This window comes from Tachypleus tridentatus, chromosome 3 (assembly GCF_004210375.1).
Source record: "Tachypleus tridentatus isolate NWPU-2018 chromosome 3, ASM421037v1, whole genome shotgun sequence".
In the NCBI taxonomy this organism is placed as follows: domain Eukaryota; kingdom Metazoa; phylum Arthropoda; class Merostomata; order Xiphosura; family Limulidae; genus Tachypleus; species Tachypleus tridentatus.
The window spans coordinates 79,373,710-79,623,146 of NC_134827.1; the positions used below are offsets into that span (position 1 = coordinate 79,373,710).

Consider the following 249,437-nt stretch of genomic DNA (forward strand, 5'->3'; position numbering starts at 1 on the left):
TCTGTTATGGTCTGCAATTGCCCAGATGAAAGGGAAAGAGGATATTTTTTCATCATAACTTGGGCCTTTCTTAATTTATTCAAAGAGCAAACGGAACTGAGATTTAACACGAAATGCAAAGGAAAATATCACGTGTTACAAAACATGCTACAACACAATAAAGGTGTAGTTTCTTGATATTAAACTGTTTTCATTTGTTTGTTTAGCACAGAGCATATCTTCTGTGGAAGCCCTGTTAAGAATATGTTCGATTTATTCATTAGGCTTAATGTGGATAGTTTGAATATTTCAGCGTCAGTGACAAATAACAGCCATCTCCACTTTCATTTACGTATCACGTTAAAGCAAAAAGGAAAGGTTTGAGAATTCAGGAATTTCAATAGACATTTTTCTCTCGTACATAAATAAACATTGTATTAAAATATCAGAAATCTTGGTTATTATACTGCAACCCAACATTTTTTAAATTTTCTCATACGGTCGTTCAGCAGACAATTTTTAAGAGTTTGGAATTATTTCGTGCCGCTACAAAAATTCAGCCGTAGAACAATAACGAATATCTAGACGTACAATATACGTCATTAGTAATGTGTTTGTGTTTTCTTTTAGCAAAGCCACAACGGGCTATCTGCTGAGCCCACCGAGGGGAATCGAACCCTGATTTTAGCGTTGTAAACCTGTAGACTTACCGCTGTAGTAGCGGGGGGTGTCATTGGTAATAAAGATCAACGTATTTAGTAGCAAAACACTTTCTTCTTAATGCAAATAACAAACAGATTCATCCTACTGAGGCTGGCATAATAAAATAAAACGTGTCAGTACTGTCTAAGAGGTAGCATTCTCACTTTCGTCTGTTATTAGGTTGTGAAAACCGTCACCACCTCTGGTGTAGTTGTTGTATAAATATATATGACATAATGCACAAGTTTCGTGTTGTGAGTTACGAAATACACTTATTGTTTAGAATTAAGCACAAAACTACAGAATAGGCTATATGTGCTCTGCCCACAACGGCTTAATTAAACCCGGTTTCTAGTGCGCAGGCATGCCGCTGTGCCATTGGGAGGCCAATGTTGTAGCACTAATAACTGGTATAGTGTCTTGTTTGCTACACAAATGGCTATCTGTGCTCTGCCCACGTCAGGTATCGAAACCCGGCTTCTAGTAAGTAGTATAAGTCCGCAGACATACCACTGTGGGGCTACGAAATACAAGTCCAACTGTCCTTCATATTTTTGTATGTACTCCTATGTTTCTTTTCCTTATGAATGTTTGTATTTTTATGTTTCAAATTCTCATATTTAGTTGTGTCGATCCTATTTCAAGAGTGACTGACTGTATTTCCGCGTATCGTAAAAACGTTTTCACCATAGGCAGCGTCTGAGTCTTTTGTTTGGGTAGGCTATTTTGTCAAGTGTGTGAGGTGGGGGTTACACAAATTCCCCACAGTAACTACTTCCTCTGTCGAACCCTGTCTTCCATACACATATATTGTGTAATATTTTTGAGTTCATCAGAATAATGTCCAGAGAGAGACTTTATTTTGGGGAGGTTTATCCTCCCCAGGCCTCTTATACGCGATGCCTCTTTCAACCGGTAAATAGTGTTCACACTAGCTTCAGTAAAATATTAGCAGTCACGTTGTTAGTGGGTGTTAAATAGTGTTCACACTAGCTTCAGTAAAATATTAATATTCACGTTATTACTGGGTGTCAAATAGTGTTCACACTAGCTTTAGTAAAATATTAATAGTCACGTTGTTACTGGGTGTTAAATAGTGTTCACACTACTTCAGTAAAATATTAATAGCCACGTTGTTACTGGGTGTTAAATAGTATTCACACTAGCTTCAGTAAAATATTAATAGTCACGTTGTTACTGGGTGTTAAATGGTGTTCACTCTAGCTACAGTAAAATATTAATATTCACGTTATTACTGGGTGTCAAATAGTGTTCACACTAGTTTCAGTAAAATATTAATAGTCACGTTGTTATTGGGTGTCAAATAGTGTTCACACTAGCTTCAGTAAAATATTAATTGTCACGTTGTTACTGGGTGTCAAATAGTGTTCACACTAGCTTCAGTAAAATATTAGCAGTCACGTTGTTAGTGGGTGTTAAATAGTGTTCACACTAGCTTCAGTAAAATATTAATATTCACGTTATTACTGGGTGTCAAATAGTGTTCACACTAGCTTTAGTAAAATATTAATAGTCACGTTGTTACTGGGTGTTAAATAGTGTTCACACTACTTCAGTAAAATATTAATAGCCACGTTGTTACTGGGTGTTAAATAGTATTCACACTAGCTTCAGTAAAATATTAATAGTCACGTTGTTACTGGGTGTTAAATGGTGTTCACTCTAGCTACAGTAAAATATTAATATTCACGTTATTACTGGGTGTCAAATAGTGTTCACACTAGTTTCAGTAAAATATTAATAGTCACGTTGTTATTGGGTGTCAAATAGTGTTCACACTAGCTTCAGTAAAATATTAATTGTCACGTTGTTACTGGGTGTCAAATAGTGTTCACACTAGCTTCAGTAAAATATTAATAGTCACGTTGTTATTGGATGTTAAATAGTGTTCACTCTAGCTTCAGTACAATATTAATAGTCACGTTGTTACTGGGTGTTAAATAGTGTTCACACTAGTTTCAGTAAAATATTAATAGTCACGTTGTTACTGGGTGTCAAATAGTGTTCACATTAGCTTCAGTAAAATATTAATAGTCACGTTGTTATTGGGTGTCAAATAGTGTTCACACTAGCTTCAGTAAAATATTAATAGTCACGTTGTTACTGGGTGTTAAATAGTGTTCACACTAGCTTCAGTAAAATATTAATAGCCACGTTGTTAATGGGTGTTAAATAGTGTTCACACTAGCTTCAGTAAAATATTAATAGTCACGTTGTTACTGGGTGTTAAATAGTGTTCGCACTAGCTTTAGTAAAATATTAGTATTCGGCCCTTTGGATTTCAAACATGACGAGCTACGTTCAAACCCATGCAACACCACAATATATCATCTGCTTTTAATCTGTAAGTGCTTTATAAATGTGACAGTCAATCCTGCTTCAAAATTATGGAGAAGGCAGATATCTCTAGTATCTTTTTCTATAAATACTGATATTTGCTTTGTCCTCAGGAGTTTTGGTGTTTAATTTACTCTGAAGGCCGCCAATAATAGCCAAAGAAAATGGCTCTCCTCCTTTCCAATAATGGAGTCCTGTCGCAACACGTTTGTCAGTGCGTAACCTACGTAATATATAATTACTATTTTCATTTGTTTACACTTTTTCAGTACTAGTAATTTATTTATAGCGTTAGTTGAATCTGAGTATTTCTCGATGTCAAACATGTCTCCCACTTTAACCTGTGAGTGCGTTATAAGTGTGACAGTCAATCAATTGCGGTTACAGCGATTCTTTGGATTCGATGTGACACTATGTTTACGTTGTATGTAAACGAAAGTTTATTTAACGATAACAAAGTGTGTGCTACTTTCGGTTTTGACCTATGTAATAAAACCACACGAACAGATTTGTCTTAACCCATGTAATACAACCACATAAACATGCAATAAAACCGTACAAGTAGGTGCAACCCATGTAATAAAACTGTAGAAACAGGCTTAACATTTAAGCATTTGCTTCATAAAGGTATTTTCGTCTTTTGTAAAATCCGATTTATTGACGAAACTATGGTACTGATATTGACACTGACGAATACACGACTGACGAAAATAAAATTCCATCCAAAGACATTTCATTGATTCGGTATTATTTTTTATTTTGTTTATATACTTATTATAACTTTTGTTTAACTGGAAAAAGTGGATTTTCATTATTTTCTTCCTCCAAGGTGTCGATTAACTACGTCCAAACTATGTGGTAATTTTACAGCAAAAAATGTAACACGAAACTTTTAATTTTGGACACAGGGTCGTGGGTTCAAATCCTCATCCTACCAATCAAGATCGCCCTTTTAGCCCTGGGGAGCGTTATTATGTGACGGTAAAAAAGAAGCTCGAGAGCTGTCTTCCATCTCGTCATTCACTGACTTCTAGCGCAGATTGCGCGAAGTTGAGAAACAAACAATAATGGATCCGCACTATTTTTTAAGATGTAGGAATACTATAATTCAAATACATTTGGAATGCGTGAAGTGATTCGTTTTTAATTACATTTTCTACGCACATTTGCAGCGAAAGGAGCAAGCAAGGCTCTTGATATTAAAACAAATATATACATTTTTACTGTTATAATTTTTGCAACAATTCAAATCATCTCTAGAAATCATTTTAACATTTGTAGATGCACCATGTATATTGAAGTTCTTGTCTCCAGAATACGAACGTAAATAGTATAAAACTTTCTTTGCTAATTATAAAGATTCCTGTCCTTAACAAATCTTGTGATAAAGATTGCTGTTTTTTATCTTTTGTTGCTTGACAAGCCCACAGGTTTCTGAAGACCCGCAAGATTTCTAATCCAATCAATACAACCGGTATTCTGGAAGTCTGAGGGGCTTCTGAGCGAAACGAGACAGCCAGATCTTTACACTGATCGTACATCATGGCTTTTCTCAGTAAATACACCTGTTAATTCTTTTTCTTTTGTTAAGGGGTCATTTTATAATCTACTATGCAAGATATTACAGTTAATCTCCTTTTTAACTACGTTGAAACCCCCAACTGTTGCTCTCCAAGCACGCGTATCTTCCATACGTGTATGCTCATGGTAAACACGGTATTGTTAATGATAAATAAATTTCAGTGGTATATAAAGCCTAAATGTCTAGAATTACGCAATACATAGAGTATGCGTTTTTCTTATAGCAAAGCCACTTAGAACTATTTGATGTGTTCACCGAGGGGAATCGAACCCATGATTTTAGCGTTGTAAATCCGACGACTCGCCGCTATCCTAGCGGGGAACCACAATAGATAAAAATTCAAGTTTGATGTTTTCCTAGAATTTGTTTGTTTAGCAGTTAAGACCAGAGGGAAGGCAGCTAGTCATCACCATCCACGCCAACTCTTGGGCAACTCTTTTACCAACGAATAGTGGGATTGGCCGTCATATTATAACACACCCCACGAATGAAAGGGCGAGTATGTTTAGTGTGACGGGGATTCAAACCCTCAACCCTCAATTACGAGTCGAGCGTCTTAACCACCTAGCCATGCCTGACCTCGTTTGGAAACCTACGAAACTATGAATTAGTTCTCATTTTAAAGTGTGTCAAGATATTTAAAAAAACCACAGGAGAGTACTGTGATTGTAAACAGCGAGAAACTCAGTGTAGCTGTTTATACGTCTTGTGAGGATGACATTGTAAATAAAATATTCACACTGAAAATAATCCAACTCAGCTAACGATTATATACAAAAATAGACAAAAGTACATTAATTTGTTGGAAAAATTATTCAGTGAGCTCATTTTCTTTGTGAAAATGTCTGTTTTTTTATTACTTCAGTTACAAGGTATCACTTTCACTGTAAAATCCCTTGACCTTAAACTACAAGGTCAAGGTTGCGACATCAAATTCACATGTAAGTTTACTTTGCCAGAATCAAAACTCATCGATGGTCGAAATCGCAACTTTAACACTCCAAGGTGAACGTCGTGACATTAACTTCAAAGGTCGCAGTCACAACATTATCCGAAAAGTTCAAAATCTCAATCTTTGCCTCGAGTATGTAATTATATCAATGTATGAATCTTCACAGTGCGTAAACAACCTCAGTAAATAGTGCATCATCCTTGGTAAATGGATCGTGTATAGCTACAAGTTTTTATGCATTTGATTTAATTTCTGGTGTACCTTTTATATAGTTAACAAACTTTGCAAAATATTTGTCTTAGTTTCAGAGTCACAGACACCCACAAGAATATTTAAACTCACTTTTATCTCATTGACTCAGCAGCAATTGTGGACGACTGTCAATATGGTTACGACATATATGAATATAAGTATGTAACATACGTTCTTAGAGTTAAGTGTCAACTTTTGTGTTTTCTCACACTCAGTTCACAAAAACTGATTCAACATTACTTAATATTAAAGTTAAAACACTTTGACTCGTCATGTTCAAGATGGTTAGGACGTTCGGCTCGCAATTTGAGGGTCATGGGTTAGAGTTTCCATCATACCAAAACATGCACGCCCTTTTAGCCGTGAGGTAGTTATAATGTAACGATCAATCCCACTATTCGTTGGTAAAAGAATAGCACAAGTGTTGGCGGTGGTCGATGAAAGACTAGCTGCCTTCCCATTAGTCTTACACTATTAAATTAGGAATGGCTAGCGCAGATAGCCCTCGTGTAGTTTTGCGCGAAATTCGAAACAAACAAACACTTCTTTCTCTCTGATCATCTGTCCATCATTTCCGTGACCAGTTTCACGTTTATTAACTTCACTTTCTGATTATAAGTTCATTAGTTTTCTAATTAATTTCATGTTTATTAACTTCACTTTCTGATTATAAGTCCATTAGTTCTGTAATTAATTTCATGTTTATATATTACCGTATTTCTGATTAGATCAGTTCTGTAACTAGCTTCATGTTTATACATTACTGTTTTTCTGATTAGATCAGTTCTACAACTAGCTTCATGTTTATACATTACTGTTTCTCTGATTAGATCAGTTCTATAACTAGCTTCATGTTTATACATTACTGTTTCTCTGACTAGATCAGTTCTTTCACGAGTTTGATGCTTGTATATTGTTGTTGTTTTTTATTATATCAGTTCTTTGGCGAGTTTCTAGTAAGTTCATACTGTTTCAATTTTTTTTTTTAAGATTTCACACGTCCGAAATTGGTCAGAATGAACACTTTTTTGTGTTTAATTTGTAGTTTAATCTTTGGTAGTCTGTAAGAAAGATTTTAATGGATACGAATATAGGTTAATTTAACAAATATCCCACTTTTATATGTCAGACATAATGCAGTTTATGTATTATAAAAACAATTTGTCGTCTAAATCATAGTTTTGTTAATCAAATATAAACACGACGTATTTATCCTGTGGGTGTACTCTCCAACACAGCAGTCTAGAGACAAAAGCTTCAGGAAAGACTACAACTGTTAATTGAAGGTTTTCTCGTATTTTCTTCCCTCCTCCACACTCCCGTTCACTCTTATTTCCATCCCCCCCCCCCATATGTTTCAGAATATCTTGGAAGTACGACCGTTGACGCCATTATTTCGTCCTAACATAGACTTCCTACTTCGTGCCAATTTCGATACCATAGACTGAGACTGATGTTTACTGGATTATCTGTTATTTTAGGGAACTGCCTGATACACGGAAGTATTAACTCGCTGCTCTAAATCCTAGTGTGTATGGTCTCTGCTGAATGCTTTTCTTATGTAGAATATGTGTATATACAAGTACTTCACACGATTTCTAGTATTATACGAAAGGTCTCTAGAGCAGTGACTTGTGGTAGACAAAAGACAGATTACAGATATTTTTTTTTTTTTTTACAAACCTCTTATTTGAAGTTAGAAGAGCACAAATTATGAGTAATTTGAAAACAAAAATTAAACATACTGTAGTTTAAGTACTTTTTCATCACAATTATTTGTTAGGCCTACTAGTTTCCAATGTTTCGTAAATTTTCGGTTTTTAAACCGTAACGCTAACGAATACCTTGTGGGGAATATTTATTCTACTCAAGATTAAAATTCGTTTAATTCTGGTGCTAAAAGAATCGACATTTTCTTCTTTTCCAATTTTTAACGGACGTAACAACGAGACCTGCACGTGATCTTGTTCTTTGTTGATATTTAAAAGTGTTTTTACAGAAATAAACCAGACACTACTTCTTCGTAACGCAGTGAAAGACCTCGGTATTCTTGCTGACGTCAATTGAACTGGCTCATGGGTGGTACAAAAATCTGCTGCTAAAAGCACCTGTTATTTTGGATATCGTCTTAAAAATACTGCGAATGTCAAAAATATTGTTAAAGAGTAGGAAACAATTGAGATTAAGTTCATTTAGTTATAACCGAAATGCCTTTCTGAACTAGATAGTATTTATAGCAGGACAACATGTTGTGACGTAGTTTGACGCACGGAACTTACTGTGGACAATACAGCACGTATCACGTGCGGAAGTAGCATTTAATTTCCTCTAAAGGGGGCTAAAGACCGCCTGGAGGGGTGTTATCTATTTTAATCACTCGTACCATTTTACAGTAGTGTGTCGTCTGTCAATCAGTCAATAGACACTCAAATAACGTCATATAAAGTACGCTTAATGTTCCAATTTGTACTATCGTGACGTCATTAAAACGTGCGCATGTCATGGATAACGAGAAAAATTATGCACTCTAGGCTACAACACAGCATGACCTACGAACTTTAAAAGCAAAAAATAGAAATACTGTTAATCGTAGTTTTTATTTACTCTTGAAACAGAACGCTTTCATGGAGTCTGCGCAAATACATCTAGTACAAAATGTAACATAATGAAGATTTTGAAAAATAAAAACAGCCATCTCGATTCGTTATTTTATTTTTTTATCTCAGAGGGAAAAATGTTCTGGTCTTAATTATTTTGTTTTTATGTACTTATAGAATAATATTCATGAAATAGTATTTATAACCAATGGTTTGATTTGTTCCTTATCCCTATGGTAAATATGTTAAATTGGAAACTTCGCTATCAAAATAAGCCCTTTGATAGCTCAGCAGTAAGCCTGTGAACTTATAATACTGAAAACCAAGTTTAGATACCGGCGGAAGTCAACACATTAAGAAAGTTTATATAGGAAAATATAAAACAGAATATTGGCTTGGAAGTCAACATATTAAAAAGTTTATATAGGAAACAATAAGACAACATGTTAGCTTGAAAGTCAACCTATTAGTAAAGTTAATATGGAAAAAAATAAAACAATAGGCTGACTTGGAAGTTAGAACACTTATAGGGTTTCATTAAAATGTCAAAAGAATTGTATGCAAACATATCGGTAACTATGGTAACTTAATATCACAGTACAACCCTGTAAAAACTGATTTGTAGGGTAAATGATGCCTGAAGTGTTCTAGGCATTAAAGAGTATTTGAGAATTAACTAGTATTGTGTATCAAGATGTGAAATATCAGATGAATTTGCACTATGTAAGGCGGTTCAGTATTGTTACGACCCACGACAAACATTATTAACTTAGTATTTGTCAGTAACTAACATAAATAAAGCAAATAATAGCATAAAACGACAAACGTGGATTAATTATTTCTGGCATTCTCCAGTTAAGACACGAGGTCAAATTAAAATACATATATTTATGGACGTTTCGTAAAGCTCAAACGCTCTTCGTCACGTCTGGTATCAGCTTCAAATGTTTTAACATTCGGGGTCAAACATAAACTATAGGCTACCTTGCCGAACTACTGCTCGAAGGGTCAAAGGTTCGAGACATAATGCCATTAAAGTAGCTCTGCAAGTTAAACTGAGGACGCGTTTCAAAAGCAATAGTTAATTAGTTGATCAGTCTTTTACGAGACGATGAGAGAACTTATATAGTTGGTTGCTACTAGTAAGTTGTCCCTTTTCTAATTCGATATTTTGTCAGAAACGCTTACATTTGAACACCTCGTATTTTCAACATCATGCAAGTTATTCCTGGTAATTAACTCAAATAATAATAATATGAAAAAAAACATCGATTAATAATTTTCGATTGTTATTTTATTTATATATTAATTATTGAAGGGTAACATTTGGATTCGAAAATGGAACACTCACCATGGGTCTATATTTTCACCTTGTTACCATACTGTCTGTCACTATTTAAAAAAAACCGCCTGTAAAAGTCATTTACAATCAAGATGTGTTGTTCAAACAAAGGAAATCTGTACCCTAGTGGTAATGTAGAACAAAAAAGTCTGTTGTAAAGAGATCTGTACCTTAGTTATGATGTAGAACAAAGGAAGTCTGTTGTAAAGGGATCTGTACCTTAGTTGTGATGTAGAAAAAGGAAGTCTGTTGTAAAGGGATCTGTACCTTAGTTGTAATGTGGAACAAAGAAAGTATGTTGTAAAGGGATCTGTACCTTAGTTGTAATGTGGAACAAAGGAAGTCTGTTGTAAAGGGATCTGTATCTTAGTTGTAATGTAGAACAAAGGAAGTCTGTTGTAAAGAGATCTGTATCTTAGTTGTGATGTAGAACAAAAGAATACCTGAAGTAAGAGGCACCCGTACCACTGTTCCATCTAGGCTGCACTACTACACAACAACCAATCAAGAACCGCGCACTTCATTATTCCAGCCGCGCACATCCTTCGTAGTGGTAAGGAGTTTAACACGTTGACGACCTTAGTAACCTTAGCAGTTGATAAGCTTAAATCCCAAAAACCAACTGGTAGCATTGCAAAATGTTCTAATGATTCAATAGGGTCGATGGTTTTAAAATACCCGCCCACTAAAAAGTAGTGGTAGCGCAAATCAACACACTGAATTGACACTGGTGCATGTAAAACAAAAACTACTGTACAAATGGATTAAAAAATTAGAAAGAACCTTCATCCATAGCGAGGTTATATTTTCCAAACAAAATAAACACATTGGTAAGATGTACCCACAGCCGGTTTATAATTCAATTGATTAGAAAAACCGTTTACGTAATTAAACAGAAGAAATTATTTCAGATGTGGCGGTCGTTGGTAAAAAAAAAATCAAATAAGATATGTTTTCAATGACATTCGGTGAGGTTGTTTTCTTCTTTAAATAAAAAATGTATTACTAGTGGTCCTAATGTTAACGAGTGTTCTATGATTGATAAAGAAGTTATCTAACCAGAACTAATCTAGATCTTGGTGCATCTACATCAAAATCTGTCCAAACAAATCAATGTTCACTGACTCATGATGGAGAATCTAGACGGTAATGAATATTTTTAGTTGCAAGAGAATAATGGCGTCACTTCTTACTCCATATCACTTGTGATACCATCATACTTGCTATGTGCTATTTAAACAATTCTTCTATTGACCATGCCACATAAATTCAAGAAATATCTTTAAATGACCAATGATTTTATGCCAACATCAGGATTATTAAATAGTTGAATTATTTTACTCTCATTCATGAAGGCCCGACGTGGCTCAGTGGTTAAGGCACTCGACTCGTAATCCGAGCAACACAATAATAATATAAAAAAAATAAATCACTTTGAGCTTAACGTATGTTATAAGTGTGACAGTCAAACTATATCAAAAAGAGTAGTCCAAAAATTGGCGATGGATATAGTTGGTTAACTGCATTTCCTTTAGTGAGGGCCCAACATGGCCAGGTGGTTAAGGCACTTGACTCGTAATCTGAGGGTTGCGGGTTCGAATCCCCGTCACACCAAACAAGCTCTCCCTTTTAGCCGTGGGGGCGTTATAATATGAAGATCAATCCCATTACTCGTTGGTAAAAGAGTAGCCCAAGAGTTGGCGGTGGGTGGTGATGACTAGCTGCCTTCACTCTTGTCTTACACTACTAAATTAGGGACGGCTAGTGCAGGTAGCCATCGTGTAGCTTTGTGCGAAATTCAAAACAAACCAACTTACGTTCATGGAGTTTTTAAAATTTAACACTAGATATTCACTTCTATTATCTAAGAACCAATAGTCATGTGCAGAGCCAGATTATTTATTCGGCACAATGTCTATGGCCTACGAATACTATGGGTCCATGAATATTTTCCTTAAAAGTTAATCTTTGGTTTAACTTATACGGCTGGTAGGACCTACGAACAAAAGGTGCCTAGGCCTTACGATTGTCTTGAACTGGCACTGGTCACGTGTACAGTGTTATAAACGTAATTTATTCATCACAGGTAACCAGTATTAATGTGTTAGAAATGTCCTTTATTCATCGCAGGTAACCAGTATTAATGTGTTAGAAACGTCTTTTATTCACCAGATCTGACCAATATCCAGTTATTTGCACCTTACAAAACTCTCAGCTTATTTAGCTTTTAGTTTCTAATATCAATATTATCATCATTTCTCATTTTGTCTCAATATACAAACGTTTAACATTTGTTTTCAAAAATTCTGAAACACTGTAAGCAATTAATGTAATCCAATTTATTGATTTTATTCAATCCTGGATAAAAAAAATAATCTAAGTGATCACACTTTGGAAATTTCATGATTTGGAAAATGTTTCAACTTGTAAATTTTTCAATAATCATTTTGTATCATGTAACTGACGTCAATCGGCTCTCCAGATTTACTCTTGAAAACTTAGATGTTTAAGTATATGTTTTCTATTTACCTTATATGACTGGTTTGGTTTTGAATCTCGCGCAAAGCTACACGAGGGCTATCTCCGCTAGCCGTCCCTAATTTTGCAGTATAAGGCTAGAGGGAAGGCAGCTAGTCACCACCACTCACCGCCAACTCTTGGGCTACTTTTTACCATCGAATAGTGGGATTGACCGTCACATTATAACACCCCCACTGCTGAAAGGGCAAAGGTGTTTGGTGTGACGGGGATTCGAATCCGCAACCCTCGGATTACGAGTCGAGTGCCTTAGCCACCTGGCCATATGATACAACGCGTAATGTGAACCCTCAAGTAAAAATACAAACAAATAAAAAACACGTCACTATATATTGTTAATACTTGCTATTTAAATATCTCATTTTAATTTCGTGGAGTATTCTTCCCAGTGACACAGCGATATGTCTGCGGTCTTATAACGCTAGAAACCGGATTTCGATATCTGTGGTGGGCATAGCACAGATAGCCCATTGTGTATCTTTGTGTTTGAATACAAGCAAACGTACACAAAATGAGAAACAGTCATGTATATATATATATGGGAAAATAAAATCATAATCAGTCATGAGAAATACAGAATAAAAAAAGAAAGATGGGAAAATTGAGCACCCATATCTCGCTCTCCTAATTACTATTAATTTGATTATTTTATTATCATTTATGAATTTCTCCGTGTGAGACTGGCGAACGTAGGTTAAGATTGATAGGCAGTTTATCCCCACTGTATTGTCGGTCTTACCAAAACCCGGGATATATTCTATGTCCCACATTCTAACATTGAGATCTTTTTTAATTTCTGCAGCATTTTTTACTTCTTTGGGCTTGGATTTGTTTATAAAAAACTTAACATTAATCAGAGGTTTGAATTTGCTGTTTTTATTGCTGTCCTTCCTTTTGATTCATTTTACTTAACTGCTGAGTATTAATAATCTATACATGTATTTATATATAATAAGAAAGAGAGAAATAAAAGCAGTATTACCCATATTAAGAAAAAAGAAATTCAAGTATATACAGAGAAGCAGGAAAACAATAGTGTTTGAAAAGAATGCTAACAATTATTCTGATTCCAGATATATTTGTGTACTTCTAAACCATTTTCTTAGTTAATTTTGTTACTGAAACTGTACGTTCCGGTAGCAGGAACTGCTTTTGACATCCTTCTAGAAATAGAAAGATTTTCCATTGAGTAAACAAGCATTTTTGGAAGAGGAATTGTTCTCTTTTAAAGTGAGAAAAATATCTTGAAGACTGTTTCCCAGGTAATGTTTATTCATCGGTGCGTTCTAAATTTGAACAAAAATGACAATAGTAATAGAAACGTCATTTTGATGTCGTCAATAGTGACGTCAAGCGGGAATCAGCTGTTCTAAGTTCTGAAGATAATTCTCACGAGCTCACGAGACAGTGATTGCGTTAGTTGACATTGCGTTTGAGCATTCAATTAGGAAGAGGACCACCTCTATAAAAACGAAGGGTTTGTCTTATCGAAAGTGCATCAGCTGAGGTCAAGTTGCGACGGTTGATCTTGCTGCGTACCCCCCTCCTAGCGAGTTGCCTTGCTAACGTTAAACAGGATATAACATGCGGACACCATTGTATGCAACGATAAAGGAATCGCTGTAGCTTGCAATACTACTGACCACTTTCACCTCTAGAACATCTTACCTTCTCATACAAGTCAACTTATAAGATTAAAAGCCTAGGCGATCACCATCACAACAGACGATACCAAACTTTGCAAAGAAAGAAATCACTGGATGAAAAACGCCATTATTCGACACGTTAAACCTATTCTGAGCTGGCCCCTGCGTAACGTTGGAAGTTGAAGTTCGATAGAGCGTCAGGTAAATTTATTTTATTTTTCTAGTTAATTATATATTTTTCATGTGTCGTATTTTAAAATTGCTATTTTATGTGTAATTAATTTTCATATGCTCATAATTGATGTAAACATTGTCGCGGTTTAGCATTCTACGACTTCAACTTCATCCTTGATCGATATGAACGTGACTTCTCAGCGTTTAGCAAACATAGAAAGTTCCAAAACTAAGCTAAATTTTCATATAGCTGTACATACATATGTTTTATAAGGGCTTACGTTTTCTCGCGACTTGAAATTCTTCAACTGTCTGGTCAGTGAGTATCTGTGTGTAGTATTGTTTCTTTACTTCTTTGGGGCATGAGGTGAAATAATATGTAGAGGCGTTACCAGGTTAAACTGGTTGTTGTTTCATGACCTATGTACATAGAGGAGGTACCAGGTTAAACTGGTTGTTGTTTCATGACCTATGTACATAGAGGAGGTACCAGGTTAAACTGGTTGTTGTTTCTTGACCTACGTGTATAGAGGTGATACCAGGATAGACTGGTTGTTGTTTCATGGCCTATGTACATAGAGGAGGTACCAGGTTAAACTGGTTGTTGTTTCTTGACCTACGTGTATAGAGGTGATACCAGGATAGACTGGTTGTTGTTTCATGACCTACGTATATAGAGGCGTTACCAGGTTAGACTGGTTGTTGTATCATGACCTATGTACATAGAGGAGGTACCAGGTTAAACTGGTTGTTGTTTCATGACCTATGTACATAGAGGAGGTACCAGGTTAAACTGGTTGTTGTTTCTTGACCTACGTGTATAGAGGTGATACTAGGATAGACTGGTTGTTGTTTCATGACCTACGTATATAGAGGCGTTACCAGGTTAGACTGGTTGTTGTATCATGACCTATGTATACAGAAGTGTTACCAGGTTAGACCGGTTGTTTTTCATGACACATGTATATAGAGGCGATACCAGGTTAGAGTGGTTGTTGTATCATGACTTATGTAGGTAGAGGTATTACGAAGTTAAATTTATTAGTACTACATGACCTTCATATGTGGAAATGTCACGAAGCCTGGTCTTGTTGGTGTTACCTAACCGTCTACGTATGTGGAGGTATTACAAGGTTAGACAAATTATTGGTTCATACTTTTCTGAATATTTTTATATAAGTAGCTCGAGACCGCCGCTCAACATTCCAAGCTAAAATTAATACCCTTTCACTTTCAGTAGACAATTCAGGAGAAGATAAAGTGGCAGGGAAACATTCAGTTGTTCCAGAAAGCAGACGGAAAAACTGGTTCAATATATTTTGGAATCTAATTTTGGATCCTTTCTCAGATTCTCGACAGATCAGAGATATGGGATGTGATTTTATTATCAATGATACAGGTGGACAAAGCATCGTCATAAAGTATTTGTTTAAACAGAAAGTGGAGTTTCAAATGGCTCCAAGATTGTGAAAACGTCAACGTCCTCATTCCTTCTTCCTCCTCTTGTCCCTTTGCTGTCCCCATCGTTTTATTATTATTATTTTAGCCTTGCCAGAAAAATAATGTTTGTGCCGGAAGAGGGAGAACAAACAGTGTATGTTAAGAATCAAAATGCCGGACAGTAAATCAAATTGATAAGACAGTTAAGACAGTGGAAAACAAGTTTGTTGTGGATTTGAGAAGGTAACTTATTTATTTGTGAACGATAGAATACTCCTAATTAGATCACTGTGATCTTCTTCAGTTCTGTCCATTTTACTGGTCACTGATGTTTCTTCTGAAGATGCAGATGAAGAGTTCAGGAAAAATAAAACACCTTTATAGAAAAGTTGCCCATTTACTGTACCATAACTGACCTCCTAATACCTTCACATATAAATAGGCCATGAAGTACCAATTAGTTTAATCTTGTAACACTCCAACACCATAAATACTATAACCCAGCAAGACTGACCTCGTAACGCCTCCATATATAGATAGGTTATGAATCACCGATGAGTTTAATCTGGAACACTTCTACACACTCAGAGAGTGTTGCAATACCAATAAGACCTATGTCATAACCCAGGTCAGTTTTCGTGGCAGAAGAAAACAGAAACTGAAAAAAAAGGTCAGTGTTTTCAAATAGTTATTGTTAGAAGCTACTTTGTTCTGTAAAAAGTTAATTAACTATTATTCTATTTTGAAAATAACCTTTAGTTTATAAATCGTTTGAAAATCTATTTGTTCGTATTTGCACAAGGTTTTTGTACTTTATGCTATAATGATAGTTTTGTTATTTGTCACTGTGAGATTATACATTAGTGTGGTACTATGATACATTCTGCAATACTCTAGTTGGTCCACAGTGTACTGGAAAAACTTCAAACTGTCGAAACAGTTCACTAGGGCTGTATAAATGTATGTGTGTATATGAGTAAAAAACATTTCGAAACAAATGTAGTAAATGATATTGTTTTTACTTCAGTTTATCCCGGTTGAAATGTCAGGTTTACACTTTTTTTATATTATTCGCAGGAATTTATATCTCGGCAAATTATTCAATTTTGAATTGGAATTTCTAATCTGAAAAATACTTTAAGTGCACGTGGTATAAGCAGCCAAAACACAGATCCATGGGATTTAATTATTTCCAACCACACTTTTCAACTACTAATCAGGGGTAGGTCAGCCATTCAGAAGCACCTTCCATTACAAGAATTTTGTCCAGGGCATTGGACCTAGTAACAAGACTGGGTGCTACTTTTATAATGCACATACAGTAGTGAGTTGCATTTTGAGCGACATACGTCTCGAACCCCGGATCTAGGCTATGCAGCTTACCATGAGGTTTGGTAAACGTTTATAGATTGAATAACTTTTATAGTTGGTCATTATCACTCTTAGTATCTGACATCTGTTCTGTTTGATCTCATAAGCAAGAACTTTACCTCGGTCAAGTTTCTGTTTCTGCCAAAGTTAAAAAAAACAACAAAAAAGATTCAAAACCATAGGTGATGAAAACACTTTGGACATGTAGGTGCGCACTCCTTAAGGGGCACCCTTCACATTTGCACTTTTTTGTCAAAAAAACGTTTATTTGTCGTATTTTTAATTCCAAGCCAAATAATGGGGTACCTGAGTTGTAAATAGATTTTAACCAAATTTGATATGGAGATTCATTGGGTCCATGGGAAGATACATACGAGTTTCGCATTTTGGGTTTTACTGTTTTTATGGGCGTTTGAGCGTTTATTACGCCCACTTCACACCGTTGATGGATCTTCACCAAATTTGGTATGGAGGTTCATTGAGTCCATGTAAAGATACATGTAAATTTGTGGTTTCACATTTTGTAGTTGGTAGTTTTTATAAGGTTTCTTTTTATACAATTACATACAAGAGAAGCAACTTTTCATGTTCTATGATAACCTTTCATTAAACATGAACTCACATAACTTCCGTCCAGGGGACAGGTGCTCTAGCTAGTTATAATTATTTTGCGAAATTATTTGATAAGTATTACTCTAATACTTAAAATCTGACTGCGTGTTACACGACATAATTACTGTAAGACCGATAATAATTTCAAACACTTGTATCAATCCTCTGTTGTTTTTTAAGAGTTCTATTCCACGTTTTAATCACATTGCTGCAAGATATTTTGTCTTTAATATATACTTCTGTATTGTTGTTGGTCACGGGAATTTTTCACGTAAGGTGATGGGCGTGGCTTAATGACCAGAAAATTCTTGGAAATTTACGAACGAATAAGGTAATATAAAAACGTGAGTGCCATTTGAGTGGCTGTTGATTGATTTGTGTGTCTGTTACAGCAAATGATTTATTACTGAGTTTAAGTCAGCCAGTTAGTCGGTTATTTCAGCTTATTTTTTATTAATTTTTATTTTATATCTGCAACAAAGTATTTGTTTGTTTGTAGTTAAGCACAACACGACAAAATGGGCTGTCAGTGCTTTGCCTACTACGGGTACAGAAAGCCGGTTTCTAGCGCAAAAATACCGCTGTGCCACTAGGGGGAGCAACGAAGTAATAGGGATACCACAAGGTGCTTTTCATACGAGATAAATTAGCAACTAAGTGAAGTTACAATCTTAGGCCTAACACCTGTGAGCGCTAATCAAGTCATCTTAGAAAATTTAAAATTGAACATTTAATCTCTTTGGTTATGATTAAGTGGCCTGAACTATGCATTATTATTTGTAGCAATTAATACAGAAAATAACCTACTTAATAATAGAAACTATTACAATAATACCTTTTATTCCACATTTTTGTCTTCTCTAATTTTCTACTTTTTTATTCTATTATAGGTATTTTTGATCTCTTTGTTTTCTTTTACTAATGTTTTATTTTTTGGAATCAGCCATTTTATTTTATCTTCAGTTGATCGCTTCATCCTTTTAACTCGAGTTTCTATCTATCTCTCTTTTTTTTTGTATGGCTTAATTTACCATATCCAGCTTTTTGCATATATATTACTTTACAAACGTTTCGTTCGTCCTATGCGTGTCCGAAACACAACATACATTCCACGCCCTTCGTTGTTTTATTTTATCAGATTAAATGCTTTTATTTAGGCATACTGTAAAGTTCTAGTAAGGCTTAATCCATTTATCGGTCCATGCCTTAGAAGTCACTACTTTAAATTCAAGCAAATTGGTTTGAGTTTAACGATATATAAACAAACACACACAAAAAAGGGGTTAAATGCACTTTAATCTCGGATGTCTCTTTAAGCACATGTGGGCTAAACGGCCAGGTCAAAGATCTTTATCTTTTAAACATAGCCGCCACTATTTCTGAACTACCAAAACGAGGGAAGGCAGCTAGTCAAGGATGCCCGCCGCTACAAGAGCTTTGTCTGAGTTTGAAACGAATAAGCAGTTTGACTGTCACTCTTATAACGCCTTTGAAAAGTGTATTCAAAATAATAAAAACCCTCAAGCTACTCCGAATCTTAGTAACTTTCAGGCCTTATAACGTTACCATTTGAAGTTCGATTCCCGCAGTGAACACAGCTCATACAGAACAAACTACTATCTAGCTAAAATCAGGCATATTGCTCATTCCATAATCACTGTAACATATTTTGAGAGGCTACGTTTTTGATCTCGCGTGTATTTTTTGTTGTATGTATTGTCTGTTAACCATATATATATAATTGTACTGTCTATTGTCTGTTACCTATATAAATATAATTGTACTGTCTATTGTCTGTTACCTATATAAATATAATTGTACTGTCTATTGTCTGTTACCTATATAAATATAATTGTACTGTCTATTGTCTGTTACCTATATAAATATAATTGTACTGTCTATTGTCTGTTACCTATATAAACATAATTGTACAGTCTATTGTCTGTTACCTATATAAATATAATTGTACTGTCTATTGTCTGTTACCTATATAAATATAATTGTACAGTCTATTGTCTGTTACCTATATAAATATAATTGTACTGTCTATTGTCTGTTACCTATATAAATATAATTGTACAGTCTATTGTCTGTTACCTATATAAATATAATTGTACTGTCTATTGTCTGTTACCTATATAAATATAATTGTACAGTCTATTGTCTGTTACCTATATAAATATAATTGTACTGTCTATTGTCTGTTACCTATATAAATATAATTGTACAGTCTATTGTCTGTTACCTATATAAATATAATTGTACTGTCTATTGTCTGTTACCTATATAAATATAATTGTACAGTCTATTGTCTGTTACCTATATAAATATAATTGTACAGTCTATTGTCTGTTACCTATATAAATATAATTGTACTGTCTATTGTCTGTTACCTATATAAATATAATTGTACTGTCTATTGTCTGTTACCTATATAAATATAATTGTACTGTCTATTGTCTGTTACCTATATAAATATAATTGTACTGTCTATTGTCTGTTACCTATATAAATATAATTGTACAGTCTATTGTCTGTTACCTATATAAATATAATTGTACAGTCTATTGTCTGTTACCTATATAAATATAATTGTACTGTCCATTGTCTGTTACCTATATAAATATAATTGCACTGTTCATTGTCTGTTACCTATACAAATATAATTGCACTGTCCATTGTCTGTTACCAACACAAATATAATTGCACTGTCCATTGTCTGTTACCAACACAAATATAATTGCACTGTCCATTGTCTGTTACCTATATAAATATAATTGTACTGTCTATTGTCTGTTACCTATATAAATATAATTGTACAGTCTATTGTCTGTTACCTATATAAATATAATTGTACTGTCTATTGTCTGTTACCTATATAAATATAATTGTACAGTCTATTGTCTGTTACCTATATAAATATAATTGTACTGTCTATTGTCTGTTACCTATATAAATATAATTGTACAGTCTATTGTCTGTTACCTATATAAATATAATTGTACTGTCTATTGTCTGTTACCTATATAAATATAATTGTACAGTCTATTGTCTGTTACCTATATAAATATAATTGTACTGTCTATTGTCTGTTACCTATATAAATATAATTGTACAGTCTATTGTCTGTTACCTATATAAATATAATTGTACAGTCTATTGTCTGTTACCTATATAAATATAATTGTACAGTCTATTGTCTGTTACCTATATAAATATAATTGTACTGTCTATTGTCTGTTACCTATATAAATATAATTGTACTGTCTATTGTCTGTTACCTATATAAATATAATTGTACTGTCTGTTGTCTGTTACCTATATAAATATAATTGTACAGTCTATTGTCTGTTACCTATATAAATATAATTGTACAGTCTATTGTTTGTTACCTATATAAATATAATTGTACTGTCCATTGTCTGTTACCTATATAAATATAATTGCACTGTTCATTGTCTGTTACCTATACAAATATAATTGCACTGTCCATTGTCTGTTACCAACACAAATATAATTGCACTGTCCATTGTCTGTTACCAACACAAATATAATTGCACTGTCCATTGTCTGTTACCTATATAAATATAATTGTACTGTCTATTGTCTGTTACCTATATAAATATAATTGTACTGTCCATTGTCTGTTACTTATATAAATATAATTGCACTGTTCATTGTCTGTTACCTATACAAATATAATTGCACTGTCCATTGTCTGTTACCAACACAAATATAATTGCACTGTCCATTGTCTGTTACCAACACAAATATAATTGCACTGTCCATTGTCTGTTACCAACACAAATATAATTGCACTGTCCATTGTCTGTTACCAACACAAATATAATTGCACTGTCCATTTTTTGTTACCTATAAGAAAAGTGGTGAAGATGGCTTCACGAAGATCATGCACTGTTTGGAATTGACGTCCATTTCTACAGACTTCCCTTGCCATCCACCCCAAACATTTTCAATGGGGTTCACTTCGGGCGAACACGCTGGATGGTCACAAAATCACGTTATTTGCTATGAAAAAATCCTTTGTCCTGCGGGCATTGTGGATTGCAAAGTTGTCCTGCTGAAAGATCCAGTCATTTTCACACAAGCGAAGGCCTTCCGTCAATAAGAATGCTCTTTCCAGCATGCCAATGTAACCAGTTGCTGTTTGACGCCCCTGTATAACCTGAAGCTCCATTGTTCCATGGAAAGAGAAAGCGCCTCAGATCACGATGGAGCCTCTTCCACTGTGTCGTGTAGAAAGTGTCTCCGGTGGGATATCCTTATCGCGCCAGTAACGTTGAAAGCCATCTGGACCATCCAGGTTAAATTTTTCACATCAGAGAACAAAACCTTCAACTTTTCTACGGCCCATGTTTGGTGCTTTTCAGCAAAGTTTAACCGAGCTATTTCGTGGTGTGGAAGAAGGCATGGCCTTTAAAGACGTTTACGATTTTTAAAGCCTTTCTCTCGTTGATGCCATCTTATTGTTCTTGAGCTGCATTCTGCGTCCGTAAGGGCCTTAATCTGTTTCGACAATCGGTTGGTGTCTTGCCGAGCAACCCGTCGAATCCTCCTGCTCAACGCCGGCGAAATTTTCTTGGGCCGACCACTTGAAATTCTCGTTCCGTATCCCTCAGGGTCTTTTAAGAAATTTGCAACAGCAGTTTTACTACGCCCAGTCTAACCAGCGATAGCACGTTGAGAGAGACCTTGCTTTTGCAGCTCGACAATTCTGCCACGTTCAAACTCTGTCAACTTTTTAGACTTTGCCATGTTTTTACCCAATGTAACACAGGAGTTGTCAGTGAGAGATGTTGACAACGCTAATGCTTGAACACAAATGACTAAATGTCTTTACGTGTTTAACGATTAACCCTTCGTTTCAGTACGGCTTAAACTTTTGACCAGCTAGTGTTTAGGTTAATTTCATAGTGTTCACATTTTCCCCATTAAATGCTAAAAAAGTTTTTTATTTTTATTTTCCCTTTTCTAATTTTCATATTTCGAAGCTCTATTCAAATAAGTGGTTAAGTCTAACAACGCAAAATGCATATTTGTTCTTTATGTTCATTGGCCTTAAGATTTTGGCCAGCAGTGTATATATAACGGACAACATGTTATTATACTTATAAAGATAAAAGACAACATACAGTACTATATTTTGTATGTTCATGTAACTACTTCGCAGGGTGTGGATGGATCTTCACCAAATTTGGTATGAAGGTTCATTGGGCCCATGCGGAGTTACAAACTTGCGGTTTTCAGTTTTGTGTTTTGTAGTTTTTATGGACGTTTTTGCGTCTTTTATAATTACATATAATGAAAGAAACTTTTCGTGTTCTGAGATAACCTTTCATTAATTATTCGAGAAGCCGAGAACTCCAGCTATTATATATATATATCTTTTCACATCTTACAATCGTGCCTGCTGTGCATTTTTCTTACAATGCATCCACAGCCAAAGGCACGGGGCATATTCTTTGACATCGTGGCGATTAAAAAAGAAACTTATGCAACAGAGATTTATGTTAACGGTTGCACAACGTTGTTTCTTGTGTTGTATTTTTTCTTTGAAGTTCGATTTTATCTACTTATGTTTTTATATCTTCTGAAAACGAGGTACCCCTTTGACACGAGACTTTCGTTTTGAACCTACTGTATTGATTCCACCAAACGTTGAATTGTCTTGAATTTATATTTTATCTTAAGCAATGATTTCCAAGAGATATGATCAATGATTCTGTTCTTAATGTGCATTTAAAACATAGTTCGTCTATCTTCATTCTTAGACCACAGTTTTTAATCAAAGCAACGAGTATACTTTATTGTAAATAAGGAATGTTAATCAGATAAAAGAAATGATGAAATATGTAGTTATTCGCTGCAGTTACACCACATCATAGTTAAATGACATTAGCGTTATTTACTTATTCAAAAGCCAATTTCAAGATGAAGATACTTTGTGTGGCACTTAGTTAAACGACCAGATCTGAGCTCCTAAGATTCAGGCATAGCTATCTCTCGTTAAAAACTGAGGATAAAAGACAGAACGAACCTGTCATCAACATCCGCCCCCTATTCGAGTGCTCTGAAAAAGAAGAGCAGTATTGGCTGTCACAGTTATAACGCAGTGAAAGCTGAAAGTGTGATTGTGTTCAATTGCATTTCGCCAATCAAATTTTGTACATTTCTACCCCAAACCAGACCTACTTCGGTTTGGCTTGCTTTAAATTACGCTTAAAGCAACACGAGAGAAAGACTAGAGGAAAGACGGATAGTCAACACCAACCACCGCCAACTCTTAGAGCTAGCTACTCCTTTACCAACGAATTGTGAGATTAACGGTGACATTATAACACCCCAAGGCCGAAAGTGTGAGAATGTTCGGAGTGACGGGGATCGGACTAGTGTCATGCATATTATAAGTCAAACGGCCTAACCCCCAGGCCAGGCCCTCCCCAATCTGTATTTAATGAGTTGTTATTTTACGTTTCTTTTATTTTTATACATTTACAGAACTGATAAGTACTAAGTAATAATTTGTTGTTCATGAGCACAAAGCTTCATAATGGGCTGTCGGTACACATTCCACCAGTATTGAAACCCGAATTTTAGTTTAGTAAGCTTGCAGACGCACCATTGAACCACTATAGGGGAAACATTTGAATCATACCAATAGATCTAAACATAATATGTTTAAACAATACAATTTTTGAAGAGAGAAGATAGATTTGGCTGGTATCGTTTGAAATACGTCACGTACAGCTGTGTTTTAAACAATAAATATGACGAACAAATTGCTCCACCTAGGTAACGTGACATAAACGCAGAATAAAAACAAAGCTTGAAATAGATGACTGATTTATTCTTTTTATTACACACGGTGGAAATGTTTTAATAATTATGATGCACCTTCATTTAACAATTTCCATGGCGCTAAAAACTGAGTTTCGATACCCTCGACTTAGCCATAGTATAGATAGCCCTTTTTATAGCTTTAGGTTTAGCAACAGAAAAACAAATATTACGTTGAATGACCAAACTGTTACTATTGTGAAGCAGCGACAAGTTTACGGATCTAAGCACTAAAATCAGGGGTTCGATTTCTCTCGGTCGGCGAAGCAACCATCCTGATGTGACTCTTGTGAAACCTCTCACACGTATCCTCCTGTAAGTTTCTATGTGTCATATTTTGTACATTTTGTTGTCGCTGTGTTTTATTTGGGTTTTCATCCTCACTTTTTTGAGTGGTACATGTTTTCCTTTTTCCGTGTAGTTAATCGCTGCTAAAAGGATGAATAATTAATTTCTTTTTTGCATGATGATACGATGTGACACAAATTATTTTCTGATGTTTTGGAAATAAATGTTTTGATTCCTTAAGATAAAAATGGGAGCATATATAAATTGCACTATTGCAAAATAATAATAAAAACTAACGAACTAAAGAAGGAGGGAGTGTTGTATGCTGACATCGCTGGAGTTTTGAGAAGGTTAAAGGATACTTTTGATTGCGAAAAATCGGACTTCAGTATATTCTATGGTTAAGGTACTCGACTTGTAATCCGAGGGTCGCGGATACAAATCCCCATCGCACCAAACATGCTTGCCCTTTCATCCGTGGGGCGTTAAAAGTGACGGTCAATCCCACTTTTCGTTGGTAAAAGAATAACCCAAGAGTTTGCGGTGGGTAGTGATGACTAGCTGCCTTCCCTCTAGTCTTACACTGCTAAATTAGAAACGGCTAGTGCAGATAGCCCTCGTGTAGCTATGCGCGAAATTCAAAACAAACAAAAAACCATTACTGAAGAAAAGCGAAAGGACGAAAGCGTTTTACTGAACAGCAAAATATTGAGTTTTCATTTTAATCCGCAAGTTATGTTTGGATATTTAAAAAAAAAAAACGAAAACTGTTCTCTCTAGGAATTCCGTAACCTACCTAGAAAGGTCTTAATGTTCATACACTCCAGGTTGGTAAGCCTTATTAGCTTTGGACATAAAATGTGGTTCATATTAACATCGATATAACACAAAGAAGGATAACGAGACTTGTGAGAACATAAGACAAGAATAAGAATACACAAGTCCCAGAACAAAACGCATTTTATGACTAGTAGTTCCTGGTTTAGCTCCAATGCCATAAAATGTCAAAAAATAGAACCGTATTTAATCCCAATACTACAGAATGTCTAGAAAAGCATCAGTTTTAGCCCCAATGCAACAAATTGTGTGCAAAAGTACCGGGTTCAGCGCCAGTACCCCAAAATATCTGTAAAAGTACCAGGTTTAGTCGCTCCAATAACAGAAGAGTGGCGTAGGAAGCGCGGGGGGGGGGGGGGCTTGCCCCCACATTTTATGCTGTCCCAGTAAAAAATGCACCAAATTAGGAAAATTACTCTTAGGAAAGGTGGGTGCATGTATAAAAACTAATCCATAACACAAAAGCTTCCAGGGTCCTAAGGTGAGCCTCAAATCCCAGCCGTAATGGGTGCGCTTGAAGCACACATTCCCTCGCTTCGCTTCATCAAATAAACTTTGCCCCTCTGCTCACGTAGTCCCTCTTCATTTTATTCCTACAACTCTAAGAAAAAGTCTGCAAAAATATTAGGTTTAGCTCCAATACACAAAATATATGTAAAAGTGCTCGGTTTAGCCCTAATACCAAAGATATTTACAAAAGTGACAGGTGTAGCTCTAATAGTAGAAATTATCTGCAAAAGTTCTTATGTTTAGCTCTAATAATAAAATTATCTACAGAAATGCCAGGTTTACCTCCAGTAACATAAATATCTATATAGTGTGTAAGACGTAATGCGTCATCTCTTTGTGTGGTTTCTGTAGCAATTATATTTTTAAATATAAGAAACTAAATATATTTTGCGTTTATTAAAGCACTATAAGCAAACAGAAACACAACGATATCACTACATAGGCGAAAAGCTATGAATTGACAGAAAGAAATTAGAGAGATAAACAGATAGACAACTGAGACGAAACTTATTGCTAAACAAGCTACTTTGTTCATTTATTTGTTTTAGATTGGGGACATTTACTATGACCACCGCAAGGAATAGAACCCCGGTTTTTTGGTTTACGTTCGTAAACAAGATTAACTTAGAAACGCAGTATTTACTTCAATAGACATTGTTCACACCTTAGTTGTCTAATATTTTTGTATCACCCTGTTGATATTTAAAATAATCAGGATAGGTAGACACGCTCGTTTCCTGGAAAGCGTCTCTGGTGTTAGGCTCGTGCTCGACAGCATATTTTACGATTCGGGGAAAATCGAAGTTCATTCACCTTTTCAAGGACGTAAAGATTGCATCGACCAGTTTTTGGCTTTAATTACGACCTGGTTTATCAGTTCAATTTTAGATTAGTACAAAGTGCGTATTCAATTAAAGGACGAATAATCCGAAAAGTGAATTTTATCCAAGTAGAAAAGTATTATCATATACTGAACACGCACTATGTTTATATGTATACTACATATAGCACAAAGTCCACTCTCTTCGTACGCACTAGAAATATGTTTTCTTACGTCTAGGGTAATGAATGCATACGAGATTAGTCCACGGAAGTTTACGGCAAAAACATCAAAAGCAAACGATTTGAAAATAACCATAAAATAATATGGCAGTGTTTTATTTTTGAGAATACATGTATCTGTTGACGCAAGAAGACTGTTCGTTTCTTGTTAAACGTAAAGCTACACATTGTGCTATCTGTGTTGTGCCCTCGGCCGATATCAAAACTCGATTTTTAGCGTTGTCAGCCGCTAGATTTATCGCTAAGCCATCAAGGTAACTTGTTCGCTCTAAAGAAACTTGATAATCTAGAAGTATTGATGTTTTTGTCTTCTACAACAACTTAGCAACCCACCGTTAGGCTTAAACAACGTCTTAGCAATCCACTGTTAGGCCTAAACAACATCTTAGTAGATTCCAAATATATAACCGAAAAAGCTTAATACAATTACGCTTGGAACAGAAAAAAATATGTTTTTCTTCATATTGAATTAAAAGTGGTGAAAGTTTAGACAGCAACTTTAACATAATCCATTACAGTCCCGCACTTAACTCGTACAAAACGGTTTTGTGGTTTATATTACAGCATTTAATACACATCTGTAGATAATTCAAAGGATATAATTACATGGCTGCTTCTAAATGAAGAAAGAAAGAGGCTCAGCACTTGCTTGTACAAGATACTGTAATTATCCTGTGCTCAGAATAACCATTTGCTTCAGTCTGTTTAAAGCACATACGCCCTAATCTTTTCTATAATGACACAATAGTTGTCACAAGGCTTTGAAATGCAATGAGCGCAGTTCATTTTGTCAGGTAATTAGTTCTACTTAAATTGTGTGAGAATTACATGAAGCTCATGAATTCCTGTCTTGCTGATTATAAGTGGACATAACTAGCGACTGATCCTGGAGCACATGAAATTCTTGTACTGTTTCATACTTTCGTTTTTGTTAAAGTTTTAGTTTCAGCTCTCTAATACAGCCACAGAGTTATAAATGTTCTATATGAGATACACAGGTTACAGAGTTAGAATCATTGGTAGAAAAGGTTGTCTATGAAATCCTAGCACGTCATGTTCTACACAGGCTGTAGAGGTAAAACCAGAGAAGGAAAATGCTGTCTATGAAATACTCACGCGTCATGTTCCATACAGGTGATAGAAGTCGAATCAGAGAAGGAAAATGTTGTCTATGAAATAATCACACGTCATGTTCTACACAGGATATAGAGGTCAAATCACTGGTAAAAAATGTTGTCTATAGAGCACTCGTACATCAGGTTCCCTCTGACGGAGAAAGTCAGAGACAGTCTTGTAACGTATGTTTTTACATGTCATAATAATTCGGTTACCTTAAGCCTTTGCTTCGAAACTGGGTGTATTATGTATCCACAGTTTCGTTACTAACCTTTATATAGTTCGGTTCAGTATCTTATGATGGAGTTATGATAGATCAGGAATCCTACAATTCAAGAACAGCCCCCCTCCCCTAGTGGCATAGCGGTATGCCTACGGACTTTTAACGCTAGAAGCCTGGTTTCGATACCGGTAGTAGGCATAGCATAGATAGACCATTGCGTAGCTTTGTGCTTAACTAAAAGCAAACAAAAAATCAGAAATAACCATTTCCAATTTCAACGACATCATATCTCAAATCCTACGCCTTTCGATCCGCAGTCGGACACACTAAACACTAGACTACGCATTCAAGAGAGGCTATTTGTTATTGGTTCTAACCCCTGAATGAAGCCAGATAGAACCTTTTCCGAGACATAACGCATGTTAAATTTTAATTTAAATTACGAATGAAAATGTTAGTCTTTTTCTCGAAGACCGACTTCATAAACTCCAGCTTGTTTGTTTTTTTCGCTAAGCGTTCGTATTGTGATTATATTGTTAGGTACAATATAGTTCTCATGATATTTATGATAGTTAACCCTCACGGCCTTTGAATTATAACTATAAAGAAAACTGTCACTTTTTAAAAGAAAATCCTGGATATGTTAAACCTACATCTACAACGTTTTTACGTTACAAACAGATCAACGTCATTAACCTGTCTGAAAATGACATTTGATAAATTAATTCAGTCGCTTTAAGTGACCTGAAAAAAAGAAAAAGCGTTACATATAACAGCATTTCTGTATAATACCGAGAGTTAAGGAATTAATTAGCTTGGTTAATCGGTTAGGTAAGTGTTAGAATAGTTCTGGAGATTTATTCATGTAAATTATTTTGATCACATGCTTGTAATATACACAAGTCAATATTTCTCATCCTAGTTATTGAAATTAAAACATTTCACGTTGGAAATATATCTGTAGTTTTCAGGAACATACGTGGTTTTTCTTGTATGATCGAACTCAATGAACTGAAGGATTGCTGTTGCCATGGAAACACAATGTCTGCATAACCATAAAGCTCCTTTTTTATGTAAAATGGCGGAAGAGTTACAATTAGTTTGATTTCTCAAGCAAATTACGATTAAAGTTAATTAAGATACTGAGAATCTATCTCTTCTACGTTCAAGATAGTTTATGCTAAAGGACGTTTTTGTTGTTTTGTTTTGCCAATCAGTTATTATTGTAATAGTTAAAGTACATAACAATATCCGTTAAAACCTTTTTGCAATATATCATATGATGTTATTTTAATCGTAAATAATATAAAATCCAGTATTGATTTGTTTGTTTTGAATTTCGCGCAAAGCTACTCGAGGGCTATCTGCGCTAGCCGTCCCTAATTTAGCAGTGTAAGACTAGAGGGAAGACAGCTAGTCATCACTACCCACCGCCAATTCTTGGTCTACTCTTTTACCAATGAATAGTGGGATTGACCGTCACATTATAACGCCCCCATGGATGAAAGGGCGAGCATATTTGGTGCGACCGGGATTCGAACCAGCGCCCCTCGGATTACGAGTCGAACGCCTTAACACACTTGGCCATGCCGGGCATCTTGTCTTTAAACCATAAATTTCGATGGTGACTTTCATCATAAAAATCACACACAGCTGATTTAAAACGAGCCGGAACCAATGTAAACGTTTAGGACAAGACAAAAGCAAAGGATAGGCAAATGTATTCGGCACCTGTCCTATGAAAGTGAGTTTTCTCAAAGCATTACCGTTTCCTTCCTCAACAAACTCTACGATACTTGGATTTACAGATTATATCCACCAGGTGGCCCCGATCACGAGATGTTTGTCCAATGTTTGTTGCTTTCATTATTCTCTTCAACGACGTCATCAGCTTTGATCTTCTGTCAGCTTCCGGACCGTCCAGACAGTTTTCTTTGCCTCCGAGTCCTCCATATATTTCTCTTTATCTTCTCTCTACGTCCTGGTCCTTGAGATATTTCTCTTGATCATCTCTCTGTCTCCAGACCCTCCAGACATTTCTCCAAAATCTAGACTTCAAATCTGCTATTGTGAAACAGTCGATCGATCTCTCTAAATTTATTAAATTCAATATCAGTAAACAATGTATAGCGAGGAGAACGAAGGGAGATGCCCCCAGTGGCTCAGCGGTATGTCTGCGGACTTACAACGCTAAAAACCGGGTTTCGATATTCGTGGTGGGCAGAACACAGATAGTCCATTGAGTAGCTTTGTGCTTACTTCAAAACAACAATAACAAAGAAGGGAGATATTAACACCCCTAAACACCTCCGTTTGGGAAAGTTTATCTTCTTTAAAACTAAATCCCTGTAAATCATTTTTATTCTTACCGAAACCAAAGCAAAAGTTTAAAACGACACTAAACCAAAGCAAGATTAGACTGAATTAAAATAAAAACCTACGACAATCCTGAGCCAAGACAAAAGTTTACGGTAAGGATGAACCAAGACACAAGTTTAGGACAAGACTGATCCGAGCGGTAAGTTTACCGATTTACAAAGCTAAAGTCCAAGGTTCGAATCGCCACGGTGAAAAAAAATCGTAGATAAGTCACTATTAAGTCTACACTCTAAAACAATGGCATCATTCTACAGACATCACGATCGATGTAGAAAAGCGACATCTGTCCTAATTGTTCTGGAATATAAACACAAAGATTCCAGAAAGTTTTAATGGACTTTGAACGCTATTTCAAGTGACCACATTGGCGAGGTTGGAATCCTGACTCACTCGAATCTGTAGTTTTATGAGTTTCCACTACATTCTTAACAACTCGGTTGTTTTCAAAACCAATGGACGAGAAAACACGATATTTAGAAGAAAGACGGTTTGACAGTATCGTGTGACACAAGTTCATGAGCGAGGACCAAGTCATCCGTCTTATTTCATCCAATGCGCCTCTAGAAAACTTTGGTAAGTTTGTTTGCTTGTTTTTTTGTTTTTGTTTGGAATTACGCCCAAAGCTATACGATGGGCTATTTGTGCTGTGCCCATCATGGGTATCGGAACCCGGTTCAAGAAGTGCGAAGTGGGGGGACGTCTTGGGTAAGCTCTATCTATTTTAATAATAAACAAACAAAGATTTTCACAATCTTGCATAAATATTGAGTTCTACCTCAATTAATACATGTATTGCTCTACTCAGTCGCACAAAATAACACTTATTAAATCTTTATAGAGTATGATATATTTTCCTTAAGTAGTCTAACATTAGGCTAACATGGTACAATTGTGAACTTGTAGAGACGAGTACATAGCTTCAATAATTAACACTAATTCCCTCATTCACTTTGACGTTCATTCATGGTGGGTAGAGCTTATTTTGAATTTCGCACAAAGCTACACGACGGTACCTGCGTTAGCCGTCCCTAATTTAACAGGGTAAGACTGTGCAATAAAATAGTTTACAGCAATAGTATTTTAACTATGCTTTGTATTAGAAGAAGGGTTAACGACAATAGTTGTTGCCGTATATAGTTGTTAATATAAATACATTTATAAATAATTATACGATTTCGTACACCCAAAGAACAGCAATAAGTTTAACAGTATAGTAGTAATGTATAAATAAAGCTTTACCAACAGAAAGCTGTTTCTCCGATTACATTAGAAAACACTGCTGGTTGCAGATGTAGAAACACACACAACGTTCTCGTGCGCTTGGAGTTTCGACTGTGAAACAAAGTTCGCTCGGTGTTCAAGGCCACGTAGTGTTCTTACTAAAGTTACAATGATTCTATATCAATCTTTCGGTTCTTACTGATGTTCTTGGAAAGTCAAGGGACTACTGAGGTTTTCCCCTGCTTCTCGTAATAAAACAAAAATAACACGGTAATTTATCATTTTGAACCAATACGGAGAGCGAAGTAGTTCAGAAGACAGGTCTTATTCTTCGACAGTTTAAATTCCGGTCCTTTAATATATTACATACTTGTTACTGAACACTTTAAATCTCTAATTCTTAGGGAAAAACTTGCGTTTTAGAATGGTATAATTCTGGTTCTTAGATAAAGAAAGACTGGTTCTAGTTAACTAAAAGTTTCTGATTTTGATGTGTGATTTTAGATCACTAGGACAGAATTTTAGTTTCACCAACCGTTGACACGTTTACTTATAAAATCAGAATTTTTATGTAGCCAACGTTGGTATATTTACTTATAAAGACATAACTTTAGCATCACCAACCGTTGACATGTTTACTTATAAAGGTATACCTTGTCCTATTTTTAAAGTTTACTAAATACAACTTTATAAAAAGACGACTTTTGTTTGGGTTTATATTCATTGCGTTATACAATACAACTTTTATTTTGTGTTTATGTTAATAATGTTAGACGATACGAATTTTGTTTTGTGTTTATTTTGTTGCATTTCGCTCACAGCTGTGCGAGGGTTACATGTGCCAGACATCCCTAACTCTGAAGTGACAGACGAGGAATAATACTGTATAGTGCAGTAAATATAGAGTTACTCCCTCTAATTGTTCTTCCTCCCAATCTGCCGTTAAGTTCATTTTCTATACACTGGATACTTGGTGTTTAAAAATGGAAACAATAATGGTAGTAACAAATATACACAACAATAAATAATAATAAGATATAAAGGGGTGGTGGTGGTAGCGAGCCAGTAAGTTTGTGTTCCAGTGTGTGTATGTGTGTTATGACGTCATCTAAACAGAAAATCCTCCGAGATAAAGATCTTTTTCAAATGCTTTACTTACAATAAAATATATAGACTACAGAGATAGGCATATGCATATATGAGTTTTGCAAGCTGGTTTGGAAATATACACAAAGTTACACAATGGACTACCTGTGCTCTGCCCACCACGGGTATCGAAACCCAGTTTCTGGCGGTGCGAGTCTGCAGATATACCACTTTGCCACTGAGGACGAGTTTTGTAAGAAAAACACCTAGTCTGTATCCCTTCTTTTAGTGTACGATATTTCATTTGACACAATACAGAGAATTACTCTGGTACAATTAACCTTTCCATTGGCTTAGGCAATACAGTTTCCCCCAGATTGTTGTAAATGTTTTTATAATGAAATGACAGATATATTGTATTTCTCCAAAAGTATCAAATAATGTTGACTGTGTTGTAGTTTTTTATTAAATTTACCCAAAACTACTCAATTCAATTTAAAAAACAGATTTTATGTCAATTAAAAGGTTAACAAACTTTTGTAGCCTCCTGGTGTCCCGGCGGTTAGTCTGAAGACATAGCGTTAAAAACTGGGTTTGGGACTCTTTAGAACACAGCTCAGGCAGCCAATCGCATTGCTTTGCGCTCAAGCAAATAATAAAGAGACAAATTTTCGCTTTCGGCAGTTAGACAACGCTTAGTGAGCTTCATAAAGTAAATGATTGTTTTGAATGTTAACCATTAGCTTAGCATTTGTTTTTTGTGTGAGCGCCTTCTCCTAGCGAAGCCTTGATAATAATCAATTGCATATTACAGGACAACAGTGTTAGGCTTACTGTATAAAAATACAGTGACTAATAATGTTGCAATAGTACAGTCCTTTGCTCATCACCATAACCTAAGACGGTATTGGTGTTTGGATAACACGAGACATACTATCACAGTAAAATCTCATTATTATTCATTGCTTACGTTCCACCACTAGATGAGGCCTGCTTTAGTCATTTGCTTTACTCTTTCAAGCAGCATTGTGAATACAGCGAAACTAGTCTACTGCAATGGAAGTAGGAATTCAAAGAAGAGATTAGGCCTCTGCGTCACTGAAGTTTACGTTTTGTTTAATAAGAGAGATTAATAACCTACTGTTTTACAATAAATATAACTGACTGTTTTCAAAGTGTTAGCCAACTATGATTAACTACACTGATGAAAGTGAAAAATTAGTCGACTGAATAATATAACGGTGTTTGCTGTAATTTATCTTTATTATGGGACAATTCAATATCTGATATTTTTATTAACGTTGTTAGAATTTGGTAAGATCGTTCAAACGAGTGACTTTTATAACGGCAGCAAGCGAACTTAAAATATGTCTACAAATTACAAAGGTCGTATTCCCTATTGGGACAGCAGCAAGTTTACAAACTTTCAACAGTAGAGTCCGAGGCTCGATTCCAGCGATAAAACAAAGAAAGTTCGTTTATTTTCGTTCACGTTTCACTAATGAGCTCAAGACAAGCGGTGTTGTCCAATTTGTCCCCTGACCATGGGTCAGCGGTAAACTGTAAGCAAAATTAATAGTCTGTTATTAAAGTTTAAAAGTATATACTGTTAATGGCAATGTTTAACTTCATCTTACTAAAGTCTGGCATTAACATTCGTAACCTTTGAATACAAGTCACGCGCTTACGTAACAGCACATGAAATGTAAAGAGATCGTGGCGAAACAAAAGGTCACGACCCCAAGGCTGGAGTAAAATACCGCTAAATATGACAACACTTTAGAATGACATTCCTTCCATTAAACTGTATTTTTTGTTAGTTTTATTTTCAAGTACCTAAGTAGTTGCAATGAAATTAGACTATATGTATATATCTACTAGTTTCTATGAGGTTCAATAACACGTTTCCATTATCAATTGTGATGTTGATATCTAAGATATTATGTAGTCCAATATTCGCATGAGCACGAACGAACTAACGTAGTTAAAGCCCTTGCTTTCTCAACTCTCGGTATTTGCAGAAACGATCACGTTCATCTATTCGTGGACTTCGTCTTATATTAATCATTCAGTCTCTAACTTCTCGCGTTACTGCAGTGATCCAAACGACTCTTCTCAAATAGTACAACTTATAGCTCATTGATATTTAAAGACGAAATGGTTTACTGACGAATAAGAGATAGACATATTGATTTCAAACTGTGCACACGCTGCTTCGTTTAACTAAAGAGTTCTTAAAAAAGAAAATATGTTTAGATAACTACTTCTCACAAAGAACCTAGCTTTCAATAGGATGGTGCTTTTTCATTAGCTATTACTATACAACACCAGACAACCACGTTCAGGGTATCAGCGCTTACGAACAAAAATCGCTTCCCAAAATTGTTCGTTTGTTGTTGTTTTTTTTTGTAAAAGGGTATTCTAATTGTATACGTTAAGTGACGTAGTACTGTCAGATAATCCTAGTATTGCCAAACAATCCTGGTACTGTCAGATATCTTTAGTATTGTCAGACAACCCTGGTACTGTTAGATAACCCTAGCATTGCCAGTCAATCCTGTACTGTCAGATAACTCTAGTATTGTCAGACAACCCTGGTACTGTTAGATAACCCTAGTATTGTCAAGAAACTCCAATGTGACAGTGGTAAGTTTACAGAATTGTAATGCTAAAATCAGAAGTTCGATTCGCTTCGGTGGAGAGATCACAAATATCGCATTGTGCAGAGTTTTGCTAAAAACAAGAAGCACTGACAAAGAGACTTCGTAATGTACGTAGTTTGTGTTTCATGCCTAACATAGATAAACTTTCCAGTCCTGTAGAGTCATTAACATTTACCAGCTACAAAATTAGAATAAACCAATTAAGGTGGATCTTTTATCTAATTTCATGTTATCTACGTGATAGATTAGATTTAGAGTCCGTTGTAGCTGTATTCTACCTTACCGTTTCATTTCATCTTATCTACGTGATAGATAAGGTTTAGAGTCCGTTGTAGCCGTATTCTACCTTACCAATAAATTCATGTTATCTACGTGATATATTAGGTTTAGAGTCCAATGTAGCTGTAATCTACCTTACCAACTATAATTCGCCTTTTTTGTATTCTTTTTCTGTAAATGCATAAGTGCACGTAAGTGTGCATATTTCTTGGCCACTAATATTCTCATTCGAAATGCTTATCATGCGTACTAAGTGCTTGCGCTCGATGAGTGGATTATATCTAGAAACATGAAGATATTTCGGATGATGTGTATCAAACAGGACCATGAAAAATAGATACATCTTATTAATGCAGGACAAATTTAAAAGATGCCAACCCGTACTGTTAAAGATAGAGCGAAACGTGTTAATTTTTGATATCAGTAATAAAGTGATGCCGCAATGTTGTCAAATGAGATGATGTTAAAAGATGTTCAGCTTTCTTACACAGAATTGGGTAGCAGGATGCAAAAACTTTCGTTATTAGAATGATGTCCAAAGATGTCAAATTCTTTTGCAGACGATGATCTGACAAGATGCAAAAACTTTGTCCTGTCCAATAGAATGGTTCCAAAAATGTTATATTCATTCTTATAGTATAAAGTTAGAATATCCTAAGATTTTGTCAATTGGGATGACGTCAAAATATGTTAAACCCTCTTGTAGACGATGATGTTGCAAGATGCAAAACTTTTATCCAATAGAATGGTGTCATAAAATGGCAAACTTTTGTCAATATTTAGATCTTGCTATTATACAGATCAATTCATTTCTTGATTAAGGTGAAAGCTTTTCTTTAATTATTACACTACGACTAGATAAAAAATTAAGAATTCAGTGTGGTTGCTACTTCAGCACTTTTGTTAATTATGTGGAAGCACTTTAGTAAATACACTTTTATTAAGTACTAAATTCTGAAATCGATATTGCGGCTTTCCACAGGGAAACTCTCAGATTAAAACGATAATACTGTCATAATGGCAATGCTGTCCAGAGATTTTGCGGTAACAACACTGTTGAGCAAACAATATACAATACAACAGTGAGAACATTATAGTTCAGGCACTTTACAATGTATCAGTAAATTTGGTATTGTTCAAATAATTTGTTGTTTGTCAGTGATGACAGCATCGTTCACTTAATTTATAATATATCAGTGATGAGACTCCTTTACAGATAATTGAGAATATATTAGAAATGAAAGTACTGGGCAGTGATCTTAACAGACGGGCGTGACCCCGTTGTTAGCATGCTGGACTGCGAATCTTAAGGTACATGGATCATGTATCGTTACCACAAAAATATGATTTGTCCTGTGCTACGGGTACGTTAAAAGAGTGATGGCCAAATTGCGCCTTTCAGTTGACGAAGTCCAAGATGGGTGCTGTTAATTAACTAATTTCCCTGTGTTACCAGGTCAAAATAGGGGCGATTAGGGCTCCGGTGTGTCAAATGTAACGTAAGGTTTGAATTTTTAACACCACTAAATACCGGAATTCGATTCCATCCGTTACCCACCGGCCTGACATAGCCAGATGGTTAAGGCACTCGACTCGCAATCTGAGGATTCGAATTCCCGTCACACCACACATGCTCGCCCTTTCATCCGTGGGGCGTTATTATGTGACGGTCAATCACACTTTTCGTTGGTAAAAGAATAGCCTAAGAGTTTGCGGTGGATGGTGATGACTAGCTAACTCCCCTCTAGTCTTACACTGGAAAATTAGGGACGGCTAGCGCAAAAAAACATTCTTGTAGCTTTGTGCGTAATTCAAAACAAACCAAACTGTTAGCACAACAGATAGCCAATGTGGCTTTTTGCGCAGATACCCATATATAGCTGAAATTTTATATATATATATATATACATACAGTGAGCATTCTAATATCACGTTTTAATTTTTTTTACTTTCTATGAAATACTATAAAGCTTTTTTGAATGTCAAGTCAGATGTCCACACGACATAGAATGAATACCGAAAAGTTTCAAGGTTTAAAACTAAACGTTTCGTAGGTCGAGTCTTTGTTTAATTTACTGTTTGTTTGAACTAAAGCACAAAGATACGCAATAAACCATCTGTGCTCTGTCCAATACGGGTATTGAAACTGGATTTCTAGCGATGTACGCAGATGTACGGTTGTGCCATTGGGTGTAACTTAAGGAGCTGAATACTAAAGACATCTCTCGAATATGAATTTGTATTTTTATGAAACAGAATTCCCCAAAAAATGTTTTGGTTTCCCAAGGACCTCAACAGTCTAATAATCTAAGCCTAAATATCTCTTTCTGGATCGTTTCACATTACGTCTACATCTCTGTACCTCTTCTTGTTGCACAATCAATAACAGTGTTTTTTGCGCCATAAGAAGTGGTTCTTCACCTGAAAAAACAACTTTTCGATGTGTTAAAGATTCTCACCGTCTGCTGACCCCCTTTAAGAGTGTTATTATTAAATGTCGAAAAACTCCAGTTGATAAAAGACTCGAAGATTCTTTAGATACTTGTTAGGTTGTTTCTAATATAACGCAATCGTTATCGTTTCCAATAAACATCGATTGTTACAGAAACTGCTACAGTCTTCTCATATATATACACACACCATATTTAAATTCGTTTTAGCGAAAGCTGTGAGACACTTAGATAATTCGGACACGTGGGTATCAGATATCTCATAATTTGTACCTGCAATATAATAATGATAATTTATTAAATACACCTAGATGATGCGTTTCTTTGTTTTAGAGTTTTTGCGCAAACTGCGCAATGGCGATCTATATATAGTTGTCCCTAATTGTGAACTAAGAGAATAAACTGTAAGCAGCAATTCAAAAGCACCCGACGCCACCTCTTGGACTACTCTTGTCTAATCAGACATCAGAACTCGTTTGCCAATCTTACAGTTCTCCCATGGCTGTAAAATCGGGAGTGCATTTTTGCCGCAACAGGTCGCGAGCCATAAATCCTAATGCACGCTAACCCCTCAGCTCCATGTGATGTGACTAAAACGTATGTGTAAGAAATCTAGATATTCACTGGCTGTTTTCATGTTCAACATGTTTTGGAAAATTTCTTCTTTTTTTTCCATATACCGAAAATGGAGAACAAGCTAATGATATTAATACGACCGTTGGAGATCAACGGCTTTCTGAAAATAGCTTATACTAATCAATAAATAATGTGAAATACTCATAGGTGGCTCCGAATTCCAGAGAGTTTGTTTGTTGAATTTCGTGCAAAGATATTCAAGAGCTATCTACGCTAGCCGTCCATAATTTTCAAGCGGTACATTCGAGAGAAGGTAGCTGATCAACAGTAACCACCCCCAACTCTTGTGTTACTTTATCAACGAATAGTGAGATTGACCGTCACATTATAACACACTCGCGGCTGATAAAGCAAGTACATTGAGGGATGTGATTTGAACCCGCAACTCTTACAATACGAATCGAATGCCCTAGCCTCTAGGCCACAATTCCAGAGAAAAAAGAAGAGATATACGTAATAAAGATGAAGTGTTTTTAGAATTTTTATTTATTTTTTCTAATTATTAAAACATCGATAAAGAGTAACTTACACTCTGTGCTGAGTACATTCTTTTCATTACATTGTGTTTATGAAAGAAATCGTATATGTATTTTCAGAACTTTTACGTGCCACATAAAATTTATCGGTTTATTTTGTTTGTTTTTTTTAATTTCGCGCAAAGCTCACGAGGGCTATCTGCGCTAGCCGTCCCTAATTTAACAGTGTAAGACTAGAGGGAAGGCAGCTAGTTATCACCACCGAACGCGAACTCTTGGACTACTCTTTTACCAACGAATACTGGGATTGACCGTCACATTATAACGCCCCCACGACTGAAAGGTAAAGTATGTTTGGTGCGACGGAGATTCGAACCCGGGACCCACCCAAATTATCGGAGAAGACTTAACAACCTCCAATGGCTCAGCGGCAAGTCTACAAGTTTACGATTCTAACAATCGGGTGTCGATACCTGTAGTGGGTAGAGCCAACCATACAAGACCCTGATCTCTTTGTAGCCATTACAAATATTAAACTCTAAATCTTATAAACCAAAGAGATGAGTGACATATTTAATAAAAGAAATTGTTAAAAACATTACATATTACTGGAACTTATATAAGACCTTGCAGAAGAGATATGTCTTTATTGATTTCCTTCCCTAGACAGTCGTGCTTTAAATATAGTTGTTATTCTAATAGTTTAATAACAGATTCTCAGTTTAAGTATTGTTTGTTTTTAAATTTCGCGCAAAGCTACTCGAGGGCTATCTGCGCTAGCCGTCCCTAATTTAGCAGTGTAAGACTAGAGGGAAGGCAGCTAGTTATCACCACCCACCGCCAAATCTTGGGCTACTCTTTTACCAACGAATAGTGGGATTGACCGTCAAATTATAATGCCCCCACGGCTGAAAGTGCGAGCATGTTTGGTGCGACCGGGATTCGAATCCGCGACCCTCAGATTACGAGTCGAACGCCTTAACCCGCCTGGCCATGCCGGGTTTAACTAAAGAAGTACGTATGACGTTGGTTTCGATAACAAATGAATGAAATAAAAACATTGATCTCAGTAGATCAGCGTTATGAGATTAGGAATGAGTTGATAGGTAGTGTGTTGGACCGTAAATCCTAGAATCCATGGTTTACCACCCGTTTCAAAGAAGCTGTACTTTGGGGCCGTGGATGCGTTATAAGAATGACGGTCATACTCCACTATTCGATTAAAGTAGTCGCATTATGTACGTCATTTTTTTTGACAAATAAGGAACAACTAGTGCAGTACACTTCTTTTTGGCAAGTATGCGAAATAAGCAGCTTTACCCGAAACTGAGCAAAAGTCAAATAAATAACACTATGTAACAATTTTTTACTTTTTCCTATGCCTAAAGTAAACGGAAAAGATCTATTTTTCTCTTCAAACTTTGCTTTTGTGATCTGGGAAATGAAATTTTCAAATTTACCCGTTTTCCAGAACATTCCAAGTAGATTCAGATATCTTTGTCTAACAAAGTCGAATGCCGAGCTTTTGATATCTAAGTAGGATTGGTTAGATGAAAGTGTGCAAGTCGCAAGTCAGAGAAAGCGTCACCGACATTTTTCAAGCTTCTTCACTTGTCAGGATGAGCTCTGTTTCTGCCACAATGTGTCCAGCCTGTGCGAGTCAACTGGGATTGCCTGTAACCCGAACGAATGGTGCTTCTTCATTGATAGCACATCCAGAAGCCTCAAAGCTGTACTGCTCCATAACGGGAATAAGTATCCGTCTCTTCCCCTGGCTCATTCGTTGCACCTCAAAGAGGAATACAACAGCGTTAAGACCTTGCTAGAAGCCTTGAAGTATGATGAGTATGGCTGGGAGGTTATCGGAGACTTCAATATGGTGGCATTCCTGATGGGTCTCCAAGGAGGCTTTACTAAGTTTCCCTGTTATCTTTGTAAGGACGCCGCAGCACACTACAACAAGAAGCACTGGCCACAACGGACCGAGTTCTTTGTGGGGAGACACAATGTCAAGTGTGAGCCACTAATGGACCTCCAGAATGTTTCCATCATTGCACATAAAATTGGGTCTTATAAAATCATCTGTCACAGATCTTGATAAGGAGTCTGGAGCCTTCAAGTGTCTTCAAGACTTCTTCTCTAAGCTGTCTGAGGCAAAGGTCAAAGCTGGTGTCTTCGTTGGATCACTAATAAAGAAGATTCTGGAATGCACAGAATTCCTCAAGAAGCTCACAGTAGGAAGGAAAAATAAGCTTGGGGCAGTTTTGTCGCAGTGGTTCGGGACATCTTGGGCAATCACAAGACCGAAAATTATGTGGAACTGGTTGAGACTCTGGTGAAGAACTACGGCAAAATGGGCTGCAGGATGTCCCTGAAAGTCCATATCCTTGACGCTCATCTTGATAAAATCAAGGAGAACATGGGAGCATACTCAGAGGAGCAAGGGGAGCGCTTCCACCAAGATATACTGGACATTGAACGCCGCTACGAAAACATGATGGGAGACTGGGAGCTGATACGTGAAAGTGATTTACATTACAGTCGCAAACCTCGAAAAACTACTCACTTCTAAACATTTTTGTATAACTTTAGTATAAATACATGTAAATCTTGATTCATATGTTGTTTTATTCAGACTTTATATGAATGAAAATGTGCAAATTTGCCCGTTTTCAGTAGGTTAATTTCTAAATTTCATTATCTAGGTCACAAAAGCAAAGTTTGAAGGGAATAATGGTCATTTTCTGTACGTTTATAACGTAAGCAATTAAGAAATAACACACACTATCCAGGAACAAAATTTGTGTTACATAGTGTTCAATACGTAATTTTTGAATTATATATATGCTAAAAATGAAACTGTTAATAATAACACCAAAGTAAATACTTTTCAGTTATAATACACGAAAATTAGTGGGAGTTGTCTAGTCCAGTCGGAGTTGTGGCCATATTATAAGAATAGCAAGCAATCCATTTTTCTCATGAGAGGTGGGGGCTAATGACTGTGGACACTTCATGTGCCCACCATATTAAAAGTGGGATCAGCTATATCTCCCCCTTCCGTCTTCAAGTGGTTCCTTGGTTTATATGTCACGTAAGATGACTAACATAGGAAATTAAAATAGGAAACTAATTATCATTGGAGAAACTATGTTTCACAGCGTACGTGCTGTGTCCCCCTTGTGGAATCAAATTATGTTTCACAGCGTACGTACTGTGTCCCCCTTGTGGAATCAAACTATGTTTCACAGCATACGTGCTGTGTCCCCCTTGTGGAATCAAACTATGTTTCACAGCATACGTGCTGTCTCCCCCTTGTGGAATCAAACCCCTGATTTTAAGTATTATAACTCGGAAAACCTTCCGCTGTCCCACCGTGACCCAAAATACTAACTTTCAACACTATATACGAAAACTGTAACTTAAAGAATGAACATACTGTAGAAAGACAGCTGCATTTATCAAATTATCTTATTCTGAAATGTAACAGATTCGTATACAATATATATGTATATATTGCTTCAGTTAAATGTTGTTTCATAGTTGTTAATTATTACGTGTGTTTTCTTTTTCAAATTACTGATTTCTGTGGCTGGCCTTAACGTTCAGCCATCCGCTGCTAAGTGAAATGCTACCCGAGTTAAATCAACTCGTGATACAATTAAACCATAACAATTGACTTTGATTACTAAGTTCACTTCCAGATGTAATGAGGGTGTGGTATATAAACCTTTCCAGTTAAGGAGGTTTTGGCAGGCACCGCTTGTAACGATTTTAGGCTAGACGTGACGTCAAACGAACGAGGCATACCTTCCCCTTGTCTGGGTTCTATGGAATAAAATAGAATAGAAATTGTTGCGATGTAACTGAAAATTAAAAGATATTTTTACTTATTTGTGTTTGAAGAAACTGATCATATACGAATATATACACATATTTATGTGTTTCGCGCCCTACTTTCATCAAGAGTGCATTATAATGTCCATAAGTCTTAGTTTTTAACAAATTAACAATGATTAAAGTGCGCAATAAATATATTGAATTTGGTTTAAACACTAATTAAAGTGCACAATAAATATAACTATCTTGAATTTGATGAAACTTTATTAGAATGTACGGCATCTGCCTGTTGTGGAGGACGACGTTTCGAAAGTCTTCCGCCTTTCATCTCCACAACAGGCAGTTGCTGTTTATTCTACAAAGTTTCATCATGAATACTCTGCCTAAACAATCTATCAAAGAATCTTGAATTTGGTCTTAACACTAATTAAAGTGCGCAATAAATATAAATAAACAAAAAGAAAGATAAGGTTAAACCTTGGATTTAACGTGTTCTTTATATAAGGATATGATGATAATATCCGTCTCGTGCGTGGATAAAGTAGAGGTTAACTTGATTTAATTTTGTCTCCCAGTGACTCAGTGGTAGGTCAAAATACTTAACACTAAAAATCAGGTTTTGATACCCACGGTTGACAGAGTACAGAGAGTCCTTGCGCAGCTACGCGCTTAACATCAAAGAAACCACACTTTTACGTAATTTCCTGTATTTTATTTTTAGGAAGCGTCAACCAATAAAAAATTTGGACCCTAATTATCAAACGCTGAAACTTGGTAGAAAATGGCTGTATTTCTTACACGCTACGTTTATATATGATAAATTCCTTTACGTGTCATTGCTAACTGTTTCCTCGAACCCGTAAAATGAACGTGGATATATTTTATGACGTAATTTTAGTTACTCGCATGTGAAGAACAGCAGAACTTTGCAGTACGACTATTTTTGTACAGCGTAGTGAAGAACAAGAACATTGATTGATTTAAGCGTAATTTGCAGATAGCGTCTGAAAACTCACCTGCATTCTAGGTAAATTTTATTCTGAAGTTTCATAGGTGTATTCTCTATACATATCACATGATCAACCGTTATATTTGGAAGATAACCAAGTTCTAATCTCATTGATGTAGTATAACTTCTTAAAATAAGATTAAAATCTTAATAATTATATTCAGACGACATGACTAGTGTCAATTAATGTGATATTGATAGGGATCGAACGAAATGGTAAGTATTCAAATTGCACTGATGACCTCTGGTAATAAACAAAAAGCATCAGCAACAGCTTCGTACCACAAATAGTTAAATACTATGTGAGTAATGCCACCATACCTACAGCCACATAACTCTGAAGGTTATAATGCTAAAAACAAAATGGGTTCGGTGGGCGCAGCCAGGCATAGCTCATTGTGCAGCTATGGGTTTAACAATAACAAACACACCTATATTCCAGTTTTGTTCACCCCTCAACAAAAAAAAAAAAAATCCACCTTTCGAAGGCGTTTCCTGTTAGAGGGTTTTTATCATTTCATAAACACACCATTAATTGGATATCTCTCAGTGACGACTGTAACCCAACCTGGTGGACGAAACGCACAACGCATCCGTTTTTACGATATCAGCACACACGTTTTCTCTGGAAGCCTATAAAGGAGTAGGAAAGTATGACGGAATTATTTACTAGTTTTTATTGTGTGTGCCAGGACATTATAAGATCACTTGAGGGTCTACAGCCTGGGGTCTTACATTAGCGCAGCACGTAGATCCCCTTTTTTATCTCTTTCATTTTCAATCATTTAAAACGTATCTCTCTTTTAATGCTCATCCCCAGATCATTTAGCTGTGGTCTTGAGTGCTTATAAAGCTAGAATGCTAGGTTTGATTCCCACTACACACATAAAGCAGATAACTGAAACTAACTATTAGCGTGACGGGATTACTTCAGTTCATACCTGTTATATTTCTGTTATTTTGTTTTTTGCAATTTAATAATAAATTGTACTATACTCAGGCATAAGTAGTCGTAATTAACGGATGGTCCCTTGTTCTAACGTAGAAGATACTGTGCACATGAATTAACAGTTATAACTGATGAATGAATGGTTCCTAGTTGCAATATAAAATGTACTGTGCAGATGAGACATGAACTGTAGGCCCTGCATGGCCAGGTGGGTTAAGGCGTTCGACTCGTAATCTAAGGGTCGCGGGTTCGAATCCCCGTCGCATCAAACATGCTCGCCCTTTCAGCCGTGGGGACGTTATAATGTTACGGTCAATCCCACTATTCGTTTGTAAAAGAGTAGGCCAAGAGTTGGCGGTGAGGGGTGATGACTAGCTGTCTTCCCTCTAGTGTTAATTGCTAAATTAGGGACGGCCATCACAGATAGCTCTTGTGAAGCGAAATTTAAAAAAAAAGGAAAACAGTTACTGTATCAAGCAAAAATGTACAGATTTAGCCAATCGAAAATTATCTTGACGAATTGGATCAAACAATGGATACAGTTTTCCGGAACGTCTTTCAAGCCTTATTATTGCTGTTGATTTCATGATCTAGTTACTTTATAAAATCAAAACATTTCAAGTTACGTTGTTACATTGATAATATGATTATATTTATATAAATATATCTGTAATTATAACATTTTTAATACTTAGTTTCATATATAGTTATTTATAATAGCTATGTTTCTTATATGGATATCAAAAATTATAGGGAGTATTCTGGAATGTACTGTACAATTCACTATTTCAATATATATTTTGTAGTGTTTTTTTAACAGTAATATAATACTGGCACACTTGGCTAGTTCGTTTTATTTTTCAGTCTATTTCTCCCAAAGTAAGAATTTTTATTTCGAATTGAATTGGTACGCTACACGCAAATTGTCAATTTGTCGTGCAGAACGACAAAAAAAATCGGATGTTGAAATATTTAGTCGAAGAACTCAGAAGTTAAAACACGGTTGACACTGGGAAACGCTTGGAATAACTGAATTTTCGAGAAGGCAGTTATTAATGGCATCTTCAGTTAGATAAATTAAAAAAGGGGGGATAGGTAGGTGATTTGAAACTTAAGACAATTGTAATTCCCAAACTCAGTGTGGTCTGTTAACAAATCATAAATAATTCGAAAAGAAAAGAAAATAAGGTGGTTCAAATGAATTCAAGAAAATCTTAAAGGTTCTGTGTCAATATTAGAGCAGCTAACTTAATTAGAAATATTATATCTGATTATCAGCTGAAACGTGATTAGGTTGATTACGAGTCAAACATCGATAACAGAATGAAACAGTTTAAAACTTCGTGATGTAATTTCAACATTAACACATTACGTTCCTTAAAAAGCCTGATGTTATACAGAATTAAAAAAAAAAAAAGATAATCCACATATCATTCTTTTTCAGCATACGAGAATGTAAAATAATTATTTTCTGGCATTCTAAAGTACGTTTCTTTTTTGTTCAAACAGTTTTTGAAATTGGAAGCTGAGTTATCTGCAGTGTTTTCAGATCAGAACTGCGCCACCTTTGTTAATGAGACTATTGTTGCCCGCTTCTGATTGGATATTCTATTATAACGAACACAAGTGTAAAGTAATTACACTGAAATATCCATCCAGCCCTGACCACAAACACTTTTGTGTCATCCTTGTCTGATGAAATAGTGATACCAAAATGTGAAGCGCTTTTTTTGGGGTCATGGGATGCAAACCATGGATTTTCTTATTCATAGTCCAGTTAAACTAATTCTAAACCACTCTCGCCTCTGTAAGTTTTATTCGGGAAAGTTTGCGGACATGTCGAAGGTTTTTGAAAACATTAAACTAGATACCTAAATCTCTTTTCTCGCGAAGCTAGAGTTGATTTTTATTTCTTTTTGTAGAGTTAGAGCGTGGCGTAACAATAAACGTATTGAGGTGCTGATTGGTCCAAAGCTTAAGACGTAATGCCACAGAACATGTTTAGCAGTGTCGGCTGTGGAAGCATTTTCCCAATAAACAAGAAAGACCTTGTGGCCACGGGTGATGCTTGTTGTCCACATTCCCTTTGTCTCTCTTTCTGATCAGGCCCGGCATGGCCAGGTGGTTAAGATACTCTACTCGTAAGCCCCGTCACACCAAACATACTCGCCCTTTCAGCCGTGGGGGCATTATAATGTAACAGTAAATCCCACTATTCATTGATAAAAGAGTGGGCCAACATTAGCGGTGGATGGTGATAAACAGCTGCCTTCCCTGTAGTCTTACACTGCTAAATTAGGGACGGTTAGCACAAATAACTCTCGTGTAGCTTTGCGCGAAATTCAAAAACAAGGAAACAAACAATTTTTTCTGGTCAGTTATTCAAACTTATGGACGGATGTGTGTAAAGTCTCTAATCTAATCGTTTGAGCCACGTGCCTATAAAGTGCCGTTTAGTCTTAACATTTTAACTCCAGTTTATCATTCTTCTCCCTAGTTTATCAATTGACCCCCCCCCCAAGTGGCTCAGCTATAAGTTTGAAGGCTTATAAATCTAAAAAAAAAAAGGCCTTTTATATTTGTGATGGACACAGCACAGATAGCCAATGGTGTAGCTTTGTGGTTAACAACAAATTATTAAACAATCAGTAAATGGGGATTAAGATTTCGAATGAAATGTGTATAAGCTAAAACGAAATCTGTCTAAAAACAGTACTTCTATTAGAAATAGACGTGGACTCTATGGTTAGAATTGGGTTTAGAAGGAGATGAAACTCCATTTTGTGACACATCTGACATTTCAACCAGGAGACCAGGAACACTGGTGGCTTCAATTTTGCAGAAGCGGAACGTCGTTCCGGACTGTTCCGTCTTCAATTTACGCTAATTGAGAATAAATATGTTCTGTGACAACTTTTGAATCACCATATATCTTGTGCAAACCTTTCTGAACTAACTTTATGGTTCTCAGTGGAATGTGAATGAATTATCACATAACTTGTGCAAACCTTCCTGAACTAACTTTATGGTTCTCAGTGGTATGTGAATGAATTATCACATACCTTGTGCAAACCCTCCTGAACTAACTTTATGGTTCTCAGTGGTATGTGAATGAATCATCATATACCTTGTACAAACCTTCCTAAGTAACTTTATTGTTCTCAGTGGTATGTGGACTTTTTTACATCGTCATCTGTATATGTGTGTGTGTGAGAGAGTAGATGGATGGGTGTTCTACAAAGGTTGCGCTAAGAGTAATCTTAGAATCACAGATCGATTTCTTTGAGCAAACCTTAAGAAAACTGAACAACGATATGCGTTTTAGCTTCGTACCTTTACACAAAATACAAGCGTGACACCCGAAACCTGAATCTAATATGATGTGAGAAGTAAAGTTGGTTTTAAATATTTCTATATTTTTTAAAAATAAGTTTGTAAACGCGACTTTCATTTCTTGTAAAAGCTCGAAAATTAAAATGCCTGGTTTCATGTTTCCTTTAGAATATACAAAACTCATTGTCTTAACAAGCCCTCTGGAAAGTTATTTTTGTTCTTACTTACGTGGTATTATTGTTGAACTATAGAACTTGCAAGATAAATAAAAAATGGAAATTTAAAAACCTGTAAATAGAGATCGTAAAAACTAAGGAAACAAGGCTGGACATACTGCACGCATTATTTACTCAAACCCCTATTTTGGCTCCATGCTGTTACCAAAAAATATATATATGGCTTAATACACATGTTAACTTATATTGATGATGTCACAAAAGCACCTAGGTTCCAGAAGTCTTGATACAAAACGATAACTCCCTCTAACCACTGTTATAAGGGTTTTACTTTATGTTATAAATAATGCATGTATCTTGTAAACTTAAGTATATTTTCTATATTTATAACAGAAAATATATACAATGTGTCTTGTTCGTAAGATTGCTAAAGGAAACTTGCTCTTTTACTTATGTGTGTGTGTGTATGACAGTTTTGTTTATTGGAAAATGTTATTTGAATTGTCAATCTACTTGTATTCAACGCTTACAATGCCACAAACACAGGTTGAGCACAACCGCTCGGAGAAGCTCTCTTTTCAGTGAGTTTTGATGAGATTTCTTGGTAAACAATACAGGGAAAATGTATGTAATGAACGAAACATTCCTGTTTGTTTCAAATCATATTTAATAGTAAAACAATGTGAGGTGAAGCAACGCAAAATAAAATGTGTGAAGTGAAACTCTCCAATAAAATCAAATAGCATAATAACTAAAACGTAATAGGTCAATACGGTAACAATATGTATAATAACTAAAACGTAATAGGTCAATACGGTAACAATATGTATAATAACTAAAGCGTAATAGGTCAATACGGTAACAATATGAATAATAACTAAAGCGTAATAGGTCAATACGGTAACAATATGTATAATAACTAGAACATAATAGGTCAATACGGTAACAATATGTATAATAACTAAAACATAATAGGTTAATACGGTAACAATATGTATAATAACTAAAGCGTAATAGGTCAATACTTTCTTTTCTTTTTTAACCGAGTGCACTCTCGACCTCAGGGAGGTCTGGTTAGATGTTAATCTTCTAATTATGTGCCTGGTTTTGTCTAGACAGGACGTGTGGAATATTAGTGTTTAGAATGTCATACTGTACAGGATTCATATCGATCCGTAAGAGATTGATACTCGAAAATTAATGTTACACAGATGTCTTATTCAGTCTTATCGAAGTAGAGCCAACACAGTGAATTTTAAATTGAGCAAATGAAATTGTTGGTGGATGCCATGGTTCAGACCGATAACTATCAATGTTACAGTCGTGAAAGAAAGATACAAAGCTTATGAATATAAAATATACATTGAAGTGTTGAAACTGTGCCAAAAAGTATAATGTAAAAGCACATATTCTGTGGATGATTGTATTCAGATTAGTATAAAAACACACTTCCATGATACTGATACTTCAATTACACAAGCCTATGATGATTTTATTCTCTTGACATTTTTACATGATCTACAATAATTCTTGTGCGCTGAATTTTAAAATGATATCCATTTTTCCCCATCATGTATTACATAAGTGAATCTTTTTTATTGAAATCAAGTCACATTTTGTTATGCGTAAAACGTTGACAACCATTGGTTATAGATTTCTTTAGACCAATCGCGACATGAAAGGTTTGCTGATTGTTCTATAACCTAAACATATGAATAAAAATGTTTATTGTGGTAAACAAAATGATAGTCTGGTTTAAGTAAGAGTTGTTATTTTTTTCACACCTGCAAAACATTCATGCGTGATAGAATGAAAAGTAATATTATTTTCGAATTCTGGATAATTGAATTATGGAAAATATGTTACTAAAACAAAAACAACTTTTATAAAGTTTAAATTTGCAAGCCTGTGTATGCTTGGGCCTGATATCGTCTGGTGATTAAGGCGCTCGACTCGTAATATGCGGGTCGCGAGTTTGAACCCCAGTTACCGAACGTGCTCGTCCTTTAAGCCATACAGACGTTTTTATGTGATAGTTACTCCCACTGCTTATTGTTAAAATGTAGTCCAACAGTTTGTGATGGGTAGTGTTGAATAGCTGCATTCCTTTTAGCCTATCAATGTTAAATGAGGGACGACTAGCGCATATAACCCTCGTGTAGCTTTGCGCGAAATTCAAAACAAACTAAATGCTAGAAATAAACAGCCTTGTAATACCAAACAATGAGTGTTCAATTAAAGAAAAAAAATCATATTTAGTGTTATAAGGTCCCTCGAGTAGGTGTGCACAAAACTATTGTACAAACACTTCGTAGATACTTGCTTTCCAGATACTTACTATTTTGAGGCCCGGCATGGCCAAGCGTGCGACTCGTAATCTGAGGGTCGTGGGTTCGCATCCCCGTCGCGCCAAACATGCTCGCCCTTTCAGCCGTGGGGGCATTATAATGTGACGGTCAATCCCACTATTCGTTAGTAAAAGAGTAGCCCAAGAGTTGGCGGTGGGTAGTGATGACTAGCTGCCTTCCCTCTAATCTTACACTGCTAAATTAGGGACGGCTAGCACAGATAGCCCTCGAGTAGCTTTGTGCGAAATTCAAAAAACAAACAAAGAAAAACAATCACTGCTTTTTATTGTACAATTGTTGGGAGTACTTCCTGTCGATGATACAAAATCACTTTAAAAACACAAATACAAGGATAATTGTATGTTATATTTACATATTTGTAATTTCATTTCCTAACTAATATTACTAAAACAAGGACCTAACGAACAGTCACCTCAAATTTAATGGCTTGGCTTATTGCCTAGGGTTCAATATACTTATAGCCCTTCAACCAGTAGCAACTCGAGGGTCTCTAGAAATCGGCATGTCGAAACACGTGGGTAACACACAGTTTCACCTTACAAGTTTGTTTTTTTTCTAACCTGATTTCAACTGACAATTCTTCCTGTTTTGTATAATTCTCGAAGCTTACGAGAACAAACTGCTGGAGCCGAGCGTAGACCGACGATTGGCATGCCGAACTGTGGACCGGTGGTTCCCAAGTTGGCGTCTTCTTTGGAAAATTCGACAACCTTTTTTTAATATATATTTTAGTTTTCTATGTACTTCTCATTTTCAGGACTAAAAGATAATACGACAAAAAAAAACCTTGAAAATAAAATATAATAGCCTGAATGTAAAAACAGCTAAATTGGGTGTAATACCAAATTATCAGGTTATCCCTTAAGTAATGTCCGATTTTAGGTTCAGAAAAAGAGAAATGATTTCAAACACTTTTAATGTTATTTAATCAATAATGTAAGTTACATTATTATTAATTACTTCATGCCAAATATTCACAAGCTTCTGAATGTCACTTCTATAAAATTCTTGGGGTTTGGAGGAAAAGAATGTAGAGAGGTTAGTTTTGACATCTTCATGTGTTCAAAACTCTTTTCTATCAAGATAGTTCTGCAAATTACGGAATAGATAATAACACAAATTTTGTTCCTGGATAGTATATGTTATTTGTTAATTGCTTATTTTGTAAACGTACAGAAAATGGCCATTATTCCCTTCAAACTATGCTCTTGCGACCTGGATAATGAAATTTAGAAATTAACCTATTTTCTATGTTAAAACAGGTAAATTTTCACATTTTCATTTACATAAGGTCTGCATAAAACAATAATATGATTCAACATTTACATGTATTTATACTAAAGTTATACATAAATGTTTAGAAGTGAGTAGTTTTTCGAGATTTGCGACTGTAATGTAAATCACTTTCACGTATCAGCTCCCAGTCTCCCATCATGTTTTCGTAGCGGCGTTCAATGTCCAGTATATCTTGGTGGAAGCGCTCCCCTTGCTCCTCTGAGTATGCTCCCATGTTCTCCTTGATCTTATCAAGATGAGCGTCAAGGATACGGACTTTCAGGGACATCCTGCAGCCCATTTTGCCGTAGTTCTACACCAGAGTCTCAACCAGTTCCACATAATTTTCGGTCTTGTGATTGCCCAAGAAGCCCCGAACCACTGCGACAAAGCTGCCCCAAGCTTATTTCCTTCCTACTGTGAGCTTCTTGGGGAATTCTGTGCATTCCAGGATCTTCTTTATTAGTGATCCAACGAAGACACCAGCTTTGACCTTTGCCTCAGACAGCTTAAAGAAGAAGTCTCGAAGGTACTTGAAGGCTCCAGACTCCTTATCAAGATCTGTGACAGATTGTTTTATAAAACACAATTTTATGTACAATGGTGGGAACGACACCTTTAGATAGGTCTATGTGTTCACTTAAGAAGCTAGAACTAAACTGAAGTGATGAGTGGTGAGCCCCTGTACTATGAAAATTCTCGTAAGTTCTACAACCTTCTAGAAAATTTTTGTAAGTTCGAGAAAGTTTTCTATCAGCTACTCAGCACTGAATCTATTTAATATTCTGGAATATTCTGGAAAATGAGTAAATTTGAAAATTTCATTACCCGGGTCACAAAAGCAAAGTTTGAAGAGAAAAATAGGTCTTTTCCATTTACTTTAGGCAAAAGCAATTCAGAAATAACACTTTCTGCCTAAGAACAAGAAAAAGTAAAAATGTTGTTACATAATCAGATGTCTGGAGAATAAGGAAGATGTGTGAGCTTTACCAAGTCTAGCTCTTCAATTTTTTGCAGATGTGATCCTTATTGTATGGAACCGTGCATTATCCTGGTGTAACATAATACCTTTACGATTCATCAAAGCAGACCTCTTTTATTTCAATGAAAAATTCAAGCGCTCTAACTGTTGACAATAGAAGTCTGATGTAATCGTTATATTGAGCGGCAGCAACTCAAAGTGGATCACACCAACAATATCCACCAAACACTTAACAAGACTTTCCTTAACATTTTTATAATATATCCATTTTTCATCTCCAGTCACTAACCTGTCCAAAAAAAGGTGAGTTACGTTCACGAAAGTACAGAGAAGTGCAAATGTCCACTCTTGCGCTAAGGTTGGCTTCTGTCAAATCATGGGGAAATGATTTCTCAAGTTTTGACACCTTTTCAAGTTGGTGAACTGTTCAATGGGTTAAATTAACCTTCTGAGCTAGTTCTTAAAATGTTACAGCACAATCTTCATCAAGTGTAGCCAGCAGCAAGTAATCATTAATCTCAACAGGACGACCTGAACGTGGCGCATCACTTAAGTTGTAGGCACCTGATCTGAACTTCTGAAACCACATTTGACATTTTCTTTCATTGAGAGACTCTGCACCATAAACACCTTGAATGTTTCGTGTAGTTTCTGCTGCACTATTGCCTTTTTTAAACTCATGAAGCATTATATGCCTAATGTGCTCCTCAGACACATCCATCTTCATAAGGGTTTATTTGATTAATGATCTGAAAAAGTTGAGTTTGGTTAGTTTATTTTATTTGTCTGAACATTTTTATACACGTCCTATTACATATTTCAGTCACATTCTACAAAGACAGAAATGATGATGCACTTTCTGTATTAAATTTTCGGATATTACTTGTGGGATGGCTTGATATAAAGGTATATCAGAAAGAATTTCTCAGCTAACTTTAAAAAAAGAAAAGGCAAAATAATTTCCGAACCTATTCAAACACATTAAAAACTAATGTTCCACTCAGAAATTGGTCAGAACGTGCAGAAGCTTCATGACTCTTGGCCCATAACTTGGGGATCATGGATGCATTATAAGAGTAACGGTCAGTCCCTACTATTCGGTCAAATAAAAATAGCTTAGTTCCTTCCAATTCATCACTCCAAAAGTAGGACAGCTTATACGCAGAAATACTCTCATGTACCTTTGTGCAAAAATTCTGAAACAACAAACAGTAAGAAACTCGTGACAAAACGACCCAGCATGACCAGGTGGTGTAAGGCACTCGACTCGTAATCTGAGGGTCGCGGGTTCGAATGCCCGTCACACCAAACATGCTCGCCCTTTCAGCTGTTGAGCGTTATAATGTGACGGTTAATCACATTATTGGTTGGTAAAAGAATAGCCCAAGAGTTGGCGGTGAGAGGTGATGACCTTCCCTCTAGTTTTACACTACTAAATTAACCCCTGTGAAGCTTTGCGTGAAATTCAAAAACAAACAAACAAATCGTGACTAAAACAAAATGACCAAAGTCATCGCGATCAACATTAAAACCATAGGTTATTTATTCTCTACAGTGCGTATTGATGTATAAAAGGCATTTTAATGCTAGCAATAAACGGTCTTATAATCACAATAGAACACAAACCGCAACTAACAGTAAAAAAAAAACTTCAAGGTTTTTAAATAATAAATGTATTCGAATCTATAATACACATTTCTACAACGTTTGTTCAGGTATTAGGTAGCAAAGCTTATTGTTGAAATCATTGTATTGTTGGAAAAGTGTTAGGTTATAGACTGAAATAAGAAAACACAAAAATGACATAATTATCACTATAGGCGCCGACCTCTGCTTCTGTTCGAATATCTGTGAGCGTAGTTATTCGATGAGGAAAGGATATTTAAATATTCTGTTCGTGTTTTTGATGGCTCTGGTGAGGACTTATATAGAGAATGTTTGATTTGAGTCTGGTTTTACTTCATTAGTTTAACTATTGGTTCGTAACTGTTTATTTAATCTTGTTTATGGAGTCAATATGTTCTCCTATATTTGAGTGCATGGTTATTCCGGTTTCTCTGCTTTTGTAGATGTTACATGTTAGTTTGTAAACAACATTGGAGACAAGACATCCATCTTTAAACTGTAAACATGTCTTCATAAGACAGTTGACTTTATCACATTGCAGGGTAGTGTACTGAGAGATGGTCTTAGCCGTTCTCTAACTTTAACTGGTAGTCCAGATTTCCTGATTATAGTTTTTACTTTCTTGGAAATAGTTTCGTCCATTAGAGTTGCTGTGAAAGTGATCTCCCCCCCCCACCTCTTGGTTTATTACTGTTTCATTCGTATTCAGTATCGAATTAAAGAAATATAACAAGTTATAAGGACCTTTATTATTTGGTTGTTTGACCCGTTACCACCAGTGTTGAACTGTGTTATAATGCATAGCATGAAACAACAGTTTCAGAAACACTTTCGGTTTTACGCCTGGTAGTTAAGATACGCAACTCGCAATCGACGGGTCGTGAATTTGAATCCTGTCACGAACACGTTCGCCCTTTCTGCCATTGGGTCGTTGTAGTTAACGGTCAATCGCACTATTTGTTAGTACATTGAGTAGCCCAAATATTGACGGTGGGTGTTGTTGGCTAGCTGTCCTCTCATTAGCCTGTCACTTGAAAATAACAGATAGCTCTCTAGTAGCAAAAGTGAATAAATAATTATTAACCTGTTTATTTTTATTGTTTATTTGAAAGTAAACACAAAGCTACACAATGGGCTATCTGTGCGCTGTCCATCACGGGTATCGAAACCCAGTTTTTAACGATGGGAGTCCGCAGACATGTTGCTGTGCCACTAGGGACATTTATTTTATATATACATGTACAGAAATACAATATATATTTGTACAATCATTAGTTTGGTATACCGTTATTGTAATATAACAATATATATTTGTACAATCATTAGTTTGGTATACCGTTATTGTAATATAATTGTTAACCGTATGTTATGGAACACATATTTCTTATTGTCCTAGATATTTTGATATACATATATACATAATTAATCTATTCCTTTTTTGGATTAATATTTTGCAGGAATAAATGAACCATAACGAAGCCAGAGATTGGACCACAACTTGACCGCTTCCTTACGTCCTTTATAATGCTTCGTAGTTCGTGTAAGACAATAGGTAACGCCCCACGAAAAGTATTTGAAAACTGATTCCTCCATCGTAATTTACACCTGTGCAACTCCACGTCAGAAAAAGAAACTAACACCCTAGGCGTGCTACTGCAACACGTGCACAGGCACGTTACCCTGTAATGAAGAGTTTGATGGTTATGGCGCGTAACTGCTGAGAGCCAAAGCTTAATATAGCATTATTGTACGTGAAACTTGGGACTTTAGTCCTATAACCAAATACATCTTGCTGTTCATTGATTTCTGCCTAAATTTAGAACTACTTTTAAAGAGAGAATTCAAGGGTAAAAGTATGGAAACTAATTGAAGTATTTCTCAAGTACTAACGGTAAGGTCAAATAAGAGGTCTTTGATGAATAAAATATTCGCAGCTAAATTTAAAACAAAAACTTAAAAGCATTGTTGAAAGCAACAGTACCCGTCAACAATACTCATTGTTTTACTCTCTCAACAATTACACAGGTATAAATAGTTTTGCTTTTCTTGTCTTTGTGCTTTACCAGGCACAAAGCTACACAATAGGTTGTCTGTGTTGTGCTCATCACTGGTATCAAAATCCAGGTCTTAGAGTTATTAGCCTCCAGAGATACGGTTGAGCTATTGAAGGTATAAAGTTCTGTAGTCCACATAACTTACTGGGTAATCATTATAAAGAACTGAGAGCATACATCATTTTCTAAGTAAACCCCGACAGGAGCTAATGGAATTACTTAATAGTAATTTATAACCAACAAAGTCGCTAGCCCACTGGTAATTAGGCGCATAAATAGTTTGGAAATGTGTATGTATACATATATTAAATTTAAGAAAAAAGCAAAAACTTTCACATACTGGTAATGTTAAGGTTAACCACATTTTTTGACGTACGTACCACACTGTTCTGCTGTCAAAAACGTATATCATAACTGCTGTAAACACCCAGTTAACCCTATTTTAACAAAACACCAATTACTGACTCTTGTCGTACAGACAAGTGTGCGATTAGCTCCACTTCGAGATGTGCGTATTTTCCCGTGTTTATCTTAGGATAAACAATGCAAGTTTCTAGTTCTTGTCATATTTCAATAGTTGAAGCTATGTTTTGTTTTTTTTTGTTTATATTTCCACAGTGGAATATATAGTGGCAGTACAGTCACCAAGTTAGTTTCTTAGCGTATTGGAAATGTTTTCTAAGTCAGCGTTGTTTTCAAGAATAGATACGGTGGGTGGAGGGACAATATGGGAGGACCTCTGGTTGTTGACCCGTAGGGAGCTTGAAAGATTAGTGTCAGGTATGTTCACTCGTTGACCTTTCGCGAGTTACACCTGTGTATCGGTCGGTCCCCCTTGGTCCCAGAAGTATTAATTTTGTGTATTTTGGGGGACTTGATATCATCAGATAGGTGCCTCCATAGACAAAAGTAGTTATTATACAGCGTGTTCGGAAAGTCACTGTACAGTTTTGTCTGTTAATAAATATATAAGTGCACAGTGACTTTCCGAACACCCTGTATATTATCACACATGAATCTCCCAATAATTGCGTCAGGTTGGGCTCTTGTTCCCCAATTATATATAAACCACTGATTTTAATACAAGCTAGTTCAAAACCACCACTTATTCTGACCTACATTATTCTCATGACTAGTTCTTAGGGTCTCCCTCAGATGGCTCAACGGCATGTCTGCAGACTTACAACGCTACCGTAGCTCTGGACATAATAACTAATTACAAATAGACAAAAACTTCTTAGTCAGAGAAAGACAATTATTCATTATCAACTACTGCTTGGAAGATAATTTAAAAAAAACTCATTAAATTTTAATAGTTATCACATGTATATATGTTGATTCAAGGTGTCCCCTCAGTGGTTCATTGGCAAGTTTCAAGGTTTATAACACTATAAAAACTGGCTTATGATACCGTGGTGTGCACAGCACAGATATCCCATGGAGTACTTTTGCGCTTAACAACAAACTCACAAACAAACAATTCAAGACGTCTTAATACTAATGCCCTCTAGTGGCACAGTGAGATGTCCGAGGACTTAATACCGCTAGAGACCAGGTTTCAATACCCGTGGTGGCCAGAGCACAGATAGCCCTTTGTTAATAAAAAACAACTTAATTGTATTAATATTAAATTTCTTTTCTTCATTATATTTTCGTATATTCATGAAAAAATATGGCACTGTGATCTTATAATTAATCAATATACACAGTATGTTTGAAAAATAGGGGCCTAATTTCACATGTTGTGCCAAGAACAATTAGTTTGCAAAGCTAGGTGGCTCTGGGTTTGGATTGAATTTCGCGCAAAGCTACACGAGGGCTATCTGCGCTAGTCGTCCCTAATTTAGCAGTGTAAGACTAGAGGGAAGGCAACCCACCGCCAATTCTTGGGCTCCTCTTTTACCGACGAACAGTGTGATTTATCGTCACATTATAACGTCCCCACGGCTGGAGGGGCGAACATGTTTTGTGTGACAGGGATTCGAACCCGCGACCCTCAGATTACGAGTAGAGTGTCTTAACCACCTGGCCATGCCGGGCTGGAGCTCTGGGAGCATGCGCATATTTCAAGTCAAAAATGCTAATACTTCTTCAGAAGAATGTAGGAAACGTTAAATAGCGTAAGTTCCTGTGATACAATTATATAAATATAATGTATTACATCACAAAAATAGGGGGTACAGAAAACCCCTCGAACCCCCCACTGCATTTGCGTATAAAATAGTATGATGCTTCATATAAAGATCACTGAGATAGCGACTTAATCAAAGATAGTAAATAAATGGAAAATAAATGTGAATAAATCCATTCCAAAACATTATTCTTCTGTCGGTTTCGATTCAATACCCAGTGAACGTCGGGTCACCCCATATACTCATATTGACTCAGGGAAAGTGGCGTTATGTTGTCATATTACATGTCAATCAGTAAGTTCCATGAATACGAAACTTGGACGTCGTTTTCTCGGACAGTATCAACCTCAAGCGACACCGTTCATGCAGACTCTTGACGTAGTTAGTATGTCATTTAGATTTTTTTTTTTTACATCACGTGACGCCATTCGCGACTGCAGTATATGACGTTCGATCGCCGGCGCACAGGTGCATTCATTTCGTGTGTTGCAGAGGTGGTGAACGTACTTGTTCGACTGCTACTAGCTTGCGTCTAGAGAAGTTAGTTCACACCATTGGAAAGATCCTTCGCATCGGTGCTGCGACCAGACGTCCAGCAAACAAAGTTGGGTTTCTGGTTTAAAACTACCTAACGTTTTTCTTAATTCTTCATTGCACCACATTTCTGCAGTATGCACGTGACTTGAACGTAATAGGATCTGAAGCAATACAGGTAAACACCATAATTTACATATTGTTGATATTACATTTTTCATATTTTAATTTGATATTTCCTAGAGGGAGATAATCATGACGCAATATAGTGATCTAGCAATTCGTGTATTAAGCAGAAAACGAATGACATATATGTTAGTTTGATGAGTTAGTCATTCAGTGAAGTATAGAGTGCACTAACGAATTAATTGTCCAGTTATCTAGTCCAGTGTCAGTTCATGGATTAAACAGTGAGAGCTGCTGGTCTATTTAACTACAGTTTAGTTACCGTCAGCGTGTTTGTTATCGATCCATTAGAGAATAAATTCTACAAGTAAGATTATAGGTAATTTTAGTTTCAGAGCTTCTCTTGAAACATTGTGCGTAAAGTTAGGCCTACAAGTAAACGTAGCCTGTAACTAACGTTATTGAAGAAATCATCACCTTATCGTTACAATGATTAGATATAACATATTTAACAAACCATCCAAAATAATTTAAAAATTTTGGACATGAAAGGTTTGAGTAATTTTCTTTGAATCAACTTTCTATCGAAAGTTATTCTCCCGAATATACAAATCTTTAGTTAATTCATGATTTACTATCAATATCCTTGAACCCATACCACTCTCTCAGTTGTTTTGTTGTGAACAAAAACAACTTCCTGATGTCGATGGTCAGGTAGTGCTATTATTTTGTAGTCTTAGAGTAATAAAAGTGTAATGAAACGAGTTGAAATATCAACAAACAGTATTACTTTAGAAAATAATTATAAATTATGCTGTTTATTACTAGGACTGTGCTTTCAGTAAAGTGTTGAAACTGTCTGTAGTTATTCTGTCCATCAGTCAGTTCTTTTTCTCTCTAAAGCTACTGTAATACAGATAACAAAAACGCTCAATTACAGAGATACCATCATAAACCGCAATATCAACATGGTCGTTTTATCGTCTTTTTACGTCTGTTCGCATCAGTGTCGAATTTCTTCCTCTATTTTAGAAAAGCAATATTTTTATGTAAAAGCACTCCCCCAGCGGCACAGCGGCATGTTTGTGGACTCACATCGCTTAGAATCTGGGTTTTGATTCCCGTGGCGAGCAGATCACAGATAGCGCATCGTGAATCTTTATGCTTAACTTCAAAACAAATAAACAAACAAATTTACATAAATATTTCCAGATTTTTCTAAATATTTTAATTTGTGTTATATATAGTACCGCCTCCACACACTAGTATAAAATAGGTTTTTGTCTTCTCAAAAAACATTAATAGCAAGTAATTATCTAGTTGCTCACAATTTATTTTTGCTGTATAAATCCACTGACTAGTTATTGTTACCTCACGAAGATAAGCTGTTTTTTTGTTGTCGTTTCACCACATAGTTTATTACCTCGTACTCTCGACATTTGAGAACGGCAGCTTGAAACATGGATTTTGGCGGACTAAACGTTAGAACATGCTACAATTAACAAACCGTACCAAAAGATCACGGAACTACAGGAAACGGTCTAACCCCCAGTAGAACACCCACCTGGTGTGGAAGTCAATATTGATACCTTGTTCAGGGTACATGTAAGCCATCGGTCTAAGAGTTAGCAGTGCCTGTTACCTCCGTAACGACCAATAGTATAAATTTTAACGTTTTGTCTCTTTTACTTTACATTGCTGCAAACTAAACGACGAGAGTAATAAACTTGTTTATATATGCTCAACTGTTGCCTGCTAGCGAGAATAACATTTGTTAATATACGTTAAATGAGCTAAACTATCTCGCCTCCTGGCGAAAATAGCATTCTTTTTTCTTTTTTTGTACAGTAGTGAATTCCACAGTCACCTGCCGACGAGAGTTAAATAATGTTACATTCACCGAACTAAACACCTTGATTATTTTCTGTATAGTTAACTATTAGTAACAGACTGAATTTAAAACTAAAGCTACGAGAAATTGACGACGTTCGACATTCTTGGTACATAAGCTACACGTGCAGTAGAGTTTGGAACTCTTAGTTTCACGGCAAACGTGGAAGAACATAGGTCGCTTTACTACGTTGAATATAACCGTTTAAACCCAATAAGTTGTGTCATATAGTCTCAAATAACAAATCTCATTTTCTTTTTTTTCCACTAAAACTTATTGTTTCTTACAAAACGTATAGCTAAGAAGTCAAATCAAATGTTAGATGTTAGTTAAAGTCTAAATAATTCTTTGTAATTAAGCACAAAGCTACACAAATGGGCCATCTGTGTTCTACCCACCAGAGATATCAAAACCCGATTTCTAGAGCTGTAAGTCCTTAGACATGCCACTGTGCGAACACTAAACAACTCACTATATGGTGTTGTAGATCCGTTACTTACTTTATTGAGAGACATCTGGTTACCAAACTGTTCTTCTTTATTTTTGTTATGTTTATTATTAAATCATTACTAAAATATTCGCTGAATTTTTAATACAAATAGGGACAAAAAGGTCCCCGATTGTGTTACACTGAAACGTCTAATCATATACATTACCAGTTAGAAAAATCCACAAACATATTGCATTTCCAAATTTGTGTCTTAAAAAAAAAAAATGAAACACTTGTTAAACTTCTGAAACGTTGATGTTTTGTGTCATAATAACATCTTGAAAATCTGTCCTTTATCGCTAATTTCGAAGTACGTTTCTGACTTGGTTATCGCAATCTTTTGGAGACGCTCCTACGCGCGCTTCTCGACAGAAACACACATTCTTTCTTAGATCATCTTTTCGCGTTATTTTACGTCATTGTTTCCAAGCGGTTACAAGGCGACCTTCGGAACGCGAGTACGCTTGTACGATTCGACAGATTTCTTCATAACCTCAAAGTGGCTACGTTGTCATTTTATCGAGTAATCATTATGCCCTGTTTATTTAATATATAAAGTCACCAACGTATTTGGATGTGTGATTCATTGAGAAAAATTAAGATAATTCGAATGAGTTATTTCAAAGAAACATCACATAGCTGTTACTTCTTTTTTAAAGAGGGGGTTGGGTATCACGTATTATTATTATTTTCTTTGTTTATCGCAATTAATAAGGGAAAGTTTGCGTAAAAATAAGCAGAAAAATTGTGATAATAAAAGTCACGCCAGAGCGCTGCAATGAATGGATAAAACAGGTTTGGAAAACGACGAAAATGAACTCGAAGTTATGTGGAAACAGTCGACCTTCATCTTGCCCGTGACGGGAATTTGATGTCGATGGCCGGACATTGCCTTTCTCCGCAGGGAGACTAAGTGAGAAGGTGACGTTAAATTGCCAGCCGTTTTTTCTTTTCGCTTCGACTCAGTGTCGTATAAGACGTAAATATCTCTTCATCGCGTTTAAATTCTTTGAAGAAAAAAAATCCCCGACTTGTATAGTATTAATAAACGTATAATATGATTCACATTTCCGCCAATAGCCCCTCACACCACAGCGATAGACGGTTGTTTTTAACTCGCGGCTTGAAACCGTTTTGGTCTCTTAAAGTTTCATGGAACGTTATTTAAAAATTCAGTGAAATTAACTCCTATATCCAGCTGATACTTTCCCACGAAAGGCACAAAACCTCCCCAGAGAAACTACCTCGTGTTTTCTCTACACAAACACAAAAGTAAAGTTGTTTCTAATACCCATTCAGCTGCTATATTCCTATATTCACGAAATGCAAGATAATATGTTCACACGCGAAGATTGTAGCAAAAAATTATTTCCTGCACGTGTTCATTGCTAGCTAACCATGCAGCTTAAAGTTAGTTTAGCAATAAGTTTAAGGGTTTATAACACTAAAATAGGAAGTTCGAACTCTTTAGTGAGCTCAGTGTAGATAACCCATTGTTCATTTTTGCACTTAACCACAAGCGATAAACAAAGTTTATGATATACAGCAAAGATGTATTATGATGTGTATTAAAAGGTTGTTATACATCTGCCATTTTATGGTTATGTAAAGGTATGTAGATAAGATGATATTGGTGGGTTAACATTTGCTCACCAGAGGTCTCTGAACGAATAAAATCAACTGGCAAAGCACCCACCGCCAATTCTTGGGCTGCTCTTTTTTTTTTTTAACCAAACAGTGGCATTTCACTATCACTTTTATACTACAAACTTGACTCAAAAGTACGGAACGCATTTACGGGACAACGGATTGCGGACCATTAGCATTATACCTACCATTTCATCTGTTGCTGCCACATTACTTCTAATAGACTGATGTGCAAAAATTGCTTTCTTTGCAAAGAAGACACTAATTTGTTTAGAAAGATAACTACTTTCTTTCGTTTTTATAAAAGTGAGTTAATTTTAGACATCCTATATTTTTATCCGAAGTAATTTAATGTGTCTCCATGAACGAACAAAATTATGAACAACGCACGTTCATCTACTATAGGCCCAGCATGGCCAGGTGGGTAAGGCACCTCGACTCTTAATCCGAGGGTCGCGGGTTCGAATCCCCGTCACACCAAACATGCTCGCTCTTTCAGCCGTGGGAGCGTTATAATTTTTGGTCAATCCCACTATTCGTTGGTAAAAAGAGTAGCCCAAGAGTTGTCAGTGGGTGGTGATGACTAGCTGCCTTCCCTCTAGTCTTACGCTGCTAAATTAGGGACGGCTAGCGCAGATAGCCCTCGTGTAGCTTTGCTCGAAATTCAAAAGAAACAAAACCCACCCTCCACTACATGTGGGTAGATAACTTCGCAAGTAATTATTTTCCAGCATTGCCAATAGATGGCAGGCATATAATTTGTGATATGATTCCATTGCGGTATATTTAAGACTACTATTAGCATAATACGTAAGTACTGTTAATTGTACGTATGTCCAATTCATTTACCAGTCTATTCCGATTGTACCGTGATAAGACGCTGTCGAAAACAGAGAGGGCTTTCTTTTTTTGTTACATTATTTATGAAACTTGAATCAACAAGTTTTAAAGGGGTGAACGAACCTTGTATCTTTCCTTACGTTTAAATTATGTATGACTGAGTGAAAAAAAATCCATCCAATAAATCTCTTTCGCGTGTTTTTTTTTTGTTTGTTTTTTAAATTCTTATTAAGTCGGTGAATATTGACGTCAACTTTGGTTCAGTAATACATGAACTATTAGTTGCCAATACTTTGATAAAATAAGTTCCCGAAAATTACGTAAAAAACAGAAGAATGTAATACTTCTATAAAAGAAAAAGTAACTTTACGTTCGCTACATTATTGTAAATTAAATGCATGGCCACCTGTATATACAATCATTTTTCTGGTTCCGTAGTGAGCTGGCAGATTTGGGAAAGAAGTTTGGAATTTCGCACAAAGCTAAACGAGAGCTATTTGCGTTCGTTGTCAATAGTAGTTACCACTGACTCTTGGAATACTCTTTTTACCTGAGACTAGGAGTATTTGACCGTCCCATTTTGGGAGTGTGGGGAATTCGAACCCGCGACCCTCAGATTGCGAATCAAGCGCTCTCATCACCCAGCCATGCTGTATAAAGGTTAGTAATTTTGTTATTTTTGAATTAAGAAAGTGATTAATTTTGTCGTATATAAGTTCTTTTAAAATCTGTGTTCAGGTGGTTTATTTTCACTAAAAAAAAACGGTAATATTTTAAAAGCTTCTCTCAGCAATCATTTTATAAATTCTTATTTTGTATAAATTCGTTTTAGTAGTATCAAGCAATAAATAGATATATGAGCGTATAGGCTTGCTAATATAAGTATGGCTAAACCTGGAATAAGCACTGGCTAAATGTTATATGTTTATACCATCAACCATTCTGTCTGCCCTCGTGGTACGTGATCCTGCACAACACCCCCTCCCGTCTCCCACGTGCTGCGTCTTTCTCATGATGACGTCTTTGTAAAGGTATACGTTCTACAGTATCATACCGTGGTCGCGCGCCCACGTCGTGTAGAGCGCATGGAAAGTGAAATTGAGTACACCATTCATAAAAAGTGACAACATGAACTCAGTGTAATGAATGAATGAAGCATAAGCTCGTGCGAGTTGAATGAAAAAAGTTCCAACACCCGATTTACACATCGCCAATGAATACATCCGATTTAAACGGTTAAAAGACATGTCATTTGTCTGTTTTTTTATGTGTTAGCTTTGTAAAGACATGCATTATTGGTCTGTTGATGTGTAGGCTATCTGTATTAAAACATACACAAAAAATAGAACATTATTCATCAACAGTATGAAGTCAACACCAAAAGTAAACCTTGTCATACAGTATGTCTACACCATAAAAAAATGGACATCATCATCAGGTGACCTTGTCCTTTAACATCAGATTTGTAGCAGACACAATGCTTCGAGAAACGAAAATATATCGAAGATTGTCTGTTCGTTTGTTTTTGAATTTCGCGCAAAGTTACACGACAGCTATCTGCGCTAGCCGTACCTAATTTAGCAGTGTAAGACTAAATAGAAGGCATCTAGTCATCACCACTCACCGCGAACTCTTGGGCTACTCTTTTACCAACGAATGGTGGGATTAATCGTCACATTATAACGCTCCAAGGCTGAACGGACGAACATGTTTGGTGTGACTGGAATTCGAACCCACGGCCCTCAGATTACGAGTGGAGTGCCTTAACCATCCGGCCATGCTGGTCTTATTTATAGATGGAAGTGAATCGGTTACTAATTACACTGATGACAGAGTTTGGATATGGATCGTACCTATGGCTTTAGTATTTGTAAAGAACTTGATCTATAACTAAACGTGAGTCTGTCACCAATACTTTCAGGTTTGGATGTGGATTGAATGTATGGTTTTAGAAGTCAACATATAAATTTCAAGTACTTGCTGCCATAAAGTTTGGATATACTGAATTTAACCGTTGTAAGATATATATATTAATTAAATGGAATGAATTTTAAGATACAAATATTCGTATGATCTAGGTTATCTCGAAGTCGCCCCGAAACAGAAATTCAAAATGGCACAGACTACTGGGGACAAGAAATTAAAGTCCTTAATATAAGCAAAGGTTTGAAACGGCATATGCTTCCGTCTATAGAATGATCTTCACTTGTTGTTAGAGTTTATAAGTGTTTGTAACCAAACATTGCAGTGAACTTTAATATAATAATAGCTTTGGAATAGAACTTCGCAAAAGAGGTTACCAGAAACTACTCAAATACCAAAATATCTAGTTTGTTACTTTTTGTTTGTACGTGTACGACTAATACAACATTTTTGAAAGCATACATCTATATTGTTTGGTTTTGTACTGCCGTATTGAGGCCATGTGTGTAGCACACTTTATAAAGTAGATCTATAACCCGTTAACTTTTCCATGAGGAATGCGGAACACAAGGAAAAATATGAAATTAATGCTTTTTTTTCCAATGACTTTGATGGTGTTTGTATTTACAAACTCATTTAAGTACGTTTGTGTATTTCAAGAGTTTTGTATTGCTTACAATCGCTGCTGTAGGATTATTTGTTGTTTGTAAGACCCCAGGTTTACTGGTAAGCAGCAGGGGGCGCTGCTGTAAGAAGAACGTTATGTGTTTACTACAGGTATTTTGCCAAGCTATATACAGTCACATTTACAGGAGTCCATACCTTCTTATCTATACAAATAAATACTGCCGATACACAACATACATTTACAGAACGTAATGAATCGTCGATGTATCACCTTCTGGAACCTCGCGTTTCCACTCCCACAGTTGTAAGTTTGTTTTGTAATTGTTTTCTCTCGTAATCGGTTAGTTCAGACCGCTCCTCGTGTACCATATTCTGTTCTAGTTGGTGACAAATACTACGCCTAAACTCGTCCTTTAAATCAGCCCAAATTCTGGCAAATGATGGGATGAATAACGTGTAGGTAACAATGAAACTTGTAATAGGTACGTATTAGTAAAATTAAATAAATACATTTAAATGAGGTTAAATAAGTAAACAAAATCATGAGGAATGATTGCGTTAGAAACAGCAAATCCCAACCTCTGGTTAATTATATTATAACCATAATTTTTAAAGCCATAAATAAAACACATTAAAATTAAACAATTTCTAGTCTAATTGTGTTTCTTATGTGAGATTAGCGAATTGGAGGTTAAGACTCTTAGACGGTGTCTCCCCATCGCAATGTGGGTTCTACTTCTCATTCACCTCCAACACCTAGAATACATTTTATAATCCCACATCGTAGCTTGTACCTTAAGATCGTTTTTAAAATTGCAGCGTATTTTGTTTAACGTTTTTTTTCATTTTAATGTCTTTTGTTTTGTTTTGGCTTTTAAAAAATCCGATTTTATTTATATACATGTAACGTTAAGTCATGCTACGCATATAGATAAATGTAGTCCAGACAGCGTTTAAGCCATGTGTTTCACATTACAAGTAAGATTTATTACAGTAAGGACTATTTAAAATCCAGCAGAATGTTTTGCTACTGATAGTTAAATCTCAAATATTGTGGTTGAATTATTCACACGAGAGATCTACAAAGGTTTTACTAGTCTTATGGTCAAATCTCCAATATTATGGTCGAAGTATCCACACGAGAGGCCCACAAGTGTGTAGTACTATTCTTATAGCAAAGTATAGATAATCGTTGAAAGGTCGCTTAAAGATAAAAAGTTTAAACTCTGAAATTTTGTTGATACAAATATTCCTGAAGTTCAGTTATCCTCATGTTTATAATATTCATTCACCCTGAATACAGATGATTAAAATTTACTTCAAAGTTCCATTAGAGCGTCATGGTTTGATTTTAATCAGAAATTTTCTTGATTTTTTTTTCTGAAGATATAAAACGTTTTATCTTTCTACAGGCTGTTCAATCTAGAACACCACCCCTCAGTAGTAACCCCAGAATTAGATTTCATGGAGCACCACCCCTCAGTAGCAGCCCCTGGATTAGATCGATGTTGGAACTTCAATCCTTATGGCTAAATCGAATCTTTCCCTAGTAGTTCAACGTCACGTCTACAGGCTTATGATGCTAAAAATCGAGTTTCGATACCCGGTTATGGGCAGAGTACAGATTGTGTACCTTTGTGTTCAACGACAATTAAACAAAAAGATCAATGTTGGAGCTGAGGAGAAATCACCAATAACCTTACAGAGTTCTGGGTGTTTAATTTACAGAATTAATAATACTGGCTTTTATAGTAGCAGAAGTGTCGTAGAATGGGTTGCTAGCAGCCAGAGAAATATTGATGCCATCAATTTCCTCTCACTTATCTCCGTTTAATTTCATTAGAACGTTGAAACAATTATTTAATTAATTCAGTTAAAATGTTTTAAGCAATGGAAGTTTAAATTACTTAGTTGTCTCTGGTGTTACAAAACCATTCAAATTAAAACATTATTAAAATAAAAAATAGCTTTAAAATGTGTTAGATAAATTTCGGTCTACTTATCACTTGAATGCTGTTTGTGGAGGTTAAAAGATGCGATAGTTTTCTCAATATTTTCCACAGTCACACATAATTAAAAAGAGTTTCTGGCAATTCATTTTAATTAAGCTCACCCAGAACAAGTATGTAGTAATACATGATGCAGTTAACATTTTGCGTAAACCTACACTAGGGTGTAAACTGGCTCTAATTTGTAGGTGATAGATAAGAAGGAAGGCATTTAGTCTACGACTCTTGGGCTACCCTTTAGCAACGAATAGTGGGATTGATCTTTACATTATATTCCCCCACGGCTGAAAAAGCGAGCGAGTTCTACGATAGAACTCGAACCTGCAACCCTCGAGTGCCCTAAGCAGTTCATACTATTGTTTTTTTTTGTTTTTATACAAGGTAAATAAAAAATTGTGAATGTAAGAAGTTGCCAACAGGTATCGTAAAAGAAGTAAGAAAGTAAGACGACAGATATTATAAACATTGTCTACTCACACTTCAAGCTCCTATTCTGGCTCCTTGCCGTTACCTAGAAATACAGTTGGGTAAATAATCTTCATAGTATCTCGAGCCGGTTTCCTTACTTTTTCTTATGATTCCTATTTGCAGGTTTTTAAATTCCCATTTTTTTATTTATCTTGTTTTCTGGATTTTTTATTATCAACTATGGGCAAAAAATAACTTGATGTGGTAACTAACTTTATACATTGCAATAATAATAAAAAACATAGCTAGTAGCTAGCTATGCGGTTCATGATGATTTACTGTAGCTATTAACTACTTGCTCGCATTAATTCGAGATATAAAATGTTAAGCTGCAACTGAAGAATATTATGGAGATTTGACAATATAGTAAGTATTTATAATTTCTGTGTCACGAAAGTCTCTTCGGTCCGGCATAGCCAGGGGTTAGGGTGCTCAACTCGCAATCTAAGTTCGAATTGCTGTCTCAACAAACATGCACGTCCTTTCAACTGTGGGGGCGTTATAATGTTACGATGGGCATTGGTGACTAGCTGCCTTCCCTCTAGTTTTACACTGCTAAATTAGGGATGGCTAACGCAGATAGCCCTCGCGTAGCTTTGCGCGAAACTTAAAAAACAAACCCTTTGTATTTTGTGTTTAGTAGTAGATATTACATCATTAATGTTTTGTGCGTAGATATATATACCAAAGTTACGTTTCACTGAAACTGTAATGCGCTGTTTTTATCCTTCGCTAAATGATAGCTTTATTTGTGTGTCGATTAAATATACATGCATATTTTGTGCGTACATATATGTATATATGAGTTTGTTTATTTTTGAATTTCGCACAAAGCTACATGAAAGCTATTTGCGCTAGCTCTCCCTAATTTAGCAGTGTAAGACAAGAGGGAAGGAAGCTAGTCACCAATGCCCACCGCCAACTCTTGGGCTACTCTTTCACCAACGAATAGTGGGATTGACCGTAACATTATAACGTCCTCACGGCTGCAAGGGCGAGCATGTTTGGCGGGACTGAAATTCGAACCCGCAACCCTCAGCTTGCGAGCCAAGTGCTTCAACCACCTGGCCATATATGTAAGAGAGAGAGAGAGACACACCTCTTGTCTCTAATAATCTGGGATCGGTGTTATTATATAATCTCTAACTGCTTTCTAGATTTAAGTTTTAGCCAAAACGTTTTTGATTTTTGCCATCAACCCAAAACCTCCTTATGACAGAACAGTGAAGATAAATATTTTCTGTTTGTTTTCTCTTCAAACCTCTTCCCAACATTTGTTTTTTCCTTGTAAATTTGTCTGTGATTGGTTACACGAGGTCTACCTTCATTCGCAATGTAACTTTAAGGGAAGGCAATTAGCCAACATCACCCACATCCCGTTCTTGTGTTATTTTCAACTGACCGAATAAGTCTGTACGGTCCCAAACTGCGAAACATGTTTCTCCAGCGAAGGGATGTGAACTGGACTTCTCGCGATTCAAAATCTGAGCTGGCAATCGCTAGGCCGTTGCTGAAATAAACACAACTCACGATATTTTACACGTGAACAGAGATTAAGTTTCGAGTACAATTACGGCTAACAGATCTTCATTCCTGGATTGTGCATCGTTCGTATATTCAGTAAAACAAACCCGTGTCAACTGCTGTGTTACAGATGTTGAAGAGACGCAACCTGTAGGCACGCCTTTTACATCATTACAGACTTTCACACCAGTTGCTGAGCATAGCACGAGATGATGAACCAAGTCTTGTGCGTGTGACAGCGGCTATTGTGAGATGTTGCCACCATCGAGGGAAATCTTGATATTATTTATTTGTAAATATTTTTGTTTCCAATAGATTTTGTAATATAAATGAAATTGTTTCTGCTAAATATATATACACGGGTACCCAAAATAAATTGATAACTAGTTGAATAGTTAGGTTATATCTTATCAGTATCTGGGTTAAGCGTCATTTTGATAGTTGCTATTAAACGTTATTACCTTAAAACAAAATGTGTTTGTGTCGTCTATTACTTAAAACGAAATCACGTTTTCTGCGTATTTTAAATATCAGGATACTATTCAAATTGTTTCTGTAAAGATCTAAAATCTTAAAACTGCACATGTGTGGTTTACATATGATTGAGAATGGCTTACCACAAATGGTGTAAGATGAACACAGAAACTGGTGAATAAAAAGGTTTTTATAAGAAAACTGTGGCGTCATTTTAACATATCGCTTGTGCTGTTTTTTTTTCTTTAGCTTATATAGTTATAACTGGAAACAATTTAGCGTCCTTCTTTTATATTACTTAAGTTTGTTTTGAATTTCGTACAAATCTACACAAGAGCTATCTGCTTTAGTAGTCCCTAATTTAGCAGTGTAAGACTAGAGGGAAGGCAGCTAGTCATCACCACCTACCGTCAACTCTTGGGCTACTATTTTACCATCGAATAGTGGGATTGACTGTCACATTATAACGCCCCCACGGCTGAAAGGGCAAGCATGTTTAGTGTGACGGGGTTTCGAACCCGTGACCCTCGGATTACTAGTCGAACGCCTTAACCCACCTGGCCATGCTATATAAATTTTAATGTTTTTGTATTTTTTGAATTGAGAAAATGGTTAATTTTGTCGTATATCAGTTCTTTTAAAACCTGTGTTGAGGTGTGTTTTTTTAAATGGATGTATTTTTATTGTATTATTTTGACTAAAAAGAATGGTAATATTTTTAAAGCTTCATTGATGGATCATTTTATGATTTTTATTTTGTTTATAAATTCGTTTTAGTACTATCCAGTGATATATATATATATAGTTGGATAGATACGAACGTATGGACTCGCTTATTCAAATATGGCTAAACCTGGAATAAGCACTGGATGAAAGACGGCTTGTTGTACTTTTATACGATAAACTACTCTGTTGCTTGCCCTCGTGAAATATGATCAGCCCAAGAGTTGAAACCGGGTGATGATGACTAACTGTCTTTCCTGTAATCGGTCAATGTTAAATTAGGGACGACTAGCACAGATATCCCTCGTCTAGCTTTGAAGTAAATTCGTAACAAGCTAAACTGTTACAGAGATTTATTAATCCTGCAAGTTATTTCATGAAACTTGCTACTTCTTTATTTTGTAGTATACTTTGTTTCTATTACAGCTCGCTGTGATGGAATTTATTAATAGTTGTTCACATAATTGTATACAAACTACAGATCTTAACATATATATGTGTTTGTGTGTTTTACCTAAATCTAGTTTAACGGTTAATTCACGAAACACTTCTGAAATGTTATGCTAACAACACGTACTGAGCGAATAAATGCGTGACTGCGAACGAGATGACATGCTGTACCACGAATGTGCATGTTTACGAACTTGTTGTTTTTTATATAAAAAAAAACATTAGGCTTAAAGTAAGTACAGAAGTTAACGTACAGGAGACTTTATAGCATTGTTACAATAATCAGATAAAGCTATCAGTAACAAAGCAACTGAATACTGGAAGCTGTGTGAACAATTAACTTATTAACCTGTCTAAAATTTAGAAAAATCCCAAATACGTGATAAACATTTTTTTATATATATGTTACTGTAGAAGCAGTGTGAAACGTCATTTTGAATTACGCATTTCTATTATTTTAAATTAGAAATACATTTCTACATTTCATAACTTTGCATTGGTTTGCTCGTTATTAGTCAGTTAAAAAAAAACACGATACGGGGCTTGTTGCCTTTTTAGTTATCGCCAATCTAGGCTGTCTGTAGCCCTTTCTGCACCTAATTTATGATAAACGCATTAGCTAAGGACGAATAAAGAATATAAAAACTGGAAATGAGAACTTTCTAGGACCACGTCTGATAGCTTATGCGTCTATCAGTATTTTTAGTTTTAGCTTGTTTCACATGTTTCCTTTTCCTTATATCGCAGATTATAAACTATTGAATGTATACTGTGCAAGTTCCGCCTAATCTCTAAATTTGTAGAAGATTCTCGAGATCAAGAATCAACCATAAAAGGTTTACGAGACACTAGCATGTTCTCTATTATTGTTCAACTTAAAAGAATCTCATGTGATTGGTATGTAAAACTGAAGTGCTCAGAGACAGATATAAATGTTCTGTCAGCTACAGTCAGTATACTATAAGCCTCGGAAGTTATAATTGTGATTTAACGCTTATTAACCGGAAAACTACAGATTTAGACCAGAAACGTTTAAAGATTTCGAACGTTACGAACCGTTCTGAGAATTAACTTCGAGCGGTAGTGTGTCTTCTAGGACATCAGATATCTTCCTCGGTAAAAAGTGAGCTTGTAAACCGCAATAGGCCAAACAAGAACAGAGCTTGTATATAAACCAATATTTTCAATAACTATTTAATAACCGTTATTATAATCGCATTATCACTTTTATATATTAAAATATTTTTGCGTTAAGAAAGAAAATTGCGTGTATCAATCTTGTTAGTAAATATAATAAATTTGATACATATCGAAATTCAATTAAATTTTAAATTAAAACTAAAATTCCCGGCTATTTGAAATTATGATACGTAACATAGTAATATAATAAATCGAAGACTCGCCTGAGATAAATTATAATACCTAACGCAGAATTTAAATCTGTGAGGTGAAAAAAAGGCCTAAGTATAATAAGTCTTCCCACCACGAATTAAAAGCTTTAATAACTACTTGCTAAGTACAAGACGGAGGAAGTGTTTTCACATCAACTACGTTAGTTTTTTGTTTTGTTTTTTACAACTCTCTTTAGAAAACTAGATACCAGCACTTTCATTATTAATGCTATTTCCAATATCATAAAACCAAGCATATATATCTCAGGGAAGTCTGAAGTGCAATTAGCACCTGTTTGAAAACATAAACAACACACACACACACACACACAAAATAAAGTAGATTTAATAAGATGGAAATTTAAGAAACCGTTACAGTAATTTTCTTGGGGAAATTGTGTTAGTAAAATCACTTACTCAACTCTCTTTTTTCACCACCAGATCGGTTTATTTTTACCTGTTTACCATCAGAAAGCATTAAATGATATAAAAATAAAGTCTGGTTTACTGGTTAACGCAGGACTGTGTGTATATCAGAAGAATCAAAGTTTGATTTACATTGCATTTTGTGTATGATATATATACCTTCAAACTACGAAATAATTGTGATCCTACTATTCAGTCCTTCTATCTTGATTAGAAATGACCTAAAGAGTCTGACCATCAAACCTATATGTCGTATAAGGTGCTACTAAGTTTCTACAGTTTCCATATTATCAAGCAGTATTAAAATTATCTAAGATTAGTCAATAATATGTAAACATTTTATCCAGTTATTGCAAATGTATACATAAGTTGTTTTACATACTTAATATTTTGTTTATTAGTTTATAATTTAAAGAACTAAAATCACTCACTGAAACAATAGGTTAGGGCTAATCTAACTAAACTGTGTCTATCTCATCGATACTGGCCTCACTGTCAAGCGAACCGCATTCAACTAACTGTAATTTTAACTTAAAAACGTACACAGTCTTTAATTTAAAACGGAGATACACACACATACATGTGTATCTATTTCCAATTGTATTTTATTTCCAATATATATTCACACTATACTACCACACTTCACTGAGAAGTAGGCCTGTTATAAATTTAGAAACAAAAACTAGGCCTTAGATGTTTTAGCGCTCACAGAGACTGTTATTGTCATTATTTTTATGTTTAAAAATAATTGTAAGCATGCTGCTAGAAAACAACCTTACCTAAGCAGTCAAATCACCTCTCTTCATAATTTTAGCGTATTTGTTGATGGGAATAAACAGACGATTTAGATTTACAAACAACTTTATTTTCACCAGCCATTTCTAGCTCTACCAATATCCTGTCATCACTGGCATTTCACAGGCGTTATTTAAATTCTTCAGAATAAACTACAAAGAGAAATAAATAAGTAATTTATGTTGTTGTTATTTCTGTTGGAAAAACTAGTGGTGTTAGTGCTGTTTTTGTATCTTTTTTGTTTTGTTTTAACCTTTTTTTTCACTGCAAATTGATTAATTGAAGGAATTAGCTTACCTTTTGAAGTGGATATTTTTCATTTACCAAATTAACGTGTTCAAGCCATTACAGCGTCAACGAGATACATTTCAGTTTTATTTCGAATTTCATATACTATATATTATATAATATTATATATATATTATATTATTTATATATTATATAAAAAGGTAACTGATCGATAACAAATTATAGAGTATTAACGAAATTTAAAGTGGATTGCAATTTATTTTGTTTTATAAACAACACAGACTTTAGAATTAAATATTTTGAATTTACTTTAATTTTTCAAGGGTTACTTTGGTATAGATACTACATTTTCTGCTGAAACATTGATTTTTTACAAACTAATCTCGATGTATGTTACTCCGATATATATAAAAAAATCATTTTGTTTTTGTTGTACCTGCAAAATTTAAATATCTACCATTTTTTTCGAAATTAGAGTAATAAGTTTTTCAATCTTTGAATAGTTATTTTTTTATGAATCCCCCAGTAAATCGGCAAGAAATTCAAGAAATTAAAATACCTATAACGCTAAAATACGGGGTTAAATTACCCGTGGTAAACAGAGCAGAAATAGTCTGTTGCATAGCTTTTCGCTAAAGAATGCAATGTACCGACAACCGTAAACTCACACATTCAAATTCCGAGCGTACTACTACTATGCCACTTTTTCTTTGTTGGTAAGCACAATGCTATACAATGGCATATCTGTGTTCTGCCCAACACTGGTATCGAAATCCGGTTTCTAGCGTTTGAAGTCCACAGACATACCGCTGCGCTAGTGGGTATATGCCATTACTTTCTCTGTGATATCAAAAGTTCAAATTCCTTACAAAAGGAGAAAGACCGAGTGTAGAATTTCGTCGCGATATTTACACATCTCAACATTAAGCCAGTGGTGTTGTTTACATCTAATCACATTCATCCGCTAGGTTGCGCTGCAACTCGGTAATTCTTCAGGATCAATTTAATAAAACTTCAAATTTGCTGCAAATACAAATGTACCAAAGTCAGACCCTTGTCATAAAATATGTTTCTTATCATTAAACACATAAAACGGAAAATGGCTTTCTTTTTACATAACTCAAGATCAAATAATTCTCTATGTATAAACTACATACAGTTATGTACATGTTTGAAAGGTTAAAATTCTAGCCACCAGGTGGAATTGCAGTTTCGTTAACCCTAAAGTTACCATTTCCTTATTTAACAATTTTGAAACTGACTGAACTTGTATGAATGAAACGCAATATGCGTACTACGTGTGAAAAACCAAATGTTTCTGTTTATTACCAACGGACGCCACAGTTGTTCAAAATACCCAAAAGTGAAAGAATAAAGTGACAGATAATTATAGTTCCGGTTGCCAGGAGCATCATAAATTGAACTCTAGTATACATTTTTTTGCTTAAATAGAAATTACAGGAGTCAATGCTCTTGTTTGATGACATATAGCGACACTACTTTGGAGTAAAGTTAACTATTATATATACATTTTCCCCTCCCGTGTGAGATAAAAAATGTGAACAGTTTTGAAATAATAACAATATATTTTTATCCAATAAATTATGTACTTACGTAACTTATTACAGATACTCCCAAACCGGCGACTGTACTGTTTTTTTGGAATTTCGCGCAAAGCTATACGAGGGCTATCTGCGCAAGCCGTCCCGAATTTATCAGTGTAAGACAAGAGGGAAGACAGCTAGTCATCAACGCCCACCGGCAACTCTTGGAATACTCTTTTGTCAACGAATAATTAGATTGACTGTCACATTATAATGCCCCCACGGCTGAAATGGCGAGCATGTTTGATGTGACGGGGATTCGAACCCGCTACCCTAGATTACGAGTCGAACGCCTTAACCCACCTGGCCATGTCGGGCCTGCAGGCGATTGTAATGAAGTATGGGAGAGACCAGAGCAATTACATAGTACACTTTAGGAAACCAATACCTATAGATTCATGGAAGAAAAGGGACACCAATGAGAATACGAAATATTTTTGTGGGGAATAAGCTTATGTTTAGAAAGTTAGGGAACCCATGCTTTATTAAAAAAACAAGAGTGAAACTGAATCCAGAATGTTAGCTATGTTAGTGTTATTCATTCTTAATACACACCATAAATATATCTAGGTTCTAACACTTCATGCTTCTTATTATTTAATAATAAAGCATCATCAAAAATATGAAACTCTTACTAAAAACAATCTTGAAACGGTGTATAGCTAGTTACTCGAAACACATTTCTGATGGTGAAAGTTATCATAGCATTACACATTATAAATAGATGATTGTTGAGTTTAGAAAATAAACAAATAAGTGCATAATGTATAAAAATCACAGTCTAATTAGTACCACTTTCGTTACTAACATACAGTGAAAGAAAATTAATGATAAAGCAGTCTACAGACATGTTTTTTCGAGTTAACCCCTTACCCGGCAGGTTCAAATCCCTATCACACCAAACATGTTCGCAATTCAGCCGTGCGGGTGTTATAATGTGACGTTTAATCCAACTATTCGTTCGTAAAAGAGTAGCCCAAGAGTTGGCGGTGGATGGTGATGACTAGCTGCCTTTCCTCTATTCTTACACTGCTAATTTAAGGACGGCTAGGGCAGATAGCCTTTGTGTAGCTTTGCGAAATATTCAAAATAAACAAACAAATAATCGAGTTAACCCTAGTGTGTGGCCGAGAAGGTTGCTCTAGGTGGAATGTCCATCATCCAGAGTGGCAGTGTGGACTATTAACAATGACACCAATACCATTCGTGGTGTTCAAGGAAAATCGAAATTCCGTCTCCAAAATTGTTTCGAATTAAAAGGACAGCACGTGAAACACATTCCGTAAAATTTGTTGAAGGAGTCGAAAAATGATAGTCTGTTAATAACGACTTTATAATAACTGGACCAAACCTATAATGTACTACTGAACTATCGGTTAACCAAACACTTAAACAAACAAACTGTATTTATGTAACACACATTAACCCTTTCTGGACGACTTTTTAAACTAGAAACTATGTGTATATGACGTAAATGACGTTTTCTGCGTTTCTAACAATTTTTCCACGCGGTTCCTAAAATTGAAATAAGGGGTACATATGTTCTTACAGGCATTGTTTTGGGATTACTGGTTCCCGAACCTCCCTCCCTTCTGTGGCTCAGAAATAAGTCTGAAGGCTTGATACTAATGGTAGAAACAGCACAGATAAATCACAGCGCAGCTTTATGGTTAACAACAAATAAACAAACGGACAAAAATACATACGTTCTAACAGCTGTTTATGAAAACATTTATCTTAATGCCCAAAATAAACGACCGTATAACACCAGATTTTATTATTTTTCTTTTACTAGGTTCTCAGATCCGGCATGGCCAGGTGGTTAAGGCACTCAACTCGTAATCTGAGGGTCTCGTGGCCTCAGAATGTGATTTGATTTTTGTGACAGTGAGAAAAGAATGGATAGCCCACAGAACTATTGTCTAGCACGATTATTGCCTGGCCATCTTGATAAGGACTTTGAAATCCGTTCTGTTGACAGCTGGTTGGAAAGGTTAATTAATTTAAAGTGAACTATTTACAGAAGTTTTTTAAAGAACCGAAAACAACTTAGAGGCCTTTTTTTTTTTACTTTCGCCTTTTGGTGATATCAACTAGAAGTCCCAGGGCCATTAGTCTGAAACTTAGTAAAACGTTTTGTTTTTTGTTGTTGTTGTTGTCACTATTAATATTCTGGATAAATCTTTTTACTGTTTTTAAAATTGGATCTTCAATTTTTCTACTGTATTTACTTTCTGTTTTTCCCATACTTGTTAATTTGACTACTGATACGTGACTGAGAACAAAATAAAATGACTCCGTTAACGGATGTGACAAAAACTACAAACAGAACAAAAATGATTGTGGTTTGAAACTACTTAGCTCCTTTTTATATACAAACATTTTATTTTGTGGTCTTGACAAAATGAGTATTACTCTATGTAAACTTTAAGTACAATCGGTTGTCATGAGAACACAAGTTTGTGAAACAATCTAGGGATATATTAGGCCCTAAGATATATATTCAGATGAAAACATTTAACACTCGGAATATTACGGCTCGTAAAACCTTTTGAACACTCTCAAGGAAAACTGTGTTTAATTAAAGAACACTGGTCAACATCAACAAACCTTTCTATAGAAACCGTGGTTCTTGTTTCAAAGTTGACGGTTTAGTTTGCACCTCATTTTCAACGTAATAACCAAATAATCGTGTTCATGTTAAACTGAACTGATTACAAAGATAACGTAGAGCAAAACTGACAAGTGGGGTAACTTACAAAAATAACCCTTACTGAAACTGATATGGTTACTGTTTGCCGAAACAATTCAAACTGACGTTACAAAAATAACTCGGGATGCTTCAGTCGCGAAGCACATTCTGATAACATTCAAATAAGTTGGTAAACAACGATTTATAAGCACAATGGAAAGACTTTTCTTTGGGAGGCGTGTTTGTATTGAAGCACAATGCTACACAATGGGCTAATTGTGCTCTGCTATTACGGTTATCAAAACCAGTTTTCTAGCAGCGTAAACCCGCGGATATAATTTTGGGTTCAACATTTTCCCACATTCATAAAACAAACAAAAATAAATCACTTCATTATGCTTATAATTAATTTCTTTTTTCCTTCTGAAACTGAATGTGAAACGATACTTAAAACTTTTTTTTGTTTTTGAATTTCGCGCAAAGCTACACGAGGGCTATCTGCGTTAGCCGTCCCTAATTTAACAGTGTAAGTCTAGAGGGAAGGCAGCTAGTCATCACTACCCACCGCCAACTATTGGGATACTCTTTTACCAACGAATAGTGGGATTGGCCGTCACATTATAACGCCCCCACGGCTGAAAGGGCGAGCATGTTTGGTGCGATGGGGAGTCGAAACCGTGACCCTCAGATTACGAGTCGCACACCTTAACCTAGCTTACTACTATGCCGTCAACTTTGGTGTTATCATAACCATTAAATACATGGTTGCTAACAGGTTGATAGATTGTTCTTTTTTATTAATAGTTTTGTACTGTTTCACAGTAATGCTTGAGGTTAATTGATAATGCTTTTAGGTTTGATTTTTCTGGATTTTTATAAATCGATATTGTGTCGCGTTTGTCAGTTAACGACTTCGGGCTATTAGGAGCCTAAATCGAGAAAACGCTTTCTAATTTAAATATAGTTGTGTTATAACAAGTCTAAACGTTCTGTAATAAATATAGTTTTAACACGCAAACAATATTTATGTAGGCATTTCGTGGAACTGTAGAAAATAATTGCTATGTTTGCACAGATATTTATATTTAGAACAGAAACCTGTTAAAAGTTCTACCTTCTAATGGAGATTACGCTTTTTTCCGATAACCTTCTTTCTACATTCGACAAGTGGGAAAGAAAATTTCTGTAATTAAATTGATAGCATATAAAGATTTTTAACTGTTTAGGCAAAATTCTTAAAATTAAAACAATAAAAATGACAGTTCGAAGTGTATATCAGGTTTTCTCTCTGTTCGTCAGTTACTTTGAACAACGCGTATTAGTAATGTCGTTAAGATTTTTTTTTAATGTAGCTTTTGAGCATGTCATAAGTAAAACATACAAAAATAAGGTTATAACAACAATGAGATTGATGTAAGTTTAAACATTTAAAATATGGCCGTGAGTTTTAAGGACAAGTAAACATTATTTTTGGCATAAGACAAATAGATTGTTTGAAAAAGGTAAGCCTAACTCGTATACATTTTCACACTAACACTGTGAAACGGAAACATTGCTACGTCTTACGAATTATGAGATCAAGATGTTATCAAATCTAATTTATTATGTGTCTTTACGATATACATGAACACGTTAAAATTGTTGTAGACAGTTGTTTAATTTGTTGTTTTTTTTCATTCAGAGATTTGTATTGTTGTTTTGCCGGGGAGACTTTCATATCACGTGAGAAGCGCGTGGTTTAAAGTCTGCAATTTTCTTGAAAGTATGGGAAACAGTTTCAGTTAGATAGAAACGAAGGTTTAGAAAATACTTTGATATTTTAGGTCTTTTAAACAGTAGAGAATCATAATTAACGTGTTTTTTTTATCAATCAATTGTCTTTTTTGAGGTGGGTCATTTTTACCTGGGTTAGAGAGTTTTATTTTTTATTAGACAGAAGTTAGCAAGTAAGTTAAAATGTTGCATTAGCGTTTACTGTAGGCTTAGGCCGATTGTAGAACTTCAGTTAACTCGCAGAAACTGAAGCTCATGAAATAAAACGTTTCCTTTGTCAATAAAGGGACTGGACTTTGCATAATGTTTTATCGACTAATCCAAAAGAATCTGTCCAATAATAAATAAATCGGTAACATACATAAATAAAAAAATATATATTTGTGATATTATAGCACGAGAAAATTTCAACTTTCATATGTTATAAAAACGCTCGTGATGGCATGAATTTTGAGGGTCCTAAGGTCTTTTCAAATTCTTTTCTCGCCTGATTCATAGCACCAAACTGTCGTCACGATTTGAAAATGTTGGTTTTTTATAAATTAACATAGCACAGGCTAAAATTTGGCGTTACTACGACCGCTGTAACTCACGCATGTAGACCGGGTTGTCTGGTAGAAATAATAGGAAGATTGCCAGTTTCTTTTTCACACACGTTAACTCACGTATAGAGTACGATACACATGAATTAAGAGACACAATAAAATAACAAAAACTTTTTATTGCCGACTTCACGTATAATTAGATTTGTACCTTTTTACAACATTGCTACGCTCTGTACGTCGCAAGAAATGTAATATAACCCGTCCCTTCTATCAAGAAATGTAATATAACCCGTCCCTTCTATCAAGAAATGTAATATAACCCGTCCCTTCTATCAAGAAATGTAATATAACCCGTCCCTTCTATCAAGAAATGTAATATAACCCGTCCCTTCTATCAAGAAATGTAACATAACCCGTCCCTTCTATCAAGAAATGTAATATAACCCGTCCCTTCTATCAAGAAATGTAATATAACCCGTCCCTTCTATCTGCTTTGAAACACTTGTATTGCCGTTAGTGACAAAATAACTACAAGAACTGATAGAAGATGTTGAGTGGATAAACCAAATAATATTTTTACTTTTTTTCCTTTTAACCCAGCAACTCAGTATTGAATTAGATTTATCGAACCAAGAATCTTTAATAATATATATGTGTTTGTAACTTACTTTCTAAAAAGATGCTTCTATGTAATAAAACAAAAACACTTTCAACTTTTCGGATCAGGGATTAGATTAATAATTAGCGCTGTTTGTAAAGTCCGGCGTTCGAGTCCATGATATTCCGCTTAACAAGTTGGAAATACCCATACTTTGGATAAAAATAAATTAAACATCAATAATGTAACTACTTATACGAGGCATTTTAGCACATTGTAAAGCATTGAAATGTGAAGTGTGAGAAACGTATTAAAAACTATAAAATTAGAAATATCAACAAAACAAAAACATGCTACAACAAAGCCACGCCTTGTCTCTGACCTGACTTCACTGTTTTTGTATTGTTTGTGTTATGGTAACAAAGCCACGCCTTGTCTCTGACCTGACTTTACTGTTTTTGTATTGTTTGTGTTATGGTAACAAAGCCACGCCTTCTCTCTGACCTGACTTTACTGTTTTTGTATTGTTTGTGTTATGGTAACAAGGCCACGCGTTGTCTCTGACCTGACTTTACTGTTTTTGTATTGTTTGTGTTATGGTAACAAAGACACGCCTTGTCTCTGACCTGACTTTACTGTTTTTGTATTGTTTGTGTTATGGTAACAAAGACACGCCTTGTCTCTGACCTGACTTTACTGTTTTTGTATTGTTTGGTTATGGTAGCAAAGCCACGCCTTGTCTCTGACCTGACTTTACTGTTTTTGTATTGTTTGTGTTAAGGTGACAAAGCCACGCCTTGTTTCTGACCTGACTGTACTTCACTGTAATGCTTTTGTATTGTTTGTGTTTTGGTAACAAAGCCATGCCTTGTCTCTGACCTGACTGTATTTCACTGTAATGTTTTTTTGTATTGTTTGTGCTGCGATGAAGCTTACGCAGTATTTTGTCTATCTTACAAATCTTGAGTATAGAACTCCGACAACGTAAGTTGAGCACACGTGATACAGTGAGAGGACAATAATCATAAAACTGTGACCTCTGTTCAGTGTTTACATTGTCCAGTTATATCCACCCGGAGAAAAACACTGTTCTTGGCAAACAGCGTGTTAGTACTGGGCAAGTTTTTATCCCTTAAACATCGCAATGACAAGTGAAATTTAACAAGATCTGACTTAGAATGTGTACCTAAACTCTGATCTATGATTAGCTGATAACCATCTTTAACAAGTAGACTACTGGGGAAGTTATCACGGAGAAGTGCTTAGGAAGCGCCACATGGTGACACTTATTTGGAGAACTTACCCGGAGAACTTCACATGATGAGATTTATCTAGAGAACTTCATGTGGTAAGGTTATCTTGGGAACTTCTCTTTATAAGATAAGATTTACCTATAAAACTTCATGTGGTAAAGTTATCTTTGGAACTTCATACCGCTGTGCCCCTGGGGGCAAGAGTTGAATTAAATTCCTACTATTTCGGAGCGTTTTGAATATTTCATTTGTTCTTGAATGAAATGCTGAAACTTTAATGATATTATATTATTCTGTGAGTTATACCTGTGGCAATGTTTGAATTCAAAATTAGATTTTGAGAGACGATAATATGAGGACGAAATAAAATGGAAAAAAGGCCTTGTGTTAACTATAAGTCATCGTCTTTAATCACTGAAATAAATACATTTAAATCTGAAAATAAAACAAGTTAGGGAATAGCAACTCAGAGGTTTTAAAATAGCAGTTTAGGCAAGTCTCGCGAGTGAAAACAAACGATACTTCCGTTCAAAACAGGTTCCATAAAAAGCATCACTGGCTTTCAACACTTCTTTTTTATGCCTTATTCTCAAAACAGAGAGTTATGCAGCTTAGTTGGAATATAGAATGTGTCAAGAGGGTAGATTAATGAGTTCACGATAGTGTGTGTGTGTGTCTTTAATTGAACAGAAGTAGAGATGTGTAGGTTATCCGTTGAACCAGTAAATCTCCAAAACCACTCTTAATACCATTGTTGTTTGAAGTTAACTAGTTAACTGTTACATATAAAAAAAAGCCAAAATGAAACAAACTTAAAAAAGCCTGTCAAAACATTAAAGGAGCTTACTAATAGACAAAACAAAACAATTTCGCTAATTATAAAAGAGTTGTTTGTAATTAAGCACAAAACTACACAATGAGCTATCTTTGCTTTGCCCATCAGAATTCTATTATAAGAGGATTTGGTAACATTGTTTGTCAGTCAACACACGTCATCGCCCTCTTACTCTTCTTTCAAAACATGCTCGCCCTTTCAGCCGTGGGGGCGTTATAATGTGACGGTCAATCCCACTATTCGTTGGTAAAAGAGTAGCCCAAGAGTTGGCGGTTGGTGGTGATGACCAGCTGCCTTCCCTCTTTTCTTACACTGCTAAATTAGGGACGGCTAGCACAGACAGCCCTCGAATAGCTTTGTGCGAAATTCAAAAAACAAACAAACACTCTTCTTTCTTTTGAATAGTTATTGTACAACTAGTTTCATCTGCCCATCAATGAGACTGTGAAGAGTTATATTGTACAGCCTTTATACAGTGCTTTCTCTGACTGGAAACCCAGCAAAGATACTATTGTGTACTTAACGAGGAGTGATACTACTAAGTACCTAACCGTTGATAAGACTTCTGGGTATCTGATAGAGATAATGCCAATTAATATTAGCTAATGAGAATACCATTAGGTACCTAATTAGGGATGATTCATTGGTTGGTAACTTAGGATAACAATGTGTGTTAACCAAAAATTATACCAACGAGTACTAATTGAGAATAAAACCATTAGATACCTAATTAAGACAAATACAAATGATTAGTAATGTAAAATGATATAAATTGGTACCATATTGGAATAACACTAATGATGTCATGAGTATGATACCATTAGTTATATAAATGGGGGTGGTATAAATAGATACTATTTAAGGATGAAAACTTAGGATGACACAATAGGATACCAACTTAAGACGGTCCAAGTGGATGCTTCTAGTTTGTTGAATGCCCTTCTGCCAAGAACTAGAAAACTACCTATTTAGAAATACCTTTTATACAGTTAGAAGAGAGCTCGTTTAATGATAGGCAATTATCGGGTTGAAATTAAGGATGAAAAATACATATCTTGAAAAATGAAGTACCATATGTTAAAATACAGTGATAATAAATGGTACTAATTAAAGATGAAACCATGTAATACTAGCTTATGATGACACCTTTGGGTGTTACTTTACGATTATTATTATTTGGTGCCAAGTTTGTTTGTTTTTGAATTTTGCGCAAAGCTACTCAAGGGCTATATGCACTAGCCGTTCCTAATTTAGCCAGTGTAAGACTAGAGGGAAGGTAGCTAATCATCATCACCCACCGCCAACTCTTGGGCTACTCTTTTACCAACGAATAGTTGAATTGACCGTCACATTATAACACCCCCACGGATGAAAGAGCGAGCATGTTTGGTGAAACAGGGATTCGAATCCGTGATCCTTAGATTAGGAGTGGAGTGTCATAACCACTTGGCTATGCAGGACCTAATCTATAACTTCAAAATTAAGGATTACTCTGTGCGGGTAACCCAGCTATAGCTTTCCATGAAATTCTAGAACAACCAAAATATAAGCTTAACGTAAAATACAATATGAGAAATTATAAACATCTCTAAGGCAGCCGTAGAGAATACCTCAAAGTATTGGAAAAGGTTGAAATTATTCCTAATATAATCCGGAACAACTTATAAGTTTTGTGTAAATTATTTTGAGACTTTTTTATCGGTAAAAATCAAAATTATATTCTAATTTTAAAGAGATTAAAAAAATAGTCCCGGAGTTATTATTATTGATAGTTGTTAAGCACAAAAGGTTTGACAAGAATGTGAAAATGTTCAATTTCGTCACCAAAAGGCACACACATACATTTAAATTATCATTAGAAGGCACTTATTCAAATGGTTTAACACTAAAAAAATACGTATTCGTAATTCTCTCCCCCTTCCCTTTTATTTCCTCCTACAGGGGTGTGACACGTGCCAAACAAGCAATATCGGTATTTATTTTATTCCACAACAGGTGTGCTTTGAGCAAATAAGCTCAGAAACAGATGCGATCCACCTGCTAGCCTACGTCAGAACTACTTTGAGTAACCTAAAAGCAGCATTCTATGCACCATTGTCAAAACTGTTCGTCAATGTTATGAAGCATGCATAAAGAATGACCATTGCCACCAAATATGATGTTCTACACTAGCAAATGTTAATTCCAATTGTGGCTAAGCATAAACAGTTGGGTTCCATTTTTGTTTGTAATTTAGCATAACAAAGTAACACAATGGTCTCTCTGTGCTCCGCCCACCACGGATATCGAAATCTGGTTTCTAGGTTTGTAAGTCCACAGACACATCGCTGCGCCACCAGTGGGCACATACTCAGAAGATATACAGATGTAAATATGAGTATCTATTGCTTTCGTTGTAAATTATCAAATATTTTAAACTGTAAAAGCTACTGGATTGAAACAAACAAACGTTAATCTCAACGACATTAGATGTCACAATAGTAAATATTGTTTTCAATAAATTCTGGCCAGTTATATAGCGGCGCTTCTGTATCCGCTCTAAGAGTAAGAAGGAAACAGAGGGCGTTTGTCTGTTTGAATTGTTACAAAAACAATTTCTGTCTATATTTGGATCTTCTCAGTGGTATCCAAACATCGCTTTCAAGTTACACTCGACGCTTTTATCACTTTATTAATTTCGAACAGTTGCGATTTCCAATTTAATTAACAAACTAGAGGTAAACATGACAAATACCTTACCTCGTCAGAATTATCATCTTGATTGTGAAGAAGGCATTAACAAGCAAATTAATATGAAACTCTATGGGAGCTATATGTATCAGTCGATGGTAACGTATTTGTTTGAATTTCTGTTTGTAACACAGCGTGGTTAATAGCTGTTATATATATGTAGTAGTACTAGTCGGTTTAGCATTTCTTTTACACAGTTCATATTGTAAACATTACCTAGGCCACGCGTTAGGTTTGTAGCCATCAGAAGCGTCGCTTCGCGTTGGCACACGGGGCTCGTACCCAGAATTTCTAGTTGGTGACTTAAAAAAATTATAATAGAAAACCATGACTTATACCCTACTGTAATTCTGAAAATTCCCGAGCCTGTGGGACTGATCCCCGAACCTTTTAAGCCCATAGCGACGCCTCTGGTACCATGACTAAGTCACAACCCAAAAGTATTAAATAAATTATTCACGGTAAACGTATGCATAGGAATAACTTGATAGTAAAATTACTGCTTTTTGTAATTTAATTTTAAATATATAAGTTGGGCAAATGTTCAGGCCGTGGGTGAACTTTAATTTTAGTTTCTGCCTTTCTTCCGATTCTGGGATTGCAACTTCGAAATCCATCAATATCCTTTAATCCTGGCAAGTATTTTGGTGTTAGATTAATTGTTTCCTAAGGAAAAATTAATCATCAAATGAGTTCGAAGATTTAACAATACTCTTTCACTCAAATATCCACCATATACTATTCACAGCAGTTTTTATTATTATATAACAACTGGTTATTTTATGTTTGCGGTGTTTCATGAGCCACACACGTGGATTTGCGATTCCGTCTGTCACGTACCATGACCACCAAAATAAAATTGAACCTTGCATTTGGGAGATATGAACGCGTTATAAAGATATTGGCCAAAACTTACTATTCGGTCACATAGAGTAGCCTTAGTGCTGGCGATTCCCCCCTCGAGCGAATCAGTTTCAGGTCAAAACTATTGCTGATAGCTCTTGAGTTGGTCTGTATGGATAGCAGAGACCAAACTGTTTGTAAATTTAAGGCAAGCCGTCTAAGAAAGAAATCACACACCTCATACGCGCCCTTTAGCCATGAAGTCGCTATAACATGATAGTCACTTCCACAATTCCCAGTTTCTTAAGGCCCAAACATGCGTATTCAGTTTTGGCTTGAATTTCGCGCAAAGCTACGCAAGGGCTATCTGCACTAGCTAACCCTAATTTCATAGTGTAAGATTAGAGAGAAGGCAGCTAGTCATCATTATCCACCACCAACGCTGGGACTACTCTTTTACCAACAAATATGGGGATTGACAGTCACAATTATAACGTCCCCACGGCTGAAAGGGCAAGCATGTTTGGTGTAACGGGGATTCGAACCTCGGATTACGACTCGAACGCCTTAACACACTTGGTCATGCCGGGCTAGTGTAAGACGACAACAAAAATGATATTTCAAGCTAAGTGTAATTATTGTTGATACATAAAATATTTTCTTTGCTGTTCTGGTGTGTATAGCATTTTTTTTAATGTATAAATGTGTATATTTAATTATTTTAATTGTCTAATCATTGTAACTAATTTTCTAGGCATTTTATTTTGATCGTGATGATGTAGCTTTGCATGGATTTCACAAATTATTTAAGAAAACAACTGAAGAAAAAAGGGGAAATGCAGAGAAGCTGATGAAATACCAGAACCTGAGGGGTGGGAGAATTACTCTGCAAAATATTGAGGTACTTTCAGTAAAATATCAAATCCATTGAACTAGCGTAACGTAAGTTACGTATCCTAGACAATCATGTTATAATAGATTTTAGTGGTTAATAGAAATGTTTCCAGAAACCTTTTATTGCTAGTGCTGAATTATATATATTTTTAAATTCTCAGTGTAGGTTTTTCAATTTCCGTACAAACCCATTTTATCCATTTTGAAGCAGTAATCTCACTCAAATTTATAAATTAATTCTGATCCTTTTAACAGATATTTGAAGCTCTGTATTATTATTAAATTCTAAATAGTTAAACCAACTTTATTTCCTTAAAAAAAGTGAAAACTTTGGTGGTGGATTCTGTACTCGCGGGCTCGGCATGGCCAGGTGATTAAGGTATTCGACTCGTAATCCATGCTCGCTCTTTCACCCGTGGGGGTGTTATAATGTTACGATCAATCCCACTAATCGATAGTAAAAGAGTAGCCCAAGAGTTGACGGTGGGTGGTGATGGCTAGCTGCCTCCCTGTAGTCTTACACTGCTAAATTAGAGATGGCTAGCGCAGACAGCCCTCGTGTATCTTTACGCGAAATTTGAAACAAATAAACCAATCTGTACTCACGACGTTCACAGATTTTTGATAGCGTGTAGACCGAAACGTCGTATAGAATCAAAAAACGGTTACCTGAAACCGTTTCTCACATTCATTGAGAATGGTTTCTTTCATTTAGTCAGTAACGTTTGTTTTGATTGTTTGTTAATTGTGCTTTGTCCACTTCAGGTATCAAAACTCAGTATCTAGCACAGTAAGTCCGCATACATACGTACCACTGTGTTACTGCTTTAAAATAATAATAATAAACTCTACCTATTTTGAGGCTATTGGACTTTAACAAGTAGTACAGACTTTGTTTTTGTAATGTTTTCAGACCCTCAGCTATAGAATGATTTCATGCATAACCATTCCCTAGAAGTAAGTATCCTACGGAAAGTAACGTTGCAGTATTATCACCTCCTAAGTTCGTTTGGTTTGTTTTTGAATTTCGCGCAAAGATACACGAGGGCTAACTTTGCCAGCCATCCCTAATTTAGCACTGTAAGACGAGAGAGAAGGCAGCTAATCATTATCACCCACCTCCAATTCTTGGGCTACTCTTTTATCAATGAATAGTGGGATTGATTATCACATTATAACGCCTCCACGACTAAAAGGGCGAGCATGGTTGGTGTGACAGAGATTCGAACCCGCGACCCTCAGATTACGAGTCGATTGCCTTATGCACCTGGCCGTGTCGGGCCTTCTAAGTAAGAGTAGGAAAGTTATAAAACTATTTTGAGATTTTAAACATTTAGAAACAATTCTGAGTTGTGGAAAAAAGGAGAAGAACGTAGAAAAAAATTGTATATTGAGCATCAAGTTTTGTCACTGAAACAGTACTTAAAACAAATGTAACCTTAATTGAGGGTACGGGAATAAAAAAACACCATTGTTTGTAATAATATTTATTCTTAGCTACCAATCTTTCTAGTATAGATGTACTGTGCCTAATAGAGAATCTTCCAGTATATTTCTAATTCACTCTACTTTTATTGAAATATTAGGTAGAGCTACGTGATTAGTGGATTTTAATCGAAAGGCTGATTAATTGGTTATTTTCATGCGAGACTTTAATATTTTAAATTATAAAAACGGGTCTTTCTTATTACTGCAATATTTTTCTTATTTGATTATTTTTGTGACATTAATAGTTGGTCTTTTTGAAAACTACAATTTTTTGTTAATTTTCACTACGTTTGTGAGTCGTGACGTTAATATGTTAAACTGAACAGTCCTGAATTAATCACAAGTAATTATTAAATATCTAATGACAATAATTCAACAGCTGATTATTTTTGTGATTAATCAGTTTACTTAAATATTTTACGTCACATTACTGACTATAATCATTAGTTAGAGGTAAGCAATTCATATTGAAATATTATCCCAGTTTTAATGTCATGTGCTTCGTACGTGCTTCAGAACATTCACATACATATACGAAAACACTAATGGACCTAAACTTTTTTAAGCGTTTCTGAATAATGTTTTTTGAAAATTTTAAATCCTATAGCATAAAAAATAATTCATTTTGTAAGTTACTTCGTGATGGACTAGGTCCAGTTACCTGCTATATTTATAAATATAACATCGCTACAGCTACAATATTTATAACTGACATTTTTTATGATAATATTTTTTGTTAATAAATAATGTATGAATTAAAAATACAAACTTATTGTTAAATGGTAATACGTTATTGATTGATACAATAACACAATACAGACTTCAGAACAGCCTCTCCGTATTTGGGAATGGCTAGAGGTAAAGCTGTGCGTTTGTTTGTAATTAAGCACAAAGCTGCACATTGGGCTATCTGTGTTCTGGCTACAAAAGGTATGGAAACTTTGTTTCCAATGTTGTACGTACTCAGATGTAACGCTGTGCCACGAGGGAGCGCAACAATACATCCTTTGGTGCATTCATTAATAGTACTCAAAGAACACAACGTCAAAACGATGGATATGATGGCAGTAGTAATAACAATATTATTGAGTGTTCACGACAACAAATACATCACGTAAGAGTAATAACAATCAGTTCACGACATATAACAAAATTATAAGCAAATACAAAGAACGCTTCATATGTATTACGTCACGGATAGTATAGTCGTCAAGCCATCGTGGCAGATCGAATCAGCTGGTTAAATCACGTAGTATAAACGAGAGAATTACAAAATATGTCCGAAACAATATGTATAACACTATTCACACACATAGAGAAAACTGTATAACAATACATAATATTCAAGTAATTATTATAATCCATATTTTCTATTTTAAATATAATGAGAAACGCTTTCCATAAACGAAAAATGGAACGACATTACATGCAATCGCTACAGCGGTAAGTCTTTGGATTTACAGCGCTAAAACAAGAGGTTCGACTCCCCTCGGTGGACTCAGCAGATAACCTGATGTGGCTTTGCTATAAGAAAACACACATATACACGTGCAACTGCTATGTAGCGTCGTTCCACTAGTCGCTCCTAGAAACATAGCATAGCTACGAACAGCTATAATTATATGTACTGAATATACATAGTACTAAATGTTATTTTATAAGCTTCTTTGGTTTAAAATTTTGTCAACGTTTAGGTTAGTTACAGTAAATGCCAACAGATGGTGCCAGTTATTGCGTTTCTTAAAATGTGTGTTGTTTTATTTGTTACTTCTTAAAAGTAAAATTTTACACTGATATCGCTAATATAGTACAATTTTATTTGACTTAGAAACCTAGCACAGAAAACTGGGTGACTGGTCTGGATGCTCTGAAGGCAGCTTTACATTTTGAAAAAACAATTAATGAGGCTTTATTCGACCTTCACCGTGTTTCTCGTAGTCACAATGACGTTCATGTATGTAGACTGGTTTTAATGGTAAATCATTCTTCAATTCAGACATTCAGGTACGTAGTATCTGTTTTTTAGTGGTAAATCTTCATTCAGTTCAGACGTTCAGGTATGTAGCGTCTGTTTTTAGTAGTAAATCTTCCTTCAGCTCAGACGTTCAGGTATGTAGCGTCTGTTTTTAGCAGTAAATCTTCCTTCAGCTCAGACGTTCAGGTATGTAGCGTCTGTTTTTAGCAGTAAATCTTCCTTCAGTTCATATGTTCAGGTACGTAGCGTCTATGTTTTAGTAGTAAATCTTCCTTCAGTTCAGATGTTCATGTTCATAGCAGTACATATATTACATATATTCAGACATGAAATTTATGTTAAAAGTTAAGTTTCTGGTGCATATATTTTTTGTATTCTTATTTGGGAAGACTTATTTTTATACCTTTCATAGTAACAAAAAACCACAGTTTCGTGCGAATTTTAATAAAACCCTCAGCCATTCTAAACACCCAAATGGAAAATTCATTTGTTACCATCAATAAAAATTACCATGTAACTCGCCAAACTCCAGCACTTTTCAATTTTTTTTCAAGACAGGATGTTTCTTGTAGAAAAATTATAAATTTTCAATGATCGAATTTCTGCAAAAAAAAAAGGAACAAACATAACTCTTAGAATTATTGAAAACGAATAAAATTTTAATACTTCCCTCATAAGCAGAACTCACTGACAGTACCAGCACATATATAATTAATTTACTGTAGGTATTTGTCTAAAAACAAAATAACAGAACAAATGTGACCTAATTAGTGACATGTACCATAAATTATAACTGCTTTAGACTTGTATTCAATATTTCTGTAGAGAAAAGCGAAAATCCGATTTGCCCAAACAGTAGCAACAACACACTGATTGGTTGGCTTTAGAAACTGAGTGATTGTTACACCAAGATCCCTTTTTTCATAATATAATTAAGGTTATACCCATCCAAGTTACACTTATAGTTCAAAGTAATAGCAGAATACGTTTAGTACAATGAAATCAACTACTTGTAACCCTAATAGTGCTGTTTCTAATTTTCTGAAACTCAGTGTTAGCTGATGTATTCCTTACATGTAAATCCTAAAGTTCCTTTTGACAGTTACCACAGTTTACACTTTCCTTTATCTATTCCGCTGTACTGATTACGATTGCCTCCAATGTGCAAGCTCTGCAAATAAATTACACATCTTCGCTGCAAGCTTCCATAATTAACAACCACTCATTGCACCTATCACACCTAATAAACTGTGAGTACTTATTCCGTTATCCTTCTATTAGCAGCCTGAGAATAAGTACTCAACATTAAATACATGTAGTCTCTTGTTAAAGCTGTAAGCCTAATATCTGAGGTTCAAATATATTGCAGTACTCTATTATTAATTTATCTTTACACTAAAATAATGAACTTTATATTTAAAATATAGAAGTAACAAATAGCTACTGTTTTCTTTAGTTATTACTTAATATAATTTATGTAATAATAACGTATTTAACCTGATTCATAACCTACCTAAAAGATGAATTTAATCTACTAAGTTTATTCTTAGAATATCGGAGAGTGCACTAGAAATCCATATTTAGAGATGGCATTGGCATGAATGCCCGTATTAAAGCAATATAAAAGTAATTTAGGTTTTCTTCCATACAGGTCATCATAAACTAGATATGAAAAGCTAACGTGGTATAGTCGCTCTATCTCAGATGTAAATACTATTTTTCAGCCAACCAGTGAATATCCAAAACTAATATTTCTTATTCTCATTTATAATCATCTTCCTTCATTACGCCTAACACCTACTTAGTTTTAGCAGTTAATGTAATTTTATCATTTGATAGAACAAAACAGTCTTCACAATTTTTGACTACCTGTTTTTAAAATTATTATAAGCAGAGTTTTAAACAAAAGAACGAAATCATAACTCTGGTATTAACGATGTTCTTACTCCTTGAAGTTAGCTTTTTTTTACTGAAATCTGTTGCTCCTATAGGTTTAAGTACAGGATGAAACAGGAATTACAAGTCAGTGACAGATGAACAGTAGATGGCTGTAACAAATAAATACTTGATGCTGTGTACACCATACAGCTGGTGTCTTCAGAGAACCGAAATCTATGTTATGTATGAAGTGAAGAAGTAAAAACAAAATCAATACATATAATATTAATTTTTATTACAAACATTCATAGAATACTCTAATTTCTAGCAGGGAAAAAGTAACAAAACAACTAACAAACATTTAGTAAATGATATATATAGAGATGATAGTACCAAAAAAGAATGGAAACAAGAATATATGGATGATCATCCACGCACTAATTTCAACATTAAAATTTAATGTTACACTATAAAATATATACTTGACTTTAATATTATTTCAGTTGAAAGTTATATATTCATGACTGTGGGTATATAGTTTGTTTATCATAGCACCATGGTCGTGTCAGGGTAGGCATTTCTAGTGCAATTAAGAGCCTATGACTTACATACAATGAAAATCAAGTTTAGACAAAATATGTCTTGATTATTACAGCTATTAACGACTTTCGCAACAAGGACGATGTAAATGACCGACCTCGTAATCATTTTGTCCTCAATTATTTTCAGTGTAACTTTGTGTAGGGATGATCTATGTGTAGCTGTATCATCCATATATTCTTCTTTGTATTTTTGTTTTGCACTACCATCTTTACATCTCTACCATTTGACATTTACAAAAACTTTTATGTTTGTGTTTGAATTTCGCGCAAAGCTATTCGAGAGGTATTTGCGCTAGACGTCCCTGATTTACTAGTACTCTTTTACTAACAAATAGTGGTATCAAACGTATCATTATAACGTCCCCACAGCTGAAAGGGCGATCATGTTTGGGGGATGAGGATTCGAAACCTCAAATTATGAACAAATTAACATTTGAAATAATTTGTGAGCAATAAACGTTATGCGCAGTTGATAGTAAAACCCAAATACACCTTGGTAATACAAAGTCAAGTAACACTATTAAATTAGAAGTAAGTAGATATGAAACAGTACTAGTATATTTTTAAGATTATTAGCTTCTATATCTGTTGATGTAGCTATTTTATTTTCTGTCAAGATGTGTGATTTTCTCGAAGAAGATTTTTTGAGAAAACAAGTGAAATCGATCAAAACATTATCTCATTATATCACTAATCTGAAGCGAGCCGGCGAAGGACTAGGAGAGTATATGTTTGACAAGGAAAGTCTGAAGTGTGAAGACGAATCTACAGAGGAAAGATTACATTGTTCACAAGAAAAAGATTGAGGAAGCATTATTGACAAGATAAAGTAATTGACAAGATAAAGAATAAATAAACCTCAAAATTTTCCTAAATTTGTTTCGATGAATCTAACACTGAAAATTTGTTTTTCAGTAACCTTGGTGATCTGTTAGTATAGCTTATTTTGCCCGAAATATTATTATGTTAGTAGTTAAGTACAATTATGGTATTTTAAAATTTACCTTTAACCTGAGAAAACTTATTTTTCTTAAGTGTTACAATTTTTTAATGTGGTATATATAATTAGTTTCAATTGACTAATGTTTCTAATGTTTTGGATTTTTCTGATTTTTCTCTCAGAACTTAAATCTAATGAATAAATAGACATGAACTCAGACAAAGCAGAGTGCAGTTGTTTGTTATTTGCAATTAATTATTATTTTTCTTTCTGAATAATTGTTATAATTGTTCGACCTATAAAAGGTTGTATTTTTTTCTGTACTCATTCTATGCCTTACTCAGGGCCAAGGGGTTAAGGCACTCGATTCGTAATCCGAGGGTCGCGGGTTCGAATCCCCGTCACATCAAACATGGGGCGCTCTAATGTGACGATCAACCCCGCTGTTCGTTGGTAAAAGAGTACCCCAAGAGTTGGCGGTGGGTGGTGATGACTAGCTGCCTTCCATCTAGTTTTACACTGCTAAATTAGAGAAGGCTAGCGCAGATAGCTCTCGTGTAACTTTGCGAGAAATTCAAAACAAACCAAAACCCTTACCGTGAATAATTCTAACCAGTAATATTTTTCTTCTTCTGGACTAAAAGTTATATTAAACTTAAGATGTATTTGAACTACCTTGAAATGTTGAATATTTTACTTTATATATCTTATTTGAACTACCTTGAAATGTTGGATATTTTACTTTATATATCTTATTTGCAGTTTTTTTATAACTTTTCGAGATTTTGGATTGGAAAATTTCCCTCAATTTTACGTCAGCACTCTTCACGATAAAAATTGTTTGGTTTTAGGCTTAACAGTCATAGCCTTAAAGTATATGCAGAGTATACAACGTTTTAAAGCTTAAGTACCATGTGGTTCGTCATAGCTATCCTTTTAAATCTTCCCTTGCAATAGCTAAAATTCTAAAAATTCCTTATTAGGCTTTACTCTTAACGAAGTCACCAATTCTCACCCCTGAGGTACTCTAGTAATAAATAATGTTCAGATTGATTGAACTTTATTAATAACAAATGTTCAGCAAAATGTTAATATAAGAAAGAAAATAAGCTGTTTTGACAGAAATTAACAAATTCTTATATTATTGTAAATTAATGCAATTTTTGGCATTCACTTCAAACAAAATTTTGTTTACAAGTTTTCAAATTGTGAAGGTATCAATAACGATATAAAAAGCATCTAGGACTTTGTATATCCTGGTGATGTTTATAATGCGAGAAATCTAGTTTCGATACAAGCAATGAGCAAAGTGCAGGTACTCCTTTGTGTAACGTCGTGCTTAGCGGGAAACAACATTTTGTTAATGTCCAACGATTTTTTAAATATTTTGACTCTGTTTCATACACACTTTTAAGTTTTTAAATACTTAATCTAATTTGTATAAAACCTACATAATCTATATAAAAGCCAGTGCGTCACGTCACGCTTGATTTCTCGAAATAAGAGGAGTCACAAAAGCCAAAATGCGTTTATCCAGATAGAATAGTTCGATTACTGTCTGCGAATTTTACTGACGGAGGTACAAGGGGCCATGAAACCTAATAAGTGTAGTAAGTATTGGTACAATAAACCTAAAGATATAGTGTGGGATCATCTAGCCCTGAGCTAAATATATAACATTTATCATCTTTAACAGTTTATACACGTTTTTCTATGAATAACCACAAGTCGTAAACTCTTCCTTTTTCGGTAACAATATGTTTAGTGTAATTTTAAAATATTGTGACGTTGCTAACTTCCCAGTTTCTGGAGTTCTATATCAAATGGTTTAGTAGACTGACCTCAGTGATGAGCCCAAACGAGCCGTTTTTTGCATATAAAGTAGACTGACCTGTATTTGTATATATATGGAATGCACAATTTCGTTAATTTTTTTTGTATGTAGTAATAGAAAACGCGAGATTCTCAATTTTACTTTTGTTATAACTTTAAATGGCACAATATCGTAAACATCATCTAGTCACGTTGTCATGTTTTTTTCATTGTATGCTATAGACCGATGCCAACACGTCTTAACTTTAAAAAATGACTAACAGTCAAATTAGATATTATATTTAGTTTGTCCTAATGGAATACCAAACTGTCCAATAATGTTAGCTGTGAAGTACTTCGTGAATGTGGTAAGATGTAGTTTAAAATGTTATCAAAAGATAACAGCACTCTACAGCAAAGTTTGTTTTCAATTATTTTCGCAAAGACATAATGGCTACCTACAATAGCTGTTACTAAAATAGCAGTAATAGACTAGAAAGAACACCACCCATCGCCAATTTTTGTGATACTCTTTTAGAAACGAATAATGGGATTGACTGTCTAATTATTCAATATATATATGATTTCTGTCAAACTTTATTCATTGAAAGACCGGAAACCAGACATCTTTATCATTTTAAATTAAAATGGTTGAACACAAAAGCATTGTAAAAAATTAAACATATTACAACTTTTGAATCGTATTTCAATAGATATGTAATCTTCTTGGTGACTCTGTTTCCTTCACTTTTAAATTTTTGGAAGAATTCTATCCCTGTGATGACGTAATGTTACTTTAAGTTTGGAAGTGTTTTGTCGTCAACATTTATGGATCCTACATGACCTCTCTTGTTTAATTACTCTAAGTTAATTTCCCAAAACGACAAACGATCATCGAATTTGCGACCCCGCATGTCTGCAGACTTACAACGCTAGAAAATGGGTTTCGATATCCGTGGTGGGCAGAGCACAGATAGCCCTTTGTAAATCTTTGTGCTTCAAACAGAACCACAAAACGAATATGCGACTCTGTGAAGCAATAAAGTTAATTTTAAAATTATTATATATTTTGTTTTTTCGAGCGATAGCGTCTCTCATGGCCAAATTTGTAAGTCACAGAATGTGATGTATTGCACATATATTAAAATGACCCTTTAAAGTAATTATAACTGTAAATTGTTTTCACTTTAGATAGTTTTATTTGAATTAATTTCTGTACAGAACTGTAAACTAAGGAAAGAGCGCAGTAAAAATAAGAAACATATTCAACATATTTAATAATTTAAAATTGTTTAGTTTTAGCTTCTTAATTTATGTACAGCCCCCTCGCAAAGTGACAGAGCAATATGTCTGAAGGCTTAAAACGCTAAAATTCGAATTTTAATGTTCGTGGACCGTGGTGGACGCAGAACAGATAGCCCGGTGCGTAATTCTGTGCTTATCTACAAACAAACAAAATCAAAATATACATAATAATCGTAATAAAAAGTTTGTTGGAAAATAAAGCCCTATTATCCAATAACAGTGTAGCCCACGTAGTTACTTCTTCCATAGTGATATAATTTTTTAGGTGTTAACAATTTATAAGATTGTTGGTTGTTTTTGAATTTCGCACAAAGCTACTCAAGGGCTATCTGTGCTAGCTGTCCCTAATTTTGCGGTGTAAGACTAGAGTGAAGGCAGCTAGTCATCACCACCCACCGCCAACTCTTGGGCTACTCTTTTACCAACGAATAATGTGATTGACCGTCACATTATAACGCCCCCACGGCTGAAAGGGCAAGCATGTTTGGCGCGACGGGGATGCGAACCCGCGACCCTCAGATTACGAGTCGCACGCCTTAACACGCTTGGCCATGCCGGGCCGTAATTTATAAGAATGTGGCATATATATCTCAACAGTAAGTTTGAGGACTTGTAACGCTAATATTTCTGCATTGGGCACAACACAAGTACTCCATTCTCCATTTAATAATGAACACTTGGATATTTATCATATAACTATTTAATACGCAGAATTTAAACCAATAAAATGATATACAAATAATCAAGTTACCTTGTCTAAGGCCTGGTATGGCCAGGTGGTAAGAGCGGTCTACTCGTAATCTGAGTGTCATGGGTTTGAATTTTCATCACACCAAACATGCTTGCCCTTTCAGCCGTGGGAGCGTTATAATGTTTCGGTCAATCCCGCTATTTGTTGGTGAAGAAGTAGTCTAAGAGTTGGCGGCGGGTGGTGATAGCCAGCTGCCTTCCCTCTAATCTTGCATTCTTAAATTAAGAAAGGCTAGCGCAGATAGCCTTCGTGTAGCTTTGGGTGAAATTCAACAAACAAAAAAATACTTAGTCTAACTTGATTTTTTACAAGTTGCCATCTAGTGGTAATGTTTTAAGTTAGACACATTTTTCGTGTGAACGGACGCATCAATGAAAGTTAAAGGTGTTTCTGTAGCTTCAAAATATGTCCTAAATGTTTTGTTTTCTTTTTCAGAAAACTTATTACAATTACTTGAAATATATACAAAACATGGTAAGTCTGTACATTTTAGAAACCTTAGCTTTAGTTTGGCTAAGTGTTGTTAAGGATATCAATAAACCTAAACTAATTCAGCTTGTTTCATTGTACGAACATCCAGTCAATTCTTCACACAGTTCCAAAGCTAACAGGGCCAAACTCAGCGGACAATCTTGGTGGTATTCTTATCTATGGGGCGCGTGCGCATGCGCACGCTAAATTACTACAAAGGAGAAGCTAAAACGCCACCGCAAGGTACCTAAGCATGATGGGATCGAGGAGTAAGTTTCTTTTGGATATCACGTGTGCCATGTTTGCACTCCTATTGGGCTAGCTATAGAAGTAACCAAGGGTAATAGAGGAGTCTAATTGGTCCCTCTGTGAATAATAATAAGACCCGCACCAGGAACGAGAGTATTTTAGGCTAGTCTGGGTATTCCATTTATTTGCCTCGCTAATAAAATTACCAGACATTTGGCAACAGATATACAGCGGCGTATTTAGGTATGGGCTATAGGAGTTTAAGCCCATTGATAATTTTATTCTATGTAAAATTCTATGGGATGTAGGGCCCACAAAGATGATTAGCCCCTGAGCCCGCACAACCTTAAATCCTCCACTACAGTTATATATAAGTAACAAATTTTATATTATTTATAAATTATAACACAAAAAATGTAAAATTTTTCATATACCGGATATTCCAACCTTACGATCGTTAGGCCGAATGTGAGCTCGGCATGGCCTGGTGGTTAGGGCACTCGACTCGCAATCCGTGGGTCGCGAGTTTGAAACTCGTCGCTGACACGTTCGCCCTTTCAGCTGTGGGGGCGTTATAACATTATGGTCAATTCCCCTTGTTATTGGTAAAGAGTGGCTCAAGAGTTGGCGGTGGGCGACATGACTAGATGCCCCTTCTAGTCTATCAGTTTAAAATTAGGGACAGTTAACGCAGGTAGCCTTCTAGCAAGTTCGCCAAAATTCAGGAACAAAGAACCAAACTATGCCGCATAACGCGAATGTTAGTGTGATGGATGTCTTATTTTATATACAAACATTTAAGTTATGGTGTAAATCTATCATAGAAAACCCTATCCTTCCATCATTAACACCCAGCAAACCACTAGTCTCCCTTTAAATCATCAAACTTCTTAACGGTGGGGCCTCGCATGATCAAGTGGTTATTGTGACCGGATTGCAAATCCGAAAGTTAATGGTTTGTGTGTCATACTTTAAGGCTGTCAGCGCTATTCGACCAGAGAAAGCAAACAGCCATCAAAGCAAATGTAATAAAAATTGTAATATAAAGTATTGTATTCAAGCGGAAACTAGTTATGAATATCATTTAATGTGTAATTAATAAGTATTTGAGGTTGGGTGAAAGGTCCAAGACAGCCTCTTTCGATATGAGATCCTATAAACCAACTTAAACAAACTTTAATTCTTTAAAAACGTTGTCTTAGTTCGATCTAAGTTTCAGCCTCCTGTTTTCATTTTCTAATTTTGATGGTTATATTATATAATGATACATTTTAAAGAAATGTTGTTGTTTTTTTTAAACCGCAAGTGTTGGGTATGACCTGCTAACTAGTATTAGGATACCAATTGATTAGTCCAACGTTCGAGACGTGATGCCATTGAACACACTTCCACAAATCAGCTCTGGGAACAGGTAATCTCCCTAGTCGTTCAGAGATCCGGAAAAATCTCGCGTGTTGCGGTGGACGCTGTCACCTGGCTGCCTTCCATCTTGTCAGTAGTTAAAAACTGGGGAAGTCTACTCCTGAGCTCAGACAAGTCTGTTTAGTCCGGAGACACAGTCAGTGCCGTTCAAGCCCAAATTTGTCAATTCCAATAAATATATATATATATATATATAAGTAAAGTGTCTCAAAAGCTTAGCACCAGAACCCGTCACATGTTCCATTCCACTGTATTAAAACATACTTGCTCAACTGTTTCCTAGGATTTTCTACAAAATGTATGCTCTTCATTTTAATCGATTTGGTTAATAGCTTCTCTGAAATTAAAATACAGTATATCTCCTTGGTAACCGCGTGCTACCGCGAGACTTATGTCCTTTAAAAATAAAAAAGAACTTGTGGAAAAGTTACAGCGTCAAGCTGAAAGAAAAAAAATATACCAATGTCTTTCTAGTTGTTAATGTTTTCTCATTATACTGTTATTAGATTATATCGAGAGAACCTAAACGTACATAGACTGCACGTTTTACATTTGTTATAAGTTTCGTCTCAGCTTAATTAACTGTTATCGCAGAGAGTTAATTAAGATAATTATTTTATTGCTCGTCCTAGTATATTTTACAATTTTAAATCAAAGTTCCGCGCACGCACACACAAACATTTTAAAAATTAAACCTTGAGTTCTAACAGAAGGTTTATTAGCAGAACAAACCTTCGATGTCAGTTTTGCAATTCCAGAGACAGAGATAAATTGAGAATGTGTTACGAAATGTACAACGTTGAACTTTTATTTATTACAGGCTATGCACACCGTTTTAACCACATATTTTTGAAACTATGTAAAGAACTAACTTGGAGCACACGTAACAACTTCGTAGTTCGAGATCCGATGAAGTAATCGTATTTAAAACATTGTTTGCAACAATTTCTCCACCCACTAACCGCTAGAGGAAATAACAGCAGTTGTCAAAGTTAAAACAACAGTGGAGACATCATATTGTTAATTAAGTCGCTCATGAAAGTTATATTGCACTATAATGCTTTGACAGGGATTGCAGTTACCATAGTAACAGCTCTATCTACTTCCTACTCTAGTACCACTCACAGTTGCTATAGAAACATTTCTACCTCCTGTATAAATGCAGCAGCTTCCCCAGTTACCATAGAAACATAGTTACCTGTCACTGTAAAATCCGATAATTGTCTTACGGTGGCAAACAAAGACCATGAAAATATAAAGTTATTAAATCTGTCGTGAAAAGTCAGTAATAAGTAATAGTGGGTCCTCCGCTCGGAGCTAAAAACGATGCAATTTTAACGTGATACTATTTTAAATAGAAATGTCCCCATTTCTTCGTTGATTAAATTGAAACGGAGTTAGTAGAACTTACTAAAAGAAAAACAAGATGACGTGAAAATACCTTTGGTATGTGATAACGTTAAAACTAAATATTTTAGGTCATTTTACTGCGTGACGAAAACTGGAAAAGTATTTTTACGTATTTACTTTAGTTGATACAATATAAGTAGTGATACGAAAACTTTCTAGTGACATGAACGAAATCGCATTTTATTGGACAAAGCAACACGTTTTTAAAACAAACGCTAACAAGTTCGAAAGATATATATATATATATATATTTATGATTTCTACATCATAACACTGAGCATTGAAAGCCTAACATTAAACAGTTATAAATAAACTTCACTTATAAAACCGTACTGTTTTATAAGTTTTCGAGCAAAAGCGATAATAAAACGTTTTAAAATGCACTGAAAATATAAAACATCGATATATATGCTGGATTTTTTTCGTACATTGTGTATTGTAAAAGCAAAGAAATACACGACAGATCATATTACAATACTTTCAAAAACAACTGAGTGAATTTACGCTTGACAGCTGACTATAATTGTTTACACAGTAATCTGACTTTATTAGTGTTTTTGTTTTGTTTTTTTACGCTGCTAGGTTATTACCTCTTATTTCTCTTTGTTCTTCTTCAAAGAATGAGTAAATTGAACTGTATCTTTGAGGGTATTATTTCTCGCCTATTCTTACTCATATTTTTAGCCCACAAACGGCAGATTACATGAATGTCTCTTCTGATTGGTGGGTTGACAAACTGCAGCATCACAAATGGCGGAGATTCGAGTTTTGAATGGAACGCGTTTATCTGGAATCCCTGAAATGGAGAGAAGAGGATTGGTTGATTAGCTGTAAGGTGTTTACTTTCACACGTAAGATATAACAACCGTGGATCGTACACGTTCGCTAAAACGTCGGGAATACCAGATGTGTTACTCAAAGGCTCAGGAACCAATTCCGGAAATTCTTTGAAAACCAGAGCCACGCACGGAGAACCTGTGTCGTAAGCGAAGTTATTTTTTTCCGAACAGTTTGGACTAATTAAGTCGACCAGAGAAGGGCAATGTTTTAGTTCTTCTGTACTCTGGCAAGTTGTTGAATTAATGTAGACCTCTTTATATTTCTTAAGTAACTGTTTTAGTTGGTTCACTTGGCGTTTCCAGAAGGCGCTGTTATGACGATGTACAAGAACAGTTCGTTTGCGATCAATAAAATCCTGGGGTGTGGGTATGACAGAAATGATGTCTGGTGTTCTGATGAGAGGTTTGTCTTCTTCTGTGAGCTTAGAAAGCAATATAGCCACAAGTACTATAGCGATAACAATAAAAGTGCATACTAAGCATACCATACCAGTGAACGTTAAAATCCGACGCGTAGGATCACGTGGAGGTTTTGGCTGATGACAACAACATCTACAACAGAGCATTGTCTTGAACTTACCGTCACCTTTCTTTAGTTCTCGTGAAGAGTCAGCTACATGCTCGAGATCTTCCCTCATACATGCCAACTGGTAAGTTTCCTGTTCGGCCATTTTTCTTTGAGTTTTTCTGTAAGAAAACAGAGGTCGCTTTAAACATTATTAAGGTTGGACAAGATGGTAATTTCAGTGGATAAGGGTTGCTTTATAAGTTATGTCATGAAAAAAAGGATATATCGAAACGATGTCAGTTCTTATATGCCATGATTTGTGGACGACATCGGTAAGATACAAGAATGACGGTCATTACACACAAAGAAAATATAGTTTTATAACTCGATACGTGTGATCTATGTATTGAAATACTTGCTGCACGAATAGACTCATTAAAAATGCTGCACGAGTGCAGTTGTCGGTGCTATGAGTGATCTCGTATTATTGGAGGGCAATACTGTTAGCACTATGAATGGTGTTATCATATTGGATCGTAGTGTTATTAACGCTGTGAGTAGTCTTATATTAGAGAACAGTGTTGTTAGTGCTGTGACAGGTCTTGTTTTACTGGAAAGAAATGTTTTTAGTGCTATGTTTAGTATTACTTCATTGGAGAACAGTGGTGCTAGTGAAATGAGTAATACTGTTGTACTGGAAGGCAGTGTTGTTTGTGTTACGACTGCTATTGTTGTACTGGAGGGCAATGTTGTTAGTGTTACGACTGCTATTGTTGTACTGGAGGGCAATGTTGTTAGTGTTACGACTGCTATTGTTGTATTGGAGGTCAGTGTTGTAAGTATTACGACTGGTCTTGCCGTATTTGATGTCAGTGTTGTTAGTGATATGACTGGTAACCATGTAAAAAGAACTCTTAGGGTTTGTGAATTATCTTTTAGAATGTTATAAGGAAGACTTATTTTCTACTATCGTGTTTTTGTTGACGTTAGAAGTAACTGACAGAATATTATGTATACTATTGTTTTTGTCCAAGCTTACAAAAACAGAGTTAACCATACTTTATGGTTAAATGTTTAAACCGACTAATAACAATGAGGTTCATATTTAAACATCCATCTGTTAGTTACACAACTCCTGAATACATATGAGTGACAAAAAATCAGTCACAAATGACATAAATATTGTAGTATGCCCCACTAATAATTTGTTTCTTTCTTGAATTTCGCGAAAAGCTACACGAGAGCTATCTGCGCTAGCTGTCCCTAATTTAGCAGTGTAAGACTAGAAGGAAGGCAGCTAGTCATCGCCACCTACCGCCCACTCCAACAAACAGTAGGATTGACCGTCACAAGGCTGAAAGGGCAAGCATGTTTGGTGTGATGGGAATTCGAACCCGTGACCTCAGATTATGAGTCGAGCGTCCTAACTATGTGACCATGCTCGGGCCTCTTTAAAAATATACTTTAATTAGAAAATTAATAATGCCACAGTCAATGCCACTATTCGTTGGTAAAAAAACAGCCCAATAGTTGGCAGTGGGTGGTGAAGACCAGCTGCCTTCCCTCTGGTCTCACACTGCTAAATTAGGTACGGCTAGCGCAGATAGCCCTCGTGTAGCTTTGCGCGAAGTTCAAAAACAAACAAACAAACTTTTAGTCTGTTCATTGTAGAACAAGGAAAACATAAAATTACTCAAAATGGTGTATCAATACCAGTAACGAAACAGCATAAAAGGCTTTTCTAATCAGAGCATTAACGTTCCAACAATAGAAGTTAGCATATTTAATTTAATATAGTGCACACATAGAAATCAACGTACGATATGTGAATTTTTAAACTTACGCTTATTCGTAAAATATCCAAAACTATTAAAACTAAAATAGTGACATTTTCAACAGTCTTATTATAAGATTAACAAACATGGCGTCCAATTGTAAGCCTAAATTGTACATATCACCGTTTCCCCTAGTGGCACAGCGGTATGTCTGCGGACTCACGCTGCTAGAAACTGGGTTTCGATCCCCGTAGTGGACATAGCACAGAGAGCCCATTGTGTAGCTTTGTGCTTAATTCCAAACAAACATATTACAGTTGAATTTTCTCATTGGGGAATGGTTGGGTGTATCGTAAAAGAAGTTTTGATTTTGTTTTTCTATTAAGTGTTTGTTTATTACCTTTAATTCCATTTCGTGTCGTTCTGGTGTTTAGATTCATTGTTTGCTTGAAATTAAACACAAAGTTACACAATGTGCTAGCAGTGCTCTACTCACCATGGGTATCCAAAAGCGGTTTCTAGAGGTTTGAGTCAGCATAAATACAGCCATGTCACTGGGAGCTCTGGTGTTTCAAATTACTACTTGAGCCCATGCTAAGGTCTTACTCGATTAGAAGCACTTCTTTCATTTCGAGTTATATAGTTTAACCATTTTACCGGCCAAAAATATTGAAACATGTATGCCAGTGGAAGTCACGATGTAGAGAGAATTCTAATGTATGTTCTGATATCTCCTCTGTCGGGCCAATATTCTTGGATTACTTTAATCAAATACAGATTATTAAGTATGTTATGATAAAACTAAGCAAATCAGCAAATAACGTGACAGGCTTAGCCGATATGAGTTCGTGGTGAACGAGATGTTTCAGAACTACACTTCAACATTACTTAAGTAGAGTAACGCTATTGAATATTAATCATATATAATAGCTTTTTTTGATGCAAAATATTCATACACCTAAATCATAAAGTGTGTTTAGATTGTGATTTGCACTTTCCCAGTTGGAGACAGCATTTTTATTTAGTGACATAGGAAAACAAATCAATTTCGGATACTAGGACCATTCAGAAAGAGACCGCAACAAATGGAACATCTTGTAACAAGTAAGAATCGAAGAATCGTTGTCCACTAGTCCCATCATTATGGCCTGGTAAAGTAACGCAAGCCACGTATATACCAACTTCTTATACAACGTACCTGATCAACTTTCGTATTCCTCAAGCAGCTGGAAAATGAAACTGTTATTTTTGGTATTCTACGTGAAGATATACTGCTGGCCAAGATCTCAAGGCCAATGAACATAAAGAAAAATATGCATTTTGTGTTGTTAGACTCAACTACTTATTTGAGTAGAACTTCGAAAGATGAAAATAAGAAAAGGGGAAAAAAAAACATTTTTAGCATTTAATAGGGAAAATATGAAAACTATGAAATTATCCTAAGTACTAGCTGGTCAAAAGTTTAAGACCATACTGAAACGAAGTGTTAACACGTAACGAAATGTAGCATTTGTGTTCAAGCGTTACCGTTGTCAACATCTCCCACTGATTGTTTGTTTGTTTTTGAATTTCGCACAACGCTACTCGAGGGCTATGCTGTGCTAACTGTCCCTAATTTTGCAGTGTAAGACTAGAGGGAAGGCAGCTAGTCATCACCACCCACCGCCAACTCTTGAGCTACTCTTTTACCAACGAATAGTGGGATTGACAATAACATTATAACGCCCCATGGCTGAAAAGGCGAGCATATTTGGCGCGACGGGGATGCGAACCCGTGACCCTCAGATTACGAGTCGCACGCCTTAACACGCTTGGCCATGCCAGGCCTCTTCCACTGACATCTCCTGTGTTACATTGGGTAAAAACATGGCAAAGTCTAAAAAGTTGACAGAGTTTGAACGTGGCAAAATTGTCGAGCTACAAAAGCAAGGTCTCTCTCAACGTGCCATCGCTGGTGAGATTGGGCGTGGTAAAACTGCTGTTGCAAATTTCTTAAAATACCATGAAGGCTACGGAACGAGAATTTAAAGTGGTCGGCCCAAGAAAATTTTGCCGGCGTTGAGCATTAGGATTCGACGGGTTGTTCGGCAAGATACCAACCGATCGTCGAACCAAATTAAGGCCCTTACGGACGCAGAATGCAGCTCAAGAACAATAAGACGGCATCTTCGAGAAAAAGGCTTTAAAAGTTGTAAACGCCTTCAAAGGCCACACCTCCTTTCATATCACGTAACAGCTCGGTTAAGCTTTATTGAGAAGCACCAAACATGGGACGTAGAAAAGTGAACGAAGGTTTTGTTCTCTGATGAGAAAGAATTTAACCTGAATGGTCCAGATGGCTTACAACGTTACTGGCACAACAAAGATATCCCACCGGAGACATTTTCTACACGACACAGTGGAGGAGGTTCCATCATGATCTAGGATGGTTTCTCCTTCCATGGAACAATGAACCTTCAGGTTATTCAAGGGCATCAAACAGCAGCAGGCTACATTGGCATGTTGGAGAGAGCATCCTTATTGACTGAAGGCCCTCGCTTGTTCGGAAATGACTGGATCTTTCAGCAGGACAATGCTGCAATCCACAATGCCCGCAGGACAAATGACTTTTTCATGGCGAATAACATGAATTTTTTGGACCATCGAGTGTGTTCGCTCGAAGTGAATCCTATTGAAAATGTTTGGGGGTGGATGGCAAGGGAAGTCTATAGAAATGGACCTCAATTCCAAACAGTGCATGATCTTCGTGAAGCCATCTTCACCACTTAGAATAACTTTCCAGCCAACCTTCTGCAAGCGCTTATATCGACCATGCCAAAGCGAATGTTTGCAATTATTCGCAAAGACGGCCGTGCAACTCACTACTGACACTTCTTGTTGCGCATTTCCTACCCTATTTAGGACTTCTTTTTGGTATGGTCTTAAATTTTTGACCAGCTAGTATTTAGGCTAATTTCATAGTGTTCACATTTTCCCTATTAAATGCTAAAAAAGGTTTTTATTTTTATTTTCCCTTTTCTTATTTTCATCTTTCGAAGCTCTACTCAAATAAGTGGTTAAGTCTAACAACACAAAATGCATATTTTTTCTTTATGTTCATTGGCCTTAAGATTTTGACCAGCAGTGTATATATGGATTTCTCTGCAATCAAACTTTTGAAATAAGTGCTGGGGAACCACTATCATTTTAAACAAGAAAAAATATGGGAAATCCATAAGGAATAATGGTGTGCCTTCGACATGACATTTTATGATAGAGTTATAGAAACTTCATTGTAGGCCTTTTTTTAAGGTGTGCGGCCATGAGAAAGAGCATAATTAAAAGTGGTGTCATGAAATGTACGGATTTGGTGAGGCTCTAAGATGGTTTTAATATAATGTACTCAAATTCTGTTGTGGTATTTAAATGTTATCTCATAATACACATCCTATTAGAGCAAAATGTGGTTTGAGCCATGTGCTGTCAGGTACATAGTGCGATAGGTTAACGATAAAGCCATGCTCAACCCGTTTTAGCAAGAGAATTTTGTATTTTTACTGACACTTGAATTAAAAAGCACTTCGTTAGATGAAACAAAACCTCCAATATTCGTATCACAAGATCATAAAAATTTGTTCATTTTGGACTATTTCGATTATGTTACCAAAAATATCAAATCTTGAGTATGATATACCCTTAGGCCTACTACTGAGTGAGCAACTAAGGAAACAGGACATAAATGAGAACTCATTCATGAAATGTGAGCCCTGTCCAATGCGTGACAAAAACAAATTAAAGCGTCAATTCTTTAACTTTTACTAGTAAGACTAGTAAACTAGTCACTACCTAAACAAAATACTCAACAAGAGCACCACCAAAACAAAGCTTGTCTTTAACCTCATTGAATCTAACGTTAGTTGTAGGTTGATTAACTTACTAATTATTAATCAATACTATCTGTAGAGAAGTCACCACCAGTACTAATCTACAAAGTTATTTTGAGCATCCATAGAAAAAACAAAAATAACAAAGAAACTATTTCGGATTTGTACTTTAATGTAAGTTTTAAATTATGAGGGAACGACTCACTAATAATTAAATTTAAAAATTAAGCTTATGAAATCTAGAAGCTTATCCAACATTAAAACTGTTACTTTCCATGATAGGACTTTAGAAAAAAATAACTGTAAAATGCGTTTCTCAAATTTGCTAATGGAAAAACAACTAAAATTACATGAAAAGGACCCAGCATGGACAGTTGATTAAGGCACTCGACTCGTAATCCGAGGGTCGCGGGTTCGAATCCCCGTTGCACCAAACATGTGACGGTCAATCCCACTATTCGTTGTTAAAAGAGTAGCCCAAGAGTTGGCAGTGTGGGTGGTGATGACTAACCGCCTTCCCTTTCGTTTTACACTGCTAAATTAGGGACGGCTAGCGCAAATAGCCCTCGTGTAGCTTTGCGCGAAATTCAAAAACAAACACACAAGATGTTTTAACTGAATAATGTTAAACAAAAAAACGGTTGCTATACTTTCAGAAAAACGATTTAATTAAACAAACGTATCAAACTGTATATGTAAAAACGGCTCGTTTGGACTGAGAATTTTTTTTACATGAAAGAGCGAACAACGTTTCAACCTTCTTCGGTCATCGTCAGGTTCACAAAGAAAGAAAGAGATAACTGACCGGAAGCTGACCACATGTTTGAAAGGGGTTGTGTAATGTAGTGTCGGAATATAGAGGGTTTGCTTAGATGTTTGAATATATAATTTTATATTATTTATTTTATTGTTATTTTTAATATAGATATAAAGGTGTTCCTTTATATTGGTTTATTTTGGGTTTAAGTTGTTGTATAAGTAAGGCTTCTTTAATTTTGCGTTTGTTTATTTCTTTATTTAGTATTTGAGTGTTTTCTATGGTTATGTTGTGTTTATTTGATTTGCAGTGGTCGAAAACGTGTGAAGGTGACTTTTTATGTTCTTTGAATCTGGTTTCCATTTTTGTACTTGTTTCTCCAATACAGAAGTCGTGGCATTTATCACATTGTATTTTATAAGTAATGTTGGTGTGGTGTTTATCAGTGTAGTTTTTACATAGTATAGACCTCAGTTTTGTTCCTGGTTTTTGAATAAATTTGGTATTAACTGCAATGTCATATTTTGTTACTAATTTTTGCCAAATGTTGGTTATTTGTCTGCTGATGTCAGGAATATATGGTATACAGCATTATATGGTTTCGTGATTTTTTGATTCGTGAGATATATTTACTTTAGTTGGTTGATTTTGCTTTCTGTCTAGGTGTGTGCGTATAATATTTTCTTCGGTTTGTGGAGGAAACTTATTGATGTTGATGAAGTATTGTTTTATTTTATCTGGTGAGCATAGTCTTATGGCTGTGTTTATTTGGTTTCTTAGTATGTTGAGTGTGTTTTCTTATAGCAAAGACACATTGGGCTATCTGCTGAGCCCACCGAGGGGAATCGAACCCCTGATTTTAGCGGTGTAAATCCGTAGACTTACCGCTGTACTAGTGGGGGGCGCTTAGTATGTTGAGTTTTTGTTTTGTTTCAATTGCTGAGTCCCAAGGAATTTATAGTCCAGTATGGGTGATTTTTCGGTGGATTTCTGTTTTAAATTGTGTATCGGTTCTTGTAATTTTGAGGTTAAGAAATGATATTTGATTGTTTTTTCCTGTTCACGTGTAAAGTTAATGTTTGGATGTATAGCGTGTGTTCTGTAGATGTAAATCCCGCAATCGTGTCGTCTACATATCTGTACCAGTATAGTCGTGGATGTAATTAGCCACAGTTGTTATTACATGCTACATAATGGGGTTTTTGCACTCTCTTCATCGCAAGGAATACAACCCCAGATTTTGGCGGTGTGACTACGTAAACTTTACTGCTAACCCATATGGAAAAACTCGGGTTTCGTTCATGCTTGTGTTTCAACTTGTGTCATAAAAATATTGGCTAGAACTGGTGTTACTGGGTTGCCCATGCTTAGGCCATTTGTTTGTATATAGTTGTGGTTGTTGAACATGAAGTTTATCTTCATCGTGGTGAATTCTATGAGGGTTGCTAATTGGTTGCTGGGAATGTCTATAACTGGGTTAGGGTCTCGGATATAGAGTTCCAAGGCTATCTTGCAAGCTTCAGTGGTTGGAACGTCTGTAAAGAGGGATATAACATCGAAACTGGCCATTAAGGCTTTATGATTAAGTTGATTAAGATTAGACTTAAAATTAAAAGAGTCTTTGATGAATGAGCTGGCTGATGTTACATATTTGGAGAATCCCCATACTATGTATTAAACGATTCATATGTGGACATTATTGGTCGTAATGGACAATCTGGTTTATGAGGTTTGGGAATGCCGTATATTTGTGGTGTGCGTGAATCGGTTTTGCGTAGGTAGGAATAAAGTGTTTGTGAAATTGTGTTGGTTTTTTTCATTTTTAGTAGTATTTTGTTTAGTTGCGTTTCGTGTGTCTTTGTTGGATTTGTGTGTATTTGTTTAAATTTGTTAGTGTCTGATAGGATGTTCTTCATTTTTTGGATGTATTCATTCGTGTTCATTATAACTCTAGCGTTTCCTTTATCTGCTTTAAGAATTTTTATGTTTTTGTCTTGTTTTAGGTTTTTAATGGAATTAATGTCTCTTTTGTGAGATTGTTTTTTAGCTTTCTGTTTTGTGAAATCGTGTTGATGGTTTTCTGAGAAAATTCTTTGAAAAAATCGTTTAAGATGTTGTTTTTAGGTGTTCCTGGAAAATATAAATTTGTAATTTTACCTGGGAAGTTTGGCTGTTGGATGTCAATAAAATTGTCTAAGTTGTTTTCTTTCTGTTGGTTGTTTTCTTGTTTTTGTTTTCTGTGGAAAGTATCACAAGTCACCTGGCTAGATCTTCTGAACATGTTTTAATTTCTAAGGTTGGAATGTACCTAGGTGCTATTGCGAAGTTAAACCCTTGTTAAGTAGATGTATCTCATCTGTGTTTAATTGTTGGTCGGATCTGTTAATTATGAGGTTAGTCAACGGTTTGTCGTGTTGGTGTCTTTTCTGTTGTTTGCATCTTAGTTTTTTCTAGTTTTTTGTTGTGGCAGATCTTATGTCCCTGTTCTTCCTAGTGTTGATTTGGTTTATGTTTCGTTGTATAAGTCCGTAAATCTCTGGTTTGATGCAGCATGCCAATTGATGGTCTAGGCTCATTTTTTTTGTTTTTCTAAGTCATGTAGTTCTTTGTATTTCGTGTTCAACATGGCTTTAAGTAGTTTTTTCTGTAAATTTTGGATAATGTTTGTGTATGTATTAAAATTTTTTGACAGTTTTTCCTTTACAAAATTAGGGGTTAGTTGTTCCTTTCTACATTATTGAATAAAATAAATGTCATTTCTTCTATTGATAATTCTTTGGTTTAAATTTCTTAGTTTCTTAACGATCGTATGAGCGTGTAATGTTAATAGTGGTGTAAGGTATGTAAGTTCAGACATAATAGTAACAGATAAGTACAAACACACAAAATAATTTCTTTCTTCTGATTTCCTGAAATATTTATTCTGATTTGTTTAGTGTTTAAATTCGTTCTTTTAGCTAAAATACTTTAAAAGGAAATGTTGTATGTCGTAACTGTTATCGTCGGGAGCATTTCTGTTTTCGTATTTTCAGATATGATATCTTGTTTTTTAAATGGCAAACACACATTATAACCTTCGAGCTGAAACACTTCAGGAACATATATCGGGTCAACTGTTTAAAATATGCAAATTAAAGCATTTTTAAATTCACATGGAATATAACGAAACAAAAATATGGAAATTGCAGAGACAGACAGGCCTACGAACCAAACGTGGTTTACCTCACCTTCCGTTGGAAGAGGACAAACGAAAAAAACAAACAACAATCTAGCAGAAAAAGTTCACCACAAGAGCTCGTTATGAGAAAGTAATGAACCGTGAAAAGGCTTCTGGCATCATTGAGTCAAGAGCCGGGTGTCTCTCCAAAGGGGAACATACCCCCACACAATAAGTTGTTTTACCTTTTTTTATAAAATTAATGTTATGAAACTTTGACTTGTTTACAAATTATTTTCAAGTTGTATACAAATGAATTATAAATAAATCGGGTTATTCTTTATTGTTTTTAAATAAACTATGCGTAGAGCATTTTGGCAACAGTGTAGCTTGAACTGTGAATCTAGTGTCACCTAGTACCAAGAAAGCAATTTGAAATGTGAATCTAGTGTCACCTGGTACCAAGAGAGCAAGTTGAACTGTGAATCTAGTGTCACCTGGTACCAAGAGAGCAAGTTGAAGTGTGAATCTAGTGTCACCTGGTACCAAGAGAGCAAGTTGAAGTGTGAATCTAGTGTCACCTGGTACCAAGAGAGCAAGTTGAACTGTGAATCTAGTGTCACCTAGTACCAAGAGAGCAAGTTGAACTGTGAATCTAGTGTCACCTAGTACCAAGAGAGCAAGTTGAACTGTGAATCTAGTGTCACCTAGTACCAAGAGAGCAAGTTGAACTGTGAATCTAGTGTCACCTGGTACCAAGAGAGCAAGTTGAACTGTGAATCTAGTGTCACGTAGTACCAAGAGAGCAAGTTGAAGTGTGAATCCAGTGGTTCACCTTGTACCAACAATCACAGATATGTGAGGTTTCTTTCAGAGATTTTATTTCGAAAATTAACTAACAGTGTGTGTATTTCTTATAGCAAAGCTACATCGGGCTCTGCTGAGCCCACCGAGGGGAATCGAACCCCTGCTTTTAGCGTTGTAAATCCGTAGGCCTACCGCGGTACTAGCGGGGGGCCTAACTAACAGTGTACAATATCTTCACTACAAAAACCCTCCTCCCTTCCTGCCCTCCCCCTCCCAGTGGCACAGCGGTATGTCTGCGGGCTCACACTGCTAGAAACAGGGTTTCGATACCCGTGGTGGACAGAGCACAGATGGCCCATTGTATAGTTTTATGGTTAATTCCAATTACAGTGGATCCCCTCTAAAGCAGCCACCTGACAAATTGGCCTGAATGGAGGGTTTCCACTGTACATAATTAGGGATTATGTAAACAAAAAAGCGACTGTGATTGAATGATCGCTTTTAAGGGGTGACCGAATTTGAGGGGTGGCCGCTTAGAGGGGTTCCACTGTAATTAATCATCCCTTTCTGAATCTTATACACACCAAATAAAACTTACCTACAGAACAACCTTTGGCATTGTCCTGATGCAAACAGAAGAGTATAAAAATCATTGAAACTAAAAAATTTAAAAAGATAACATATCTCAATAGAATTCCTTAACTTATCAATATATTTCACTAACGTACGTTATTCGATCTGAAAGTTAACACAAAACCACCCAAACGCTCTTTGGCTCATACAGTTGAAAGAGTCAAACAAGCACCAAAGCGACTTCTGGCACCACTCACTTCACGACATACCTCTATAATAAAATGATTAATTTTCTTGCTAAGAAGTTATACAGCCCACCTTCTCGCTTATTGTTCAACCCTTACCTCCACCCCTGAAAAAAATTCGAGCACTCTAATATCAGTTTCTGGAGAAAACAGTAAACGTTTCATCAACACAAAAAAGTCCAGGGTGTTGTTTTGATAAAAAAGACAAAACATTCACACCTCCGTAGAACACAAAGATTTAAAACACTAAAATATCACAGACGTTCAATAGGCACCTGTTATATAATGCTGATTGCTTTGTTTATTTTTGCTATAAAAACAAATCATTTTCTTTTTCTTTTTATATACTGAATTAACGATTCAAAATATCGAACAGGCTTACTAAGTTCCTTAAATGTTCACTACCCCTGTACCTAGAGTTTCTCCTCTTCGAGTTCTTGATAATGTAAATATCCTATGGAGACAGACCCCTGGCACCAGTCTTCAAACTGTTTGTGCTGTGAGCTCGCCTCTCTATAAATAGGAACCGACTGAGAAAGCTTTTAATCAATTCCATGTATGATCCAACTCAACGGAAGATTTGGGTACTGGCGTTCTTATTTGTTATCGTTTCCTAGCCTTTTCCAAAGCATTTCACTTTGACTCTATCAAACAACTATTAGTAACGCCACATTCTATAGATATTTTCATAAACCAAGGCCGTAGCTACAATATAGTCACACGCACGAGGTTATACAGGCGAACCACGGCCTTAGCTAAATAAGGGGGCGACAAACAACATAATAGAAATAACAAAAAATCGTTTGTTACTAATAATTGAATACAGGGAACATTTTAATGTTTTCTTCTCGCAAAGGCAAAGTTCCGAAACGATGAACTGTTGTGCAGCAGAATCCCCCAACCTGCACGTGATTATCATTCAGTTTTACTGTTATTGAAGTTTGAGAGGGACAATCCTCCAGTGGTAAAAAAGGCGTTTTATTTATCTAACTAAAAGTTCTACTGGTTAAATTAACTTACTCGTGTTCATTAATGGATCCAAGTTCGCAGTAACCACTTATACAATATTTTGCTAATTTTCTCTCCCCCTTGTGTATAGCACTTTCTTATATTTTTAGTGCCTAATCACAAACTCAAAACTTGTACAACTGAAACAAATAGCTGCGCTACATTTAGATGAAGAACCATTCATCAGCTAACAACTCTCTGAATAATTAATCGAATTCATTGATTAATTAACTAACTTGCTGAATGATCGACAGTCAGTCTTGAGATAAACATAACTTGCATATCAGTTACCAACACCAGCTCAAGAGTTCACTAGCTGAAATAATATACAATATATTCACAAACTCATTCTTTGAATAATTCACTAAATGTATTGACTCAATGATGAACGATCATTTACTCTAGTCTTACTTGCATTTTATATTATTTCCTAAACTATCAAAGTGATACTAATTATAAAGTCATGCCGTCATCGCGTGACGTCAAACCTCACTCTTGAATAAACCATAAAAACCCCTAAATTAACCATAAAACATTTGTTTGCTTGTTTGTTTTTGAATTTCGCACAAAGCTCCTCGAGGGCTATCTGTGCTAGCCGTCCCTAATTAGCAGTGTAAGACTAGAGGGAAGGCAGCTAGTCATCACCACCCACCGCCAACTCTTGGGCTACTCTTTTACCAACGAATAGTGGGATTGACTGTAACATTATAACGCCCCCACGACTGGGAGGGCGAGCATTTTTGGCGCGACGCGGGCCCGCGACCCTCGGATTACGAGTCGCACGCCATACGCGCTTGGCCATGCCAGGCCTCCATAAAACATAAACTGTAACAATATGAAACAAAACAATTGAGTGTTTGTTCTCGTTTTCATCTAATCGGACCCGGCATGACCACGTAGTTAAGGCACTCGACTCGTAATCCGAGGGTCGCGGATTCGAATCCGGTCGCACCAAACATGCTCGCCCTTTCAGCCGTGGGGGCTTTATAATGTCACGGTCAATCCCATTATTCGTTGGTAAACGAGCAGCCCAATAGTTGGCGGTGTGTGGTGACGACTAACTGCCATTCCTCTAGGCTTACACTGCTAAATTAGGGACGGCTAGCCCAGATAGCCCTCGCTTAGCTTTGCGCGAAATTCAAAACAAACAAACAATTATCTAATCGAGTCCCCGCACTTTGTTGCACCTTTGTTGTTGTTTTGTTTTTAAACTTTGGTCGCGAATTGGTGCCTATGATTAGTTTACCTTATAATTTAGCTTATTATATTCCGCCTATTGTAAACCACAAGCAGTGTGTTATTCTAGATACTGTTTACTACACGTACTAGTTAGTAGATTTAATTATTCAGAGAGCACCGGAGATTTAGATAAGATTTAACATCCAAAGATTTCAAAATAAATGTTGCTACTAAAATCACCCAGCCTTGTAATACAAGGTCTGGGAACACTTAGGCTTAGTTGTTGTAAAGTGCAAAGCTACACAGTGGACTATCTGAGTTCTATCCATTACGGGTCAAAATCTCATATTTTATTGTCGTAAGCATACAGATTTACCGTGGCTATTTTTGAAAACGTTGTCTGTTTCTAACCTGTTACCATGTTAATAATTTAGTTGAGTCGTAAAAAACGTATCTTATGTTTTTAATCCCCGTCTTGAGCGGGATAGCGAATGACTGTTTGATATAGTGGTGTAATAGCGTAGAACTACGGTGTGCAAGGACCACGTTGGTGACGTGAACTGTTACATTTACTTTGAACCAGAAAACGTTGTTTATCTAAGGAATAGGAGATGTTGTATTAGTTAGTTATACATTAGTTGAACATGGTACCGAATAACGTGAAGTAGAAGTGCTCTTCCTGTCAACGTAGTTCTGGATTAGTTGGACGAAGGGAAAACAAGGTAGATGTAGGACTAACGAAACGTTATGTTAAAGCATCTCTTTTACGTCTTCGACTTTCGTTCTTTCCTCAACCGTTAATCAACGGTTAATCAATCATTAATCAACCAGTTATTAAGGACTTGAGAAGACGTACAGTGAATAGATACTTCTTAACATACGTATATGATCTACGCAATATATTTTAACTATAACGTCCAGTTCTTGTCTGGAGTCCAGAGGGAAGAATTTTCCACGGTCAATTACTAATGCAAAATCTCAGAACTTTAAACAATTGGCTAAAATCAGGAGTTCGATTCCCCTCGGTAGACTCAACAGATAGCTCAATGTGACTTTGCTATAAGAAAATAGACACACACACACACACTTGGACCCTTGGATAAATCTAATTTCCTTTCGCTAAAAATAAAAAAAACTCACAAATATTGTTGCTTCAATACTAATTTGTCACGAATTAATGACGTCGGAAGCGAATAAAAGCTTCAGACTAAGTTGTACACAATTAATAATCAGAGAGTCGTGTTAAAGAAACAAGAAAAATTAAAGAGCCATTGAAATATCAGGAGTTTCTATAATTAGTGTAGTTTGTGTCCTCGACTGTTCGGTTTAGGGTTGAAAATGATCATAAAAAGACTACTAATAAAGTACAGCCCAAAGGATTAAACCCGTCAGCTGCAAATTGCACGTGTTTTGATCGAAATCTAAACTACAAAGGCACGTTCCTCGGGTTAGTTAATTAAATAGATTTTTAAATAATATCCTAGTTAGTACATTACAGTAATTTAATGTTTCAGTAGAATTTTAGTGCAAAAATCACTCTCGTTTTTGTCAGTTGTTACATGCAGTTGCATTGAGCAAAGTCAGGTTCTGAATTTGTTCTACATATCTTAAGGCCCCCGCTAGCACACCAGCATGTCTGCGGACTTACGTCACTAAAAACAAGAACTATAGAAGTTAAGAGGAAAGTACTAGCCACGAATAACTTGTCAAGGTGTCGAATTACGTGATATTACAATATAAAGATGTTTTTATTAGTCACTACAATTTCAACAATACTTCAGAAGGAAACGGGTCGTCTTTTAACAATATGAATATTTCTTCACTGAACTCGGCTAGGTGGTTAAGGCACTCAATTTACCTGCGCCGTTTTCAAAGTGTATGAACTAAATTGTAGTAAGTCCTTAGAACTCATAAACGAAACGTTCGTTTGACATCAGAATTCTGTTGAGTTAGTTAATACGTTAAAGGCCCGGCTAAGCCAGGTGGGTTAAGGCGTTCGACTCGTAATCTGAGGGTCGCGGGTTTGAATCCCGGTCTCACCAAACATACTCGCCCTTTCAGCCGTGGGGGCGTTATAATGTGACGGTCAATCCCACTATTCGTTAATAACAGAGTAACCCAAGACTTGGCGGTGGGTGGTGATGACTAGCTGCCTTCCCTCTGGTCTTACACTGCTAAATTAGGAACGGCTAGCGCAGATAGTCGTCGTGTAGCTTTGAGCGAAATTCAAAAACAAACACTGAACTCGACAATTTCGGCCATATTCCAGGAGTTTCGAACTAGCCTAAAAGTAGTAGATGTTTCTACTTACACGTATTATGTAATATAAAGACATTAAAAACATTACACTCATACTAAGTGGGATAAAGTTACTATAAACTTCATGTTCTACAAATATTGCGAAGAAAATGGAAACGAATTTGTTTGTTGTTTTTTTCAGAGTAATATTTACAAAACAAACTATGCTCTAAACAAAATAACTGTATAGCTACTTTTACCCTACTCTTTATATCTACAAACACCAGTTTATTTAGAAATAACCTGCTATGACATGCATGCTTAAGTGTATCATATAATTAGGAGGTTAGGAATTCGTTCGAGTTTTATGTCTTTACTTGGGGATGATAGATCTAAGACTATAGTGCCACCTTTACTAATTAAGTAAACTGTTCCTCATATTAGATATGTACATACACATGTGATGTAACTTGTAAAGAACTTACGATGCATCTGATAGGCCTAGAGAAAATCGAGGTCGGCTCACGTGGCTCATGTTATATTCTAAGACGTAATTGCAAGCTTGGTCATATATCCGATGCGTTCTAAATTATGTTGAGAATTGCTTCAGAGACATGGGTCCTTGTTACAATGATCAGTATAATTGTGTTAGTTAGGGTTTCCAAACTTTGTGCAAACCTGCACGAAGACTATTTACGAAGCCATAACTTTGAGCTCATAGGATAGAGAGAAGGACGCACCGCCAGTTCTTGGGCTGCTGTTACTTGATCAAATAATTGAATTTCATTGTCACTCCTATTGTGCACCCACGACTCCAATTTATGAAGCGTGTTTTTGTTGTTTTTTTTTGTGAAAACATTCCACGAACCACGAATCTTCGAGTACACTAGCTGGTAGCCACGCCCGACCTAAATGCCACTAGATCAGTGAAAATGCACAGTAGACTGTAACATATATGAAGTATCACAAATTTGTAACACGGGCCCGATAAATTCAAAAATAAATGTTGATAAATCTGTTAACATAATTTTCAGACACCATGTGTATACGCAGTATTTTTCTAAGTAAGAAAATTTTAAAACTGTCTTGAACCAATCAGTTATGTTTGCAGTTTCATAAAGTTAAAAGAAACTTATTTTATAAATTTAAATATCGAAATATCGAAAAACCGCTGCGCCACTCTGAGTATTATTTACGTAAAATCAGCTGGAATAATATAAACTTTGACCTTACATATGTTAAACTCTACTAAAATAATATAAACTTAAGCCTTATATACTTGTAAAATATCCTTAAATAAAATAATGTTAAGTCATATATATATGTGAAATCTACTGAAAAAAAGACTTAAGCCTTAAATATATGTAAAATCCATTGAACTATAATAAATTTAAGCCTTACATATATGTAAAATCAACTGGAATAAAATAAACTTAAGCCTTAAATATATGTAAAATCAACTGGAATAAAATAAGTTGAGCCTTGTGTATGTTTTAAATCTAATGAAATAAACTTAAGCCTTATATATATATATGTAAAATGTACTTTATTTTCACATTACTTGGACTATTGCCAGTTTTTAGCGTTATAATGCCTCAAATGTACCACTCATTCACCCGGGGGCAATACTTATTTGTTTGTTTTGTAATTAAGTACAAAGCTAATTTGGGCTATCTCCGCTAACATTCCTAATATTGGAGTAATAGAGAAGAGTGAAGGCAGATAGTCAACACAACCTACCGCCAACTCTTGGGCTACTCTTTACCAACCGCCTCATCATAACGCCTCCACGGCCGAAAGGGCGAGCATGTTTAGAGAAAGGATTCAAACCCGCAACTTTCGGATTACGTGTCGAATATCGTAACCACCAGACCAGCAAACAATATCTAAAACGTATAAGAAAAACTGAAAACAATTACAAAATTGTGCCAGAGAAAACGTATTAATTAAAACATAAATTTATTAAAAAATAATTTTCAACAAGGACGTCAGCTTCACTTGACATCGTACCTATAATTCATGTTTCGTGCAGGTTTGGATACATCGTAGATCACCAACAAACTTGAAGAAATATTACAAGTTTTTCAAGGTACTTAAATTCTACGCTAATGCATGAATCAAACCGCTATTGTTTGTGTGTTATGTAAGTTATACTCTATTTTTCTTTAAAAGTATGTACATTAATTCACACAACTTATTAGAATGTTAATATATTTAGTTTTGTGATATATAGTGCTCTATTGTTATAGATATATATATATATTTATTACAGAGATCTTTTGTATTCTTAGTTTAATATATGTATTTATTACTACCTTAAATCTCCTAATCCGGCCGGACCTCGTGGGATATTAGTAGGATTACGGCCGAAACATCTTTAACAAATTAGCTCTGCTCCGATAGGTAGCTGGTTTTGATCGGAATTTGACACTAAGTCAACAACATAAGTTTTTTATAACTCCTACAAATTAATTGTGTTCATCTAGTTTCAGATCGTAATTATACAACAAGTTGAAGGTTATATCTCTAAAGTAAACCTTTTACTGTTAAAATATATAATAGAGAATACTGGAATTAATACTGTCATAATAGGGAACACTTAAAACAATACATTACTGAGAATAGAATGTTCTTCTCTTATTCACTAGCTGTACAAAACACCCAGGTTAATTTTACCTGATACAACGACTTCACTAGCTGTACAAAAAATCTTTGTGAACTCTATAAAACTTCATATTACCTGAAGACATGGTATTTTATGAGCTATAGCTTTTGGTCGAAATTTTTGGGTAGTCGAAGAAATATTAATAAAAAGTGCCCGGATACTGCCTTATAACTTTAAAGCTGAGGGTTAGATTAATGCTTTGGGCCCAGAACGTATATACGGCTGTGTATTTCGCCCTGAATTATGTTTTTCTTTCCTTGCTCATGATGGTGATTGTGTTATTTCGCTCTGAGATCAACACCTTCCAACAAGTACATTCGTCGTGTAGTGAGAGGGCGTCCTACAACTTCTCACTTTCAGTGATTTCTCGTCTAAATGTGTTGGTGTCAATCGTAGATGGACGGAGGCTAATAAAGGCTCACACTCTATCTATAACCTCATTCTTATCGAAAACAAATTTATTGTCTATTTTGTTGAGCCAAATCTGTTGATATCTGACAGAACTATATTGATTGGGCGAGCTGGTTGGGTTAGGGCTGTTTTATAACTTTTGGATTTTACCTCTTGTAGTCTATCATTGTTGTACATTATGATCAATTTAAATATTTTAATCTTACATGTGAGATAGATAGATGAATGAATGAATAGAATGATGAGTGAAAGAATAGATAAATGAATGAATGAATAGAATGATGAGTGAAAGAATAGATAAATGAACGAACGAATAGTTTTATTAATTAATTAATAGATAAATGAATAGATAGATGATTAAATGGATAGATAGAGAAATAAATGAATAGATGAATTGATGAATAGATAGACATATGAATGAACAAATAGATAGATGAATGGATAACCAGGTACTTGAATGAATAAATGTGCAATAAATAGATAGATGAGATAAAATAAAGCAAGATATTTATTTAACTTTTAACCACCATCTTAAACTATTCTATATTACTTATTTTAGTTTATGATTCAGCATAAGTTAGGCTGAACTCTTTGCAATCGAGTCGCTATAAAATGGGCAGTGAATGCAGTTACGTGTAATTCAAAGAAAAGACTAGGTTTTGGTTTTGATTTTTAGAAAACCGTTATGAGAAATTACACTTTAAAAAAAATCAATAGATAGTTCATAACAAAGTATCAAGTAATGTTAACTACATAACAAACCTATTTGTAGAATTTTCTGGTCAATACGAAAACTGTAAGTTCAATTCTAAGGAAAGTTTAGGGTGTGGCTTAGCGGTAAACCGATGAGTTATAATGTTAAATACCGGGTTTCGATACCAGTGGTGAACTCTGTACAGAAAACTTATTGTATTTAACAATGAAAAGTTTCGAGATGTTAAAAAGAATGTAAAAACATCAATAATCTAGTGGAACTTCTCGTGTTTTTTCTGCACGATGAAACTGCTTTGATATGCACTTCAACGTCAAAATCCCACGTTGTGTTTTATGAACAATTCTTTAGTTGGTGAAGCCTTCTTGGTGAGAGACACGAAACTCCTCGGGCGACAACGCTGAAAATATTGTTTGAGGGTTGTTTTTTTTTAAACGAAGTCGTAAATATAAACCCCCACCTCCGAGTATTAGATATCAGTTATTATTAAACGTTGGTACTGAACACCAGATGTCTTATGACAGTACAATGTATAAACACGATTCTAAGCACCATGTACCTAGTTGCATTACAAACTTGGTTCTATGCACCATGTACCTAGTGACAGTATAAACTTTGTTTTAAGCACCATGTACCTAGTGGCACTGCAAACTTGATTCCAAGCACCATGTGCCTTGTAACAGTATATACTTGGTTCTAAGCACCATGTATCTTGTGACAGTATATACTTGGTTCTAAGCACCATGTACCTTGTGACATTACAAACTTGGTTCTAAGCACCATGTGCCTTGTGACAGTACAGGATATGAACTCGCAATAAAACACTGTAGTTAGAGCGGTTCTATATTATACTATTTGATAATATTATAATATTGTGTAATACATACTATACTATTTAAAACAATCGTTTTTTTGTGTTGTCAAGAAAAAAAGGCACAATTAACCATCTGTGTTGTACTAGTCACGGATATCAAAACCCAGTTTTGTAATTTATAAGATTTCAAACTTACTACAGAGCCAATGGGTTTCTAACATTGTACTATATCAGGCTAATTTCCACCATAACTCTTCTCTCTCTAAGAAAGATGTTTGTTATTTTCCAGTCCATATTTTAAGTAACAGGTGTTATATTAAGCTAACTACCAAAAGCTCTACTAGGAGAAAATTTGTTGTTTCTCAGTTCACATTTCAAGCAACAGTTGTTACATTAAGCTAACCATAAAAACTGCCACTAGGGGTCGTTTCTGAGTTTGAGATTTGTGGTTGAAAGAGAAACTAATATTTTTTACCATATATTTAAAAATAAAACAAAATATATGTGATAGGATACATTTTTTCCGTAAACAAACTAATACGTAGCCTCGAGCGTAAAGTTGTTTCTGATCACTTATTTATCGCAAGTGAAACAAAACGTAGTGAGATATCATATTCCATCGAATACTTTCTTAGTATAATTCTACAAACACACTTTAAATAATGAATTATAAGATATCTTAGAATACTCTTTTTTTTTACACATAAATTTTCGTGGCGCTGGGTAATTAAGAATCGTATTTTATGGTTTGTTTTTCACAATCTGATCTTAGCTTATACAATTCTATATTTTTGCCAACAGGTGGCGTTTTCTGTTGATTATTAAAGCGATAAATTAACATTCAAAAGCGAAAACTGGAACAAATGCATATAAATATATGTATATTTACATTTTCGGTTATTCTGGAACGTTAGGATAATCGATAAAATAATCATGCTCGATTACCTTCCCTGAACACAGAAATAATCAAAGGAAGGCCTTAATACTTCGTGTTAAATAATTCACGAAGGTTACGTTTAGAAAACTAGACAACCCTCACTGTAAAGAATAATCACGTTCGTGATGAATTATCCAATTGAATGATAGATTTACCCGACTTAAAGTTTTCATAACTACAAGTGCACATATAACCCTAAATAAATCGATTTTTGGTTTCAGTAAATATTTTTTCAACTGAGACAAAAATGTTCAATTCGTTATAACCAATGTGTGCGTTATGTAGAATAATGTCTTTTTCCACAGGTAGTTACAACGTGTTACTCAATCCTTTTAACTTAGATATAAATAGTCATGACAGAGTTACTCCATCCTTTTAACTTAGATATATATAACTAGTCATGACAGTGTTACTTCATCCTTTTAACTTATATATTGTCATGACAGTGTTACTTCATCCTTTTAACTTAGATATAGTCATGACAGTGTTTCTCCATCATTTTAACTTAGATATATATAACTAATCGTGACAGTGTTACTTCATCCTTTTAACTTATATATAGTCATGACAGTGTTACTTCATCCTTTTAACTTAGATATAGTCATGACAGTGTTTCTCCATCATTTTAACTTAGATATATATAACTAATCGTGACAGTGTTACTTCATCCTTTTAACTTATATATAGTCATGACAGTGTTACTTCATCCTTTTAACTTAGATATAGTCATGACAGTGCTTCTCCATCATTTTAACTTAGATATATATAACTAATCGTGACAGTGTTACTTCATCCTTTTAACTTATATATAGTCATGGCAGTGTTTCTCCATCATTTTACGTTGAAGACGCCAATTTTACTCCATCATTCTAACCTGAATGTAGTCACTGAAGTGTTACTCCATCATTCTAACCTGAATGTAGTCACTGAAGTGTTACTCCATCATTCTAACCTGAATGTAGTCACTGAAGTGTTACTCCATCATTCTAACCTGAATGTAGTCACTGAAGTGTTACTCCATCATTCTAACCTGAATGTAGTCACTGAAGTGTTACTCCATCATTCTAACCTGAATGTAGTCACTGAAGTGTTACTCCATCTTCTCTTATGTAAAGAGCAACAGCAGTATGAGTTCATTATTCTAATTTTGACGTAATTGATACTGTGCCTTTAAAGGGTGAACAAACTTTCGGTCTTATCTAATGAATTTCCTTTTATGGCATCATACTCAGAATTAATTCTGTCTTTTCATCTTCTAGAAGTATGTACATTAAACAACATAGAACATGGATGCTCTAATTTATTTCATAAACAAAGTGTATTAATTCTAGATTATTCTGTTTTATAAATAAATGTGGTTTCGGTTTTGCTGACACTAAATTTGTGTCAACATTTTCACTCATACATTACAGCAACAGTTACGGTTGTATACCTCCCCCCCCGTAACTCAGCGGTATGCTCTAGAGAGTATAATAGTAACATTTGTGGTTCGATATCTGTAGACCTGTAGAGAGCACAACCCAGATTGCTTACTGTTCAGTTCTGTGCTTTATAAACCGTATTCATGTGTTTAAAACTTTAAAACTTACAACAACTCACACGTCACAAGCTATGGTAGTCTTGACTTTTACGAACTTAAAAAAGAATAAAAAAGTTGTCATGGTGCATAAAATGTGTCGTGTTAAAAACACCATGAAAACATAGGTATCATAGCAACCGAATCAGAAGTCACGATGAGTACCAGTTTCTCAAATATCAAAGTCTCAAATTGCATTTCAATATCACGACAAACAAAACCAAAACTTAAGAATACTGCTGTTTAATTTTTATTTAATAGATTATAGTTTTGAGAGGAAATATTACTTTTGTAGTGGGCCTGGCATGGCCAAGCGCGTAAGGCGTGCGACTCGTAATCCGAGGGTCGCGGGTTCTCGCCCGAGTCGCGCTAAACATGCTCGCCATCCCAGCCGTGGGGGTGTATAATGTGACGGTCAATCCCACTATTCGTTGGTAAAAGAGTAGCCCAAGAGTTGGCGGTGGGTGGTGAGACTAGCTGCCTTCTCTCTAGTCTTACACTGCTAAATTAGGGACGGCTAGCACAGATAGCCCTCGAGTAGCTTTGTGCAAAATTCCAAAACAAACAAACTTTTGTAGTTTCAACAGAATTTCGATTAGAATTCGAAAAGGTTTTCATCTTTTTCCTGACTTCACTCTTCTTGTGTGTCTCCAATTAAATTTCATTTCACACTTGTTTTGTATATATATATATATAAATACATATAAAGTTTTCTAGATGTGTAATAGATACTCATTAGAAGCTTATATAGATTTTCTAAATGATGTGGGTGTCGTGCAAACACTTTATCTTTTATTAGCTGAAAACTGAAACCTATCCCAAACAAAAGTACCGAGAAGCTAACTGGAAATGTCGTCCTAAATCCAAATAAATGGATTTGATGTTACAAAATGCAGTAATATTTTAGATGACGTTATGGTCTGGTATAGTTTTCTTCACTAACCAAAAGAAAACGTCACTCACTGATTTGTGTCCACTAACGTAAGTAACACTTGACTACTGTCCTTTCGCAAGTGAATTCCAGGGAGCATTGGTTCTCTCTAAATTCAACGTAATCTAGAGACAACCTATGCACAAAAAATAAAAAATATAATTTTGGCATACTTTCTCTTCTCTCGTATGAAATTGTTGAACAAAAAAAATTTAAAGCAGTAAGTTTAGCGAATAACAAAACATTGTTAGGGTTAGTGTTTAAAAACGAATTAATAATGTTGTTGCTTGTAGTCTTATCTAGCTGTGTCAAAATGCATTCTAAACACAAGAGAACGACAACACAGTTGTTTTAAGAGAGAATCTATTTAATTATCGAAATAGTAATTTATTTACGAACAGTAAATTATAAAGTTTACGAGAAAGGGAACATTTAAAAAAAAAACAAATATGAAAAATGCTAAATAAATACACCTCGAAGAAACACGTGTTTCTAAACGTCTTACACAAGAATGTGTTTGTGTTTTTTTCGTATAGCAAAGCCACGAAGAGCTATCTGCTCAGCCCACCGAGGGGAATCGAACCCCTGATTTTAGCGTTGTAAATCCGGAGACATACCGCTGTACTAGCGGGGGGCTTTTTCACAAGAGTACATAGGATTTTAGACTAGTATATAAATGCATTTATGAAACGCGCGTACTAAGCGTTGTACGTTAGACTAGATAAGAAACGCATCTACTAAAGTTTTAACATGAAAATATGGTTTGTTTAAATTTTGCGCAAAGCTACACGAAGGCTATCTGCGCTAGCCGTCCCTAATTTTGTAGTGTAAGACTACAGGGAGGGCAGCTAGTCATCACCACCTATCGCCAACTCTTGGGTTACTCTTTTGCCAACCGAATAGTGGGATTGACCGTACCATTATAACGCCCCCATGCCTGAAAGGGCGAGCATGTTTGGTGTGACGGGGATTCGAACCCGCGACCTTCAGATTACGAGTCGAGTGCCTTATCCACCTGGCCATGTCGGGCGTTGACGAGAGTAAGTCGTAAGTTATAATTTTTATTTATTTATTTATTTCTGACATAGCATTGTGATGACCCTTAGCATAACTTTAAGATCAACAAATTTTACAATAAATTTCCTCTGAAGAGATCAATAAGAGATTTATTGATTTATATTCTACTATAACGTCAAAACTGTTACTTTGTAGATGTCACTTTATTTACTAATATAATCTACTCTTATACCATCCTTCGCATAAACAAACAGCGGTTCTTTTTATAAAGCAATAATGCTTCATTTCCAACTAATACCTTAACACTCTTGTTCCTTTTGTACTGTATTTTTAAGATACAAAATGTAAGTAATCCCAAATAATATATCTGATTCGCAACACTTGAGACTCAGAAAAATAGACACCAGCACAATAATAATAACTCATAAGATTTTAGACTTCAAAATGTAACACCTACTCATAAGACGACATCTGCAACAATAATTCATAATATTCCAGATTCCAACAATACAACACTGACTCATAAAACTAGACTCCAACATCTACAACAACAACTGTTAAGATTTCAGACTCCTAGATTACAACATTGACTCATAAGACCAGACTCAAACATTACAACACTGACTCATAAGACTAGACTCCAACATTACAACACTGACTCATAAGACTAGACTCCAACATTACAACACTGACCTATAAGACTAATCTCCAACATTACAACACTGACTTATAAGACTAGACTCCAACATCTGAAACAATAACTGTTCAGATTCCAGACTCCTAAATTACAACACTGACTTATAATTTCAGGTCTCCTATTGATATTATCTGTCTCTTATCGACCGAAATTATCTGTAATTTGTAATTGTAAAACTTTAAAATTCCTTTGCTCGTAACCGACTCTCCCTAACTCTTGTAATACACTTTAAGCTCAACTTTTAAAACGAGACACTAGAAAATTCTGGAGAAATCTAGAAACTCAGAACAAAGAAACTGTTTTACAATTTCTAACAAGATTTTTAACGAATCGGAATTCACATATTTTAGGGTGTTATTACCTACTTACGATAACGCGAGAAAGGTCAAGTTCGATATATGTTTATTCTTTAATTACAAGAAAGCATAAGGAAAGAAAACATAATTACCCACAAAAATAATCCAATCGTTTGCTGTGTCATTTACGTCATAAAGAGGGAATTCTTGCGAACTGAGAGCATCATTACCTGCTAACTAAAACGTGTACTACAAATCCATTTTCTCAACAGCAAGGTAGCTGAGTTACTTCAGCGTTCTAGAGCTCTGCGTGCCGTCCCTAACTCTAACGAACATAACCTATAGGAATAGTCTAAAAGCTCCTCGTGCTGTAGTCGTCCAATCAAAAGATTGGATACATTTATACGTTCGTACATTTCAGGAAAACCGTATGTAATTTGCTAGAAAATTGAAAAACAAGAAGAGAACGATAAAGACTAAATTGAATTTTATATGATAATACAGAATCCTCAACTTCTAATTATATGATAATACAGAATCCTTAACTTGTAGTTATATGATAACACAGAATCCTCAAGTTGCAGTTATATGATAATACAGAATCCTCAACTTGTAGTTACATGATAATACAGAATTATCAACTTGCAGTTATATGATAATACACAATCCTCAACTTGCAGTTATATGATAATACAGAATCCTCAACTTGCAGTTATATGATAATACACAATCATCAACTTGTAGTTATATAATAATATAGAATCCTCAACTTGCAGTTATATGATAATACATAATCATCTAACTGATTCTCATTTGTTTCCTTTTATTGACAAAATGGTAAAAATGTGCAATTTGTTTGTATTTTTATTTATGTTTTACCCTAAAACATTCCAGAACGTGACGATGTATTATAAATTCTGTTTAGTTTCTAAATCTTAATGAACATGTATGTAAACGTGGTAAATACACCACCAGAAAGACCAGTCTTCTACTTTTAAAATCCATACAGTCTCGGCAAAAACCAACCTTTACATATCAACTGGAACCAGTCCGCAATCCACCCCTACATGTAAAGTAGAATCAGTCCAAAATATTATCTACTTCTAAACTCCAGGCAGATTTAGTCTGAAATGCTCGTCCAGTCCTGTATTCCAGAAGGAACTAGTCAGATATATTGTATTCTACTTCTAGATTCCAGGCAGAACTCAATTTACAGAATGTTTAACGTCAGAACAACTTCACCAGAATTGTTTCTAAACTTCTGTGATCACTTTAATAACATATTTAAGTCCACTCTGGCTCTTCTACAGAAATTACTTTGTGAGTTTATCACATTGAAGAAGTTTCGGTCCCATTCTGGTATCAGGTTAGAAGCTAGCTAGGGATTTAAACACTTACAGCGTTTCGATCCCCACAGTGATACCTTGACAAAAGCTGTCTGAAATATTTAATAGACACAGAAGACGTTTCGGACTTCAAGATACCAAGCTTCAGTCTATGCAAAATATTCAACTATATCTACTGGAAGGTACATTTAAGTTTCAAATAGAACTGTGGAAGTGAGAAATGAATAAACCTGAACCACAAATACAATGATAACATTTTGAATTCCTATATCAAATGAAAACATTCTAAGTTGCATGGAAAGCTAACCGTTAGAATGTTTTATAAAAATTACAAGAGGGGTGAAACGAAGAAGAGAAGCAACCTGTGTAATTAATATAAATTAATAATCCGATCTAGTGTTTTCCACCCTGCCTACCTCGCATAAGCTCACGGATAACAAGTAAGACGTAAACAGTTTTACAAGGTCTTTTACGGAAACACTATGTTTGAACAACCTGTGCACATAGGAAGCTAGGTAACGTTTCCATGTAATATTGTCTGACACATCAAATTCTGATAGACGTGTAAACCTGAAATGATATACTAAGTAAGTAAAATTCTAAACGAGCGAAGTAAATATCTCTTCTTTTTTTATATATATATTCGTGTGACCCTAAGTTCGATGTATTTATGAAAAAGGTCTTTCAGAAAGATATAAAATGATTATTATTCAACACAATAAATCCTCGAATAAATTACAGATTACGAAATATTAACGGTAATATATTTATAAAACACAACTAGAACTTGTGAAGGAAAACCCCCAAAACACCTAGGTTAGTTCAAATTTTTAACGCGGTACATTGAACGTCCCCTAGAGGTTTAGTGTTAAGCTTTTCTACTTATAATACTGAAGACAGGTGTTCGATCCCTGCAATTGGCGCATCCAAAATAGCTCATTACGAAACTTTGCGATTACAAAAATAAACAATACGTTAAACAACACATTGAAAAATATATATTTTTGTACCTAATAAATGATACACTTAATAACATGTAATACAGCAAACAAGCAATACATTTAACATCAGGTAACGGAACAAAGAAACAATACATTTAACATCAGGTAACAATACATTTTACCACGGCTAATGAAACAATCAAACAATACATTTAACATCAGATAATGAAACAAACAAACAATACATTTAACATCGGGTAATGAAACAAACAAACAATACATTTAACATCAGATAATGAAACAAACAAACAACACATTTAACATCGGGTAATGAAACAAATAAACAATACATTTAACATCACATAATGAAACAAACAAACAATACACTGAACTGTAAGAATTGCAGCAAACAAACAGTTGATTATTAAATACTGTGACATCAAAAGAGGCCAGCCAATGTATCATAATAAAAGATTATGTTCATAATGAACAGGGCAATAATATGACATGTTTACCTTACTTCCTGAAACTCAATTACAGGCAAGTTGGTATTTCTATTTAGCTATTAAGCCACACAAATCCGGATATTAATACTGAGACTCATTACCAGCTTATTTCCTCTTAGAAGCCTTTGTTTATAAGTACTAAAGAATATATTATATCACACACATAATACAACACCTTCATATCTACTAATGATCATAAACACTGTTTCATTGTAATGTTAGTGAGTTCACTCAGAAGTGTTAAACAACGTTTAATTAGACGACGTATTGAGTAGAATGTTTCATTAGAAGGGCATTCTGTTCATGTAGAAACATTAAACAATGTAAATTAAAAGGGAAACGATGTTTCATTAGAAGGGTATTCTGTTCATGTATAAATGTTAAACAATATAAATTGGTAATAAGTACACGTAGAAACATTAAACAATGTTTCATTTCATGGATAATGAGAAACATTCAACGAAACGTATGAATGTTATCTAAATGTCTTCAATATCTAGCTCCATAAAGTGCAAGAAACAAGCCTTTTTGGCTGGCTATCTGTGACAATAGACTTGGTTCTACAATAACCGTCTTCACACCATCATTACTCGGCTAAAGATAATATACGTCGATATTTGTATACGAATGTTATTGACTTGCACCTAAATTTTTGCCTCCTCAATGAACAAACGAACATGTTCATCAGATTCCTGTATTTGTATCACTCGCTTCTTACACCTACCGAAAGAACATTAAAGGTAAACGTAGGCCAACCAAAGAGAAACAGGTTCGTTAAACAACCATCGTTCATAGTTTTTCGGTGATCCAACAGCTAACTTAAGAATACAGTTGGTGTATCTTCAATATAAAGTGATATTAAGTTATTATTACAACTTTGTTAGCAAAACTGAAATAAAATATGTTACTTTTGAAAATGTAGAAACTCCATATACACATATATTTCTTATTTGTCGTGTTTTGCCACTTGTTTTCCAGATGATGAGGTATTACATACACTCTTGTCTGATACACAAACAATTTACTGGCAAAAATTCGATGAATCGTTCTGTGACGTCAAACGTGACATCACTATTAGCTAACGTTACGTCACTACGAAAAGCTGTTCCTCAGCTACACGAATATCCAATACTTTACAAATGATTTTCATAGATATTTACCGCACATAACAGATGAAAAATTAATAATTTTTATATTTTTCATGTTTACGACTTGGAAACCTATATCAGCTAACACTAAATGGCTTATTTTGTTATTTTGGTACAAATTACGTCTTCTTGTAAGATTTGATTCTTCTTGTGTTATTTCGATAGGCTCAAAATACATTTGAAACCTCACTGTGCTCGAAAGAAGAAAATGTGTCACTATATCTAACATTTTAGACAAAAAATAAACAATCCAACAAACTTTATATTAACGAAACAATATAAAACAACAACAAACCAGACACAGCAATCTGTCTATGCTTACTAGAGGGAATATATTCACGTTTACCCAGATGCTTACTAAGCTAGGTTAAGGCGCTCGATTCGTAATATGAGGGTCGCGGACTCGAATCCCTTTTCAAATGTGGATACATTATAACGATACGATTAATCCCACTATTAGTTGGTAAAAGAGTGGCCCAAGGTGGGTGGGTGATGACCAGTTGTTTTCCCTCTAGTCTTACACTGCTAAATTAAGGACGGCCAACGCAGATAGCCCTAGTGTAGCTTTGCGCGAAATTCAAAAACAAACAAACAAACGTGCTCGGGAAGAGAAATTTATTCGTGTTAATTCTCAAATTACCGACTTGGTTTTATACGATTTACTACAATAGTTTTATATGATTTACTACGATAGTTTCCAAGTCTTGTATCAAGTTGTTTGATTTTAGGGTTATTTTTCTATTTACAACACTCACGGTGAAGAGTTAACAAAACGATGTTAAATCACTTATTTTTCCACGTAAAACAGGTCGTAGAATAAGTTGCAAAAATAGCAGTATTCCTGCTATTGGAAGCGTGCGCGCGCGCGTTTTCTTTTAGCAGTCACGTCGGGCTAAGTGCTGAGTCCACCGCGGGGAATCGAACCGCTGATTTTAGCGTTGTAAGCCCGTAGACTTACCGCTGTATAAGCAGGGGACACTATTGGAAGCTATGTAAACAACGCGGTTGTTGAGTTCACAAGCAATATGATGCATAAACATGCACAACAAGTTTAGGAAAACGGATTTAAACAGGCAATCTGAAGCATAAACATGCACAACAAGTATAGGAAAACGGATTTAAACAGGCAATCTGATGCATAAACATGCACAACAAGTTTAGGAAGACGGATTTAAACAGGCAATCTGATGCATAAACATGCACAACAAGTTTAGGAAAACGGATTTAAACAGGCAATCTGATGCATAAACATGCACAACAAGTTTAGGAAGACGGAGTTAAAACGATAATTCTAGGGTTAAACGTTCAACTAATCCAACGTGGATGAAATTTTAAAGCAATTATAAACAGTAGTGAGTGTTTGTAATTTTGAACGTTTGTTGAACGTTGCAACAATATTCATAAAAACATTATTACACATTCAACCTGTCGTTTTTTAACTGACAGTAAAAGTAATAAGGAATCTGTGTATGTTCTAAGGAATTCTAAATGTAAGTAAATATAACTTATATTCATAATAATTCAGAGTTCTTTTATAACCTTCGCTTCTTGTTAGTATAGAAACGTTCTTAGTTTAAACAGTTTTGAAATTAAACTGACGTCATATGGAGAGGGTGCGGTTTATGTTTACGACACACCTTTCTTAGATAAGTGTACATGTATATACATATAGATACATAAACCTCCACGTGCTCTGAAGAGAGCTTCATAATAAACGTGTGGATACAAATGTTTATGAACATTTTAAACGTTTATAAAGTAGACGCTACTTAATCATTACATGATGTAAGATTCCCAGGCACCAAGTCTTAGGATTTAGAACGCTAAAAATCAGGGGTTCGATTCCTCTACAGTGAACACAACAGATAGCCCGATGTGGCTTTTCTATAAGAAACACTCACACACGTGTAATGTAAGCTTATACAAAAATAACAGTTATACTCTTGTAAATCTATTTTAATAGCTATTATAGAGGGTGAACGTGGTGTCAACCCCGTCTTTCAGTTTAATACCGCATCAGGCCCGGCATGGCCAGGTGGGTTAAGGCGTTCGACTCGCAATCTGAGGATCGCGGGTTCGAATCCCGGTCGCACCAAACATGCTCGCCCTTTTAGCCGTGGGGGCATTATAATGTAACGGTCAATCCCATTATTCGTTGGTAAAATAGTAACCCAAGAGTTGGCGGTGGGTGGTCTTACACTGCTAAATTTGGGACGGCTAGCGCAGATAGCCTTCGTGTAGCTTTGCGTGGAATTCCAAAACAAACAAACAAATACCGTATCAAATTGCCTATGAGTGTTGATGTGAACAAATAGGCATATCCTTCTAAAACATTTTATTTGTTCAAGCGTAAACGAAAGTACGAACGTTTCATTTTGGCTATAACGTGCTTTTCCGGTGTGACATCTGCCAGGTCAATTTAATGTGGAATGTCAAGGTGTGTGCCTAGTGTCCATTCACAAAGCACTGAGAAACAGAACATGGCGGTTTAGTTGTGGTTTTGATAAGGTTTTGTTGTTGATTTTTCATATGGTGGCGAGTTGTATTTGTGGTCCAAAACAGAGTTCGTTCGATCTCACTCTGACAAATAGTTACCTTAAATACACCCTCTTTGCTTTAGTTTTAGTTTTACCAGCAGAGATTTTAAAACATTTTAATATATTTGGTGACTATTTGTCTCGTTGTACTAAGCGGCGACAAATAACAAGAATAGAAAAGTTTCTTCTTCAATTGCCTTTTTTTATATCTTTTTTTACAAATAAAATCGAAGACCAGTGAAACATCTAGCTTCAACTTGCCTTACAAAATTATTATATGTACTCTTCTTTAAAGCAATGATGGATTTGTCTTTCTTTGAAACTAAAATTTGCAAACAGATATATTGAAATACTTTCACAAAAGATGATAAAAACTAAATCAATGTAGTTTCTCTCTCTCTCTGTATGGGTATTTGGGTTTTGATGTTTATCTACCCAGGAGGGTCAGGTTTCATTAACCTCTTCTTCCCTCCTTCAAATTGTGCTTTTTCAACTGTCAAGTGTATTTATATATTGTACACGAGTGCCAGTGTAACCCGCACTTACTGAGGTCCCTTTTAGGGCAATATCCATGCACGATGTATACATACACTTAATTTAAATAAATCATTTCTCTTTATAGTTCCATAATTATTTGTACTTTCATTAGTTAGTTATTAACTATAAAACGTTTACATAAAAAACTCTTTCAATGTTTTGTGATTATCCCCTATACTAATGTGGAGTCTAGTTTACAGGTGACCTTTTTTAAAATTTATGTATTTAGTAAACATATATTCACTTGAGAAAGGTCTTTAGGTCTATCATCATCATGCATATAGTACCTGTCAAGTTCGCTTACTAGTTCATTTTTTCTCAAATTTTTGTCAAAATAGTTTATGGTGCTATGTAGGAGTCTATTTGTTATTGTTTCTGTGTGTGCGTATTTACGCATGAATTCTGATGATGTTGTTCTGGGTACATTATAAGCTGTTGTGAGTAATGTATTTTGTATTGTTTGTAGTTTTACTTGTAGTAATTTTTTACTTGCGTTTATCCAGGCAGGGGCTGCATAGTCAATGACGGGTCTAATGTATGTTTTACATATTTTTATGATATTATCTGCCGTTGCTTCACTATTTTTACCAGTTAGACTCCTAGCATAGTTTGTTCTGCGCCATATTTTTGTTCTAATATTGTTTATGTGGTTTATCCACGCAAGTTTTGAGTCGAATGTACGTCCTAAAAATTTTGCTGATGTAGCAGTCTGAAGTAGTTCTCCATTCATATAGATCTCTGGTTGTGCTTTTTTAGTTAACTTAGTGAATACTACTATCTGTGTTTATTTTGATTCTATATTTTTGACAATATTCACTTATTCTAGTTAATTGTGGTTGTTTGTTTGTGGCTGCTATTGCTGGTGTTGGTGCACTTTTCCAGATTGCTACATCGTCTGCGAACTGTGATGAGTACCCATTATTTGGATCTTTTAGAGGCATATTATTCACGTACATGATGAATAGGATAGGGCTAACCACCCCTCCTTGAGGAACACCAGCTTCTGGAGTGAAACACTCTGAGAAGGTTCCTTCAACATTAACTCTACATATTCTGTTTTCCAAAAAGTTAGATAACCAGCGAGTAGTTCTCCGCGGTAGTCCCGTTTCTTGCCTTCGGAACCGGAGACACAATTATGCCATACAGTTCTCAATTTCGAGAAAGCAAGCGACTGTGCATTTTCGTTTATTAAAGTTATCAAGAATTGCTTTGGTTAATCTAACTAAATGGTCCGTAGTTTGTCTGAATTTTCTAAAACTGTTTTGTTTTTCTGGTAATTTTGATGTTATCTACAAGAATGTGAAGAGTCTGTTACTGATTATTAACTCAAGAATTTTGCCTACACATCTGGTCAGGCTGGTTGGTCGATAGCTATTTGGGTTATTAGATGACTTTTCTTCTTTATGGAACATTAATACATTTGCATGATTCCAAGAAACCTGGATATAACCAGAGTATAATGATAAATTAAAAATTGCTGTCAGATTTTCAAATAATTTCGGAGTGTCTTTTTCAAGAAGGATGGCTTGTATACCATCTTCTTCTGGAGATTTATTTTTGTGTTAGTTATTACTTCTATAAGTTCTTGTGCGGAAATTGTGTTGTTGTTATCAATGTAGTGCTAAAGTGTTTGTTTGTTTCTGAATTTCGCGCAAAGCTACACGAGGACTATCTGCTCCAGCCTTCCCTAATTTAGTAGTGTAATACTAGAGGGAAGGCAGCTAGTCATCACTACTCACCGCCAACTCTTGGGCTACTTTTTACAAACGAATAGTGGGATTGCCTTAACATTATAACTCCCCCACGGCCTAAATGGCGAGCATGTTTGGAGCGATGGAGATTCGAACCCGCACCCTCAAATTACGATTGAAGTACCTTAAATGATCGGAAATTATGTTAGAAAATTTATTAAGATTTATATCGTATTGCCACCCCCGCGACACAGTGGTATTTCTTTCGGTTTACAATGCTAGAAACAGGGTTTCGATACCTGTGGTGGTAGAGAACAGATAACCCACTGTGTAGCTTTACGCTTGATTACAAACAGACCTATCGTACTTTATCACGCTTGCATACTTTACCTGTGTCATTGTCATGTATCAAATAATAGTAGTCTTTGTAGCAGAGATTCGAAGTTCCTGTCTCTTCAGTACGAGTAAACAGTGCTCTTAGTATAATCTGTAGACACCCTAAATTATTGTGCTTGAATTTTTTTATATTTTATCTCTATGGATAAGTATTAGTTTCTCTTTATAAGTCGTGAAAATAAAATTCTTGCTAAGATTTATAGCCTATATGGTCATCTTGGTATAATTAATATTAATTTCTTACTGTCACAGTTAGCATGCACTAAGGAACTAATGAACCACCAGTGGCACAGCGGCATGTCTATGGACCTAGAACTCTAGAAATCAGGTAAGAGCACACATAGCCCAATGTGTAGCTTTGTGTTTCATTATAAACAAACAAGGAACTAATGGAGAGTGACACCAACATTTACTAAATCTATTGGGAATATAGATTCCAACATATTGGAGAAACAAACAGATAAATGCAAGATAAGATTCAGGAACACAATAGACATAAAATCAAAGATAATACCGTAGCCAATGACGCCAGGTCCTAACACCATGCATTAAATTGGAATAATATTAGAATAAGTGGATATCAATCATTATATGATTGTAATGAACGAACGAGTGTGGGTAAAAAAAAAAAAAAAAGGATCTATTGAAAAAACTACGTCTGCTATATCCACAGCAGGTTAGGCCTGTTTTACAATATTAAGGCACATCACGCCGATGAGATACGCTAAACACGTCATTGGTTGAACTGCAACTAAATGTCATGAAATTCAACTGTTATTGTTTGGTAAAAATGGTGGTTTGTGTGTTTGTTTGTTTTTTGGAATTTCGCACAAAGCTACTCGAGGGCTATCTGTGCTAGCCGTCCCTAATTTAGCAGTGTAAGACTAGAGGGAAGGCAGCTAGTCATCACCACCCACCGCCAACTCTTGGGCTACTCTTTTACCAACGAAAAGTGGGATTGACCGTAACATTATAACATCCCCACGGCTGGGATGGCGAGCATGTTTGGCGCGACGCATGCGCGAACCCGCGACCCTCGGATTAGGAGTCGCGCGCCTTACGCGCTTGGCCATGCCGGGCCGAAAATAGTGGACAGTAGTTTTATATTTATCAGTTTTATAAAAAACATAATTGAGAAATGATAATTTTATTAAAGATTAATAAAACAATATTATACGGTATGTAACAGTCTCGAGTTGCTTTTAGCCTGCCTTTTAGGGGTAACTACAGTTACAGGTATATGTCTTTTGGTGATTTGATAGCGTTAAATAGGAATTAAAAGCAGGATGACACGAAGATGTGTTACCATAGTAACTGTGCATGCAGTAATTCCTATAGGCAAAATGCATGGTTGTTTGTCTTCCATCTCATTCAACTTTACAAGATGTTCACAGCTTTACAGATTAGAGAAGTTTTATGTTTTCGATCGATAAAATAAAATCCATTTACAAACGTAAATCACAGAATCTCTTTATTGATACTACTTCTTTACGAAACTTTGTGTTTAATGTTTATTCTTTTTTGAAGTTATTGATTATTCGTAATATTGTTTGTCAAGTACAGGATGTTCGGAAAGTCACTGTTTTGTAATCATATTTTATTCAGTCTATTTCAAGCCAGCAACTGATAGCGGTGTTTAGAAACAAAACAGGAAGGATCCAGACCTGTATTGATGCCAACGGGGTCACTTTCAACATTGTTTATAATTGTCATTCATATTTACCTCCTGTATTCTATATTGAAACATGATTGTTAATAAATATATAAGATCACAGTGACTTTCCGAATACTCTGTATAAAAAAATAATTCAAATAAAACTGTGTTGAATTTCGTGCAAAGCTACTCGATGGCATGACCAGTAGTTAAGGTGCTCGACTCGTAACCTGAGGTTGCAGCTTCGAATCCCCCTCACGCCAAACATGCTCGCTTTTTCAGCCGTAGGGGCGTTTTTTGTGACGGTAAATCCCATTATTCGTTTGTAAAAGAGTAACCCAAGAGTTGGCGGTAGGTGGTGATGATTAGCTGCCTTCCCTCTAGTCTTACACTGCTAAATTAGGCACTGTTAGCACAGATAGCTTTCGTGTAGCTCTGCGCGAAATTCAAAGAACAAACAAACTACTCGAGAGCTATCTTCGCTGACTCTCTCACATTTTGAAGCAATAGGCGACTAGGACGAAGGCAGTTAGTTAACACCACCGAACGTCAACTATTTGGTTCCTTTTTATCAACGACTAAATGGATTTATTGTCATATGGACAAAAATGTTCGGTGAGGAATTTCGATCCTGAGACGTGTGGATTATGAGTCGAGCGCGCCCAATAGACGTTGTTCAAAGACAAAAAAAAAGTGACTATTATTTGTTTGTGTATGTGGGAGTTAAATGATTAAATGATTGATATATTATCGGACACAGATATTTTATCGATAACTATTTGCTTTTCCACGAGTTGTTTGGTTTGGTTTGTTTTGAATTTCGCACAAAGCTACACGAGAGCTATCTGCGTTAGTCGTCCGTAACTTAGCAGTCTAAGACTAAAGGAAAGGCAGCTAGCCATTACCACCCACCACCAACTCTTGGGCTACTCTTTAACCAACGAATAGGGGGATTGACCGAACATTATAACGCCCCCACTGCTGAAAGGGCGAGCATGTTTGGTGTCACAGGGATTCAAACCCGCGACAGATTATGAGTCGAGTGCTTTAACCACCTGGTCATGCTGGGCTCTTTTCCACGAGAATTACAACTTAACAGTAAAACTATTTGTCATGTGAAACGCTCCAGTACCTACAAAAGGTAAAACTGTTCTTTATACACGGCAATACACTTAATCTTACAATACGATACGTTAGGCTTATATAAATAACAAAATCCATAACTCTACTGGTTTGACCTGTTTTAACTCCAAAGTCTTAAAAATTCTCCAACAATGACTACAGTTTCGTACTTGGGTTTTATATATTTTATTTTCTACAACATAAGAATAATATTTTTTATAATATAATATGAAATACAGTAGGTGTGTTGCATTCTTTATAATTTAAAATAAATCTTACAACGTCTGCTTTTCATTAAATTAGCACATTAAGTCGTTGTGAAAATATTCAATCAAGAGATATTTCTCGAAATTATTTTGTCTTCTATAAATATACCTTAAAAAAGCATTAAATAACGCAAATTGTAACAACAATATCAAATTTTATATACTTTCGAAGGTTTCCCGAAAATGTTCTCTCTCAAGAAAAAAATAAAACCAAAATTAGAAGTAACAAAAATTTTTACTTATTTCTTTTGAAGTTCACATGCTGTAGCCTACAGATTGCATGACTCTTAGTACGACAGTACGAATTAGAACGTTAAACGTCCCATATGTGACGCCATTTTAGTGTATACTGACTGACTGACAGACAACACAATATTTTACATTGGTGCGAGTTGCTTAACATAGACGACCCCTCCAGACTGCTTTCGGCCATATTTCGGGAAGGAAACATACAATGTAAGAACAAAGTAATATACAAGGTTAAAAGTACATCCAACAAATTTCTTGGCACTTTAATTATCATTCTTTAAATTTTAAGTCAGGCTTAAGAAGAAGATCTTGAAATTTTTCCCTTCTATTTTCATGCGTTTTAAAAGGGGAAAACAAATTCTATATGTGTTGGAATTGTAAAGTGAACTTCTAGTATTACAAATAAAATAATATCACCGTACGTTTATATTTAGCTTATTAAAAAGGAGCCAGAATAAACGCGAAATTATTATGCTGATAACAATGGAATGTCGCGTCAAGGAACTTGAAAACATACCAAATTTAAAACACGAGAACGTATATTCCATTTTCCCAGGGAACCAGACTATCAGTACAAACTAGAGACTCTTTATTTTATGTTGTTTTCAAATTTCCATTCATATTCAGAAATTTATGTAAATTAATTGATTTTATTGAACAAATCCTGGTAATGTTTGGGTAAAGGGTTTAATATGTGATATTTCATAACTGTCTTTGTCCTAGGTTGGAACAACGTTTAAGGTGTCTGCTCATTGTTAGGGAACTACCAATTAGTGAGCTCAGCCGTTTTTATAAGATGCCAGTATTAATGGAAGAAAATGAGATGAGATAAGAAAAGATAAGAACTCTATTATTAGTAGCTTCTCGGTAAGAGGAAGAAAGTAAGATAAGACCTCTATTATTAATGGCTTTTTGGTAAGAGGAAGAAAGTGAAGTGATAAGGTCTCTATTATTAGTGCCTTCTTGGTAAGAAGAAGAAGGTGAGATAAGATAAGACCTCTATTATTAGTGGTTTCTAGTTAGGTAGGTAATCAGAAAATAAGACGACAAGACTTCCATTATTAGTTGTTTCTAGTTAGGTAGGTGGACAGAAAGTAAGATGACAAGGTATACAGTTTTAGTGATTTCTAATTTGGTAGGTGGACAGAAAATAAAATGGCAAGACCTCCAGTATTAGTGGTTTATTTATAGGAAGACAGGAAGTAAGTTTACAAGCTCCCTGTTACTAGTTATGATATTTATAGGTAAATAAGTGGTGGTGTTTATTCCTGTACATAAATTTACTGCACACGCAGTAAGATTGGGTTCTGTTGAATTCAAGCCCAATGGGTACCAGTCATCTTTAAAACACGGCTGAATTTGTTATCAAAATACAAAAATATCAAATTAAAATCTTAAATAACAAAAGCAATGCACGTGTGTCTTTTGTATAGCAAAGCCACATCTGGCTATCTGCTGAGCCGACCGAGAGGAATCGAGCCCCTTATTTTAGTGTTGTAAATCCGTAGACTTACCTCTGTACTAGCGGAGGGCAACAAAAGCAAACATGCAACGAACATCAAAACAAATCAAGGATAAGTTTGGTTTGGAATGAGCATGTTGATTTGTTTCTTATAGCAAAGCCACATTGGGCTATCAGCTGAGTCCACCGAGAGGAATCGAACCCCTGATTTTAGCGTTCTAAATCCGTAGACTTACCGCTGTACCAGAGAGGGTCAAGCGGGTTGGACAGACGATAGAGAGGGTTGTGGTAAAATCATAGTGAGTTCTTCCTAACCAGTCCTCTGTATTCCTCCAACCCTCTGAAAGACGAAACTAAAATATTTAAATAAAATTAAAGGGAAAATAAAAGATAAAACACAACTATCTTGCAAAAATCTAAAATTGAAACTAAGTTGAACTTATAACGAAATCTATGCTGTCTCTGACCAAAAAATGTATACCGAATTTCATATCAAATAAATTATCAATATTTCTGCCAAACAGGGAAGAGCCTGACGTTTAATAGTTAAAATGAAATATCGCCACACAAAGCTAGATTACACGTCACTAACCAACCATGTAACCTTCTTCCGTTATGACTCCGGTAGACTCAGCATATAGCCCGATGTGGCTTTGCTATAAGAAAACACATACACATACACACACACACCCATTATGACTCAAGTGAAGGGACAGGGAAACTTATGGTCATTATCCAATTCGCCGACAGAAAAGACATCTGTCTGTTCTGGGACATCGTAAGCTAGTTTTTGTGCAAGGAAACGTGATTAACTGCCAATTAGTGAAATAGAACCCGGCAAGTATAAAATCAAGAAAAGATAAAAGTGTTTACATATCGGTTTACTGTGTCCGAACTTAAGTGAAAGAAACAGAATTTTTTAAATATAGTTTTATCTGAGTACTAAACACATGACACTGCCCTCTACCACGGATGGGACTTTTCTAGTTTCTGGAACATGGTTTTATTTGTTGTTAAGCACAAAACTTCAGAATTGGCTATCTTTGCTGTGCTCACTACGGGAATCGAAACCCAGTTGTAAGCGTTATAAACCTTCAGACTTACCGCTAAGCCACTAGAGGGCTTGGAACATGAAGAGAATAACAAAGTAAATCTTGCTGCAAAACTATGGTTCCAAAGTATTGTAGGGTCATATTGCTCATCGGAACAACTGTATGGAAACTGGGTTTTGTTTTGCACAAAAAATAAATATAGTTCCGTACTTAGCAAGTAATTACGGTAAGGACAACGTAACCTTCTTCATTGATTTTGTAAAGTTCGATATATTGGAGGTTTCTTTTATCATTTACTGAATTATGTTCCGAAAAATAACGAAAATGGAAAGTTGAGTAATTCTGATAGGGAATAATATTCAGTAATAAACTTAATGAACTTAACGATGCTAAAAAAAATATAAGAACTGTACGTTCACGATTTGTGTGTCAGTTTTTTTTACTAAACGGCCCCTAGCTATATCAGAGTATATAAAATCTCCTGTGTACAATTGTTTGAAATAGAAACATAAACAATAACCATCAAACATAATCTATCAGTTTATTGCTGAAATCGTAACGTATGATCTATCAATTGTATTAAACCAAGTTTCTGAAATGAGTATTTGATAATTCGTTTGTTCTGTCTATTTGAATATTTTAGAAACTCGTAATAAAACCTGTTTTGTTTTTGGCTCGCCATCTGTTGGTGATAACTCGTTACAAAAATAAATACTGCCTATATCCTTATTATTGTTTTAAAAAATACTCCAAGTTCTCTAGTAATTTTTAAAGTATTCGCCTACAGTATTCGTAGTGTCTTTTGTATGTTTGATTTTAAAACACAAAGCTACACAACAGGCTATCTTTGATCTTCCCACAGCGGGTACTAAAGCCCAAAATTGGTTAATGGGAAGTAATAGGGACATTAGTCTGAGCAAAGTATATACTAAAAAACTCATTGTAGTTAAACAAGAATTAATCCTAGGTTTGGTCCAGGAAATATATATATAAATATATACACGATTTATTGTGGGCTCTTAATAACAATTTAACTAAACAAATCGAACATTTGCAACAAACTTGTGAGTTTAATTATTGTTTAAGAGTTTTAGGTCAATCTGTTTCATACAGGCTTCTCTGAGATTATCCTGTTGTTTGTTTAAATAATGTTTCCAAAAACTCTAAAGTATTTTCGTAATAGCAGATTATCGTGGAAATTTTCAGATTTCTCCAGTTTGGTCGCTGCCTTACAAACAATCGGTGTAGAACTATATATCAGATTATTTTGTTGTTGTTTTTTTGTCCTCATAGTTACACAATTGACCATTACTCTTGAAAGATATATCTAAAAGTTTGTTTATTTGTTTTGAATTTCGCGCAAAGCTACACTAGCGCTATCTTCGCCAGCCGTCCCTAATTTAACAGTGTAAGACTTAGAGGGTTTGTTTGTTTGTTTGTTTGAATTTCGCGCAAAGCTACACGAGGGCTATCTACAGAAGACTCGTCAGATCCTCTGTTAATAACGTTGTTTTCCACCATTTCTTCTTCTTCTTCTGCGAGTTTCTCTTCCACCGTACAGAGTTTTTCAGGACTCTTTCCTTTTTGACACGCATGGTGGTAAATAACATTTCCGACTAAGCCCACGCCTTTGGGGGCTTTTCTACCTCTCATTGCTCCTTTATCAATATTACTTGTAGCTGCATATCCACTATCTGAAGAAATGCAATCTTCTTCGCGAAAGTGACCACCACGAATGTTAAACCCACCAGTAAACACACGTTTGTTGTAAATCTCAGGTGTCGAGCCAGGTATGTCGTCTTCGTTGTGTCTCCTTTCATACCACCCAGCAACACGAGTTTCTTTTGGTTTTGGAGAACAGCGTACCGAAATGGTTTCGAATTCTGATAAACTTTTCTGCTCAGAATCTCTTTGACTCAAAAACGATCTTAGGGACCTCTGAAATGCTAATTCCTCTTTTAAAGCAGCCTTCTGTTCGTTTTCTCTCATCCGTTTACAATAGCAGCTCACTACGACGCAACAAATAACACACACTAGAAGTCCTAGTAGTGATATGACTGTTAATATGACATAAGTCTCCTCTGGGATTGTCATGATTCCAGTAGAATGAGGTCTCTTTACAATGTTTCATTCCAGCTTACTCAGTTCTAGAAAAAAGGAAAAAAGAAAGACAAACGATGGTTCTAAAATTTGGTGACGTAATAAACCCTAACTGTTATTTCTATAGTAATTACTTTTTATTAGTTTTAACGCTATCAAAAATTATTCCAGAAACTTCGATATCTTTTAGACCTGTATCTATAGAGAAGAGTAAATATTAAATATTGTTGTAACGGTTTCTATTGTTGGTCTATATCGTTATATTTTATTATACTATTAAAATGAATATTCTTCTTTCCAAGCAAGTACAAATTACTTAGAAAAATATTTAAATGTTTTGTTTTTTTGCGTTCTTTTTAACTCGCTATATAGTAATCAAAATATAAGTTAGATGCATATAACATCGTGCATAATTTATCATTCGATATTATACGGTGAACACTCTGTTTGATGATTGTATTACAGGTTTTTTTGTTTACTTTAAAGGTAAAATTGTAAGTATAATCTGTGAAACAGAGGCCTAATGTGTTCTATGGTTTGTTATAACTTCTGTTGTGTACTTCAATTTCTTCTATTCAATAGTTTTGTTGTAACGGTTTCTATTATTAGCTTTCGAAAGTGAGAAAAATGTCCATTCTCCAACCCAATCATAAATTTCTTAGAAAAACATTTATTTTTTAAAAATCGCACACAGCTCTAAAGGAATATTTGCTTTGTTCGTCTCCTTAGTTTAAACTAGTGAACTACAGGGGAAGTAATTAATCCTCTGACTGCTCTAGTTTTTATTAGTGAATTTTTGGTGCCACTCTAATAATGTAATCATGGAGACAAAATGTGCGTCTTATTTTTAGCTGCTACTGAGTGCGAACCATGGACCCTCAAATTCACAGCCCGGTATGTGATCACTAAACTAGATGAATTAAATATTTCTGTTAATTTTCAAAAGTTCAACACAAAATTCGGAAAACAATAAGTTTAAAAGTAGAAAAACGGTTATAGATCGCAATTTCGACCATTTCTATGTATTTTCGGACAGGCATAACCAGGTGGTTAAGGCACTCGACTCGTAATTCGAGGGTCGCCGATTCGAATCCCCGTCATACCAAACATGCTCGCCCTTTCAGCTGTGGGGGCATTATAATGTGACGGTCAATCCTACTATTCGTTGGTAAAAGAGTAGCCCAAGAGTTGGTGGTGGGTGGTGATGACTAGCTGCCTTTCCTCTAGTCTTACACTGCTAAATTAGGGACGGCTAGCGCAGATAGTTCTCGAGTAGCTTTGCGCGAAATAAAAAAACAAACAAACTATGTATTTATACTCATTGTATTTACAAGTTCTAAATTGTATTGTTAATCTTAATTATTAGTAATTCCTGTATTTTGTTGTTGTTGTTATTGGTTTTTGACAAGACCAAACCTAGTAGCTCCCCCGTGGGACATCGATATATCCGTATTTACAAAACTAAGATCATAGTTTCAATTCCCTTCGGTGGACACAGAAGATAGCGCGATGTGGCTATGCTATAGAACACACTGTATCTCAGAACGGCTGGTTTGGGTATTAACACTTTTATTGATAAGGAGAGAACAACCTTTCGACCTTCCTAGGTCATTTTCAGAACCAAGGAAGGTCGAAACGTTGTTCTCTCCTTATTAGTAAAAGTGGTAATATCCATACCAGCCATTCTGAGATACATTTTTATTTCAAGTGAGTTTCTTGTCATCAAGAATATAAAACATACTCTCAAACCCAATGTTAAACAACATTTTATATAAATATCTCTTATCATAATTAGGTGGTCTTCTTTATGGCTATTAACCCCAAAGCTTCAGCTGTGATGAAAACATAAGTGGCTTACAAGCAAAGAAAAAGCTTTATCATAATGACTGGATGAAGGATGACCTTTAGCTAAGACTTTTTTTAAACTGTAAAAAGAGTGAGCTTACTTACATGATAATTATCTTGTCCTTCTTCTATATCTGTTTAAACTGATATTATTAAGGTTGTATATTTCACAATTGCTCAGTTTTACATTGGGAAAGGAGAAGGAAAGCACATACGCTTTTAACATTCTGACAAACCAAAGAGTTCTCAGTTATAACATAGGAGGCTAGGCTTAAGCTGGTTATAAACTAGAACATGGATATCGAACATTTCGTCCTGCAACCGGCTTGACAGGAATTTTCGATGAGACTCTAATAACATCCCACGAACAATCCTGGTTCTCGACCAGATTCGTAATCCGTAAGTTTCGTTTCCCATACAAACAAAAGAGAGCGCTCGCATCTACCTGCGTTACCAAGACACGTGACTTCCTGTTTCCCTTCGAAGGTTTGAAGTTTCTGATTGTTCTCACAGTTGCACAGATACTATAATTATTACTGTGCCAGGGTAATAAATATCTACGTGGAATCAATATTATTTTCAGTTGAAAAAATACACTTTATTGCAAATTTAAAACTTTCACAAAACGTAAAATTTATTCGAGTGTGGATTGTTTTGTTTTCGAATTTCGCGCAAAGCTACACGAGAGTTATCAGCGCTAGCCGTCCATAACTTAGCAGTGTAAGACTAGAGAGAAAGCAGTTAGTCATAATCACCCACCGCCAACTGTTAGACTACTTTTTTTTACCAACGAATAGCGGGATTGACTGTACATTATGACGTCCCCACGCCTGAAAGAACGAGCATGGTTGGTGCGATGGGGATCCGTGCCCGCGAATTAGAAGTCAAGCGCCCTAATTACTTAACCATGCCGGGACTACTTTATTTTCTTTATGAAGTTAAGCTAGTAATAATAAATGAACAATAATAAATCGATGTAACACATAATACCCGAAAGAAAGTTCACGGTCTGTAAGAACTGTAGTGGTCAAAGTTGGTAGGTGTGTAAATTAAACACATCTTGAATATTGTCAGAAAGCAGGGGTTTCTTTAGGTGTTAAACACGTTCCTGTGTGAAAAAAAAAAATAATAATATGTTGTCACTGGTTTTCTTGGTATTTGAGGTTTTTCATATTTGTTTCTTATAGTAAAGTCGCATCGGGCCACCTGCTGAATTCACCGAGGGAGAATCAAACTCCCGATTTTAGCGTTATAAATCCGTAAACTTAACGCTGTACTAGCGTGGGTCTCCAAATGGATTCGTACATGTTTCTAACACATAATTACTTGCACTATGTATTTACTGAGTAGACAGATGGAGTGATCCATTATATTAAGGGGACGCCAATTTCACCTGAATGAATATTCGTAGTTGAATTATTGAGTTTATTATAGTTGCCTTCACTGTTATTACTAGTAAATGATATGTGAAAAGGAAATGAACCCAGTTCAGGACTCGCTTGTCAAACGCCCTCCAATAGAAAATTCAGTTTTCATGACGGTCAATGAATTTACCATTTATTTATAAATTCTGCCCTACCTAAAGTATATTTAACAGACTCAAGTGAAAACTAATTATCAAGTGCTCATATCATTTGTACGTTTAGCTCTTTACCGTTTCGCACTCTTTTAGCATAAAAGTTCAGTTGAAGTGTTCATTTGGAAACAATTGCCTAAATCTGTTTATCTTAACGTGCAGGTAATAAATATTCTGTGGTATTATATAGCTTCAAACCCGGATTACCAATTCCGAAATCTAGGTCTCTTCCGTAGTACCAATCAATACATTAAAAACAAAAAGCATCAAATACGTGTGTTTAACATTTTTAACAAGACCCGAAAGAATTGTATTAACTATAAATATATGTCACGTTAATATTATGTAATGTAGCCTATAGCCAACTACTGCTTTCAGACTTCTCAGTGATATTTCTGCGGGCTTACAACCCTAGAAACTGGATTCTAACTTTATGTTTAATTACAAACTAACGTCTGCTGAAAGAAAATGCACTCCAGTGGCACAGCGGTATATCTGCGGACTCACACCACTAGAAACTGGGTTTCGATGCCCGTGCTGGGCAGAACACAGATAGCCCATTGTGTAGCTTTATGCTTAATTCCAAACAGTCAGTCTGAAAGAAAATTTTATAAAATGTCTCCCCCTCTTTATCAAGCCGGAAAGAAGTTATCTTCATGTTCGTATAACTCAATTACTTTTCAAATTACCTAATAACAGTTTGAAAATAACATTACTATAAATCTTTATGATTTTTACGGTCATTACGAGCTGAAAATCTGAGGTAAAGTGGCAGGTCAACAGCATCCCCTACCAAACCTCAAGCTATTCTAATTGAAAAGTGGAATGTTATTGCTACTCTTATAAAGCTTTCATGGCCCCAAGGTGAATTCTCGTATTCACAGTCCGTCACGGTATCCACCCGTACACACCCAGCCCAATAATAATATATTAATTAACTGGTAATATACGATAATGTGTGAAAGACACATATATTTATTTGAAACTTCTCGAATACACACCAAACTTTACAAAATCATAAACGTTGAATTAATTTTATCTACCTCAAAAGTTTGCTACATTACATCTTGCATACAATTCCTTTTCTGTATTTTTTAAATAAAAAAATAATAAAGCATATTTATGAAGTATAAAAGATTTCTACAAACATGTAAAATTAAATGTGTTTCAACTCTCCAGGACGCTTCCACTTTTATATATAGTAGCCGATTACCCGTGGCGCAAGTGCATTAGATCCATGTGTGATGTATTTATGACGTCATATATACACCCTGAGAATCGAGAGAAATAAAGTTCTCCGTGACAGGAAACGGAAGCGAAACAGGAAAATCGTGACCCCAATTGCAACTCTAAATACACACAGGATAGAAATTTCGCGAATTTGGGGTCGCACATCACGTAATTAAAATGTTTTTCCAGTACTATATAAGCAAGAGTTTCATTATAGTATGATCTTAACAGTTAAACATCAGCCCACACCATTCGCTTTAAATGTCACTCTGTTTAGATGAGGATAATACTCTAATCTGACTTCTTTCACCCCTAGTGGCATAGCGATATGCCTTTGGACTTATAACGCTAGAAACCAGATTTCGATACCCGATGTGGGTAGAGCACAGATAGTCTGTTGTGTAGCTTTGTGCTTAATTATAAACAAACAAACTGTCTTCTTTTACTGATATAACTAAATTGATATGTATGTAACCTGCGTAATAAAATCTATTAAAGAGAGCGCTGTACTTCTTGTTGTTCGTTTCGTCGTTTTGTTTGGCATGATTTAAGTCAGGTGTATCCAACTTGAAGATTCAAGGTATAATTACGCCTGCGTCTAGAATAAGCTAACAGTTCCTAATGTCCGATTCTGCATTTATTTTTGAGAAAGGGGCTAAAGATGTAAAGAGTTACACAAGATGTCTTCGGTTAAAGACGTAAAGAGCTACACAAGATGTCTTCGGTTGAAGATATAAAGAGTTACACAAGATGTCTTCAGTTGAAGATATAAAGAGCTACACAAGATGTCTACGGTTAAAGATATAAAGAGCTACACAAGATGTCTACGGTTAAAGATATAAAGAGCTACACAAGATGTCTACGGTTAAAGATATAAAGAGTTACACAAGATGTCTTTGGTTGAAGATATAAAGAGCTACACAAGATGTCTACGGTTAAAGACATAAAGAGCTACACAAGATGTCTACGGTTAAAGATGTAAAGAGTTACACAAGATGTCTTCGGTTAAAGATGTAAAGAGTTACACAAGATGTCTTTGGTAGAAGATGTAAAGAGTTACACAAGATGTCTTCGGTTAAAGATATAAAGAGTTACACAAGATGTCTTTGGTTGAAGATATAAAGAGCTACACAAGATGTCTACGGTTAAAGACATAAAGAGCTACACAAGATGTCTACGGTTAAAGATGTAAAGAGTTACACAAGATGTCTACGGTTAAAGATGTAAAGAGTTACACAAGATGTCTTCGGTTAAAGATGTAAAGAGTTACACAAGATGTCTTCGGTTAAAGATGTAAAGAGTTACACAAGATGTCTTTGGTTGAAGATATAAAGAGCTACACAAGATGTCTACGGTTAAAGATGTAAAGAGTTACACAAGATGTCTTCGGTTAAAGATGTAAAGAGTTACACAAGATGTCTTCGGTTGAAGATATAAAGAGCTACACAAGATGTCTACGGTTAAAGATATAAAGAGCTACACAAGATGTCTACGGTTAAAGATATAAAGAGCTACACAAGATGTCTACGGTTAAAGATATAAAGAGCTACACAAGATGTCTACGGTTAAAGATATAAAGAGCTACACAAGATGTCTACGGTTAAAGATATAAAGAGCTACACAAGATGTCTACGGTTAAAGATATAAAGAGCTACACAAGATGTCTACGGTTAAAGATATAAAGAGCTACACAAGATGTCTACGGTTAAAGATGTAAAGAGTTACACAAGATGTCTTCGGTTAAAGATGTAAAGAGTTACACAAGATGTCTTCGGTTGAAGATATAAAGAGCTACACAAGATGTCTACGGTTAAAGATATAAAGAGCTACACAAGATGTCTACGGTTAAAGATATAAAGAGCTACACAAGATGTCTACGGTTAAAGATGTAAAGAGTTACACAAGATGTCTACGGTTAAAGATATAAAGAGCTACACAAGATGTCTACGGTTAAAGATATAAAGAGCTACACAAGATGTCTACGGTTAAAGATATAAAGAGCTACACAAAATGTTTTCTTTGAAGTTTCTACAGTGTATGAGTTTGGTTCATTGAACGGAAGTATTTTTATACACACTTAAGAATTAACTTGCGCTGTCATTTTTGTTAATCATCGTTATGGGCTAAGCCACATTTTTCCAATAATTAAAAATTATTTTAAATTACAAATTTATTAGAATCCTCAGTATTTATTACATCTGATATCTCAAAAGGTAACATTCTATTACAAATACAACGTTATCCATCCAGCAGTTTAATGGACGTCGTTAATACTGTTATCCAGTCATGTTACTGATGGTAAAAAACAAACAAACATAGTTCTAGAAAGTGACCTTTCACCACCTTCCTTAAGATATTTATTTTTATGAGAAACATTTCACAAAATTTCTAAAATATTTATTGTTGTATATTAAAAAAAAAGATATATCTTTACAGGCTTAAATTTGTCAGGAAGGGTATTGGTAATAGAGATAATTTTTAATCCAAATCAGTAAGTTCATTACATGTTAGCAAATATTAAAACCTGCTTTTTAGCGCCATAAGCAAACAAATAACTGAACCACTAGGTATTACAGCTACATTTGACATCGAAAACAAAATCCTGAAATATTACTTATGAATTAATGTGATAAAATTTAGTCTAATAATTACACCTATCAAGAGTGCTTTAATACTCTGTATTCGTTACTGGATTAATTTTGTCCTGGATGTTGTTCACAGCTAGATTTGATCAGTAAGGTTTGGTTTATTTTGAATTTCGCGCAAAGCTACCCGAGGACTATCTGCACTAGCAATCTCTAATTTCGCAGTGTAAGACTAGAGGGAAGGCAACTAGTCATCTTCGCCAAATCGTGGGCTACTCTTTTAGCAACGAATAATGAGATTGACCGTCATATTATAATGCCTCCACAGCTAAAAGGGCAAGCATGTCTCGTATGACGGAGATTCTAACCCTCGAATCTCGGATTACAAGTTGAGTGCATTAACTACCTGGCCATGCCGGACCGATTAGTAAAGATTAAAAACAATAATCTATAAACAATGATAATTTAAACATTGTCCACTGGTGGCTGAATAAAATGCGGCTCGTTTTAGCTCATTCCTCGTTATAACAGGTCTGGTCGTTCAACTTTTATATTTAAAAATAGATCGTTCTGGTGCTAAGCAACTAACTCTGCTCACGGGTCGGTTCTCGTTAAAACAACTGCCTTGTAATTTTCGCGAGACGACGCGTCTCGTGATGGTGTTTGGTGGGACGGGGATTCGAACGCGGTGACTACGAGTCGAGTGCCTTAACCACCTGGCTATGACGGGCCTACACAAACATAACCTCAATTATTATAAATTGGTTTTAAAATACACAGCAGAATCGAACATCAAAGAAACATGCGTTTTAGACTGTTTGTTTAACTGTGTGGAAACTCTTTATACCGATAAGAAGAACAGACGTATTAGTAACTGACTACAAATAAGGAAATAACTTTCAGCAGTTTTTACAGACGTGTTCTCGTTTTTTCACTGCAGCGTGAAGTAGGACCTCACTGAATAACGGGAACGTCCTACTTACTAAACAGTTTTATTTAGAACTGTAGAGGTTTTCGAGAATAGTTCGAACAATCTTAAAATATTTAATACAATAACTTAAACTCTAACCAATATGTTTCTCGGGGCAGAAAAAGTAGGCCAAAGGTACACCACGTGTCTGCAGTTATTTATATTAAAGTTAATCTATCTCGATAATCTTGTTAGGAGAAGAGAAATAATATTATGATTAACTTTATCCACGTGAGTGTGTGTGCACGTTTTTCTTACAGCAAAGTCACATCGGGCTGCTGTATCACATGAAATCCCCCCTTTTCTTTCTAATTGTGAATATAGACTTGATAATATAAAAAAAAAAAAAAAATTAGTTGTGATAATAAATGTATGGTTTTGTTAATTGTTCAAGATTTACATAAAATAGTTAAACCTATAACTTTATTATTAATAATATTCTTGTGAAAAACGTTAAGTAATTTAAATATCAAATTTCAAACATAAATCCGTGGGGTGAAGATTATTTCTCACGAAACTTATGTATAATTTTCTTATCGTGTTAGTACTAGTTTTTACAAAGCGAAAAGTAAAACTTTTATGACACAACGAAAACGTGATAATGTAGTAAGTTTTTATAAGGCCGGGCACGGCCAGGTGGTTAAGGCGCTTGACTCTTAATCTGAGGGTTACGGGTTCGAATCCCTGTCACACCAAACATGCACGTCCTTTCAGCCGTGGATGCGTTATAATGTGACGGTCAATCCCATTATTCGTTGGTAAAAGAGTAGCCCAAGAGTTGGCGGGGGGGTGGTGATTGGTGATGACTAGCTGCCTTCCCTCTAGTCTTACACTGCTAAATTAGAGACAAGCGTAGATAGTCCTCGTGTAGGTTTGCGCGAAATTCAAAAACAAAAATGTTTTTGTAATTCAATTTAATACTTGGAACAAATAAATAACAAACTAATAGCAGAGTTGAGTGGTGTAATGAAATCTTCCATGTTCTTTATTTTCGCATCTTCCGATTTTTTTTAATCTTAATAAACAATACATAATATATTATAAATTATATTAACGAATTAAGGATATTGAATTTATCTGGTTACAAGATGTACTTTATTCGGAAAGCTGAGAACCGGAGTCTCGCTAGTTACCAGTTTTTATTAGGTTTAGCATGGTTTTATGGCTAGGGCACTGGACCCGCATTCTGTGGATTGTAGGTTCGAATCCCGTTATCAATATACTCGCTCCTTTAGTCGATATAGCTTTATAATTATGTGACAATAAAACCAACTATTCGTTGGTAAACGCATAACCCAAGACTTACCGGGAGAGAGGGGGATTTTGACTGGCTATCTGTCCTCTAGTCTGTAGCATCCTCGATTTTACATATTTCACTTATATAGCAACTGTAAATTGTATTGTTAATTTTGTGAGAGATATGCCCCCAGAGCTCTCTAGAATGAGCTTCCTTATAAGTTCAGTGTCTCATTGTAATATGTGTATATGTAGACAAGAACCACCAGTTTACATCTATTTCGTATACTACTGCTTTGTGCGAAATTAAAAAAATAAACAAGGTTACAACATCAAATACGAAACACTGATCATGTTGAACTATCACATATTTAAATAACAAAATTTGACAATCAGTCTGCGTCACATCAGATTAAACCTCATACTGCAAAACGAATATCGGTGTTTTTGGGACGGAAACTCAAGATGGATTGGCTTTTCCCTTTTCAGAAAAGTTTCATAATGGAACTGTTCTGGGATTGAGATTGAAGTGGCCTGTCTGTTATTGGCTAGTTTCATACTGAAGCAGCTCGGGGACTAAGGCTAAAGATGAAGTGGTCTATCTTTTATTGGTGAAGCAATTCCCGGAAGAAGACTGAAGATGGAATGGGCTGAATTTTATTAACCAGTTTCATTAGTAAAGCTATTCCAGAACAAAAACTGAAGATGGAGTAGACTGCTTTTGATTGGCCAGTTTCACAGTGGAGTTATCCTGAAACAAAAAAAAAAAAAAAACTGAAAATTGGTTACACTGCTTTTGATTGGCCAGTTTTATAGTGGAGCTATTCTGGAACAAAAAAAAACTGAAGATGGGTTAAACTGCTTTTGATTGGCGAGTTTCATAGTGGAGCTATTCTGGAACGAAAAACTAAAGATTGATTAGACTGCTTTTGATTGGCCAGTTTCACAGTGGGGCTATTCTGGGACGCACTTTGTCAATTAGAACAACTTTGAAAATGTTGAAAGGTATTAAAAGATTTACCATATAACGTCGTTTCTCTTCTGTATGGTAAACATTGTTTCTAATTATTACATTTTAAGATAAATAGGTCATTAATGACACGTTTATCTCTTCTTGGTTTCTTTATTCATAGCAAATAAAATCTATCTTTTTAGTGTTTTTGGTAAACAAAGTACTGTGTGGCCCAATACAATCTGTGATAAATTAAAAATTAGCACTCTCAGGTTTACTATGAAACTCGTTTTACTGTGTAATTTTATGTTGGATGGAACAAACGAACTAGCTTGCTGATTCATCAGTTCCTGCAAATTATAGTAAGGTTAATTTAAAAACAAATGATAATAAATAGTATTTAAATATGTAATCATGTATGAAGCTACGTGATTAGAGTATTACCTGAAATGTGTCTTGAAAATTACTGATATAACATTTATAATAACTGCAGTTCGCTTAATTGTTTGTTTTTTAATTTCGCGCAAAGCTACACGAGGGTTATCTGCGTTAGCCGTCCCTAATTTAGCAAGGAGATCGACTGTCACATTATAATGCACCACGGCTGAAAAGGCGAACACGTTTAGTATAAGGGGGACTCAAACCCGCGACCATCAGCTTACTAGTCGAGCACCTCAACCACCTAACCTACAGATATTGTTCATGAAAATTGATATTAAATATATAATGCCTAGATCACTACCATGTTTGTCATATCTCAGTTCACTTGATGAGATCTCGTATTGAGCAATACAGCAAACGTAAGGTAACTAATATGACATAATTTTCTTCACTTTCACTCATGACTTCTTTGAATTCTTCATCTGTTTTTGAACTTTGTTTATAGAAAACTCTTTGTTTGCCATAACAACTTATTGTTTTTCAAGCTGTAAAAATTGTTTCAACAGAACTTAATCAACAATCTTATAAAACTGCTTTTTCTATCAGAATTTTTTACGACCAATAATTTCTTTTGCACTAATCTCCTGGTAGGATAGTGGTAAATTTACGGACTTACAACTCTAAAATCCGGGGTTTGATTCCATGCGGTAGACACAACATATAGCCCAATGTGACTTTGCTCTAAAACAGAAACGAATATTTTACGATTAATATATTACACAATCTGCTCATTATCGTAATAATGATAAAATGTGTTGAAACTCAACTGTTGGATATTATATTAGGAGTTTCCTAGTTTGATTACCTAACCTTTAAAAATCGATAAGTAAACAAACTAAATTCTAAACTTTTATGAAGCTTAAATACACTGGTTTAGTGATATGTATGATTTATTTGGTTAATAATAGTTTTAAGAATCAAATAATCATGAAGGAAAAATAATTCAATACTACATATAAAAGCCCCACGCTAGTACAGCGGTATGTCTTCGGATTTACAACGCTACAATCGGGGGTTCGATTCCCCCCATGTGGCTTTGCTATAAGAAAACACACACACACACATGTAAAAAAATGGGTGAATTGGGTGAACTTAACGTGTTCAAAAAAGATTTGGATACCAGCTTAGTATAATTTAATCATTCGCTCTGGTTGAAACAAATCTTGAACATGACCTTTCAGTAAACTTTTGTTCCATACCTATCATGCATTTACTGATGGAATATCGCTCGAGTTCAAAGAAATTCGGAACGAGTACATGTGACAGTATGATAAACTGTAAAATAGATGGACACACTATAGATAGCCAGTTGCGTAGCTTTGCGCTAAAATTAACAAAAGTAACTTGCCAGGTAGACGTTCCTGCATATTTTCTAGGTTTGGAATGTGTCATTTAGCTAGTCCAAGGCAAAATGCACGTGGGTTTGAATTGCGTGGGTTGCATTTAGAAGACAGTGAGAAAATGTATTTTTGTTGAACCAAATGTTATTGAAGAACAACTCAACGTACAGACAAAACTTACTTTAATTTATTGGTGTTAAAATAACAAAGACCATTCAGAACGTAAATCTTTTGTGGCGTGACTTTGAAAAAAAACCAAAAAACTAACTCCACGTTACTCAATTTGTTATTGAATATTATAATAGCCACAAGTAACATAGAATACGTTTCATTTCTAGTAAAATTTATATACAGCAGTTTAAGAAAATAATCAACGTATTTTTCTGATTTTTTTAATTCTCCAATCTTTCCAGTCTTCACCAATTATCTCGTTCTTTTGGTCCTGTGTACCATTTAGTTTTGGGAATAATCCCTCTTTCTATCAAACTATAAGCTGTGTCAATAATCGTCTTTTTGGGGATTTTAGGAGTTAACTTCAGAATCTTAGTCATTAGACTGTTGTCGTATTGGTAAACATTTTCTATTCGAGGTAATATAAGAACAGCAGTTGAATCCACGAAGCTTGTCAACCAAACCAACCAATAGGGACAGTGGCGATGAAACACCCAGTATCCTTGGTTTACAAACTCTTCGAAAAGAATGAGGGACATTTCCTTGAACCAAAGGGATTCACTTCCAATGATGAATCTTTTCCCTGCAGCTTCTGGTATTGTGATAGCTTTCCAATGAGCAAGGGCTACATCTCGAACATCGCATAAATAGATGTTAACAGCTGGAACCAAAGGCATCGTCATGTTCATCATCCTTTTCAGTGGAAAGACACTGGTACCCACGACATTTGTCAACACGGGTCCTAGTATAACTCCTGGATTGATGGACACTAGTTCGAATCTTTTCTCTTCGGGAAGGTTCTTTATGAAATCCCAAGCACATTTCTCTGCTAAAGTCTTACTCTTAGCATAAGCGTCTGTAAAGGGAGAATTTATATCAGTCCAGTCATGTGGTCCGTACTTTCGGTCCTTATTTACCACTGTTTCCCCGTGAACAGCAGCGATAGAACTGGTGATGACCACTCGCCTAACACTTCCAGCTCGAGCACAGGCCCCGAGGACCAATAAAGTTCCATCTACAGCTGGCTTCAGTAAATCATCTTCTTGTGACTGGGGTTTATTTGGGAAAGGGGAAGCAACATGCATAACATACTCACAGGTCCTCACAGCATCGTCCCACCCTTCGTCCTTGAGAAGATCGGCCTCGACCAGTTGCAAAGGAAACCGAGAATTTGGGCATAGCTCTTTCAGTGGCTTAATCTTGTGTTCATTGGACAAGTCTCTCACTGTTCCTCTAACTTGGTATCCTTCTTGCAGTAACACACGAACCACATGGGAAGCCACATACCCTGAAACTCCTGTAACTAACACCAGAGGAGACTTCTCTAACCCTTTAGACATTGCTCAACTATTAAATGTGTACTAATTCTTCTGAAAGGACTGGCACGAGACAAATATTCTCGAATCTTTCACTATCTAATCGGTCATCGCAAACGTCTTTTGATTAGGTAAACCACTAGAAAAAATATACAGTCCTTGGAAACTCACAATGGCAGCTTCCGAAACTGAAATAACACTATAAAGTTTCGCAGCTGCTTATTTCTTGTGGAGAGTCGTTCGAATTGAGCTACAATTCGCTTAAGAAACGTTAACCAAAACAAAACCTTGCGCTCAATAACCTGCAAGCTTTTATCCCGAGGTATAAATAAGACAGAATTCTCTCTACCTGTATGACTGACACAGTTTCAAGTCAGGGAAGCGTCTAATTGGTTAATGTAACGTACGTCACGCAAGGGATTGTTCTTACATTGCCTTCAAATAACCCTAAGAAAATTACTGGTTGGGCCTGGCATGGCCAAGCGCGTAAGGCGTGCGACTCGTAATCCGAGGGTCGCGGGTTCGCGCCCGCGTCGCGCTGAACATGCTCGCCCTCCCAGCCGTGGGAGTGTATAATGTGACGGTCAATCCCACTATTCGTTGGTAAAAGAGTAGCCCAAGAGTTGGCGGTGGGTGGTGATGACTAGCTGCCTTCCCTCTAGTCTTACACTGCTAAATTAGGGACGGCTAGCACAGATAGCCCTCGAGTAGCTTTGTGCGAAATTCTAAAACAAACAAACTAAAACAAAAAAAAATTACTTGTTATATTTTTTCTACAATAAATACTTTTTTATTCTACGTTGAGCCTTAGTTTTAGGATTGAGATTTAAATAAGAAGAGCGTGACCTAAAAAAACCATTTTAGTGTTTTGTTCATAATTTCTACTAATGTATGTTTTTCCACTTATCAGTTGAAGAATAAAATTGAAACGTATCCAGTTGTAGCAATAACAAACTCTGCATGGAAACTGGTTCCAAATCTGTCTAAAGATTGTTGCTTTACGTTAAGCTAAAGATGGTAACTATTACATGACAAAATCAAAAGTAACTTAGCACGTGCTGCTTTATACGTAAAATAAATTTCTAATATTTTAGAGCACAGTGTTATAAAGAAAGATAATACATTAACTATCAATAAACAGCTAATTTCACAGAAAATCACCAATTGATTGTTAAAATGATTATTATAGAAATTATCCTGAATATGTTTTTATTTTTCAATTTCGCGCAAAGCTACTCGAGGGCTATCTGCGCTAGCTGTCCCTAATTTATCAGTGTAAGACTGGAGGGAAGGAAGCTAGTCATCACCACCCACCGCCAACTCTTGGGCTATTCTTTTATTAGCAAATAGGGGGATTGACCGAACATTATAACGCCCCCACGGCTTAAAGGGCGAGCACGTTTGGCGCGACGGGGATGTGACCCTCGGATTACGAGTCGCACGCCTTAACCCACCTGACCATGCCGGACCATCCTGAATATAACAAAGACCAACTACCTTCATAACTTATTGTTGTATTTGCTGCATTCTGATCGGTCGATACTGCTGACTTTCGTCAAAGCTTTGGAAATGGCCAGTATACAGCTCTTGTAGGTTTCTAGTGACATCAGATGAAAATGAAGAGAATTGTTATGTTGAAGGATGCGACCTACCATTGGTCTGCAGAGCTGTAAATCCAAGAGTCCTTGGTTCACATCCATTTACCAGAAATTTACACTTCACAAGTTGAAACCATTTGTCTTCTCTCTAGACCATTTTTTCCCAACCTTTTGTTTACTCACACCCTTAAAATGTGTGCTTTCCAAATTCATGCCCACGTAGCGTATGAGTCAGTTGTGACGAACGTACAACCGGCTTTGGTAAAATTATACGTTTTTTTTTTCTTTCAACATTCGGGAGAAAACGTACCTTGTATACAACCCTTTCGTGCATCCCCTGGACCTTTATTTCGCACCCCTGTATGGGAATCCTTGCTCTAGACTATCAGATGAAAATGAGCACAGATGGTCTTTGTGTATCTTTCCGCGAATATTAAAAATAAACAAACTATTGGAAGCCGCATCTTGCCTTGATCTAGAACCATAAAGACAAAACATGTCAAAAGGTGAAGTGTTGAAGAGCTATGTTTCTAAACATCAAAGACGTTAGCGTCAAACTTGGAGTACATATCATGTAAAAAAGTACTAACACAGTGTGATAACATATAAGTAAAACAAAGACGCTAGAACAAAGTAATGAGATATCAGTATAACAAAGATATTAACACGATTTGAAAATATAGCAGTGTAACAAAGATGCTAACAAAGTGTGAATATGCATACTAGTAATTTAAAGAAATCAGTATAAAAAAGGAAATCCTCAATAGCCGCGGATGTAATTAGATCTCAAATCGGTCAACAGATGGAGCTATTAACTAAAAATCTTGTACTTGAAAAAACACAGCCATCCTATGAGCCGTTATGTCCTGGCTAAAAATAGCCAACCAATGTGAAAACTAAGTATCAGAGACAGCTCGTGCAAACAAGAAAATGAGATGTTTTACGCACTAGGTGGCGTGGTGTTTCAGCCACTGGCTCTTTAGTTTATTTACAACTAGAGACTGCATGAAGATCCAGAGTGAGGTAAGTAAAAGATAAATAACTGGTTGTAATCTTTTTCAAACTCTCAATAATCCACGACCTTTTCTACAACCGCCATATGTTAGGTTACTGATAACAACATAGAACTTTGTATCGACCACTGATAAGCAAATGACGTGTTGTCGCTTCTGGATAACCCGGATTTTACACTCTGTACTCATGATTTAGTCATATAGAAATGATGTTTGTTGAGAGTGCACGTAGAAGACAAACAATCTCTTGTATGGGGATCTGGAAGTGTCCCCGTAGGCAAGTGTGTGGAGGGGACGACCTTCATTGTTATTTTAAGAAGCTCTTGCTGTCATGTCGTTGTGTTTTGTTAAGATCCTTTTCCAGTAAGGGTTTCCTTGTAATGAATAAACTGACTATTAGCCACTTAGTAAAACTATACGCAGGTTTTCTAGGGGCAAGTAAATTCGTACTGCGATAAATATCAAACTTCCAGCCAGTGTTATTGAGAGAACTTATCTAACTAGGAATAGATAAAACGTACAATTATACCAAAGACTCAAGAACTAGAACTATGAAGAAAAGACACGTTAAAGCAAAGAGGGGCAAGATTATGTCCTTACGTAAACTCATTACACTGATTGGATTCTGCTACCTAGTACCTCTAGTTATACCAACCAAAGGTGAGTAGTTTAGTAAATAACATAGAGGGAGCAACTGAACCTTTTTATATTTTTTGTTGTTGTTTTTTGGCCATGTAAGATAGGGGCCTGGCATGGCTAGATGGTTAAGGCACTTGACTCGAAATCGGAGGATTGCGGGTTCGAATTCCCGTCATACCAAACATGCTCGCCCTTTCAGCCGTAGGAGGTGTTATAATGTGACGGTTAACCCCACTATCGTATCAATTTTTTACTGAGAAATATTTCTAATAGCGTCTGTTTTTTTGTTTTATTTACTAGGAACTATTTCTAATAATGTATGTCGCCCCATGTTTAAAATAAGATTAAAATTTTATTATCATTATTTACTGCTTAAATATGTTTGAAAATACTCAGTTTCATAGTATTTAAGATCATTAAAATCCTTCTCGAATTTAACTCGCAATAAAAAAATTTGTCATTAGATATCTTTCGCAATAAAAACACTCCTCGAGATGGCGCTTTAGTTTCTATTATTCTCGCTGATAAGAAAATGTCCAATTTCCGCATTTATGCAGTATCACCTTTTTAAATCTAGCCGATAACCTACAACTACTCGTTTATGTAGCACAAAATATAGATATTATTATTAAACAACATGGCGAAATGTTTGTTTTTGAATTTCGCGCAAAGCTACACGAGGGTTATCTCCTTAGCCATCCCTAATTTACCATTAGCGGTAAGACAGCTAGTCATCACCACCCACTCGTGGGCTACTCTTTTACTAATGAATAGTGGGATTGACCGTAACATTAGAAGGCCACCACGTCTGAAGGGGCGAGCATGTGTGGTGCGACGGGGATTCAAACCCGAAAGCCTCAGGTTACGAGTCGAGCGCCTTAACCAGCTAGGCATGCCAGGCACGCCCAAATGCTTCTCTTATATATATTCTTATCTCTTGACAACCCAAAATAACTTTTTTTTTCTAAATGTATGATCAAAATGTGTAAATCTCTCTGGTACGTAATAAACTTTTGTTTGTTTGAAGTAAAGCACAATGATACACAATGGGCTATTTGTGCTCTTTCCATCAAAATCCCATTTCTATCGTTGTAAGCCCGCGAATGTACCGCCGTGCCACTAGGGGGACTACAAATTTCAAAATAGAACAAAATATTTTTAGCAATCACTATTAAAGTGATCCTTATTCACATTAATGGTGCGACTCAAAATATGGTAATGCATTAGTTAGTTATCACCATTAGATTCCATCTAGGAACATAGGGCCGAAATCGCTTGCGGATTCTTCAATAAGTATTTAAGTGAGTAGGTTGTTAGCCCACGGTAATGCATTAGTTTGCACTTATTATAATTAAAGATCATATGCCACATATCACTCTAATTGACTGATCGACCCAGTTCATTATACTGTTAGCTTTTACAGAAAATACGTTTTAATAAAACCATTGTAAAAAATTATAAATTCAAAACGGTATAGTTAACAAACACGAGGAAGCTATTTATTTCATTCGTCGGTTTTTAAAGTCATGTAGACGGCGTCTGTGATATTATTAAAGAATTATTCATGCGAATTACACCCCTTTTTACAGCTGTTATTGACTGAGTGTTGATATACGATTAACTTGTTTGATTTCGTGTTAAGCGAATCCGCATGAAGTCTACGTTGTACTACATTGTTATATTAGGATGTTTTGTGAGAGGTATGGTAAAGTTTATTCTTTGGTTTTATTCCTTAATATTTTCCTTTCCAATTTAACGTTACGTTTAGCTTATGTGGTCTGACATTTATAGTTTTAAAAACGACCGAAGTTTTAACCATAGTACTACAAGTTAGAATAAGTCATAGAATTTAATTTTTAAAAAATATAAAACGCCAAACCACCAGTTATTTTGTTTCAAAGTTGAGGTTGCATAACAGATCAACTGAATCGTTGTTTTTCGTGTAATTTTTTATGTTACTTGAAATTTTAAATATTGGAAACCATAAACGTAATAATGATTATAGCCTAATATTATTCTGATACTTTAAATACAGTTGTTCTGTATATTAGACTGATAGTAATAAAGAGTTATGCTGTAATCTTTATCAATACGCTACTTACGTAGTTTCAAGGCCTAGAAAGTTAGGCCTAATGTTAGATAAAATATAAATGTTAATAACTTAAAGTCGTGGAGTATTATTAATTTATACCCTAAACTTGAACCGCATAATTTATTCCTCCGAATCTAGCCGAGTATTTCAGATCCACAAAATGCAAAATATCTGGATTAATTACATTATTTATTTACACAGTATATTCACGCTTCACTAACCAAATAGTGTATAAGAATTATTGTTGTCGTCTTAACATGGAATCTGATTAAGAGGACCTCGTGTTTATTTCACTCTTAAGTAAATTTCCAGTGCGAACCAACTCATTTTATACGACTGCATTTACTCGTGGATCATAGCCGCGAGGTTTTGAAATACAGTGTTTCAAGATATTTCGGTTTATTTGCCCAGTTTATCTGCATGTGTTACAAGTAATATCCGAATTATGTACGTATTTACTTAAAAAAAAACACAATAATAAATATTGACACCACGTCTGGTTCCAACAATACTACTACATAAATTAAAATACTTTGAAGGACTGTTTTATTATTTTTACCTTATGTAACACTAATAAAATCTTTAGAGGGATGGCCGTATTTTGAGGCTGTTCACAAACGTGGCAATGCATGGTTCTCAAAACAAAATTTACTAGCGATCTCGTGGATCTGTATTTGTATATTTATTTTCAGTTTAATGATCATTGCTATTATAACGTAAATTTATTTTTTCTTGATGGCGAGAAACCCACTTAAAATATAAAATGTATCTCAGAACGGCTGGTATGGGTATTTATCACTTTTATTGATAAGCAGAGAACAACCTTCGACCTATCTAGGTCATCTTCTGGTTAAGAAAGAGAGAGTTTGAATGTGACCGTTGATGGGCACGTTTTGGGGATAAGAGTATAAACGGGTACGAGATTGTAGGGGCGTTGCAGGTGGATGTTAGGTTGTTAATTGGTATAGGTATGAAGGTGTGCCTTGTAATGGTTTAATTTTAGTTTTAATTGCTGTGTAAGTAGGGCTTCTTTGATTTTGCGTTTGTTTATATTTGTTTCCGTACTTAATATCTGGGTGTTTTCTATGGTTATGTTGTATTTATTTGATTTGCAGTGTTCAAAAACGTGTGAAGGTGTTGTTGTTTTGTGTGTGTGTTCTTTGATTCTAGTTTCTATTTTTCTGCTTGTTTCTCCAACCCCTCGGTGTGGATTCCTGTACGTGGTGAGGGGACCTCCCAGGGAAGGTTCTGTTCTATCTGGTTACCTTCTCTGGGATCTAAACATCCACCCACGTGTTTGCCATGCGTGGCGACCCGTGAAGGGGAGGAGAGGATCCTGGTGGTTGAGGGGTCCAACCCTAACACACCACTTTGGCCTCGAATTCCTGTAGACGGGCGGCCTTTGGGTGGCCCCCCTTGGGTCAATCGGCTGGTCCACTTGGGCTAGAGTCAACCAAGTACCAGTGTTGGAAGTTCTCAACGGGTGTTGTGGACATCGTGCCTGATGCTGGTGTTTGGGTATAGTGCTCACGAAACCCTGGCGTTGCTGCATTGTCCTTGCATGGCTTTGTAGTGCGTCCCCTTGTAGGGCTCCATGGTGGGTGGGGTCAGTGGGTACCGAAATTATTTCTTTTTCCTATGGATCCTCCAAAATATTTAAATAAAATTGTAAAAAAACAGTCAATGGGTAAGCGATCACGTCTTGAATACTCAGAACAGCAATCTTCAACATCAGTAACACACGTACCTCATTTTCTTATATTACATTCTCCTTCGGAAAAACCTTTAGGGCTTATGTCCCCTTTTTTTATTCAAAAGGGACTAGAGGGACTTGCTGGCTCTCCAAAGTCAGTAAAGAAACTTCGATCTGGTGACATATTGGTTGAAACATCCACATCCCAACACAGTGAACTCCTCTTGAATTCAAAGGCAATTGGGGATATACCTATTGAGGTTACACCCCATGCTACCTTGAATTCTTCACGAGGAGTTATTGTTGAAAGGGATTTGAAGAACGTTCCCGAGTCAGAGATTCTCGCTGGTCTCTCCACTCAAGGAGTTTCTGCAGTGAGGCGCATCTCCACTCGCAAAGATGGAGTTACACTGCCAACAGATACCCTCGTTTTAACATTTACTTCACCACGTGCACCTGCCACCATCAAAGCAGGTTATCTCATTTGCAGGGTTCGGCCATACATACCAAACCCTCTTCGATGTTTCCAATGTCAGAGATTCGGCCACTCAAAGACATCTTGTCATGGTTCCCTGACATGTGCTCGTTGTGGAGGCAAGGACCACGATGCCTATGACTGTGACATGAACCCACATTGCGTAAACTGCAATGGTTCTCACCCCTCTTACTTTCATTCTTGCCCAAAATGGTTGGAGGAAAAAGAGGTGCAGTGTTTGGAAACGACACATAACATTAGTTATCCTGAGGCTCGGAAATTGCTGTCCACAACTCCATCTCGGACATATGCTGCTGCACTTCATTCCACAACTACAGTGGGAGTGCAGACAGACCTCTCTGTGCCTCCAAGAGAATTGTTTTCAAAACAAATGAAAAGCCTTTTGACCTCCGTGGTTAAAAAGGTTGATGAATCGACTTCCACACCCATCTCTGTTCCTCCCATACCTTCCAACAAACCTCAAGATCCACGTCCTTCAGTTTAAAATATAGGCATTTCTTCTGATACATCTTTTTCTCCCACCACAAGAGACAAAACAATTATTCGTTCGCGTCCTCAATCACTGGATTCACCTTCCAATAACAAAAAACCTGCCCACCCGACCCAGAGCAGGATCCATGGAGGTTGATAGACCTCCTCCGACTAAAGACAGCAAAGAAAAAAGACGTGGTCGTAAACCGAAAGGTTCTCCAGCCACTTTACCTACCGGTTCTTAAAAATGGCCACCTTGATACAATGGAACTGTCGAGGTTTACGTTCTAATCTGGATGATATCAAAACGCTGATTGCTTCCTACCATCCTGTTTGTCTTTCTTTACAAGAAACATTTCTCAAAACTGCTGATACTGTCTCCATTCGGCAGTTTTCTCTGTACAGAAATGACAGGTTGTGTGATGGTTGAGTACATGGAGGGGTGGCACTGTTGGTTGACAACACGTGCCCACCCTGTCTTTGTCACTCAACACACCCTTGGAAGCTGTAGCCATCCGTGTTTCCTTGGGTCATACCATCACTGTTTGTTCTCTGTACCTGTTCCCTGGAGAGACATATGATCAATCAGATCTTGATGCTCTCGTTGAACAGTTCCCATCTCCATTTCTAATCCTAGGGGATTTTAATGGACATCATCCCCTCTGGGGAAGTGCTATTATTGATGGGAGGGGCCGATCTGTAGAGCGTATGCTCCCTGATCACAATCTTTCTCTTTTCAAAACTGGTTCTTCCACTTACTTTCATGCACCTTGTCAGTCCTTTACCGCTATTGATCTCTCAGTTTGCTCCCCTTCATTATTTTCCCATTTTTCATGGAGGGTTGACAGTAATCCACTAGGCAGTGATCATTTTCCGATCCTTTGAGAGAGACTGGCCGTGGTCGATGCCACCCTACCCGCGTGCCCGGTGGAAGCTGGATCAGGCAGACTGGTCCACTTTCACTGCTCTCGCAGAACTTGATCCTGCCATCGTAAATCAGCCATCAATAGAAGACTGTGTAGCAGCGGTAACTGACTGTCTTACACATGCAGCTGCTCAGTGTATTCCTAAAACCTCGACACGTTTTCCACGATATCCTCGTCCGTGGTGGAATCCTGCTTGCCACTTAGCACGGAAGGCTCAAAAGCGGGCCTGGGATACTTTTCGTAGATATCCCACACTTTCAAACCGGGTTGCTTTCCAACGGGCCCGTGCACATGCTTGGTGGGTAAGACGTCAAAGCCAGAAGGAATCTTGGATTAAGTTCACAACCAGCATATCTTCTACCACCAGTTCCAAGATCATATGGGACAGGATTCGAAAGGTCAATGGGCACTACAATTCTGTCCCCTTCTCGATCTTACTCTCTGATGGTCAGGAGGTGACTGATGTTCGGAACATCGCTAACACTCTAGGTGAAAGCTTTTGCCGGGTATCTAGCACTTCTGCTTGTTCCTCCACCTTCCTGGCCATCAAGACTCGGGCAGAGCGATCACCTCTTTCCTTTCGAACTGACTGTTTCTTTTACTATAATTGTCCCTTTACCCTGGTGGAACTAAAAATGGCCCTTCATCGGTCTGCCAGTACGTCTGTTGGACCTGATGATATTCATTATGACATGCTGCACCATCTATCTTCTGCTTCTCTTGATGTCCTTCTGATTGTTTTCAACCGGATCTGGCAGGAGAATGTTTTTCCTGATGCCTGGCGCCAGGCTATTATTTTACCTTTCTCTAAGCCAGGGAAAGATCCCAAGATTCCTTCAAACTACCGTCCAATTGCTTTGACGAGCTGTCTCTGTAAGACATTAGAAAGGATGGTTAATGCTCGTCTTGTTTGGTTCCTTGAATCAAACAACCTCCTCTCGCCCACCCAGTGTGGGTTCCGTCGACAGCACTCCACCACAGACCACCTAATTCGTCTTGAAACATCTATCAGAGAAGCCTTTCTCAACCGCCAACATCTTGTATCAATATTCTTTGACATAGAGAAGGCTTACGACACAACATGGAGGTATGGCGTTTTGTGAGACCTCCATACATATGGGTTACGTGGCCATCTACCCATGTTTATTAAAAAAAATTTTAATGGACAGGAGATTCCAAGTTCGTGTGGGTTCGACACTTTCCCGTTCTTTTGTACAGGAACTTGGAGTCCCTCAAGGCTGTGTATTGAGTGTTACACTCTTCAGTATAAAGATAAATGCCATCACTGAACAACTCTCTCTCACTGTTGCGAATGGGCTGTATGTCGACGACTTTCACATCTCATGTCAGTCGTCAAACATGAGATATATTGAGCGGCAACTACAAACCGCCCTCAATTGTGTACGGAAGTGGACTCTGGCGAACGGTTTTAATTCTCTCTCTCCAAAACTGTATGCATGCACTTTTGCCGTCGACGGGTATTCACCCTGATCCTGAACTTCATATCGGTGAAGTTTTGCTGCCAGTGGTCCCGGAGACCAAGTTCTTGGGGCTTATCTTTGATCGTAAACTGACCTTTATACCACACTTAAAGCAGCTTCGGGTCAAATGCACAAGAGCACTGAACATCCTCCGTGTTCTCTTCTACCAGTTGGGGCAGATCGCTGTTCAATGTTAAAGGTATATCGTGCTCTTATTAGATCGAAACTCGATTATGGATCAATGGTCTATGGCTCTGCCAGACCCTCGGCCTTAAAGATGCTGGACCCCATTCATCACCAAGGACTTCGACTCTGCACTGGGGCTTTCCGTACCTCTCCAGTTCAAAGTATATACATTGAATCTCATGAACCTTCTCTACACCTTCGCCGTTTGCAACTATCTTTACAATATACTTCGAAACTTCATTCCTTACCAAAGCATCCCACCTGGAAATGTGTTTTCCTTCCTCGGTGGGCAGTACTTTTTCAGAACAGACGATCTGTCATTGTTCCGTTTAGCCTTCGCATCCGGGCGCAATTGGATGAATTGGGTCTGTCCTTGGATAACATTGCAGATTCCACAGGTCGGACCATCCCACCATGGCTTATTACAGCCCCCAAATGTGACCTTTCTTTCAGTCACCTAAAAAAGGCAGATACTCCAGATTGGAAGTACCGTCTTTTATTCAATGAATATCTTTCAAACAATCATTCAGTTCCCATTTATACAGATGGTTCCAAATCAGGTAATTCAGTGGGTTCTGCTATGGTTTGCTATGGGTCAGTAGTTGCGCGCAGAATCCCTTCTACAGCTTCTGTGTTCACTGCTGAACTGTATGCCATATCTCTTGCCCTGGATCATATTGCAGCTGAGCAGTACTCCAACTGCACTATTTATACTGATTAGCTTAGTTCTATACTTGCCTTGGAATCGCTACACGTTAGCTCACATCCTATTCTCGCCGATATTCGAAACCGACTGGCCCATTTCTCATTAGCAGCTACTTCAATCCAGTTTTTCTGGATACCAGGCCATGTTGGTATTCGCGGGAACGAGCTTGCAGACATGGCAGCTAAATATGTCTGCTTCAGCACCATCACTCCTATGCCTATTCCGTACATGGACTATGGTGTTGTCTTCAAGGCTCGGCTCCGTGCCAGCTGGCAGTCCACTTGGAGTGAGCAACGCGACAACAAACTTTTTCAAATCAAACCCAAAATTGGACTTTGGCCATCTAGCTTCCGTAAAGTTCGGAAGGAGGAAGTTGTTCTCACTAGGCTACGCATTGGTCACAGTTTTAACTCATCATTTTCTTTTATCTGGAACTGATGCACCAATGTGTAGTTTGTGTAACACTCAAATCACTATCAGCCACGTTTTACTTTCTTGCCATCGTTACAATTCTCAACGACGGCAATATTTTAAACATATTTTTCCCAGGGTCAGTCTGTAACATTGGACAGAGTTATTGGTGATGGTGACTCTGTCCACCTTGATAATGTTTTTAATTTTTAATGGCCATTAATCTTTTAATCTCATTTAAGTGTTGCATATTTATTCATTACACCTTTTTAATTGTGGTTCCTTTTTTACAGTTTTAATCTCTCTCATTCAATTTGACATTGGACAATGGCCAGAACATTAAATAACTCGACACCAGGACTGGAAAGGACAACTTCAGGTGACTAACGCTACTGTTTGAACTATCCGTTTGAACTACTCGTTAGTCGTCCTGGCGAGTTGTTATTATACTTTTGCTGCATATCATTTCACACTTTTACTACTTAACTTTTTAGTACTGGCCATATTGACTCATAACCCGGAACCAGGACTGGAAAGACCAACTTCAGGTGACTGACGGTGGTTTTTATACTTACCTGTTAGTCTTCCTGGCGGGTTATGATCATTACCATTTTGCTACAGGTAGTCCTTTACAACTTTGTTGACTGGATGTCAACATTGGTTTTTACGCCATTTTCTGTTTTAATTGCCGTTTCGCTTTTATCTTCATTTACTTTTACAAATTTTACTCCATTTACTTGACTTTTATCTTTTTACTGGACATTTGGCTACTCATTATTACGATTTTGCTATGTGTCTTTTAAAACTTTTATTCTTTTACATTTTGATACTGGTTGCTATGACACACAACCCGGAACCAGGACTGGAAAGACCAACTTCAGGTGACTGACGGTGGTTCTTGAACTTACCTGTTAGTCTTCCTGGTGGGTTATGATCTTTACCTTTTTGCTAGAGTAAATACCTTACAACTTCTTATACTCTGTCTTCTATCTTAACATTGTAGACTAGGTGTCAACATTGGTTTTATACTTTTTTGTTTTACCTTCATTTCCATTTATGTCTATTACTACATTTATTTCTTTTTTATTATTTTTTTTTACATTTTTACCGAATGTCTGGCGCAGATAGCCTCGCTGCTTTGTGCCATAAAACACTAAATCAATCAATCAATGTTTCTCCAATATAGAAGTCGTGGCAGTTGTTGCAATGTATTTTATAAATTATGTTGGTGTTGTGTTTATCAGTGTAGTTTTTACATAGTAAGAACTTTAATTTTGTACCTGATTTTTGAATAAACTTGGTGTTTATTGGAATGTTGTGTTTTTGTTGATTTTTTTCCAAATGTTGGTTATTTTTTCGCTGATGTCGGTAATATATGGTATGCAACAGTATAAGGTTTTGGAGTTTGTTGTTGGTCTAGGTGTTTGCATATAATTTTTTTCCATGGTTTTTTGAGGAAATTTGTTGATGTTGAAGTGTTTTATTTTGTTGATTTCATCATTAATTTTATCGGGTGAACATAGTTTTTTGGCTGTATTTATTTGGTTTCTTTATGTTGAGTTTTTAATGTACTGAGTTCCATGGTATGTATAATCCAGTATAGGTGAATTTTGTGTGGATTTCTGTTTTCAATTGCGTATCAGTTCTAGTGATATCGATGTTGAGAAATGTTATTTGGTTAGTTTTTCTCCTGTTCACAGGTGAACTTAATGTTAGAGTGTATCGAGTTAACGTGATTAAAAAAACTAAGCCTGTTATCTGTAGATGTGAATCCAGCAACTGTATAATCAATATATCTGTACCAATATAGTGGTGGGTGTAAGGCTGAACTGATCGCTTGTGATTCAATCGGTGTCATAAAAATGTTGGCTATAACTGGTGGCACGGGATTTCCATACTTTCGCCATTTATTTGTAGGTAGTTTTGTTATTGAACATGGATTTGGTGGTAGTGAATTCTATAAGGGTTGCTAATTGGTTGCTGTGGATGTGTATCAATGAGTTGGGTTCTTGGATATCAAGTTATAAAGCAATTTTGCAAGCTTCAGTCGGTGGGACTTCTGTGAAGAAAATTCTTTGAAAACGTTGTTTAAGATACTGTGTTGAGGTGTTTTAGGGAAATAGATGTTTTCGTTCTACCTGGAAAGACAGGTTGTTGGTTGTGGGTAGAATTGTTGTCGACGTCCCTTACAATCCCGTACCTGTTTATACTCTTGTCCCTAAGCTATGTGTCCGTCAACGTTCGCATTCAAACTCTCTTTCTTAACCCAAAGATGACCTACATAGGTCGAAACGTTGTTCTCTTCTTATCAATAAAAGTAATAAGTTTGTTTTGAATTTCGTGCAAAGTTACTCTAGGGTTATCTGCGCTAGCCGTTCCTAATTTAGCAGTATAAAACCAGAAGGAAGGCAGCTAGTCATCACCAGCCATCGCCAATTTTTGGGATACTCTTACCAACGAATAGTGGGATTGAGCGTCACGTTATAACGTCCCCATGGCTGAAAGGGCGAGGATGTTTGGTGTGACAGGGATTCGAACTCGCGACCCTCGGATTACGAGTCGAGCGCGTTAACCACCTGGCCATGCGGGCCCATATTGTGTTATTTTGCTCTTAACAACAAACTATAACTAAGCTCCGAAGGATTTTTAATTTTTGTTGAGGGGTATAATGGTTGAACCAAGTGGTTAATCACACAAAACTTCGGTTTATTAAACAACTGGAACTAACTTTATCGAACAGTTGTGTTTTATGTATATTTAGCGAGCTCAGTTTGATTATTTACGTTATTTTATTTGGTTACACCTGAATAACATAGGTTGTTTGTTATTACCATTATTATATTACCATTTATGATAGCGAAATTATGTTACAGAACATTTAAAGGTGAATTTTCAACAAATTTAATAATTGTCTTAGAAACTGTACTTTGGTTAGGTATAATTCTGTGTGGCTGGCATATTTTTAAACACTTCAGCTTTTGAGTGAAAAATGAAATAAAATATGCGAGTCCTCGAACTCAAGTTCCTCTCGGTCGTTCGGCTGTTTCCGTGACGTTTTACAACTATGACGTAATAGTTGCCCATCACGTTTCGTTGCGCGCCGACCATTTTGTTCCTTTCAGTGCTGGTGTTTTATGTAAATCTGTTGGTGCTTTTTTCGGATTACATGCTTTGTGATACTATGTTTTGTCCTGATATTTCTACTTTATGTTTGTTTTGTGATAACATGGTTTACTGCGTTGCTTATGGTTGTAAAAACGGTTCAGCATCGGGCAAAAGCTTCTTTTCGTTTCCGTGCAAGGAGAAGGAACCGGCAAGATGGCGACAGTGGGTGCGGATGGTCAATAGGAAGAACTAGATTCCTTCACACCATGCAAAGCTTTGTCAAGATCACTTTGAACGCTCATGTTTTGTGTCAGATCCCATTGTTTTGGATTCCGTGGGTTTCAAACCAGGCAGGTTGAGACTGAAAAAACCATCAGCAGTAGACAGGATCGTCCCCACCATCTTTCCTCGTGTAAAGCTGAGGACTGATCTCAGCCTGCAGCGTACAGGTTCCACCCCTCTGAAGCCATCCCTTGCCATCACGAAGAGAACAAACTTAAAGGTATGTGTGAAGTATAAAGCGATAAACAGTAACTAGTATAATATAACAATTTAAAAAATACAAGTTTTTGAAGAATGTAACTAGACATATTTCACATTCATGAGCGTGTTTTGCATTTGTGGCTCCTGAAAGTCAGTGGAACCTTGATTTCCTAGTCTAGACAGTGGACAAATCTATTCCAAATAGAGTATATTCCAAGTTTAAAAGCTGGTAGATCATTCTGCAGATGGTTTTGTATCATTTTTACATATGGAAAAGTTTGAAGAATACCATTTTTCAAATTTAATATTTCAAGATGAATTGAAATAAGACTGTTTTGAACATGTTGAAGTAATCAAGTAAATGTTATGTATTAAAAAAAAAAAAACATTGTAGACTTGTAAACAATCAAATATAAACTCCATAACTCATCATAATAAAGTTAAACTTAACACAATACTTTGACATTGTCATATTAAATATAAATCTCATAAAGCATGTTATTTTAATATATAATCTTATTTCTTCAGTATCACTCACAGTTCCACTACTCTTGCTCATGGAAATGTCCTCATCACTAGAACTTGTCAGATCTGTGTCAAAAGTAACTGTTCTAGGTTCGTTCAGAGTAGATTCGAATTGATACTGTTCAGAACACAAAGTCAAAACAGACTCCGCCTCTGTTTCTCCGTATGCACTGGCCATGTTTATTTACATTCAACGCGTAGGCGTTGGCAGTTTGTTCGATAACTATTGCGTCAAAGTACTTTTCCTAGCGGCAAACGTAAAAATTAAAACGTTAGGATTGCCGCTCGGAAAGGGCTCTTTCTGCACCAAGTTCTATGTTTCATTTATTAGCATGTGTTATATACAAAATGTGAACCTGCAAAATTAATCGGTATGAGTCGTTCTTTTAACTGCAATTTTTTTCTTCTGTAAAATTTACCTTTAAGGGTTGTGCGTTAGGAGAGTTTGTGATAAACGTTACATTTCGGACACTCGTAAACTTTCAGTTTCGTTTTTAAAAGTCGTGAACATCTTTTGTGTCTGTATTTAAGCGTAAAACTACACAATAGGCTGTCTTCATTGTGCCAACTATAAGTATCGAGAGTCAAATTTTTAACGGTACAAGTCTTCAACCTTTCTGAAACTTATCATATCTAATTATTGAAGTTTGTGTGTATACATAATACCATTTATGGTATTCGAAAGAAAGCCTTGAGCACTTGCACGTGGTAACAAAAATGTTTTTGTTACACACTCTGATTTATTGCTGGTAACAAACAAACTAGGAGAAATGTAGAAAACAACGTCCAGTTTAATTCTGTTTTTAACAGAAATATTAAGTTTAATAATCAATTCGATTCTCCATTTTTTGGGATATTTGGTTTAAGGTGTTGTCGACTCGTAATCTGGGAGTCGTGGGTTCAAACCTCCTTCAACCAAACATTTTAGTTTATTTAGTCATGCGGGCGTTATAATGTAACAATTGATTTCAACATTCGTTTGATAAAAGAGTAGCCCAAGAATTGACGGTGGGTGGTAGTGACGGCAAGTGCAGATAGTCCTGTGTAGCGTTGTGCTAAATTCGTAACAAACCTAATTCAACGTATTGATGCAAGTTATATTTTCAGTGTTTTAATTTAAATGTGCGACACTCGAAATTCCTAATAATAATGAACTAATAATCGAAAAGTCCTTGCGTAGTAAAGTAGATGTAGATACGAGAATCAATGAATGAGAAATGATTGAGTAATAAGTATACAATGAGATTGTGAGTATTGTTTAGAGTTCCAGCGGCTACTCAAACGATTAGGAAGAAAATTCTATAATTAAATTTATTTGTGAGTCAGGCTTTTTAACAATCGCAGAATATCTGTTGAAACGTTGTTTGTGCACTTAGGCTTACAAATACAGGTTAAAGTACCCTGTAAGAAATAAAATAATTCGTTATTGTTATGTGAACTAGAATTCGCATTGTTTTAACAACTAATCTAAACGAACCCACAAAAAAACATAGAAAACTTTATAAGAGTATCAATTTCGAATAATTAACTCTTGAGAATAAAGAGTTGTTTCAGGTGTCAGTACTTAAAACATGAAGATGTCGAACTATAACACTATGTAACACAAATTTTGTTCCTGGATAGTATGTGTTATTTCTTAATTGCTTACGTTGTAAAAATACAGAAAATGGCCATTATTCCCTTCAAACTTTGTTTTTGTGACCTGGATAATGAAATTTAGAAATTAACCTATTTTCTATGTAAAAACGGCCAAATTTGCACATTTTCATTTACATAAGCTCTGAATAAAACAACATATGAATCAAGATTTATATGTATTTATACTAAAGTTAAAGAAAAATGTTTAGAAGTGAGTAGTTTTTCGAGATTTGCGACTGTAATGTAAATCACTTTCACGTATCAACCCCTAAATATAGTCTCCCATCATGTTTTCGTTATACGCTCCTTGGTAGCGGCGTTCAAAGTCCAGTATATCTTGGTGGAAGCGCTCGCCTTGCTTCCATGTTTTCCTTGAATTTATCAAGATGAGCGTCAAGGATATGGACTTCCAGGGACATCCTGCAGCCCATTTTGCCGTTGTTCTTCACCAGAGCCTCAGCCAGTTCCACATAATTTTCGGCCTTGTGATTGCCCAAGAAGCCCCGGACCACCACGACAAAGCTGCCTCACCCCAAGCTTTTTTCCCTTCCTACTGTGAGCTTCTTGGGGAATCTGTGCATTCCAGGATCTTCTTTATTTGTGGTCCAACGAAGACACCAACTTTGACCTTTTCCTCAGAAGACAGCTTAGAGAAGAAGTCTCGAAGGTACTTGAAGGCTGCAGACTCCTTATCAAGAGCTGTGACAAATTGTTTTATAAGACCCAATTTCATGTGCAGTGGTGGGAACAACACTTTCTGGAGGTCCACTTGACATTGTGCTTTCCCACAGAGAACTCGATCCGTTGTGGCCAGTGCGCTGCGGTGTTATTATGAAGAATAAATTTATTTCATCCACAACTAGTGTGTAAGAAGTTCATGGAAAATATTTTATATGTGATATTTTTTCTATACTATTGGAAATTTAAAATAAGATATTTAAATTTTAAAAGGTCTAAAATTTGTAAAATATAAAATCTTACTATTCAAACAAGCAAACATTGTCCGTCTTGCCTTCTAGCGTTTTTTGCGGTGTTCGTATGTAAAATGAGGTGCCCAGGGTTTGTCTTGATCCACAACAGGCCCGCCGAAATATGCCTTGTAGGTTTCACACAGCAGATGTTACCACAGAGTACGTTTTCGCTCTTGTTTTGATAAATTGGTCACATACGTGACAGAATATGTCTGGAGAATGCTTGCAGCTTCTTGATGCCATCTCTGATAAAATCAGATAGGTCTCTGTGTTTACTTAGGCAGCTAGAACTAAACTGAAATGGTGAGTGGTGAGCCCCTGTATGTATGTGTATATATATTACTATGGAAGAGTTCTTGAAAATTATTATAAGTTCGAGAAAATTCTCTATCAGCTACTCAGCACTGAATCTACTTGAAATGTTCTGGAAAATGGGTAAATTTGAAAATTCCATTACCCAGTTCACAAAAGCAAAGTTTGAAGAGAAAAATGTCTTTTTCATTCACTTTAGTCTTTAGGCATAAATAACTGGGAAATAACACTTTCTGACCAGGAACAAGAAAAGGTGAAAATTTTGTTACATAATGTTATATTTAACTTGCAATTTATTATGAGTTTAAAACTTGCGTTTCACGTAATTATTTGTAGTTCAACATTGAACTACGAAAGTAAGATGTATACATATATATGTTTAAAATCGAAATCAAAGGTTATTTTTGCCACCACTACAAAGCATTATGGATAATATTGATTTTCCTTGTATGTTGACCCTAATCTAGTGGACAGTAGTATGTTTAAAGATTGGGTGGATAGAATTTAACCAGTCTTATATAAAACAAGTACTTCATACAAAGTCAGAGACCTGGCTAACAGTCGAAAGTCATAGATAAAATGTCAGTTTTTAAAGGCCACTGGTACATAGAAAATCCTGCACAACCGAATAGACCTAATAAAAATTAGATTAATATATTTTAATCATATTTATAAAGCAGGAAGTACATCATACATAGTATAACGTTAGTTAGGTACAAAGGTGTTTCATAAACGTATGATACGTACTAAGATTACATTTCATGTCGTATAGTACATTAGCATCTTTGGTCTAGAATTAGAGTTAACACTGATTCTAAACATACACCTTAATCAAACTTTACTCTCCAAACCTGGGCCAGCATTATCGACTACTGCTGGATAAAATGCAAACAACAATTAAGCTTATTTTGTTTACCATCTATCGATCAGGATTAAAAATCTGCTGGTCGATTTGTGATTCCCTGGGATTCTTAATATTCCAAATTAAAGCATCTTTCAATGGTTAATGTGAAAATCAATTTTTCTGTTTTAAGATGGAGTTTTATTTTTTTTACAGGAATCACTCCATCTGTATGTGACATTGAACAGGCTGTTAACGAGACCACAACATGTTCACAACAGTTCAAGCGTTCCATGACAGACAAAGAAGCCGTGATAAAAGAAAATCCAGAGACTGTTTGTCGGTGAGTTTAACGTGGAAGAAACGTTTTCTGTGTAAGCCCCTTTAGGTCAGTAATGTTTCTGTTATGAAATATTCTTCTTCTAATTTGGTTTACGGGCCTTGGCGTGTGCTTCTGGTTATTCTTCACCTAGTTTCTAATTCACTGAAAGCTGTATGTCAAGATGTGTACAGAATATTTAGGACTGCTGGATTCGTTATGTTGAATATCTTAAAATAGGAATAGTCATTTAGTAGCGTACAAACACAAAATTGACTTGGAATTGAGTGGATTTTGAAATATTTGAGAGAAGCAAAATATCCGTTCCCAGTGACAGAAAAGGTTTATTTGCAAGATGGTGAAAATCGAGCTCGCTCTAGTTGTCTTTCCTCAGGTCCGCGCTCTAGTGTTTTGTGATATTCAAAAGATTGAACGATAAGATGTAATTGTCTAGGTGTAAATAATGGCGAGTTCTCTTGTAATAGTACAACACAGGAGTAACGAATAGGTTGTGAAGAGACGTATGTCGAGCGTGATTTGGTCTAATCGTTACTGACCACACCATAAAACCGTTACTTCATCAAAGTAACGCTTCCCTGATCTTGGAAGCGTGAGAGCACCATGTGACTGTTAAATTCCGCAATTTGGTCAGATAGGAGCAGCCCAAGAGTTGGCGTTGAGTCATGTTCATAAGCTGCCTTCCTTCTGGTCCAAAATAAGATAGCGCTGTTGTGTAAAACAAACAGCGATGAGAGTTTATAATAAATGGAACCCAAGTTGGGACTGGTTCTTATCTAAGTGTGTAAATACTATTTATTTCGTAGCCAAGAAGTATAAGACGTGAGTAAGCTAGCAGAAGGGTACAAATATTAACACGCTCATAAATCTCTGCTCAAATGTCTGTGAATTATGGGTATTTTCAGTGAAAAATAAAGAACTCGCATTATTACCGCCATCTAGTGAATAAGTTGTATATATTTAAGATTTGGGACTACTGTCTTCTCGATTATTAGAGAGTGGTCGGGTTTTCTCCATTCTTTTACGAAATGTGGACAACAATTGAATACATATATATATATATATATATATATATATATATATATATATATATATATATATATATATATATATATGTATGTATATTCAATATGTAGAAACGGCTCGTTTGGGTTGAGAAAATTTTTTTACTTAGAGGAGCGAATAACGTTTCGACCTTCTTCGGTCATCGTCAGGTACACAAAGAAAAAGAGGTAACTGACCAGAAGCTAACCACATATTTGAAAGGGGGTTGTGTAACTGAGTGTCAGAATGCAGAGGGCGTGCTTATATGTTTGAAATTGTATATTCAACCCAAACGACCCGTTTCTACATATATATTTTTCTCTACAAGTGGGTTTTCTCGACATCACTGATAATTGAATATAGTATATCACTGGTAATATTTTGTGTTGTTCCTTATTAATCACGTGTCTTTACCTCATTTCTATAATCGTAGATAGAGAGTAAATTTATTAATTGTACAAGGGTCGACAGTATATAAACTAATTATAATCAAATGCTATTTATTGTTAACTTCAAATATATAAATGATTGGAATTGGGTGGCACCTAGGGGCAAGTGATCATTTCTCTATTAAGTTTCATGTTTTGCTGCATATGGAGGTGAGATATAATGATATTTTGGTTACATATTTTAAAGGGATGAGATAAAAGATACCTGAATTAGGCAGCTGACTTATTTGGAGACATTGATCAGATGTGGATTTTTTTTTTTTTTGTAGCATTCAAGATAAATATATTTCTTATAGAAAGAAAAGGGTGGCAGAAAGTAAAAACCAGGTTGGCTCAGAAAGAGTATGAGATAAAATCAAAGAAAATCATCATAAATCATGATTTTAAATTGACTGATATGACGGGATATTTAGAAGTGTATAGAAGACTAAACATGTTGATGAAACAGGAGATTAGGACATTAAAAAAGATATACAAGAAAAAGTTGGCGGGAAATGTAAATATTAGCAGTAAGGATTTCATAAAATACGTTACTGGTAAACTAAATGTTAGAATCGGGGTTAAGACCCTTGAGGGATGATATAGGAAGGCTAGTGTCTGATGGTTATAAGATGGCAGGGTTATTTCATTTTATTTTTCTTCTGTTTTTACTTTCAAAGATTTAAGTGGTATTGCACGTTTTAAACGATAGACGGAAGATTGGTTTTAATTATAATAAGACGATGCATGTGGGTATCATAATTTGAGTTGGAAGCATAATTTGAATGGGAACAACCGTAATAGGTTGTTGTAAGAGAAGATGTTGAAAGCTTTCAAATTGTTTTCTCTTCAAATAAGAAGAGTTAGGGATCTGGTGTTTTAAGATTGTAAAGGGAATGTTGATCCACCATCTTTTTTTCATACTTAACAATTAGAACAGTATGACTAGGGGACACAAATATAAACTTTGGCAGGGTAGGATTAATTTCACCTAAGACGGTTTTATTTTTCAAACAGAATGGTTAGCCTTTAGAGCGAGTTTTCATCCGATGTTGTTCAGAAAGTACATTTAATTGACTTTAATAGAAAGCTTTAAGTATGTAAGTGATAAGGGCTGTATTAGATTTTTTAAAGTTTATTTTTAGTTTAGAGGATGGGACAGCCGAAATGGACCAGTAAGCCCCAGGTTGTATCAAGACATTGTTACATCCCAAGTGAACTTTAAACAATTAATCATTTTTTTCGAATCTAGACAAACCACACATATATGGAGTTTGGTTAAATTGTTTATTATTTACAATATTAACAATGAATGTAATTAGTTACAGGCTCTGTACTGTGTAGTTGACACTAGTGGGTAGCTTCAGATATACAGTTTTGTTGTACATAATATATCGATAATTTCTTATTTTTCTATTCAACAGGAATTTCTGCAAGTTGCATTCGTGTCACGAAGATGCAATGAAGAATTCTAGTTGTGGAAAAGAAATAGAATATTTTATAGAAAGTAACATTTACATTGCACGAGCAATTCTCCAACGGGTCTATAAAGTTAACTGTTTAAATTACGCTTGTGTTAACCCTAACACTTCACTGAAAGTTACAGTATCTCCTGTTTGTTCTATTGTTATATTTTTGGTATACGTTTTTGTTTCACAAAACGCATTCATCCATCAGTTCGAGTGAAGAGCATTTTCCAGGCAACAAAAGGAAATATGATAAAAAGGAGTCTTTTTCTTTTTCATTCTAAAATTTAAAACGTTTTTGTTTATTGTTGTATTATACTTATAAACTAATTTACTTTTTTATGGAAAACGTGACAACGTTTCTAATAATATTGCAATGATTTTTTAAAGTTTTAATAAAGACTCCTACAGGATGATTTCTGGTGTTAAAGGTCTGCACTAGCAAACTAAAATGTACCATGTAGAACTACAAATTGTGTTTTACTAGTAGTACATTATGATAGTGAATCAGAAAAGCAGTGATTGAACACGTTCGTCAGTGCTTTAATCGTATAAGTGAAGTTTTAATAAAATTTATTAAGTTGTTCCAAATGAATAGTTATTTCTGTTTTCTATTTCTCTGTTAAAGTTCATATCATTGAATTACATTGTGTATACCCGGCATAGCCAAGTGACTATGGCACTCGATTCGTAATCTGAGGGTCGCGGGTTCGATTCCCCCTTAACACCAAATTTGCTCGCCCTTTCAAACGTGAGGGCGTTATAAAGTTTCAATCAATCCCACTATTCGTTGGTAGAAGAATATCCTAAGAATTGGCGGTGGGTGGTGATGACCAGCTGCTTTCCAGCTAGTCTTGCACTGATAAATTAGAGATGGCTAGCACACATAGCTCTCGAGTAGCTTTGTGCAAAATTCAAAACAAAAAAATTACATTTTAAAGTTACAATTGCTCTGGGCGCCATCTATGGACCAAAATATTGCATAAGATAAAATCTTGCATCAAACAAACATACATAATGCTTTTTAATTGTTGTTGTTCTTTTTGTTTTTTTTTAATTTTAAGTAAATAGAATATTCGATTTGTTTCAGGAAAATGTACATGAGATACACATATGTATGTTGTGAAATATTTATTTGGAAACTGAATTCAAAAATAACTATTTTTTTATATTTTAATTTAATATTTGCTGAGGCGACTTACGTTGGGTGAAATTGACATCAACATTGCTTAGGCTCTTGGCCTTTTTAAACGCTTCAGTTATCTTTCGTTGTTGAAACGATTTTAAAAAAAATCTTGTCAATTGATTAAGTATTCATGAGAACAAACAAAATTAACCATTAAATGAAAAAATATTCAATTTTGTCCAATAAAGCAATACATATACTGTTTAGCTAAAGTTTGCTTCAAAATTAACAGTATAGTTTACGTTTGTTAGGTTTGAAATATGGGCCAGATTCTTTACATTAGGTGTCTGTAGCTTGTTGGTGATAAATTTTCAAAAATAAACAAATAGTACACAATTCATTTGTTTTAAAAATAAACAAATAGTACACAATCCATTTGTTTTAAATAATATACATTTGTTTTAAATAATATATTAAAACGAGCTAAATGTATACGAGTGTTTGTTGCACAATTACTTACCAACGTTGTATCCAGAACTTTAAATAATTCTCTTTTTCATCAAAGTCCACATGGATTGGTTCTGTTGTTACAATACAATCCGTGATGCTTTTACCTTAAAAATTGCATTAAATTTTCTTTATGATTAAACTCGCAACACGCAGTCAAAGTGTATCTAACTCTATAACTACATTTTAGACCAACATTCGTAGCCCAACAGATATTATAATGCAATAATACTCGATTAAAGCAACGAAAATAACTTTTAAAGTTCTAGTAGCATTACGCAACAATATAACTATCACCAATTCATAACAAATGAACTACACAACGTATGATTCATAAACAATTACATTAAAATCTTGCAATATACTATTATTTATCTAAATAACTAAATTTAACACTCGTACTATTTAACTATAAATCGTAAGCGCATTAAATAAACTTAAAACTGAAACAGTCGTGTCATTAATAATGAGAGATATTAAGTACTGTTCGTATCTAAATAATAGATGTTCTTCAAAATTAGTTTCTCGGAGCGAAATATAGCTAAACACTTGGAAAGGTCTTGTCTAACAAACTGATTTTTTTTTAAATGTTAAAAATATCTGAGTAAAAGAACTACTAACTCGATCACCTAATAAATAGGCCCGGCATGGTGTGGTTAAGGCGTTCGACTCGCAATCTGAGGGTCGCGGATTCGAATCCCCGATGCACCAAACATGCTCGCCCTTTCAGTCGTGGGGACGTTATAATGTTACGGTCAATCCCACTATTCGTTGGTAAAAGAGTAGCCCAAGAGTTGGTGGTGGGTGGTAATGGCTAGCTGCCTTTCCTTTAGTCTTAGACTGCTAAATTAGGGACGGCTAGCGCAGATAGTTCTCGAGTAGCTTTGCGCGAAATTCCAAAACAAACTTAATAAATACTTTCCTTATAAAGATGTCTCCTATCGGTGGATGCGATACATAATAAAATTCAATACCAACAAAAATGGATAACAGAAGACCATGTAAGTACTTATTATTTTTCTACGTTAATGTTATTAACAAAGGTTACGTCTTTTTTTTTTTTCATTTTTGCTCACACCTTACTGGTTTGTTAGATTTTTTAGAGTAGGTGTCTGTAACTTGTTGGTGATAAATTTCAACAAAAATCCGCAGCAGAAAATCAACAAAAATAATATATTCAAAACAATTCAATCGTGTTCACAAAAATTTGTTACATAAATGTTTAACATGATTATACCCAGAGTTTTAAATAACTTTCTTTTTTGTTGTTGTTAAAATCCAAACAGATGGGTTCAATAATTTAGAACACCCTAAAACAAGACAAATCATTCTCCTCTACTCTGTTACCATAATACGGTCATAATGATAAACTCACATCACGGTGTTTGTTACCACAGTTGTATCCATAACTTTAAATAATTCTCTTTTTACGCAAAAAGTCCACACAGTCTGGTTCAGTTACTTTAGAATTCAATTGACAAGACTAATTAATCTTCTATGCTCTGTTATTACGATACAATGTGCAATTATCAAACTTTTAGAAGTCTTCACTATACACACTTTATGGCTAAAACTTTACTTTTACTTTTGTCAATTTATTTACTTACACTGACTTGATCATCTATATATATATATATTGCCCGACTGAGGCCATAGAACGTTTTAAAACTATCGACTCGTAATCTGAGAGTCGTGGGTTCAAATCCCCGTCACAACACACGTGCTCGCCCTTTCATCCATGGGTACGTTATAATGTGACGGTCAATCCTACTATTCCTTGATAAAAGAGTTGACGGTAGGTGGTGCTGACCAGCTGCCTTCCCTCTAGTCTTAATTAGGAACGACTAGGGCAGACAGCTCTCGTGTAGCTTTGCTCGAAATTCGTAAAAAAACAAACCCTAGAAACTACGAGACGTTGTGATGTAAGAATACTCACTTGAGGCAACGAGAAAATTTCTGAAGTTTCGAGTAATATGTCGTCATTTCACAACAATTGCATTACACAACAAATGACATGTAAACAGTAACACAAAACAAACCAGTAATTATCGCTTCTAAAAATAACTTGCTCTAACATTCGCCCTATGCAAACTAAATAATATTCTCGTATTAAAATTAAAATAAATAGTTATATATCTAACAATGGTTTAGATAATTTGTATCACTACAAAAAAAATTACTGGATAAATATATATATAAAACTGTACATTTATGTATCGCTGTAAAACACCCTGGGTATATTATTATCTATATACGTATTAGTGTAATACTTTCTGTACATATTATAATACGAAAACGTATCACTGTAATACATCCTATATATATTATCATACATGTACATTAATTAGATGTTTGCAGCAAAATAACTGTATTGGTTGAAATGACTTGTCTATTTTGATTACCTTGTCTGGTATACGTTCATTTAATGGATATGTAAAACAAGCATTTAACGTGTTTTGTTTGCCTTCCCCTGCCGCAGGATTATAATAATAAAAATGTTAATATTTAAAATAAAAAGAACTTCTCACGCAATGACAGTGCAGAAAATTTTATTTTAGTATTTAAAGCTATACGTGGTGATATATAGGTATAGAGCTAGCTGTACACTGTCCAGTCGTGGACCTCACAAAAGAAAAAAGAATCAATTGAATCGCTGCAACACTTACTACTTCTGAGGGGTGGACGAATAATCAGAAATGAAGTTCGTTATTATTTTTGTCTCGTTGTTTCATTTCGGTAAGCACACAAGTTTCTTTGTATTCATATCGTGTAATTGAAAAGAAAATTTATTGTTTTGCAAAATAAATATCTAACAAACGTAAGTGCTTATGCGAAGAGGGCGTCAGATGTGTAGTCATTTTGTTAAATAAAAATTGCCGCTAAGTATTTTCCCGGTTTTCTTTTTTCTTTACTGTAATAATTTAGTGTATTATTCTCTAAAGCGCAAGGCTACGCAATAGTCAATCTGTGCTGTACCGACTACAAGTATCGAAACTCGGTTTTTTGCGTTATAAGCCTTCAGACTTTTCGCTGCGCCACCGGTAAGGAGCTATGCATTATTAAAAATTAAATATTTGATAATATTGATTTCTGCTATAAAAAACAAAATTTGAACAACACTGCGCATAGCGGCCTCTACTCATAACGTCGATTTTTTTCTCTCCGAAGTGAATAGAATCTTTTCATAGGATTTGAGGCAATAATGAATAAACTTAGTATTCCGAAAATTATTCAATTTCCAAGTTTAAGTTCAAGATTTCAACCTAAACTGTAATAAACTAGTATTATTACACTAGTTTCGGACTATTTCAAACCTTACCATTAATCTTGAACACAAATTAAACAAATAGTCATTCTATGGTGTTGGGCCTATATGATAAGGAGCAAACATACCGTTGATGTGAAGTGTTTGTTTGTTTGTTTGTTTTTGAATTTCGCACAAAGCTACTCGAGGGCTATCTGTGCTAGCCGTCCCTAATTTATCAGTGTAAGACTAGAGGGAAGGCAGCTAGTCATCACCACCCACCGCCAACTCTTGGGCTACTCTTTTACCAACGAATAGTGGGATTGACCGTCACATTATAACGCCCCCACGGCTGGGAGGGCGAGCATGTTTGGCGCGACCCTCAGATTACGAAGCGCACGCCTTAACGCGCTATGCCATGAATACAAAGCACATTTACACCAACAGTATATTTGGTGCAAAAGGCAGAGCATAGTACGGAATAAAAAATTAGAATCTCTACAATGAAAACTAAAGAAATAAACACACAAGAACATGTTGCGAGTAAGCCTCGAACTCACAGTCTCCCATTATGTGTATATAGCACTACAACCAGTAGGCTGTGCTTGGACTTGATTTCTTAATGTTACTATTTACTAAATATTTTATTGTTTATAATTTCTTTATTTTATTTTTTTAACCAAAAACCACTTGTTGTAATTTGTACATAATTCACTTTGGTTTTCAGCTTTTCTCGTTAACGCAATATGCGACAGAAGATTAGATTCCGAAGAAAATCACAGGTGTAGCCAAAAGTTCGCAGAAGATTTAGTGTCTGCTCAACAAGAGGATAATGAAATAGAAAGTTACAGATTACAGTGTTGGTAAGTATTCACAAACAATGTTACAAGTTATAGTGTTGGTAACTAGTCACAAACATTGTTACAAGTTATAGTGTTGGTAACTAGTCACAAACATTGTTACAGGTTATAGTGTTGGTAACTAGTCACAAACATTGTTACAAGTTATAGTGTTGGTAACTAGTCACAAACATTGTTACAAGTTATAGTGTTGGTAACTAGTCACAAACATTGTTACAGGTTATAGTGTTGGTAACTAGTCACAAACATTGTTACAGTTTATAGTGTTGGTAAGTAGTCACAAACATTGTTACAGTTTATAGTGTTGTTAACTAGTCACAAACATTGTTACAAGTTATAGTGTTGGTAACTAGTCACAAACATTGTTACAGTTTATAGTGTTGTTAACTAGTCACAAACATTGTTACAAGTTATAGTGTTATTAACTAGTCACAAACATTGTTACAAGTTATAGTGTTATTAACTAGTCACAAACATTGTTACAAGTTATAGTGTTGTTAACTAGTCACAAACATTGTTACAGTTTATAGTGTTGGTAAGTAGTCACAAACATTGTTACAGTTTATAGTGTTGTTAACTAGTCACAAACATTGTTACAAGTTATACTGTTGGTAACTAGTCACAAACACTGTTACAATTTATAGTTTTGGTAAGCTGTCACAGAGTATTACAGATTACAGTGCTAATAAAATGTAATAGGATGTTACATATTATAATACTGGTAAGTACTCACAAGAATTGTTACAGACTTAATAGTGTTGGCATATTGCAGGCACAGTAGTGATGATGAGTGATTACTTGTAATGTCACAAACTTAGTAGTCTTGTAGTGTTACAGATTTAGTAATGTTGATAAGTGACTTAGTTCTACACATAAGAGTTTTAGCAAGTGTTCACATACTTAGGCCTAAACATTGAATCTGCCCATATAGAATTGTCGAAGTTTTCTATCACTTACATAGAATAAATATTTTACAATTTGCGAAAGTCAAACTTCTGAAAACAATAATCTTAGATAATTAATCATTACATTGTTCCAAGGTATTTTTCTTTGTAAAATATAATAAATCTTTCTACAATATCAATGACTTAGGAAGGAAATTCTTTTATAATAGATTTAATTAAATTATTAAATATTTTTTATTTGTTTTGAATTTCGCGCAAAGCTAATTTTCCCTAATTTCGCAGTGTAAAACTAGAGAGAAGGCAGCTAGTAATTACCACTCACCGCCAACTCTTGGGCTACTCTTTTACCAATGAATAGTAGGATTGACCGTACTTAATAACGCCCCCACGGCTAAAAGGGCAAGCATATTTGGTGCGACAGGGATTCGAGTGCCTTATCTACCTGGTCATGATGGGCCTACTAAATATTTGTAACACATCTTGTAATAAAGTGAAACAGCGCCTCACTGCGATACTCGTAGACATTAATAGTTATTTTTTCGAAGAAATTATTATATTTAGTAACAAATTTTCATGTCATAGATAAGTGACAGTTTTGATCGAATATTTTCAAGATTTAATTTTCAATATTTTCGTCCATTTATTTATTTTTTTTGACGAAGTGTTAGCTACTAATTTACCTTTTGCTTGTATTTTTGCGCAGATAGCCCTAGAGTAGCTTTGCGCGAAATTCAAAACAAACCAAACTTATTATTTTTCATTCATCGTCTGATTATTTTTACAATAAAGAACTAAAAGTAATATAAAGTCATTTTCCAAAGCTCTAATTACTGTTATTTTAATGCGAATCAGATCCATATCGATTCTCTATCAAAGATTCTTTAAACCAAAGAAATTTGTTAGACAGTTTTTTCTTTCCAAATCCACTAAAGTCCAAAATGTTGTTTTACAAATATGAAATTATTTTCCATGGAAAATTTCATTACCAGGTAAAAAATTGTGGTTGCAATAACATAAAAAATGTGTATATTTTTTGTCCAGTTTATTTTGTTTTTTTAAGAATTGTATTCATAACTAAAAAAGTTCAACAGTTAGGTTAAACATCAAATTTCAATTGTTTGTAAAATCTTATTTAATTTTATAAAAATATTTTAAAATTTTGCTTTTCATATTTTTCGGGTTGTTATTTTTTGTTGTTGTTGTTTTTTTCAGTGCTTTTGATAGGGCGGCGTTCTGCTTGAGAGAAGCTGAGCAACATTCAGAATGTTCAATCACAGATAGTCAGATGGAAACAACGTTGGCAGGCTTTCACCTGCAGATTGGAGAAAAAGACTGCAGCCGCTACGGTCCAGAAACTTGTGGTGCCGGAAATGTCGTATCTGCCGTTGGACTAATCCTAACAGCTCTCGTTCTTTCAAAATGGGTTTTTTATTATTAATAGGAAAAACAAAATTTTGTGAGAACATATACGTAGCGTCATCTACTGTTAGCAAATGAACATAATTTATAATTTACCATCTAGAAGCTATTGCTTTAAAAGTCAGTTAATAATCGTAGTTGACATGTAACAACTTCTAAGTTTCATCACGGACAAAAATAATAGTCAGCAAATAAGAAACGAAATCGATAAATTCTCACTAGTTTTTAAACTTCTTACGTATGATGTTCAACATACAATTTGTTTATTTTTCACTTATATATTTCTACTTTTCTTTTAAGAGTGTCGTCGCTTAACATAGTTTCGTACAAAATATTATGAAAATGTTGTTGTTCGATGTTTGTTACCTAGCTTGTTTGTTTATATTTTTTAATTGGGCTGAAATTCAACTAAAAGATCGAAATTTGTTAAGTGCACAAAACAAATTTACTATTAATTCAGGAGCGAAGAAATTGCATTGCAGGTGTTGGAACCTCTGACGTCATGATTCTGTAGCGTGACGTATGAAGAGCGAGCATCCTGGCACGTTCTAGCAGCTTCAAGCGATTCTGACCTTTGTAATTCATCATTATTTCATAACAACACGATTTCTTCATTTTTGACGAACCAATAAATATGTGTAAGCCGTAATACTTTTTTAAATCTATTTTTATTTTTTCTTACCTGAAGAAATAATGAAACTAAATTAGTTTTCTTGTTTAAAGATATAAAGGTGAGATTTTTCATCTCTAATTATTCACTTTATTTACGGAAGGAACTAGGAATTTTTTTTAATACAAAGTTTAATCTTCAACTTTCTTCAAAAACAACTCAATCTGGTAAGTTGGCCCTACTCGTAATTTAACCTGGTGCTAGGTTAAGCCTAGTGCAGATTCGTGTCCACTTAGAAAATGTTCACATAAAATGCTGTTTCGTCCAACCGTGACTAGTCGTGAATTTTGATTATGTTTCAAGGTACGAACATAAGTAATTATCATATTGTTATATAAGCAGCAACATCTACAAGCTACCGATGACCAATATTCAATACTAAATGTGTTTAGTCATTCTTTCCCTTCATTATCAGTCACTTAATGGGTCAGGTTTATTAGTAATTCCGTGTTTAGACAGAAAAAAAAAGACCCGAAACGTCTGGACTCAAAATAAGGAGGCCCTTTCAGCAAAGTATTTTTTTTTTACATTTCTGTGGTTTAGAATATTAAAACATGTTATTTCACAATAATTTCCGTTTCCTGTTTTGTTTTCTTTTAATATCGTTGTGCCAGCATATGAACAGTGATCTAATAATATAATAGTGACTTCATATGTTATAATCAAAGTGATTTGAGTTTTAATCAGTGATGACGAGAAAACCCACTTGTAGAGAAAAATATATATACGTTTCTGATTTGAGTTTTATTAATAAATTGTATTAGCAAAACTAAAAAGTAAGTAATTTTCATAAGAACAATATCTCTTATTAGAATAATTGAGTTATGATGGGTCTTCTCGGGTCAGTTAGGCTCATTAAAAAAAATCGTTACAATTCAGAATCTTCTGGCTAACCATAAACTTTATTTTTACTTTTACGAATAATACTTAGCCTTTGGAGTAGAAATTGTTCCTGCTGTTAACCCTAAACATTTCTCAATACAATCCGTGATGACTTCTCGATACAGTATAACTGATTTAGGGTACGACTTGGTCCCCTTGGTGGCACACCTGTAAGCTTACAAAATTACAAAGCTAAAATCCGAGGTTTGATACCCTGCTATGAACACAGCAGGTAGTCCAATGTGGCTTTCTTTAAACATAGTCTACGATTTTAAACGAAACTGTTTTATATCACAATGTTATTGTTTTAATTGTAAAATACAACATTATTAAAGTTACGTTTTACCAGAAAACAGTATATCACAATATTATTGTGTCAGCATTACAATAAAACATAATTAAAGTTATTCTTTTTTTTACCTGAAACAATATATCACAACGTTATTGTGTTAACTGTACAATATAGCATTATTATAGTTGTTAATTTTTACCTAAACTAATAATTTAAAAACAGTTGACGTGAAATGTTATAAATTATTAATATCATAAGTCAGAGAAAGATGTTTAGTTCTCTCGCAGATCTCGATAAATCTGTTGGTTAAAATATGAGGAAAACATCAACAGTGAAAAGCGAAATCAAGATCCACACCCTAAGAACCAGCATAGGTCTGGACGTTTCGGTTAGTGATTTATTTTATTTTGAATTTCGCGCAAAGCTACTCGAGGGCTATCTGCGCTAGCCGTCCCTAATTTAGCAGTGTAAGACTCGAGGGAAAGCAGCTAGTAATCACTACCTACCGCCAATTCTTGAGCTATTCTTTTACCAACGAACAAGGAGATTGACCGTCACATGGTTGAAAGGGCGAGCATGTTTGGTGTCCCGGGAATTCGAACCCGCGACCCTCGGATTACGAGTCGGAGTGCCTTAACCACCTGGCCACGCCGGGCTTTCTCGGTTAGTGTATCAGCAACAATGCAAAACGATTGAAAAAAACAGAAAATTAAATTCCCAAATAACATTCTCACAATATTTGTGTCGTCGTTTTTCTTTAATTGAATCGTCATGAAAATGTTTCATTTTCCACATAGTTAGTGATTACCTGACGAACATAGAATCATATTTTAGTCACTCAATCAATCACGACATTAGAGTGCAGCACTAATATGGCAATTTGAAACTTATTAACGGCTACTGGGTATTTGTGTTAAGTTGGAGTTGTAATTGTACCAATAAATCGCTTCGTCTTCCGTCAGTTGGTGATAAAACATTAGGCTTAGCAGTTCCGTCTGCACATAATGTTTTATTTAGTTACATTAATACTCGAAACAAAGATAAATAGAAAACAGTAATATAAACTCTTACACAGAGATAGACAGAAGACAGTAAAATAAACTTTAACACATAGATAGACAAAAGAAAGTTATATCAAGTCTAACACATAGGTAAAAGTAATATAAACACAAACATACATATAGAAGACAGTAACATACACGCAGACAGGTAGAAGACAGTAATGTAAACACAAACAGACAGGTAAAAGACAGTAATGTAAACAAACAGGCAGAAGACAGTAATGTAAACACAAACAGACAGAAGACAGCAATATAAACACAAACAGACAGGTAGAAGACAGTAATGTAAACACAAACAGACAGGTTGAAGACAGCAGTGTAAACACAAACAGACAGACAGAAGACAGTAATATTAACACAAACAGACAGACAGAAGACAGTAATGTAAACACAAACAGCCAGATAGAAGACAGTAATATTAATACAAACAGACAGGTGGCAGACAGTACTATAAACCCAAACATATGGGTTGAAGATAGTAATATAAACACAGGTTTTAGTGAGATAGGATGAAATTCTTACTTAAAACACATTTTATTGGGTGGTTGCTTGTGTATCTGTATTCTTGTATTAGGTGGTAGCATACATTCCAAGCAGTTGTTTGTGGCCTTGTATGTCAGTAACCCTGTCTGTAAAGGCCATTAGGGCTGTATTCTTCCAGAGAGAATACTGTGTATTCGTCGCTTCCCTGAGAGTCACTTTACCTGTCACGTGATAATCACTGTTATAATAAAAACACTTTGTTATTAGCACTTTTGTTGGTAACACAAGTCGTGCACCCCAGTGGCGCGGCGTAATGTCTGAGGATTTATACTGTTATAAACCGGGTTTCGATACCCGTGGTGAGTAGAGCACAGATGTGACTTTATGCTTAAATACTAAACAAACAAACACGGGTCGTGGGGTGAAAAGGTTACTTTGGGGGGAGTGTTATTTAGGAGATGAATAAAGGAGTCATCTTTCCTTTTGTTTATGTGTTTTGTTGTTGTTATATTTTAATATTTTTCCCCCTAGGGTGAATAATGTACATTATGTTTGGTGGCTCCTGAACTTACCTTCAACATCAAACACACACTTTTAACTGGGATGCTAATAACATAACGTGGTAAATAAACACGTTTTCATTTTAACCTTGTAACACTAGCTGCTGTCTTTTATTAAATGTGTTTCACATATGTTACTGTACAGTCCCACCAACTGGCAAAGTATGTATCTCCACCAGCCGCAAAATTTCTCCGGCAAATAATTATTTTTTTTTAAATTAACAGTCCTGTATATTATTATTTATTTCAAATCCTTATAAAGTTACTGGCACTTTCTCGGTCCTTGAATTTCCATGTTTCTGTGAGAGATTTTGTCAGTAATGAACCCTTCTGTTGAGAGTATTAAACGTGGGTGAAAGAACTTGCCAACTTCATGAATGTACAGGTAAAATAAATAGCAGAGCCTGTTTCGAGATGCCTCAGGGGTTATGAAAAGGAGAAACCTGTTTTGGAAGATTCCAGGCTTGGTTGAAGTCTCAGTTCCTGCGTATGTCTTTTATACAAAAGCCATAGGCAAGTAATTCAGATCCTGGAAAAGGCGTCATTTGTACCAGCATTAGTCCACTAGTTTACAATACCTACAAAGTTTCGTATCTTGGATCTTTCACTTTTTAATATACTTAGTGAGATGTTAACGTCTACTTATGAACAAAGAACAATCGTTTGTTTATAAAGTAAAGTGACATATTGCTCCTTGACAACGATTCAGTTAGCAAAACTCAAGGGTTTGGCACAGGTAAGTGGGTGATTTGTTTTACAAAACTCCAAGATTATTCTAGAAAAAACGCGAGTTTCCACGAACCCGACTCCCCGCATGTGTCCATATTAGTAGTTTTGTGAAAACTTGCGTTTTGACTATATACATTTGGTAAGAACTTTTCAAATACTTTATTACCGTTTGTGAGAATCAACGGAAAATAACATATTTTATCATATATTATCTTAAGTATCTTAGTATCGTAGTAAAAAAGCAAAACATTCGGCATTATTCTATTTGTTAATCATTGTTTATATTTATCACAAGAAATAACTGAAGACTGAACCCAGTCAAAGTAATTTTCTTCTCTTAAAGACAACCAGGATAATATCAAACACTCAGCAAACTTTCGATCAGGATAATATCAAACACTGAACAAACTTTTGACTAGGAGAGAATCTAATACTGTACAAGATTTCAACCAAGATAATATCAGACACTGAACAAACTTCCGACCAGGATAATATCAAACACTGCATAAACTTTCGACCAGGATAATATCAAACTGCACAAAATTTTGACTAGGAGAGAATCTAATAATGTTCAAACTTTCGATCAGGATAATAACAAACACTGCACAAACTTAGGACTAGGAGAGAATCTAATAATGTTCAAACTTTCGATCAGGATAATAACAAACACTGCACAAACTTAGGACTAGGACAGAATTGGAAACTTGTGACCAAATATTCTATGAGCTTTCGTGATTCAGTAAAACTGCATAAAATTATATAATGCTAATACCTCTCTTTTTAAAAGTTAACCATCTGAGATCTTTTGTGAGTTAGGTTTAGATTTCTACATAATGAGATGTTTCTCAGAATTTAGTGGAAAATACAACAACCCTTAATGAAAGAACCTGGTTTATATAAGCCTACTAATTGTGTTCAGGTTTACTAGAAACTAACTCCTCCCTACCCAATGTAAATATAAAAACACAAACGTTTGTTATGATACACACGAACTGAGCTTAAAGAAATAAACAAGGCGTTCCCTTCTCCAAATATGGTTAATTGAAATGAATAGAAAAAATAACATTTCTAAATCCGTTACTTCATATAACATCATGACCAAACACTACTACTCCATTACTTCAGATAACACCATGACCGAACACTACTACTACATTACTTCAGATAACATCATGACCAAACACTACTACTACATTACCTACGATAATATCGTGACCAAACACTACTTCATATAACATCATGACCAAACACTACTTCATATAACATCATGACCAAACACTGATACTCCATTACTTCAGATAACACCATGATCAAAAAACTCCATTACTCATTACATCATTCAATATTTTAGTATGACGGTGTATAACAATAGTTTACATTACTGAATATCTCACTATAAGGGTGTATAACAATAGTCTACATTATTGGATATTTTAGTATGACGGTGTATAACGATAGTTTACATTATTGAATGTTTTAGTATGACGGTGTATAACAATAGTTTACATTACTGAATATCTTACTATAAGGGTGTATAACAATAGTCTACATTATTGGATATTTTAGTATGACGGTGTATAACAATAGTTTACATTACTGAATATCTTACTATAAGGGTGTATAACAATAGTCTACATTATTGGATATTTTAGTATGACGGTGTATAACAATAGTTTACATTACTGAATATCTTACTATAAGGGTGTATAACAATAGTCTACATTATTGGATATTTTAGTATGACGGTGTATAACAATAGTTTACATTACTGAATATCTTACTATAAGGGTGTATAACAATAGTCTACATTATTGGATATTTTAGTATGACGGTGTATAACAATAGTTTACATTACTGAATATCTTACTATAAGGGTGTATAACAATAGTCTACATTATTGGATATTTTAGTATGACGGTGTATAACAATAGTTTACATTACTGAATATCTTACTATAAGGGTGTATAACAATAGTCTACATTATTGGATATTTTAGTATGACGGTGTATAACAATAGTTTACATTACTGAATATCTTACTATAAGGGTGTATAACAATAGTCTACATTATTGGATATTTTAGTATGACGGTGTATAACAATAGTTTACATTATTGAATATTTTAGTATGACGGTGTGTAATAATAGTTTACATTATTGAATGTTTTAGTATGACGGTGTATAACAATAGTTTACATTACTAAATATCTTACTCTAAGGGTGTATAACAATAGTCTACATTATTGGATATTTTAGTATGACGGTGTTTTACAATAGTTTACATTACTGAATATCTTACTATAAGGGTGTATAACAATAGTCTACATTATTGGATATTTTAGTATGACGGTGTATAACAATAGTTTACATTACTGAATATTTTATATGACGGTGTGTAATAATAGTTTACATTATTGAATGTTTTAGTATGACGGTGTATAACAATAGTTTACATTACTAAATATCTTACTCTAAGGGTGTATAACAATAGTCTACATTATTGGATATTTTAGTATGACGGTGTATAACAATAGTTTACATTACTGAATATCTTACTATAAGGGTGTATAACAATAGTCTACATTATTGGATATTTTAGTATGACGGTGTATAACAATAGTTTACATTACTGAATATTTTATATGACGGTGTGTAATAATAGTTTACATTATTGAATATTTTAGTATGACGGTGTATAACAATAGTTTACATTACTGAATATTTTATATGACGGTGTGTAATAATAGTTTACATCATTGAATATTTTAGTATGACGGTGTATAACAATAGTTTACATTACTGAATATTTTATATGACGGTGTGTAATAATAGTTTACATTATTTAATATTTTAGTATGACGGTGTATAACAATAGTTTACATTACTGAATATCTTACTATAAGGGTGTATAACAATAGTCTACATTATTGAATATTTTAGTATGACGGTGTATAACAATAGTTTACATTACTGAATATTTTATATGACGGTGTGTAATAATAGTTTACATTATTGAATATTTTAGTATAACGGTGTATAACAATAGTTTACATTATTTAAAATTTAGTATGACGGTGAAAAACAATAGTTTACATTATTGAATGTTTTAGTATGACGGTGTATAACAATAGTTTACATTATTGAATATTTTATATGACGGTGTGTAATAATAGTCTACATTATTGAATATTTTAGTATGACCATGTATAACAATAGTCCACATTATTGAATATTTTAGTATGACGGTGTATAACAATAATCTACATTATTGGATATTTTAGTATGACGGTGTATCTGGGCCAAAACTGTTATCAGTATTATTGTAAGATAAACTAACTGTGTTTTTTTTACTGAAACTTAATAGAACAGAAAACCTTGGAAATTTTTCACTGAGACCCTCGTTGGGGGAGGAGAAAAGTGTTTCTTGTTTCTTCAAGTTTATTTATTTCAGTTGCTTGCAATTAATCATTATCAGTTCTTTTGTCATAGTGTCGCTTTAGAAGCATGCTTCTGTTTTAACATAAAAGATGTACATTCAAGGGCAAATATGTGTAGCGACATATCTTAACCCTCACGTTATTTGCTACGTTCTCAGTTTTCACATAATTACATCTACACGTATTACAGATAAACCACTTCGTTCGAGGCTGCTACCGGTGATTAAGAAGCAACGCCTGAACTACGATGACGAATCCCCACATTACATGAAGCCGTCTTGGAAGTTCATTGTTTCATTGTAACTGTCTGTAGGTTTTTTTAGCAACACCATGAGTTCCACAGGCTATTATTATGACCCAAACGAACATCGACCCACGCCTAAAACGTATTTCAGTCTAGGAGTCTTGTGTTGCTCCATCGGCGGATTGGTCTTCAGTATTGCTATAATCTTAATTATCATCGGGTCATCTCCTGACGAAGCTGAGGCCATCTGGATAGCAGGTATTGTTCTTCTACTCGTAGGAGGCTTGCTTTTCTTCATGGGTATTGGTTCAATTGGCATCTATCTATCCAGAGAGGACAAGAGAAAGAAGGAACGAGAAAAGATGGCTGCCAGGCAGTACGCTGCTACCATTCGGGCTTCAAGCGATATTGTGCTCATTGAATGATAATGGTGCTTTATATCAACGTTGGAAGTTGAAAATAATGTTTTAAACGTCTGTTTTGTCCTTCGGTAAAAGAAAAAAAAAACGTATTGTCAGCCTCAATAAGTTCAGTTATGTTTTATATAAAACTGTTATAAAGAAGGGTGCTACTTCTGAACGGCGAAGCCATGTTTGATGTTCGGGGGGACAAGCCCCCTCAGGAAAGTTTGTGATTTATTACTGAAAACGGTCATTTTGATGGCGTTCGAGAGTGTGTTTGGTTTTTAATATATAAATGTCAAATATATTTTACTCATATGTGGATGCAATTCAGCACTTAACGAATGTTTACTTATTAAATGTTGAATGTATTTAGGAATTTGCCCTAACGATGCGTTCTTCGAATACTTATTGCTGATTTTGAAGTTTTAATTTTATGGACATTTTCACATAAACATTGATAAAATTATGCCATAAACAGGATGCAACATTTACCTTTAAACTTGCCTTTTAAAAAAACGGTTTGTTAATTGTAACTTCTTAGAATTCAACAAACCTAATAACGCTGTTATTTCACGTTGTTGTACAGACTCTATTAATCTCGGTATTTAAAAATGGTGAATAAGAGACAATTATATTTTGCAGTAGTTCACGAAATAATAAGATATTGTGTTTCTTGTATTTCAAATGCAGTGTACGTACCTGCATGCCTGTTTGGGCGTGGAATGTTTATTTTTAAAATGGTATATCGGTTTATAATTTCAATTGTTTGAATAAAGTGACACAAAACTGTTTTTCATTGTTATGTTTCAACGAATAGAACAAGTTTGTTAATGTTAACAGTGTGACTGGAATGCAGTGTTTGTGTAAAACACAGAAACTGACTCCGATTCTGTATTCCAAGGGAAGTGTTATGACACAATTCCGTGAGAATTTCTACTACATAAAACAGTATTATGACACTACTATAAAATTATACTGCACGTAAGAGATGTGACACTGCTATAAGAATATCTAATACACTAAAGAGTGTTGTGTGACACGGTTCTGTAAGAATTTATACTACACAAAACAGTGTTATAACACTACTATAAGAATATACTACACAATGTGTCGTGCGATACTTAGATGAGCTCTATGAATTATAAATCTGATTCATAAAATGTTTGTTTTAACTTCTGAGTCACTGGAGAATACATACGTATATACTAAATATTTTCCTTAGTTATTATAAAATATATATATAGCAGAAAGTACCCTGATATATTATAGAATATATATATATAATTTCCCTAAGACACTATAGAATACATGTATTTATAGCCTTTCCCTGAGACATCACAAAATACATACATAGAAAACATTTGGAAATTAAAACAAAGAAACACGTCAACTCCATAAGTAGATTTCCTATTGTCTGATAAGCAGGTTAGTTTTTACAAAAATCGTATTTATTCCTGTTAATGTTACAAATTGTTCATATTGGTTGTCTCGGCACAGCCAGGTGGGTTAAGGCGTTCGACTCGTAATCTGAGGGTCGCAGGTTCGAATCCCGTTTGGTAGGCTAATGGATGGCGAACCGAGGATAGACAGTAGAGAAAAGAAGTCAGAGGAAGGAGAGAGACACACAAATCGATGAGTGTTCAGTGCACCATCTTCAAATGTGAAAAGTGTCTGAATGAGCGAGTCCCAGATAGGACTTTTAAATCACTGTAAAAAATACCTGAATGAATGAAACCCTTAAAAGTGCGCACAAAAATATATTGTCTCTGGAGACAAAGAAATGATCATCACTAATAATAAAATTTTATACTCATAAGAATGTAGACAGCTAAAATTCTGTTAAAAACGCCAAGTTACGGGAAATGCGTAAGACTATGTCAAAAGTTTTATCACGTTAGTGCTGCAAAGTGAATAACAAGTGAATAGAATATGAAATTTGATACCGATACGGGTGAAGGTTTGTAATATGCTCATAAATTTTGTCATCAATAGATGACTGATTAGAATAGAGAATAATTTAAAATACTTGTAAAGATGTTACTATAATAAAATAACTTATTGACTCTTCAACTGAATTTAATATCTATCAATCGATAACATTTATTTTCGTATCGAAAGATGGCAGCACGATATAAAACTTTATCATAGATTTGGTTTTTTTTGAATTTCGTGCAAAGCTACTGTGTGTGTTTTTCTTATAGCAAAGCCACATAGGGCTATCTGCTCAGCCCACCGAGGGGAATCGAACCCTTGATTTTAGCGTTGTAAATCCGGAGACATACCGCTGTACTAGCGGGGTGCTCGTGTAAAGCTACACAACGGCTACTTGCGTTAACCGTCCCTAATTTAACATTGTAAAACTATAGAAAATGCAGCTAGTATTCACTACCTACCGCCAACTCTTGAGCTGCTCTTTTACCAACGAGTAGTAGGAATGACCATAACTCTATAACGGCGAAAATGTTTGGTGGGATGGTGATTCGAACCCGCGATCCCCAGATTGCGAGTCGAGCATCCTAACTACTTGGTCATGTCGGGTTACCTTAATAAAGAAGTGATTTTGTTTCCAGAACAAAACCGCATTGGACTTTCTGCTTCATCCACCGTGAGGAATCGGGCCTCGGATTTTAGCGTTTCAAGTCCATAAACGTATAGCTGTTCCACTGGAAGACCTTTATCAGAAGAGCTTTACTAGCCTATATGTACTTTTTACAACTCATAATTACACTTTTAAAAAAAGCTATTGTAATGACAACACTACTCAATTTTTCTACAACTTCACAATTATGTCAATAGATGGCAAAAGTGATCCATTACTTGATCTGTACATGTGTGTGTGTGTGTGTTTTTCGTATAGCAAAGCCACAAAGGGCTATCTGCTCAGCCCACTGAGGGGAATCGAACCCCTGATTTTAGCGTTGTAAATCTGGAGACATACCACTGTACTAGCGGGGGGCATTAATCTGTACAATTTGAAAGGTCTATTTTTAAAGCTTACGATGACTCTACACAATCCATATTATTGCAAACCTCCAAAACGTTCCTAACTCACGTTGCTTGAAGGTTTCCTAGAACATTCCTTAAAAATGTCATTTTCAAAATGTAAAATAAGAAGTTCTGAAGACTCTTCTAATATTCCTTATCGCCTATGCGAAACAATACATAATTTGTGAAATATATATGTATATTAAAATATATAAATATACATCTTCAGTGCAAACCTACACATGGATTATCTGTGGCCTGTATACCGTGATAAACTGACCCTCAGATTTTCACCTTATAAATCCGATAACTCACCGCTGACCCAGAGGGATATTTTGAAATACACTGCTGGCCAAAATCTTGTTTGTTTGTTTTGAATTTCGCGCAAAGCTATACAAGCCGTCCCTAATTTAGCAGTGTAAGATTGCTATTCATCACCGCCAACTCTTGGGCTACTATTTTACCACCGAATAGTGGATTGACTGTAACATTATAACGCCCCCACGACCCTCGGATTACCAGTCGAACACCTTAACACGCTTGGCCATGCCAAAATCTTAAGGCCAATGAACATAAAGAAAAAATATGCATTTTGCGTTGTTAGACTCAACCACTTATTTGAGTAGAGCTTCGAAAGATGAAAATTAGAAAAGGGAAAATAAAACTAAAAAACTTTTTTTAGCATTTAATAGGGAAAATGTGAACACTGTGAAATTAGCCTAAATACTAGCTGATCAAAAGTTTAAGACCATACTGAAACGAAGCGTTAATCGGTAAACACGTAAAGAAATTTAGTCATTTGTGTTCAAGCATTAGCATTGTCAACATCTCCCACTGACATCTCCTGTGTTACATTGGGTAAAAACATGGCAAAGGCTAAAAGTTGACAGAGTTTGAACGTGGCATCTCCTGTGTTTTGAGCTGCAAAAGCAAGGTCTCTCTCAACGTGCCATCGCTGGTGAGATTGGGCGAAGTAAAACTGCTGTTGCAAATTTCTTAAAAGACCATGAAGACTACGGAACGAGAATTTAAAGTGGTCGGCCCAAGAAAATTTCGCCGGCGTTGAGCATTAGGATTCGACGGGTTGTTCGGCAAGATACCAACCGATCGTCGAACCAAATTAAGGCCCTTACGAACGCAGAATGCAGTTCAAGAACAATAAGACGGCATCTGCGAGAGAAAGGCTTTAAAAACTGTAAACGTCTTCAAAGGCCACATCTCCTTCCACACCACGAAACAAATCGGTTAAACTTTGTTGAGAAGCACCAAGCATGAGATGCAGAAAAGTGGACAAAGGTTTTGTTCTCTGTTGAGAAAAAATTTAACCTGCATGGTCAAAATGACTTCCAACGTTACTGGCACGATAAGGATATACCGCCGGAAACATTTTTTACACGACACAGTGGATGGAGGTTCCATCATGATCTAGGATGCTTTCTCCTTCCATGGAACAATGAAGCTTCAGGTTGTTCAAGGACCTCAAACAGCAGCAGGCTACATTGGCATGTTGAAGAGAGCATCCTTATTGACTGAAGGCCCTCGCTTGTGTGAAAATGACTGGATCTTTCAGCAGGACAATGCTGCAATCCACAATGCCCGCAGAACAAATCACTTTTTCATGGCGAATAACGTGATTTTGGACCATCGAGTATGTTCGCCCGAAGTGAACCCCATTGAAAATGTTTGGGAGTGGATGGCAAGGGAAGTCTACAGAAATGGACATCATTTCCAAACAGTGCATGATCTTTGTGAAGCCATCTTCACCACTTGGAATAACATTCCAGCCAGCCTTCTGTAAACCCTTATATCGACCATGCCAAAGCGAATGTTTGAAGTTATTCGCAATGACAACCGTGCAACTCACTACTGAGACCTCTTGTTGGGCATTTCCTACCCCATTTACTTTTGGGTATGGTCTTAAACTTTGACCAGCTAGTATTTAGGCTAATTTCATAGTGCTCACATTTTCCTTATTACTTGCTTAAAGGGCCTGGCATGGCCTAGCGCGTTAAGGCGTGCGCTTCGTAATCTGAGGGTTGCGGGTTCGCGTCCAAGTCGCACCAAACATGCTCGCCCTCCCAGCCGTGGGGGCGTTATAATGTAACGGTCAATCCCACTTTTCGTTGGTAAAAGAGTAGCCCAAGAGTTGGCGGTGGGTGGTGATGACTAGCTGCCTTCCCTCTAGTCTTACACTGCTAAATTAGGAACGGCTAGCACAGATAGCCCTCGAGTAGCTTTGTGCAAAATTTCAAAACATACTTGCTTAAAATGTTTTTTAGTTTTATTTTCCCTTTTCTTATTTTTATCTTTCGAAGCTCTACTCAAATAAGTGGTTGGGTCTAACAACGCAAAATGCATATTTTGTCTTTATGTTCATTGGCCTTAAGATTTTAACCAGCAGTGTATCTTTGTATTTTAAACATATTTCAAAATATATGTGTGTGTGTGTGTGTGTGTGTATGTCTATAATAGTGATAATACATATGAGGTTATAAACCAAGAATTTAACGTCATCATATGTATATATACACAGATTCTAGTAGATTTTAGTTACCTTAAACTTCTAAGGTTTCCTTCTCTGATAATAATAACGCACGAGCCTAATCTACTAATCAGCATGTACTGTCTGTTAACCCATGGGTTCATTTTTTCGGCCCATCGTTATCGGAATATGTTTCACACTCTGTGTCCATTTGAAGAGCTGTAATGGTGACAGACACATTCCACTATCTGCTCACAGAAGTGTTGATCATTCCCACAGTGGCTTAGCGGCAAGTCTACAGGCTTGTGACGTTAATAGTTCATGTTTCGATACCCTTATGAGCAGAATGTGTTTTTTGTGTTTTTCTTACAGCAAAGCCACATCGGTCTATCTGCTGTATCCCCTGATTTTAGTGTTGTAAATCTGTAGACTTACCGCTGTCCGAGAATTCAGATAGACAACCCATCGTGTAACCTTCCGCCTAACAACAAAGAAACATGTAACATCAAGATAAATAGATATATGTGTGTGTACGCAGAAACCGTTTTTCTCTTTATAAATATTAGGCTTTAATCTTTAATTTTTTCATTTGAAAACAATATATTTACTTTATACATTATGGTTTTATTTCTTGTCTGTTCTCTTTAACTGTTTCCATCCATTCCCGGTAGGAGTTAACTGTGTTTGTTTCTTAAACTTCATTCACAATAATGGTTTCTACTTCTCGTCTCTATTGTGTTAATTTTAATTTATCGTACAGCAGTATATCTGCGGACTCACACTGCTAAAAACCGGGTTTCGATACCCATGGTGGGTAGAGCTCAGATAGTCCATTGTGTAGTTTTGTGCTTAATTCCAAACAAACCCCAAAACTCACCATATAAAATACTAAGCTACGATTAACATTCGCCCCATCCCCAGTGGCACAGTGATCTGTCTGCGTACTTACAACGCTAGAAACCGTGTTTCGAAACCCGTGGTGGGCAGAGCAAAGATAGCCCATACTGCGGCTTTGTGCTTAACTTCAAACAAGATTAACACTTACAGGATAAACTAGAAGCAACGTTTAACCCCCACCCAGTACTACCAACCTGTCGACTCCCTGTGGTCATTACCATTATTTTTCCACCGAAATGAGATTATTTCGAGTTTCCACGGAAATATTTTACATCAAGTTAACAATGCATAGTGGAACAAGAACTGTAGTATTGCTGGTTAAAAACAGTCACAAGTCGCTGGACAATAAGAATGTACTGTGCCCGAAGATGTATAATTACGTACACTTTTTTTTTTGCTTTAAATATGTGACGTCAGTTCTTCTTCTTAAAAGTCCCAACCAATAAAAAGACTGACACGTAGCATATAACTAAACCATAACCTAGTTAACTTCTAGCACGTGACAACGATTGCTCCTATTTTGCTTATTTAAGAAGGGTAGCGACAAAAAAGATTCGTTTGTTTCTTGATTAGTAAGCACAAGGTTACACGATGGGTTATCCGTGTTATTCCCATCACGGATGTTAAAACCCCACAGACAAATTAGCCACTGGAGGGCAACAAGAAAGATATATCTAATATTAATTAAAACTTTTAATATTAATTATAACTTTTCTAATTTATGATGAGTTAGTCAGAAAAACGCGACTGTTAGAATACTTTAAAATAAGTTATTTTAATTTCACGTCAATAGACTGAACGAAGGGCATACTGGCATGATGAAGAATGAACTGTATATATACCACCATAGGGCGCTTTAAACGACTAATATTTAACGACAGTAATGACAATTGACGTAATCTAAGTATTTATACTTCAACTGTTAGGTTTGGTTGTTCTTAAAGCAACAAAACTACACAATGAGCTATTCGTGCTAAATATTAGTATCGAACCCCTATTTGTATCGTAGTAAACCTGAAACTTAAGTCTGAAGTAATACGGACTAGCCCGGCACGGCCAGGTGGGTTAAGGCGTTCGACTCGTAATCTGAAGGTCGCGGATTCGAATCCCCGTCGCACCAAACATGCTCGCCCTTTTAGCCGTAGGGAAGTTATAATGTTACGGTCAATCCCACTATTCGTTGGTAAAAGAGTAGCCCAAGAGTTGGCGGTGAGTGGTGATGACTAGCTGTCTTCCTTCTAGTCTTACACTGCTAAATTAGAGACGGCTAGCGCAGGCAGATAGCCCTCGAGTAGCTTTGCGCGAAATTCAAAACCAAACAAACAATACGAACTAGAGGGTGAAATACTAAAAATAAACAAACACTTCCTCATAAACTTAACTCCAACATATATACTGACTGACGTGGGTATATTGGTGCTCTCTAAACAGCTGCACAGTGTCAAACATGGACATTTTGGTGCTTTCTGAACAGCTGTACAGTGTCTGACGTGAACTGACTGGTGCTATCTGGACAGCTGTACAGTGTCTGACGGGAACATATTGGTGCTCTCTGGATAGCTGTACAGTGTCTGACGTGGACATATTGGAGCTCTCTGAACAGCTGCACAATGTCTAACATGGACATTTTGGTGCTCTCTGAACAGCTGTACAGTGTCTGACGTGGACTGACTGGTGCTATCTGGACAGCTGTACAGTGTCTGACGGGAACATACTGGTGCTATTGGACAGCTGTACAGTGTCTGACGTGGACATACTGGTACTATCTGGACAGCTGTACAGTGTCTGACGTGGACATATTGGTGCTCTCTGGACAGCTGTACAGTGTCTGACGTGGACATACTGATGCTATCTGGACAGCTGTACAGTGTTTGACGTGGACATAATGGTGCTCTCTGGACAGCTGTACGGTCACCTCCTAATATTACTTCGAGTATACTTCTAGGTATGGCAAATATAAACAATCATTTCCTAATAGAATAAAACCTATCTAAAACGGAATCGCATGGGACCGAGTAAGGTTTTCCAGCTTAGACATAGTGAACATGCATTTCCTTGATTATATATAATTTTTGAGTGGAACGTTATACTTTCTTGACTCAAGGGAAGTAATACGTTTGTGAATAAAATTATTATACTGTTTATGCTATATTTGTTAGAATAGAATAAAATAAATATTCAAAATATACATAAGTACACAAAATATTAATCAAGTTTATTTGAAGAAACTGTCCAATTTCACGCGGTTGAAAGAGAACGCCAATTCTACGGCCTGTTTACGAAGTTCATTTTCCCCCCTTCATTTTTGCATACAATTTGATAGTGTTAATATAACTTAATACTTGCAATGAAGTAGGAATTTCTGTTTCCTCACTGTCTTTTCCAGTTTGTTCATCTTCTGAATTTCTCGCACTGTTACCATGTTGCGATTCTATTATACATTTTAAATCATTTTCATCAGTTTCTGTTAAAACATTCTCGTCAACGTTCACAAAACTTTCCACATTTACAGAATCATCTGCTTCAATCTTCTCAGAGTTCGGATTTCACTAGAATCGTCATAACAAACAACTTCTTCTTAATAATATCCGCCATTATCAAGAATAAATCCACCGTTTCGAAAGCACTTTATTACGCATTCATCTTTTACGCATTTGACTGAATTATTTAAAAATGCAATTGCATCTGACACGTCAATTTTCATGGTCATTTCAGATGCTCCCTTACAGTCGTTTATGTTTGCAATAATATGCTGAAGCATCAGTTTTCTGTATTTCTATTTTATACACTGTATAATTCCGTTATCTAGTGGCTGTAGAACTGATGCTGTACATGGACGTAGAAAGACTAAACGAACATTTGAAAGTTGAACTTTTGGGTGACAAGTTGCATTATCTAGAAAAAGTGGAATATTCCTATTTTCTTGTTCCATTCTTTTGTTTAATTTGTTCAAAAATTCCTCGAATATAGCACTTGCCATCCAAACTTTATCATTCGCTTTCCATTTCACAGGAAGTTGATTCTTCCTTAAATTTTTTGAAACAGTGCAGATTTTCACTTTTATCTATTACACATGGTTTCTCTAGTTTTCCATCAGCAAATGCAACAAAAAAAAATGCAGTCAATCGTTCTTTAAACAGCGACCTCCGGCAATAACGGCAGAAAAAAGAACAGAATATACTTAACCCATGCTTATTGTAACAAAATGTCCGAGAATTTATTAATATTTAAACAAATTATTAATTAAACAATAATTTATTAATATTTAAACAAACTATTAATTAAATAAGAAATTAATATTTAATTAAAAACATTTTTTCCGCCTTACTCAGGTTCTAATCCTGCTTCTTGATAGATAGGGTAGGTGAAAGATAGTTTTCCGTCCGCGTTATGCAGGTTCCACCTTATAGAGGGCGTTTTATAAGAGAAATCTCAAGATAATGCTGCAAAATTTTGATATTTCCAGCTCGTACAGGTTTCCGTCCTATGCAGTTTCCCTGTTGCACCAAGCATGCTCGTCTTTCCAGCCGTGTGGACGTTATAATGTGACGGTCAATCTCACTATTCGTTGGTAAAAGAGTAGCCCAAGAGTTTGCAGTGAGTGGTGGTAACAACTAACTGCCTTCCCGCTAGTCCTACACTGCTAAATTAGGGACGGCTAGCGCAGATAACCTTTGTGTAGCTTTGCGCGAAATTAAAAAAAAAAAGCATAATCTAGCTGATGTTGTTTGCTCAGAACACAATTTATCAGATATAAATTATCACAACTACTTATTAAAATATTATATATTTTGCTTCTTACAAATGGTAGTTAAGAAAGCTTTGATTCACAACTTTAATTTGTAGACGTTAAAAAAAAATTGTCTACAACTGGTTCTCAAGGAAGTAGTCCCGCAACTTAGATATTGTTAGGCTTAGCCTAAGTTTTTATGAGTGATGAGACTTGCCTATACCTCCTAATGAAATGTATCATCTCGAGGACTAACGAGAGAGAGCGAGAGCAGACGATTCATATAGACATATGAACGCGTTTGATAAATTTTAACAGAATAATCTCTTCATTATTATATCTTCGTAATCAATTAATTATTCTTCCCTGTTCTATTTAATGGTGCGTATATACCACGCAGTTAATGCTTGTTCCGACTTGAATACGCACAGGTGGCGCTGTTAGTACATTTAATTTTCTAAACTCAGAACACGCTATATCACGACTTTTTCTAACTATAATATTATCTTTCTTGTCTTAATAAACACAAAAGTAAAACGTACTTATATTTATTATGTACTTCGTGAGTCGTTATTTATGGTTTCTAAACCACAGAAACAGTCAAGCAGGATTAATGAACGGTTTCCAAACAATATCAATAGTCAAACTGATTTACAGAATCGTTTTTCACACCATAAACAAACTGATTTACAAAATGATTTTTCACGCCCTAAACAGTTGAACTGAATCAAAGAAGATTTTTTAAACATTTTAATAGTTAAACTGGTTCACAGAACATTGAATCAGTCAAGTTAATCAACAGAACGTTTGTTTGTATATCACAAACAGCCGACAATGATTTATGACACGTCAAGGTTGTATTTGATTTTAGTAAAAAAGGCTTCATCTCCATAAACGTACTCATAATGTAAAGTTTTGTTTTTATTGTATCTTCTTTCTAAACAAGTAATACTAACAACAGAATGGGTTTGTTACCTCTTACCTTATCAAGTATCTCTCTTTGTAAATATTACACAAATCGGCAATCTTTAAACAAAGAAGGCTATAGAACCGGTTGTTTTGGCCTGCGGCATATTCTCAAACCCAGTCACGTGCTACTTGCAGGGATCTTACTGCTAATACTTGTTTCGAATCCTGCACGTTGTGAGTAACGCATGTGTTCGTGCCCTCCTGACAGGTACTGAATATAGCGGGAATTAAAATATATAGGTCAGTGGGCTTTCTTGTACTTTCAGTGAGCTAGGCCTGTTTTTGGTATTTGGAAATATTTCATAAATATAACAAAAATAACTATCGTTCCAGGTCTTCTCTCGTAGCAATAACTTTCAAACTCATGACACACCTTACCGATTCGCAGCTAGATTAAAATAGTTCCGTTAGTCATTTGTAACAAAACAGTCCCACTCCTTGCTGAAAATTAAAATAATTCAACTATTCATTTAAAAAATAACAAACTAATCCATTAATCGTTGGGTTTTTTACTGTATGTTTGTTATTTAGTGCAACGCTCCACAATAGGCTGTCTTGTCTTGTTCCCACCACAAATACTGAAACACTATTTTTAGTGTACTAAATCTTCAGAATTACTACTGATCCTCTGGGTTAATCGTTATATATTAAAACCATTATTTTAGTCATTCGAATAGTAACAATGTTAATCCGGTGGTTTATCAGTTAATAACGATAAAACCAGGTTCTGATATTCCTGATAAGCACAGACAACCCATTGTGTAGGTTTGTCCCTAACAACACACAAACAAATAACTCGCCGCTGAAGAATAAAATCATTCTGTTATGCATTTTCAGTACGTGTTTGTTTGTTTTGTTTTTAATTTCGTGCAAAGCTACACGTGGGCCATCTGCGCTAGCCGTCTCAAATTTAGCAGTGTAAGACTAGAGGAAAAGCAGCTAGTCATCACCACCCACCGCCAACTCTTGGGCTACGTTTTTACCAACGATGAGTGAGAATGACCGTAACTTTATAACGCCCCCACGGCTGAAAAAGGCAAGCATGTTTGGTGTGACGAGTATTCGAACCCGCAACCCTCAGAGTACGAGTCAAGCACTCTAACCACCTGGCCAAGTACGTATTCGACACATTTAAAAACTGACGTTACAAACATTATGAGAAGCAATAGATATTAATAACTTGTTGTTGTTTTTTTCTTTATTGCTTGCCATGTTAAAATAAAATATCTTTAAACAGAACATTCTAAATAAAAACAATGTTGGTTACTTCAAAGATTTTTAAACCATCATGATGACGAGAAACCAACTTGAAGTAAACATGTATCTCAAGACGGCTGGTATGGGTATTAAAACTTTATTAAAATAAAGCATAGAACAACGTCTTAAGATACATTTCTTAAACCATGTCAGCACAATACCTTCTTCAGAACATTCTAAATAGAAACAATGTTGGTTACTTCAAGGGTTCCCAAATATTCTCAGTACAATACCTTCTTCAAAACATTCTATTTTGGGGCAATGTTGGTTACTTCAAGGGTTTCCAAACTTTTTCAGCACAATACCTTATTCAGAACATTATAAACAGGGAAAAATGTTGGTTACTTTAAGGGTTCCCAAACTTTCTAACCATTAGAACCTCCCCAAAACATTTTATATATAACTTAACAATATTTTTCATTTGCTACGGCCCCCTGACACTTGGAAATCCCTGAGTTAGCGTTTAACTGACTCGTTCCAGAATGGGTAATTCAGGATGTATTTTTCTCGATTTATCTTTGAAACGTGTATGTGTATTTCCGCCATTGGTTAATAAAACCTAACTTATTTCACACCAATAAAAATCATTTGATTGGTTCTTGGTACATAATGATTCGGTGAGATACTTCGAGCTTACTGTTTCGTTAAAATTCTCCCTTAAAAACATAAAATTTGCCCCCCAGTGGCTCAGCGATATGTTTGCGGACTTGCACCGCTAAAAACCGGTATCTGGCCTTGCGTTTACCCCTTGTCGCAATAGGTGCTGCTTAGATTGAAGTCTAAATGCCATCTCTCTTTAAGTACTTATAATTAAATTTAGAACATTGTTACTTAAGTGCAACTAAAAAATGTTTTCGTCCTTTAGAGAGATATTTCCATCTACACAAATTCCCCCCAGTGGAACAGCCCTATGTCTACAGACTCACACCGCTAGAAACCTGGTTTCGATAACCATGGTGGATAGGGTACGGATAGTCCATTGTGTAGCTTCGTGCTTAGTTCTAAACACACAATCTAAATAATTAGAGCCTGCATTATGATTTATCTAATTTAATACAAAAAATTAAGTATTGTCACACATTTGCCGCTATCATCTGTAACTGACAAAAATTTAGGACTTTGGATACTATAAACCTTTTCAAGGATACTGAGCTCTGTATTTGACCAATATGCGTCATCAAGGATACCGAATTTTGACTTGGATTTAAAAAAAAAAAAAAAAACCATATTTGCAACTATGTAATCTTTTAAGGTTACGAAACTTTGGATCTGAGCGATCATTGTTGATTCCATAAAACTGTTCAGAAATTAAATAATATGATCAGATATTTCTAATTGCTAAATATTAATAAAGTTCTGCTTCCAGTGTTGTTTTTATACTCACGAAACAATTTATGCGCTATTTTAATGTGGTTTTTGGAACCTCTGGTCTATCATTGATGAGTTCTGTGTCATATCACTAGCAGGGCCGTCGAGAGCCATTAGGGGCCCCAGGGCAGCAAGCATTAAGGACCCTCCCATACACACACCAAGTGGCAAGGCAATATATGTAGGCTCTTCTCCCGGGCCCCTAGCACCCGGACCCTGGGACACTGGCACCCCTGACCTCCTTCTCGTCAGGCCTGATCGCTAGGAAACTTCTGTGTTGTTTTTCAATAAACTATTTGTATTAAATCACCAAGTTTTGTGTTATTTCACTAAAATGATTCTCATTATATCATCAAGAATGTTGTGTGTTATGTCATTAGACTCGTAATCCGATGGTCGCGGGTTTGAATCCCAGTCGCACCAAACATGCTCGCCGTTTTAGCCGTGGGGGCGTTATAATGTTACTATCAATCCCACTATTCGTTGGTAAAAGAGTAGCCTAAGAGTTGGCGGTGGGTGGTGATGACTAGCTGCCTTCCCTCTTGTCTTACACTACTAAATTAGGGACGGCTAGTGCAGATAGCCCTCGAGTAGCTTTGCGCGATATTCAAAAACAAACAAACACTAAACTGGACTAACTGTTGCCTGTTTTCTTGAGACATTTTTCGACTAATTTTAAGCTCGAGGACTTGAACAAATTCTTAACTCTAAAATTTTTGAATGGTGGGTTTTATAATCTATTTATGCATTAAGATGGACTTTGATCCACAGCTTTGTTAGTTATGGGATTCTTAGTAACATAAGATTCATACAAAAAACGTAACAAACTTTAAATGATTTCACACGATTTTCTAACTTCTTTTCGCTAACTGTTCTGAAAATATAAAATTATTCAGCATGAATATCTGATATCCTATCGGTAGTGACTTGAGAGTTTAAAATCTGGGTATGTCGAAGAGAAACGTAAACTGTTGAAATTTTGTGTGACTGCTATGAAAAAAAAATAAATTGGAAAAACAACAACAGCCTAAAGCGTTACAATAACTCACAGAATATGTAAGTAATTGAGTACTAATTTGGCATCACTTAAACCCCTATTGCCTTTTAGACTTGCATTCGATTTTGTATTTATGACAAAACCCTTTACCACCGTCGTCGTCATAGTACAACCAACTATAAGGGACTGACTGTAATTCTTATAACGAATCCCCAGCTGAAAGTGAGGGAAATATTTTATGGTATAGAATGGATTCGAACCAGTCTCACCAGCTACGAAATCTACAGCTGTACCATGAGAAGGAATATTGGGAATATTTGAGGTTCCAAATTAAAAAAAAAAAAAAGTTATAATGGCAATACATAAGAATGTTTTTGAGAGCCTACTTCAAATTATTAATGGAAGAATCGAGCGTGGCCTAGGTAATAACATGTCCAAAATATGAATCCAGTGGCTCTTGGCTGGAACGGTTATTAAATTCCCCAGTTCAGTCAGAAAAAAAGCATTTCAAGACTTGGCTGCGAGTGATGTTAACTAAGTTCCTTGTCTGTATTCTAGGGATAGATAAGAGCAAAAACCCCTAAAGTAAACAATCTTGTTGAAAAATATGTATTTTTATATAAAGTCTTTTATATTGTAAAGGTAGGGCAAAAAGACGTCGACTTTTGCAATGACATTGTACTATAAACTGTGTCGATTTTAATATTAAATTCTTTCCTCAATCTTTGCATCCTATGTTCTGGTGTTTTTTAGATGCTGTCATAATGTAATATTTATTGCTATTTCAGGCAGAAATAGTTGATTTATTTTTTTTAATACATTCATAGGTAGGTTACGTCATTTCGTGCACTCATTTTTAAGGGCAGTCAACCTGAAGCAAACATTCATCTGTCGTTTGTCTTCCTACTGAATGAAGTGTTTGTTTCATGACCTACAAAATAATTCATTCTTTACCTCGCTCAGTACACTGGCGACATGACAGAAAACCTGTGTGAAAAAATCACAATTTCTTTATTATACCACACTGAAATCTGAATATGTTTGTAGGTTAAGACTAGTGGTTTATAATTATTAGCATAACATGGCTCAGATACATTTCTTTACTAAATATAATGTTTTAATTCGGATTTCTGCTTTAATTTAAAATAAGTATCAACACAGACACAGTGGCACAGAAGTATGTCTGCAAAGCGTAAATAGCCCATTGTGCAGCTTTATGGTTAATTTCAAACAAAATTAAATTTAATAATTTATATTAACAACTGAAATTGTATTTCAGCACAATAAAAATAAAATATAGGGTTGATGTATACCACCCCTAACAATATGGAATTACAGTTGCGTATCCCCCCTAACAATATGGAATTACAGTTGATGTATACCACTCCTAACAATATGAAATTACAGTTGTTGTATACCTCCAATAATATGGAATTACAGTTGATGTATACCACTCCTAACAATATGAAATTACAGTTGTTGTATGCCTCCAATAATATGGAATTACAGTTGATGTATACCACCCCTAACAATATGGAATTACAGTTGTGTATCGCCCCTAACAATAAAAAATTACTGTTGTTGTATACCACCCTAACAATATGGAATTACAGTTGGTTTACACCACTCCTAACAATATGGAATTACAGTTGATGTATACTACCCCTAACAATATGGAGTTACAGTTGTTGTATATCGTCCCTAACAATATTGAAGGAAACTTAGTACATATCACTCCTAAAAATACTAAATGACAGTTGCTACATATTACACCTGACAATATTGAATGAGAGTTGCTATATAGTACACCTAACAATATTAAATGAGAGTTGCTACATATCACTCCTAAGAATGTCAAATGAGAGTTGCTACATATTACACCTAACAATATTGAATGAGAGTTGCTACATAGTACACACAACACTGTTAAATGAGAGTTGCTACATGTTACTCAAAACAATGTTAAATGAGAGTTGCTACATATCACTCCTAAGAATATCAAATAAGAGTTGCTATATATTACACGTAACAATATTCAATGAGAGTTCCTAAGAATATTAAATGACAGTTGCTAAGTATTACACGAAACAATGTTGAATGAGAGTTGCTACATATTACACGTAACAATGCTGAATGAGGATTTCTACATATGACTGTTAAGAATATTAAATGAGAGATGCTACATATCAATCCTAAGAATACTAAATGACAGTTGCTACATATCATACCTAACAATATTAAATGAGAGTTGTTACATATCACATGTAACTAGTAGTTTCTAGTGATTTTGCAGTCTTTCGTTGTTCATTTGTTGATGTTTAAATTATCTCTCTAACTAGAAACTACGAACGAATTTAATGGTTTTATAATTCTTGCTAAGTAAATAGAGTGGCTTAATGTTCCCTCTATGCTCTTAGTATAGAATTGCTGCAGCCTGTTATATATTTATTATTGGACTTGCCATGTTTTCAATTAAATGTGTGTTTGTTGTTGGTTTGATTACAGCTTCATCTGTGTATAATAATACAGTGCATCTCTTGAATGCTCACAAGTTTGATCTCCTTATTTCGCGCTACGAAGACAATGGAAAGTTATTTTTTCAAACTATGAACAAGAAAGGTAATTCCAGCCGTGCAACAGGTCGAAACAAGCCTCGGATCCACCATGCACAACCAATCAGTTCAGAGAACTATTCTGATCCCACACAGAAGAGCTGTCATTCCAGGTACCACTGCAATTCGAATCATTATCACTTACAGAGTGTGGAAGAAGGCGATGAAAAACTCGAGGAAACCGGCAAATGTGATTCTAGTTACTCAACAGGAAACACTAATGGATTTTGTTACAGTCAACAAATTCATAGTCCCGCTTTTCGGAATTTTGCTAACGATTTCCTCCACATTACCCACATTGGAAAATTAACTAGTGTTCATTGTCAGTTAACTAACCCTTCTCACGCTCGCAACATAAAAGAACCGAAATATCTTTCAAGGCCTCGTGGGAGAGTCAAAAGTACTGATATCTGTAAGAAACAAAAGAGCTACGTTCCCTGTCTAACCCGATCTGCCATCTTAAAACAGTATGAACTAGGGGTTTGGATAAATCTAGTTCCTATACTTTCAAGCACCACCCGATAAACACTTCATTTTCTACTAGCCTTGGGGAAAGTTCCTCTGTGAATGAAGTAAAACATTTTCAAACTCGTGAACTCGGATCTAGTGACAGCCTAAAAAACTGTATCTTTACTATCAGTAGTCAAAAGATGGTTACTAACTCTTCTGTTTGTTCGAAGGACGAAAGTTATATTGTTGAAAGAGAGGAAACTGAGTTGAAAGTCCCTTATCGCAACGTCGAAATGATGGAAAGGTAAGTAATGAGTTTATAACATATCGTATTGGCCCAATTATAGTGCGGTCTCGCATATAAGGCGATCCATTTTTAAAAACCATGGGAAAGAAAAATTGAGTATCATAAAGTCCTTTTATTGGTCCGCAAAATCAGAACTATAACTGAGCAGCGTGCAGATAGGTCAGTTATAAGAATTAGCGATAGTTTTGTGGGCATATCTGGCGCCATGTGTAGAAAGATGATATCTGGATATTCAGGAATTCGACAGGCTAAAACCTGTGGTCGGCCGCAATTATAAGGCAACTATGAATTTTACAGTTTAATTATTAATAAAAAGCATCGTCTTATAATCGGGTTAATAGGTAACTCTCTCACGTCTATAATTTTCTTTTTTTGTAAAGATTTACTCTTTCCTGCAAGATTATTCTTACCATTTATCTAATTCACTAAAGCCATCTCTTTATTATTAACTAAAGTTATCACTTCCAAATACGTGAAATCGTAAATAGCTTTGAATAAACCTTTTTATTCAACACCTTTTCTTACAACATAATATCAGATTGATGATTGTTTATCGCTTAAAAATCTCCTCATAAAGAAGAGCTTTGTGTCATTGTTGAACTTTTAAGTTTATTTATCAAGTAAAACTCGAAAAAGTTGAACTGTAGAAGAACTCTATTCATTATATATATATATATACATATATATGATGTGATATGTCAACTCATAAATGGCATTTTTAAGTTAATACAGACGGGATACCAGTAGAAGTCATTCCGAAAAAGTCATTTGGTTTGCAAAATAAAACTAAAAATACAATTCTACGATAGGGGCGCTTCTAGCTCCAAGAAAGTGCGAGACGCATGGGGTGTAGACCTCCATCAGTGCATTTAAAATAACTAAAACTTGAAATCAACGGTTTGAGCAATGATCTTTCATCGAGCTTTCAGTGAAAACAAAACGGTTTGTGGAAGAGGTAATGTATAATTAACACTTCCTGTTTCCATTTTTACTTTAGTTGATCTATACATACCCAAAACAACCTTTGTTTCATTCAAACTACGCCTTCGTTTTTCATTCACTGGCTTTACCACTTAAGATTGTTTATGTCAGTACATTTTAAACCAAATTTGGAGCCTTTGTATTTGTGTGCTTACATTTGCTTAATCACTTCTAAGGGACTTGAAATAACCAGGTGATTAGGCTGCTCGAGTGTATTATATTTTTAGCTTGAAATTATGTTCGCTTCGCGTTCGTTTTCTTAGCCGTCATTTTAACTGCTCCCAGCATGGCCAGGTGGTTAGAGCGCTCGACTCGCAATCTGAGGATCGCAGGTTCGAATCCCCGTCACAAAAAATATGCTCGCCCTTACAGCCGTTATAACGTGACGGTATATCCCATTATTAATTGACAAAAGAGTAACCCAAGAATTGGAAGTAGATGATGATGACTAATTGCCTTCCCACTAGTCTTAAATTGCTAAATTAGGGAAGGCTAGCACAAATAACCCTCGTGCAGCTTTGCGCGAAATTCCAAACCAATCAAAAACAAACAAATATTTTAACTGGATGTTTTATCCTGTCACTTCCAAAAGCCATGGCCCGGCATGGCCGAGCGCGTAAGGCGTGCGACTCGTAATCCGAGGGTCGCAGGTTCGCGCCCGCGTCGCGCTAAACATGCTCGCCCTCCCAGCCGTGGGGGTGTATAATGTGACTGTCAATCCCACTATTCGTTGGTAAAAGAGTAGTCCAAGAGTTGGCGGTGGGTGGTGATGACTAGCTGCCTTCCCTCTAGTCTTACACTGCTAAATTAGGGACGGCTAGCACAGATAGCCCTCGAGTAGCTTTGTGCGAAATTCCAAAACAAACAATCCAAAAGCCATTTTGTTCTTTCTGCAAACTCCCTACGGAACTTTTAAATCCATGGAAATTTAATAAACAACTTTTTAATTAAAAATCAAGTGTGAACTGCGAACATTTTATCAACAATATATAAATCAAAATTATATTCAAGTAAAACTATTTTAATTTAAACTTAGTCTCTAAAGAAACTATAAATAAGTATATAGAAAATAAATTATTCTTCCCTTTGTTTATCTACAATAGAATCAGTGTGAAAACGACAATAAGAAGTTATTTATGTAGTCTCATTACGTTAAATATATGGCTTAAAAACAGCTGGCGGGCACAGCACATAAGCACATTTTACAGTTTTGCGTTTACTTACAAACTAACAAAAGACAACGACCGCATACTAGTTTTTGAGAAACAAACAAAAAACTTCTGTTTATAGGATGTTTATTGCACATTGTTCGATAACTTGTAAGTGTTTTTGTACGTTTATTTTTAAATTCTTCGTTATTATTCATTATTAACTTTTAAGTGTTAGCGTTTGAGTTTTCCGTGTTTTGTTGTCTTTTGCAGTGAGTCAGAAAGCAACCGACTACTTTGCCATCTATCGAAAAGAAGATAAGACGAAGACAATGCACCTCTGAATTTTTTTCTTTGATATTCTTTGTGAGTTTCGTGGTCCTTTCTTCATTAGTGCCCTGGCTTTCAATCCCTTCCTATGTGGTGGCGAGTGAAGATAAATTCTTATTCAAACTTATTATGTTCGGATGTACACTCACCTCGTTTGCATTTCTTTTTATTGGCTGCATTTTAGGTAATATGTACTGGTACACTGACGAGAAAACCGGTAGGTGGCGCGTTATGCTGCATTGTGGAAAAGGCCCAAAACCATACTACTGGGGGTGGACATATTCTTCGGAAAGAAGACAGTCAAAAACAGATCAATCTCAGCGAATAGAAACTGTATGACCCACTAATCTGTTCACCGTAGATCAAACATCGAGCAAAACTGTTATTAAAACTAATACATTTATTCTTTCGACGGGAATGGAAACTTAATGAAGAATAACAGGATGACCGCAACAACGACGAACATTTGAGACGGATTTTAATTACTTTTATAGAATGTTTAAAACTTTATAATATGTCTGCACCTAATAATTTACCACATTTATTACTAGACATACACGTGTCATCATATGTTCGTTGTTGCTACCGTTGTACCCAGCATGGCCAGGTTGTTAGGACACTCAACCCAAAGAGCTGGTAGTAGGTTTGGTTTGTTTTGAATTTCGCGTAAAGCTACACTAGGGCTATCTGCGTTAGCCGTCTCTAATTTAGTAGTGTAAGACTAGAGGGAAGGCAGCTAGTCATCACCACCCCTGTCAGCTCTTGGACTACTCTTTTACCAAAAAATAGTGGGCTTGACCGTCACATTATAACGCCCTCATGGCTGAAAGAACGAGCTTGTCTCAAATTTTAAATTGGTTTACAGCTCAAGCTCTGATATTTCGATAATACAAACTCCTGGAGGTGATGTAATAGTGTGGGAAAATCTCTCGTGGATCATTCGGGCTTTAAAAAAAAAAGAGGAGAATAAATACAGAGCGTACGTTGTTGTTCCCTATGTCCATTACACGATGTTGAATTTCCATCCTGATAGATGACGTTCCTTCCAAACAGGCATAGTACTAAATTCAATTTTTCTTGACCAGCACAAATACTGGATCCTAATCCAATTGAGCAACTCTAATATTAAATAGAATGCCGTATTCGTCACCTTAAGCTCCTGTTGACCTTAGAGTTAGTTATAAACCAAATTTTATGATGAATTGTATTTAACTATAATCAAATTACCTTCTACTGTCTTTTAAAGCGTATACCTTAGGTAATCTAGACTATCATCAAGGCAGAAGTTGGTCCAACCTAATACTTGACGGAGTTCTAATAATGTGGTCATCTTACATATGCAGTTGAAACTGCTGTGATATTTTGACCCGTTCGCTTTAAAATTATTGATTCAAATATTACTACTTCTCGACATCTATAAGGCTCAAACACCAATTATTCCCACCTTATTTGGACCCTTTCGAATCTGAATATATCCTAAAATTTTACGCTTTAATTGGTGTAGGTTTAATTGGTGGTTGATATATCCATCCACCGCCAACTCCTGATCCACTCTTTTGCCAACGAATAGTGGGATTGAGTGTGACATTATAATGCCCCAACGGCTGAAAGGACGAGCATGTTTGGTGTGACGGAGATTCGAACTCGCGACCCTCAGGTTACGAGTGTGAAAGAGTAAAGGAACCAAGAAAAGAAGTCACAAGTTAATTTGTCACAACTACATGATCGTAGTTTATTGGCATGGCCGATTAGGGAGATCGACTCAATTTGTGGGCCGCGGGATCGAATACCATCACCTAACATGCTTACCTTTTCAGCTATGGGGTCGTAATAACGGGACGGTGAATTTCACTTTTCGTTGGTAAAAACAACTCAAGGATTGACGGCGGATAGTGTTGAGTAGTTGCCTTTCCTCTAGAGTATCACTTTAACATTAGAGACATTAGAGAAGATAACCCTCGCGAAGCTTTGCGCCAAATTCAACAATCACACTTTTTATTTTAACAACAATGTGGAAAATATTAACGAATAGGGATGTGACTTTATGATAGCATATATGATAAAGAAATGGAGTAATTACAATAATATAGAAATTAAAAGAATATAAACTGCGCAGGTAGGTAATATATAGGTGTTTATGTGAAAACAATTAGAATTGTTGGTATAAGATTGCTGGAATATGGACAATATGGTAAACAAAAACGGACATTATTATAACGTGGAAAATTTGAGTGAAGAAACAACTACAATATATGTTTAATTTTAATATATATATATAGCTTTGTTTTACTAAATCCATTATACACTATCTACTGTGTCCACATCCGGTAATCGACCCCCCCCCGTATTTTAGGGTCATAACTCCGCAGACTTATCGCTGTCCTACTTGGCAACTTTTTGATATGCAAACATGATTAACATATGGAAGCAAGGATATCTTTTTTATTTAGTGAGGAACGAGAAAATATCGTATCATTCAAGTTTATTAAAGCTTACTGAAATTCATCCGTCAAAAACGTACACCAATCTAATATGCTTCTTATATTTACTATATATCTCAGGACGAAGATAGCCCTCGAGTAACTTTGCGTGAAATTCAAAACTAACAATTTCCTCTTAAAAAAAATATTAACACTTGTTTACAAAAACTTGGAAGCATGGCTATATTATCCACTAGAAAGAAACCCTAAAACATTCAATTGTGTTCATATTATTGCAAGAATGTCGTTATTTTACATGTTCACAAAAAATGTTTTAATCGGGTGATATATTTAATTGAATAAAAATTAATATTAACTTTCACAAATGATCAGTTTTATACTTGAATTATCATCAGTTTATTTTCAGTAATTTTAAACGTTTTTATCAAAAACCTTTTTACCCTTTTTGTTGAATCATTTGTTTGCTTGTTTGTTTTGAATTTCGCGCACACCTACACAAGGGTTATCTGCGCTAGCCGCCCCCAATTTAGTAGTGCAAGACTAAAGGAAAAGCAGGTAGTCATCACCACCCACCGCCAACCCTTGGGCCACTCTTTTACCAGCAAATAGTGGAATTGATCGTCACATTATAACCACCACCCGGTTGAAAGGACGAGAATGTTTGGTGCGACGGAGATTCGAACCCGTGACCCTCAGATTACGAGTCGAACGCCTTAACCCACCTGGCCGTGCTGGGCCAACATTTAATTAATTATTCTATCCGAGAACACCCTGGCTTAGAACAATGACCAGAACGTGAAGTTTCATCACGTTTATTTTCACATGAGGGAGTTTTGTGGAAGATAAAAATCACAATTTCTAATGCATACGTTTAATAATTTAAAGCCTATTATTTCAGACCCCTACTAATCCCATGATGGGCTAAGCTGGCTCCGCTGGTTTTTACACATCAAAATTGGTTTAAAAAATGAGATTTTATTTTTTCCAAAAACAGAAAATATTCAAGATGTTAAATATAAAGTAAAGGAAGTACTGTGAGTGTTGTTGTTCGTGGTGGTGGTTTGTTTAAAGAGAGAGAATTTTCATACACATTCCAACACCCCAAAAAACGATAAACTGGCTACAGCACTGGCTTAAAATAATTATATTTTTATTCTGGTTGCAATGAAGTATTACAAGAGTATATGACGTTCTTTCTGGTTCAAACGATCTACATGTTGGTAAAAAAGGTATTTCTGGTTGCAGTGGAGTTATTACAAGGGTAATGAAAAGGTGGTTTTACTTCAAACAATATTGTTTCGTCAGTTCTTTGTTTAAAATGACAGTTCGTGTATAGTCACTAGGTTTTCAGTTTCCGTCTATGACATGACATATTACAGAACCTCACAGAAATGACACATCAATAAATGTTATGACAACATCAACAGTTTCCGATTCTTTCTTTTTTTTCGGCGGGGGGAAGCATTTGAAAAGCTTCATTGTTTCGTGTACAAGTGTACCAGAAACAGGCTTTGTTAAGCCTATTTTGTATGTTACTAACATTTATCTTCATTAACGGGTCCGATATACATGGGTGACGTCAGTACGTGCCAGATAAGTGTATATGAAGAGTTGTTTCTGAAATATGGTTCTCCCGATCACAACAAATTACAATGTTCTTTCTGGTTCTCCCGATCACAACAAATTACAATGTTCTTTCTTCGCCTGTATTATTACTAATGGTTATTCAATTTCCAAAGAATCGAAATAGGCGAACGCAGCCACCAGAGTCACTTTTCAAGTGCTCACAATAAACGAACACAGTCACTTTGCAACCAATCACGATGAGCTGACGTGATCACAGTGGGCAAAAGCAAACTGCTTGAACTAGTTACAATGGGACAGTTAAGATTATCATAGAATTATTCATAACTTATTTATCAGTATTAATTTACACCTTACTCAGATCTAGAAAAAACGTTACAAATGTTATTAAAATTCACTCTTTAAAAATATGAAATATAAGTCTCAAATCGACATTTGTTTAGTCAAGAATAAAACGTCTTTCAGCGAACGAAGAGCGCAGTTTCACACAAGTATATAAACAACCGACGACAGAAGAATCTCTTACACACTCAATGTTAGCAGAATAATACGTTCTTATGAAGTTATATCTCAATGTTAGCGTGATAATACTTTCTAATAGCGTTACATAATTAGTGGCCTTGATCACATGGTAACAACATTATAATGAACGCTTAGAAGTCATGGCCCCCCACGGTTACAACACCTTGATAAATCTTTAGTAGTCATGACCTCATCGTTACAACATTATGATAAATGTTTGCTAGTTAAGGCCACCCCTGGTAAAAACTTTATGATAAGTCTTTAACAGTCATGGCCTTATCGTTACAACATTATGATAAGCATTTAGTATTTTTACCTCCATTATTACAACACTGTGTTCAATATTCAGCAATCTTGACTTTAAGGTTACAACATTATGGTAAATGTTTAGTAATCTTGACTTTAAGGCAACAACATTATGGTAAATGTTCAGTAATCTTGACCTTAAGGTTACAACATTATGGTAAATGTTTAGTAATCTTGACTTTAAGGCAACAACATTATGGTAAATGTTCAGTAATCTTGACCTTAAGGTTACAACATTATGGTAAATGTTTAGTAACCTTGACCTTAAGGCAACAACATTATGGTAAATGTTCAGTAACCTTGACCTTAAGGTTACAACATTATGGTAAATGTTTAGTAACCTTGACCTTAAGGCAACAACATTATGGTAAATGTTCAGTAACCTTGACCTTAAGGTTACAACATTATGGTAAATGTTTAGTAATCTTGACCTTAAGGTAACAACATTATGATAAGTGTTTAGTAGTCATGATACCCATGGTTACAACATTATTATAAATGTTTAGTAGTCATGTTCCCCATGATTACAGCATTATGATAAATGTTTAGTAGTCATGTTCTCTCACGGTTACAACATTATGATAAGTGTTCTGTAGTCATGGTCCCTCATTATCACAACATTATGATAAATCTTTAGTAGTCATGTCCCACATGGTTACCACATTATATTAAATGTTTAGTAATCATGGCTTCCTTGGTTAAAACATTATGATAAATGTTTAGTAGTCATGATACCCATGATTACAACAATATGATAAGTGTTCAGTAGTCATGTCCTCCATGGTTACAACATTATGGTAAATGTTTAGTAATCTTGACCTTAAGACTACAACATTATGGCAAATATTCAGTAATCTTGGGCTTAAGGCTAGAACATTATGGTAAATGTTCAGTAATCATGGCTCCCTTGGTTAAAACATTATGACAAATGTTTAGTAGTCATGGTCCCCATTGTTACAACGCTATGATAAATGTTTAGTAGTCATGCTCCACATGATTACAACATTATGATAAATATTTAGTAGTCACCCCACATGGTTACAACATTATGGTAAATGTTCAGCAGGGGCGTAGATTTTTTACACCCAATGGGGATGATTTTTCCAACCACTTATGTGGACTATTCAATTTGCAAATTGCTAATCTCTGATTACGTGAACCTGAAAGCTGTAAACATGCAGTCACAGAGTAATCTTGTTGCCACGATACTTCAAGGTTTCCATGTAGGTTTGTATAAGTAAGGTGTTGTGAACAGTTTTCAAAATGTTAATAGAATAAAGACAAATGTGTCATAAATTAACTCCCACATGAATTTATTCCTGCACACTGCACAGTATAAAAGATGGCCATTATACTTGACAAGGTTACTAATAACTTTCATTGCAGGAATTACGTTTTCAAATATTAATAAAATTAGTAATTACCCTTGATAAGTTATATCTACTGAAAAACTGTTCATGTTGTTTGATAAAAATAATTACAATGTCTTTGCGAACTCTTGAAAATTACACATCAATACAATGTAGCACATAATTATTCACACTTTTTTATTGAAGTAAGATTCATTTAGTCCTCTAGTTTACATGTTCCCAAACGTAGACCTCCTTTGTGATAATCTGTTATGAATTCTTTCATAAGCTCTTCTATATATATCTTGTCGACCTCATCTTTGTGAGCGTAACAAACTGCCACATGGTTGAGGCGGCAATGAGACATAGTTGACCTTAACCACATCTTCAACCGTCTTAATTCAGAAAAGCTGCGTTCACATTCGCAGCTGGATACTGGACATACAAGAAACATTTTCATGAGAAGAAACACTTCACTAAACATCTGCTGGCTTGTTTCATACCTTTTACGGTAAGCATCCTTCGCACCTTTCAGAGATACTGCTTTTGTTGTTCCTTTGAACATGGGCAACTGAAACTCGAGCCGTTGTACAGAGATTTCTGGATAGAAGTTTATAACCGAGTTGTCAATCTTGCCAGATGTGATCATGTTCTCAAGTGCCAGATATTGCCTCAAGTCATTGTTGTCTGCATTGAATCTAGTGGTAAGATGCTCTATGACTGTGTCCACAAATTCAAAATATTAGTTTCTGTAGTAATATCTAGCTGTTGCAGAATGGCGTGCTGAGCCATCACCTGTGATCTTTCTGGGGGGTCTGCAAATGCGTGGTAGTTCAGTAGGCACCAGATCTAAGGAAGTTACCTTTTTCTCAGCTTCATCAAATATCTTGTTGTAATTTTCCTCTGTTCGCAATACCTGCAATTGTTCAACTGTCATTGCAGATGCTTCAATCATGCCAAACACTGTCGCTGATTTTGCTTGGAATGCACGGTTTAGTTCCTCTAATGCAGCTAATGGGTGCTGAGCCATCAACAATCCTAAAACTACTTTTGGTAATTCAGACAAAGAATCAACAATGTCACTGTAGTGATCATTAGCACATGTAATTGCAGATAGGCGGCACAACCAGCGTGTTGGACACAGTGGGCGGATGTATTTAACTGGACCATTGTGGCGGTCTGACGATACAATATTTTCAAAGGTTGTCTTGTATTTGCCTTACCTCTGAAGTAAGACACCAAGTTCATGTACCCACTGGATAGAATCTCGAACACATTCACAAGCTTCAACTGCATGTTGCATTATTAAATTAGCCTTGTGTGCTCTGCAGTGAAGAAACAAAGCTGACGGTTGCTTCTCTTTTATTTTTGCCTGGCATCCACTGTACGTACCATTCATGTTAGCGGCTCCATCATAAGTTTGTGCTTTTAATCCTGACAGTGGTTAATTGTGTCTAGTCAGTACATCAAGTACAGTACTGATGTACTGTTTGTTTCACCAGTTGTATTGGGAACACTGTACAAATCAAGAAATGTCTCATGGACGTCAAGGTTCTCATCTACGTATCGTACACACATTGCTTCCCGTTCGGCACCTGTAACATCTTGAGTGCCATCAACCATTAATGCAAATATTTTACATTGCTGCACTTCGTGTGCTATGTTCCTCAGTATTTGATGGCTGAACATCTCCATTATTTCATTCTGAGCCTGGGGTGATGTGAATGTGGTTTTCTTTGACAAGTAGGCCGTCAACTCAGGATCTTCCTCTTCCAGGAGCTTCATTAACTGCAGGAAGTTCCCCTCCATATCAGTCTGCCCACGTAATGTTAAACCTTGACGCAGTAAGAAACGTAAACTTCTGAATATTTTGGCTAGACTTCTTTTGCATTCTTCCTGCTGCTTTTTTTTTCCATCATGTAGCTGGACAGTCACTGAAGTTACATCAAGTGAACCTTCTGGAGATATAGCGAATCTGTGCTGAGAGAAGGATTGGTGTTCGTTGAATTTTTGTTTTGCCTTTTTCCAGTTGCAAAAACCGATGGATATGAAGGTATACTCCACTGGCCTCTCCATTTTCCCTGTGAAAAGGCCTCTATTTTCCGCCTTAGCACAATAAAAGCATATGACTTTTTGAGTCTGATTGTCGAAGTGCAGCCATGGGAACTCATCAAACCACTTGCCCTGGAAGTTGATATTTTGAGATTTTACTTTCTGTCGTGGTATTAGTTGTGCATCTGGATGATATGGCTTTCCACACTGTATCTGTGGAGCGTCAGATTTTTCATTAGTGTACAAACTTGTTTCACAACTATCTGGTGGTTCATGATGTGCAATAGTTGCGCAAGCATTTTCAGACTCGTCCTCTGATAAACATGGTATTTCCTCTGTATAGCAAGTTTCTATTCCTTTGCTTGAGGTTGTTGGATTATCTGCATTTGCATTGTCACTTGTAGTACTAGTAACTGGTTTGCAGAACTGTCTAATATCGGAAAGTTTCAGACGCTTGTTTGTCATAATTGGAATCTGTTTTTCAGATGACTCAACAGGCTAAAATACAGTCTAAAATGAAGGGGGATGTATACCCCATCCCCCCAGGATCTACGTCCCTGATATTCAGTAATCATGGCCCCCTTGATTAAAACATTATGACAAATGTTTAGTAGTCATGGCTTCATGTTTACAACATTATGATAAATGTTTAGAAGTCATGATGGCCATAATTACAACATTATGATTAGTGTTCAGTAGTCATGTCCCCCATGGTTACAACATTATGATGAATGTTTAGTACTCATGGACCCACATGGTTAAATTATTATGATAAATGTTTAGCATTTTTACCTCCATTATTACAACACTGTATCGAATATTCAGTAATCTTGACCTTAAGGCTTCAACATTATGGTAAATGTTCAGTAATTCCTACTTTTTGACTACAATATTATACTAAATGTTTAGAAATCATGACCTTATGATGACAACTATATGATAAATATTTTGTGGTTCTGATCCCATTATGATAATATTACGCAAAATTTTAAGATTTCTTTTAAGCGTATTCTCAGCCTCATTGTTAGAATGTTGGACATAAAAAAAAGTACCTTAGAAGACTACAAAACACGGGTAAAGAAACTGGAACCAGATTTTCATTAAATGGACTAAAGTGGCGACATTTCACTGGTCATCTCTCTTTAGGCCACATTTTCTCTGATGAAACCTTTTAAGAAAAGATCTGTTATCTTCATAAGGCAAGGGCATCCATTCCCCTTCATAAACACAATACCAAAATGATGGAGTAAAGTCACCTTGTGAAACTAAACCACCAGACAGTTGAGGGTTATTATTATAAAACATTGAGTGTTATTAAGAGAACAATATAAACACTGCGAGTTATTGTTGATGTTATTTTTACAGGAAAACAGAAAGGTGTATATTTTGACATACTAATCTAAAAACTGTCTGCGAATGTCGAAATCTGCCCTTCACACACGCTAATGTTAGGGGCAATCTTGACCATACTGAAAACACTGGTGACTGTGCTAGAAACTGAGAAATATAGATTTATTACAATTTGAAAGCGAATAGTTGTTTGACATATTAAAATTCAAATCAATACTATTACTTGGGCGTGTCTCGGAGACGGGGGAGTACGTATCGCACGCACACCATGTTTCAATCGACCCAGTTCGAGTTTCGGTTGTGGTTATAATGTTTCTTCTTTCCTATCGACAGTGTACAAAACGCACTGTATTTTCAAGCACCTTTTAATGTCTCATTATAAATACACTGATATCCGTTTCTAATAATAGTAGGTCACTAAAGTAGAGTTATAGGTTACAATATGGACAATTTTTTATGTAACTTAACTTTAGCAAAGTTAATTGTAGAGGCTAGCACAGTTTGTGTGTGTGAAGTTACGGAATATGACAGCCCAGTCAGTATTTCTTCCAAGTTTCACACACACATAGTTCTGTTGTTATTAAATCCGAAAGTGCACAATGGGTTGCCTGTTCTATGCCTGCCGCTGTGCTCGAATCCAAAAATGTAGCATTTAGTCCACAAGCTATTAACCCAACCCATCATTTTGGAACTGATAAAATAAACTCATGTTTCAGAAGTACCTAAACTGTTGATGTTTAAAAATGGAAATAAGAAGTAAATTTCCCATTTTACAGAAACTAACACTTATTTCTCAGGCTGTTTTAACGATAACATACGTGATGGCAATAGACTCCACTACGTGCTAAATGTAAAAATATATTTCCTGCGGGGATCAGTCTTTGATTTCTACCATTATAAGGCCTCAGGCTTAACGTTGAGCCACAGTTATAAATTATTTTTTTTTAAATTTAATATATATTTATTTTGGAAATTGCGTCGTTATTATCCGTTAAACGATATAATTGTCAGGACACCAAAATGTGGTGTACAAAAGTGAAATGCATACATATATATATCTGTTACATTGTCGCGATGTCAGCGGAACTGGTTAACATGGTTTGTTTTACTACCAAGTTTATTGGTAACAGTTGGTTTATATACCTACCGACTTACATGATAGAGATTTAGACCCCTAGTCCTGAATATCATCTATTCTCGAGGCAATAAGGCTTAGAATGGCCTGATGGCTAAGGCGCTCGACTTGCAATTTGAGGGTCACAGGTTCGAATCCCCATCATCAAACATACCCACTCCTTCAGTTGTGAAGGCGTTGTAAACACAACGATCAAGCCCACTAATCATTGGTAAAAGAGTAGCCCAAGAGTCGGCTGTGGGTTATGTTCACTAGCTGCCTTCCCTCTAATCTATTATTGCTCAGTTATAGACGGCTAGGGATACATTCCTCCTGTAACTTTGTGCGGAATTCAAATCTACTGTTTTATTATCGCCTGTATCTACTATGTCTGACATGCGCAGAAGCAAATGCTTGGTGTGGTTTGTTTTGAATTTCACGCAGAGCAACACGACGGCTATCTGCGCTAGTCGTCCCTAATATTTAGCAGTGTAAGACGAGAGAGAAGGCAACTAGTCATCACCACCCACCGCCAACTCTTGGGCTACTCTTTTACCAACGAATTTGCGTGAAATTCAAACCAAACCTCATTTCAGAGACTTATTGGATCCGGGTACAAATGACCATAATTTGAATTTCTAACAAAATGTAGTACAGTTATTCGGCTGTTGTTTTTAAATCGATTAACGGAATTGACTGTCATTTTTATAACACGCCTGAAGCTGAAAATGTGGAACAGGCTCAGGGACGTCGTATCTCAAAGGTTGGACCCTTTGTTCTGCAGCTCACTATTAACCACTAGACAGTACTCGGCCCAATAAATATGGGTTTCTAATTTCACATATGTGATGCTCTGGAACATCATAACACCGCGTTTTTTGTTGTTGTTGTTTGTTTGTTTTTTCACAACCTTTTCTAATGGCGAATAACCATGATTTATTATATACACATACAAAAATAATAATAATATACGAAAACTTTTACAGTAACGAATGTTACAGAACTGAACGTCTTGGAAGAAAAAAAATTCTACTTTCGTTCTAAAACTATAACGGATATTCGTTACAAATTACTCAAACTGGAACACTTTCATTGGCTATTATGACCTAACGGAAACATTTCTATGCGCCAATACAGACGCATCCTTTTTGTGAATATTCCATTAGTTGGGTCTAGATGACAAGTTCTGTCACTTTCGCGAACATCATTATATGGTAAAGTATCTGTGCTGGCGGCTCCAGTCTCGTGGCTGACACGCGAGTGAAACTGAAAACCCCTCGCTCCACGTGAAATAGTAAGGTTTGTGTTGTATATTTGACAGATTAATTTTAAGTGACAGATAAATATACTGAATATATCTTTCCCTTGGTTTTTAACTAATTATTTAATATTTACGAAGTGGTCATTTATCACAAAATTTCCAGCTCCGATATACATATATATATATATATATATTATACGCTTAAGAAAGAAGAAGCAAACGAAAATAAGTTTTTTTCTCTGAAACACGTGTATCCTCACTACCACCAAAGCCTAACTTGATACTTTACAAAGTAAGTATCAACTGACACTTTACAGAGTAATAACCAATACAATTCAGTTAACTTGAACAGCTTGTTAATTCTTGACTTTCGCTTATAACATTTATAGCAGAGATAAAATTTAATTTAAACTTTAAAGTGTTACAGTTTACGTAAAGAATCACTTTTAGCTGGTAAAACGTACACGAAGGATAGTTTAGACTGTAGAACTTACATAGAGGATAGTTTTAGAATGGTAAAATTTATGTAGTCATTTTTCGACTGGTACAACTCATATGAAGGATAGTTTTCAAGCAGTAGAATTAACATAGTCATTTATTTACTGTTAAGGTTTACATAAAGAATAGATTTAGACTAGCAGAATTTACATAGATGGCAATTTTAAACTGATAGAACTTATATAGATGATAGTTTTAGACTGGTATAACTTACACGGAGAGACTTTTTAAACTGGTAGAACTTATATAGGGAATTGTTTTTCGGCTAGTGGAACTTACACAGAGAGTCATTTTTAACTGGTAGAATGTAAATAAAAGATTCCTTTAGACTGGTAGAACACACACAGAGGTTTATTTTAAACTGGTAGAACACACACAGAGGTTTATTTTAAACTGGTAGAACACACACAGAGGTTTATTTTAAACTGGTAGAACTTATATAGAAAATAATTTTAGACTGGTAGAACTTACATAAAGAGTAATTCTCAACTCGTAGAATTTATATAGAGGATAGCTTTAGACTAATAGAACTTACACAGAGGTTCCGTTTTGAACTGCTAATTTCATAGAGTCATTTTAAACTGGTATAACTTACACCACTTATCGCAGCTATGTCAGACTTTAATTTTGTATTGAATTTTGATACATTTAGTTATATCACCGACAAGTAGAAAATGACATCAAAATAATGCATATTTGCATTTGTATAAGGTTTCTTTCTTATAATTAAATCACCGTAAATAAATGTCTCCCAACATGAAAATAATTAACAAGTTTGTTTGTTTGATTTTTGAATTTCGCACAAAGCTACTCGAGGGCTATCTGTGCTAGCCGTCCCTAATTTAGCAGTGTAAGACTAGAGGGAAGGCAGCTAGTCATCACCACCCACCGCCAACTCTTGGGCTACTCTTTTAAAAACGAATAGTGGGATTGACCGTAACATTATAACGCCCCCACGGCTGAAAGGGCGAGCATGTTTGGCGCGACGGGGATGCGAACCCGCGACCCTCAGATTATCAGTCGCACGCACGCCTTAACGCGTTTGGCCATGCCGGGCCTATAACTAACAAATAATCCAAACGTTTGAGTTCACTTACTGACCAGGAAACATTTAGTCGAATCAATACTTAAACCCATAAAATATGACTATTCTTCTGATGAGTGTTAACTTTAATTTTTCTTTAAGCAGAACACAGTTAATTAGTCAAATTAAAAATGCACTATACGAATCCGTGTATATTAAACAAAAAGTACATAGATATTTATGTTAAGGGGCGTGATCACATATATACGTTTAATTTTTGTCTGCGAAAAATTGAACTATTTGAAGTTAGAAATATATTATTCGTGGATTAACAGCAGTCGTTGATTGATAAAGATATTTGGTTTAACTTCAATAACGTAATAGTTACTACACATAAGAAGCAGAATGAAGTTCCCTTGTTAATAAATGGTACATTTAACAATACATAATACAACGTTACTGATTCACAATTATGATATAATTCATTAAAAACTAATTATAACAGAGGGTTTGTGAATGCGGATTTTTCCCGGAAAACCCAAAAATAACTTATATTTTTGAAAAGAATTACAAAAATAGATAAAACAATATTGGAAATAGAAATATTTAGTTTTATCTTTGACTTCAGTGAAAAGTTAATCAGGACATAATTAAAATTATTATCAGGAATTAGAATAATTACCCTCATCTAATTTTTTTCAGCTTAAATCATTATAAGTTCAACAGTTTTTTTTCATTTATAGATATTAAGTTTCAACTGGTTTCTCCTACATTTTAAACAAAGATTTTTATCTAACTCATCTCTCTTCGAAAGTTAAGGAGATTTAGTTCTTACCTTCCTCTATCTAGCAATAGTTTGCTTTACCTGAATAATTGTTTCTCGAATGTGAATTTTACAATCATTCTATACGTATTAATAGATTTATATTTGAATCAGATATGAATTTCATAATAAATTTCTTTCTTGTATTTTTGTAATTAATTCTAATAGTCACATATTTATGTTTTGGTTGAAATATAAAAACATGCTTTAGACAGAGAGTACGGGTTGATAGAATATCCTGTAATAAAACTATTGTTGAGTAGATACACCCTTCAACTCCTAACACCATTGTTAACTAGGTACAAGCTGACAGACAGATTTATATTTAATTGGAATCAGACCTATCAAAAAGAGAATTTCATAATAAATAAATTTCTTTCTTTTATTTTTGTAATTAACTCTCGTTAATAGTCACATATTTATGTTTTGGTTGAAATATAAAAACATGCTTTAGACAGAGAGTACGGGTTGATAGAATATCCTGTAATAAAACTATTGTTGAGTAGATACACCCTTCAACTCCTAACACCATTGTTAACTAGGTACAAGCTGACAGACACTAACATATCTCTTACGTTGCTAAGTTGTAAACACGACTAACAAAATTTTTCTTTCGTAGCATGCTGTGGAACGGAAATTAAGTTGCCGTGGAAGTCACGTGACACACAAATCCTTAGGTAGATAGTTTTTATTTGTGGATTTCAAATATCGGAATGGTTGAGATGGAAACAATATACATTGTTCTGCTTCTTGGTGTAATTTTCTCAGTTTTGTTTGGAGTTATCGTCTGGGCGTGCTGCGGTTATGACAGACCAGAAACCTCAAATGAAGAAAAAAGTGAAGAAAAGTGCAACCACCCCCCAAAGACCGAACAGCTGTCGGTCACTAAACAACACGTGAAGCAAGAAGAAATTACAGCTTCTCACACAATGTTGCAAAAACTTTCAACAGAGACGAACACTAGCAGTAGTCTAAAGATATCTTCCCTGGAAACTTTAATGGCTTCCATACTATCGTCTATGAACATCGCCGTTTCCATGGCTCCCTACTTAGCGGAAACAGTTAATGAACATCTCAAGTGCGTTTATCAAGGCAGTTCGGGACTGGTAAATGAAATCAACAACGTGAAAAATCGAGAGCAGCTCGAGAGTTTGACTAAGAATGTAACACACAAATATGGAAATATAAAATCGAAAAACCAAAATGTGTATCACGCTAACACACATGTTAATATGGATATTTTGGGCGAACAATATGTATAGACTTAACATCTGAATGCAGGAGAAAAAATCGCTTTCAGCTCAGGAAATCGTGAAGCGAAAGTTATATCACTTTAAACCCTCGTCAACACAAACCGTTGTACTTACTGAGTTCTTACAGTGGGTTCGTTTTTAAATGTAGTTTCCAAATACAGTGACATTTCCAGAAGTTTTATGAATACATGAATATACAAACCGGCTTATCATTTTGTTCATATAATTTCATTTTAAGTTCTTATTTCAAAGTAAATTTATAATTTTGAAACATCAGTTTCCTTTTTCTTTCTTTTTTTTTCGTTTTTAATAAATAACTCTTTCACAGCGGATGTACTGACTTGAATTTTAGCAGTGTTTCACAAATAAATGTTTGGGCCTTACTAAACAATTTGATTAAAACACAATCGTCCAATCGCGTTAATTGCTAGTTCAGTCATAGCTAAACACAGGTCGATAAATATATACTGACACTGTCAGTCCAGTTAAAGCTAAATTCAAACAGACTACAGCTAAACACAATGGCATTTCTGGTGTAAAGTTTCTGAATGTTACATATATCTTTATGTCTTACTCGACCTTCCTCATCAAACTATAACATTCAAATAAAACCGTTTATAGTAATGAATCTTATTACAGTTTTAATTTATCAATACGTATATACGGACATGTTCCTATGTACATGTCCTAGAGATTCCACTTAACGAAACCAACAACGAGTGAGTAATTGGAGAAATGTAAACTACTATTTCAACTATACTCTATATACTACACCCAACGTCGACGAAGCCTTCCCACAACACCAAGGTTCTTCGAGCAAGCCCGGTGGTTGTGGTTGTTTATATTGTCAAACCACTTGACAACAACAGGTACGATGTTAACAGAATTAACAACAGCTTATTAAGTCTATCTTTTGTTTACTACAAGTTACTGCTCAATAAGCTAAACTTACCATAATTCAACAATTAGTCCAGACGGTGATAAATAAAATAATCTTTCAGAAAATATTTACGCGTATGTTTTAACAATTTAAATATTATATTTACATATCGAAATGGGACAAAGCTCCAGGAACCAACAGGCCTAAAATACGTTAACTAGCGATGTGTCTTCCCTCACTCTGTATTTATCTCAAGTACATTTTTGATTAGAAATCAACATTGTGGTAAAAATTTTATTTTAGGCCTATAGCTAATGCTTTTCAATGCTTCACAAGCTTTCGATCTTTACACTTTAAACCGTAACATTTACTTTATCCTCAAAATAGAAACTCTACTGGATTAAAATTATTTAGGTTTAAGACAAACTGGATTCAAATCTAATAGGATCAAGAAATAAAATAAAGTATTTTCATACAAGAGACTGAACACGAGAGTAAAAAAAACAATTGCAAATAAATAAAAAAGATTATTATAACTCACGGTTTCAAAAGTGTTATTGTATTTTGAAATGAAATTAGTTTCACTGTATTTTTGCAATATGTCCAGTCTCTTTCTTTCACAAATTCACACACGTTCAAAGAATTCAGACATATTTCCTGATCGAAACTATCTTGTCACAAGTGGGAGAAATCAGTTTTTCCACATTAATGTGAACGAGAAATAATTTGAGGTTGTGGTAGTTTCTATCAAAACCTGATCTGAAACGTTTAATATTTTCTTTTTGCTTATGCAAGCGTAGTGACCACACTAATCTGGTGTTTTCATTGATTCATTTTGTAGTTTGCCAAACGAAAATGAAGAATGTTTGTTTGTTGTTGTTGTTCGTAATTTTGGGCGAAACATCACAAGAGCCATTTTCTCATAACTGATAGGCAAGCAGTCAACAGCACCCGCCACCAACTCTTGTCTGGTCGAATAGCATACCTACGTCCGAAAAGCGTGGGATGCATTTTTGCGCTAAAGTACCCAAACTCTTGGATTCACAAATCGTATCACTCACTGGTAGGGTTACTGTCACTTTTTTGTTTTTGTTGTCTATGCAACGAGAGAGAGAACTTCCAGTGGCAGAAAAATAAAGTTGACCATTGTTCACCCTTTCGTCATTATAAAAGCCCTAAAATAATTTTTTCTCAATGCCAGAAGTTTGACAAGATTCCTGTTAATAAAATATTTTATAAAGTGTCTAATAGTACCTTATTTATTTCAATATATATATCAGTTTCTTGATTAACTTGAAATATGGTACTTTCAAATATGCAGTTGTTTCTCATGTGCATCTGGCAATATCTAAACGCCAGTCTTGCATAAAATTTCGTGAAACATATGTGAATATTAACTATCCCAAAACGTAATTTGAATTATTAGTTCGTGCCCCACAGCGGGATTGTCTGCGAAGTTATACTGCTAGAAACGGAGTTTCGATATCCATGATGAACAGAGAGCCGTTTGTGTAGCTTTGTGCTTAATAACAGTACAAATAAACTATTAATTCGTAAAACGTGAAGAAATAAATTTGTACATACAGTCCCTCTGTTACTACTTTTCTTACCCATGTTATAAATTATAGTATGCTAGTTTGTGGCAGTGTCACGTGACTTACATTCAGTACTGTCCACGGATTTAATGCTATTACTAGTATTACGATTAGCAAAATATGCGTAAGTTGAGGTTATTTTAATGAAATTTTTATATCAGAGAATATTTTTCTTGAGTTTAATAATAATCGCTTTTTAGTTACAATTTAAAGTTACTGAATTCTGAAAGATTTGAAAAGTATGGTATATCGCAAATGGTTGTATTTTAATTGAATTATGATATTTCTGTTTCGTAAAAGGTTAACAGCTTTGGCAGTATTGTTTGCTGTTTACTGTTTCATGTTGTTAACGTAGGAAATTAGAAATATGTAGGTTTTTATCTGGTTGATCAATGTATTGAAGTTTAATTAATAATAACACACACTACTTCATTCAATTACTTGGTACAAATTAATAAAAGGTGAAATACAGCTAGGTAGTTTTTTTTGTGCGATACATAATTATTTCATTTCATGAAAAAAGTTTGGTATTTTATCCGTGATAAGTGTATGGCTAAGAGTAAAAGTATCACGAGCAAAACAAAATTTGTTAAAATTTACAGTATTGTGAGAATTTATTATTTCTTTAAAATTCAGACCAAGGTGTTGTACATTTGGCTAAGCCTAAAAATATGTAAAAGTTTGCGGAATTAGTCTAGAACAGCAATAGGCAAGAAAAATTAAGACCCCGCAACGTTACATTTTAATACTTTTATTTGGTTACTATAGTCTGTTCCAGTTTTTAATCGCTAACTAAAGTAAATTCGTACAAACTGCACAATATTTATTCGTCTTACCAACCTGTTGAAAACTAAAGTTATCTGTTCGTGTGTTGTTTTTTTATGTAATCTGTCAACGAATGAGTACGCTTGAAGCTAGTAGAAACATTTATTTATATTAGTACATTAGTAGATTCGACCGAACATTTATGCAGTGATAAACCAGTTGTGTCGTGGTTGTTGACGTTAAATGGGGAGACCGTGGACAAGTGATTTGCATTTGGATCAGTTTCCATTCACATTTCGTTAGAGCATAAAACAAAATCGCTTTTAGCTAGTTTAAGTCATGAGTACGTTATAAGAATAATGGTCAAAGCACACTGTGCGGTTTGGCAAAAGTAGCCGAAAAGCTGGCGGTGGGTGGTGTCGACTAGCAATATATCCCCTCTGGTCTGTCACTTTCAAATTAGCGATGGTTGGCGCAGATAGCGCCGCTTAGAAGCTTAACGCGAAATTCAGTAAAGAGAGACCATGGTTCGACGTTAATTAAATAATAATAAACACACCATTCGATATGAAAGCTTTACATCACTTAGACTTAACTCGACCTAATCTATTCCCAGCTGAAGTTCTTTCGCATTTACGACGCGCGTTGCGGGATAAACGCGATGAAAGTTTACGTACTATAAAGAGCAATAAAAAAATCACCCACGATTAAAAGCGATTTGTTATATACATTTCTAAATCGTGTTGCTTTCGTTACTGTATTACGAAGTAAGTTTGAGCAATTTTTCTCTACTTGTAAACTGGAAACTACACAATTTCTGACACCGGTAAATCAACGAACTGATTCAGAAGTCCACAAATTAACATAAAATATATTTCTTTGAACAGGCAGACCCACGTTCATGAGATTGTTTTCAATGAGATAATCTTGGAGATCCATGAATGCTACGCCTCCTAATCTGTTGTTATCCTGATAACTTTACATGTTTAATTAAAGATGGCCTATCAACTTCGATTACCTTGTTTTCATCAGCCAGTCACTGTTGGTCTTTGTGCATCTAATTTTGTATGCATATGTCACTTAACGTGTCTAATTTGACGGTGTTTGTAGACACGTGTAGATTTTAAAGGGGTAGTATTTTGTATGTCTGGGAGGGTTTCACTAGTTTTTCCAGAGGGAAGAGTGTTAGAGATCGAGGGGAAATGGGAAGTTCAGGGAAACTTGAACTGTCTGTTCAAGTTTTGTCGTTATATATTTTCTTTTTTTAATTTGTGTCAATTTTGCAAAACACATACTTATCAAAAGTGTTTCTTTCAAATTTTTGATACACTAACAAAAAGTTAACATATATTCTGGAGTCTATATGGTGTTACAAAATAAGCTCTCATAGTTACGGCGTGTTGAAATTTGCGTTTTTTCAATATTCTGGCGAATTTATACGAAGCAGTTTTATGAATCATTTTATTTGAAACTAACGGATTATCGATAATCTTGTGAGGTTAAAATTACGGTAATGGTACAAACTTAGTGGAGGAATTATAATTCTACATAGGTGGCGGTGCAATTGTTTTATCTCTTCTTTTAATACTTATAACCTAGACGTTGTTCTTTCTATCGTAACTCAACTCTGAGGTGAAATTGATGTACAAGTATTTAGTTTAATACAGAAAACAGCCACGTACGTTTTTGTTGTTTTATTGCGAAACGTTTGTTCTTAATATAAACTTTTTTTTTTTCAGTTTTATGACATTGGATAATACTTTCTTATAACTGCTGTAAACTTTTATTACGTTTTCGATATTTGAATGAATTTTGTTTCGAAACTAAATTAACAGATTATGTGATCTATAAATGAATATGGCGTCTTGGTGTAGTGAAATGTTATGCGTTAAGTGATGTATTAAGTGTTGGATCTGTTTCTTTGTTGTTGTAGTCATGGGCTAAATTTAGTAACGTTTTTCATATACGTTTCATAAAGTTATTTTGGATATATCATTTTGTAACTTAAATGGTTTATTTAGTTCTTTTTCAGAACGTCCATTTTTTAACTTAACATGAAACATCCGTGTGTTTTGGCGTGCTATATGACAGGAACTGTCCTTGTTAGTGGCGGGTTTGGACTGATGATTGCCAGTATGAGTTTTACACCATGGAAAGATCGGATTGTCTGGATTAGCTTTCTTCTTCTAGGAGTAATATTAGTATTTACCGGAGGCGTGTTAGTATCCGTAAGTGTTTTGTATCCGTATGATGAGAAAAGCGTGAACATTCAAAAACAGTATTCCTTAGAATATTTTAAAAATGTGCATTCATCTGACCACCTCTCTAGATCAGATTACGAGCTGACAGGAACTCCAAGTACCATACCTGCTGATGAACTTTACGACGAGCAACGGAGAGAATTAATATTCCTGGAAAACGAAAGCATGTCCCAGTCTTTCGAAACCTTGGACTCCAACGCTTGTGTACATTGGAGCAATTGTTCGTTAGATTCAAAAGATTTTTCTTTGATTTCGAACCGTGAGAGTATGAGGTTCTGGAAAGAGACTAGAGTGTGATATATTCACAGTGGTTATTTGTAAACTTTTATTTTTTCTTGTTACATGTTTTAAGTGCTGGTGGCAAAGTAAACAATATTTAAACAATGCTTAAACTGAAGCAGCTTTTGTTAAGATTGTTGTTAGAAATTGTGATGTTAACGGAATATTTAATAATTACCAGGTTGTTTTATTGGAGACGTGCATATTGTTTGTGATGTTAACGGAATATTTAATAATTACCAGGTTGTTTAATTGGAGACGTGCATATTGTTTGTGATGTTAACGGAATATTTAATAATTACCAGGTTGTTTTATTGGAGACGTGCCTATTGTTTGTAATCAAAGGTTTAATTTATTGTACTTTTAACCAACCTGATTCCTGTACAAGGTCGAAACGTTAGTGTTTTATACGAGCTATTACCTTGAAATAACTGGTTGTTTGACTATAGTGTAAGAGCTGTCAGTTTAAAATAATGAAATTATAATCGTTTGACAGGTACCGAGCGAACATTATACGTATCTTAAGGCAGTAATTTGGAATATTAATTATCTGTTTTGCTTTGGAACGAAATTAAGTACACTTCAACAGATTTACAAAATAATTTCATAACCAGCCAAAGATTGTTTTTAAAATGAGAATCTAACTCTTAATGTATAAAGGAAAAAGTTGTGCTCATTTATCTTTAAAAATAAACGAACAGTTTGGCAGTTCCCAAAGTCGTTTTTAATTTGTCGATCTTTTACTACGGTATTATATTGAAAACAAGCCTGATATATGTTCTGGCTCTCTGAGTGGCTGGACAATGGTAAAGATAAGAATACTAGCTTATACATGTAAGACAAATGACAGAAACTCATGCTTGAGTTTTTATAATATTTTATTGATCTTATGTTCGATATATAATTGTTTTTATTCGCTTTACTGCCCGTACGAATATTTGGTAGATTGTTTTGTCGTTTTAAACTTTGTACTCGTATTGTACTATCGTACTCTGCAAAACTAGAAAACATTTCTAAATTTATTATTTTATTTCATTTTGTATGTGTGTGTAATACGTGTTTTGTAAGCCCAACAAGTGTGTTTATTATACGATCAATCATGTAATTTGTAAATGTGTAGTCTTAGGATTTATTGAGATATGAAAAACCTCAATATTTTTATATTTATTATTTTTAGTTCACAATATATTTGAATGCACAGTGGTAACCAGAAACATTTGTATCTTACCATTACGAAAATGTTTTCTTTTAACTAATAAATACGTTAAAATTAAATGGTCTTTAACTATCTGCTATGATTTATTTTAATTTTTAAATGGCACGTAATTGTTATTTATTCAAAATAAACTAACATTTATCACATAAAATTAGTTCATATTCCGTTATAAAAGTGGAATGAAAATCGCACCGTTCTATACATTTTTGCAAATGACTTTGTATACCTCAAATAGTTTTTCCCCATAAAACATGTTATTGCATGCACATTTGAGTTGTTTGTACGTAATCGCTTTCACAATAATTTATGTAGAGAATTTAAACTAACACTACCTTCTTGTATTAAAGTTTCAATAACATTTGTTTTGTACGAACAAGTATCGTAGATTGACTATTCTAGTTATTTAAATCTAACTAATGAGTTAATTACTAAACTAAAAAAATTAACCTTTAATTATTTTAATACATATGACGTTTATTACAAAGGCTTACTAGAGGTACAATTAACACAAATGACCGATAATTTAAATTGCAGAATATCACAGAAAATCGTTGTTGACATTAGTTTACTTGGGTTTGTTATGGTAACGAGGTTGTAGCTGCCGATTCTTCACCAAGATGAATCATCATAAATAGTGAATTATTTGTTAATGAAATGTAGTTTCTAATGTAGATTATGACATTTTTAAAGAATCGCAGTTGGCGAAAAAAAACGAAAATTCGTTAGCCTGTCAAGTTTCGACAGTATCTTTAGTGACTTCATATGATACTGTTAAAGTATACAGTTAATGTGCGCCCTAAATTATTGGGAGAATTATCCAAACTGTTATAAAATCAGGTAGTAACAAACATATTTTACTCGAGTAGTAATTTTATTATTACCTTACTTTGAACTTCTTACTGCCGTTTAGTGATTAATTTGCTTGTATGATAAACACTTAGCTTGAAAATGTGATTACGGTTGTAAATTTAAAAGACGAGATAAATGTTTCAGCATTTGTAATATTGTTGGAACACATTTCGTCATTCTAATCCAAAGCTACTGAATTAAATAGTTTGTTTTTTAAGGTTTAAAACTGTAATTACTTGAGTGTTGATAAAACAGAACTGTGTTTTCATTTCAGAGGTTAAAACTGACATAATTATAACGCGCTATGGGTACATTAAAGTCCCAATTTTTTTTTATAAAATTGTATGAACGATCAGATTTGCTGAGGTTAGATGTTTCAATTACAGTTATAATGTACGATCAATCCCACTATTAGTTGATAAGAGTAGCTCAAGAATGGGGAGTGGGTGGTACTGATTAGCTGCCTTCCCTCTAGTCTTACGCTGCTAAATTAGATACTGCTAGTACAGATAGCCCTCGTGTAGCTTTGCGCGAAATTCAAAAACGAACAATACAGCTGATGCATGAACAAAATATGAAACTAAGGTACAAGGAACAAAAAACTGTTGCAACGCGTTTCAAAATAATCTTTAAAAACTAATAGTCTACACTGATTTACTGCCAACTCTGTTGAAACATCGATCAGACATATTCCAGACTTCAAAATGACTGATAATTGTTAAATAACCAAATCTTTTGTTTGTTGTTAAGCACCGAACGATACAACTGGCTATCTGTGCTGCTGCTAGAGTTGGCGTCGAGGCTGCATAATCAGAGAACGATTTTTTGTTGTTTCAAGAAATTTATTTTTATTTGTTATTTATAATCTTGATAATTTAAAGGAAACTTGAAAAAACGAAATATTAATCTTGCATCAAAAATTCGTTCACATAACTTTCATTTTGGAAACTTCCGGAACAAATGAACGGTTAGTTACTATTTACGTTTTACATGTAAAACTTATCCTTACTAGAAATCAACCACTAGCATCTTGTTAAGAAAATATTTGGATTTAATCCTAGAATTACCTTTTCAGCTTCTGAAATAAATTTTCTTAAGTTCCAAATTGTTCGTGGAACTATGGCTGTTTTTGTTATTTTTAATAAAACACTTTCTTTGTGCCTAGTCTTTTAGGCCTCCCTTCTTTCCTATACTTCTCGCCGTTCTTCCACCTTTCTTGCCAATCTTTGTTCTTCCATTTTCCATACGTGTCTCGCTAGATTAAATATCACTCCATCTGCTAGTTCATACATAAAAAATTAATAACAAATATTACTAATATTGCAATTAATTCCACTAAATTGCACACGTTTTAAGGTTGACTTGCAAACTTATTACAGTAGTTTTATATCCTAGAAACACTATTATCCACCAATTAGTAAAACTTTGATACAGATAGGATGACATTGTTAGTAACGTGTATGGGTTATGCTTGACGTTTAACGATAAAAACAATCTCTATTTAGAATTTAATTATTAGAAATCGTGGTCACAAACTAAAGACAATTTCTTTAAAACGGTTTCTAAAAAGTAAAGAATGGGAAAAAAGTTACCAGCTAATACGGACTTGTTAATTAATGATCATGAGAAATAGATAATATCAAATTTAAAAATTAATAGCTGGAAACGTTTTATTTGTACAAAAATTTAGCCATCACTTTTCAATCTCCTAGTGATTGTTCCGTCGAAAATGTTTAGAACTTTTCCCACAGATCTTCATCAAATTAAATATAAATTTGCTAAGCTTAAATTAACTAATTGTTAGGGATAATATTAGTGAGTGTCGCTAGTTTGTTACTTTTGCGTTAAAATATCAGGAAAAGTATTTTGTTTTAATCGCTATACCAGATAAGTTAACGATTACACTATGTAACGCAAATTTTGTTTCTGGATAGTATGTGTTATTTCTTAATTGCTTCTGTTGTAAAAGTACAGAAAATGACCATTATTCCCTTCAAACTTTGCTTTTGTGACCTGGATAATGAAATTTAGAAATTAACCTATTTTCTATGTAAATACTGGCAAATTTGCACATTTTCATTTACATAAGGTCTGAATGAAACAACGTAAGAATCAAAATTTACATGTATTTATACTAAAGTTATAGAATAATGTTTAAAAGTGAGTAGTTTTTCGAGATTTGCGACTGTAATGTAAATCACTTTTACGTATCAGCCCCCAAATATAGTCTCGCATCATGTTTTTGTTAGACGCACCCAGGTCACAAAAGCAAAGTTTGAAAAGAAAAATAGGTCTTTTCCATTTACTTCAGGCATAAGCAATTGGGAAATAACACTTTCTGCCCAAGAACAAGAAAAAGTAAAAATTTTGCCACATAGTGTTATTCCTTGTTAAATCAAAACCCATGGCTTAAATCCCGAATTGCTTAATGTGAAATTCAACAACAACAACAAACATACAAGATCAAATCACAGCAATTTTTAGCGCCATGAATATTAGAAAGTTGAGTAATCTTAAAAGAGTAAATACAACGAAATCAAAGCACCATGACATTACTCTTATGAAATGTCTTGTTTTTCTTCATATGACGTCATTATCTGTCCGATAAATTAAGTAGTAGTGAAATTGTGTTATAAATTCAAATGTGTTTTCTCAATATATGTTAACTTCCTATCTTTAACAACTTTATAACAGGTTTATGTTCAAGCAGATAACTGTTATTATCGTCTTCAAAATGTTTTAACCACAAAGCTGTATAACGAGCTGATTGTAATTTATTCACTGCAAGGATCAGATCCCGATTTTTAGAGTTTAACCCACACACACACACTCCCCAAGTTAACCATTGAGGTGCTGATGAAATTTAAACTCTAAAATTATAAATATTCATTTCAGGGCAAAATAACCTTTGGATTCAAAAATCTAAGTTCCTTTTGTCTTTCAAAATTTGTAGTGCATATTGAAGGGATTTACACATTTTGATAAAAAAATTTAGACAATATGATATCACAAGAGCCGTTGTAGGTGCATTGAACTAATTATATTAAAAATCAAATAAAGCTAGTATTAACATAAACGCAATCATTTAATTTAGTCAGTTTCATTAAGTGGCCATAACCAGCTGAAAGAGTTGTAAGCCAACTAGAATAGCAAAATAATAATGTAAGAATTTTTGATAGAAAGTTTTCGAAAGCGATCATTTATACGGTTCTTATTTCATTTCTATTAACACTTTTTGAACCTCCATGTTTATCTAACATAATGAATCTTAGAATTTGAATATTTTTTCCTGTTATAAGACGTGCATATTTATTTTTTTTTTAATCGTAGTTGTGTTTTCATCTCACGAAAGTCTCTCTACATTAGTTTTCTGGAATTCCTGGCCTATTCGTAAACAATATGGAAAAATCACGTGACGCCTGAAGTGGTCGTCATATGAGTACACGTCATCTACCACTGGAGGACAGAGTAAACAGTCTTGTATAAGTATGGCTTAGAACTTCTCAAACAGTTTGATAAGATCCGGGTTTTGATACCAGTGATCAGCAGCTCACAGATAGCCCATTGTGTAGCTTTGTGCTTAACTGCAAACAGAAAAAGTTCTTAATTTTCAATAATTAAAGTATTAAAATACTTATTCCATAAAGACAAAAAGGAATTGATTAAACTTAAGCCTCACAGTCGCAGTGGAACAAAGAGAAATACTAACCAGCGCCCTCCGAGACATTTTTTTTTCTTAATACCTAAAATAAATGGAATTTCATAAACAAATTTATCGCAAATTATATAGTTTTATTTCTTCAATGGATTTTTTAAAATTATTATTCTCATTAAGTCTGCGAGTTATTTGTCAGTCCATTCCCTGAGTGCCTCAGAATAAACTTAATGGTTTATGACACTAAATTCGGAGTTTGATTCCTATAGTGGATATAGCACAAATCTCTTACTGAATTAATTTACTAAACGTTTTAATATATATTTGTTTTTTGTATAACTCAACACAGACCAGTAAGCTTACGGTCTAAATGTGTACAAGGCCCGGCATGGCCAAGCGCGTAAGGCGCGCGACTCGTAATCCGAGGGTCGCGGGTTCGCGCCCGCGTTGCGCTAAACA

General features: G+C 35.4%; 8 protein-coding genes and 1 long non-coding RNA gene across 25 annotated transcripts; 6 read left to right on the forward strand and 3 right to left on the reverse strand.

The window, feature by feature from the left end:
* The first annotated feature begins 13,702 nt into the window (after window positions 1-13,702).
* LOC143247295 (soma ferritin-like) lies at window positions 13,703-97,111 on the forward strand. Of its 9 annotated transcripts, XM_076495086.1 has the most exons (6): window positions 13,703-14,149; window positions 56,646-56,740; window positions 65,341-65,562; window positions 89,617-89,735; window positions 93,045-93,191; window positions 96,289-96,865. In XM_076495086.1, exons 3-6 carry the CDS (start codon window positions 65,550-65,552, stop codon window positions 96,475-96,477), a joined length of 468 nt encoding a protein of 155 aa, XP_076351201.1. In that variant the 5' UTR covers window positions 13,703-14,149; window positions 56,646-56,740; window positions 65,341-65,549; the 3' UTR covers window positions 96,478-96,865. The 9 variants fall into 9 exon arrangements, with proteins under 9 accessions (XP_076351201.1, XP_076351200.1, XP_076351202.1 ...); XM_076495085.1 differs by lacking the exon at window positions 56,646-56,740; XM_076495087.1 differs by lacking the exons at window positions 13,703-14,149; window positions 56,646-56,740 and adding an exon at window positions 31,198-31,391.
* A 7,419-nt stretch (window positions 97,112-104,530) lies between these two features.
* On the reverse strand, window positions 104,531-131,357 carry LOC143246104 (sodium/potassium-transporting ATPase subunit beta-like). Of its 5 annotated transcripts, none has more exons than XM_076492323.1 (3): window positions 131,189-131,357; window positions 122,721-122,866; window positions 104,531-105,557 (listed from the first exon to the last, which is right to left on the reverse strand). In XM_076492323.1, exon 3 carries the CDS (start codon window positions 105,539-105,541, stop codon window positions 104,645-104,647), a length of 897 nt encoding a protein of 298 aa, XP_076348438.1. In that variant the 5' UTR covers window positions 105,542-105,557; window positions 122,721-122,866; window positions 131,189-131,357; the 3' UTR covers window positions 104,531-104,644. The 5 variants fall into 5 exon arrangements, with proteins under 5 accessions (XP_076348438.1, XP_076348436.1, XP_076348437.1 ...); XM_076492325.1 differs by lacking the exon at window positions 122,721-122,866 and having other exon boundaries at window positions 104,689-104,827; window positions 105,451-105,557; window positions 131,193-131,357; XM_076492321.1 differs by lacking the exon at window positions 122,721-122,866 and having other exon boundaries at window positions 131,193-131,357.
* A 15,812-nt stretch (window positions 131,358-147,169) lies between these two features.
* On the reverse strand, window positions 147,170-150,267 carry LOC143246105 (uncharacterized). Its single transcript, XM_076492326.1, has 2 exons — window positions 149,994-150,267; window positions 147,170-148,090 (listed from the first exon to the last, which is right to left on the reverse strand). The coding sequence occupies exon 2, from the start codon at window positions 148,035-148,037 to the stop codon at window positions 147,339-147,341; it is 699 nt and encodes a 232-aa protein (XP_076348441.1). The 5' UTR covers window positions 148,038-148,090; window positions 149,994-150,267; the 3' UTR covers window positions 147,170-147,338.
* A 10,367-nt stretch (window positions 150,268-160,634) lies between these two features.
* Window positions 160,635-161,729, reverse strand: LOC143245902 (uncharacterized). Its single transcript, XM_076492155.1, has one exon. The coding sequence runs from the start codon at window positions 161,727-161,729 to the stop codon at window positions 160,635-160,637; it is 1,095 nt and encodes a 364-aa protein (XP_076348270.1).
* A 2,849-nt stretch (window positions 161,730-164,578) lies between these two features.
* LOC143247296 (uncharacterized) lies at window positions 164,579-185,158 on the forward strand. Of its 2 annotated transcripts, none has more exons than XM_076495090.1 (3): window positions 164,579-164,976; window positions 181,509-181,635; window positions 184,526-185,158. In XM_076495090.1, the coding sequence occupies exons 1-3, from the start codon at window positions 164,868-164,870 to the stop codon at window positions 184,785-184,787; spliced, it is 498 nt and encodes a 165-aa protein (XP_076351205.1). In that variant the 5' UTR covers window positions 164,579-164,867; the 3' UTR covers window positions 184,788-185,158. The 2 variants fall into 2 exon arrangements, with proteins under 2 accessions (XP_076351205.1, XP_076351206.1); XM_076495091.1 differs by lacking the exon at window positions 164,579-164,976 and adding an exon at window positions 166,497-166,655.
* A 3,622-nt stretch (window positions 185,159-188,780) lies between these two features.
* On the forward strand, window positions 188,781-194,086 carry LOC143246106 (uncharacterized). The gene is made up of 3 exons (XM_076492328.1): window positions 188,781-188,936; window positions 190,172-190,307; window positions 192,422-194,086. Exons 1-3 carry the CDS (start codon window positions 188,897-188,899, stop codon window positions 192,645-192,647), a joined length of 402 nt encoding a protein of 133 aa, XP_076348443.1. The 5' UTR covers window positions 188,781-188,896; the 3' UTR covers window positions 192,648-194,086.
* Window positions 194,087-197,032: 2,946 nt separating this feature from the next.
* Window positions 197,033-202,179, forward strand: LOC143247297 (uncharacterized). The gene is made up of 2 exons (XM_076495092.1): window positions 197,033-197,312; window positions 200,931-202,179. Exon 2 carries the CDS (start codon window positions 201,071-201,073, stop codon window positions 201,407-201,409), a length of 339 nt encoding a protein of 112 aa, XP_076351207.1. The 5' UTR covers window positions 197,033-197,312; window positions 200,931-201,070; the 3' UTR covers window positions 201,410-202,179.
* A 10,439-nt stretch (window positions 202,180-212,618) lies between these two features.
* LOC143247298 (uncharacterized) lies at window positions 212,619-222,025 on the forward strand. The gene is made up of 3 exons (XR_013026466.1): window positions 212,619-212,691; window positions 218,579-219,439; window positions 221,845-222,025. It is a non-coding gene; the product is annotated as an uncharacterized LOC143247298 (long non-coding RNA).
* Window positions 222,026-233,769: 11,744 nt separating this feature from the next.
* LOC143247299 (uncharacterized) lies at window positions 233,770-244,538 on the forward strand. Of its 4 annotated transcripts, XM_076495095.1 has the most exons (4): window positions 233,774-233,913; window positions 236,845-238,347; window positions 242,740-243,439; window positions 243,564-244,538. In XM_076495095.1, exon 2 carries the CDS (start codon window positions 236,939-236,941, stop codon window positions 237,485-237,487), a length of 549 nt encoding a protein of 182 aa, XP_076351210.1. In that variant the 5' UTR covers window positions 233,774-233,913; window positions 236,845-236,938; the 3' UTR covers window positions 237,488-238,347; window positions 242,740-243,439; window positions 243,564-244,538. The 4 variants fall into 4 exon arrangements, 3 of the variants coding, with proteins under 3 accessions (XP_076351209.1, XP_076351210.1, XP_076351208.1); XM_076495094.1 differs by having other exon boundaries at window positions 233,770-233,918; window positions 242,740-244,538; XM_076495093.1 differs by having other exon boundaries at window positions 242,740-244,538.
* The last annotated feature ends 4,899 nt before the right edge of the window (window positions 244,539-249,437 follow it).

Coding starts and splice junctions, on each gene's coding strand:
- LOC143247295 (XM_076495080.1), top strand. CDS start 87,515: ATGGTCTCTCTGTGCTCCGCCCACCACGGATATCGAAATCTGGTTTCT. Junction 87,629..89,588: donor TACTCAGAAGATATACAGAT/GTAAATATGAGT, acceptor CTAATTTTCTAG/GCATTTTATTTTGATCGTGA. Junction 93,192..96,288: donor TATGTAGACTGGTTTTAATG/GTAAATCATTCT, acceptor TTTTCTGTCAAG/ATGTGTGATTTTCTCGAAGA.
- LOC143246104 (XM_076492321.1), bottom strand. CDS start 131,221: ATGACACAGCAAACGATTGGATTATTTTT. Junction 105,558..131,192: donor CAAACGATTGGATTATTTTT/GTGGGTAATTAT, acceptor GTTTTCTTACAG/AAAAACTCAAAGAAAAATGG.
- LOC143246105 (XM_076492326.1), bottom strand. CDS start 148,037: ATGACAATCCCAGAGGAGACTTATGTCATATTAACAGTCATATCACTA.
- LOC143245902 (XM_076492155.1), bottom strand. CDS start 161,729: ATGTCTAAAGGGTTAGAGAAGTCTCCTCTGGTGTTAGTTACAGGAGTT.
- LOC143247296 (XM_076495090.1), top strand. CDS start 164,868: ATGAAGAAAAGACACGTTAAAGCAAAGAGGGGCAAGATTATGTCCTTA. Junction 164,977..181,508: donor TCTAGTTATACCAACCAAAG/GTGAGTAGTTTA, acceptor TTTTTTTTACAG/GAATCACTCCATCTGTATGT. Junction 181,636..184,525: donor AATCCAGAGACTGTTTGTCG/GTGAGTTTAACG, acceptor TCTATTCAACAG/GAATTTCTGCAAGTTGCATT.
- LOC143246106 (XM_076492328.1), top strand. CDS start 188,897: ATGAAGTTCGTTATTATTTTTGTCTCGTTGTTTCATTTCG. Junction 188,937..190,171: donor TGTCTCGTTGTTTCATTTCG/GTAAGCACACAA, acceptor TTTGGTTTTCAG/CTTTTCTCGTTAACGCAATA. Junction 190,308..192,421: donor AGTTACAGATTACAGTGTTG/GTAAGTATTCAC, acceptor TGTTTTTTTCAG/TGCTTTTGATAGGGCGGCGT.
- LOC143247297 (XM_076495092.1), top strand. CDS start 201,071: ATGAGTTCCACAGGCTATTATTATGACCCAAACGAACATCGACCCACG.
- LOC143247299 (XM_076495094.1), top strand. CDS start 236,939: ATGGTTGAGATGGAAACAATATACATTGTTCTGCTTCTTGGTGTAATT.